The sequence below is a fragment of the Chiroxiphia lanceolata genome, chromosome 17 (genome assembly GCF_009829145.1).
Source record: "Chiroxiphia lanceolata isolate bChiLan1 chromosome 17, bChiLan1.pri, whole genome shotgun sequence".
Taxonomy (NCBI): domain Eukaryota; kingdom Metazoa; phylum Chordata; class Aves; order Passeriformes; family Pipridae; genus Chiroxiphia; species Chiroxiphia lanceolata.
This window is the reverse complement of record NC_045653.1, coordinates 4,922,021-5,143,380: the sequence shown is the minus strand read 5'-3', so window position 1 is coordinate 5,143,380 and position 221,360 is coordinate 4,922,021. Positions and strand designations below refer to the sequence as shown.

General features: G+C 43.9%; 2 protein-coding genes and 1 long non-coding RNA gene across 9 annotated transcripts; 2 read left to right on the top strand and 1 right to left on the bottom strand.

Moving 5' to 3' along the window:
- Positions 1 to 772: 772 nt before the first annotated feature.
- RIPOR3 (RIPOR family member 3) lies at positions 773 to 53,044 on the top strand. 5 transcript variants are annotated; one of them, XM_032704735.1, is made up of 24 exons: positions 775 to 876; positions 5,643 to 5,720; positions 6,470 to 6,552; positions 27,399 to 27,527; positions 30,985 to 31,131; positions 34,227 to 34,305; positions 34,684 to 34,707; positions 34,846 to 34,899; positions 35,626 to 35,775; positions 36,226 to 36,289; positions 36,695 to 36,738; positions 37,289 to 37,414; positions 39,408 to 39,553; positions 44,904 to 45,033; positions 45,449 to 46,027; positions 46,508 to 46,647; positions 46,919 to 47,051; positions 47,524 to 47,632; positions 48,732 to 48,893; positions 49,057 to 49,215; positions 50,248 to 50,450; positions 50,698 to 50,781; positions 51,381 to 51,471; positions 52,071 to 53,043. In XM_032704735.1, exons 4-24 carry the CDS (start codon positions 27,427 to 27,429, stop codon positions 52,169 to 52,171), a joined length of 2,826 nt encoding a protein of 941 aa, XP_032560626.1. In that variant the 5' UTR covers positions 775 to 876; positions 5,643 to 5,720; positions 6,470 to 6,552; positions 27,399 to 27,426; the 3' UTR covers positions 52,172 to 53,043. The 5 variants fall into 5 exon arrangements, with proteins under 5 accessions (XP_032560630.1, XP_032560626.1, XP_032560627.1 ...); XM_032704739.1 differs by lacking the exon at positions 30,985 to 31,131 and having other exon boundaries at positions 773 to 876; positions 52,071 to 53,044; XM_032704736.1 differs by lacking the exons at positions 775 to 876; positions 5,643 to 5,720; positions 6,470 to 6,552 and adding an exon at positions 6,589 to 6,858.
- A 353-nt stretch (positions 53,045 to 53,397) lies between these two features.
- PTPN1 (protein tyrosine phosphatase non-receptor type 1) lies at positions 53,398 to 87,841 on the bottom strand. The gene is given in 10 exon segments (XM_032704960.1): positions 53,398 to 56,678; positions 57,712 to 57,895; positions 57,898 to 57,946; positions 58,579 to 58,740; positions 59,410 to 59,619; positions 60,093 to 60,230; positions 61,953 to 62,051; positions 63,410 to 63,510; positions 64,859 to 64,949; positions 87,677 to 87,841. Coding segments are annotated over 10 exon segments (1,302 nt in total). The 5' UTR covers positions 87,740 to 87,841; the 3' UTR covers positions 53,398 to 56,473.
- Positions 87,842 to 90,282: 2,441 nt separating this feature from the next.
- On the top strand, positions 90,283 to 214,493 carry LOC116795359. Of its 3 annotated transcripts, none has more exons than XR_004360027.1 (4): positions 90,283 to 90,365; positions 90,996 to 91,172; positions 93,714 to 93,771; positions 213,772 to 214,493. It is a non-coding gene; the product is annotated as an uncharacterized LOC116795359 (long non-coding RNA). The 3 variants fall into 3 exon arrangements; XR_004360029.1 differs by lacking the exon at positions 213,772 to 214,493 and adding an exon at positions 110,683 to 110,766; XR_004360028.1 differs by lacking the exon at positions 213,772 to 214,493 and adding an exon at positions 110,683 to 110,766 and having other exon boundaries at positions 93,711 to 93,771.
- Positions 214,494 to 221,360: the final 6,867 nt, after the last annotated feature.

Here is a 221,360-nt window from a genome sequence, read left to right as displayed (position 1 = left end):
AAATTCACTTCAAGTCACTGGAACCAGCCTAATAAAGTGTATTAATCACTGCCTGGCTTTCATCACAAGGAGCTGACGTATGAGGAAGGAATGTGATAAACAGTTTGATTTCAGATAAAGGTAGGCAGGCTCTTCGTGCCAGCTCTAACACAAGTTTATAAAGCTATTTTAGTCACAACTTCTGTACAACCTGTGATTCAGACCTGATCGAGCTATTCATGGCACGTTCAGTTTCTGTGAGGTTGAAAGACAGGTTGGGTTTCCTAATCTCTGAGCAGTTGGGGAAGTTGATTGGGAGGCCACTTTTTTTCTTTTGTTTGTTTTGGTGTAGAAATTCCATCACTTAAGTCCACCATGAACTATAATGAGATTCTGTCATGATGCTTCTTTCCCATCTCGACACTTCTGACAGTTTAAGTGGGATGATATTCCAGACAACCCTCCTGGGGGTTCATAGAATACTTGCAAGAAGAAAGCATAGAAAATTTCTGTCAGCATATGTTGACTGTACTGATGACCCACCTAAACTTTTATTGTATAGTTCAGGGCTTATGCTGATTTTATGTTTAACACAAACTATTCTTTGTTTATACTGTCAGTGCCAGCTCAGAGGAGTGGTTGTTAGATTCACTAGATTGTAATCAGAGCTTTGATTTGCACTATTTCACACAAAATATTCCCATAAATTAAACATAGTGTGGAGAGGGATGATTACCAGCAATATACCCAAGTAATTGGGGACACCAAGGTGAGAGAAACCACTGAATTATTTCTGATTTTCTTACCTCTGCAGACATTTTTGCCTTTTATCCTGGATGGGAATGGTGACTTTCATCTGGCTCCAACGTCAGACCTTCAAAGGAGGATGTGCTGCAGGTACTTTACAAAGTGGGCTGTTTGTCCCAGCTCTGGGGGGGGGGGGCCTCTGGAACATTCCTGTGATTGTTCTTGGTTTGGGGCTTTAGTTGTGATAACCTTGTGAACGTTTTTGAAAATACTTTCCTAGCAAGTCAAAAGCTGATACATTAATTTGTACTCTCTGAGGTTTCTAACTAAAATAATTAAAAGCTTTTAAAGCTTTTTCTTCCCCTTCATCTAGTAATCCATTTCTGTTCAGTGACTGTGAATTACTTTGAAATTCCTCCTTATTTAAACAGGGCAGTACTGAGCACAGCTGACACCTCACACTTGTGTGTAGAGTTTAATGATTTAACTCTTCTGGCTGAAGTGTTTGGAAGAAGCTACACTGGTGCTGAGCTGTACAGGTCAATAGGTAACACTTCAGTGTTTCTTTCCACAAAGCAATTTGTGAACATTTCTTGTTTGGTTTTCCACTACTCACTGAGTATCCCTGGTCTAGAATTTGGAAAAAAATATGGCAAACCAAAGGAATAATTGTTCCAAAATTTCTTTTAAACGTCTCTTGGTGCAGATTGGAATTTAAATTTTGTCTTATTATCAGAGAATTAGACAAAAAGCTCTGCCTTATAAACCTTTTGGAGTAAAGACTTTGCTTTTGCACTTGCCTGGAAACCATGTTATGGGTGTTTGTGAGGAAAACTATGCCCTCTGCTAGTGGCTTAACCTGAAATAAGTAAGATATTAGGTGCCATCTGCTGAATAATGAGTACTTGTGCCTTTTGCTACAAAGGAATGTTTTTACACAGAATAGTGGTTGATAGATCTTAACATTATTTGTGACTGCGTACAGTATGCTTGGGAAGCAAATTACTAGGCTTTGTTGTTCAAGGTAATTTCCTCTCAAACAAGGAGAGGAAAGTGAGCTTTAAAGTGAACAAACCACTATGGACTCCAACAGTTTAACCTTTTATAAACACGCAGCTCCAGTTGCACAGTCCCTTGCTGCCCAGCGGGATTGGACAGTCTTGTCTGGAGTGCTCTTGTTCCCCAGGTGTGATGTTTGAACACTTAGTGTTATTTTGACATCACTTAACAAGTTTGTAGCTCACTCATAGGCAAGTTCCTCCTGCCCCCTACTTTGGCAGGTACTGTTTCAGAAATCCAGCATTTGACTTCCTTTTCCTGAGCTTCTCTACGTGTGCCTTCTGTCAGAGTGCTACAAACAGGTTTGTGCTGAGTCAAACTGCTCTGACAGAAACACGTGAAGGAAGGTCATGGCAGGGCCTGTTCCCTGGTCTGACTGTGAGACAGTGAATTAATTTTGCAAATGATTTCAGCATCTAGTTGCAAAAATAACGATACCTTTTTATAGAATAACGAATTATTGCTTACTGAGATTGAAGAAGGCCAATGACATCCTGGCCTGGCTCAGGAACAGTGTGGCCAGCAGGACCAGGGAAGTGATTCTTCCCCTGTACTCAGCACTGGTGAGGCCACCCCTGGAGTGCTGTGTCCAGTTCTGGGCCCCTCAATTCAGGAAGGACATTGAGGTCCTGGAGCAGGTTCAGAGGAGGGCAACTGGGCTGGTGAAGGGACTGGAGCACAAGTCCTATGAGGAGAGGCTGAAGGAGCTGGGGCTGTTCAGCCTGGAGAAGAGGAGGCTCAGGGGAGACCTCATCACTCTCTACAGCTACCTGACAGGAGGTTGTAGCCAGGTGGGGATTGGTGTCTTTTCCCAGGCAGCTATCAGCAAGAGAAGAGGGCATGGTCTCAAGTTGTGCCAGGGGAGGTTTAGGTTGGATATTAGAAAGAATTTCTTTACAGGGAGGGTGGTCAGCCATTAGAATGGGCTGCCCAGGGAAGTGGTGGATTCTCTGTCCCTGGAGATTTTTAAAAAGAGACTGGGTGTGGCACTTAGTGCCATGGTCTAGTAACCACAGCGGGGTTGGATCAAGGGTTGGACTTGATGATCTCGGAGGTCTCTTCCAACCCAGCTGATTCTATGATTCTATGAATTATCACTTAATGATCCCCGAGTCACCCGGGGGTGCTCACACGGGCTCAAAGGCCAGTGCTGGAAGCACCGCGGTGCCTGTGGGGCAGTGCAGACCGGCCTGCTTTAGATCTCTGCCGGAGGGGAATCCGGCACCAGGGAAGGGAATCCCGTGGGATTGTCCGTTTCCATCGCACGGGGGAGGCTGTGTCGCGACTGTCGCGACTGTCCGTCCTTGGTGCTGCGGGAGTCGCTGCCGGCAGAGGGTGCTGTGCCCGCGCTGTCCGGACCGGTGTGACCGCGGCGACGGCCATTAATGAGGGCCGTTAATTAAGGCAGCGGCCTTGGCTGGACCGCAGTGCGTCCGGCACAATAACACCGTTCATAACCTCACCTGGATTTGTAATGGACACATGAAATTAATCTTACTGGGGTTTAGTGTATCACTCACGGAATCAGAGTGGTCTGGGTTGGAAGGGATCCTAAAGATCTCCCGGTTCCACCCCCTGCCATGGGCAGGGACACCTTCCACTAGACCAGGTTGCTCCCAGCCCTGTCCATCCTGGCCTTGAACAATTCCAGGGATGGGACACACTCATTTGATTTGTTTGATTTGTCACTGACTTCTTGCTGAAATGGCTACAGAGTATGAACAGGCAGGCATATATATATTAATGTAATGAAGTGCCACTGTTTATTAACCAGATAGTGCTGGTGCAGTGGTAATAAGTAAAACTAGAAAAGTACAAGCCAAGGGAACTAGAAAAGCAATTTGATTTTTCTATTTATGTCACATTTGGAAATATTGAATCCAGTGATTTCAGCCACTGTCCCAGTGTGTTCAGCTTTTAGAAGATATTCTTTGCTTCTGTTGGCTCTTCTCTTAGTATGTCTCCTGAACTACCGTGAACTATAAACTCCAGCACAGATAGATGCACAAAGAAGGAAAAATAATCATGTGCTTGTAACTCTGGATTTGTGTATTTACAGTTTAGGCTCACTATAACACACCCTCACAAACTGGAAGCAAATGCTCTGTGCAGGGATGGGTTTGTAACGTGCTCTGAAGTTCATCGTGTTACAGTAATGAAAATGCCTGGTCAGTATATTGGTAGACTGAGAGATAATCCACTTCTATGCAGATTACTTCACATTATTAACATTTAATCAGCGTTCTAAAATTAAAAAATACAAAATAGAAAAGGGTGGGGTGGAGACACAGGCAAATGTTTGCATACATATTGCTCGCATTAGGAGCTGCAAGAAGAATTATTGTCTCTCCAAGCCAGCCTGGTGCAAAGGATCACAGTAATAGGCCCAACTACTGAGTTATTAGCTATTGGTTTTATAAACAGAGTTATGGTTTATAGCAGCCTTTCTGAAAGTCAGTTTAGTCTGGATGTTCCTGAGAAGGCTGGTCTGGTCTGCTCACAGGGTTTGCTGCCTGTAAATCGGTCCATTTAGAAAACAAACCAAAACTACTTAATTCAGTACTTAAACAATAAAATAATGATTAATCTGATTATGCCAGGACACTGGTGATGGTGAAACACTGAATGTGTAATGCTGTTGCAACCATCCTGAATGCTTTGTTGTGGAATGATCTTTGTATATCGTTGGCATATATTGATGGATGTTGAGTGGCTGAATTTGTGAAAGGCTTTTGTGAAGTGCTTTGAGATTCTGGAGGAAATGTACTGGCATTTTTTTTTGTGTCCCTTGAGTTCTGAGAGTCATCAGAGTGTGTTTTATTTTTTCATTGTAAATATTATAATGGTGCCAGCAATACAGTATTTACTGCTTTTCATATGCGTGAGAATACTAAACATATGCATTTCTAAAGGAAATTCCAGAAAAATGTGAAACTAGCTTGTAACAATAATTTGTAGGTTTGTGTCCATTGTTTTCAAGAATATGTAAATTGTTACATTATAGAACTCACTTTGAACCCTTCTACATAATTATCTGCACTAAACATCAGTATTCAATTTGGAAAATCTGTAGCCAAGTGTTTTATTAGAATTTCATGGAAAAGGAGAATGTGAACAAAACCATAGAGCAAATGATCTGAAATGCAGTTAAAAATAATGAAAACCAAGCACCAGCCACATAAACACACCAGATGAAGACACAGCAAATGAAGATCATAAAAAAATAAACTGGAATAAAAACACTTAAAGCCGATATTCAGCTGAAGTAAATGGGGACATCTGCACTGGGAGTGAGGAAGCCGTGGTCATTTGTGTCAGCTGAGGGTCTGGTCTGTGAATTTGTTACAAGTCTCATGTTCAGGAGGAAATGAGAGTAACAGTAAAGGCTTTTTGGTCAACCGGTTGCATGGGGCTCCTGCAGAGATTTGGTGCTCTGACAAATGTCCTCCTGCAAATCCAGTTAAGTTGATTTAAACTAGTCCCAGAGTGCCCCACCCTGCTGTGGGGCTGGCACATGGAGACAGGGAACTGCTGCAGCTCCCAGCCCGTGTTCAGTGCAGTGCTGTGCTGCAGGAGCTGCTCTGACACTGTGCCCGGTTGGGGCTGAGCACACACCCATTGCTGACTGTCTTATGGGGCTGGAAAACACGAGCAGAGTGGCAGGACATGTAGCTGCTGCAGTTATAGTTGCCAGGGGATCTTCAAGCAGGGATTCTTCAAGCAGTCAGTGTGATTGATCATAAAAACCCCAAATACTGGGAAAATCAAGATAAGAGTTAGTAGAGTTACAATTGTTAGAGTATATCCTCTACTTACTTGTACAAGTCTGTGTGTTTGCATCCCATTTGTTTTCCTAGGTACCCCAGCTCTCGTGTCCATGGTGGATCACCACTGCCATTTCCAGTGCTCCAGGCCCCAGCCAGTTCCAAGATGAGGTATGAAACCCACTTTTACTGCATCTCAGCACACTTCTTTCTAAAATATATAAACCCCAAAGCGTCTGAGTCATTGACTCAGCCAACTCCATCAGCCCATCTGTTTTTGTCTCTTGTTGCTCTCCCTTTCATGTGTGTCAGTTCCCTCATGCCTCTCCTTAAAAACGCGTTCAGCTGTGCAAAAGATCTCCCCTTGCCTCTTTCAAGATTTTCCTTTAAGCATGTGCACAGGAAAATATAAATCCTGATCAACTTCATAAAGTACCGCAAAACAAAGTGGTAGCTCTGCCCTAACAGGTTCTTGGATGGGGTCTCTGGTCAACTGGTGCTTTGAGAACTTCAGTTTTGTGTTTTATCCTCCTGAAACAGGATGGGAGAGTCTGCTGTGTGTCCTGGGTGTTGCAGAGCATGGTTAAAGGGGGAGCAAACACAATTAGTAATAAGTTATCGTAAGGGCATGTCCGAATTCCACACAGTCAGCTCATTTTCCCCGTGGGGAGTGTCTGGCTTCCTGTGCTGTCAGTCAGTCAGCACGGGGAAGTGGTGCTAAAAGCCAGGGGAAGATGGAAATGGATGAGCCACAGTGTAACCCGGGGTGCTCTGCCCAGGGCAGGGACGTGTTTGTGTGAGGTGTTCCGACAAGGTACTGTACGGGAGAGAGGTGTGAGTGTGGGGGTGCCTGCGGGGAGATGAGGAACGGGGAGATTCCAGCCTGCTTTCTATATCACAACTTTACCTCTTTGTGCCAGGATTGCCTGGAAGGTGTCTAGAAAGCCAGCAGAAGGCAGCCCATTCCCGAGGAACAGTACCTGCCTGCAGAAGCGAGAAGGAGGTCAGTAGTGGGTGCAGCAGGAAGGACTCAGAGCAGGCTTTGGTCAACAGAAAATAAGAGAGCAAATTACATCTCTTCAGTCCTAGAAAACCTCTGGGAGGGTAGGATGATGAGAGGGAGGAGGCAGAAGGAAAAGGAAATATGATGATTAGGGTTGTATGACTGACGGCTGTAAGGGGAGGGAACCTTTAAAGGGATAGTGAAGAGAGAGCGTGGGGTAAGGGCAGAGGAGTGAGCAATGGATGGGGAAGATGGGAAAGGCGGGAATCTGGGCACGGGAGAAAAGGCCTGAGAAGAAGTGAAGGCGTAAGAGTTGGGGGGCAGGGGAACGGAGGAATAAACGGCGGGGGGACAGGGACGGGTGTCCCCGCGTGTGATGCCGGTTCGTTGTTGCCCTGCGGCGCTGTGGGGCCCGCAGTGGAACAGCTGGAGCGAGCGGGAGGGCGCCTGGGATGCTCCTGATTAATAGCAGAGGGTCCGGGCCGTGACCGCCGGCTCGGCATGTGCTGGAGCCGCTCGGCGCGTTCCCAGCCCCCCTGCCAGGATGAGGGGGGTCGGAGGGAGGGAGGGAGGGAGGGAGAGAGGGAGGGAAGGAGGAAGGCAGAGGCAGCGAGCGGGACGGGGCCATCAGCATCCAGCGGCAAACAAGCGCTCCGAAGCCGCGGCTTCCTGGAAGCGGAGCCCAGCTGGGCGACAGGCGGCGGCGATAAGCGGCGGTATCGGGGCCGTCCCGACGGGCCCGGCCACTCCGCGACAGCCGCGACAGCCGCGACAGCCGCGGCGGCAGCGGGGCCGAGCCGCGCTCCGCACCCGCCGGCAGCGCAGGTAGGACGCACCTGGCACGGGGGGCACCGGGAACGGGGCAGGGGCACGGCCGGAGCGCCGTCCGGGCACCCGGGACGCGGGTCCGGGACGTGCGGGGCAGCGCGGGGACACCGGCACGGTCTCGGTAGGTAAGAGCTGTGGGGCACCGAGAGGGGACAGGGCAGGCACCTATGGGGGGGCATGGCGGTCAGCTGTGGGGAGGATACGGTCGCCTCTGGAGAGGCTATTAGTAATAAGTTATCGTATGGGGGGGATGCGCAGTCGCCTGTAGGAGGACATGTCTGTCACCTGTGGGGGGATGCAGTCACCTCTGGGATGGATGCAGTCACCTGTGGGGCAGGTGGTCTCCTGAGGAGTCTGCAGGCATCTGTAAGTGGACAAGCTGCAAAAGGATGCCGATATTCCTACAGATATTCCTACAGAGACTGCACCGGCACAAAGAAGTTTGGTAGCTTTTTATCCAGGGTAAAGCTGTTCACACCAGGAAATAACCGGGGAGCACCTGGCTGGAACAGGTGGAACAGTGAAAGCAGCAGGACAATGCCATCCTGTAGGGTTTGTGTTTTGGAGGTGTCATTGCATGGGCTGGTTGTATTTTAGTTAACTCTTTTTGTCTGTGCGGAGATTACATTTTATTTGCTCATAAATACGAATTGAGGGTTTGGGTCACAGCCCAGTTACATTTTGATTCACACAGAGTTTAATTTCCCCTTTTAAAAAGTGTTTTAAATAAGTTGGGCCATATGGAAATAGAGTTGTTCATCGACCAAAGAAACTTGAAGGAATTTGAAAAATAAGGTTACATGTTTCTTGAGCCATTTCTTTAGTGTTGAACCAGCACCAGCACTCAGACTCCTGATTCAGTCATTTCCTTTGTTGGGATTAAGACCTAATCCGTCTATACCTGTGTTTTCACAGCTGTAAAATGGGAGCTACACCTATTGATGAGGTGCAGTGCATATACTCATGTTGAGTGGAGAGGTACATCTAAGAGAGATGCAGTGGCTAAAGGAATGTGCATATGCAAAACTCCTTCTCTGTTGTGTTCCTTTGTAGTGCAGTTGATCCCTTCCATGCTTCTTCTCTGAATTCTGCAGAGTGAGTGACATAAGCACCACATGTATTAGTGCAGGAAAAGCTGCACAAAATCTGCCAAAATGGGCTGGAGCTGCCATTGAGTGGCAGGTCCAGCCTCTTTGTGCCCCATGTCTAGAGGGAGACATGAGAGATCCAACACGTGTGATCTGGTAGTGAACAACTAGCTTGGTAAAATTTTCCTGCAGTTAGAGTCTGGATACTCTTCAGAGGAATGAAAGGGCTTCCTTGAGGTGACAGGTCCTGCATCCTGATCTGGTGCTCCACTCTGGAGTCAGTCAGGAGCTGCAGGGGAGCAGTGGTGTTTCTGTCAAGAGCACAGAGCCAGAACCATGGAGATATGGGCCAAACAGTGAGTTCTGTAATGGCATTCCCCAAAGGGTAGCATAAAGATGAGATGATTTCCTTCTGTCAAGACAAAGAGCAGCTGTACAATCGCTCTACAATGTTCTCTCTAGCTCTAGGTTTCTTAGGAGCAATCCAGGCAGGGCATTGGGACCCTGTAATATCACATCTACCAACAGCACTTTATTGCCTTCCACAGCTAATTCCTTCACAAATATTCCTTTGCAATATCCTCATAAAAGAGCCTCAAAAGTGGAATAGAGCCACTATGGCCAGAAAGGGAAACCAGACTCAGTCTGTGGGGAGGGGAAAGTTGTGATCTTACTGTGTGTCTTTCTCAGGGGTTTGAGGAGTGATAATGTGGAGTTACAGAGCACCAGGACAAAACAGAGGTTCTGGCTATAGCTATAGGAGGTTATACAAGACAAATCAAGGGAGGGAGAACTCAGAAGGCTTATTAATTTGTTTCATTTGGATGAAATAAATAGAAAGACTGGAAGTGAAGGAGATATTTTATGTATAATAGTAGGTTTAATATTAGTTAAATCTGCACTCTTGATCTTAGCCAAAAGGCTGAAAAAGAGGGAACAGACAGAGCTGAATTATCCAGACTGTTATTGCCCAGAACTGGATTTTTGGAAGGTGATTGGCTGGTGACAATCCAAAATTATACAGACAGCAAGTCGTGCAAGGGCCATCAGCCAGCCTTTAATGGCTACAGGTGCTCAGGCCCTGGCTTCGATTCCCATCCTCAGATGCTGCCTCCGGAAGCACCAAAGGGACATACATATTTATGAAATACCAGGTTTTATCCACTTTTTTCAACTTTTCCATTTCTGTTGCCAGTTTATTCTCCCTGAGGACAGACTGCTTTAAACCAGTATGTCTTCAAAGACAGAGTGGCTGAAAACCATAATTTTTATTCAGTTCAACTTTTTAGGGCAAAACTTGGTTTTCAGCCAATCAAGGCATTTAATCATTAGTAATTTAGAAGGTCAGAACACCAAGATGATGTTGTGTTCTTTGTCACTAATACAGAAATACTTTAAGTGCAGTTAGCAAACAGATTTATATGTAACTACTCCAGATTTGAATTTAGCTGTTTCAAATTAAATAATAAAAATTGTTTTATGGAGAACTTAAAGTGCAATTATTATTGGAAAAGTAACTGTGTCAGTGATACTTTGTTATTCATCAGATATGTTCTTTCCATGAATTCATCTGCTTGATGAAGTAGCAAAAATCCACTTCCATTATCTTTTTAACTCTTGTTGCTACAGGCTGAGTTCAGGGAATGCTGCAGCCCTTGGAAATTGCCCTGGCCCTTGGATCGTGAATTACGTCCATAACAGAGTTTATATTTTGAGATGTCAGTCTCAGTTGCATGGTAAAATAACCATAATAACTTGCATTGGATTATAGTCATGCAGTGTGATTTAAGAGTTGAGACTGACTTTTCAGAATTATTAGTGATTAAAAACCTGTTCATTTGTTGACTCAGCAAGCTGAATTGGGGCTGTAAGCTTTTATTCTTGTTTTTCTTTCCTGTCTCTACAACTAAGTTGTTCAGATGACACATCCTGAGATTGCTGATGTGCTCAAGCTGGGATGTCCAAGACTTACATCAAGCATCCATAGGTTCCTATAATTTCAAGTAAGGCCAGTAAAATCTATTGGTCCTCAAGAGCTTTCAGAGCCCAGGGCTGCATATTTTGGGAAGAATTTCTCCATGGAAATGGTGTCCAGGCATTGGAAGGGGCTGCCCATGGAGGTGGTGGAGCCCCCATCCCTGGAGGTGTCCAAGGATGTGGCACTCAGTGCTCTGGGCTGGGTGACAAGGTGGGGATCGGGCACCACTTGGACTCAATGCTCTGGGAAGGCTTTTCCAGCCTCAGTGATTCCATGATTCTGGGAGGGGTGACTCCCCACAGGGGCAGCTGAGTTTACCAGACCCTCCAGGTGTTCTGTGCTCCTGAAATACCGTCTGTGAAATGGGTGATAATCCAGCAATGTTTATGTAGTGCTGGGGGATGATAAGAAATCAGCATCAATCTTTCTCCGTTCCATAGGGAGAGTTATGTTTATGATTAGGGAATGAACCTTGGTCCTCTCAGCTGAATATTTCCCTCACTTATCTCATATGGTAGGAACAGCAGTAGCAGAGCACTCATCATTTTATTGAAAAAACCCTGGCTTATAGACAACGTGTTTGCCATGAGAGTTTTCTCTAACCCTTGTTGAAATGTTTTAAAACTTGTAATTTTAAGCTATGCATAAATGTCTGTAGCTGATGTTCTGTGAGCCTGTGAAGGCAATAAGGGTGACCTGATTACGTGTGTTCACAGATCTCTCTCTGCTTCACATTCTTGCAGACCAGAACAACAACATAACTTTCTTCTTTCAGGATAGTTAATGGTCTGGCCCAGAATTACAGCACCAGATGTGTTGCCACAGAAACAATTTAAAGGGAGAAGGAATTGTGAGCAAATTGTCTTTCTCGTGGAAAATGTTTAAGAGCCTCCCATTGGTTTCCATGTGTCTATGTGTGTGCACAGCAGAGAATAAGGGACAGTTTTGCTTCTTATTTCATACATCTGTTAGTGGTTTAAAATGCTGTATACAGGGCTGAAAATTGAAAAATATTCTATTATGGGCATGACTTACGTACCTCAGAGACATTTTTTATTAAATCCTGACTCATTTCTAGAAACTTTTTCCCTGAAAAATGTGCAGTGTGCTATCTGATTTACTTACCTCCACTTGCAACATGCTTTGGAAAATATTTCCAGTAATAGTTGTTTCTGTGAAAGTAAGGAAACATTTGACTTTATAAAGTTATCCCAGATTTTGATGCTGGGAATTAGTATCACATTTTACTTACTACAGTTGACATGCTGATGAAAAGAGGGAATGTTTACAGGAAATATTTTGATTTAATCTTGCCTAGGAAGCCTTAGAGTAGCCAAAGCCCTGGATTTTAGCTGGCATTTCTTTTTCTCAAAATAGTGGATACTCTATTAAACATATTCCTTTCTCAACTATCGTGAAAATATTTGTCTGAACAAAATGCAACGTGAATTACCTTAATATGTCTTTTTGACTCTTTTGACCACATCTTTATCCTACAGTTTTGCATTTTGTTTGGGGACAATAATGAGAAAAACACCCAGGAAGGCCCCAGCCCTGGGAAAATTTAAAAAAGACCAACATTCACACATAAGAGATTTGTTTCCACGGTTTCTTGCCATTCCTGCATTTGGGAGGTCTTTCTCCCTGCAGATTTTGAAATGCTGCTGGTTGTGGAGTTGAAGGAGACATAGTTGATTTATCTTTTCAAAAGCCAGGGTGAAGTTTGTGCCTCTCTGGAGTGATGGAAAGATTTTACCATAAGCATCTGTATCTACAAGATGCCCTGTGATTTGGGAGGGCAATGGACACACAATGTTATGCTGAGAAAGCTTCTCTTCCTATTTGTTTGTTCAGTATTTCCCACTGTGGGATTTATGGTTATTAAATCTTTTCCCATATAGCCATCCTTCTAAATGCCCATCATTTTGGAAATACACAATTTATTCCCTTTGTTACTCATTTTTATACAAATCTGGGATCTTCACTTTTCCATTGATGAAAGTTGTTTCTAATAGAAATATCAGAGTATATCCAGGTATCCTGGAGTTAGGAGCAGTTACTTATGGAAATAGTTCTACTTTATTTCAAGTGTCCTACAGAGTAGAGTGGTGGTTTGCAGACTCTCAGCTCTGGAGCTCGGCTGGGTGCCATGTCCCACATTTGAGTTCTGGCAGGTTCACAGGCATGTACATCACCAAACAAGATCTGCCAGGCCGATAAGGAGTTCATTTCTCTCTTACATTCCTTATTCAGGCAGAACTCCAACCCTGGGTGTGGAAGGAATGCAGAGCTGGGCCTACAGCTTGTGTCTGCACAGGTTAGAAATGAACTTCCAGTGTGAAATGGGGATCGGAATCTGCATCCATGTTTTGCTCCAAGACAGCAGATATTTGCATCCAGGTTTCTGCTTTGGGTGCTCTTTGGGGCGTCCTTATGTTTACAAGCTGATCCAAATGTCCCCTTAATTAGTTCACATCTCTTCTGTTTGATCCCATGAGAAGGTAGGCTGGCCTTTCCTTGGGCAGTAGAGCTTTCCCAGACAGACATTGTAAACTGGAAATATAGGTACTTGTAATTTTCTTAAAAACCTCCTTTGGGCTGAAATGTCTTGGGCTTGGTTTCAATCCAATATTGAATAAGACTGGAAAGTCTGAATAACGTCAGTTTAGCTGTATTGGAGTTATTCAAATGCATTTTGAAACTATGTACTTTCTACTTACGTTTTTCCATAATTCTCTGCGCTTATATAACCTGTGTTTTATTATTTAAATTTCCAAAGACTTGAAGAGGGAAATATAATTTTCCAATACTGGGCCTGAACAGATAAACAGAGAGGCAATTCAAAGGCCTCAGTGTGTTTTAAAATCTGAATGTTTACTGCTTTAGTGTTGGCATGAATATGTTTGTATTTCTACTAGTGCAGAAAAACCCCCGTGTCAATAACCTTCAGTTCACCCAGGCACTGAATTTCTGCAATTCTTCCATTACATAATTGAGATTTTATGAAAAGGGTTTACATTTCTCCAGAATATGAGCAAGGATTTTGTTTGATGAGATCTGTAAAGTTAAAATAGTAGGCCAGGGGTTTTCCAAGAGAACTGACACCCAGAGATATTCCAAAAGCACGTGCTTTTGAGCTGTTTGAGCAATCATTACACTGCAGCGTATGGATGTGGCTGAGACCTGATCTCTGCCCAAAGTTCCAAGGCTTTTCTGAAGTTTTGAAGGAAGCTGATTTGCAGGAAGTTGGTTACCTGGTTTTTACAGTGGAAGGCAAGAAAGAGCAGGTCAAATGGCTGGCTGATGTCTGAAAATGCCTGGTTTGGTTCCATGTGTAACACCAGAGCCTTGGGTACATTTGTTGCATCGATACATGTAACCACACCTTTGTGTGTGCCTTTACAGTGCTTTCAGTGCAGCAGCATATGCCCAGACTCTATGGAAATCTGTCACTAGGCCTTTGTTACTCATTGTCTGAACTGGAACCCACACAGTGATCCCAAAGGTAGTGCCACCTTTGAAGAGTCCTGGCATGTAGAAAGCTGACAGGAACTACTCCTTCAATTAACCACAACTGCCACAAGACAATAGAGCTGGCCTTTGTGTAACTCTGCTGAACTCACTGGAGCTTGTTCCCAATTCCACTGAGGCCCAGTTGTGCCTCTCCCTTTTTCTGAAGGGTTCACATGCCAATGTGTTGTGCAACCAGTGTAATTTGTTAACAAATAGAGAATTTAAATAACCTTAGAAAATCACAGGCATCCCTGCCGCCTGCAAACAAACAGCAGAAGTGCAAAACATTTAGGTAGCAGTGCAAAGTGTCTCAAAATTACCTGAGCTTGGGTTATTGAAGAACAAACCCACAAGTGTAAGGGGTTCATGCTCTGCAGGAGAAGGCTTAGGATGAGAACATATACTGCGTGTTCTGGTGAGACCTCCAGTCCAGACATAATTTCTGTGTCTGTTTTCTTCAGAGCTGTAGGAAACATGAAGAATCTTTCCTCATTTGTGTATGAGTTTGACTGCTTTTAGATTCATTTAAAGCAATAAGTGAGTATACTTTGACCTGTAATTGTCAAATTATCTTTACACTACAGTAAAACTGTGTCTCACTGTAAATATCTCTCGAGTGAGCCAAGTCATATGGAGCAAAACACCATTTTTCTATTAGAACACTGAATGCAGTGAGTGCCATTGCTGCTGTAACTGTGTCAGAATCTGGATTTAATTCTGGACCTGAATTAGTGTATTGTTGGAATCACTTGTCAACATGTTTTTGTATCTGAATGGCCATTTCTGAATTTTGAAGATCACCCAAGAGTGACTTTCTGCCAGAAGTTCTCTGGCCTGTGTATTCTGAATGGCAGTTCTGTGGAGGATCACAAATGTGAGTTCATGAGATCAATGGTCCATGTGCTGATGGTTGGAGGGTCAGATTGCAAGTGTAGGAAAGCTGCCAGGGGACAGAGAACATCCCAGGGACATCCTGTTCTATCTCCTGCCTCTCCAGCCAGCCATGGTTCCTGGTTAATGGGCAGGCTGGTCACTGCCCACAGCAGCTTTCAGCATCTCAGACACTGCTGCCATCGGTTCAGGCCCATCTGGCAGGATGCTGAGGATTATCTCTTTTACAAATCAGGCCTCTCTGATGCCAAAAAGGCAGATCAGTAACATGTAATGCCTTTGATATCACTGGAGTCATCACAATACTGAGATTTAACTGGTTTGCCTGTGGGTTGTCCTGAATTTAATGTTCTTCACTGGTGTTCTCATCCACTACCAGGACTCCTTAAATTATCAGTCAAGGAGGAGTTGGACTTGATGATCCCTGAGGGTCCCTTCCAACTCAGGATATTCTCTGACTCTATGATTAAGCAGTGTGAGTGTGGACAAGCCATTTGACCATCCATTTCTGTGTTCCATCTCTGCAGCTCCAAGAACAATGCAAAGCTGTCACTTCCCTCCACACCACATTCTGAAGGTGGCTGTTGTTTGTCCTCATTCTGTTGGGGCAGTAGGAGCTGATGCACTAAGGATCAGTATGTTCAGTGAACTGGTTGATACTGTGAGTCTTGGGTGAGAGTCTTCACACTCTTGAGTCAGCGTGTGCATTAGGATCACAATTCACTCCTGCCATGTTGGAAGGAAACTAGGAGAACTTTCTTATGGGTTTTGTCCAGAGGCACAACCTTACTCTGCAGGAGTGGCCTCTGATAATTGGCTCATGGGTAAGTAATAGGATTCAGGTAATATAGACTAAGTCAATCTGCATCACAAAAATAAGTCCTGTTCTATGAGGCAGGGAGGACTTACACACAGATTTTTTTTAAGAACTGGGAACTGTAGTTCTACACTTGCCACGCAGCCACACTAACCTTTGTTCTGCACTGCTTAAATGTAGTACTGCTGTAGGTTTGTCTCAGTTGAGGGTTTTTAATGATGTGGACAGATGGCATGAAAAGCTTCTGCAGCTACATTGGCATGGCAGTGTTGCAGGCTCATACAATGTACCCTTTCCCCTGATGCTTCACAGCAGCACATCTGCACCAGCCAAGTCCTTGTAGTGTCTGAGCCACCAGTAACAGGCCCCTCTCTCCAGCTGTATCCATGACAGATTCCTGCCCTCAGCTGATTTGGGTAAGGACTGTGAAAAATGGATTCTTTTACTATTGAGCCTGCATTAGCAAAAGGTGCATGTGTAGAAATACATAGAGTCACCTATAGTTATAGTGCACAGCAAACTTCTGCATGTGTTAGTCCTCCTTGGTTTAGGTCTGAGGGACGGTTCTAACTGTGCTGATAGAAAGCACAGTCTTGCCAGGTTGCTACATTCATTCTAGGGGAAGTTTTGTAGTCAACACCAGCAATATTTGAATAGCAGTGAGGTGCTGGTAGTACAGATAGACAGTGTTCACAGTGAAGGATTTTTCATGATCTGTAGGCTGTTAATACCTTTCAGACTGTAGTAGTTGTTTTAAACCAACAAAGCTTTCTTGTGTAATTGTGTAGATCTGTGTTTCAAAGTTTCTGGCATGGCTGTGAGCACTAAGAGGAATGTGAAATAATGAAACCCATACAGATACAGCTATGCTGGCTAAACACCCCTATAAGAATACTCCTATTGCCAGGATTGCCTGTGTCTTTAGGGGAGGGAGGTAGAAACAAACTGGCAGGAGACCTCAGTTCTTTCTTCTGTTGGAGTTTTTTTTTGGTACTTACACATAGATGCTGAGTAAACCAGTCCAAGGTCTAAGAAAAAATCCTTGTGATGCTGAAAAGTAGGAAACACTAAGCAGATGTGTTAGTTGCAGTAAAAGCTTTGAGTCCTCAGGGAACAAACAGTTGGGTTCACAGTCTTTGAAGGAGTCTGAGACAGAGCTGATTGATTTTTTTTTTGTGCACAGAGCTGAAATGCATTTTCATGAGTGACTCTTGCCGTGTTTGTCGATGATATTCACAGCATTTCAAGGGACCTTAAAACTACATTAACTTTTGGCCTAAATGTTGAAGTGGTTTGATCTTGACTGATCCTGCTGAGCAGCTCCTACTTAGCACTTCCAGTTGTCTGCATTTTTTTTCCAGCGAGTAGCTCTGGTGTGCTTGGGCTGGGTGTTGCAGGGGGGCCTGGCATTTCTAGGAGTCTGTTATCTCTGGCAGAAGTCTTGTTACTGTCAGTTATTGATAAGTGGGAAGGTAAACATGTGGCTGATTAGACAGTGCCCCTTCAATGGCTGAGCACCAGTCTGATTTCACTGCACACAGTGATCCTCCAGAGAAAAATTCTTCTACCACTAATTAATATATTAAATTATTTTTACTGTATGATTTTGATTATAACTTACCTACTTCTTGCTCCTTTCTAATGTAGAGGGTTTTTTTTTCTTGTTTATAAACTTCAGTATATTAGAGATATCATTTCCTGGTCTTGCTAGAAATTCTGCTGAAATAAGTATGGCAACTATTTAACCTTTAAAGAATATGAAGAGGGAGTTTTCACATGACCAAAGAGATTCCTTCTATTTGCTGACTGTGAAATATTTGAATTAAATAGCAATAACAAAAACACAGGGCTGAAGAAAGGCAGTTTACAAAGGCCAAGGCAGATCTGCAGTCAGTTATTCTGATGGAAGGCACCACCACTCTCCTTTGGAGATGTGTTGTCAGACACATCTACCCAACTTGCCAGAAAATAACTGCTTTAGAAAAACCACTTGAAACAGTTGTGTCTGCTAAAATGCCTTCTTTAGGCTGGAATAGATTTAAGGGGCACTCCATGAAGTTATGAGCATTGTAGATTATGTAGTGTTTCCTGGGCAAATGATGTCCAGAAGTCAGTACACAACTTTGGCTCTTCTGATTTTATAATTTTCAGAGACTATTGCTGTAATTCTTTTTAGGCTTGAAACAAAGCTGTCTCCTAGGCAGGACCAGACTGACAAAACTTGACTATCTGGTTTAAAAGTAAATGTGGTCCAGTTTAGGCTGCATTTTGCTTAACTGCTTACTTCACCATTTGTATCCCAGTACACATTAGTGTTTCAGCTGTTTCCAAAGCCATCTCCTTTTGCATGTTTAATATCTAAGAACCAATTAGTTCCATTTTGTTTTCTTTGGATAGTTTGCAATTAAACATTCTTTCAAGTTGGCTTTATTTAGCTAATTCTGTCACAAAAATAAGCTCTGAGGGAATGAAGAGAAGTTCAAGCTAGCCAATGTTTATTTTTATTATTAATAATTTATATTATGGTGGTCCTCAGGGGAACTAGGGCCCCACTAAACCCAGTTTCCTCTGCATGTAATGACTGTGTCTCACAAGCCTCTTTTTTGCTGCTGTGGCTCAGTGCAAGGAACCCCCTCTAAGCCACAAGGAACCTAATGATGAAGAACACAGAAAGACAAATCAAGAATCATTTTTTTTTTAAAGAAGCTTAAGATAGGAACCAGAGGGAGACTTTGATGCATCTTTTCTCTAGAAAGCCACACTAATGCATTTTTCCAGTTGGAGTGCCAAATGATGACCTCAAAGGTCTTGTTCATCATGTCATGGCAATGCTCCCAGTGACTTTGCTGGGAGCAAGATTGGGCAGAGAAACGATGGTCCTAAAAACCTTTCTGAACTAACAGCAGGAGACACTTTGTATTTTAAAAACACACTGGAGGGCAAAGTTAGTTTAAAAATGTTCATGTTCAGTCAGATTTCTGTTAAAAGTTATGGTTTTCACAGCATCTGATCCTCAATAATTAGTCTACTTTATGTTTTGCAGAAGTCTTGAAAGAAGCAGAGTCCTTTCACACCTGCCAGATGCAAAGGTGACACAGAGCCAAACCCTGGGCTTCTGTACATAGACTGGTTTGAACAGAGTTGCACAGTTCACGTCCCCTGAGGCTCTGCCTGCTCTCTGTGGGACTCTTGTGTGAGTTAAAGGGTAGAACTGACACTGGGATGAACAGGCCTTTGGGGTGGAAGTGCCTTCAAGCCAGTGCAGAAGTGCAAACTTTCCTCATCAATGGAATCTCCATCCTCCTCCCCTTCCTTTAAGTGGAAGCATGGAGTCTTTGCAGTACTCTTTCCATAATTCCAAAGTCAAAACCTAGACAGAAGTTTTCCTGACCAGATTCCTGTCCTCATTAGTTCAGTTGAAAGGGGGTCAGACATCTGGTTCCAAGTACAGCTCCGTGCTGAGTATGTAGGGCTTTTTCTTTCCAGAGAAAAAATCCCTAAATCTGGCCATTTAAGACACAAATTTTATAGGAGCTGAAGTTGGGCTGTGCAAAGTTCACCTCATTAAAAACAAGCCCAAACCAAATAAAAGCAGAGAATAACAGCATAAAAAATGTGGGCCCTGAATGTCAGAGCATGTGTGTTAGGAACTGGTAAGAAGTGAAGGGGAAAGTACAGATATATCCACATATATTCAAAGTCCTTGTTTTTTTCCACAAGTAAGTTTACATGCTTGTGGAGTGTCTAGAGAAAGGGAACATCAGTGCAGAACACAGTGTTAGGATTGCTATGACAGCTACCCTAATTTGTTAGAAAATATAATGACTTCAAGCCTGTGTTAGAAGATACTGAATAAATTCAGCCTAGATAAAATGTTCCAACACACCAAGTCATTTTTTGACTCTGCAGTTGTTAGCTGGCCAATGAGAGACATTCTAAATTGTCTTGAGTTTGATATCTCCTTCTAAAAAATACACCTTTTTTCATTATCTTAAGATAAGTACCAAGATTCACTAGCCAGGTCTGGAAATACTGACTTTGAAAGGAACTAACTGTATGTCTACTCAGCACTTAAGAAATTATTTGGCTTTAAAGCATAATCCTTTTGTCTCATCTATTTCCCTCTTTTATGACATTTGGTATATTCTTCCTCTTTTTCCAGTGTTCTTTGGGATACTGATCCTAACTTAACAACTTTATTATTTCTGTGGCACAAGATTGTCTTGGTAACATTTATGGAAATAAACTAAGGTTGCCATAGGGAGTGGACTTAATGGTTTAATTCCTAATAAAGGGACAATTTTCCTGATCAGACAGGTAAATGACAGAGTTTGTCCCACTTCACAAGCACTGGGATATTGTGATTCAGTTTTTGAAGATAGCAAGTTACATCCCACATACTGCTGAAGATCAGATTTCACTATTACTGGAGGTTTGTTGTCTGATTTGGTTAATATATTCTTCTCAGTGTAGTAATCAAAACATTTATCTCTCCATCGTGGTGCTTTCTGTTGAGGCTTAGCCTTGGGACTCTCCACAGCCCTAAGGCTGAGATAAAGGACCTTCCTTATTTCATAATTAACCTGGCAATGGGCTCCTGCATTAGAAGGATGGATGGATGGAGACATGATCACACCTAATAAGTCTGTTTGTAACACTCATTCAGGCACAGATTGGGGAAAACAAGGAGAATGAGGTGTGTATTAGAGAAGAGTGATCCTTGGGGCTCATAATTAAGAAGAAGGAACCTCCCAAGGCCAGCACTGGTGGGACTCAGTGCATAGACAAGTTTTCTTTTGTCAGAAATGGAAGAGCCTGTTCATCACTTGTAAACTGCTCTCTCTCAGCACCATCTGCTTCTTCCCATCAGGAATTTGGATTTCAGGATTCATCACAGTGCAGCCAACTGCAGACTCAGATTCTGCCAACGCTGGGAAAGCTGCAAGTCAGGCCAGCCTGTGGAGCCTGCCACATTCCTGAGTCCCGGATTCAGGCTTGCAAGTTTGTCATCAAGTTGGAAATTGAAACCAGAGGAGTTAGCAGCAGGGCCTGTGCTCCTAAATCAGCTGGTAATGGGTGGATTGTCCTATGCCTTCCCCAGGAGGAAAGCCAAACTCCCTGCAGGAGCCTCCCAGCACCTGGAAGAGCTGTGACACAGGCATGGAAATGCAGCGTGGCCCTGGGGATATGCCTCGGGCTGGCAAAGGGGGGAAAACAGGATTTGCTTAGATACAATCACTGCTTCTTTTCTTATCACAGCACTGCCAAATGCCACGGTGGGATTTACAGCCAACTGTGGTTCCAAGTGACAGATTTCCATGAGGGAAAGGGCCAAGTCCGTGGGGAGGCTCCGTGCTGAGGTCCCCTCTGTGCTTTGGGTGCTGCTGCTGGTGGGAGGCACAAAGTGAACCCCGACATCAGGCCTTGAAAAATAGATTCCAGGTCATTAACTGAGTCAGGCCAGTTTCTACTGCTGGATTCTACTGGGAATCTGGAATAGATGGCTGATGAATTTCCTCTGGATGTGCACACTGTCACTGAGAATAGAACTTGGAGCTGTGTGCTAAGGTGGAAAGGGATCAGAAATACTGTAACATTTTGAATCACAGACTTGAATAGCAGCTCATCCTGGGCTTGGAAGTTGAGTCCTGTGTTCAGAGCACCACCCTAGAAATGGGTCCATCAGAGACACAACCTCCAGCACAGGAGAACCTGTCTGAGAGCAGCTGATGATATTTAAATGTATTGCTGCCTAGGAAACCTGGGCTCCAGGACTTCATTTCCAGAAGCTGGCCTAGACCCATGGAAGGGCCTAATGACTAAAGCAATAACTTGGATCAAAGCCGTTTATCTGATTTTCTTTTAATGGCTTGAGTTTGGCCAGGAGAAAAGTATGGCAGATATGCAGTATTTAAATATATATTCAAGAGTTGAATCTGCCTGGATAAAATCTACAGAAGTGCTAAAGTGAGTTACACACTGAAGACTCATCTTTCTAAAGAATGTGTGCTCTGAATGTAATTCTTATTAAGAATCAATTAACCAGCTCCTAAGAGCCTAAAGTACCTTCGAGAATGGGATTATATTCCTGAATCATTTGAGATTTTCAAAATACAACCTGACAGATGTAAGTTTGGTGCAAAATAAAGGGCCCATCTAATAATCTGAGTTAAACAGTTTTGGGTCAAGAAGTTCTGTGGAAGAAGGGCAATAAAATTTACTTCTTAGTATCTCAGAGATGAATGATAAAAGTACCGAGGGAGAAATTTCCAAAAGCTCATCACGGGCAGCTGTTTGTCTCCCTTACCTCCATTTTCACAAATCTGTTTTACCAGAGAAAAGCTAAATATCAAACATCCATTTTCCATATCTGTATCTGCAGTGGCTCTTCCCCTGCCTGTGTGGTGGACTAGTTACAGCTTATATGTGTTGGTGTGAGACAGCAGTTGTACAGAAATGATCCCTGCAGTCAGAATTCCTGTGTTCAAGTGAAGCACATAAAACCTTTCAGGTTGTGCTCTGAATCTTTGTGCTGTGACTTCTTTCCACAGACAGGATTTGTTTGAAGAAAGGATCCCTATTTGCATGTAATGTTGTGTTAAAATGGCTATTTTGAGATGTATTTTGAGAGCAAGGGCACTGTCTCCCTAATTCAAATGATTTTTCTTCTCTAGAAAAATAACCAGTTCCGCCAATAAGTGTATAAATAGAATGTTTGTCCAACAGTTGTACAAAAATGCTTAACATTTAAGGGGTTTTAATGATAAATTTGGAATGTTTATCCAGCACAGTAGACATTGCTACTGAGGTCAGCGGGTTTTTGGAGGAATGCTCGAGAGCAAAGATTAAATACAGTGTGTATGTTCCCAGTGGATTCAACACTGCTGTGCCCAGAGGTCACTCCTTGTTCAGTCAGCTCACTACACCTACCTTTGGAGTGATGGGGGCTGAGTCAGGATGTTATCACACCTCAGCAGTTTCATTCATTTAATGCTCTGGATTCTTTAGATGTCCAGCTGCTGCAGAGGAAGTGCCAAGGTCTAGGCACTTCCAGCTTGTTCAACAGCACGTTCAAAGCACAAAAAGCTTCAGTGGTTCAAGCCCAGAGCAGCCCTGAGACTTTGCTCCAGATGTTTGGCAGTACTGAAGACACTGTGGCAATCTGATTTTTCTTTATCAGTGGCAGGAAAGACAAATGCCATTGTCTGCTGCCTGTGTTTGGGTACCACCCATCAGCAGCATTTGGAAAGGGTAGTTAATTCCATCGTTCTCAAATAAACAACAAGAAGAAAAATAATTTTGATTACATCAATGTAGTGGGAGACAAATGTAGCTGGGTTTGCAAAATCAGTCTTAAATTTGACTTACGGTAGAAATTTTCTGGTGTAATTATTGTTAGTGTTGCCTTTCCACCCATTAAATCTTTGCAACACATATATTTCTATCAGCTAAAACCCCCGATGCCAGTGCAATTGTAGCAGCAAAACAGTTATTCTGGTAGAATTTATCAGAACTTCAGGGAAGTGGAGTGAAAAACTCCAGCACCTTTGACTGAAGTTTTTTTTGAAACAACAGATAATTATTTGGAAACACAGCTCATTTCTAAGGCCCAGAGAATGTCTCTAAAGGCCCTAAATTTTCATCTGCTTAATCACTGCTGATTTTGGTCACGTACAGAGAAAACTGAGTTTCAGTGGAGATGGTATAGACCCAGTACACATTATTGGTGAGTTTGTTTGGCTGTCCTAAAGTGAATTTTATAAAACCATGCTATGAAAGATGTAGATTCTGTGTGGCAACTCTGCAATCAACCCATGTCCTCTGCTGTGCAGAAACCCACTAAGGGGAGTTATTAACAACTGGTAGCTTCTCTGTGGTTGTGTTTATTTTCTATAGTGACTAATAGTTTACTGGAGCAGTGAGCAGCAGGTACTGCCCCACTGGGGAGATCTGGCTGTCCAGGCTGTCAGCTCCATGTGTGCCCACAATGAGCTGAGGGAAGCAGAAATCTGGGATGGTTTCTGCAAACACACAACCAGGAGAAAGAGTGTGTCTCCAACCCAAGTGCTCATTCACAGTTGGAGCACTGCAAACTTGAAGGAAACACAAATTCTTTAGTGTAGCAGCAGTTCACCAAGTTCAAGTGAACCTCTCGGACATACTGACACAAAAACATGGCTACTCATTTACAGCACAAAACACAAGAAGAAATATTTTGCAAGAAGTCAGTGAGTCATATTTTCCTCATAAAATTGTTGAAACCATTGTGCCCAGAAACAATTAAAGTTGTGACTAGGGCTGGAAAAGTTTAGCCATAAACACAAACAGACCCCAGTTTTTTGTTTGTAAAGGATGAAGGTCATTTGGCTTGAGGAATATCCTAAAACTAACAGAGACAGAGCAGAACACGCAGCTTGTGTGTCCTCACTGCTCCACAGGAGCCCCAGTGTTTGGCCCTACATGCCTGAATACTTGGTGACACCAAAAGTTAAATGCCAGTAGTCTGTTATGGCAAATCATCGAAACAGGGGCAAACAAACCTACTCCTTTAATTTGAAAAAAAACCCCTTTTTTGATTTATATTAAAAATGCCCCTCTGAGACCTGAAGGCTCAGTCATACAAAACTGATACTAAAACATTTGAGTGGATGAGCCCCTGGCAGTTGAGATGTGTGGTTGAGACTCACCAGCTTTATAGGAATTTTTCAAGACTCCATGATTTTTCCAGTAGTTTGGTGTTTCATTGCCCCTGGCAATAGACCCCTTCATTTTAGCCTGATATATTTGTGCTCTGCATATGCCAGCCCCTGCCCAGCTACTGTCCTTGCATTCTATGCTTTTGGGAGGAGTAAAAGGGAGGAAGTTCCTCTGCCCCCTAGGGCATAACCCCTGTGTTTATGAGATTTGGAGACACTGGCCTGCACAGCAGAGCTTACAGGTTAGGAGGCAGATTTGAACTGAGCTTTGTTGGGGGTCCTTATCTGATTTATTTCTGCCCTAAAGGCGGGTAGAATTCGAGATGTGTCCAGATGCTTTTTCTCAGGGGCACTTGTAACATAGCTCAGCACTTCATTCAGTCACTCCAGCTAGAAAAACCCTCTGTTTAAACAACTGCATTTATAAGTCTTTCTTATAAATAAATTGTCTTGACATCCAACTTATGGTTTTCTGCTCAGAAGCGTGAAGGGAGCTGTCAGATTTCTAGGTCACTACAAAAAATATATGTATAGGTGTGTACCAAGAGGTATTTGACTTTGTGGACATTATTTCAGAGTAAGAAAGATAACCCCTCTAATGGTGCTTTCCTAACATGATTAAAATTCCCTTCGCTCTTGGGGAACTGGGAAAATGTGCCTGTGAGTTGCTTTGGGGAGTAGCTGTGTTAGAGCAGAAGGTGACACGGTCAGTGGCCTCGGGGACTGAGCTCTGTGCAGTCACGAAAACAAATGACCCTGAGGAGCTGAAATGCTTTTGGCCGTGTCCAAGTGAGGCCCAAGTCATCTCTCACTCCTCCTGATTTGCCACAGTACATCTTTTCAAGTCCAGAATTACGTTTGATTTATAAACACACATGTGGCAGCAGAATCAAGTCTGGGCAATTTGAACAATTTATTTCTTTCCCCAACTGAGTTTTGGGGGTGTGTACATTTCCAACATAATCCTTCACATCTAAACTTCAGTGCCACAGAATTTTCTTCAGGAGTCTTCTCATCATTTTCTGCTTTCTTTTCCCTGCCAAGGGCCTGCCTGGTTTTGTTTGTTCCATATCTAGGTGCTCCAAAGGCTGTCAGTCCATGCAGGCATTAGGGGTCCTATAAAATTTGACAAGCTGCTCCTGCATTTTCTTCCTCCCTTTTAGCCATGAACTAAGTTTCCCAGGTTAAGAGCTAACAAATAGATCCTGGGAATCTGGCTTAGCCTTGCTGAGGGATGTGGTCAATAACCATGAGGCTATTCCTTTTATTTCTTCCTTTAACAGCTTGTTATGCAATTACATTTTTCAGTAAGTTGCATGCTTTTTCAGGCTAATGATCCTTTTGATGGGGTGACAGTTCACAGACTTACAAACATCTGAAAACTAGAGGAAAGAATGGAAAATATTTTGAAACTTCAGCTGTGATATGATGCAAGTACAAAGTCTGATTAAGGGTGTTAAGGAGGATCTTTTCAAAGGAGGAGTATGTAAGTGCTTGATTAAAAGGTTTGATTAAAAGGTGATTAAGACCCACCTACATTTTCCATGTAACAGATTTCCATGGATACTACTGAGGCTGTGGAGTCACATGGACTCTGATCCTCTGAGATGTAAAATACCTTGCCATGCTCAGCACCTCTGACAAACCAGTGAGCTTGCAAAGCAGGCAGCTGTTTGGCTCAAGTTTATCATTTTCACATCTTGTTCTAAAATGTTTTGCCTGTTTTTCCCAGATGTTTTCAGGAGCTTGGCACAGCCCATAGAACAGACAGAGAGTCTTAGACCTCAGCCCAGGGAATTGACTGAGTGGCTTCTCCTGGACCAGTCAGTCTCACTGCAGGATCTCTGCTTCTGGAAATCCAGGACAACTGTTCCTGCTTTGGGAGATGATGATATCTAACCTTGGTCACTGGCAGTAATTCCTGCACTTGTAGAATAGCAAATTAGCAAAACACCCTCCAACCCTGTTCCTCTCGGGAAGTACATCAAACCACTCAGTTCTCATGGGCACTCTGGAGGAGCAGTGAGGAGGTTGCTTTCCAGATTAGTGGCAGAGCCAGGGAAAAAGCCTTATCTTGCCATTTCTGGCCTTCTGTGTGACTAATGGTAGCCATGCTAGAGGGAGCATCCACTGGTGGATTCAGAGCTCGCTGTTCTTCAGGGCACACTGTAACATGGGACAAACATCTGCATGGCCATGGAGAGCACTTTGTTGGAGTTTGTACTTCTCCCTACAAATACATACTCCAGCTTTTTGTTTGACTCAGTTTTATTCAGTTGTGGTGTTTACATTACACCAGCTTGAGGGGGGAAGGAAGGGAATTTTTCTGTATATGAACTGTCCGGGTGATTTTCTACAGCTGCTTTGAAGGATATGTCTGTTACTTATATTGTGACTTGGATCCTATAGACACATGGCAGAAAACACAGTTCTCCAGAAAGCCAAAGAGTTTGACTGATGGAAAACAAGAGAGCAATCCAAGAGAAACCCTGCCAGAGGAGGAGCATGAACCTGAAATATACTGTTGAAACCAGACTTCTGCCTTGGGTTTAAGCACCACACTCAGCCAGTCCTACCACTGACTGCAGTGTGGCTCTGCACACATGCAAGGAACTGCTTTTTGGACCTCACTAAGTCTGGAGCTTAAGTATTGTTCTGGCATCCATACTGATTTGGAAATACACTGGTTGGCCTGGACTCCTGAAGCAGTGGGACAATTACAGGGTTTTTAAAAAAATCACAAATGTAGAGAGCCTGTGAATTGAGGCTATTCTGGCTTTTGCATAGTGAGTTTGTAAAATCAATCAGAAATCGAAGAGGGCATGAGAGATTTCATTTTAGACTGTTCAATCCCTCATTAATTGTATAGTGGATGGCAACAGAGGAAACAGGATTTGCAGATGAGTCCTTTTTTTCAGGTTATTCTTCTGTCTGTTGTTTTGACTTTCCGCTTCCATGCAGCTCAACACTTGCAGCAGCACAAGCCTGAACTGCCAAGAAGGTTTTGACTCATCTGGTTTTGTATTTTATTTCAGAAGCCAACAGACTCCCTGACTGGGAACCATGTCGGTCAAACTCACCTTTGTGTCCCCTGGTGATGGGGGTGGGATCAGCAGGAGCTGCTCCTTCACTGGGTTCAGCACTGTGCAAAGCAGAAAACTGGCGTAAGTAACATCCACAGCAAAGCACCTGATCCTTTGGGCAGCAGGCTGGGAATGGAGTTCTTAACCTAAGGCAGCTATGAGGAGATGTCATTCCTTAATTTCCATCTTAAAACTACTGAGTGTTGTCATGGTTCACTGATGAACAGCTGTACTTCACCCCAGACTGTCTTGCTGCTCTGCACACTGCACTGCAGGGATTGTTGGGTTACAGAGGTGATGGATCAAACTGTTAATAGTGTCCATTTCTTCTGGAAAAATGAAGGGCTGCAACCCTTCCTGCTAGCAGCCAAATAGTGACTGATGTAGTCTGACTAAAGCCTTCTCAGTAGTTATGGTAATCAAAAGTCTCCTAGACCTTTAAAAAGATGGGGATGCTAATGGTGAGTCCTGGCAATGTCTGTCACTGGAGCTGGCTCAGATCCTGCTGAGTTACTGAAGCAGAGCAGCATTTCATGAGAGGAAGGGCTGTGTTCTGGCAGTGCCACAGGGGAGAGGAAGGGAGGAATCAAACAGGCCAGGAGGCCACTGCAAACCCACTGCTCTCAGTAACAGTCCATAATCCAGCCAAGGCTGAGCCCAGCCTTCAGCTGGGCTCTGTAATTGCTAAACCATCCTGCACTGATCTTCCCATTTTGCTTTTCACAAGCTGTTGGGCAGCACTGCTCTGTGTAGGTAACTACAGCTTTTCCACTAGAAGTGCTTTTTCTGAATTTAGCAATCCTGTAAAGCCTGTTGAGCGCTTTTAGCAGATATGATACATAAATGTAAAATTAATATGACTGCCAGTGCATGCTAAAATAATACCAAAGGGAATCATTTAGCAGTATCATACAGAAGTGTTGGGAAATATACCCCTAGGAATATTGTGCTCAGAAAAATCCTGTTATGTATCAGGAAAATACCTGACTCATGTAATGAAATATCTTACCAAAGAACCAAATGACTGAATCAAACTTTTAGTTAAACACAGCATGGTAAAGTAGGAGCAAAAAATGAAATCCCAGCGTGATTGTGATGCCATCAAGAATTCTTCAATTTGAATTAACTGATTTGTTGTGGAAACTGAAAATTAATATTACCCCAAGCAAAGATCAGACATCTAAAATCACACCAATCACTAATATCTGGAGAAAAACTCTCTCAAATGATATAAACAGACTTGAGCTTAGGTGCAGAGTGGGAGTTCTAGCAGGGAAAGGTTCTACCAGGAGCAGTGCTGAACAGCTGTGTCTGCAGCAGGGGTATGAGTGCTCCAGACAGAGGAGTTCATCTGTCCCTTCAGGTTATCCTGTTACTTCTTGCTGCAAAGGTTTTCTAACCAAATGCCTTTCTTTATGCATTTTTAAGATGTTGCTTTTCATTATGTAAGTGTTTAGACAGACAGTTTTGCTCAGGAATCACTGCAATAAGGAAGATTTGTGTACTAGACACTCAGTCACAGCCCAGTGAACATGAGAGCTTTCCCCAGCATTTTTTAATCACCCTTTCCTAACTTATCTCTCCCTCAGGCACTGTTGCAAAACACAGAAGGAGCTTGCAGGGGCCCTGTGCAAAGTCTGTCCAATGGATGACACACAAATCAGGTCCACATGGACATTCTTAAGCAGATGCTAAATATACTTTTGCTTTCCTTTAGCAACTTCCTTTTGAGCCTCTCAGTCAGACACACGACTTCGTATTTCTCCACAATGGGTTCCACAGGAAGTAAATATTATTACTGTTATCCATAAAGTGGGAAATCTGATACTGAAATTATGAAGTTCACAAGGGAAAGCAGCATCCAACACAGCATCCAGCTTTTAGCTACTGGGCCCTGCAGGCCCACATCAGCCACTGAACTTCTGTATGAATTGTGTGAAAATGAGATTCTTACCTGAGTGCTCCTATGGGCTACAGCAGTCAGTGGGAGATGCTGAGGAAAAGGGGGAGTTTGAAATCCCAGCCTCTCTGGATGCAGTACTTAGATGCTGTACTTCCAACTGAAGGGAAATGATTTCCTGAATTTAGGATCCGCAGTCCAAGAATCTGAAGGTAAATTTCAAAGTCCTTTACTTTCCAAAATGAAACAAAACCCAGGAGTAATTTGGTCTGTTTAATTTCAAAATACAGAAGTTATCTGTTCTATATGGTATCTTGCTAATGAGAGTACTCTAACTCATGGAATGCTATTTCTTATTAGCATGAAAAGATTTTAAGTGATGAGCCTTCTAGGAGACTCTTTCAACTGCTGTTCTTGGCTAGACTGTCCCTTCCAGTGTTATTCCTGCTGGAACCCTCTCACTTTACATGGAATACTCAAAGATTCATTATCTTAATAAAGAAAAGTAATATTAATGTAAGTTTCTAATTTAAGAGTTGTGTTCCTTGTTATAGGTAACCTGAGCTCCAAATGGTTTGGTTAATTAACACTTTACATTAAGCCATCATAAAAAATTAAGATAGTCATTGTAGTGAAGAAATCAAATATCCAGTAAAGTTTGGCAACACCTAATTTATCAGATTTTTTGCAGAACATATGTTAAAAAATGGAGTCAAGTGGAAATTTAGGATGAGGATAATTAAAGTGGTTACTCAAGTGTTTCTATGATAGGAGCAGGGACAGCTCTCAGGTGTGTTGGGTTTGGGCTTTAATCACCAAGCTCAATAATCTCCTTAGGCCTCCAGTCACATGCCTGGAACTTAAACCAGCCAGTGGTTAAGTGTTAAGCCTTTTAAAGTTGGTAATTTCTCCAGGTGAGTTGAATTTAGGATAGAGATTGGAGAGAAGGTAGAAAGCTTCTCTGAGAGTCACCAATTGGTTTGGTTTGCTTTGGTAGATTGGGAAAGTTTGACTTACAGGGATTATCAACAAAACTATATAAAAATAGCCAAGACTTAGAGGAATGTATAGATAGAGGTAAACCAGGCAGGAATCATCTGCAGAGAGCTCCTTTTCTGGTTTAAATGATGTAAATATATATATATAAGTAATGGCTCAGAGTGTTCTCACTCTGTAGCTTGGCACAAAAAATCCTGTGTGGGACTTCTCTTAGAAACAATATTTCATTTTGGTTTTGTAGCTCCTTTTAGAAGTAATTAAGTGAGGTCTTAGATGCTGAAAGTACACCTTGATGATTCTATCTTGTATGCAATCTGGGCTGGGTAGTTTGCTTTTCAAAACCGTGGTGGGGCTCTGAGCCATGGTTTAAAAGGATGGAGTGCAGGCAGAGGAATGGCTGTTGCTAAGGGTTTTTAGGTGAGCTTCATCAGTCAGACCTTGAGCAGTTGCCAGCAGTGTGAAGTTTCTGATGTCACCTGTGAAAGTATTCCTTGTGTGTCCAAGGGCTTTGTTCTTTGAGTAAATGTCTATGGAGCTGGACATACAACTTGCAGCCTGGAAGCTTTGTGGGTTAGGCATCTCCCTTCTCCCAGGTGATGGGGTTTGCATCTTCCCTGTATTTCTTTTCTCTTTCTACAGCAAGTCTCTCAGCAGAAGCTCGGTGAGATCAAGGATGTCTCTGAAACCCCCCAAGGCTTATAATTCCCTGCAGAAGGGGGCACTGATCTGGGATCCAAAGCCACTGCAGGTGAAGAAAATTTTTGAAGCTTTGAAGAAAGGACTTAAGTAAGGACTTTTTAAATATTGCAATTTGCCTCACCTCGTCATGCTGCTTAAGTCTGTCTGTCACTGTGCTCTGTCTCCATCTGGCATCTCTAAACATGTGTGGTGACTTCCCCAGACACTGACTGGGGACCTTGTAAAACAAGTTTTATTCACTCTCAGTCTGCTTGCAAGCAAAGTGCTCTGATGTTTTTGTTTTCCCCAGGGACAGGTGGAACTCAGTGGGGAGATTGTCCATCTCCTGGGGAGCAGCTGAGCTCCTGTGAGGAAGGGAGGCTTTCAGAGCATGCAGGGTGGCAGGGCAGGGATGGGACAGCCAGGCCTGGGCAGTGCTTGGCAGAAAGTTTCTGGAGAGGGAAGTGTGTGCAGTTTGCTTTGACTCAAAAAGCTGAATTAAAATCCAGTGCAAGTGAGAGTATGCCCTGCAAAGACACAGTGGGGAGGCTGGTTCCTCAACCATTTCTATTGTCCCTGTACTAATAAGGGAGCACTTGCACAATTAGCTATTCTAGGAGGGGTGGAGGTGTCAGGGTGGCTTTTTGTTTCTTTTTTTTCACCCTCTTTTAATGGAATTATAGTCTGAAGTTCAAAAGTCATCTCTGGGTGTCTTGTAAGGGCAGTCTAAGCAGGTACACCTGAAAATTTCAGCTGTGTCAAGGTGATGAAGCAGAGCTGTAGTACAGCTCCATCTCCTTATGGAAATGTAAATAACATTACTTTGCTGTAAATGTGGCATTATTTCAGAGCCTTTATCAGGGTGGACTGTGCAGCCACTGCTGCATCAGGGCAGACTGGAGTGTAAAGGCAAGAGACCAGTTGTGCTTATTGGCTCTGTCTGGCTGGTGTGGGGTGTTTGCAGCAGACAGTGGGGACCAAAGGGTGGGCTGGGAGCCTGAATTCAGGGTCCTGTGGCTTTGGGGAAGGTGGCAGTTACCTCAGAGAACACTGATATTGTTCAGTGCTGAACGGGCAAACAGGCCATGGGTGAGCAGAGACAGCCCACAAGGGTTGTGCCTCCCTGGGTGACCGACACTGCTCTGCCTTCAACGGAGTCCCCAGGTCTTGTAACACAGAAATGCACATCTTAAAGCATTACAGTTGATGTTGATGGGTCCATCTGTTATCACAGAGCTTCAATTACACCCTGCAGCTCCTATCAGAAGATAAAATACCTTTTCTTGGATGTGTAAACCCTGTAGCTCTTTCTGCTGGCATCCTACTAACAGTTCCTTCACGTGTGTTGCTGCTGTCCCCAAAATTTTGCTACTGTATTAATTTTGGTCAGAGTTTGTTTTCTTAAGCAAAGAACATAAAATGCACTGTAATAATGCATTGTAAAGTCAGATGTGTCACATTTTTAGTCCAATAAAAGGCTATGAAGTCTTAGCCCTAAAAATATCCACCAACGTCTTATTAGAGGATTTAGATTTAAAAGAAACTATGAAACCAAATGTTTTTGCAGAGTTTAGAATTTATCAGAGCTTAGGGAGGAGAAACCATAAAGTGAATCAGAATTTGTTCCCAGTTTTGCAGTGAATACCATAGGATCAGCCTCCTGCCAAAACTGAGTAGCAACTAATTGACTGAAGTAACCTACAGAAAACAACTGTATCAAATAGCAATGCAAAGTCCAAATTTTAAGTAGATGCAGACAAAGTCCACTTGGTGCTGGAGTGACTTGGATTTTTAGTGCAGAACATGTTTTTACATGCCTGTTTCTTTATAGCTATAGAAAATAACTCTTTATTCTGTTAACCATCTGGGTGCCATTTCATCAGGCTGGTAATTCCAACATACTTAAATCTAAAAGTGATGAAGCTTTTCTGAAAGGTAAGTGAACACTTTTCTGTCACCAGCCTTGGCTACTTCTGCACTGAGCTGTCAATGGGCAAATGTTAAGGGCAGGCAGCTGAATGCTGGAGACATGGGGTGTCTTGGGGGAACTGGTTTTGAAACAGTAAGAAAATGAAATGCATCAAAGCAAATGTGAGTAAGTGCAGCTGTCTAAAATGAGGTTATTTTGACTGCTCAGAGCCTGTGTCTAATAATGTAGCCTTTACTGGGTGACTCTTGCTCCCTCTTAAACGTAAGAGGAAAAAGTTACCTAAGTCTGCTCTGTATTAAAAGCAAAGTTGGAAGACGATGGTCTCAGCAGAAAAAGTTTAAGGCCCTGTGGAAAGTCCTAAGGCACAGCCCACGTGTGCAAGTAACTCTGTAGAAGCCAACTGGCACCAAGTGCTTCACACCTTGCAAAATAGGTCTTGTTCTGGAAAAAGTAATGGTTGCATCAAGGAATTGTCTCGATGTGGTATTGAGCTCTGTTTGCTAAAACACTGATGGCATCTGCCTTTCCTTACCTGGGCAGCACTTCTGTGAGCTTGGGTTTGTAGGGCAAGTGTTCCATATTGCAATTCTTTGTAAGATGGGGTTGGTTCTTTCTCCTCAGTAACTGCAGAAGAGACTTTCTCAACAAATGAACTGACAGGAAAGGTTCAGGTAGGAACAGTCAGAGAAATCTGAAAAGATCTGTGAGCTGGTTTATGTGTTGGAACTTGCTATTCTCCTAATCCCTCCTTTCTTCTTGCCTTTAGTAGTGCTACCAGCTCTACTGTCTGTTTTGTTTTGCCTCAAGTTCTAGGATAAAGCCCATCTTTCATTTGAATGATTTATTTTAAATGAAGGGAAACAAGAACCTGTGAAGGTTTGAGTGCAGTGTGTATGTGTATATGCTGTGTACACTCATGCAGCAACACTGGCCTTGTATTGCACTGCAGCACTCCACACCTTGTCAGAGGAAAAGGAGTCAGGAGGATTCCTAATGTAAAGCATCTTTAAATTTTGGGTGACAGTAACCATCTTCTGGTACTTGTGGGGTACAGATGTTCCTCTAGGGTCAGAACAAGTATTTGTCTATGGAAAGCAGCCTTTGTCATCTCTTGGCCCATGTCCCTGTAGCCATTCACATCTCGAGAGAGTAAAACAAGGGAAGTCTTCTGGAGAAGGAAGTTGCTTCATAACATTCTGCTGAAAACACCTCCCCAAAGAATTTCTAATGAATGTGCCAGAGGAATCTAACAGTGGGTTTTCTTTCTCTCCAGTGAATACCTGGAAGCACATCAGACTGAATTAGATTATCTCTCTGGTCGACACAAAGATACAAAAAGGAACTCCAGATTGGTAAGATTTTTTTAATGTCAAATACTTAAATAAAGTCACAAAAGTAGATGCTCTCTCCCACCTGGGACTCTCAGGAGTTTTCCAGTTAAAATGCTGAGGTGGGATCCAGTGAGGCATCACAATCAGCAATTTCCCAAGGAAGGTAGCCCTAGATGTGAGAATTTAACTGGAAATTTCTCATCTTCAACATCCAGCAGTGTTTTTCAGATCCTGTTTCTTTACTGGGATGGTATCTCCTTGTGTCTGCTCAGTGGTCAATGTTTGTAATCTCAATTTAGTGCAATTTAAGGTAGTGAGTCTTGCAGTACATATGAAAGTATCATTAATAGGTACAAATACACGTGCTCTCCTCTTCAGCCTCTGCCATTTCTCTTTCAGGCTTTCTACTACGACCTGGATAAGGTGAGCCTATGGGGGATGAGAGGAAATGCTGCAAATAGAGAAAAATGGATGATGTGTCTGCTGTGTAACTTACAGACATGTTTAGGAAATAATTTCTCAAGTCCCCTTCTCTCTCTCTCTGTCTCCCCTCTTCAAAAGCAAATCCGCTCTGTGGAGAGATACATCAGGAAATTAGAGTTTCACATAAGCAAGGTAAGGGGGTTCATACCTTGTACCTGTCAGGCTCACACTGCTTTGTAAGTGACTTAGCTAAATGGAAACCACTTTGATTATAATTCATCTGAAGGGGAATGATGCTGGGGACTCTCTGAAAGCTGCAGCCACTCTTTGTACCGAAGGAGGGGGTTTTTATTTATTTATTTTCCTGAATGGTTCTATTCAGGCTGAATGTTGGGCGCGACCCAACCTGAGTTTTCCTGTGAAACCAGTTTGCACACTCTGCCAGTTTATTCAGAAAATGTTGCTCTGGGAACACTGACATGTTCTTCCCTCCCCTTCTCACGAGGGGCCAAAGGGGCAGTTCTGTGGAGTTTGTGTCTGCTGTCTGCCAGCTGCTTCCAAAGGACTGGAACCTCTCCTCTGGCATAGCTAATGGTGGAGGGGGCTTAGTCTGTATTGAAGGAATTGGTTTCCTGCTCTGCAAGCAAATTTTTCATGAGAAAAGTGTTACTCCACTCCTTGTCTTCTACTTTGGTAATAGCAGAGCTAATTGTATTCCTGAAAAAAGCATGGGATATTGAAAAGCAAACTGTAGCACTCTGTAAAATGCAGGAGTTGCAGCACCCTGCAATGCTCTGACAGAGGGATTTGGTTGGGGTTTTTTTGCCAGGAAAGATGCTGATATTCCTTTCCAAAACTTCTTAAAATTATGCCAAGGTAATTTTGGTTCCTTCTTTCCCCATCTTCCAAATCCTGAAGGTAGAAGAACTCTATGAAGCTTATTGTATCCAGTGCAGGCTGCGAGATGGGGCCACTAACATGAAACATGCCTTTTCCCTGTCCCCTTCCACCAAAGCCTCCAGAGAGAGTCTAGTGGAGCTTTACAAGAACTTCCAAGAGTGCACAGAGGTAGGAAATATCACACACTTGTAATGAAGACCTGAATTCTTAGCAAAAAATGTACTAGGACTTGCTAGTGGCTTTTTTTTTTAATGGTGTGGGTTAAAAACTGTGTATAAAATACATAACATAAAAAATCTTTAATACTGGGGTCCATTATGACTTCCATTGGAGGCATGGGATGAGAATTGTAGGAGGAATAAGCTTTTCTATTTTCACAAAACAAGGAATGGAACATAACTGAGAGTGGTCAGCTGAAGCAGTTCCACTCTTCTGTGGAAGATTGTCTGTCTTAAAAGTAGTATGAATGGACTCTGTATCTGCCTCCACTAGTGAAAATGTTTGTGTGTCCTTTAAAATAATAAAAGGGCCAAAGTCCTCTAAAGAAAATGGCCCATGTGGGAAGGTGCTACTCTGCACTGCTTTGCAGCTGTGATGACTGTGCAGCCTTTCTTGTAGGACATGTGCTTCATAGAGGGGGCATTGGAGGTCCACTTGGGAGAGTTCCACGTGAAGATGAAAGGTAAGTTCCTTTCCTCTTTCCTTCAAGACTCATCAGTTGATTTTGTGGTCTAGGTAGCAATCTGATCCACTGAGAGTCCAGCTATTCAATGCCAGTTGCTTCCACTGGTTTGCTGGATGATACCCTGAACAGAGTTCTGGCAAACTCCTGTTTGCTTCAGAGCTGTAAAACAATTCTGCAGTGGTACTGTCTATCTGAATACAAAAGCTGACAAACTTTCTTTCCTCAGCTCTATTAAATTTTGTCCTTTCAAGAGTGTCTTGGGCTCGTGGTATAGCTTCTGCACAGAGCTGAGGAAAGGAGGGGTGTTGGCCAGAGAACCACTTGATTTATTGCAATCTGAGGCTTTGGGGGGGGGGCTTTGTAGAACTCTACAAGTATTAGGAGTTTTCCTTCTCTTTTCAGGGCTGGTGGGCTTTGCACGTCTCTGCCCGGGGGACCAGTATGAGGTGCAGTATAAAGCAATTAATTGTCCTTTACTTTCCTGGTGTGAGTTTGCAATAGAGGAACAGGAGAGCAAGGGTGGAACATGTAGGATGAGAGCAGTGGGTGATAAAAACACCCACTGCTGTGATGGGAACAGTGCTTTGTCTTCAGGTTACCCTGGAATCATGTAGCAGTGGCTGCCTGTTTCTTGGAAGGCTGCCCTTGGCATCATTTGAATGCACCTTAGTGTCTTACTGGGTGCTCTCCTACCTGTGACAGCTCCCAATGAATTCCAGTGTGCCTTGTGTTCCAGTACCCCCACACTTGGAATGCAGTGTAGTTCTGCAGCTCTTCTGAATGGGTGGGACATGGCATTTGGCACTGCTTCAGGTGTTAAAACCTGCATCCTGAATTCCTGTCTCCAATCTTCCAGCTTTATCCACGTTCCCAAGTGCGTGGTGATCAAGGGGATGGCTTCACTCCTGCCAGACTGGAACAGTGAGAGGCCTAGGGACTGAAGGGAATGTTCTGGGATATGTTGACCCGACGTCCTTTGCTCTTTGTGGTTTCCAGGTGTTTGTGCGACTGGGGCGCCAGAAATGGAGGTTGAAAGGCAAGATCGAGACTGATGACAGCCAGACATGGGATGAGGAGGAGAAGATTTTTATACCCAATCTCCACGAGAAGTTTGAAATTAAGGTGTGGTGTATAATGGTTGGGTTGGAATGAGTGGGTTAACACGTCTTCTGCCACTTACCTCTTACCTCTTAAGCTACCAAGTGTTTCTGAAAGTTCTTAAATAGTTTTCTTTTTCTAGCTGTGTAAAAATGGCAGTTAATCCGTGTTCTGTCTAGTGAAGGGACATGTACTTCTGATTTTCCTTTGCTCCTGGCACTTGTAACTGTATTAGTGCATCTGCTTTCCCCTGTTCTGGAGTCTGGTAGACGTGGTTGTGTTTTGGGTTTTTTGTTTGGTTGGGTTTTTATAAAGAATATCCAAGATCAATATCTGGGATTTTCTAGGATGAAGTCTAGATGTGGAGACCCAGATGTATATGTAGTACCAATAGTTCTGTTCTCTACTGAAAGAGAGAAATTAATATATAGAAAACATACCATTGCACCTGTGTGTGTTTGGAGTGTGGGGTTCAAACCTCCCTTTATCTGGGTGCAGTGCAGCTGCTTTTGTTGTGTTTTACTGCAGAGATGCTCCATATCTGTGAACAACCAATGGCATTTATGTGCTGCTGCAAACTGTCTGTACTTTAAATCTTTGTTTAGAGTTTTGACACTCTTTTAGAAATCCCTTGGAAAAGGTCACATCTTTAGCAGTAAGGGACCAGTGCAGTGGCCTGTGAGCTGTAGGTGACACTGAGGGAAGTGTTCACAGCCCCACTGCAGCTGCCCCTGCATTGGTTCTGACACCTCCCTTGCAGGGGGAATTAATCCTTAAGCAGCATTTGCACTGTAACCTGGCATCTCTAGTGGGCTGGACCCTGCAGCGTGACTCCTGTCAGCCTGAAGGGGGCTGAGATTGAAGGCTGTGCTGGATTCTGTCCTACTGGGAAACTGTGCCAGTGCAGGGTTTGGGGTTTTGGCAGTTGTGTTAAAGCAGCTATTGCAGTGTTCTCCTCCTATCTGGCAGCAAGAACTGGGTTACACAGGAGACACTCTTTGGCATCTTACCAGCACTGCCTTTGGAAATGTGCTTATAACATGCTTTTTTACTGTCACTGCACAGTGAAGATCAGGTGAGAAGCTAATTCAGATCCCTGTTTTCCCATAATAGTTGTTAAAACCTGTATTACTTTGTGTGACAATGATAGTTTTACTCTTTTTGTCAGCTTATGAAAGTCTACTGATGAATGTCCTCTACAGCCTCCTGCTCTTTCCACTTTGTGCTTAGTGATCTTTGCCCAGTGCAAATATATAGCAGGTTTAAAAAAACAGAGAAGAAAATTGATGAGTGCCAAAGAGTGTTCCAAGAGGAGCCCAGCAGCACGACTTCAGCTCTTAAAAGAGATGTAGGCATGGAACTAGTTCCAAAGTGGACTTCAGGCACTTGTGCTAAAATTCTGTGCTGAGTCTGATGCTTCATGCACTTCTAGAACAATGTGATCTTCAGTTGGAAGTATGGTTTTATAGCAAATACTCAATTTAGGTTGTTTTTTTTTTTTTTTAAAGTAGCTGAAGAAGACAAGTGCCAGCCTGGGAAAAACACAGGCCTGTGACTGCATTAGTAACAAACCTGGAACCACCTGCAGAGCTGGAGGAAAGAATGACCCAAGTTCTGATTTTGATCCTGCTGAGCTCAGGACAGTTAGGGAGGTCACAGAGGATGCAGAGAGTTGTGTCTCTGGATCCTTTAGGCAACTGAGAGCTGAAATAGTCTGGTGCTGAAATAGTTCCAGTACTAGAGCAAGAATTACAGACTAATTTTTCTTAAAATCATAGTCCACAAGTTCCCTTGTCTGAAGTGCTGTGCAGCTCTGTGTCCCCTTTGCCAGCCCCCTGGGAACTGTTCCCTGTGGGGATATCAGCTCACAGCTCTTTAGGAGCCCAGAACTGAGTATCAGTGTTTTGTTTGTTACGGGCCTCAGAGCAGATCTGAGCCTGGGGTGTTCTCCTTTCCATGCAGGTGACTGAGGATTGTCTGGTAGGATGAAGCTGGATGTGTTTGTCTGTCTCTGCAGGTGACAGAGCTGCGAGGACTGGCCACTATTCTGGTTGGTGTCGTGACATGCGACACCATCAACTTCTTTACAACCAAGCCTCAGGCCATCATTGTGGACATCACTGAACTGGGCACCATCAAGCTGCAGCTGGAGGTCCTCTGGAAGTAAGTAGAGCTTCCAATGGGAAAAGCTAGAAAACATTGGAAATGATCAAAGGCTCTTAAGTATGTCAGTGAGCAGCATTCACCCCACAGTCCTCTCTCCATTCAAGGTGCAGGACAGATGACAGCCTTGTGCTTCCTCACAGCCATCCCAGCTGCTGGGCCTGATCTCTGTTGGACCAGTCCTCAGGAGGGCAGGGGAAAGGACACAAGCTCTTTCTATGACTTTTCAGATCTTCCTTTGCTCTCACCAAAGCCATGGATAGCCATGGGAGCTGACTTAGCCTTAGTGAGCCTTACTTAGCTCACCCCTCTTCACAGTGAGCATTCAGTCCAGCTCCAAGCAATTTATGTCCATCTATAAAATATGAAAAATAATCTTGAGGATGATGAAATGAAACTGGAAGTAGCAGCTTGTAGGCACAATGAAAAAAAAATACATAGCTGAAATTTTAGAGCAATCACTCTGACCAGATCACAATTTGTTATAAATGAAGCTTTCCCAAAACTTGGCACCTTCATATTTGCACTGAGTAGTTATGGATACGAGGCCTGTTTGTGCACTACAGGGAAGCTTGGTTACAGATGTGCTTTTAAAATAGCTGAGCATTGTCATGGTGCCTGTGATTTATTAAATTGTTTTATAATTTAAATGTGTAAATTGATTATTGTAGTGGATTACTGATGTTATTAAAAGCAAATTCTCACTGTTGTGGATGCTGCAGTGGAACTTATTCCTCACTCCAGACTCACCAAGGTTTTTGAGGTAGTACTGTTGTTTCTGCTTTATGGGACTGTTGTTCCACACTGAAAGGACCATCTACAACAAATCAAGCCTTTTTAACCTGTTTCCATTTACTATTGTCCAGGGATTAAATGCAGCCCCTTAGTGAAGTGCCCAGTTAAACAGTAGGCACTGTTTTCTTGTACCTCTGTGTGTGGCTCACTGCAGTCCTTGATTCTTCCCAGCCCTCCATGGCCAAGAGGCCTTTGAACACACCTCTGTTATAAGGACCCTCTTGAAAGGCCACTTTGACCTGGGATCCAGGCTCTCTCCAGGAAAAGCAGAAACAGCTTTCAGGTTCCATTTCTGGGGCTGGGGAAAGAAAAGCTTTATTGATCAACACACAGTTTTTTGAATGTCTCTTGTGCATGCTGTGGTTCTTGACATTTACTGCTGACTTGTACCTGCAACTGGGCTGAAAAATGTGTCTTGCCCACAGCACCAGAAAATGATTTTCCAACACACAGAGTCAGTTGCTCAAAGTCAATGAGAAATAAACTCACCCAGCAGAGTTTGGCTGCACCCGTTTATGGTGCTTCTTCCTCCTGAGATCTGACAGTGGGCATCAGGATGTGGTTTGTTTTGGTGAGGTGCTCAGAAGAAGTCACTTCTACTCCCTTGTTATTAACCCACACCAATGGCATCTGACAGTCCCTTCACTTACTGCTGCTGGATCTGCTCACTTCCTTTCCTCTCTGTCAGTAGCTTCCATAATTAATTATGCACATAAGCTGTTCTTACAAAAGGACTGTATGAGGAAATCCCCTCCCTATTCTGGGATATTGCATAGTTCCTCATAATAGCCTGAATCTCCACAGCAAATTACATTTGTGGCAGAACTTTCTGGAAAAGTCCAATCCTGATGCTGTTGACCCTCTGGCTGTGGTGTCTGATAGCTCTGAGTGCAGCTCTGGGCTGGCAAAAGCAGCAGGTCTGTGGTATTTGTGACAATCATCACAGCCTTTGGAGTTGGCAGCAGCTGAGCTGGGAGCAGGGTTTGTCATGACTCATTTTCTTTGGGAGTTAATCCCCACTTGGAATTTTTCAGCGGGTGAGAAAACCCCGGCTGTGTGTCTCTGCTGTGTTTAAGTTTTGTGAAATGCGTTGGTGTCCCACCAAGAGGATTCTCCAGAGCACTTCTGTGCAGAGCTGGCCTCTCCTCTGGCAGCCTGTTTGCTGGAGTTCTTTACAGAAAAGAGAAGTTTTGTGGTGATAACTCAGGGTGTTTCTGTTTGCAAAGATAGAGCACTCAAAACAACAGCTGCTTTTCTCTTTGATTTGAGAATAACTAAACAAATCCATCTGATTTGCCCAAACTTCTCTGAGGCACAAGCTTTCAGTCTAGACCTGCTTTGTGAGGAATCCAAATGCAGATCTCTCTCTTCCGCTTCTCAATGTATATTTTCTTTTAAATAGGTCTCCAGTCTTCTGGGCTCAAACAAAAGTGCCTTCAGCTCCTTTATAGATCATGCCATGAGGAGTGTGAATGAACTTGGGGCCGTTGCAGAACAGCTTTGTTGGCCAGTTTGGCAAAAGGCTTTGGGTTTTTTGCCAACCTAAACAGCAGTCTGAATTCTGTGTCTCACATGCAGGACAAAGAGAAAGCTGTATTCTCCTTTCAGAACTTCAGCAGCACCCTGTGCTGGGATCCAAGGGCACCATCCAGTCAGAACTGCTCTGGTGACTCTGCCTGCTTTGGGCTGTGCTGGCCTGGCTCACGGGGCTTCCTGCAGTGAGAGAAAACCTGAAGGGAGAATAAAAAAGGAAAGTCTGGTTTCTATTTTTGGATGCTGCCAGTCCTGATCTTATAGGTGAAAACTTAGGTGAATATGTAGTTACTCCTGCAGTATCTTCAGGCAGTATCCATCAGTGCATCCCTGTGCACTCATAGCCTGGGGCTGTGACAAGCTGTACTAACCTGCAAAATGTACTTGCTGTGCTTTAAGGGGTAGGTGAAACACCTACTAACAACCTTCTCACTGTTAAATTGCATGGGCATGTTCACCTGGGTTTGATGGTGGCAAGAGAAATCTCATGATTAATAGTGAGTCCAGTCAGTTGACTAGAATTGGCTTTTTTTTTTGTATTAATGTAAGTCTGGATTCATAGGCTGAACACTGGGATTCAGGCAGGTCTATCCACCAAGAGCTCTTCTGGTCTGGTGGTGTTTAATCCATGGACAGAAAGGGAGTGCTTGGGGCATAGTAGGAGAAAGGAAGGAAGATCTTCTGGGGCTGAAGGCTGAACTGAGTTTGCTCTTAAGCTCTCTCTCATCACTTCTGCTCCTCTGAAAGCATAAACCAGGCAGTGTCCTCCTTACTCACCCAACAGAAAGTGCAGCAGGAGGAGGTAAATTATAGAAATCTGAAGTATTCCATCCCTCTACAGGTTTGGTGGGTGTGACAAAGTAACATCTCCCTGGGAGTTCATGCTCAGGGCTGGCAGAGCTCAGGTGGGCCACTTTGATTTTTTTTCCTAATAGAGTTTTTCAGCCTTGAGAAGGTGCCAATGGATAATCCTGTGCAGGCACATCAATGTGGACAGGATGGGATTAGCCACAGACACCCCCCCACCCCCTGCAGCAAGTACTTGCTCCACAATTTAAAGTTAAATAATGACATTTCTGCACACTTTTTTACCTACACAGAGGTTTTGTGTCAGTGATTTCAGGAAAGCCACTAGACAAACTAAGGAAAAGCCAGTGACAATTAAAGGCAATAGTCTGTTTGCAAAGTCTGGTGCATGACAGATCTCAGCCATGGATTGCCTCAAACCTGGGCATGTGTCTGGGGAAAGCCCACTCCATTTGACTCATTTCCTGTGTTTTCCCCTGGAATATCCCCTACTGGATTCTGTCAATGTCAAAATGCTGGGAGAGATGGATTCATAGACCTGATGGATTCCCAGTCTGGTGGTTTGTTTGCTGTAGAAATGTGGAAGGAGATGATGGATCGTGCCCAAAGAGCTTAGAGCCAAGAGATAATAGAAGCTTTAGAGCAGACTCCATTCTTTCTTTCCCCTCTGCTCTCAGCTGTTCCTTGCAGGGACTGGAAGTGTGTCCTTGTCTGGAGGCAGCTGAAGAACTGCATTTTGCTGGAGGGTTCCAGGAATTGTCAAAGGGGCAAAACAGATTCAGTTTGTTGTTGTTGTTCCTTTCCCAGAAGTGTCATTTTGCATTACTGCAGTGCTATATTAAAAGCTAAAAGTGAAAAATGTGAGGAATGGATCCCTGTGACTTTTTCTAAGAAATGCCACGGGTAGGAGTAATTTGCTTTCATCAGCAAACACAGCAGGCTTTGGGGAAAAGGCTCTGGCTGTCAGAAACCCGATTTATTTCTGTCCAGTGAGTCAATGCAGGTGGTGGTGGTTGGGACTCCGTGGAACTGGGCTGTGTGATGGACCCCAGCTGGGTGACACTGGTTAATTCAGCCAATTAACCTGTGCTAGGGGAGCTCAGAGCGTCACCTCTGTGCTGAGGAGCTGCACTGCAGGGTGCTGGGGAGAACTGTCCCTGTGCAACACCAGCAGCTGGAGAGACTTGGAGCTCTGCTTTTCAACTTTTGCCAGAGAGCAGAAGTTCTTTTCCCTGCAATTGATTAGTCCTCATTCCCTTCTGGATCTCCTGCAAGGTACAGCTGAATGCAGCTGACTTTATCCTGCTGTTTGGTCGTCATGTTCCTATCACTGAGGTTACAGATTTGTGGTGAACGGTTCACTTTTTTCCAAATGCCAGTCCTTAAGTGGAAAAACAAACTTTCTTTTGGTGCCACAAGGCGTATCAGTGGGGAACAAAAGTAACACGTAGGAAAAACAAACTCGCTTTGCTGAACTTGAAATATGTTTTCCCTCTCCTGGGAGACAGTTTGTCCAAGTTTCCTTAGACTGCCTTGCAAAGGAGTTGGGAAATTAATGGCTGTGATGCAGAAGGTAACTGGGAACTCTTTAGAGCAGGACTTGTCAAGCTCTTGCAGCCCACAGCCAGTACCTTCTGGGGCTGTAAGTGGCCTCATCCATGCCTATGTGACCCACAGAACTGCCCTGTAGCCCTGCACAGCTTCCTCTGCCACCCAGTCATTTATTAGTAAGTGGAGGATAATGAGGGGGTTTTATTGGCTTTTCCAGGTGCTGTGTGCTCTGCAGGAGGGAAATTGGCAGTTTTCCTTTATTACATGTGCTCTGTTTCCTTCCTACCTGGAGTGGTGCCTGTCCCACTGTGCCCAGTGCCTGTCACACACAGGCTGTGCTGGATGGGCAGCACCAGGGCCTGTGCAGGCTCTGCAGGAGGACAGGAAGCACTTCAGCCTCTTGGAACACTGGACTCTTCCAAAGACTCTGGCACAGGTCTCTGTCTAAAGGTTGTTGAGAATTCTGTGTAAAATACCTTCTTGCCTACCTCTTTCTCTGCTGGAGCAATCAAAGATACTGGTCAGAGGGGCAGTTTCTGTTTCCTTTTATTCACTGTGGCATTGACTGAATGTCACAGTTGAAATCCTCCTAGCTGTTCCTGCAGCTGAACACCTCTGTGCTCTCTGCTCTCACTGACACTTTGGCCTTTGTTTTCTGCTACAGCCCCTTTGACACAGAGAACCTGTTTTTGTCACCTGGAAGCACTGCCAAGTTTTCTGTGGGTAGCAGGAAGAGCTCGTTATACAACTGGACCCCCCCAAACACCCCCAGCTTCAGAGAGAAATACTACCTGGTGAGTACCTGAGGAAAGCAAGATGCAAAGCACAGACCTAGGGCTTGATTTTGGGTTAGATTAGACTGTTCAGGAGCACACTCAGAAGTGTGAAAGCATAGCACTCTGGGCCTTTGCAGTTTGGGGCTTTGTTATGTTTTCTTTTAAGCCCCATTCATTTAACCCAGAAACAGGTTTTCAGCTACCTTAGTAACTCTCACCAGAAAGATAAACCATGCAGTTACTGCTGCTCCTCTGTTCAAATTGGTTTCAGTAGTTTTTTGTCCAATCCATGCTGGCCTGGCCCCACGTGTAGAAGAGCCCTGTGCTTTGATGGATTTGGGTGCATGTTTCCAAAAACAGGAACCAGAGTTGTATCTCTTGGGTGGGATCTCAGGCTTCCCAGTTTGCTCATTTATGGATCTCTTTGCTGCAGTCTCTTTTGCAGCTGAGGCAGAACCAGGGGGATGTAAGTGATGAAGCCCAGCCCCCCAGCATTCTGAGCTACTTGGCTGCCTGTGATTTTGATGACCATGGGAGGAGCAAAGCTCACAATCCTGCAGAGACCAGCGAGGGAGACTCGTTCAGCTCTGAGGACCAGAAAGGGGCAGAATCCCGAAGTACAACTCCAGCTCTGGACCACAGGCCATTGGTGATTATTCAAGAGACTGGTGCAGAAGAGCACCAGCACCCTCTCCCAGATCACACAACTCTGGATATCCTGAAGAAGACTCCATGTGGGGATGGATTTCCAAGTAACCCGTCCAGTCTTCTGAATTGCCACAAGGGCAGGAGGGATTCTGTGAGCCAGCCCAGGACTCGGCGCCTGGCAGAGCAGGAGGACAGCAGCCAGAAAAGCTGGAATGCTGCAAGTGACCCGAGACTGGATGGACATACAAAGTCTATTGACAAGACTCTTCAAGAAGTGTTGAATTTGCTGAAATCACATGATGTGGGGCAAGCCCAGCTGGAGAAATTGGAATACCAGGTTTCGTCTCTGAGGGATAAATTAAAGGTATGGGAATGTTTTACCTTTGGGACATGGTGCAGCTTCCTCTGTTACCCCTAAATCTGAAGATGTTCTGTGACCCTGAGGCTGATTTCATTTAATGATGCAGCAATGGCACGTTCCCAAAAGGAGTTTGGCCACCAGAGGTCAGGCAGGACTCGGGAAAGGCAGCTCCCAGTGCTGGGCACAGAGCAACGACTGGGAAAGAAATAACCAGTGCAGTCCAACTGGAAACCAGTCTGGACTAAGCTGAGCCTGAACTATGTCAGAGCCTCAGCATTTAGGTTTGCTTCTAATCCTTTGATATTTTTAAAATTTGGTATAGCTCAAGGTGCCTGCATCAGTTCATCAAGCCGATATGCTAAGAATGAAATCAGAAAAGCAAATTAATTTATTATTAGGAATGATTTCAAAACCAGCAAAGAACTCCTGCAAAATGGCTTGATACTACAAATAACAACATTTTTCCTTCCACCCCATCAACAGCAAAAGACACTTCATCACAAACACTCATCTATGGAGAGTTTAATGGTGGAGACAGTCCTGGAAAGCTTTGACTTCCTAAACGCTGACTGCAGTGCTGACGAGCTCTCGCTGTTTGGGAGCATCAGGACAGCCAGTGTCAGGTATGTGCTGTGGGGACAGGGACAGGGCTGAGGGGGAGCACCTGACTGAGTAACAGCTGTGCAGAGCTGCTGCTGGTGTGAACACCCAGCACAGAAACATGTCCTCATGTTTTTAAGAAGGTTATAAATGCAATTAAAAAAAATGCCGCTTTGTTTGGTGCCACCTGGTTTGTACTTTTGTGACTTTCTTGAAGGCTCCTGTTGAGACTGCACATCTTCAATTTTATTTAGTGATGAGAGTTCTAACTCCTTTTTCCCCTCATCTCAACAGCACATACAATGACAACACACTGAAGACCCTGAGCTGTGACACGAGACCAGAAACTCAAGATGTCACTACTGGTGATGACAACTTAGACATGCTGTTGATAACTCACCTGAAGCTGTGCAAAGGTCTTCTGCAGGTACAGAACAGCCTGGGGGTTCCCAGGGCACTGGATGTCATTGTTGATTCTGATTATGGACAGAAGGGATTATGTAGCTGTTTTATAAAAGCAGAAAGACTCAGAATGGAAATGGAGTCCAAAAACTGCAGCATCTTCATGTATCTACACAGAACATGTCATATGAAACTCTGCTGCCTTTCTTCAGCCTCTGGGTTTTGCTGGAGCTCTAATTAGTACCTTGTGCCCTAAGCAGGCTGTAAATGCAATCAGACAGGTTTGACTCTAAATGTACAAGGGGTGATCAATTTTTGAATGAATGAAAAACTGATACTACCAGTAGCATGTACTGTGATGGCAGAGGGGCCTTCTCAGAGCAGCTGATGTTTTCTCACTGCTCTTAGAAGTTTGATTCCAAGAAACAAATCCTGGTTTATCTTGAGCTTTATACTGCCCTTGTTTCAGCTGCTGAGATACATATGTTGCATTTCAGAAACTGAGGTCACCAAACGTAGCCCAGGTTGTCCAGGAGAGCATTTTGGAAGAAGTATCTGAGCAGACCCGAGTGCTGGGGGATGTCCTGGATATGTCTGTTGAAGAAAGTGAGTAGCTGCATTATTTCCAAGGCATGCCAGAGATGGGAGAGGTGCACCCCTGATGTGCCTGCTCCAGCTTCCCCAGACACATCAGTGTTTCATTCTAAATTCCTTGCAAACAGTCACATAATTAAACCAGCTCTTATATCTGGATTCTTAGAGAAAACAGGGCTCATGGTTTGCTTTGGATTTTTTCTGCAAGGAAGGAAAAGATTTGGAGAAATTTGTCTCGAAGAGTAGCTGAACTGGTATGTTTTAAACAGGGATGTTGTAGATGATGGAGTTTGCAGTCAAAGAACAGCAGAGCAGCCTTAGTAAAATCCTCTTTTATCTGTCCTTTTACTTGGTAAGCAAACAGCCCAAATTCTGTGTCCATCTGCAAGAACAGTTGGGCAATTCTTCCCACCTCAGGCCTTCCCAATACTAAACTCCTCTATATACTGTTGATAAAATGCTAAAGCACAATGGGAGACTTGGAAGGCTTTTGTTCTCATCTTGGTAAATGCAGCATCAAGAATGCAAATTTTAGTTGGAAGCATTTGCTGACAGATTTTATCCTGGAGGATGTGAGAATAACCTGTTCCAAAGGGCCTTTGGTACAGTGTGACAGGGGAAGTGTGGGAGTGTTAAATGCAGGAGTTCAATCTCTGTAGGGAAGAGCAAGGCATGAAGGGTCCAAAGGGTAGTGAGAAACCACAGGGCATTGCTTCAAGTGAAGTGTTTGATAAGAGAGAGCCCTGAGGAAGGAACACGAGGCAGGATCTCTAAAACCTGGCAGTGGCACATCTTTGGCTGATAGAAGGGCAGCCAGTTAAACTCACAGAAAATTCTTCTGGAGCTGGACTCACACACCAGGACAAAATGAACAATAAGGGGCAGAAGAGCTGCTGATGACAGTTTGGGAGCTCAGCCTAAGCTTGGTGAGATCAGTGCTTGCAGGTTTTAGCATTTTGGCAGGAAATGCCCCATTTTGAACAAAAGCATCTCTGTCACAAATACAAGTTAACGCTGACCCATGTCTAGATAATCCATCTGGTGCCTAATTTCTCATGTAAAATCCAAAATCTGCTGGAGCTCATGGACTTCTTCAAATGTGGGGTTTCAGTTATTCAGAAGACTAAGAAGAAGAAGCACTATCTGAAGATGTGGAGTGACCTTGCAGAGCCTGGCAGCATCTTGTTGGCTTCGGCAGAAAGGTTCCGTCATGCCCTGAAATACACGATGATGCTCAAAGTGAAGGAAAAGTACCCCAGGCAGCTGGAAGCAGGTACCACTGGAGCACAAATCCACTCAGACTGCACTTGGCTGCAGTGCTAAAGATTGTCCCTGTGCATTTAAAGAACCCCTAAACCTCTTACTTGTTCTCAGCAGCTTCCCACAAACTAACCTGCTGTTTTCTCATTTGTCCTTGTCCATGTTCCTTCTTCCAGTGCTGCAGAGGCTGCTGGAGCAGATCCTCACCTGTGATGGGTTGCTCCCCACTCCAAACCTCCAAACAGAACCAGTTACTTTATTCCAGTTTTATAGCTACCTGGACAAGCACCACATTGCCAGCCTGGAGAAACACTTGGGAAAACTTGCCAAGGAAGGTAATGGCAGTGCTTGGCTCCTCCTTTAGGGCTACCCTCCAGGTTCCCACTCAAGATAGAATGCCAGAGCAGGAAACACCCCAACCAGTGCACTGACAACTTGCTTCCATTTTAATTGCCCTTATGACCATGTAATTTTAATCAGAACAGGAAAGATGTGCTTGACTCCCATATCTGGCCATGTACAAACAAACCAGGTATGAAGGATGGGTTTATCTTAAGTGCCCTGAAAAGTGGGTTCTGGGATATTCTGAAGTTAAAGCAGAAGCAAAGTCAAGAGGAATCTACAGCTGGATCCAAGGACTGAGTAAAGTCTGGGGCTTTGGGTGTCTATTGCAGCTGGAATCAGACACAGAAAATAGCAATAAAATTGCAGAGGTTACTAACGTGCATTTTCTAGCCTGAGGTAGCCAGAGCCTCACTGGAGTCTTTTCCAACATGTGAAAGTACTTGAAAACCTACTCTGTGTTAGAAAAGAATTATTTTAAAAATAGTCTTTATATTGGCTGCATCTTTAGGCTTATGTTGATGCAGATGACTCATCTGGAGGGGGGCTAAAACTTGAGCATTCCTAGTCAGTGAAAAAGACCTGGAATATTCTTCAAATTGAAAGGGTAAATCCAGTGCCTGATTTCTTAGTTTTTAAAAGAGAGAGGGGTTTTTTTTGTCCTGTACCGTGAGATCTTCCAGGGCCATTTACGGGTATTTTGCTTGATCCTGTTCCTTGTTGTGGGCTGGGCTCTTGTCCCGATGCCCACGGCTGTGGGACCTGCTCTGGGTGTTGTCCTGGATGCACCCGGGGCTGGCACAGATCTGCTGTCCCAGCCTGGGCACGGGAGGAAATGGAACAATGGCAGGGAGAGAAGACAGGATGGGCAAAGGGGCAGCTGTCCCGGTTTGCTTCCTGCCACGCTTGGCTTCCTCGCCGGCCCCGGGAATAACTGCTTGTGGCTAAAGGGGACCGGGCCAGGGAGGAGCTCCTTGCAAATGTCTTGGTTTGCGGGTGAGTGAAGCCGAGCACTTCCCTCGCAGTGATGCTGATCGAGGAGCTGCAGTGCCCCGGGAGGCTGAAGACGCTGAAGAAGCTGAAGGGGAAGCGGCTGAACAAGCTGCAGCCGCTCCCGCAGACGCTGCGGCTGCTCGGGGAGCTGCAGCTGGACGAGAACCACCGAGTGAGCAAAGCGGCCACGTCCTGCCTGTGCCGCGCCGCCGCCAGCAGGAGCCTCAGGGCCAAGGTAAGCGCTGCAGCTCCCCTGGCCTTGCCGGGCTGCTGAGATCCACGGGATGGTTTCAGCCCGGAATGGCACTGCCCCCTCTGCCCTTGGCTTAGCTGTCAACTGGCCCCTGAACCACAGCAGTGCTGGGGTGGTTTGTCTCTGTCCTGTTTTTGCCTTTCAGATGGGCAGAGCTGCTCCTGTCAGTCTGCTTTGGTTGTTTGATTACACTCAAGGTGTTCTTTTTTACTTTCCTTTTTCCGTTCAGGCTGTGTTGTTTTACACTGATGCTTTATCTGACTGTGATGCAAGACTCCAGCAAGCTGCATGTTTGGCTCTTAAGAACCTCAGGGTAAGTGTTCACAGCTCTGCTGGGCACATCTGGCCACAGTCATGGATGCAGAAGTGTGTCTGGCTGGGATTTTAAAGCTGGTAGGGTCACTTTAGCAGCTTTCTGCTGTTTGTAATTCCTGAATTCTTTGGCTGCAATAGTTCCAAACCATTAATGCCGTTGTTCCAAAGGCAGCAGGAGGGGGAGCTGTGGGCATCTTGTTTGATGTGCCAGGCACAGCACAAGGACACAGGGGATGTGTTTGAACTCCTGTGATATCCAGTCACACAAGAAGAAATCAGAGTCTTACTCTTAAATTCAATTTGCAAAGCAACAACTGGGATTAACCCTTTCAGTGACGTCCTGGTTGGGTGATGCTGATTTAACGGTCCCTGTACCCTGGGACTTTTACACTTTCTAAGGCCCTAAGACAGGAGAGAAGGAGGTGACAGAGGTGAGAACATGTCAGGAAATGTAACTGCAAGCTGATGTGCTGGGGGAGAAGAGAAAGGTCTTGGTAGAATTCAGGTGCAAGAGGAGATGGGAGTTTGTGTGTCTGTGTTTGCCTTGTGAAAAACATCCACCAAACTGCTGAGGCCAATGTTTCCTTTCTCCCACAGGCTGTGGAGAGCATTGAGCAGGTTGCCCACCTGTGCCAGTCTGAGACAGAGGAAGTCAGGAATGCAGCCAGGGAAACAACACTGTCCTTTGGTAAGGCTTTCAAACAGTCTGAAAAAGTGATGTGAAATAGTGCAGGACCAGGAGAGGCCTCAGGTGCAGCCTGAACACATCCAAGACAGTGGAAATCCCTCTTGAACAGCTGTTTCATACCATGGAGACAAACTTATATCACAGGTACCAACCAAGGGCCCTCCTGTTGAGGTTTACAGAACCAGTCCAAGGAAATTCTCCAGGATAAAGTGCTTTAGGAACCAGTGAACCTTTTGAAAAGGTGGCAGATAAGAACCAAAGATGCTGGAAGTGATGCTGGAGAACTGTTTCCCTATTCTATTCTTCCAAAACCCCCTTTGATCCATGTTTAGTCCTGGGGATCTCCAGACACGCTTCCCAGAAACACTCAGGCTCACGTGCATGGCAAGTTTTCCAGCTGTGATGCTCCAAACTGTTACTCACATGGAAGTATTGGCAGGAGGCCTGATTTTCCATGGTAGCTTCCAGCAGGTTTGGGAAAACTGTTCCCTTAGGGACAGTGTTTGCCACTATTGGGAGTCCTTGTTAGTTCCAAACAGGGTCACAATGGAAGTGTTTCCAGAGGATCCCATTTCTCAGGCTGTTTCCTTTCTCCACAGGGGAAAAGGGCCGCCAGGCTTTCGAGAAAATGGACAGGATCTGCTGTGAACTGAGGGAAACTGCCCAGCACGAGGCCGAGATTGAAATCACCGTGTTTTAGGAGTGCAGTGGGAGGAGCTGCATCCCACTGTCCTCACAGCCACACGGGCACCTGAGGGATGGCTTTGGTTGTCCCTGCTCTGTCCGTGCTGCATCCCGCCCCAGGACAGGCTCATTTCCAAAGGGCAGAGTTTGCAGTCTCCACAATTCAGGCTGGAACAGGTTTTCTCACCATCTCTCAGCACGTGATCAAATACCAAGTGCCTGGATGAATGAAAGCTGGGATCTCTTGGAATGTGGCACCAGGTTGTCACTGGAGTTAAAATCTCCATCTTGCTGGAATTAGCTGCCCCTGCTCAAATTGTAAAACCAGTATGATTTATTTTCCCATGAAGTGTTTTATTAATTTGGCATTTCCCGAGGGAGAAATGATCACTCTCCAACAGTCCCTCTGGAAGGCAGCAGACAACAGCCTTTTACACCAACAGATCCAGCAGCATTGCTCAGTGGGTTCTTTTGCCTGGACAATTTAGTTGCAGAAGGAAAACTTGTTACTTCCGAAGTCTTCAACCTGCTTGCAGCTTAGGCCACGTTCCAGCAAGGACAGACAGTGTGTGGGAGGAGTGTGTGTGCTCAGCAGGAGGGTCTGTGTTGGGTTTGCCAGGTGCAGGTCTGAGGGAGGGACAGGTTTGGGTTGGTTTTAAATTTTGAGTTTAGTCATAGATCAAGACTTCTCATAATCATCCACCTGTTGTCAGGCCCTTCCTCAGCCCCTGGCTAGCAGGGCAGGGTGGCCATGGAGAGAAGCCTGGTTCAGGTACAATACTTGAAAGGGTTGGGCTTGTGTGTACATATTTTTATATATATATATATATGTATAAAATGTTTCTATTCAGTATTTATTTGTTGGATTTCATACTGTTTTCTGAAGTTCTAATAAACCATTGAGCCAAGTTCCTGGGAGTGTTTTGTGGTGCTGTGCTGGCAGGCCTGGGGACAGGTACGGGGCACTGGGCTTGATCCCTGTCCTGCCTGGGACAGGTCAGGCTTGGGCCCTTGGAGTTCAAATTGACCTGATTCATGTGAAAGACTAGAGCAGGGAGCTGGAGGGGTCAGGGAGAGACACAGGGGACTCATCTCTTTTACTCTGCCTACAGGAAGTTCTTACATGAACATTTAAATCATTTTCCTCTACAACCCCCCAACGTTCCCCTCCTGCCCCCCTGTATATGTGGGTCAAGCAGGAGCCTGTGGCTCCAGCCCCAAAGCAATAAGAGACCCATCGAAGTTCTTTAAAAAAAGAATTTTATTGTTACAACTAAAATGAGAACTGAAAACTTGTATGGGAGATTGAAAAACTGTACAGTTGTACTCTAACCTGGGAGGCCCAGCAGCGGCTTACACAAAAGACAAGATACCTGAAACTGTATTATACCAAAACATTCAGCTTTTTTGTTGAGTTTTTAAAATTTTTTTTTTATAAAAGTTTATTCTATGGCAATCTGTAAAAAAAGAAAGACCTGATGAGTAAATATTTGCTTAAGGCAGATAGCAGAGCAGCTCACTAACGTCCTACCGAGTCTAACATGGATGTTTGTCCATTTCCAAGAACAGGTTACCCAACACCCCCACGGTATTTACACCCCCCAACTACCACAGACAGTACAGGACAGCAAAACAAAATGGGAACAGTTCAGTATTCCAAGCCTTATCCACACCTCAGGGGCCTGGGGAGCAGTCACTGTGTGTCCTGGGACAGGGGAAGAGCTGGACCTGGAACAGAGGGAAGGAACAGGTGGAAAGGGGGATGCTCAGAGCTTGTCTATGACCTGCAGGAACTCTCTCTTGGTAGAATCATTTGCAATTGAGTTAATCTGGAATCAAAGGAAGGAGGCTTTGTTTTCCTGCCATACCAAAAACTTAAAATATTCTCTCTTGGGAACATGTGCAGAGGGGAGGGGTTTGGTTCGTGTCTTTCCAAAGGTGCCCCTGCTGCCCCCAGGCCAGGGGAGGTGTGGATAGGGCTGACTAAACTCTGGAATGTCTGTACTACACTCACTCAGCTGAAAGGAACATGCTACCACCGGGCACACGGGATCCCACGGGAAGTCATGCCAAGGATTAGGCGAGTACATATTGTCTGATAAACACCCAACAGGCCATCGCTGAACGAGGAGACTTTCAGCAACACCCTCTGAACCACAGCCACTAAGGATCAGGTCATGCAAATATCATTTGGGCACATCAGGAAGCAGAAATATAAGTTCTTTCACCTTTCAAGCACGTGGTGTTTCATCGGGACACCGGAGACTTCACATGCAGTTTAATACAAAGGGGTACAAATGGTGCCTCAGGGCAGGACCTGCCCGTGCTGGAGAGAACAGTGGGGACAAAGCAATCACATAATGTATCTTAAATACACAGATGAGCCATTATATATTACCATTTTTCTATACTCATTTTTCCTGTTTCCAATAATATAACTAAATATTGACTGATTACAACATTCCTCCTTTCAAGTACTGGTCTGACCAACAGTCTCACAGGTAAAAGGATTGATTCCCAGTACTACCTGAGGATTTATTATTGTACTCTTGAGAAGCCCTTGATGCAAGCTTAACAAAACACAAAATAGAAATAACTCCAACCCCCCCCGACCCCCTTCACCTACTCACCCACTGAAGGAAGAGCTACACCTACAGCCAGCTTGGCAAAAATAAATACTGAGTGGAGAGAGCTCCCCTGGGCTCCTCCACAGCGAGGGCTGCACTGAGGGGGTGCTTAAGTGCTCTAAATCTACAGAGACTTGAGAAATGAAAGGAGCAGATCAGTAACAGTGCTGCAGATCAGCTGTCCTGGGTCAGCTCAGTCTCCACAGCTCTCAGCAGTGAGTTTGCTCCCGGCCTCTGCTCCACGACACAAGCAAAGAAATCTTTGCTCTTATTGTTTAAACTATTAATCATTTGGTACTACCGAGAGGAACAGCATTGGCTGCCTAGTGCAATGCTGCCTTCCAGTCCCAGTCCTACCCACACACCCAAATCCTTATTTACAAGCACTTTACACCCTGGAGCCCTGGGCCAGGCCCACAGCAGGGCCAGTGCTGGGCCCAGCCTGGCTGCAGGACCCCCTCCTAGAGCCAGGACTTTAATCTTGGCTTTACACAAAGCAGAACACACAAAACACTTGCATCATAAACCGACATGTTCACAGACCGACCCGGCTCCTGGTGAACTGTCTGTGTCTCAAGAAGCTGCCACAGCCTGGATTGCTCTGGATTTACCAAATGCTCTCCTGCCTGGAGCACATCTCCTGCTGCCCCTGCAGCACCCCCGGGGCCTCTCCCCTGGCTGGAAGCAACGGCTGGTCCTGACGGAGCACAGGGAGAGTGAAACTGCATTTTACATTCCAAATGATGAGGTTTAAGAACTGGTCCTTCCATGGCAGAGTGCTGGTGGACATGGTTTGGTTGAATTTCCCTTCCTGTTTCTCTCCCTCCCCTCAACCTCTCCTAACCCAGAATATAAAACTAAAAACAGCTTTAGAAAGGATGGTGCAATGTAAAGAGCCGTATGTGCAAGTAGAGTGCAACAAAAGTCAATGAGGAGATACACTTAGTAAAGGAAAAAAAAAGGAAAAAATCCAAGAGCTGGACGTGTTGGGATACCCTGAGCAAATGCAGAAGCCTGGTTCTATCAACACAAGTAAAACAATCAGCTCTTTAAGAACAGTTATGCCAAGATTAAATATATCAATACCACAGGCACTGCCCACAACTCAGTCTTTAATGATGAAGCAAGTTTAAAAAAAAAAAAAAAGAAACAAAAAAACCAACCACAAACACCCCTCCCCTTCCAAAGGTTTACATTCTTCAGGTATGTGGGTTTCTTTTTCTTTTTTGGGAACTCGTCAATGTAAGTCATGTATTTGGTTACAACACTTGGAGAGTACAAGCAAGTTTCACTTGTGCCTACTTTTTCTGAAACAAAAGAAAATGAACTGGCTTTTTAAAAAAGGCTAAAAACAACAATGTGTTGTAATTCTATTATTTAGTTTAAAAAAAAAAAAAACAAAACAAAAAAAAGAAACCAAAAAAGGAAACCAACTATTTGGCATTTTCTCTGCTTACTCCTGAATATTTTAAGGCCCTGAGATTAGAATATTATGTTCTTGGGACCACAGGGCTGGATAAAACCCTAGTGCATCAATTCTCTCTTTAAGCCCTACCCAAAGTTCTGGCCTTTCACCCTAAATCTACCTGCTCTGAGACAAGGCTCCCCTGCCTGGACTGCTCCCTCTCACAGGAGCTCCCACAAACCCCGACCGGGCGTGTTCCCCGCGGGTCCATCCTGCTGAACAGCCATCAGTGGAAACACACCCTGTAGCAGAGATAAGCTCCTGCTGTGAGGAAAGTGAACATGCAGATGTTCACCAGAAATGGCTTCCACGTTGTCACCATGTTCTCATCCTCCTCGTCCGAGTTCTCCGACTTGGACTCCTCTTTGTGGGGTGAGAGACGCGGATTTTCACCAACAGTTCTCCTCCGAATTTCAGTGTCTTGACTAGTGCTTAAGGACAAAGAAATCAATATTCAGTACTGGATGGACACAAATATTCCTCACTGGATTCGCCATGGAGCCCTCCTGAACCCTGGCACAGTGCAGGACTGGACTGGAGCAAGGGGAAAGGCAGATGTCCAGTCCAAGCACTCCAACCAATGAAGACAGGCAGTTCCAGAGGAGGATTCAGCTCCATCCTCAGATAACGGACTATAATAGATAAAATCAATCTGATCTCTGAGCTCTCTGGAGCTGGACATGTCTGATGTTCATCTACACTAAACTGCGTAAATAATAATTTCTAAGAAATTATTTGTTCACTGAGAAATTCAGATTTATCCCACTAATGAGAAGACACAAGACACCAGTTTTAAATCCATACCTTCAGTGGGTATGGAAATCATCCCCAGGCATCTCACACTGCAGGCAAATGTTCTGCTAACAGAACTATACTGTCACCAAAGAAAGAAAGAGGGAGATGCTACCAGTGCAACACTTCCTTCTTTCACTGCTAAGCCTCCACTTGTGTTCCTGTTTCCAAGACTTCCTTTCTTTTTAGCAAATATTGTTCGGAATTTGAGTATTTTCCTTTCAGAATCTCCCCAATGAATTAAGAAGAATCCATATCAAAACATTGTTTCTTTTGGGCAGGGAAACACTTCCATTTTATCTCCTTGCCTGCAGCAGAACTTGGAGGGAGACACCACGTTCAGCTCCTGGTTGCAGCCTCCCAGCTCTGTGAATTTAAGACTATGGGAACCTCTCACTGACCTCCAGTTCCCAGAGCCACACACCCATCACCTGTCACTTCTTTAGCAGGGTGCCAGAAGAGGCCCCAGCCCACGGGACAGTTAAATGAACATCAGTGTGAGACCTCGACTGAGAGAATTTTGGCTTGGAACTACTACTCCTGCTCTTACACTGCCTCGATCTGCTCAGGCCCTTCTGTATGAAATGCTGTTGATGTGCAAATGTCCTCCACACAAACACCCCGTGGACAGAGATCCCGGGACACCTCACAGCGGGAAAAGCCCTGAATTACCTGTCTGTGCTCAGCGGTGCAGGTGAACGAGCTCTGCCGTCTGGGACCGTCTCTTCCACGGTGCTCACTGAGCATGTGATCTCCTCCTCTGCTCCCGGGGCTTTGGGAAAGAATTCCGTGTGTTCGTGCATCCTCCCGTTGTGCATCTCCGAGGTTCGCTTCGGTGGCCGGGGAGGGGGGGGGTGTGCTCAGGTGGGGGGTCCAGGTCCTCGTTGGAGAGCTCTTTCCACTGCTCCTTCAGGGAAGGACAAGCCCTGGTAAGCTCTTCTCTTCTCTTCTCTCTGTAAGCTACTCTAAACTTTACCATGGCAGAATCTTTATACTCTCCCTTTTAATTAATTCTTAAAGTGGCTCTTCGTTTGCATCGAGGAAAAAAAGAGAAACCAGACACAAGAACTCCAAACCCAAGCTACATCCACTACACACAGAACACATCAGATACAAATGCAAGAGATTCCAGTCTACTTCTGGAAAACTTAAATAGTACAAAACAGAATCTGTTTTGCTGGAGGAGTTTTGCTTACCACAAAAAACCTGATGAATTTAATCATAATATTTAGACTTCTGCTATATTAGAAAACTTTTATTATCTAAAATGCCAGCAGCTACACCCTGGTCACTGTGCTGGAAAGCACACGAGGCACCTGTTAACTCACAGGTACTCTCTGGAAGGTTCTTAAATACAACACTTCAGGTTGTCACAGATTGTAAAGCGCTGTGTTGAAGAACCCCATAATATAAACATGTATTGAAGCTGAAACAAGCACCAAGCTTGAAGCTTCTTTTTCTCCTGCTCATCCCACACACTTGCTGCAGTTCCCATGGAGCTGCAGCTCCTCCTTTGGCTGAGCTGCCCACAGCACTCACTTGCACTGAAGCATCTCCCATGATGAATTTTGCCCCTTCAATGACAGCCAAGTAGGAGAAGCGGAGCTGGTCTGCGGTCTGGATGAGTCCCATCCTGTACTTCCTCATTTCCAGGAGAACCTGCTTGACGTCCACAGAGGAAGGATCTTTCCGTTTGTCCATCTGAAAAATATGACACGTGCTTTATGTTCTGGTGACATTCACTACAAGGACTCATCTTGTGGCAGGGCCTTCACACTGCCCTTCCCACTACACAGTTAATGAGCTCACATCAAACTGGTATGAGCAGCTTTTTACTGGGTCTCCAAAAAGACTGAGGGGAAACCAACAGGACTCCAAAATGTTGTCCCTTTCCCCCTTTTTTCTTTTTAGTGACATTTTAGCCTAGGCCTGACTTGGCTTTCTATAGGTCTCATGCAGTGAGAGAATAAAGCCAAGAGAATTCCAGATTTATGTTGAAGTCAGGACAATTTCCTCCTGCCCACGAGTGCAGGTGACTCTGTAAAAGCAAACTCATCCAGATGGGCTTTGCATTGATTCAGGACAGTTCACACTATGACTTGGCAGATATCTAGCGTGGTTTTCTCTTAACCATGAAGGCAAAGCCTGTCTTTGTGAATCACTCTGAAAACTAGAGAGTTCTCTTCCCCAGATCCCAAATGGCCACTCAGGAATGAGACCTGCCTTGGAAAACACCCCCAAAACAGTACGAGTGAGAAATAATGGAAATCACGGCAACGACACTTCCCAGGCCTTGCCACAGCTCTTGTAAGGCTGAAACCATTGCCCAGAACACCTCTGCAGAACCAGCCCACGAGAAGGAAGCCTCACCAGGAGCAGACAGGTGTCCACCAGGCAGAAGGTGCCGGACCTGCCGATGCCGGCGCTGCAGTGAACCACGACGGGGCCGTGCTCGGGGCTCAGCGAGCCCGACTCCCGCACCTTGAACAGGAAATTGAGGAACGAGGCCGGGGACTCGGGGACACCAAAGTCAGGCCACGTGGTATAGTGAAAGTGCAGAATCTCCCGAGTTTCCTGGCTCTGGAAAAACAGCATTTGGGAAGCCTTTTAGAGCAGATACACGAGTCAGGAGTGCTGGGAACTGCTGACTGAAAGTCCCACCAGTCTGAGGGAGCTTTTGAAACTGCACAGCCAAGAAACTAAAAATAATTACCTCTTGTTGTGAAGGTCTCTATTTGGGGCACAGGAAATTGGATAAGTAAATGCACTTCTTTACAAGATGGTTTAGTTTTTTCAGTACAGTTCAAAAGCTTCTATTGCTCAGTGTACAGCTGAGACATGGAAAGGCCTTGAGTTTCCCCATGTATGTTAAATAAATATCTAAGAGTTTCCTTTCCACAGCACACAAACTGAGACTGAGGAATAATCTCATGCAGAATCACCAAATTCAGTGCAATTCCTGACCATCTTTTCCAAGCCCCTGCTGCTCTCAGGAGGTGAATCTCCCCCTGGGAGAGGGCCAGGGATGGGACTGGATGAGATCCTGTACTTACGGTCGGGTTTTCCATCTCCAGCTGTCGTACTGTGTAATAGGATTTTATATCTTCAGATATCAATGTGAGTTTCAAGTTTGTGTCTTCAAAAAACATTTCTTTCTCCTCCTTCCGTGGCCAGTACTGTGCACACTTTATCTAAAAACAAACAGGAGCCATACAAACGTAACTTATGTCTGAGTAAAAGGTAAGGAAGAAACATCCTTAAATACAACCTTTTCTTACAAGACAATTTCTTCATCTGCTTCTATTATAAGGACCAGAAATTACAGTGTGAAGAATATCAGTCTTCCTTTATGTTGCAGAACTACATCTCCAACTTTTGTATGAGTCAAATTATTTTGACCTTGACTAAATTAATGAAAACACCTAAGGACTGAGGGTAGGTACCTGAAAGCTGAAAGAGTGTGAAGCTGTGAAATCTAATCAAAATCTTCAAAGTCATTATTTATTTTATATTGTGTCAAACAAACAAAAATCTAATAACTAAGTACAAAAGCTCTCATAACAGTCTGCCAAAATCTGAATTTTAAGCCTACTCTGCATTTTATTACTGTCACGTCAAAGATTTAAGTCTCAAAAGAAGAGACAGATATTAACAAGAGCAGAATACACTGTGAAAAGTATTATGAATTCTATGAATAAGCTACATTTAGGAAATGATCACATTGTTAATTTCAAGGGTAACATCAGATGAAATTTTGGGTTACTCAATCTACTCACCACAAAAATACAAACAGCAGTGAGATCATTTTGATTTTACATGGCACAGTTTAAAGGTGAAGTGCCAAACAAAAAACCCCCGTGTTCAGCAAACGTTCCCATTACCTACTTCTGACTGAATTTCAGTTTTCTTATCAAAAGTCTTCCAGAGAGATTAGTTCTGCAAAGACTGCTGCATGCCAGGGCCTTAAGTGAGCCAACCAAAGAGAAGGGCAGCACTGTGTTTATTGGGGTGTAGAATGCACTTATAATTCTCTGCACTTTTGTTTGGTTTTGTAATAAAGATACAGCAATTGCCTTTGGGTCTGATTTCTCCACAAATGTGTCTGCAAACAGTATTTTGTTGTCCACTGTGAGGCTCCCAGCGCTGTTTGCTGAGCAGTGCAAGCAGCCTAAGGGATCACAGGCACTCGTTTTGTTCAAAGCTGAGAATGTGCTGAGAAAGAACAGGAGTGCTTGGAAAGGAAGAAAATATTGAAAAATATGGTTACTGCATCTCTTCTGAAGATTAAATTTCACTTGCACTACAAAAAACAGCAAAACACTTAAAAATTAAGACAGCAGTTTATAGAAACACAACTCCTTGCCCGGGAATTTTCCTGATTATTGGGAATTTTTTCCTGATGATGCAAAAGCATGTACCACTTGTGGATACCCAACATTCTCACTACCCCTCCTCCAAATGTCTTTACACTGACTACACTGCAGCATTCAACTTTTAACTGGGCATTTCTATCACTCTTTAAAAGCTGCTTTTGTCCCAGACTTGCAGAGCTGACAGGCCTCTTCAGGGATGACAGCTGTGGAACCAGCACTGAGGCAGAGCTCTGAGCCAGGGAGGGAATCCAAGCCCGATGGTTCCATCTTCTCCACCATCACAAAGGCCAAGGCATTTCCTCTCGAGGCAGCAGCTTCTCCACGTGCCAGAGGAACCCAAACTTTCTACTTATCTGATGGTAAATTACTTAAAATAACCCCAATTCGCCCAAGTATTCAATTCTAGGCATAATTTCTTAGATAAAATTACTGAACAGTCACCTGGCCCTGTTCTCTGGGTTGGTTTCAGTTGGGTTTTTCATTAAACAAAAAACCTTAACGATGTGATGAGCACAGAGCTAGACCTGGGTAAGTACTTACGGATCCCTTTTCCATCACTCTGTTCAACATGACAACACCGCGGCTTTTCTGTTCCCAAACCATCTCCCAAAAGTGACCACAAGTATTTGGCAAAGGTCCCTGCAGAGACAGAATCCCCAGAAATAAGCATTATTTTCTGTGACTGTCAGTGCACTGTTCCCCAGTAGCAGTTACTGTGCTGGGCAATAGATTTAGACAAGTAACAAGCAACTTCTCATTTAAAACTGTAAAAAAAAATGCAGTGAGACAGCTCTTAGTTCCATGTTATGAATTTTCCCATGAAAGCATGGTTCAGCTTTTCCCCCCACACACATAAGAGGAAGAGAGATTGAGTCTCATTTGCGAGAACAGAACTGGGAGTGAAAAATACAGCATTTTCTTAGGAAAGGTATACAAGGGTCATGGGGAAATAAAACCCCACTGTCTAACTAAGAGCAGAATTAACTACTCTGCAATACATCAATCTTATTCAGGGTACTTGAAAATTACCTGACTAAATGGATAAACACTCAAAACGCTGAAATGATGCCAGATCACCAACAAATTACATGGTTTTCCAGAATCTTCATGGATCTGCTCTGGGACTGAATGAAGTGATAACTCCTTTTAAAGACTACTATCTATTTCACAAAGCAGATTTCCCTCTAACTTCCAGTTTGTGTTGTGTTTCTCCGCTATTTTCCACTCCAAAGCTATTGTTCTGAATTTTGGGCAACACAAACCAGCATTATTGAGCCCCATATTTGCTGTCCATCCCTTTGCTCAAACAGAACAGCAGGTCAGGGTCCTCAGAAGGAATGACTGGATTAAAATAAAGCCACTCAAAGCCAACAAATTCTGGATCAGAGCAGAGAACTTGTACCAGCCAGCTGCACATTCAACTATCCCACATCCCAGTTCAACCCTGTGATCAACCTCCCCTGTCCTGAATCAGGGCAATAAGAGCTGTGTGCAAAGAAACATTTCCACACTGAAACTGTACTGTCCCTTTCTTCTTTAGGAGATTTATCTTTACTCTCTACAAACAGGAAGGAAGAGCTGTCACTTGAAAATATTAATCCCAGTCTACCTTAATCTAAAGTGTGGGAGGAAGGGATAAAAAAAAAAAGTCAAGATCAGAGATCAGAACAGTCTCCATGGAATATTTAGGACAAACAAGAATCCTGGCACAGTTGCTGGCTCTCAGAAGAAAACAACAGGGTATCCGGGTATTTTTAAATTTGTTGTATAGATAGGGGTGGAATTCACAGATTCAGGGAAAAGCAGCCACTGTCCCCCACATTCCCATCACTAAAGTCTGTATTTCATGGCTTTCCTCTCTCCCATTCTATGCATGTGTTTACCCACACACAGATGTGTATATGCACTTAACTGGCTTTACAATAAAGAAAATAAACAAAACCCATGAAAAAACTCCAGCCACCACATGATTTTTATTAACCACTGCCAGCAATTACCTGGGTGAGAATGTAGCTCCTTTGGGCCTCTTCCATTTTTATCAAACTAGCATTGATATAGTCATTGTCACCTTGGTTTAGCTTAATTCGACTGTGATCAACTGCAGCATAATTAGAAAACACTGGTTAAATATGTATATGCAACACAGCAGAATTCATGCACAACCTCATAAGGTGTTAGGGTCAAAAAAGCTGAGTTGTCCTGAAGAATGAAAAGGGTTTAATAATCCCAGGTAGTTCAGGTGTTCCCTGGGCTTGTAACTCTGGAAATACAATGTAGGTACTGCAAGAACAGCACCACAGCAGAGGAGTGAACACAGGCTGCTCTTCACCTTTCAAGAACACACTGCAAGAATGAAGCATTTGCATCTGAAATAATCCCCACAGTAATCTGCAAACCAGACCACACTGACCTATTTGTACAGTTACCGAGTTACTGGTTTTAAATAAACAGAATTACACAACTGCTTATCTCTTGCAGCTTAAACATTCAAACCCAGCTTGCTCAAGGATTCCCACATTTTGCAAGAAAGCCAGACTGGAAGCAGTTTTATGTAAAGGCAAAAAGGGAACCATTTCTTACTCACAACCCCAGATATTAGAACTGCTTAGTAAAACAAACAATGTGAACATTACTGTTCTGGTCGACTGCCCCAAAGGCTTCAGGAACTTTTAAGCACCAAGTACAGAAGTTCTCTGCCACACAGGAATACTGTGGCCAAGGACAGAGGATGGAGATTTGGCCCACACAGGGCCAGTCTAACATTGCTGCTGTAGCAGCCCAAGCTTACAGGATGCCAGGTCTGGGCAAGGCTGGGTGGTACTGTCTCTGTTCCTGGGGCCATGGAAGGAAAAACAGGCTGCAACCCCCAACTGAGTCGTGCCTTGTCCAGGCCACACTTGCTCAAAGATGCACTTCCCACTGGAGTATGAGACCATAATCATTTCAAAAATACAGGTCTCATCCTTGTAGCATCTCCTTTGCAAATGTCCCCTCCTCTGTTCCAATGAGCTCAGATTTCTCTCTAGCAGTCATGTTTTATGTAAGGCTGCTGCCCACCTCCCACAAGGGGCAGTGCTGCCATCTGTGCTGACCAGCAGGATGCCCTGGGGAGTGAACACTCTGCAGCACAAATCACCCCTACAATTGCAGCAGTGCTGCTTCAGCCACCCTTCCTCTCTAGCAGAAGAATTCAGAGGTAAAGCAAGTTTCTTTCTTCAGCTTTCTGCCCACAAATACAGACTCTACTGTATGTTGCTCTAGTATAATCCTATGGATATAATGGCATCCTGTGACATCTATCTCACAAATAAATACATTAACACAGAGAATTGTCTTGGATGCTTATCCACCCAACAGAATCTTGCCCTTAAAAAGAACATTTAAGTGTTAGAAGTCATTAGAGGTCAACAGTCTGTTACAAACAATGGAAATGAAAGTGTACTTACAGGGGCTGACATCTCTGTACCTATTTCTATTTTTGTTTCTGGGATGCTTGGCCACTTTACATGGAAAATCACTGGCTTCATGCCTGATGTCCTGAAACAAAAAAATAAAGTGTTAGATCTGAATCCATCAAATTTCATACCACCAGTTATTTTAAGACAAATACCCGTGTGACTTCACATCTTCACGTGTAGGAGTTCTGGTCAGAAAACACTTTGGGCTTCAAATTAAGAATCGAGTTTAAATGTAACAGAATACAACAGTAAAATTATTTCTGTAATAAAATACTATTAGTTTGCATAATAACGAAGCAGAACATTTAACAGACATTATGCCTTCACGCTCCTGAGGGAGCAGGGTCTGTGCCCCAAAGCACTTTCACATAAACTGCTTTAAGCACTTGTTTGCAGCTTCAGTCAAAATATCAACTGTGCTTCTGACTCAGCAGCAACGAAAACATTCACTGTGATTAAAAAAAAAAATCTTGTCTGCCCCCCTTGGCATCAAACACAGAGTGGTGATTTGTCTAAGATCACTTGCATCTTTACCTGGAGTTTTTAGTAAGATGTCACAAAGCTGCAGATGGCCAAAGTTATTTGTATCCAACTCACATGCTCAGCTAAAACACACGTATCATCTCAACCATAGAACTGGGATTCTTTTAGCTGGTTTTTTTCAGATGCATATGACAGCTCAGCTATCTGAGACAATTTTGGAAGTTAAAATAAAAAGAATTCTGCCATCCTTGGACGTTAATCCCGATTTGTTGAAACAGAACTTCACATTGTAAATAAATACTTTGTACATGCAGTTCTGCATAAAGAATCATGTACAATGCCAAAGATTATTTTAAAATGGGTTATCTGCTGGAGTACATTACCTGCTTATCTATTCTGCTGCATTATCCAGGTTATGTATCAATTTACACTGAATGCTCCATGTTGAGAGGAGTTCTAATTTACATAAACCTACCCAAAATTAGTACAGTATTCCAAAACAGCTCCTCACTGAAATAAGCCCTGACATCAGCTGCCAGCTTTTTATAACTTAACACATGGCTGCCAGTATTTCTGCTTGTGAGGAATGCAGTCTGGAGAATATGATCTGCACTGCCACAGTCTAATATCTCAAACATGAGGCAGCTAAAATAGGTGTTTTCATAAATGCGTCTCCGACACCAAGTTGGTGACTTTGTATTTTACAGGGGTTTATTCTTCTGTAATGACTGTACAGGATTAACAAGAGACAAGACCAGGGAAATAGGAAAAATGGTTTTCTAGATCTCTGACCACATTTCCCACAGAGCCTACATGTATTATTTTTTTAAGTGTTAAAAAAAAAAAAAAAACCCAACACCAAACCAACACAACTACCCCACCACTTAGGATTCATATTATAAAATCAGCAAAATGCAAACCAAACCAAAATCCCTTAGGCATTTTTCTGTAAATACTGGGGTAAATTAGCAGCAGCCCTAATGTACACTGTTTCCTTTCACAGCATTAACAAATTTAAAAAGAACTGTCCCCTCTTTTAAAGAACAGAAAAGGAACAAATGTTTCCTTACCGAAATGGAATTATAAAAAGACATTCTAATATAAAAACATTATACTTAGGCATACACATGTATGTGCACAGAGAATCTCCTGCCAGTCTCTTGAGAGTTCCACAGATTCAAACATCTACATCAAAGTATTTAAGGAATTGATGCTGTAATTTATTGTCCAGGGAATAGAGAGCTGGCTGTTACCTCACCAGTAAATATTAGATCTTTTTCAAGATGCAACAATGCCTAAAGGTCTTGAAAGAATAAGGGAGTTCTAGTAGATGCATAACTCCCACAGGCACAGAGAAAATGAAAAGAAAGAAGTTACTCATGTGCTTTCAAGAGACAATTTAAAAAGGGCAATATATTTCTGGAGCATGCTTCAACAAACAGGAAAAAACACGAGGTGGGGGTGGGATGGGAATAAAATGAGAGACCCAGATATGGCAACAGGCAAGCTGCTGCCTTCTGTGAAAATCCAACCAGCACAGAGCACTTCATTTCTGAGTGTAATGAACACAATAAAACAGAATATCCTGGAGGGCATGTATTCCTGGAGCTCAGTGCTCAAATCCCTGCTGAAAGCATGGGCCATACTCTGCTCAGCAACATGGGATAAAAGTGGTTGGGGGTTTTGGTTGTTGGGGTTTTTTTCCCTTTTTTTTTTTTTTTGGCTACAGCAGTTGGTAGAACATCTGAAGTGATCAAAAGAATTTATCATCCCAGATCGCTTCCAGGATACGGAGTTGACTTTAGTGCAAATCAGATGGCCTTCAACAGAGAAAATTACTGGGGAGAAACAACCTCGTGCCAAGTTACTACAATGTCCTGTGGCCATGTTGTTAAAGGCTTTCTTGTCAAAAACTTCTGGTCCTGGGTACTGCTGGAGTCATATAACTACTGCTACTCACTGGGGTGGTTTAGGCAGGCTCAGAATATGTTCCTAACAGCACCACAGGATTTCTGTGCTGGAGGAAGCAGAATCATACAGAGCATGGAATTATTATGGTATGAGGAATTACTATGCTATGAGGAACTATTTTGCTATGAGAAATTATTATACTATGAGGAATTATTATACTCTGAGGAACTTGGAGCCAGCGATGCCATAAGAACTGAAGGCAGTGGATGAACGCAGGAATTGATAAAGTTACAAATCTTGAATCACACCAAGTCACACTGCAGAGATCCTGTCTGTTAAAAAGGAAGCTCGACATTTCATTTAAAAGGTCATGAAACATAAAACTTTAAAGAGGAAGGGCTAGAACTGAAGTCAGTTTTCCCAAGTCAAATGCTTCGGGTTTGGAGTGTGAGTCACTCCACAGCACTCATCTCCTGGCTTTAGGTCCTGTACCCCGTGCGAGTGCCCCAAACACTTCAGGGGTGAAAGAGGAAGTCTGCTGCAGCCTGGTTCTTCAAATGGGAAGTTCCTGTAGCTGTTAATTTGCAATAGTGACTGGAATAAGAAGTTCTTCAGTGATATCCAGAAGGTTGCTCTCAGTTGCACCAATGGGTTCCACTTGGCCCTGCACATCACAATTCCTGTAGCACAGAAAGGACCTGGAATGCAAGGGCAGTCACTGGCACACACTGCAAGGTTGTGTGGATTTGCATATCAGTATTTCCCAAGAGGAACTAGAGGTGCAGTCTCAAGGCTTTCAGCTTCATCAGTCAGACTCCCTGGGAGCCTTGCAGCAGGGCTCAATTTGATCACACTATTTAATTGCACCATAAACTCTGGAGCAGCTCAGACTAAGAGATAACAATATATTGTCATTTTAACAGTTCTGTTCCTTTGGGAAGTAGCAATTGCCAAGATCTTATCAGGGGCCACAGAAGTGCACCCAATCCATCTACTTGAGGCAGTCACACTAAGGAAAGCAATTCACAAGTATAAAAAGACTTAAATAAAAAAGTAATTTTAGCTTAAAAGCTTAAAAAAAAAAAAGGTTTCCTCTTAAAGCTGGCACTGAAAAAAATGATGAGGCTTCTGTAAAAGGTGGAGGAGTAAAAACAAGTTACAATAAAATCAAGTGAAAGGTGCTCTTTGCTGAGGTGTCACTACTGACTGATTTCAGAATGGAAATACCTCAACGATTCAATGAGGTGGCAAAGACCTGCTGAGAAGACCACAAGAAAAACAAGTAGTACCAAGGGATCCACCATAAACACCTGCAGATGGGAACAGGTCTTCAGATTCAGCATTTAAGGGAGCAAACTGAGTCCCTGAAAAGCAGCAAACTGAGTCCCCAACGAGGGAGCCTTGCTAAGATATAAAGCACACAAAGATCAACTGCTCATGTAACCTGCTTTGACAAGGAAGATTTGATTTCTTATCCTACATTAAGCTTTACATCAGGATATTTGGGCAAGAACAAGAAATGAGGATGTAACTTGTAGGTAAGAAGAAGATAATCTGAAGATCAGATAAATGAACAGACAGCTGCATCACACAACATTAATCTTAAGCAGCTGCAGAATTTTAGCCACATAAGTGAAATAAATGTGGATTTTAATACTCCTTAAAAGCATTTTATCTAGTCTCCTAGTTTTGCTCTCAAGTAAAATACATTTTCTTTATTTGTTTATTAATCTCCCTGAAAAATAAGAAACCAGTTGCCTGGTATGCCAAGCTTCTTCCTGAAGTCAAACAGCACAGAGAGAGGAAGGGCAGGCTTGTTTAAAGTTCAACAGCGCTATTACGCCAGGTTCGAGTAAATAAATAAATAAATAAACAAGCCACACTTGCACCATCGTTTTCCTAGAAAGCCCCTTGCTAATTCAGCACTCCAGGGGCAACCTGAACAGGCTGCAGCAATGTGGCCATGCAGGGTTTGTGACACCAGTCAGCTGGTTGGAGGCACGGAAATAACCCCCCAGGAGAATGTAAACTGGGCATGACTGCGATATTAAATCATATCCACACGTGGCAAAGTGGATTCATTTCTCCTGGGCCCACGTTTATCCCAGCTAGCAGACTGTCTCTCACCACTGACTAGTTTCAACATGCCCAACTGGAGAGACTTATGAAAGTAAACCCTGCAGTACTTTATTGTACCCACTTTATCGTGGGAGATAACTGAACACTGCAAATGCTCAATTAAGCACCTGCACCTGAACACTACTTACACCCTGGGCATGTACTTCCAGGAGGGGGAGAGACACAGACTTGTGTCATTTCCAAATTTTAACAGCACATTTATTTTGCATGTTACCAGAAGGAAGACACTGCTGAATAAAGCTCTGCAATCCTGCACAGCTCAGCTGCTCAGATTCTTGTACTGCTCCAATGTCACCTGCAACGAGTGAAAACTGATTTCTCAATTCCGATTTTTCTGAGGGTTGCAGCAGAGCCAGGGAAACTCTAGTATCAGGTTAAAGAATTACATGAGACTTCTCAAATATCAGTAAGTTCAAAATACAGTTTGTCCTTGAAATTTATGACCCATAACAGAAGAAGTTCAGAGCTGCTGGCAGGAACACTCAACTTCTGTTGTTTTGTAGCCATGTTCTTACTGCCAAAACAGGAAACAACTGAATGGAGCATCAGCGTAAGAAAACAACCCAAGTTCCCTTCTTCTTCACATCCATCCCTATTCTTCCTCCCAGATACTCAGTCTGCTCCAGGAGTGCATCTTGGACATTACTGGAAGGACAGACTTTTGAGAAGACAAAATGGCTTTTTTCTTGACAGCTGTTGTGCAAAAGAAAAGCTTTGCTATCTGTATCATCAAAGAAAGTCAGTGCCAGGAAATAAACCACACTCTCATTAAAGTGTCAAGAGGTTCTAACTCAGTTACTCGTCTTCTCTAAGAAGAAAAATAACCATGGAGATGAGATCCAGATCTTGATTTGCCCAAACATTACAGGTTTCTACATAAAGAGTTTTGGTTTAACCTCATCTCAAACAGACTAGTGCATCTGACAGCCCAGATATCCACATAACTCCTAAAGGAATTCAGTCTGCTTAGCAAATTCAGACCTTAATTTGTTTGCAGCATAGGTTTTGTGTGAGTTTAAAAATGTGTCATTCCTGGCCTGTAGGGTATTCCAGGCTCCACAGACTGACAACTGTGGTTATAAACAGAGTCCTGCTTTCCTAGCTACCTAATATTTTCATTCTGACATCTCACAAGCCATCTAAAAGGATTATAGCTTTTACAGAGCTACCACCACCAAAAAAACCCCAGCAAACCACAAGGCTTTGCAGGCTTCAGGAAGGACAAAAAGACACAAAAACTCTAAATACCAGAAGGTAAGGGAGGAATGAGAAAAGCTTCTTCTCACACCTTTCCATAGCAAAATCAGATCACTGTGCTGCATAACCAAGGTATTTTCTAGCGTTTAGACAAGCTGCAAATGACATGTTTCAAACTGGAAAGGACAAGAGATGCACTTGAAAACACTGAAGATGAAATGGAACCATGGAATAACTTTATTTATACTCAGAGTCCTCTACTCTCTTTCAGAGATACAGTGTAAATAACCTCAGTTAATGCTAAAAAAGCAAGACTCTACTAATGCCATAAATTCTCGCATAATCCATTACCACAGTTTAATCTTAAGATAAATGAAATATTTTGACTAATAAATAAGATAATCAAACGTAAGACTTGTTTCCTCACCAGACAACAGACTCGGGGTCTTACCAGTTAAAAGATGGATGGACCTTTACAGATTCTTTTTCCTTTTCTCCCATTTTTGACCCCAATGCATGTGTCTGCTCTAAGGCTTTTGGTTCTGAACACATCCTGCTCTTCCACTTGCCTGGGCATGCAACTAAAAGAATACAAATTTTCAGAATATCTGGTGTTATTATTCCTACAGTTAACAAGAAATCTGAAAGGCTACTAGAGAACTAGGTATTGTACTGACAGAGAAGGACATTATCATCTTCTGCCTACAGAGATTCCAGGCAGCTGTTTGGTGTTGGATCTACTGTCACAGTTTAAGGCCCTTTAAATCAGTTGGGAAGACTATTAACAGGCTCATGTAATGAACTGCACAGAACTACTACAATTGCCAAGAGCATTCAAGCACAGGGCAAGTTCTGTGGGCTCCAGGAGTAACATCACAAATGAATTTGAAAGCAACCAGCCCTGTGCATTTGAGGAGCTGAAGTCTGGCTCTTCCTATTAAGCCCCCAGGAAGTTTTTTAAAAAGACACTTCACTTCAGATTAAGACACATATTTCACATGCACTGAGCTGCAACCGAAACTTGTCTGTGGTGTTTGTGTCCTTTCACCTTTTCCTGGAAAGTATGTTGACTAAAAACCAGACAAACAGCACAGCACTTCAGCAGCTTAGCAGACAAACACCGCAGTCATTTAGCTCAGGACAAACATTTTAGAGAAACAAAATAAAGTTACAAATGTTGGATTTATTTTTTAAAAAAAGAAAGGCCAACATTTCAGCAGCTGTCTTATCAGCAGTTTAAACTCAAACAATTGCAGAGCTACCACAGCATTATTTTTAATCCTTTGGCAGATGATATGAGTTAAACACATCTAGATTACTAACTGTATTTTAGCAATCTTGGTCACATTAACAAGTCCAGTATTCCCCATGTACAGTGACACCTGCTCATCAATAACAGGCAGGACTTGTTAAAACACCAGAATTGTCAAAGAGAGACGGGCAAGCTGCAATTCCCCAGTGATCTTCATTTTGTCAAGGTCATTTTCAAATTAAGGTACCATATGTGAGATAGAGATCAAATTGCCTAGCACATACCAAACCCAGCAGGTACCAGAGAAAACCAAATTCAGCAGGAGAACACCATTCCAGCAAGGCCCTGCTCTAAGGGGACACATGCAGCTCCACCACGACACGGCCCATCCAAGCTCCCACAGCCACTTTCCTGTTGTGTTATGAAATTATCCATGAAAGCAGATCACAAACCAGAGCTTCCAAACAAAGGGTGATTCCCCAGACACTCCAACTGGTGTGATACACAGATCATGTTCCTTCCCCTGGGAAAGCCACAGTGCAGGGGTTGCCAGCACGGAGCACGAGCCCACTGCTAAACCAGAGGCTTGTCCTGGGAAAGGAGCTGAAGGTGGTTTAAAGCACTCCCAAAACATCAACCACAAATGCGCTGAGAACACAACCTCACCAACTAATTAGCTTTCCCTTCTGTCCCTAATTGAAGCTAATTAGGGAGCATCCATGGAGCATCAGGGATTTTAGTTAGGAGTAAGGCCAGGATGCAGCCCTGGGGACAGGTACAGTACCTACTAAATACACAAGACCTGAGCAATACCTGTGATGTGGGGGAAACTGTCAGCTACTACAAAGTCATCATCTCTCCTAAATCCATCATTTTGCTTATCCAGTAAGATAAAATAAATTATTTGTCAAGCTCTGAGGCACTTTCTAGCTCTAATCCTCGAGGCAATCCTAACAGGTCAGAGAAAGAAAAGATTTCTTAAACAGTCTCCTAGTGGTGAGGTTGGATTTTTTTTTTCAGAGTTTGATTTTACATCCATACATTTAGCACCAGGACAATTCCCTGAGTAAGATCACAAGGATTTTTAACCCTGGCTTTAGCAAACAGGACAATGCTTCTTACACTTTCCAGCCTGTTCTGCAGCACTACTTTCTGTCACAGAGAGATGAGGTTCCAACAGAAGAAAACAGACACCTCTCCTGAATGGTGCCATTGTGCACATTAAAGTGGTTACCAGTAATGAAGACCAAGGAAGTTTACATTCCTACTTGAAAACAGGAAATTGTACGACCTCAGAAATTTTGGTGGGTGCTGAAAATGAATGTTAAAAAGTAGGTGGAATGACAGGTGGCTACATAGAGACAATCTGACCAAAGTAAAAACTTCACCCATGTCAAAGAGGCCTTACAGCACTAAATGTGCCTAAAACCACAAAATCTGTCGTGAGAGCTCCAGACTTCTTCTTGTATTTACTTATCAAGCTCTTTACAAATTCAATAGACTTAGCTTGGCACCTCTTAACACCTCCTAAAACCACAGTCAATGCAATGAGTAATAGGGAAAGCAGGAGACACTGAGATTTATCATCAATTCATTTTTGTTATGCTATTAACACGTCAGCATTTGCATGCAAAGGGAAAAGATGGGCTGAATGTGAGAATGTGCACACACATAACCCCTGGCTCATTAGAGACTCAGAGCTGCAAAAATATACTTCTAGGGCTTACAAAGGAAAATACTGCACATTTTTCACATCACTGTTATTATCCTCTGAATACCCGAACGTCAAGTTGGTTGTTGTTGTTGGCATTATATTCCAAAATAAACATTCACGTCTACTTGAACTGCTAAAACATTAAAGGGTTTCAATGAGGAGGAGACAGAGCAGTGACTTGGACCTGCTCTCTTTCTGAACAGCCACTCGTGTCCTCCCTCAGGAGTGGTGCAAACTGCCCCAGCTCAGGAAGTCCCCCCCTGAAGACAGGCAGAAGACACCTCTTGGTTGCTGCAATGATGCTACTTGTGCTCTCCAAGCAGATTAGTTTTCGTCTGGGATGCTCGAACTCATTAGGTTTCTAACTTAGGAGCCAATGTTCCTCACTCCCATTTCAGGAATCCAACCCCCTCGCTGCAACCCTGGCAGCTGTGTTGGAACAACTATGGATTTCTCCTTGTGGAAGGGAGGTCATTTCTCTGAGCCATTTTTTTAGGCTCTGGTAGGAATGCTTTTGTCTCCTCTGGTCCCTTGAGGCGAGGGAAGAAAGCTTTAGACAGCTCCCCTACCCCATCATTAGCACTACAGAAAAAAGAACTGTCATTGGAAGGGGACAGGGAGCCAGGCCTGGGAATCCTGCATTCCCCTGGAGGTTTTGGTGAGAAACTCTTCCTAAATACAAAGGCACATCTACATAATTGTCAATGGCCTATTTTCCATGATGACATAAAACCAGAAACAAAAGGATTCTTACTTAGGAATCAGAACTTCTGGAGTTTGCCTCATTTTTATTTTCTTGATTTGAGTTGGTCTGAAAGTCTCTCACCATTGTGAAAACAGGATTTTATGGACACAGAGCAAGTTTGCAAGCCTCACTTTCTACCTCCACCACTGACTAAAACTAAACTCAAATCTTATCTAATGTTAGATGATAGAATAAACAAGCTATTGGTGTCCACAGAAGAAAACAGGAATTAAAATAGTTTTTCTAAGACTTAATTCTTATCTGGAGTTTAAGAAGTTATATATGCCTTTAGAAAGTAGTCAGTTCAAGCAGTTTTAGATACCAGCTTGCCATATGCTATGGTAAAATTAAACTGATTTTTTTTTTTAAAAGCACCAAATTTATGCATGAAGTAGGTCTATTCAGTACACACAGATTTTAAGGAATGGTTTTGTTCATCCAGTCATCTTTATTACTAATTAGTATTTAATCTCCAATAATCTAAAAGCTAAATCAAATTTGTCTCTGTATTTGACAATGTTAAGGGAATAAGGTCACATCATGACTACAATGGGGCACATGTTCAGATCACATCAGTATTATTTTTGTATTTAGAATACTATGGGGCAGGCAACAGCCATATTCCCAACTTTTTACTAATTCCATCAAAATTCTGCAAGTTATGAGCTTGTGTGGAAAGGAAGTACTAAAACACACGAGAAAGGAAGTGGCAGGAATTGTTTAATAGGAAGCTGTGAACTCCACATTACCTATTAAAAAAAAAAAGGTATCTACATCTTATTCAGTGGTGAACTTCATTTCCTTGAAGACATTTGTACTGTACTTTGCTTTACTGGCTTTCTTGAGATGCAGTTTTCAAGTCAGGAGTGTGAGGGGGAAAACTGTATTTATTTAGTATCAAGAACCCCCTGTTCATTCAAAATGATGAACTGCATGTTACAACAGGTACCAGCTCCCTCCCAGGTAAATGAGGCTCCCTCCTGCACTCTGTTTGTTCCCTACAAATTAGGGTATAATACGAAATTCCAGCAAGTTCTAATCTGTGGCAAAAGGATATTTCCCCATGTTGGCCACTAGTAAGTACACAGGCAATGGAACTACAGCTTCATTCTGCCAAAGCATGCCCATCACACTGTTACCAAAAGCTTTTTATCATTTCCAACCAAAGAGATGCCAGGAGTTTAAAGAGAATGTACAATTAACAGGATTGCACAATCCATGTTCGTGCCTCTACATGCAGGGAAAGGTCAAACTCAAGCTCTGCTCCTACAGCAGAACCAGTGAACAGTCATGCTTTTGGTAGCTTTGTTTCTCAGCGACTGCCCAAATCCCTATTTGGGAACTTTAAGTAGCTCTAACTGCTTAACTACCATTCCCAGAAAGAAGTTATAAGTATCTTTTCTTAAGAGAGACGTTTGGACTGAAATTTGAAGAAACTCTCTGGATTACAGATTTGCATAAGCAGCTTGTTTCGGTCGGGATCTGTTTAACGTGGCAGTTGCTGTTATAATCACAGATGCCCAATTCACTGTACTTAGAATATTCAAATTTGGAAAGGAAAATTGTAGTGATGATTAAAAGCACATTGAATTCATTGAATGGTGCAACCTACAGGTTGCCAAGCTACTGCAGTGCACACAAAAACCTGCTTAGAACAAACAGTACTGCTGAAAACAGATGTTAGATAAAGCAGAATTGGGATACTCCTGGTTTTTCACATGACTGTCTAATATGTGTTTAGGAAAGCAAGCTAGGTTAATATTAAACCTCACAGTGTTCTGAACCTGAGATGTTCAGCTCACAATCTGTGGCCCAAATCCAGTTTTGGGGGAGAGTCAAACACTGATGCCATTTCCTCACCCCACAGACACAAGCCTACACATGTGTTACCTGACTTCTGTGACTGTCATGTCATGTAAGGGCTGCACAGGCCATGCTGGTTGATGAGAGGGGCAGAACAGACTGTTCAGCCCCCACATGCTCCAGGACAGAATGGCTGGACACCTCTGTTCTACACCAAGCTTTAAAAGAAGAAGTTGGCTCTTAAAAGCAGAATGTTTACGCAACTACTTCCAGAGTAGTAAACTGTTCTAAGGATAAGAGAGAAAAGTCAATACTTTTTCAGAAAGAGAAACTTAACCCTTAAATATTTACAGCAGAGATGTACTGTTTACTGACATCCAGACTAATTAAGGTACTCAGTTCTGAGGTCAGTTCCTGAGCACTTCACTTTATTGACAGCCCTCCACACAGTAAAATAAAAATGCACATTAAGTCTTCAGTTGCAGTGGATACCGATACTGCATTTTACTTATCATAAGCACAGTTCCTCACACAGGAAAGGTGAACAGAAGTATGTCTTCAGAAAAGACAACGTGTGAGAAAATCTACCTCATGCCAACAAGCCTGAGAGCTTCCAGTGGAAAGACACAATCCCTCCCTTAACCCAAACCAGCCAGACCTTCCGTGCTAAAATGTATTCACTATTTTACTGGTTCTCCAAGTTGCAAAGTACTACTGTAAGACACTGCCAGAACCAACCCTGTGTTACTAGAGGTTGTTTAAACTGTCATTGCAGTGAGAGAGAGCTTTCACCTCCAGCTGTGCAGGACATCTTCTCATCTGAAAGCAACTGAGAGTTTAAAGAACAACTGTCAGTGTTAACAGGCACATCACATAATCAAGATAAGCGTTCACAGACATCCTGATGCAGGACAGATTAGCTCTGTGCACCCCAGCACATGAAAAAGACTGCAAAACTCGACGAGCCAGGCCTTCAAAGGGCTGGTTAATCCTCCCCATGCTAATGAACCAGACTGCTGAGTGAAAGTCAGTTCCATGGATCAGATGAGATAAACAGTTTTGCCACTTAATGCATCTACTCATCCTGCTAGTTTAAAATAATTAAATCTGAGAACACCAACTGATTTAGCAAAGCCAAGCAACCATAATAACTTCTACCTCTGACAGTGACAGCAGCCTCTGTGGAAAGGCACAGCTCCCATTGCTTCCTCCATTCCCCCCTTCCCAGCCCAGACAGAGCTGCACGAACCCACCACACCCCACGGCTCCACCAGGCTCTTGCTCATCATGTTCCACTTCCTGCCAGCCGGAGCCACTTATCAGTCTCGACTAAACATGCTTTGTAACTTGGTGTCTACCTCAAACCCTCATTTGCAGTCTTAGCACAGATCTGGAACACTTACAGAAAAAAAAAAAAAAACAACAGTATAAACTGCAATAAAATTCCAAACATCTTCGAGAAAACCCTACATACTTACCACATCTCTTTCCATTCCCCACCCCTCAAAGACAGTTAACACTAAAGGCTTACGAGCACTGGTCCACAAATAATGTTATCAACTGTCAGAATCACACACAAGTGCCTCCTTTTACATCAACAGTGCTGAGGGCAAAGCATTTTTACCAGAAGATTGGATTATTTTTCTCTAAGTATTCCAAGACAGGATTTTGTGTGTAGAGAGATTTAGATGCAGAACACATTGTTAGCAAAGATTTTTGTACAAGAAAACCCTAAAAATGTAGATATTATTACACGAAAACAATAAATGAGTACCTGCTCCTAACTGGATAGCAATATTACCTTATTTATCTGCTCTCAAAAGATAATAAGCACAGAATAGTTTTACCACCTCAAATCCTTATTTCATGTGGTAGAGAACTCAGCAGAACAATGGCAAACAAGGAATTTCCTGCTGCCAGTCAGTCACAGAGAAGTCTCCTGTACACTGGACTACGGGGCACCAAGCAAAGCCTTGCCTGACGGGCTTGGCTCCAACAGAGGCTCCTGATGGTCAGCTTCACACAAATTATAAACATTAAATCAATGACAAATAAGACATAAGTCAGTCGTTTTCATGAAGCCTTTCTGCTCTGTCTGCTTCCTGACAACCTTTAAAAAGACTGGTAAGATTAGACCTCTCCACTAATGCTCTCATGTCGGCTAATAAATCCAGGAACTTAGCAGCTGTAAAGATTTCACATATTTTCAACCTCCTGTTCCAATCTTTCACTTCTAGTGAAAACAAGATGAGTCTGGTGGACACAGAAGAAAGCAGCTCCAGAACCTGGGGGTGCCCATTCCTGAACCCTTCTCCAGAGGACGACAGAGCACCACAGGGTTTGTCCCTTGGGCTGCTCACACCTTCCCTTTCCCCAAGCCAACACTACCCAAGCTCACCACCTGTCTGTGCCTCTGCTGTCTGCTCCCAACCCTGGCCACACTGCCACACGCTCTCTCCTGGTTTATCTCTGTGTGTTTAGGTGTGTCAGTAATCAGGGAGATACAGAAAGAACTCCTATCAGAAGGGAAATCATTAATGAGCCAGCAAGGTAACAGTGCTCATTGCCAACTGCTGCCAAACACCACTGCCAACCCCAAAACTGCATGTTTGGGGCACTACCAACCCAAGCCCAGCTCGTGCTGTGATGTGCCAGGATCAAAGGAACGGGTCTGCTGGTTCACAACACACACTGTCCTTCACACGTTTCCTACACGAGCTTTGAAACAGCACAAGGGCAGATCTGCTCCTGTCCTGAAACACTTCAGGCCAGTTCTGAGAAGGTTTCAATACTGGGAATGAAAACATATACAGGCTGAAACATGATTCTTGTTCATGACAACCTACAGTTCTAGGAGAAACTACAATTTACTGTGAAAATTCTTCACTGTCTGAAGTTTAAGAAACAAGTGACAACGTTGCTTTCCAATTTAATTAAACTCTTAAGGAAATAAATAATAACATTTTCTAGAGCTGGGTGGCTGTCCACTCCTCCTCTCTTCACTGGGTAAAACTCCCCATTATTCTTCCATTTCTGGAATACTCAGAAATCTTGTCAAATGTGTCAATACGTATGTTAGCTGTTTAATAAGCTACGTAGTTTTTTTCCTGTTCTTGCTCCAATGACCCACCCTTTCCTTCTTTCCAAAAGAAGTTCCTCTTACTAAACCCTCTTGCTCATGTCAGTTGTGTTTTTCCTGTAGCCCCCAGCTTTAGTCATTGATGTCTGTGCAAATGCCAAGCAAGGACAGACAATTCCACACAAGGATGGCAGAGGTTTAGTCCTACTTCAAGCAGCTGCAATGACTGTACAGACAGTGGAAAAAATAGGCCCCACAGAGTATAGTGGAGTCGAGATCTTCTGAACTAGTATGGGTTATTTTTCCTGTCAGAAAAAGGAAGTATACTCTTCCTTAGTCAAAGATGCATTTTTAAAATAGATTTCACATTTTACTTCCTGCCATCACATTAAAAGGTCACACTGTTTATGCTACTGTAACCTGTTACTGTGGGATCAGAAATGATATAAACAAGCAATTCTCATTCAAATGTGCACAAGGAAAGAAGGTTATGAGAACATTCCTCTCTATGTGTAGAATACTTGTTCTAAATAAAAATAAAGAATCTGAGAAACAGAGTGTCTTTTGTAGGACAGCTCATAGCATCAAGTACTCCATGAATCAAGTACTTCACAGAAGCAGCATAAAATTCTGGGAACTTCAGATACAAGAAAAAGCACCTGAAAGACCATAAATAGAACAGTTACTTTAAGTTCAAAATAGTACTATGTAGTAGCATTTTTAACAAGTGATTGTTTTAGTACATTAAGTACAGTGAGCTTTCAGCCAGAGGGGAGAATCTCCTCTGTCTGCAGTGAGATCTGCCCAGCCCCACACTTGCCCCGGTACAGCACCAAAGTTTTCTTATTTTCTGTGTCTACTGATGTGGAAACTGCTTCAACCTTCTTCTAAGGAGAAGAAAAAGATGGTACCAAACGATGCAAATCTGCTTCAACACCTCTTCACAGTCAGTGAAACAGGTAAATGATCTTCATCGCTGACCTCTTTACCCTCAGTGCTCAAGGTGACTTTTGATCCCTTAAACCACATGTTCCCAAAGCATCCACAACAACCGAGAGCTGAGACAACTACAGAACTCCTAATAGAAGGAAACAAGACATCCCACACACAAAGCAGGAATCAAATTTCAGTTCCTAACAATGGAAACAGGCCTTTAACATAGGTATCAGTGTGTCATTTAAGTGAATTCAACGTGAGATTAATGCTGGATGCAGCAGAAAGGAGTTTTTATTTCTTCCATGAAAGATACACTCAACTAGGAGGTGGGACTGTCCAAGTATTTTTTCATTCCAGAGACTAACAAATCAGCAACTAAATAAGGTACATGTTCAGTATCAGTGACACCGAAAGAATTCTGCTTAAAAGGACAGTGTAATTTATCATGCCAACAAGGACTGGTAGGAGACAGGAGGAGAGTATATGCTAGAAACAAAAGTCACTGGAGAAAAATATACAACAATTTGGAAGCAATCACATCTGACTTGGTGTTGATGATAAATACTTTGAGTTTAAAAACATACAGACTCTAGCTACAAGTTAAACCACAGACCTCTCAAGTAAGCTGGCTGGCTTTATGTTGCTTCCACAAGTAGCTGCCCTTCACTAACTCATTACTCCACTATTTACTAATGCAAAACTTATGGAAACATAAGTTACTGGGTTATCAGCCCATATTCTAGGATAAAGTATTGTCCAACATGAAAGCACATGGAAAGAGAACCTACAGAATTAAAAATGAGAAAAAGAATTAATTAAAAACATTTCCAAAGGTTCCATATTATGCTAGCTGATTTTCCTTCCCAACAAGGACATCAGATTTTTCACTGCTGTTCTGTGAACCTTTTTTCTTAAAAGCAGAAAGCACAAACTCGATCTGAAAGCAGATCAGCTATCACTACTAGCAGAATCACATGAATTTCCAAGAATCACTTTTATCACTTTTCCTCAGCACAATATGACAGGCAAGCTGTTGAATCTTCGCCGTACTCAGCGTGGGTGAGAGAAAAAGCACAGCTAAATGCACAGGGTTTGGGGGAAAAGGAGTTGGCTTTTGTACGACATCATCTACAAAGGGAACACACAAAGGCACTTGGATGCTCTATCAAAGTGCCTCTCCCAGTCAAACCAGTAAGGGCATGTCTGCTGGCACTAGAGTGAAAAAATACTTCTTGTGCAAATCAACATGAAACAAGTTGACCAATGACTAAAACAAACCCCCCCAAACCCTCAGTGGTAAGTGGTGTAGGCAGCCAAGCTTAGAGAGCAGATCAAGTCTGTATTAATTATGAACGTTGCAGAGAAGTGGTTTCTGTGTTTTCATAAACTCACTTCTTTTAGAAAAACTCTCACTGGAGCTGCTTTCCTCTGACACTGATGCTGTGCACACTTTCAGAGGTGCAGACACAAACGTTCCAGTCTAATAGTTTTAGTCTAGTCTAATATTTTAAAAATAATGAAGTTTTAAATGTATGCAATTCTGTAAAATGTCTGAATGCTGATAGAGTTTCACCTCAGCACTGCAGGTGAAGCCCTAAGCAAGGCTCTGATGTTTTGTGTCTCGGTTTGTGCTGTCCTTTTTCCAAATCAGCATTACAGAAATAAGCAGAATTAAGTAAATTTTAATATGAAATCACGGGAACATTCTAACCACTCCAGCTAAGGGGCTGGGGTTTGTTTTGCTTTGTTTATTTTGCTAATTTGGTAGGTTTATGGTACAATATTAAATTTTCAAACATTTATCCATTTGTTGTTAATAAGCCTCCTACTCAAGTCACATTTTGAGAAACTTTCCCTCTATGTAGGGAACTTATCCCTTCCATGCTGGACAACATGCCTTTGGTTTAACAGGGAATAACAGAATTGCAAGGAAAAAAACCTCCTATGATGCTGAATTGTCTGAAGCATTACAGGAGCTGACCTTTCTGTCACGCTCATTTGCAGGTACCTAAAAAAACCCCAAACACACAAACCCCAAACCTAGTAGAACACTCCTTGGTATACTACTAGGGACAGAATACTGATACTAAATGCAAGTATTCTGTTCCTTCACCTCTGTGTTACAAAAAGGTATGAAAGTTAAAAAAAAAAAAAAAAAGCTATCACTCCAGTGAATATAAATATCATTTTGCACATGTGAAGACTGAAGGAAAAACTAGTTTATTTAACTATGGGAAAACAAATTCACTGGCATTATCTGGTGGCTGAAACAACCCCTCCCCAATCTCACATTCACTGGAGCACAAGCAATGACATGACTTCAAGCTTGTACCTTTTCTTACAGGTTTTGTATTTTGTAAACTCCTACCTCCTTAATTTTCTTTTATATCAAAGATGTCCACTTTGAAGCACACATGAATTCTCCATTTTAAGGAATCACTTAGTATCCTCAGGTATATAATGAGGCTAAATTCACAATCCAAACAGATAAGTGGTGAGGCTGATCTAAAACCTGATAATTCTCATGTTTACAAGAAAGTAGCAGTGATATTTCAGCATAAACCACAGCTTACAAAGTCTCAGCTAAAGAGAACCCTTGGAGAAAGTCCATCTGCAAAGTATTACAAGAAAAGATTTCATTTTAATGTTTAGTTAACCATAGGATGAACTGTTATTTCAAACCTACCCAGAATATTTAGAGAGTTATTTTAGTTTCAAAAATACTTGGGTCTACCACTACCACATTTTATTCTCGACTTACAAGGGCTATTTCTATTTAAATTTAACAACACTTGGCATGTGGCCAACACTGCTTTCTCCTAAAGTTTTCTTCTGTACATCTATCCTTTGAGCACCCAGAGAAGAAGGAATAAGTACCATGTGGAAGAACCTACTAACACCACAAAACCCTTCTGAATGTGCTCAGAAGCAGGTGGAGCACTGTGTGCACATTGTACCATTTCTAGGTTTTTAGCAAATGATAACCATAACAGGCTTCATTTTTCTATGTTCTACTTTCAGCATGCTATCACAGAAGATTTGGGTTCAAATACTTAGATTTTAGACTCTGAAAACCAAGCAAAACTAAGCATCTCAGTATCCCCACATATCAGGACTTGCCCAAACTCACATTTGCCAGCAGTAGACACAATTGGTCTTGACCTGAAAAAGTCAGTAGGAAAAACGTAGCAGTGCTCTGATCCAGTTTTAACAGCACAAAATGTACCATCACCAGCAATTCAACAGAAACTCTGGTTTTCAGGGGAGGGGACTGGCTCTGGGAACCACAGAGACTCTGCCACTCCATCCCTGTTTGCCCCTCCACACACATATCAAGATTCAGTGGCTGCACAGCCTGGAAAACACGGAATATGTCTGGCTTATTGAAGGAAAAGAGATTCCCTGCAACTCTCAGTTCTAAACCAGCTTTCCATAACCAGAGCCAATTACACTAAGCCTCGGATGAATCAACAGAGCACGAATTAAGCAGTGGCAAGGCATTGCATGCAGAGACCTGCACTCTGCAGCAGCAAGAACTGGTAGAATAAAGCCCAAAGATGCATTTCTAATAAGTCATGCTCATGCCTCAATTTATCTGCTGCTCAGCACCAGAGCAAAGCAGTAACCCAAATGCAGCAGGACAACATCTGAACCATCCTGCAGCTCACAAACCAAAAACACTTGTAGGACTTCCTGCTCACTGACTTTAAATACACAACACAACCACACTACTACAAGCCTACAGGGTCAACCATTTCACAGTTTACTTTCAGCAGCAAAACCTATCTACATATTCTACAAATATTTCCCAGAGACAGTGAATACGTAAAAAACTTCCCATGCCTTTTCTCTCCTCACAGAGAGATATCCAAACATCCACAAAAAACCTTTCTATCTTCCTCCCATCGTCTGAGTAAAGCTTATTAATTTACATAATGTGGAGTATTTTAGTTTAGCTTGGAGAGGGGGTTGGAAAAACTGACATTCACATTCATATTTGTTTAGAATACCCTCAAAAATTAATAAAGAAACTTAGAACAACTATGTGTCTCTTACAGGCCTCAAACCCAACTCTTAACTGCACTTCAGCTTTCCAGAGTTCACAGCAGCGCAGTTAGTTCAGGATACCCACTTCCAAACATATTTGAAAATGCAGACTATGCCCAGTTCTTTCTTACTTTATATTCTACTAACTAGAAAAATTAGAAAAGAGTGCACATTTTAGTTTCATTTTGTTACCTTCACATGGCAAACTCCACATGAGCTGTCCCCAAATGTCAGCTCTGCCTCTCTCCACAGTGCATGGAACCCCAGCTGAATGGCAAATAATTCAGAGGTATTTTTACTGTTCCCGATAAGCACATCAACATTAATGTCATTGGCCAATATACTAAAGTCAACATACTCAGTTTATATAAACACAAGAAGCAACCCTACCTGTATTTGAGGGTTGTGTTTTTAAGATAATATCTCATTCTATCACACTGTGTGAGAAGTTAGAAGCTAAAATACCTCCTAAAATTCCAAAAGACTTCTGCATATAAAATTACTGTGAAAATGCAGGTTGCACTCACTGTGAGTAAATGAAAATCAAATGTTGCTTTGATATTCTGAACAAATATCTACCTTTTTCTCACCTGCTCTAACAGCAAGCCTAAACTGTGTTTTTCTTAGCTTTGGGCTATGGGTTTTTTGTTGTGACATCTGCAGAGTGAATGCTTTTCATTCCAATAGATAGTTCTAATGATATTTATGCAGGGTGCGTACCATTCACTTACCCTTAAGCATTTGTTTTCTGTTGCACACCTTTAGCACATGGCAAAGCTCACGTTTAATCATGTTCCTTTAACTTCCTGTTTTATGGAAGAGGATTTGAATTTGAATGGGCCTTTCTTATGCTTAGATCAGGTCTTATTTTATTAATTATCTTCTGTTTCTCTAAAATACAAGCAACAGCCAGAGCCTGAGCAGTTCTTTTTATCACTTAGGTCCCTGAAGAACCTTCACAGGATCTCATGGTTCATAGTTCTTGTAGCAAGTAAATCTCGAAGAAAATAAAGGGACAAGAATGGGTATTAAAAAACAAAAAAAAACCCACCCCAAAACTAAAATCAAAACCAACAAAAAAAAATAATCACCAAACCAACAAAACACGAAGAACTTCATCACTGTTCACCCAGTTCTGACCAGCTGTCGTGGAGAATGTTCCACTACACATGTGGTGCCCAAGTCATGTCGTCACAAAATCACCTACACGAGGTGTTAATTTTGAAATGTTTGTGTCCCCATCCTGTGATTATTTCTGCTGAAAAAAAAAAAAAAAGTAATCTAAATTCTATTCTGTCACAAGTGTACTATCATAGCTGAACACGGCTTCCGCTCCTCCTCCAAAAACAAAAAAAAAAAAAAAAAAAGTAAAAGAAGCTTGGACAATTTTAACCCTTCTAAGTCACGTGGCACCCAGACAAGCCTCCTTGTAGCTGTACCTTCAATTAGCTTCACCTCCCTGTAGTATTCCTGACTCCTCCTCCAGATGCTGTGCAGCTCTGTATCTCTAGATAACAGATTTAGCCAAGAGCAAGAAGAAGAGCCTGCTGGCAAATTGCATTATGTTCACTTGGATTACTGGTGAACATTTCTGGATTTTAGCAGTTACAGTCGTTAACACCAGCTACCAGAAGCCTGTGGTAAAATGAACTTGGGGGAAGGCTTTTTTTCTGCACCAGTAACATAGATTATTCTACTTACTGCATATTTCAGGCAAAGCCTGGTATTTGTAGGAAAACTGCTTTGTTAATGTCACAGCCCAGACATCAAAAGCACGGATTATAGAGAAGCACATTGTTCTTCCAGATGTACATGACCTGCCAAGATGTCATTTTCAACAGCTGATTTAAAAGCAGGATACAGTTGAGAAACTGAATTTCATGACACAGATGCACATATTTACCAATCAATCTTAGGGGAAAAAAAACAAGTAAAAACCCCACCCACTGTGCATATCAATAGTTGGATGCAAATCAAAGAATCGCTTTAGTCCTTTTATTTTTTTTAATTGAATTTCAATCCTGAATCAAAGCTCATGCTGTGCCACACTTGAGGCAAGCTACTGAGTCACATCATTCAAAGAGAGTAGGACAAAAATATCACTGAATGCTGATCCTTCATTGAAAATGGGCCATTCCCTCATTCTCCTTAGCTACTTCATTTCTGTAATTAAATTGTACCTGTAGAATTAGACCTCTTCCATTACAAAGCTCTATTACTCAAAATCATTTCCTGAGTACTAAGCCTGCAACACACCAAATCGTCCAGAACAGTTCAGCAAAAACATAACGTCATATATCCACATGACTTTCAACTGATACAGTCAGCAAAGCACAGACACTCTGCAGGGAAGGAAATATAAAAAAGGGACCTTCTGAAAAGCATGCTCAACATTTCATGCTTATTCTCTAAATGTCAAACAACTGAAGACGTTCATCCTGCAAGCTGTTACTTTTAAAACTTGCCTGCTGTGATTCTGAAACTCGAGTCCATTTATTTCACTTTTATACAACTTCACTCCTTCTTTTAGAGGTCTATCGCCAGAGAAATTCATACTGAAAGGAAGCAAAGCTCAACTTCTTTGTTGCAAATATGAAATTCAGCTCATTAATTTATGCAATATACCAGCCTAAACATTCAAATGGATGTTTAAGTAATGCTGCCTGATCTGACTGAACACATCCACCCAGCCATTCATGTACTTCATCTTCTCTTAAACTTCACTTTAGATACACGTGTGAAGAACTTTTAAAGAAAAAAGGACTAATTTCTGTGGCTAATATGTGAAACTGGATCCAGCAGCCAAATACCCCTGCAAGCATTCACGTTTGCTACACAGGTGTTTTAAAATGTCACAAAAAATCTACATGCACTAAACGACATAAGAGAAAACCAGAAACAGCCAATTGCACAAGTATTACTAACATGCTGTTTTAGGCTCTGTTCTACGATTAAGGTGACTGCAAAGCTCGGTGCGTGAGATGCTGCCCATCACTGCTTTTCTGTTCCAAAACAAAAGGCAAATCCGACAGATTCCCTCCCCCGCGGCTCGGAAAGCGCAGTTCTAACAGGCTGCTGAGGACTGATGTCCGCGCTGGGCTCCAAGCGGCGCCTGGACGAGCCCGGAGCGCGGCTGAGGATCCGGCCGGGGCAGCTCCTCCCGCTCCGGGCCCGCGGTGCCCGCCCGGCCGGGGGTCCCGGGGAGCGGGGCTGTGCCCGCGGGGCAGGGGCGTTCCCCGAGGGGCACGGCGGGGCCTCCCGTGCCCCCCGGCGGGGCTCAGCGGGGCAGGCACAGAGGGCGCGGGGAGCGGCGGGCAGGGCCCCGGGCCGGGCCGGGCCGGGCCGGGCAGGGTAGGGCAGGGCAGGGCAGGGCAGGGCAGGGCAGGGCAGGGCAGGGCCAGCCCCCGGGGCCGGGGCAGCACCGGCGGCGGCACCAGGGAGAGCGTGCGGGAGCGCTCCCGCTCGGCGCGGGGCAGAGCCGGCCGGGCGCTGCCCCTCACCTGGTAGATGGCGGCCCAGCTGGCGGCCTGGTCGAGCCGCTGGAACTCCTTCTCGATCTCCATGGCGGGGGCCTGGCCCCCCGCGCTGCTCCGGCAGCTCCGGCTGCAGCTGCTGCCGAGGCCGCGGCGGCTCTGCCCGGCCCCCGCCCTCCCTCCGCCGCCGGAACTGCGCACCCGCCCCAACGACGCGACGTCCGGGGCGGTGGGGCCGGGGCAGCGCCCGCCCCGCGGGCCGGGGGGCTCCGGGGGCAGCGCCTTCCCCTCGGGCCCCGAGCGCCGCCCCCGCGCCCCCGCCCAAGCCCCGGGCAGAGCAGCCCCGGCCCGGCCGAGGGGCCGCAGGTTGGAGGCGGCAGCGAGGACGCAGCGGGTCGGAGCCATTCGGGCCCCAGGCCGGGCCCCCTCTGGTGTCTGAGCCGTGGGGAAAGGCTCGAGTCGTGTGTTCAAGCGGCTGCGGGAGGGTCGGAGTTCTTTTCAGGTTCTCCTGCGGCCGTTTGGTTGCAGAGGAAGGGCCGTCAGGAAGCGGGCGGAGTGGTGGCAGTGCCTGATCTGGCAGTGCGGAGCGCTTGAATGGGAGTCCATGTGCTCACTTAGGGATGGGAAGACATTCTCTCTTGCTACAGTCAGATGGAGAGATTTTTCGCTCTTACACAATCTGCAAAATGAAATGTATTTCTGTCAGTTGGCCCATACCCTGTAATTTAAAGGAATGCCACAAGCTCTGTTGGCGTTTGATCGCCTGTCCTCAGCTCTTGGATTCTTACTCTTGAAATGGCCATTACTATCCAGGTGCTATAGTTCTATCACAGGAGGGAAATCTACCCCATCTTTTTCCTAGGACCATTTATTTCCAAATGAATGTAGCCTACACATCTCAGAGAGCCAAGGTCCTTAATCCTGAATTTCAAGTCCAGATGTTCCAAGCATATGGACATAGTTATCCCAAGTACAATGGTAGAGCATAATTTGTTTCCCAAGCAAGGAATTTTACTCCTTATGTGAGACAGCTTCTGTTTGTTCCATGGCTGTTTGGAACTGCCTTTTGGAGCACACAGTTACTGAGGGCTGGTGCCACACTTGGTACCTCTGCAGCAGAAATGCTGACCCAAAATAAGGTGGTGAAAGCGGATTTGTAGGATCGACACTTTTCATGAGAGAATTCAATTATAAATGCCCTAAGCACAGCATGGTGGAGTTTCCAACACGTCAGGTGTGTCAGTGTTGCTGACACGGATTTAAACCACTTTGCTGCTTTTTCCTTTCCCTGTCGTTTCAGGGTCATAAATTATGAACGTATGTGGGGAGTCTTGCTGTGTTCCAATGATTCCATACTGAGAGATGGCTCTTTCTCATGTCACCAAAGAGGAGTTCCTGTGGATGGCCATTTTCTGTGCAAGCATAAACCTGGTCTTACATAGAAGAGGTCAGAGTTGTGATGCTACAGTTAAATGGAACTGAATTACTGCGTCATATAAAGGAAACGAGCGCACGATCTTTTTATGCTTTTGTCACCTGACTGGACTTGATACATAAAATCAGCACAAGTTTTTCAGTCAATCATCAGCAGTATCTTCTGCTCAGTGTGTACTGTTGTCACAGAAATAATGACAAAAACTGATATTGCCCTGAATAAATTGATATTCAGCTGAATATCACAGATTTCACAGAGTAACCCAGAAAATCAGTGTACCTTAGATTTCTTCGTAAATTTCTGTCCATTGCAGGGGTAACACTTGAAATGTATCAGTCTGGTTCAATGAATGATTTTCTTGAACAACTGGAAATTTTGGAGGGGATAGACTACATTACAAATATTTGCTTTTACCTATATATGCTTGTATAAAAGAAGTAAGAAAGCATTTGCAGCAGTGACACACATTGCAACTCCCATGTCAGAAAAACACAGCTAATTGGTGCATATGCTATGGAATTCTGGCTTTGCTTTTATATGCAATGACATCCAGGGCTAAAAAACTGAGACCCTCACAATATGCAGTTAGATACCAATATATGTCAAATCCCAGAGTCACTGAGGTTGGAAAAGACCTCCGAGATCACCGAGTCCAACCTGTGCCCGATCCCCATCTTGTCACCCAGCCCAGAGCACTGAGTGCCATATCCAGTCATTCCTTGGACACCTCCAGGAATGGTCACTCCACCACCTCCCTGGACAGCCCTTTCCAATGCCTGACCACCTTTTCTGTGAAGAAATTCCTCCTGATGTCCAACCTGAACGTCCCCTGGCACAGCTTAAGGCTGTTTCCTCTCATCCTATCCCTTGTTCCCTTGGAGCAGAGCCCGACCCCCACCTGGCTCCCCACTCCTGTCAGGGATTTGGGGAGGATGAGAAGGTCCCCCCTGAGCCTCCTTTTCTCCAGACTGAGCCCCCCCAGCCCACTCAGCTGCTTCTCATAGGGCTTACCATCTACAGCCTTCCCCAGCCTCGTGGACACACTCCAGTGTAATTGTGTGCCCACAATCTTCAGAGATCCAGTCCTAGAGAGGGAATTGGGGTATTCACGGATGGCTGAGGAAGGGGCCAGCATGGGGGTTTGCTGGACCTTTCATTGCCTGATCAGCAGGGGAGCAGCAGCATCCTTGAGGGGCTGGTTTCACTTCAGCAGCCCTTGTGGGGAGCACGACTGGGACATTCTGGTAATGGGATTCAGCAGGATCAGGCCTGGGGTGGGAGGTGAGGGTAGATAACAGCAATGAAAAGGAGATGCAACTCCTTGGAGATCGGACCGGGCTGAACACCAGGCTGGGATTCAGTGGATTGGACGGGGACATCATGCATGTGGTACCTTCAGGGCGTGAGGGCTGAGGGGGTCCCTCACTGTGAGGGCTGAGGGGCTCTGTCAGGGTGTGTGAGGGCAAAGGGGGTCCCTCAATATGAGGGCTGGGGGGGTTCCCGGAGTGTGAGGGCTGAGGGGGTCCCTCAGTTTGAGGGCTGAAGGGGTCCATCAGGGTGTGTGAGGGCTGAGAGGGTCCCTCAGTGTGAGGGCTGAGGGGGTCCCTCAGTTTGAGGGCTGAAGGGGTCCATCAGGGTGTGTGAGGGCTGAGAGGGTCCCTCAGTGTGAGGGCTGAGGGGGTCCCTCAGTGTGAGGGCTGAGGGGGTCCATCAGGGTGTGTGAGGGCTGAGGGGGTCCCTCGCAGTGTGTGAGGGCTGAGGGGGTCCCTCAGTGTGAGGGCTGAGGGGGTCCCTCAGTGTGAGGGCTGAGGGGGTCCATCAGGGTGTGTGAGGGCTGGAGGGGTCCCTGGTGGTTTGTGAGGGCTGAGCGGGTCCCTCTCCCCACACCGGAGCCGTTTTACCTGCCCATAGAGGAGCTCTGGCGAAGATGCCCCTGACAGAACATCACCTGTAGCAACACGGAATGTCCGCACCATCGAGAGGAGCCGCTTGGTGTCACTCCTCCATCGTTAGAGCTGTGTGGAGCGGAGGAAACACCGGCACCGTGTTCGCGGTCGGTGTCTCCTGTGGCTGCATTGCTGGAGGCAGGTGGGTGAGGGCAGAGCTGCTCATGCAATCAAACAAATGTCTTCCTCTTCGACACGACCTGTTTTCTGTAGTGATAATTATGTCCATATCCTGCATTATCCCTTGCAGTGCCTCTGATTCTCCAGGGACGAGGCTGAAATTTAGGATCTGAGTGGCTGTGGCATCTAACCTGTGGGCAGGAGGCTGCAAGGTCACTCCTGCAGGTCATTCCAAGGGCTCATTCCTCAGCTCCCAAACAGGTCTGATGTCTCCTGTGTGAAAGCGCTGGACACCATTTTTCATTTTATGGAAAATATTTAGCACAAAATTATCGTTGCAGCAATGCTGTAGGATTATGCATGGATGTTGTCAGGCACAGGCTGTTCCTGTCCAAATTAGGCTCTGCGTGAAAACAGGATGAAAAGACCATCCTTGATCCATTTAATCCAGTAATAATTAAAGTTCTATTTTATTTTCCTTCAGTATAGGGTCTTGAAACTGCTATAACTGTCAGTGGAGAATTATGAAGAGTTGAGCCATTTAAGTTTTTACACCATTTCTTTCCAACCCTCATTGTGAAGATGTATTTTCCCACTGGCAAAATATTTCAGTTTAAAATGCTTCTGGAGGGAAAATTGACCCTGGCACAGTATGACTTGTTTTGAAAGGGACTTCTGAACTATTTCCTTCTTGTTATAAACCAGTACAAATGAAAAAAAAAATAAAATCTTAGAATACAATCTAGTGATGATTGGGATAGAATAGCATAGGTAATAGGAATGTCTGGGTTGGAATTGTTATGAGAAGGTCTGTTTTCATGATATTTCCAGTCCTGGCTTGCAATGAAGAGAAGGTAGATTAATCTCTGGATTTAGAATTCCAGCTGAAGCCAAAGGGGGCAGTACCCGTTTACCCTAATGCTGAGCGGGACTTGACAGACTCTACACTTTTGGATGCCTGTCCCAGTAGAATTGAAGGTCTGAAATATATTCCACTCAAGAATATGGGCTGAAAAGGGCCAGTTGGATCAGACACCTGTGCCCTACAAACGTGTTCAACCCTTTAAGAGATATTTAGTCCTCAAATGTTGCCTCCACACACATGCAGAGCAGCAAAATATTTCCTAACAGGCTCTGTGAAATTTATGATCTACCTGTCAAAATGCTAAAAGTTGCAAAATCTGCAAAGTATTGCATGAAAAAAAAACAACACAGAAGAGATTAAACGTATGACTGGTGACTTAGATCCTTACAATAATGGAGGATTAGGTAAATGAAAACATTCTGTGGTCTCAGGACACAACCCTTCTTGCACTTTACTAAGGAAGGCAGTCCCTCCCCAAAATGATTCCAACCTGGGTAACTTGAGGCACATTGCTTTTTCATCCCAGTGTAATGTGATTCAGAGTTTTTTGTTGTCATATTATCCATTACAACCTGGCACTGGAAAAGAAAATGAGAATCCAAAGAAAAGGATCAGATCTTGTTACTTATTTCCACTTCATAAAAAAGGCAGGTGTTTGTCACACCTCAATCATACATTTCGTATCCTCTCTTCATCCTCTGAAGTTCAAAGCAACTCGATGAAAAAAATTGCAAATAGACAAAGCACATTCTGTGGAGTGGCAGGATGTGTGACTCCTCAGGACACACTGCTCTGTCAGCTGTCAGGCTTGTCCTGTAGCTATTAGGAAGCAGAAGTCCTGGGATGGGATGGGATGGGATGGGATGGGATGGGATGGGATAACCTGAATGTTGTTAGCATGACCAGGATACCCAAACCCTGCTGCCTCTGTTAACAGAGAGGAAGAATAACTTTTGGGTGGGGTTTTTTTTTTTTTGCAAAGGATATCAGTTGACACTAAACTAACATTAAGAAATCACCTATTTGGAATTGTGTGTGCAAAGGAAGGAAGGGATATACCTGTTACCTGTGCATGGACATTTCAGCCATGGGTGATGGTGTGCCTCGGGGGAAGTGTGCAATGCATGTGTGTGCCTCTGCACCTTCTGCTGGTGGACCTTTTTCAGCCTTCATGGCTTTGCAGGAGGTGTTTAATGTCATGCTGTGGCAGGAGCAGGTATAGGGAGAAATCTTTAAGTCAAAGCTGCTAAAGACTGTCTCACCATTGGATGGCACTCCAGTCCTTCCTGCTCGTGGCAATCACAGCCTGAATTTTACTCTTCAAATAATTTTAGGTCAAGCAGCAACTAATAGAAAGACTTTCTTTTTTTTTTATGGCTAATGTGATAATAAAGTAAAATTACACTCGCAGAGCTGGCTTTTGTTTTGCAGCATTAGCTTTTAGGAAGTCTGTGTTGAAATCTTGCCAGATTGCTTAGTTTTCTAAATAAAGATTTCCAAATGCAGTTGATTCTGTCACATGGGACTCAGGTGTTGTGTACTCTCTGCTGTCAGAAATTATGTGAGTATGTTTGTGATTATAGGGTATTTTACCCCAAGGCTTTCACTCACTGGTTTATGCTTTATGCAGTGTTTTAGATTAATGAGAGAGTGTTTTCAGCAACCCTTTCCTTAAATGATCCTTTTTCCTCTCAGCAGCTACTGCACACCTGAGTTTGGAATCGCCTTCAGCTCTGCTTCCCGTGGCTGCAGGATGGTGAGTTCTTAAGTCTGCAGACCTGTAGTCTGGCAAGCATAAATGTTTTTGCCCTCAAGTTGAAGACACAAGTGTTCAAGGGAATGTCTGCAGTTCATTCAAAGTTGTGACTGATATTTTTACACATGCAAGGAAGCACTAGCTTAAATTAGAGCTATTGAAACACTGTTAGTTCAGTATTGAGACAGTTCTGTCCTTGGTGTCCCTGTGACCATGGCATGGCAGGTATTGCAAGCAGGGCAGTTGCAAATTTACCTGGGTTTCCCCGGGGGTTTTGCAGTGTGTCCTGAATTCCTTGCTGCCAGTACACTTAGCTTGGAGCAAAGTGAATTATATACATGAACTGCTGACCAGACTCGAGGCTGTGTATCCCAAGGCAAAGTGTGTGGCAGCAATATTGACCTCCCTTGCCACCTGCTGCTGGTTTCTGTGGTATCCCACCCCTGCAGTTGTGCCAGCCTGACTATTTATGCAGCTGCACTTGGAAACGGAGTTGTTGTTTATGACAACAAAAAAACACTCCCCACAAGAAACTGGGTTTTCTTCTGGATTAGTTTTAAGCAAGATCAGGTCTCCAGTATAGTGAACCACATGGCACAGAAACAATTTTTCTAGAAAAATAGAACACGTTAATGCTGGGGCAGGAAGAGAACAGAAGACAAATATCAGTACCATAAGCCAGTATTGCCCCTAAAGACTTCATCCTGAGACACCACAGCTAAATCTACAGTTTCAGTGATCAACAGTAAACTGTGTTCTATATTATTATTATTATTATTATTGTTATTATTATTATTATTATTATTATTATTATTATTATTACTACTACTACTACTACTGATGCTGTGCTTGGAGCTGCTTCCATATGCCATCTCCTGGTGACACACAGGCTTGGTAATGGCCCTGACAAGCACAGATCAACTGTACTGAGCACAACTCAATGTGGAGCTTAATGTTTGTGGCAAAATCCGTGCCAGTCATAAGTAAGATCACTGTAGTGACATGCAAATGCCTGCTGTGGAAAGAATGGCCTGAATTTCTTTTTATCTAGGAGTAGAACAAAAGCCTTCTAGTTTCAGGTAAGCCTCTAAGTGGAAAGTATAGTGATAGGAAAATAAGAGTTCATCCATTTTTACCGGTATTTCCTTGAAACAAGTATGACTATTATCATATTGTCCTCTAAAGAACTTAGTATTTTTACAGTGTGAGAGTTTTATCACTCTTTATTTATTTCCCATAAAGGAAGAGGAGCTCAGCTCAAGTCCTTTTCCCTTAGTCAAAGAAGGGCTCAATAAAACTGCTTGAGAAACTACCACCACATTTGGGATGACAGCAGGGAGATTTACACGTTGTATTTACCCAGCACTGTATATAAACAACTATGGTTCAGCTGAAACATTTTTTCCAAGTCAGATACAGTAAAAATTCAAATCTGGCCCAGTCTGAGAAGGAGATGAGTCAGAAAAATCCTGCTGCAGGGGAAAGAAACCTTGGTGCATGGCTGGCCTTGGTGACAACCTGCCAGGAGAAGAGGGACCTATGAAACTTTCTTCTAGCGTTTTATCTGAATCTTATCTGCTCAAACACTTCAGGGTTCAGGAAGAGCAGCCAAAGTCAATTTTTGCTGAGAGTGTTTAAAACCAAAAATAAACAGAAGGGAGAATTTGTACGTGTGCAGGAGGAGGCTTTGGGGTGGAGAATGGACGGGGTGGTGGGATTGGGGAGGGAATGATTTGACCTACATTGACTCTTCTGAAATCCTCTTGGAAGTATCCAGTGTTTTCTCAAATGACAATGAAATTGCACAATCCAGAACTGTGGTGGTGGAGAGCTGCTGGCGTGTGTCCAGGGGCCAGTGTTCTCTCTGCCCTGCCAGGTAGGTGAAACAATAGTCAGTATGAATTACAGAACAGCTGTGTCATTACTCCATGCCAGTTATCTGATTCTACAAAGCCTGAAAAAATACCTTCTGACATGTATAAAACAGAAACTGAATTTTCAGGTCTTTGTCTGTTAGTATTTTAAAATACTAAAAAAAAAAACCTAAAAAACAAAACCAAACCAAAACCCTCACAGTGTGCACTGTTATGCTGGTCCAGACACAACAAAATCCTTGGGGTTTCAGGAGCATTTTGTGAACTTTCCCCCTGTCTTGTCATCCGAGAAAAGGTACATTGATGTTGTTGTCATCCAGTTTTGTCTGATGGTTGAGAGATTAGTTATCTGCTCTGTGCCTCCAATTTATTCTGGTTCCTATGAAAAATATTGTCTGTGAAAACACGAAACACTTACAAAATGTCAACATTTCACTCCTATCTGCCTGTAGATCAATATGAATGGGTCACAGTGACCTCTCAGGGAGCAGGTCTGTGTGACAACCTGAACTAATATGTATCCAAGGTCCTTTAAAAAAAAACACAAACCATCTTTATCCATGGGGGATCTGTTCCCAGCAGGATAATTTCTATCAGATAGGTCTGAATGATCCTGTATAAGATGGCTTCTTTTAAATGTGCACTGTAGCAGAAGTAAAACTTGCATCAGTACAGACACATTTAATCTAGAAGCACACATTCTGCATTGCTGGTTGTTTCACTTTCCATCTTCATCAAGTGAAAGTATCTCGTGACACTTTAAACCATTTTTAACAGGCACAGAGGTAGGAGAAGCTCTCAAATTGCACATACAATTACAGCACAGTGTGGAGGAAGCTGGGCACATCTCTACCATGGGATAACATTTTCAAAAGCTGTTAACTAAGAGGTTTAAAAGACGTGTGTCCCAGGTGCTGATGTGGCCAGACTGGCACAGGGACGTGGTGCAGCACGTTTGTGCAGATAACAATCAGGCAGCTCTAATTAATACCCCTCAGATGCAGCAGAACTCCAGTGGGCCCTTCCTTCCTGCCCAGCTTCCCATTGCTCCACACCTCTGCCAGGACTCAGCATCATTCCTGCTTGGGTGCCAGGGCTCTGTCACAAGTGCACAGTCTCACAGATGGGTGAACCCTCCGTGTGATGTGGACACACAAGAAATTTGTTTGGAATGTAAAGATTCAGGGTCCTAAGTGTTAATGCTTTTAAAAATCACAGTGTAACTACGGGGAATGCCTTTGCAGACCTTGGGCTGTGTACTGAAGTTCTGAGTACAGCTGTGAACTAAGGGGTAAAACATTTCAACAGACTTTAAAATATTGTCTATTCCTGGTCTCTTGGAAAGAATTGTTGTTACCTCGACGCATAGTCCAGTAATATTGGTCAGATTCCATGTACCCTGTGATTTGTGTTTAGCACCCTTGTAGTTTAATCAGGAGCCAGGTAAAGCTTGATGTACTGAAGATGGCTTTAATCTTAAAACCTGAAACTAAATAGCAAAACCAGAAGAAATATGAATACTTGGGATTTAAATTTAGCTCCTGCTCTTTGGCGTGTTAATTGAAAATCGCACAAAATAAATACGAAGAAGCCAAATAGGAACATATGTACATTGCAAAGGCTTGGGTCTTCTGGTTTCAAGTTGTTTCCTTCTGAAAGCTTTGTATAAGCACGAGGTACGTCACAGGTCAGGTGGAGCCACCTCACCCCGAGCAGTCAGGAGTCCCCATGTCCCATAAGTTGTGTCTGTGCTGGGCTGCAGTCACCGCCCAGGGAGGCATTTTCAGGCTGTGCCAGTTCTGTAGTGAAAACATGTGAGATGAAATCCCTGCACAGTTTAAGGGTAGAGCATAGCATTACATTTTGGAGGTCTACTGTCTAGCTCTTTTTAGTTAGCAGGATTCTATTTTCCCAAAGGAAGAGATTGAAAGAGTGAGGAAGGAAACAATGCTTCATTAGGTCCACTGAGTGTGTACTTTGGGCTCATGTCCATTGAATTAAGCAAACAAGCTGCCCACAGGAGGAACCAAATGCCACAGCTGGATGCTTGGTGACCAAAACCAAAACTGAAAATGTCCTTTGTCACTTGTAGATCACGAGGGTTTGATTGACATAGCACCTACGTGCAAAGAATTAGTTTATTGCCAAGTTGAAAATCAATGCAGAAATTGTTGTCTAAGAACTATGTTTGGATCAATTTACAGAACTTCAGTGAAGCAGGTTAAATTTGGTGAAGGTTTGGCTGTCAGTTTTGTTATATATGTGGGGGTGTGTACAAAAATCTTATAAATTCTCTTGGGAATGGTCCTGTGCAGGGCTAAAAGTTGGACTCAATCATCCTTGTAGGTCCCTTTGAAATCAGCATATTCTATGATTCTGTCATTCTGTGAAGTACATTTATTTCTTCCAGCATAAAAGAAAATTGATGAATATCAAGAACAACTCTTGAAGCAGAAGCTCGGGTAATTTCTCAATACAATGAGGAGTTGCTTCTAAGATAAAGGCATTTAGTATGAACTCTATGAAGGCCTTTGCTCATATCATTGTTTATAAATATATTATAAACACTCTTGGTTTTTTTTTTTTACTACGGAGGGGTTTTTTAGCACATAAGGCAAGTAGTTCCTTTTCATTTCTATCAGTCTGTGCTGTTACATGATGGAATTGAAGAGCATTCAGTTTTCCTAATTGCAGGCACATCTCACATTCCAAATACATGCTCAGCTTTAACTGCCTGTACATAAAATAGGAAAAGGTGAAGATTTAGAGCTGAGTGCCTTGAGCTGTATTCCAAGGATGCTGCCCCTTGTGCTGCCAGGGGATTAAGGAAGGACAGCTGCCTGCCCACTTAGCTCTCATGTTGGTTGTGCCCCTAGAATATGAATTTCCACCTCTCTTCTTGATAATAAATTCAGAGTTTCTGATTCTCTGCCCCCATAATGTCCTCCCATTTGTGGCAGTTGGCTGGTGATTTTGATGGAAATGAAACTGAGATTGGGAGACTGACAATTATTTTCTAACAGCAGTAATTAATTTGCTCCAGTAGGACTGTCAAGAACTCCAGAAGTGGGGCAAACAAACAAAGTTCCTTTTGAAATGTCTTTGTATGACTGTGCCTGGCTTTCAGAACATCAAAATCAGATCACATATTCACTTTTTAAAGAAAATTTTAGGGTAACTATTTTACAGTTGGTTTCAGGGTCATTTTAGCTTGTTTTTTTGGTTTTGGGTTTTTTTTTACAAGGAACTTTAAGATGGAACAAAGGATTTCATTTTTGCTACAGCAAAGCATTTTCAAATATTGGAACATCTTGTTTTATGAGGTGAAAAATCTCTGCTGCCAGAGCATAGTTTGAAGTGCTGCAAAAGGCAGTCTCTTCACAGAAAATCACACTGGTTCTCAGTGAAGCAGGGTGAGATCTGTGAGATACATTCCACCCTGCAACATTTCAGTGAATCACAAAAGTCTATGGTTCAAGGTTTAGTTTCCTCATCTGAAATAGAAATATATAGCTAAGCTTGGAAGAGCAGTTGTTGTGTACTGGTTGAGAATATTTTAGCAAAACATTCTTTGTCCAAAAATGCTGTTTTCTGTCTGAAAGTGCTGTTGTATTAGAAGGGAAAACACTTGTGGACATGTACTTTTTACAAAAAAACTTCTGAGCTCCAGATGGAATTTCTGGTCAAAGTAAGAAAATGTGAGGCACTCTCCTATTTTGGAAAATTGAGAAGTCTCAGAGAAGTGTCCTGAAGAAATGGCTGTTTGAAATTTGTCTGCCTGTACGAGGGTTATGTGCTCCTGTTCTCTGGGAAAAGATTTGGAAGGTCTGCACTTTGCTCCAGTCTGGAACACAGTAAATGTTGATACTTCAGGATTTTTCTCAGATATTTATTCCTATCTGGCCATAAGTAGTTTAAGCAGTAATTCAATACAATGATTTTTAGCCTCTTTGTAATCTTACTGTGCATTGGTCTCACTCTTCCTCTTTGGGATATGTGCATATCCTGCTTGTCTTACATGTGTTACCCAGATGAACAATGCCATGGGGTGCGTGATCCACCTAATGGCTTGGAATTCTGGCACTGTATCCCTGCTTAGAATAGGTGGGGCTGTGTACACCCAAAACCAGAAAATGTGTGTTTGGACAATAAGATGGTTGGGGCTTGTTTGTGTTTAGGTTTGCACATTCTGCACATAAGCCATTTGATCCCGAGTAAATAATGAACAAGAAAAAATCCATTAAATAAGTTATTCAAAATATCATGGAACTTGTCAAATTAATGATTTCACAAGCAACACCCAACCAATTGTTTTTGCAATGGAGCAGTTTTTTAGGGATTAGAAAAAATCCAAACTGTTGGCAGGCAAAATCCAGCTGAGGTGAGATCAAAATTTTGCATTAGAGCTTAAAAGTCCAGAGAATTGTGGGAAATGTTGAACTGACTAAGTTTAGTGAATTATTAATTCCTTTTTTTTCACTCTTGTGAAGCAGTTTATGTCAATGCAGAACCTGGCAGGGGAGAAGGATGGATATGTCAGTGTGAGGGCAGTTGCTGTTGACCCCACTGTGGTAAATGCTCAGTAATGAAGCTTTGGTCAAATAGAACTGGCTCAATGAGATGTGAAGCTAGCAGAGTATCTATTACAAATTAAGAGATAAATCTGTGGCTACTTTGAAAATATTCTTTATTGCTCAAACTAAGAGCAGTCAATAAGAACAACTTACAAAGGGGATGGAAAAATAATGTTTCAATTATGGTTCAAATATTATGAGATTAGGAAATCGTATTTCCCAACTACTTTCAATTTTGTCATTATAAAATAATGTAAAATTGATAGGAAGTGTTTTTTCCCACGTCAGGAGACGTGATCAGCTCTGTGATATCCAGGGAGAACACCAAAGGAGTGAGGCACTGAACAGCTGAGCACTGGAAGAGCTCACCTGCTGGGTGCTCCACGGGGTGTATTTTCTGTTGGCCTGTGCTCAGAGAAGGTGCAAATGTACAACACCAGAGTGCCTTTAGCGTGGTCTGACACTTACAGAAACTTAGGTGCAGCAAGAGTGCCCAGCTGGGCTTGTGGGGTTTGGACTCAAACTGACATTGCTGAAGCCATAATGCATTTCTCAGTGATAATGGGACTGGCCAAAAATTCACTTCACTGAATCCATGTATAGGTGTGGGTAGGTGTAGCTCACAGCTCACTACAGGCACTGTCCCAAGACAGGATGGTATTTTAGCAGTACTCAGTTGTATCAGTTGGCATAATTAAATATGCTTATATTGCTACTGCTAATTTTAGCAGGTTACAGGGATAATGAGAGAGCTAAGATATGAGAGATTGATTAGACACTGGCAGCCCAGTTGAAACTCTCCATGGAAGAGATATCTGGACTTTGGGCAGGGCATTTTTTCCATGCAGAGTGGGTATGCTATTGTCCAGATTTGTCTCATTTCAGCCTAAGTAGTTCCAGATTTCAATGAAACACAGTGTTTGTGAACTTTTTCCACTTCATATATCCCTAAGGACTGGGCATAGTGAGCTGAACAGGGATTTGGACACTCCTGTTACTAATGCTGTGAGTCTGATGGTCATGACCTAGGCCAAAAGAAATTGGTGAAATTGGTTTCTGGAATGAACATGCCATGTATGGTCCCTGATTCTATTCAGCTTCAAACCACGAGAGGAAGTGCATAGTTCATTTCCCAGGATGTCCTTCCTGTTTGAAGTGAACAGGAACAGTCCTTGAAGAGGCACTGAAATACAGTCTGGTGGTGTTTGCTGAGCAGCCTCAAATTCCAGTGTAATTGAAACTCAGTCTTTCCTGGGAAGAGCCCAAGAACTCCAATGAACAGGAAGGAGATGGACATATTCAGAAGATTTGCCTGAGGGTTAAATTTTAAATAACTGACATATATTTTTTTTTCCAAAATTAATTCCATGTTGGACTATCATAAGATTTATGGACAGTTCAGGAAATTTCTCCTATAAACCTCTACAAGTCAATGGCTGGAATGGTACAACTGTGGCTATCAGTGACTGAAACTCTCTAAAGAATCTTGCAGTTAAGGCTTTGGGGCTACTGAAGTTCTCCTGAAGGGCCCAGTTCCACTTTACCAGCTCAGCAGTCTTTGGGACTGCTCAGCTAATTATCCATCCTGTGCAATTGTGTGGAATATTCTGAGAGCTCTCACAGACCCTCAGGATCCAGGTGTGCCATGCTGGGGAACATTTACAGTTTGGTGGTTGTCACTCTGGCATTCTAAATTCATATCAGCAACATTTCAGTCGGTGCTATTCAAATATTTCCTAGTATTTTCTATACTTTTTTATTATTATTTATGTGCTTAGTAGTATTTTGGAAACTTGTTGGTCCTTGTTTTTCACCCAGCACCTTAATTGTGGTTTATAAAGAGACTAGCAAGATAGTTTTCCTGTCCTTAAACCACTTTCTGGGTTTTGTGTGTTAAAACTGCAAACATTTTCAGTCTCTGCTTAAAGACCTGTTTAATATTTAACTCAAATAAACAGAATGGGGATTTTTTTCATACAAAACTACCCATTACAGACAAATATATCTTTGGATTATCTTGCTTCAAATAATTTAAAGAAAAGAGCAAGAAAGAACAGACCTTTTGTAGTGCTTCAGCGAGTGCTGCAAAGAGCAGAATGGGAGGTGCTAAGTATTTAAGGACATCTTTTTGCTGTGTGCTGTAAGAGTTAGTAACATTGGTACTTTGGAGCAGTAACTCCAGAAGGTGCTGTGCAGAAAAGCAAAACCAAAATATTAGGCCTGACGTCGTTCGTTTAATTTTCTGATTTGCCCTCAGCCTCTTTCTCTTAACTCTTCCCAGCTCCTGTGATAAGTTTCTGCTTGTTGCTGGTTTTTTCCATAGTAAAACTTTTGTCCCAGTGCCAGCACATTATGTTCCTGGTTAGAGCCGTGACGTCAAATGGTATCTGGCTCTGGGCCAAGGAATGCTACTGGGAAGGAGTGAATGAATGAATGGATTTTTCAATTCACATTGTAGTTGCCTCTTTCAGAGCCAGGAATCTGCATGTAATATTCAGTCAGCTGGCTAAGGTACATTATCAGTATTTCTTAATGGAACGACAAGGAGCTTCAGAGAGGATTCACAATATGTACAACAACTCAGGAAAAATGTTATGGTAAACTTCGAGTTCAGAACTGGTTCTTCATGAAGGAAGAAAGATGTGATTCAATGCATAGTGGCTGCTAAATTTTAAATATAGTAAGTGGAAGAACCCTGAGCCTGGAATAATTACTATCTAGTGTTCAGGAACTGAAACAGACCACAAATTCCAAATTATAAATGTTCCAACGGGCTCCTAGAGTATGCATTTCTTTTAAAAATAATATCCTTTACTGTGGATGACAATCTACTTCTGTTACCTGTACATTTGCAAAACTGAGGGATCAAAATTACAATTCAAATCAGAATTCACCAGCATCTATTGTATGACGTTTTAGTTATTGCAGTCGGTTTCCATGTCCTTTCTAATGCCAAACTTGACATGGAAGGAATAACCTTCCTATGCTGATGCTGTACCTGCTTACCCTCAGTTCCATTACCCAGAATTCTCCAACAACTGCTTGTACAGAAAGAGTAAATGGGATGTTTAGAGCACCACAAAAATCAGCTGCTGCATAGGTTTGGCAGGAGAACAGAGCTTGCTCTTAAATATATAAGGAATGAGGGAATCCACATATGGAAGATACACGGATGAATGATGTGGCATAACATCCCAGCTGGGCCCTTCTGATGTGTGACACCAGGAACTGTTGAATTAAGGGCTGTCTAGAGGTGCTCAGGGTTCTTTTACAAGATACAGAGAAGAACAGTACAAAGCTAACAAATCTGTGCACTCAAATGTTTTAAACATTTTACTGTTTCACAGTTAAATTTTACTCTAATCCAGATTAAAATCCACTTCTAAATTAATTTTGCTAATTGCCACTGCTCTTGCATGAATATAAAGGCACATTTTTAAATCTTCCCCTTGTGGGAAGCGATTCCAGCAGTTATAACTATTTTGGCATCCAAAAGATGTACAGTACCCTGCTGCAGAAAGATACCTGGATTCTTGGACGTGTTTGCATTTTCTTTCAAAGGATTAATGCATCTTAGTGAAAGCGTGACTTCCTGAGTATTGTGCAAAGTGACAAATATGTTTTTCATGGCAGATAAATCCAAAGATACATAAAAATCATTGTTCCGCATAAGTGACTAAATTCACTAATTAAGGCCCAGTGCATATTTACATACATCTTGCCTGTCACTCGGGCCATGCTTTTGGAGTCAGGGGGATTATTAGTATTAGAGTTAAGGACATACATAAGCTTTTGCAGCAGGGAGCTGAAAAGGTCTGAGTTTAAATACAAGCCTCTAAAAATCACGGCTGTGCCCTACAGCATCCATCTGATTAGTCATGTTTGGACAGTGGAGGAAGAAGATATTCTGTCATCCTTTTTTTTCTAATTTGGATGATAAAAACATAATAATGAAGATAACAATAGCGACACCCAGTCCCTCAAGGACTTGGTGATATCATTTTCTTCTGCATCTTATTTTGGACATTCTTAAGTGGGACTGATATGAATGTTTTTACTTTCTTGCCCCAGCTTGATTATCAGATGTGAGTCTTGCACATCCCTTTGCCATCACAGTTCACCTCCAGCTCTCGTGGATGTAACTGTGTGTCCTCTGAGTGGTGCACCACAAACAGCTGAGGCCAAGAGCTCTTTCAGAGGGGAAGGATCTCATCAGATGCATATGATACAGACTCTGAGACAATTCTCTTCAATACAGTTGGAAGAGAAGTACTTTCTTGACCTTTCAAATAAGCAAAGTTTAGTGCAGAATTGGATTCAGAGCAAAGACTGGAGGAGCAAACAGCCCAGGCCAATGCATACCTCCTGCATGAAATAGGTACAACAGGAGCAGCCGCAGTGGCTTCCACCCTTTTCTGAAGAAACCAGCAGCAAACAAAGCAAAATGGCTCAGTAGATCCTCTCAGAGGACACTGGCAGTGAAAGCATGGCAGGCTGTGTGATCTGTGGCAGATGGGGCCGGGATATCTCACGCCCATAACAGCACTTGGGGTTCAGCCGGTGAGCAGCCAGTCTCTCGGGTCACATTGAGTGGAACCAGAACAACTTGTTGGGCTGGGGAAGTTGGGATCCACAGGAGGGCTTGCAGTCACTTCTGTCTGTTAGCAGAGCTGTAATTTTCGAAGTTTTGACGTTGTAGCTCTGAGGATTTTTTTTTCAGCTGAGTGTGAGTGGACAGGGATGCGATGAACTTGTATCATGATTGGGAAACAGCTGTCAGAGCTGGGTGCAGAGCTGGGGAGAGCACTCCACTGACTGTAGCTCACGTTCATACTTGGCTTCAGAGCAATGAGATGGCTCTTGCTTATGCCTCCAATAAGAGGCCTTTCCTGGGAAAGAAATACTGCTCAGCCATGGAGCCAAAGCTTTTGAGTGTAACTGTGCCAGCGCTGGGACCTCGTGCTGCAGCAGTGCAGTGAAATGGAGTATAACACAACTGTCCTTCCAGAGAAAAACAGCTCTCACCAGCCAAGTGCTGTTTTACTGCTTTGTTCCTACCTTACGGGTTTCTCCAAGCACTTCTCATGCACCTCTTCACACCTCTCACCTCCACAGAGGCCCTGGTGTAGACCCAGCCTAAGGCTTTAATGCTCCAGGGCTCCCCTCCTTAGAAATTGCAACAGCTCCTATTTTTCCCACAGAAGTAAAGGTCACAGTAGTGGGTGTGAGAATTTTGTGATGGGTGGACCTCAAAAGTTCATGTTTTATTTGGGTTAGTTCCCCCAAATTTCCGTGCTGCCAGCTCAACCAATTCAGACTGGTTTGATCAGCAGAATTAAACATAATATAATAGGACTGGCTTATATGGTGGCACTTCTGAATCCAGACAGTGTGACAGCAAATGAGTACAAAGAGATGAATAATGACAATTAACTGGTCTTCCTTGAACCTTCCCAGAAATACTCTGTTTTATTCTCAGCAAAGGTTCAGAACTGCTCATGTTTTAATTGAACCACTTCACTCATCTCTAAATGAAAACAGTTGCAAACAGTGTCCAATGTACATAGCCTTGGGCACTGCACAACAATCAAATGAAAAGACTTTTCTTTGTCTTATTTATTTACTTGAAGCTAAAGAAAAATGCCAAAATTCTACCCTTGAATAAATCACCACTTTTTACATGCTTTACCCCAGGCAAAAGTTCCAGTTTTTTCCTAACTTATGAGTTGTTTTTGTTTGTATTTGTGTTTGTATATTTTTTCTATCTTATTTGTTTACTTTTTCCGCTTCTTAAAATTGTCTCTCCTCTTTAGAAGTGGGGGAGAAGGAAAGAAATTGAGGTGAAACCACAACATGTTTTCATTTTCGTGTAACAAACAGATCTTTTTTCACAAGCTTCTTCAGGCCCTAAATACCAAATACGGCTCGAGACAATAAATTATAATCCCCTTCAGAGAATGCAGAGCTGGGAAAAGAAGAAATACAAGTGTTTGCAGCATGTTTCAAGAGAGATAGCTAATTGAGATTTCATTAACTCTACACTGTCTTATCATTTATGTTTGTAAAAGATAATCATGGCATTACTTATTGTTTTGCTGCTCACTTTCAGTTCGACAAAGTCTTTACAAGTGTGAGTACACACCATTATTTCTGTTTTTCCAATGCATGTCCTATAAAATTTGCAAAGTCCCCGTGGAAGTTAAGGCTGGCATGTTCAAAAGATGAAGTGTCTTATGTTAGTCTCGTTGATGGCTTCTTGGTGAGTTCTCTGTGGTGTGACTTGTAAGCAAGTTGAGTCTTAAGCAGAGCAAGGATAAGGTAATCAGCACTAGAGAAAACTCCTGGAGAGAGAGATGTAAAACTTCAGTTAGCACCCATTTCCAAGAGGGGTGAATTACCTACAACAACATCATCCAGGATTCCCTTTCATGTGTCAGCACAGCATGAAGAGGAGCAATTCATTTATACTACAGGGGAAGCTTCTACAGAAATGAAATGATGTAAGAGGGCCTAAGTGTAAAGAGACAGCTTTGGATTTATTCTGATTGATAAACTATTCTATACGTGCCTTTTGTCAGAAACTTATCTTTAGTCACCTTTAGTGATTAGCCATCATTTCATCACAGCAGTACAGTCAAGTGAGCTGGATCCCAGTGTCCCCCTGTCCTGCGAGGACCCAGGTAGAGCCCAAGCAGACACATCAGAAGCAATTTAGTTTCTCCACCCTGGGTTCTGTCACCGTGTCCTGGTTTCACCTCCTCTCACCCAAACTAGAATTCTTTCCTTCCTTGAGCATTCGGTGTAACATTCATTTCTTATCACCACATGAGCCTCACATAGTTATGTGCTCAAACAAACTGTACAAAAATTAACTGGGCAGGTCCTATAAACAGCCAAAGCACTTAATTATCTGTGTCCTGCTTTAACAGCCTCTACTGAAAAATGTAAATGTCATTGATAATGAGATGATAAATGAGATATGGAGCAATTCCTGTCTTTGAGCCTGTAGGTCTTATAACTCCTCCTGCTGCTTCAGGAGTCAAAGGTAAACTCTGCATAGTGAGGTTTGTCCTTAGAAAACTGAACATTGAAAAAGAAATGCTTTGTTTATTAGATGAATTGGCTTTATCAAGGACTGCACTGATTATTTTAATTATGAATGGAAAAAACCCAGTCTGCTGACTTTGCAGCTCTGTGTATATAGATTAAGTGTAAGGAATGTCAAGGAAGTCAGCTCAGTTAATAGATGAGCCCCTGTAAGCTTTGTGCTGTGAGCAGGTGTGTGTTTGTCACTTTTGGGATGTAATAAAACATTTATTGGTTTACAAAATTATGTTGAGAAAACATCCCTCTTGGATAAAGACTGAGCCCATTTGAAGAGACCCTGCGGATGGACACAGACAATGCAAAAAGTGACCTTATTGCAAAAATGTGTCCAACAAAATGTGTCTCTGGAAGAGCTGGGTTGGGTTGAAGGGACAAGTACCCGAAATCTGGAAAAGCCAAGCTTGACTGAAGGAATAGGTACCTAAACCCTACAATCTACACCAACAGAAATCTCTTACTTTCACGACATCATGACTCTACCTGTAGTGAAAAAACCTACGTATTTGCTTAATGTTTGTGGTTTCCCAATCTTCTTATTACTTAATTGCTGTAAAATCAGCAGAAGTGGCTTGGTTAGGAGTTTGGGATTTTTTTTTTTTTAATGAAAGAATCCCAGAATCACAGAGTATTTGTGCCTGGAAGGGACATCTGGAGGTCATCTAGTCCAGCTCCCCAGCTCAGAGCAGGACCAGAGCAGTTTGCTCAGGATTGTGTCCAGTTGACTGTTTTTATGGCTGGAGACTCCCCAGGTACCTCCCAGGGCAAGCTGCTCCCATGCCAGAGCACCCTCACCCTTGGTCAGTCATTATGGAGTCTTTATTTGTATAAGAATCCATTGTAAAAATGCAACAGATTTCGACCCCTTACAGTTACTGGAAAAGGTGCTGGAAATGGAAATGTACCCACTCCTGGATGCAGAAAGGGCCTCTAAATTCTCAGAGTCTTTATCTTAGTGCAGCAGGTCCCTCCCATCTCAGTACCATGCTTTGAATAACAGAGAATGTAAATGGGACACACAAATTTACATGGTAATCTGGCCCTTTGATCAAAGCTGAGGTTTATGTTACCAGATACTTCTTATTCCTTAGTGATTATACACAGGAGGGTTCCAATAATAACAATATCATCATGAATTTAAAAATCTTCAAAGACAGGAGTTTCAGAATTCAGATTAATATTTAGAATTTTATCTTCAGTGCTTGTTGTATTTGTGACACCAGCTTGTGATGTGAAAAATGTCCAGGTTATTCCTGACTGCCACTGAGTTCATGAGTGATTTTGGATAAACTATTTCTGCCTTGTGTTTCTCTTAACAGTCTTTGGCATATCCTTTCACCATTTATGTTCCTTATTTCTAGAGTCTGGATTGGATAAACAGGAAGATCAAAGAGAAAAATTTTGTAGACCTCATGTCTTTGCCACCCAATGAGATACTTCATCATTACCCACTGCCTTCTCTGTTTCTTAGGAGTTGTTCCATTATTTTATTTTATTTTTTGTACTACAGACTTATCTCCAGTGATACAAATTTCACATCAGTGTAGTAATATGTCCACAGACAGGAATTGTAATGGAAGAAGGGTTTTTTTTCCATGTAGGTTTTTCATACTGGTGTTGTCGAATACCATTTTCAAGCTCTTCTTACATCTCACTTTTGGAAGTTTCTGATCACTCTGGACTCAAAATTCCTTTGATGCGAAGGCCTGAGGAGATATAGAGGACATAAAAGAAGGGATTGCCATTCCAGCTCCTACCTTTTAATAGCAATTATATCATGGAAACACAAAATGTTTCCCCCTGAAGTGGTTAGAAACGTGAACTGATTTTATATATACAGGAGGCCTTTATAGATTAAACCACATGCCTGAAATGTGTCACAACCTCCCAACACCTTCTGATGGCAGGTGCTGCTTCAAGATGAAAAGCTTAACTCTGTGTTAAGCCAGAAAGGTATCCAAGCAGAGCATTCCTGTGCTCTTGATGGGATAACTGGAATACGTACTTCAAGAAGTTGAGGGGTGGGGTGTCAGGGTTGTTACCAGACCAGTCATTCCACTCAGGTGTTTATTAATGGAACGTGGAGTTGCTGAGGAAATGCACAAACTCATTTGTCCTTATCAGCAAAAGTGTCCAAAATAAATGCTGTCAACTGTCATCTCCGGGAGTGCTGCACATGCTGTACCCTGGGAGCGCAGTCACAGCGCAGTGAGGTTGTTTACTTTGCTTTTCTATCTTAGGAGTCCTCCAGGTGTGTTCCATGTGGGAAGATAACAAAGGGCGGGGGCTTGGAGGGAGGGAATGTTTAAGAAGTAGGATGATAATGAGCAAAGTGCTGTGTTGGGGAGATTTAACTGAGCCCTGAGTGTAGGTGATTTTAGAAACCACGGCAAAGGCTTTCAGTGCAGCGGTGTTCAGTGTCTGCAAGCAGAAGTAATGCTACAATAAAAATAAAAAGATGAAAAAATAGTGCTAGAAAGCTGCATTTATGCAAAATTAAAGTCTAGTTCTAGACTAAATTCAAGAAAACTGCCTTAGCTCTCTACCAACTGCATGGAATACATCAGGCATCCCAGCACGGTGGGGAGCAGGTCGTGAGGCAACCGAGCACACCCCAAGTGATGAAGCTTCCACTTCCACTCTATACTGTGGATATTTGCATTTATGAGATCATTTTGGCTGGCATGGATGAAACAGCAATGAAAATGCTATTGTACAATCCTGGGATGGAGGTTTCTGCCAGTTCATAAATGCATGCAATGGAAACAATGTTTCTGAATGAAATCAAAATGCTAAATGAACTGTTCAGTCATCTCAGTGTTTCCATTTGGAATGCTGAATAAAGAGTCCTATTTCTAGTCCAAGACGGTTTTTATTAGCTCTCAGTGCGTTTAACACAAGCACAGACCAGTTCTGGAATCAGCCAGGGTACAACTTGAATAATAGGGAAGTTATTTTCTGCATAAACACTAGATTTATTAAGGCCTGTTTTTCTCTCATGAAAGACTAGTTGCAACTAGCTTGAGGAAGCCATCAGAACAGTTTATACGTTCTCAGAATCTTTGAGAAAAGAAGGTGGGTTGGCATCACTGCACAAACACTGCTGCATTTAGACCTGTTACATCTTCCATGAAATGCCATGAGATGCTGGTGCAATGGTTTCCTGCTCCATAACTTCCTTCTTCAGAATTTATCTAAAATTGGGGTCATACATATGCAAAGTCCAGCTGGATGATTGGAACTAAAGATGGACAAGTGGCCACCTTTCAAAAATGAAGATTGCTTTTAATTTATTTTCTCTCTCATCACTCCATTGGCTCACATTACCATCTGTTCCAGTTATGCTGTTTATCTTCCAGCTATTACCTCGCTGCTACTCCAGGGTTCTCCATACCAACCACTCCTGAGAAATGGTCCCTCTCACTGACAGGGTTCTGTTACACCACATGACTCACCAGCACAGAGAGATGGAGACATGAATGATGTATCCAACTCCCAGTAATCTTCATGCTCTTCAATAAAAGCTCATTTTTCAGTTGATCTCTCTCTGAGGGCCTGTTTAATGTCTCACACAGTGCAGGAACACTGCAACATAAAGTCTTACTGCAGTGCCAGCATACACTGTGACCTTGTGCTTAGGATAGAGCTTCGAGAGGGTAAATTTTGCTTTCTCCTGGAGGTTCAGCAGCTTCCTGCAGTTGGCTTTCTTCATTGAGTTTATGTTTCTTAAAGGTACATTAAGTTCTACACAGTTTTCTGCTGTTCTGTGAGAAAAACTCATTTAAAAAAAAAAATTCATATATCAATAAGTTTTTCCTGACTTTTTATTAGCTGAACCAAAACTGTGAAATATTTGCATATATTTTTCCCAGCACTTGTGAATTAACTTGGTTTGGTCATTAAATGTCTTTCAGCTGGTTGGTTTATGCTTATTTAATGAGAGTTCCTGAGAAGACTTTCTATGGAGGTTTATTATTAGTCTGGGTGCATTTCAAAATTGAATTCGAAGTTTATTCTCTCAGGACTGAGAGAGTTTTTGTTTAACTTTATACGGGTAATCCCACTGACTGCCTCTTTTTATGGTGTATCAGATCTACTTAACTCTGGCCAGCTGCTGGATTTTGGAACAAGAATTCATTTTTATTGAGTTTCAAATACCTAATCAGTTTAGAAACCTTTGAATGTGTAGGCACATCTATGTGCCTCTGTATGTGGTCACCAGAGGGGCTTACATAAAGGCAAAGTGCAGGAGAAATTACTGTGCTGTAAATCTACCATTAGCTAAATTTGAGTCTTTTTGAACTGTTAAGCTGAACTGGTGCCAGAGCGAATTGTGTTGCTGGAACTAAGTAAGTGCATATTGCAAAGTAAATGAAAAGTGTAAGGAATGTTGCCTGTTTGTAACTGCATTAATTTAATACAACTGTAGGCAGTGCTCAATGTCATGATTGAATGCAAAGAAAAACAAAATCGTGCCTGATGAAAACATCTGGGTTCAAGTTTTGATGCCAGTAAATTCTTCCCCCACTGGTAAAAAAGATTGTAAAACCACATACTTTTTGGGTTATGTGAGTCATAGGAATGTTCTACAGAATGCTCCAGCTCTTCTTCTGAATCCATAGCTCAGGGTCATTGGCTGGCAATGGCCGTGTTCTGGGACTGCATCAGAGAGGGGTCAAGGGGTTGTAGCCTCAGTTGTGCTGAGTTTGCAACTGGCAGGTGGGGGAGAATTAACCTCCATTTCAATTCCCTGGAACTCAGAATCCAGAACAGTCCTGGATGTAACTCGGAGTAGCTGGAGATCTTTGCATAAGGATTGTATATTAATCAGTGTTTCTTTCCAGGAAGCTGGTTTATGCTTCATTTTACCTCTGCCGCCTTCTCTCTCTTCCGAGCCCTGGCAGTTGTGCCAGCAGGAGAGAGGGGAGCACAAAGATAGAAATAAGCAGCTGGGACTGGGTGAAGAATTCTTAAGGAGTGTTACTGCCAAAGGTCCAGCCACGGGCTGAGCTGGGGCAATTGGCAGAGAACATGGATGTACCTGATATTTTCTGACCCTAAACACGGTGAGGATGTAGTTTCATGAGACAAACCTTTGGTAGCAGCTTTGGGTATTGGTCAGTCCCAGTGTCCCTGCACGGTGCAGTCACTTTATCACTTGTACCATCACACATGCTGATTTTTCAATCAGATCAGAGAAAATGATCCAGCTGAAATAAAATACCACAAACCTCCTTTTTTGTAGCTGGATCTGTTGGTGGCTCCTGTTCACTGCACCGTCAAAAGGATGTACTTGCATTCCCAGACGTGGTGTGGGGGGGAATGAGTGGCCAAGGGCTGTTTGTGCACAGAGTGCAGCTTCAAATTTACTGTGCTCAGCACTGGAGAGTGAATGAAGATATGGCTAAAATGTGTACAAGTGTGAGGTTCCACTGAAGACTCATATCTGGGATCAGCTTACATTGTTACTGAAATGATGAATCCATTCCTTTTCTGTAGGCTCTGGTTTATACTGACATATATACCAAAGATAACTAAGAGAGACAAAACCATTGTAGCTCTGTCTGGGGTATTAGTACCCAAGTTTGGTAGAGGTTCAATCCCTGATTACTTCAGAGGGACAGTGGTACATAAGCTCATATGATGAGGAAGGGAGTTTCATTTGATAATAGAAGGGATATTCAGAGTATCCCACCGAGGGGATACAGAGTTACTGTCCTAAGTGTGCAGTGGTGGGACCAGGACTGGGAGGACTGGAATACTACAGGTGGGTTCAGCTTGCATGTGTGACTCAGATGTGGAAAGCCCAGAATTCAGAAGACACCTGCAGCAATGTGTGGTGAAATGAAACCTATGGCAGGGGGGAAAGCTGAACTCCATCTTAGCCGAGGTGCTCTTTATGGCATCGTAAATGACAAAGTTAATGAGCTGTACATGGCAGGACTAGTGAAGGTTCTTTCACTGAATTATGAGCAAAGAAGGAAGGATGGGATGGGGATGTACTTCTGAAATTTTATTCTGAAAATGAGAAAATGCAGGGTAGTCATCCTTGCCCAATATATTGCTTGCAGTTTTTTCCAGCAAAAACACCCAGTTTTTGAGCCCAGGGACAGTGGTTGTTAATCAAAATAAACTCCCACTGTAACCACTTATATTTAGCTGGCTTAGCCTTAGTCTCTGCTTAGGCCACAGTGCACAGTCTTCAGTAGTCCCTCAGTCCAGTTTGCTCTGTCACTGGATCCAGCTTTTACAAGCAGGTGGAGTTGTGTCAGGATAACTGCAGCAATTTGGGCCAGCACAGCACGATTTTAGGTCACATCTGTGTGAGGTGCTTGGACTTTACTCAGCATAATCAGGGCTGAGATCCTAATTCAAACAACCCTGAGGGTATGTCTACACTAACTCAGAGGCACGAATGTGACATGCACGGGCTTGGGTAAGCTACTTTTAAACAATAGCAATGATGGAACAGCAGCATAAACTTTGCAAAAGATTGTCTAAGCATAGTGGGAACTTGGTGCATGTGTGCAAGTGATGAGTTATATTGAATTTCAGGCCTCTGCTGTCCCATTGCTGTCACTATGATTGTAACGGTGCCTCTGCCTGCAGCACAGAAGTTCTATAAAGCTTTTTAGTTGCCCTGTTATAGAAAATAGGCCATTGACTGGAAAAAAACCCAAATAATGTAAAGGCAACATGTCTTTGCTCTCTTGCTGATAGTGTGATCTGAGGCTCAAAACCACAAGAAGCATTCACACAGTTTCCTGCTCACTAGAGAGTACATGTGTGACATCCTTTCAAGTCAGAAACTAGGTAGAGGCTCTCATAATGACCTCAGTGGAGGAGTTACATATCAGGTGGGATTTTTTTTTTTAGTGCTGCTCTGGTTTGAAATTAGATCAAAGGAAGGAAGCACTTTGCTCTTTCTAGTGAAATGTTTATCTGTCATAAGAAGCAAATGGCTTTAAAACTGTTTCTCTCGCCTGTCTCAGATGCAAAGAGTACGCCCTGGATTTAGTTCAATCAATTTCTTAATTAAAGGCAGTTTTATGGACATCTTGCAATCTTGTCTATTCCAATTTCAGTTGTTTCAGTTCATAAATAAGAATTTTCCGGGGAGAGTTTTAGGAAGGAAAAGAGTTTCAAAAAGTAAATGTCTGCTGGAGAACAACTGGTTCAATAGTCCTGATAATGGACTGGACAGCTTTTGTATGTATCTTATCAGTTCTAATCCAACAGGCAGTTATTGCCTAAATTATAATCCTAATTGAACATCTCTTTTGGAGCCTATAGGAATGAGACAGTTTGTCTCCTTTCTCTTTCTGGAGGCCAAAGATGTCTGTATTATAAAATCAGCTTTCCTATTATTCCTACTCTAGATTGAAAAAAATCTGAGAATTCAGAACGAGCTAAGAAAAGAACTAAAGTGTCCTAGAGGAGGAGTTCAAAGCAATGTATTTATTTCACATATCCCAAACCAGACCAGATCTGATTTTAGGGCCCCTTACTGTAAATATGAATCAATATTGGGATCTGAAGTCAGACATTCAGTGAACAATGAGAAACATATATAACAATGCAATTGAACAAATATAACATTGAAAAAAATTACCAGGCATTTTATTAGATTTTTTTACTTACAAAGTTCTAGCAATATTTCTCTAAAGTAGATATATTCAATTAACTCAAATAAATCCAATAACTTATTTTATGTAGTAGGACAGGTTATGCAGTATGTCCTTTTGACCTGCTGATATGCTTAGAAACATCCAGAAGAGGTTCCTCTAACTGCATCCAATTGTGATGTGATGTATTACATCTTGCCCTGTGCCAGGAGTGAGTAGAAGGTTCTGACACACCTTTCTCAAGCGCTGCAGCAAGATGGGAAAATAGAGGCAGTTACAGCTGACAAGGAAGTCAGACTGTGGGTTTGTGTTTGTGTGTGTTAATCTGTATCAACTGCACAATGAATCAAGCTTTAGTCACTGGTTAGTTGGCAGCTACGTTGGATTGATGGTTTATTTCTGCATCCTGCAATGTGTGGCCTTCCAGATTTGAGGGACACTCCACTTTTGCAGTCTGAGAGGGCAGCAATACCCCATCTACAGTGTATGGCACAGTCACAGTTATCACAGGAAACAAGGCTTCCAAGAATTAGTCTGTTTTCAAGGTTACTCTCCATCCTATTAGAGGTAAAAGTCAGAGACATCAGAAATGGCTTGGTGAATGTGGGCCTTGCTTTTAGAAAGTGATGAGCTCCAGGGAATGCTGTGTGCAGTCACCCTGTGAGCAAAGGGCAGCTCCTGCTCAGAGCCAGGATACCTGGGGTATGACTAGGAAGGGAGTTTCATTTGATAATAGAAATGTGAAGGGATATTCAGAGTATCCCACCGAGGAGATACACAGTTACTGTCCTAAGTGTGCAGTGGTGGGACCAGGACCTGGAGGACTGGAATGCTACAGGTGGGTTCAGCTTGCACGTGTGACTCTGGTGTGGAAAGCCCAGAAATACTAGGATACCAGGTCTAGGAAAATACAGGTGCTTCAGAGGTTGTAAATTAATAACATATAAATTAATTTGATAATGTTCAGAGAGGATTATCCTTGGGTTTGGAAACTCAATAACAAAAGCTCATTTGCAAGTGGCACTAGAAGCTCCCAGTGCCATTTAACTTAAATATATTTGACATATAAGACACATTTTTAAGGCCAACAGTCTAGAAACACTGTGGGGATGGAACCTAAAATGTGAAAGCAAGGTGAAACAAAGTAAAAGTGGTTCCACAAGGAAAAGCAAGAACTTAAATGGATTGCTATTCCTGTCAAATTAAACTTTTAACTGCCTTTTGACCTCTCTATGTGGTTTTTTTTTTGGTAGATTGTTGGTAGGTTGGCTAACTGACCTTTTGTAAACTGTTTATTTCATTATCCAAGAGGGACTGATGTATGAGATATGCAGATGATCTTAGCTGACTATTCAAGGCTGCTTACATGTGTTTACAAATATTTCTGTTTACTGAATTTGTGGCAGCTAATACTGACTTCCAGCTGTTTATCTGGCTGCATTTTCATATACTTGTGTTAAGGACTCATTATGAAAACCTGAAGAGAATAGAAGAAAGCAGTGAAATCATGTAAAACTAATAGAAAAACCTTTCCAATTTATACTGTTTTGATATAAAATTGTAAATCTTGAGGCCACATCTGTTCAGAAACCAAACGTTTTTGTGGGATATAATCTGAAATCATCAGTGTCAGCACAGGAACCTTGTACTAGAGAGGGGCAGTGTTGGCCTGTGCTACCAGGAGTGAGCTTCCACAAAGATAACCACAAAGACGTAGGTTCACCATGATCTGGCTGCGTGTGTGCACAACATGTGCTGATGTTACTCTCTGGAGGCCACCTCTTAGGTAAATAAAGGACATTTGCTGGCTTCTGTGTGCTGTGTGCTGACAGGAGTCCATAGTACCAAAGGATTCATTAGACCTGTTTTGCCTGGAACTTACAGCAGATTCAGATTTTAAAAAAAAAACAACAAAACAACTCAAATTGACTATAACTTTATGAAGCCATCTGACAAATGTCTTACCTTGGAAGACTGGAATGAAAGTAGAAAGTGTGGAGCGTGGTTTCAGTCTGTATCTTGCTGATAGAGAGCATTAATAAAGATAGAAGATTTAAATCTCACTGCCTGAGTGTAGTGAAACATCCCTGAAGCCTGTGAGTGTCTCAGTCCCAGGCTTAGATTCTGATTCCCCTTGACCTCAGCCTCAGGCCAATTGCAAAGGTCCTCGACGTTACTTTAATCACAATGATCAGAGTAAGAGCTCAGTGAAATTCATTTCAAAGCCGTGACACCTGTGATAAGGATTTGAAAATGAAACATTTGTTTTTATTTGGTTTGGGAAACGAGATTTAGTAATCAGTTGACTGCAACAAAATGAAGTGCACTCCCTTGGCCACTCCTTAAACTGGGCAAGGGCTACTCAGGTGAGCAGTGTGCCAAATGTCAAGACTTGCAGCTTGTTCCAGAAGACTGTGTGTCACACACCATTGCTGAGGTCTGACAACCAGACGTGACTTCTCTCCAGGGTCACTGTTGGTGGCAAAAGCCCAGAAGACTCAAGCAGATCTCTCATTCTCCAAATCATGCAACGATGTGACATGTGCATGGCACTTTTTAGCTCTTTTGATAAGATTTTCAGTGACATGCTCTTGTTTGTTTAATGTGAATCATTAACTCCTGGAAACCTGTGATACTGTATTCTTTGTGAAAAAGAGGAAATTTTTGGAGGTGGGAGGAGGTGGGGACCAAGCAAAGTAGAACATCTGCCAGAGAACACTGTGGTATAGTAATGGTAAATGATCAGGCTCGATGTCAAGCACCTGCAACAAGCTTGGCTCTGCAGCCTCTCTCAGTGTGATGGGAAATGGGAAAACAGTCCCACCTTAACACTTTGCTAGATGATTTTTTGAACTTTCTTCTAAGCCTGGCTACCCGTGATTTGGGGGCTGGAGCTTCCCGTCAGTGGTTGAGGTTGTCCACGCAGTTTGCATGGCAGCAGTGACTGGCTCTGCCTTTCCAAAACAACAACACTACAACGTTTTCTGAGTTCTTCCTCACTTGAGAGCAACTGGAATTCTCCAGTGCAACCAGGGGTTTACAAGGGGTTGTATAAACTCCTTTCTTCCGTGTAATCTCGTTCCTGGTATATTTTGTCTGCCTTGAAACTGATAATCAAAACCAGAACAAGTCTGTTCTCCTGAAGTACTTGCTGCCTTACTTCACCCCTATTGGATGAATACATCTTTGCACGTTCAGTGGAAGAGATGATTTGGAACAGAGGAAGGACCAAGATGGAAAGTACTGGATGCCTGAAAGTGTCTGTGTCAGAGGTACTTGGTTGTGAAATATTTGGCTGCAGGCAGGACTGCAATTCCTGAGCTGTTCTTTCACTTAACATAAGGAAATAATGCCATAGAATCGGAATGGTTTGTGTTGGAAGGGACCTTAAATGTCATCTAGTTCCACCCCCTGCTGTGAGGGAGGGTTTCCCTTTTCTTTTTCACCAAAACCTACTGAAACAGTCCTCTAGATGATGTGATACTGTCTGTGCCATGTAAATGTGCCATGTGACAGCACAGAGCGACTGTGACAGAATAAATCATGTCCCTGCCTTTGGATTATCATGTTGCTGCTACTTGCCATGGTTTGGGGTATGACTGGGAGACAGATCACCATGAGGCTGCTTCTCCTCCACGGGAACCCTGACACAGAGTGTTCTATGGCAGGCCCTGGACTCATGTCTCTGGCCTGCTCATGAGACCAGTACAGAGAAAAGATGAATGAAGCTTTTCCTGCTCTTTTGAAAGCCTCAGCAAGGTTTTCCTAGCAGAGGAAAGCACAGAATGCAATGTTACATCTTGCAGACACCAGCTTTGCTGAATCATCCCTTCTGGTCCTGGGGGCAGGAAAGTGTTGGACCATTTGCTGACCACACTTGGAGGATCAACATCCGTGACAGTTTTGGGAGGGGAATAACATTGTAGCCAGCATTCACAGGATTTGTGGTGATTAAAAGCAGGACTACCATGCAGTGGATAATTGTCCACTGCCCTGCTGACGAGTAGCTGTGGTGTTTGAACTCTTGTTTGTTCAGACTCTTCTTTTCTTTTGTTTTTGAGGGGTGGTGGTGGTGTTATGTAAGGTCATGAGCAGAAATACCCAATTCTATACACTTTTACTCATGTAATGATGGCCTTGGCTTGTCCTCACTGTTTATTTACAGTGTGGCCTTGTGGCTTAAAACAGAAACAGAACTTTCTGAAACAAACACTTGCTCTCGGTTTCTCTCAGGTCTCACGCACGCTTCTAAGAGCTGAGCTCTCTGGGGCAAGCTTTACACTCCAGGCCAGCAGGACAGGTGGGTGCTCAGCAGGACACCCCTGGGTGCTCAGCAGCTCTGCAGGGGTCTGTGCTCCTGCTGGAAGTGAGCAGGGACTTCGGGACAGGCTCCCAAGAAATCCACTCTCGCAGCAGCACTACCTGGCACCGAACGTGCTGTACTCTCTCCAGTTCTTCTCATTGGGGTTTTTCAACTTAATTTCCATTTCACAATAATGTGCTTCTGCCAACAACACCAAAGGCATGACAGCAGTAGCTCAAAATGTAATTTTCTTGTCATGTACTGTTGCCTAAGTATTTATATGTCTTATTAGAAATATGGATAATTTAACATAATCTGCTGTGGATCAAGGCAGAGACAACCATACTCTACATGTATTTCAAAGAGAAAAAACAGATGAAGAATATGAAAATCAGCAGTCAGCATTTGACATCTCTGATAGAGCTTTATTTCTTCTGCCAGGCAGGTCTCTTGTTTGTTTTCTTACTTTCACATGTCTAGAAAAAAGGATTGGGAGAAACAGTTAGATCCAGCCTTTGTATTTAGCATAGTAAATCATGTGGCTCAGCTGCTTTGCCATCGTTATTGCACTGAGCCAAATTTATCCCAGTGCACATCTACTGATTTAAACCAGAAATTAATTTAGCGCGTAACTTTATTTTTTAGAAAAAAGTACTCAAGTAGGGTGGAACTACAACTATAATTGGAATCAGAGTCTGAAACAAAAAACTTTAAAGGCCAAATTCTCCTTAGAGGACCTGATCTTAGACATCTCCAGTCCACATTAAAAAAAGAAAGGAAAAAAGTTGTGGTCTATTGTCTCTACCACTGGAATATATGATGTCATACTAAAACTCCAGAGTAACTCCCAGTGAATAAACATTATCACCAAAGAACTGTACCTGTACGGTTAAGAATCATTTAGTCACTGGAAATTACTGCAGTTTAGGAGCTATAGAAGACCTTACTAGTCAGGACTATGCAGCAGTTACAAAGTAAGTTTGAAATGTTTCAGTCTCTATGTTCTCTGAGGGCTCTGTTTTAAAGCAAATACTCCATTGGCATATCAAATGTCATCTGATTTATGGGGTCAAATAGCTGATCTCTGTGTGTCCTTCAGATATTCCTGCACACACCTTCAGCATTTCCCATTTTTCACTTGGTCACACCAGTGAGGAGTCTGTTCCCACTGCTTCCTGAACATGTTGAAGTAGGGCAGCATTTCATACCTGAGCTGTAACTGCACATGGTGATGGCATGTGGGTTATCCTCGTGCTCCCTGCTACGTGGGATATTGAGCACAAAGGCTCATGTCCCAAGGCTGGCTGGCTACCTCCTACCTCTGATGCTCTGTACTATATTCTTCCTCTAGTTTCCAAACGTGGTACAAAAGAAATTTGGGGGGGAAAAAAGAGTAAGTAGAATATTTAAGATGAAAAGTTAAGTAAAACAAGAATTGAGTAAAAGACGAAGGCAGACACCCAGATATCAGAGAGAAAGTTTTAGCAGTGACGGTTGAGACATTGGAACTGTCAGACACAGAGGAAGATTCTCCATGACTTATCTTCTGTCATGACTTGTCTTCTGTGGAATACTGGATACCCTTCTGAAAGGCATGTTGTAGCCAAACGATGTTACCAGTCCCATTAAAATGTCACTGGGTTAATACTGAAGGACTAATATTTATAAGGGTCAGACCAGAACAAGGATAGCCCTTTCTGTCTTTGAGTCATGTCAATGTAAACTAATAAAGCTTCAGGTTGGAATTTATAGCAAAACAATTTAAAGGTGCAAATAATGTGTGATGCAAAAGGTTTCATTAGGGAGATGATGAATTAGATCTGTAGAAATTACAGCTAAAAGAATTACAGTGAGAGAAAACCTAAGAAGGTGAAAGAGAAAACCCTATTTACTGAGCATCTGGCTTAAATGGCTAAATCAGCCATGCCTGGATAAAGATCTAGTAGTAATTCTCACAAACCACCTCTGAATTCCAGTAGACACAGTATTGGCATTTCTGGGCTGGAGTGACTCTCAGGTACGTTCTGCTGAGGATAAAGGGAGTCAGTTCCAACAGCGAGGAGGAAGAGGAACAGGGAAAATCCCAAGCACCTTCCCATAAGCCACCTGAAGAACTTGTCTCACGAGCCTCAACTGTTTGTTTCCATCAATACCACCCTTTGTACACAAAGAAACAACCCATGCCTGGACCTGCTGGTAACAGGGAGAGCAAAACAGCCGGGGGAGCTGAGACGTGTGTCAAGACTTGCTCTTGCCCCACGAGGGATACAGCCAAGGGCAGGGATGAAATATGGCCAGCCAGCCCCTTCTCATATTTTCATTGGGTTCAAAGCCTTAAGATATTTCAACGATGACAATTATGGGGTTTTGTTCTTTACCTTCTGTAACTGGAGCTTTAAGATTGCCTCAAAGTATTGCCCTTCACGAAGACTGGATTTTTTAGGGGCAACATGAGGGTTTCTGTTAGTTTCTACATTTATATGGTGGAAGAGTCCAATGTGCCACTCACTGGCCTATGGGTGACCAAGGAGTTTAATTGGTTTGTGAGAATGGCTGAAGATAGGCAAAACATGCATCATCTTGGCAGAAACAAATGTGCTCCTGCTGTGGACATCACATGTTGGACAGATCCTGCACAGGATTGAGTCTGAACTGTAAAAATATGTCCAAGAACCAGCTGGACACTTCTGGGGGATCACGTTTAGAAAAATACTAAAATATTGCCAAACTGAGAACAATCATGAGTTATCTGGCCAATAGCTGGGTGAACACTACTGGCAAGTATTCATTTGACTAGTTTGTTTCCATCAGCTTTGAGTCATCTGTGTGTTGTGTCTTCATTCCTCATCTGATTGCATTCCTTAGTCAACGCAATTATTTTTAACATTGCTTATTTAATTTTTATTCTTGTGAGCATTACTTATCTATGCTGATGGAAACAGTGATACTGACGTTTCTGAAGTTGCTCTGTATGTTCAGTATCTGGAATATAAATGGTAGTTTGTGATTCCAGCAGGGTAGTTTATGATCCACACAGTTCTTGCCCAGGGAATGACAGCACTGCTGTAAATGCTGATGATTTATTGCCTTGTTTTGTGAGTGGCAGGATTTGGCTGGACCGAGTCAAAACCTGCCCTGTTAGAAGTTTTTGCCCTCTGGAATAGATCAGACCTACCTGGGGGTAAACTCCCAGCTTAATAAGAAGGCAAGCATTCCTTCAGGAACATCCCATTAGGGAACTTTCTTACAAAAAGAGAAAACAAAATCTAGGGCAAGACCCCTTCCCTACTTCTGAGATTTTCCGGGATCACTTTTTATGTTCATCCTCGTTGCAGCACTTACTGTGGAGAGGAATAATGGAACCAAAGAAGAGAAAGCTGTGGGAAGAGGAGCATGTGATGGAATACAGCAGAACTGATACGCTGGGAAAATGTGGAGTTAGGATTGATTTGGAGGTTCCGAAGCAGCCAGAAGTGTGAATAAGCACCTGCAGAATAATATTGTCTCCCTCTGTATTTCCTAGGGGGCTGATAATATGAAACATGATGCAAAAACCTCCTGGGGGGGTGACAATATGAAATGTGATGCAAAACTTGGAAGGGTGAGGGGGTGGATTTGAAAAATCAAAAGGCAGATAGATCAAAACTACGAGCTGAACAAAACTGATTTCCTGATTTTGCATCATTCTTGTAACTGCCTGCAACCTGAGTATCGATTTATACCTGATAATTGCTACAATAATTCCTGTCACTCCTGAAAATTCACCTGTAATAGCAGAGAGAATATAAGCAGAAATACTGATGCAATGGGTGATTTTTTGTTTTACTGTCTTTGGGATGGTATGAAAAGCCATCACAAGCAACAGGAATTCAAAGCAATACTCTTTTCTCATTTCTCTGTATTTCAATATGATCCACTCGATGCACTGTTACAACTTGAAGCAGCGTTTAAGGCCATATAGAAGGATAAAAAGTAGCACAGGTTTCTGAAGTGTCATCAGGTGCGTGCTAAAATATATCTGGTATATGTATATGAACATATATGCAAATCTGTATTATGTATATCCACAGATGTCTATACACATGCAGTTCCCAACACTCTAAAGCCCTGATCTCTGGCTTTCTTATTAGACACGTGGGATCAGACAGTTTAGATTTATATAATTTAGCATCTCATTTACATACACACAAATTATACTTAATTTGTCTTTAATTACTGAAAGCATTTTTCCTTAGAATTGTATAGTTCTTTTCCTGCCTCCTTTAATAGAATTCCTCCTGCTTCACCTGGCTGAAAAGCCTTTTAGGTGAAATCCTGGTTTGTGGGAAATCTGATTGAAGCCACAGTAACACAGCAACCAGCAATTAAAATTAAGCTGATGCAAACAACAAGAACAGCAAATGTAATCAAAAGCCAGACCAGACACTCTGCATTCTATGGGTTTTTCCTCATTCTACTGGGAATGGTTGGATTTGCCTTGGCCTTTCCTTCAGGCTTTCTATGATTCTTATTAATTAATTTGTGCTTTCAAATTGCCATTGCAAAAAAGCCTCTTCAGCTTTGCCTCTTCAGTTTTGTTTTTCCTTCTTCTTGCAGCTCTCCCTAAATGCTTTCATTGTTTACCTACTATTGGTTCAAACGAGGATAAGTTGATGCTTGTGTCTGTGGTACAAGACATCTTATTTAAATTTAATTGTGATCATAGTTTGTTGATGTTAATGATTAGGGTTGTTGATCCCTTTCTCATTGGAGACAGCCAGGAGAGTGGGTTTGTGGTGCTGGGCAAAGGGCATGACATCCCTATGGACTGGTTCAGTGTCCTGGGATGGAGCTGGAAGGTCCTGCCTTCAAAGTAAGACAAAGAGTAAACCATGAACTAGGGAAAGAGACCTGTGGCCCCCAACTGCTGCCGTGGTGGCCACAACAAATGTGTTTTACTTGGAGCAGAGTGAGGATGTTCATACTTACATTCCTGTGGTGCAGCAGATGAAGGGTAGGTGACTTTATAATTAGGGAGTTGGCAGCCACAGGCCAATTCCAGCCTTCTGCAGCTCTTTCCCAATAGTGACATTAAATTTATATACCCATGTTTCAGCTTCTCTGACTCCCAAAGTTCAAAATTTTCAACTTCAGACTCCTGTAATGTTGTTTTTCTTAGTGTGTAATTGCAGCCAAATCCTGAGACAATTAGGTACAGATATTTCAACTTCATGTGTAAGATTTGGTCTCCGTGAATCTTCCTGTGGTCAGGGTTTGGCCTCCTGCTGTAATTGCACTGGTATTTTGGGGTCCTGTGTGTTCCATTCTTTCTGAAGCACAGGACCCTTGAAAGGCTTCATCCGAGAGCATCCATGGTGCTCTGGCATGTGTGCTGTCTAACTTTTTTAGTCTAGAAGGTGGAGATATTAATGTTTGTTGCCAGCAGGAATGCAACACGTGGAACATGATCTTATGTCATATTATGTGCCAGCGCCACAGCAGCACCCCCTGAAATCAAGCAGCATCAGGCACAATGACCAAGAATCCCGGAATTTCCCATGAAGAAGTGCTATCTGCAAAACAGGTACACCAAATCCAAGGTACACCAAATCCAAGGTCTTGCCAGTGAATACACAATCCAAAAGGAGGTGCCAGTGGTGTGATTCCTACGTTTGCAGCTATGCCCAGCAACCAGTGGGTTCGAGCTGAGTTCCAGCAGCACCTGCAATGCAATCCCAGTGCCACTCTACAAACACAGACCAGCCTCGAGGAATGGACTCACAGCACAGCAGGCCTGAGGTCAGCTGACAAATACTGAGTGTTGATAAGAAACCTGTGGAAATAAAAAGATGTTGTTATCACCTGAAGTTTATGGTTGTTGACGTGCACATCTATTGCCGTCGTGCAAACAATAAATTTGGTTGCACTGCAACAGTAGAAAATTCTCAGCGTGAAGTCAGAGAGAAGAATGATAAGGGACTTCTTTCCAGGATTTGAGGAGAAAGGAGTTTTTTTAAGGGGGAAAAACAGCTTGAGGGAAAGTCTAAATTTAGAAACAGATGTTTAATAAGATAAATATAAGGCTGAGTCAACAGTAAATATATCCAGGAGATTAACGATGAAACTAGAATAGACATGAAGGAATCCCTTTCTCACAACTCAGGAGCACCAGGACAAAAAGGCTGGTTTCCAGGACCCCAGTCTCTTTCCCAGCCTGCTGAAGCAGAAGTGTGCCCAGAGCGGACGTCACCAAACCTTTTTGTAACCATCACACAAACAACCAGCGCAAGAGGAGTAGTCAAAGTGTCAAGAGTGAAAACCACATCCTGCATCCACACCAGTAACAGAAATAGGGAAGAAGAGGCTGATTTGGAGAGCACCATATTTCTAAGATGTGACCCTGTTTTTCCGTGGGAATGAGTTATGACAGACTGCAGGGTTCTAATCTGTGCTTTTCTGACGAGCCAGTGCTTAAACAACTCTCTGAACAATGTGACTCTCGAAAGGAAAGATGTAGCAGCTCACATGAATCTGGAGGGCAGAGCACGTGTTGTAGGGATAGCTTGGAGGAGGCATGAGGAGCACAGCCTGTTGGCACATGGATAGAGCTGGCAAGGGACAAAGGCAGAACCTCTGGAAATGTTTCTCTCCATGTGAAGAACCAGCTAGGCTTGCAAGCAGGGAATCGTGTTACATGGCATATGGCACAGAAAATAGCAGCTTTCTTCAGAATTTCACCTGAGGGCAAGGAAGTCAGGTGAAAGCAAGTCTTAGATCCCCATTATATTGTTAGTCCTGGACTTTTTAGCTGTTGCATTTGGTGCTTTCTAAGAAAGCTTTGAACAGCCTTGGATGGGAGATTGATGAGTAACACCTTGAGGTAAACTCTGCAGCAAAAAGCTGAGCAGTTTTTCCCACCCCCATGTTTGGTGTGAATCTTATCAACATTTCCTTTGCCGTTTAACCCTTTTTAATCTCGTTTTGACTGGCAGGAGGTTTTCAGTTTCACACTCTTTTTATACTTGGTTCACCCTATTGCCCATTACCTCACTGCTGGGCTCTGCTTTGCATTTTATGCAGATTTTGTTAGCTTCAGCTGAGTGCCATTAGTCACAACTAAACCCCAAACTCAACAACTGCATATGAGAATTTATGCTCTAAGGAATTTCTCATCCATTATAGTCCCTGGAAAGCAATCCTTAAATGGATTCACAAAGGGAAAGGCTGGGTAGTAGCAGCAGTGTTTCTCTGGCACTTAGAGCCTCATCCTGTAAGAGTTTTGTCACTTCAATTTCAAATGGATCCTTAAAAAGACAATGATCTCAGTCCTCTCAGAGCTCGTATAGAAAAATAATCTTCTTATCCAGATTTTCCACCAGTCCAGTGGTTTAGCTCAATTGGCTTTACTGAAGCAGTATTTTCACACTTTGGCTGAGGATCAACTTGGGTGCTTTGACTTTTTGATGTAAAATATTTCCAGAATGAAAGGTATTGTCCTGGTCTCTTACAGGAGGGTAATAAGGAATACTTTCTAGGATAAATCCTGTTGGATCAGGCTCCAGCTGTTTATCTTTGGGACATGCTGACTGAGGCATTTCATGGAACCTGTTAGTTGACAGAGAGGGAGAGAGGTAAGAGGGGAGTGTTTGCCCTTGTGTGTTTGTCTTCCCCTGTGCTGTACAATCCGTTCATTCCACTTCTCATCCGGGATGTATAAAATACAAGTGCAGTACCAACTGCTTCACTTGGTATCGAGCAGGGTGCTTTAGCAGACCTGACTTTGAATGGAACTTGCACCATTTCCCTTCTCTAGGAAGAGGGAACTGCTCATCCTTTCCACTCCCTGATGCCATGACAATTATTCAGTCACATGGGATGCTCTTGTTCACTCTCCCTGTTCTTCTATTCCCCTCACACAGCCTCCTTCACCCATGGTTTGGCTGTGTATCTATCACTTAAAATTACAGAACTGAGATTTCATCTCTAAATGGACATTTTTGTCCAAATATTTAGAAAAAACAAACCCAAACTCTGAGATTAGGGATTTTCTTATGTAAAGGAAAACTGAATGATTTTTTTTTCAGGCACCTTAGCAACTATAGAACAGATGGTGACACCTTAGTTTTCATTGCCCTCACTGTACTCAGTGTTCCCTCAGATGCCACTGTGCTGCCACCAGAGCTATTTCTCAGCTCACTGGGGAGCAAAAGCTCAGGAGTTCTGGTTATGGATCTGTGTCCTTAGTGTTGTGGCAGAGCAGGGCTCTGTCCCATGACTTTTCCATCATCTGACATTTCTCTGTGGTCAGGACTCTTCCTAAGTAGGTGATATTTCTGAAGTGCCCAATTTGTTGTGCATGTGTTTACAGAGCTGCTGTACTATCCCTGTGCTTTTAGAGAACACATGGATTTACAGCTGAGCACTGGAAGCACCTGGAAACTCATGTGGCCTGGAAGAGGCTGCCACTGCCAGAGAAATTCCCAAAGATGAATTATCCATGTGGGCCATACAAAGACTATATGCTGGACTCTGTGTTTTATGTCATGAACTCTTTCGAGACAGAAACCTTTTTTTGTGTTTGTAAAGCACCTAATAAAATGTCTCATGATCCAAGACTGGCCTATAACCTTCATTTATGATAGTAACATGTTAAATGTATATAAAATTTATACTGTCTCCTTACAGAGATCTGTTTGTTTTCTGCTGTTTTGTTATTCTCCTAATTTAAATCATAGTGTAGTTTGTCTGAGAAGTTTGTCGTGGAGGAGCCTAGAGACCCTTGTCAGTTAAAGTGCAGGGGAATAGAATGCTGGATTAGAAGTGAAAGATGAACCAGGTTGACAATAGCTTGTAGTCAGGAGAGAGAAGTGCCACCTGAAATTAAAATTATTGTATCTGGGCTAGTAAAGTTCCCTGTAGTGTTTTTACAGTTCACAGTAAAATTTCGATCGATGGAAGGAGGAACCAAAAGAGTTAATGATCGTGTTAAAAGCGTTAGCCATCAGAACCCTGACAGCTTAATTGCTGTGCTGACAGCACGGGCTCTTTCACTGCTCTCATGGGATTTTCATCTCTCAGACTTGTAGTGAATTAATGGCTGGGACTCAGACACACCTTTCTGGCAGCAGGATGCGTGTGGGTGGCACAGCAGACAGGCAATAAGGAGTTACAGGTAAAAGCACCTGTCACACGGTCTCAAGACTCCCTTTTGTGGAAGGGGATCAAGCTCACATTTGAAGGTGTTTGAGAAAAGAATAAACAGAAGTTGTTCTAATTTTATCCAGTGTTTATTTTGCAGTTAATCAAGCTGGATTTGATTTTTGTTTCCATCTTGAATAAAAGAATAAGGGATCCAAGCAGTCTCTAATCAGAAAGCAAGGGGTGAAGTGTATTTCTGTGGAGAGATTGGTACCGACCCTTAACAGCCACTCTGTCTGTGCATTTGGACTTACAGTGGCCTTCTTATTTCTATGCAGAGACTGCCATAATTTTGGATGCTGTTACATTTAATAGTGCTGCTGCTGAATACAGAGTCAAATACTCTAAATATCAGCTCAGGTAATTTGTGGTATAAAAGCCTGGAACGTAATGAATTCCATCATAAGATGCTTGTGAAGATAGGGAAGGATGCAGCTGAATTCTCCTCAGGCCATTTCTTTGGAAATTCCACTCCGATGTTGCTTCTCATGTTATACAATTATTTGCAGATTTGAGGAGGCAGAATTTTTAATGCTGTCTTCATACTGATGGGCAAGACCAAGATGGGAGCTGTGGCCAGAACCCAGCCCTGGTTATTCTAGAAAACTGGGGGGAGTTTAGTAATGTACCTGCAAGAACTGAGCACCCAATTTTTATGGAGGATGCAGAAATGCTTTACAGCAAGTTTAGCTGCAAAAAAAGAAATACTCTCATGACCTTCCTAATCTCTCAGTCTCTATCAGTTTACCAAATACTTTAGGTTGGCAGATAGAAAGTAATAACACTAATTTAATTTGCACAGCAAGAGCTGGTCCTTATTCATGTCCCCTTTACAGGATCATGGTGTCCATCTGTTGAAGGATGCTGCCTCAATCTGAATCAGCAACAAATTTAGGATTTTGCAATCTTTTTTCCCGCTGAAACCCAGGATTTTCCAATGCAGTCTGTTCATACATCACTTGCAGCTCTCACCCCCCAAACACTGAGGGATCCACAGAACCTTTATTGCACTGGGGCAGTTTTGTGCCTTACGTCATTTTCTTCAAAACAACTGACCAATGGTTCAACACACTTGATTTAATAACTGTCATGGCACATGGCCAGATGGGGGGATGGCCAGGGGCTGGTCAGCTTTTTGGCTGATGTTCCCTGAGGGATCCATAACAGCTCAGTGTAGGGATTGCTTCCATTCAGCTCCTTAGAGCCCTCATGTACTTGCTTGGGTAAGCAGGAAGAGGCTGTTTTTTACAGATGTACAGCAGGACAAAATCCCCACCAGTTCCCAAAGCAAACATGACCTGGTCTTGTTGTGAGTGTATAATAGTGATAACTTGGGAATCTGCTCTGAATAAGGACTGGCTAAAGATCAAGGATATTATTAAGATACAAGGCTCAATCAGCTTCAGCCAGTGAGGATAGAACAAGACAGTGGAATTTAAAATGGAAAAGGAAATAGATAGAGATGTCTGTAGACTAAAGGAAAATACGGCAGTAAAAATTGCAGTCCCAATGTGATCTGTACGAGATGTCTCTGGCACTACACTACTTGATGGCTTGTGTGCTTAGTTCAGGTCCTGCTCTAAACTCATATTGGGCTGGGGACTTCAGAAGGGGAGGAGAACAGATTAAACATGAAGGAGGAAGTGGAGGCAGGGAAGAGTTTGATGGTTCCAGATGAAGGATGTGCAAGTAAACTATTCAGGTACTTACAATCCATGTAAGGAAACACTAAGTTCTCTTAAATTGAATTAAATAGAATTAAAGCAAAACCAGTTAATGCTGTGGAGAGAAAATGCTAATTTTATTTTGTATGACACTCACCATAAGTTTAAGTGTCTTAACCATGGCATTACTATCAGATGTGTATGAGTAAGGATGAAGTTCTTAATAAGGAGACTGGAAACTAAGGATTAGCTCCTGTAAGAAAGCTGTGGTAGATCTCTATATAATAATGTAGAACTAGTTATAGAAAAGTGTTCCAGGAATTGTATAAGGAATAACCCATAGGGACATCATGTGATCTAACACAGCAGTTGCCAAAAGAGAGCTGAATCATCTCACAGGATTTAGTTCCACCCCCCTGCACAGACACTGCTTCTCCTCAGTGCCTGGAGTCACTTGTTAACAGCAGCTGGAGATCTGGTCTTCAAATGCTTTATTATTTTGTTTGTCTGGAGCATAAAATTATGATGGGTCTTTCAACATGGTGCCCTCTGTCACTGAGGGAAAAAAGACAGCCAGAGCTGGATGCTCCAAGCCATTTCAGTAGAAGCCTCTTGGTCAGCTTCAAGAGCAAGGGAGAACAGAGCAGTGACAGAAGGCTTTGAAAAGCCCAGACCCTTGTCCCAAGTTCCACTCAGCTCTGTCAGAAATTTATTGCAGCTTTTTCATGTCATCTTAGTAATTGAAAACAGTGCAAATAATCAACAGTTTCAGAGAAAAGAACTTAAAACTGAAGACTCTTATCGTGTTACAAACTAATACTTCCTATAAGGAGCAGCATTCTGAGTTTGTACTCCTGCCAGCAAGAGGCAGGGGCCAGAGAGGCCAGGCTCTTCCATCTGCAGAACTTTGACATCACTGAAGGACCAACAAATCCTTCAAATTACTCTGGATATTGTGGTAACTTTTTTGAACTTGTTACTGAGTGGCCAAGAGTAGCCAGAACAAAACAAATCCAAAAAAGCCAAGTTCTGTTAAAATAGGAATTACAATGCTTAACGTTTTCAATGAAGAAAACTACAAATTAGCTGAGACAGAACAGAAATTAAATAACATATACAAGTTCCCCTGCCCACTGCATGGGCAGAGGCTCCTTTGCTCTCTTCCCATCACCTCTGAGCCTGGTCCTTGCACAATCATCCCTCTCAGGAGTGTCACTGTTGGAGCCACAGGCTCGTAGCTCCTTGCTGTGACTGTCTAGCTCCATTTGTCTGTCATGTTCTTTCTTCTGCTCTGGAAGCTTCTGTCCCTGACCAGTCTCAATTGCTCCTCGAGGGAAGAAGCAATTTCTCACTCCCTCCACAGGATTTCTTCAGACCCAGTCACTTATTTTTTAAAGGAAAACAACACACAAACTAGGGACAAATCAAACAGATACTGGCTGTCACAGAAGTCCATAGCAAACTGAATAAAGATCAGATTTAAATGATTCCTCTGAAGTCCCACTGAGTGTTTATGGCATAAGCAGGATTAAAGCCATCATCCTTTGTCTGGTTTGTGGGTATGCTTCCTCTCTTGCCTGGAGTGCTTGGGGATGAGAAGATTCTTTGTAAATTCTGTTTTCATAGGGAAGTCTGTAGGAATTATTCACAGGCTGTTGTTGTGTGACACTCTACAATGTCCACGTCGTGCCATGAAGGGACACAGAGCACTTCAGTCCTAATGATCTTGCCACTATTCTGTACAAAAGGAAAACACCCAGAATATGAACACTTTGCTTTGGAGAGAGTGGGAAACCTCATGAAGTCTGAGCTTGGTTTGTTAGGCAAGAGAAAGGGAAGGTTATGTGTGCTGTATTGCAAACTTCTGTTTGTTTGGGATAAACTCCCTCAGCTTGTTCAGTGCCTGTGGCTGTGGGGAGAGCAGCTGCTTCTGCTGGGCTTCAGCAATAAAGAGCAGCAAAACCTCTGTAGTCTAAAACTTACTGCTGTGTCCTCTGATTCCAGGGAGTCCCCAGCTGATCCAGACAGGACCTGTCCTCAGGAGATTCATCATTTTTCAAAACTGAGCAGAGACAGTCGTGTTACTTTAATACCAAAATACCAGGAGAGGAAGCAGGGCTGGAGAGGCAAGAGGCTTGTCCAGTTGTAGGAGCAGGCACAAACCTACCCCTCTGCCAGCTTCCACACTGGCATGTGGTCTGCTGGATCACATTGCTTCTTCTGAAACCAGCACTGGTTATAAAAAAATAGCAAATCCAAGAAGCTTGAAATTTTTAGAGCTGGAACACTGTAGTCAGTTCTAACCTGGTGTCTCCCTCTGGGGTTCAGATTTCGAAGTCCTGTTAAAAGTGCTCCAACTCTTAAGTAGACTGTTAAAATTATGGAACTACTGAGATGTTCCATTCCTGTTTTAGCAGACATCACTTCCTGCAACTGCCTGGACAAAGGCAATCTGGGCTGCTGCAGTTCCTGCAGGGTGTCCAGAGCCCTGAAGAGGTGTCACACAGTGCAGCACTGGCCTCAGTTACAGCAGTGTGCTGGTCAGAGAGACACTTCTAAAGAAAGTCCTGTTTTTCTAACAAACTGTCCTGAGAAGTCGGATTCTGAAATAGGTAAGCCACTCCATTAGATCATTGCTTAGCTAAGTAAATAATTAAATACAGAAGTTATCACTTTCCTCTCCTCTTCTAGTATCTATAATTAAAAAAAAAAAAAGAAAAAGAACACGATTCCTGTAGTCTCTATAATGTGCATAAACCCTTGCTATGAGGCTGTGAGCAGCAATTGAGCTGCCTGCATCTCAACACTTTCCTTTTACTATTCCTTTTACCAGCCAAGCAGGAACAGAAATGCAACTGTATCAGTGGGAACAGCTGTGTTTCCAGTTCCATTGCCATTTTTGATTCAGGACACTTTTACTTGGGCTCGGTGAAGTACCCAGTGCATTTAAATCTATATTTAGTTTCTTAAGAAGGAGAAGCCCAGTCACACAAATGCCATCTGTAGTAGATGCTTTGACATGCACATTCTACACCAGTGATTAGCAGGCTCTTTTGCAGTCCCCAGAAGCCAAGTTGGGTTATCCTCCCGTGATTCTCCTGGACAGCATGGGATCCCATGATGCCATGTGGCCAAAAATTACAGGAACTGTAACTCATGGGCAAGGTGAGGACAGCTTTCAGGGAGATACCACAACATCCTGTCACTTTGGAAATTCTAACTACATACTTGGGAAGCTACAACTTGCTTAACTTCTGATTTTAATTTTGTCTCCCAGATGTGTGGTTCCAGATGCAGGGGGCCAGCACGCAAATGTGCCGCAGTCCCAGAGGAACTCGGGAAGTGTTCATGTATGTAATACCAACCTGTGGCCTTGCACCTTAGAAACTCTGAACACTTCCAGTCAAGTAACTTTCTTTCTGAATATAAATGAGAACAAGAAGAATTTTACTTTAGTAGCACGTGCAACATAATGTTTCCTTTTACAATGCCACACATAGAAAACACAGAATGGGAAAAAGCGCCCAACACCACCAGTATGAGGGTGATCAGTTGTTTTATGTGACAGGTTATGGTTATCCCATGCACTAGTTTTGCAAACAAATCTAATCCGAATGGATTAAGGACAGCCAAGTGCTAAAATAAGACTCATAATACAAACCAGCCCAAATGAATCACGGCCCGTACGGGTAGAGTGGTGAATCATGTTCCGTGACAGAAGAGAGTCCCTGAAAGTTCTGTGACTAAGTATCTTAATGAAAAATAATTTCAAAGTGGAACTATCTTCACTGAAATAAATATTGGACATTAAAAAATGACAGTTGTGATACGAGGCTCTCTGGATACTTTATGTTTAATAAATGACCTCAGAATATAACGTTCATGCATAGGTAATGTCCTCCTGGGCCAGTCCAGTGGTGATTCTTTGATAACAGAGAAAAGAGATGCTTTTTAGGAGAAGTCTTGAGCCAGACCACTTCCTGAAGTGCACTTCCCTGATTTGCCATGGCATCCAGAATTGTTACATTCAGGGAGGGCAGAGAGTCCAGCTCTGAGGGTACATCCACCCTGGAGGCGTTGGTGAGCCTTCATGTAATGAAGAGCTTGGTGGTGCCCGGAGCAACAGAACCTTGTAACTGCCCCATTTATGTTTCCAGATGTGCTTTGCACTGATATTGACTGTAAATGGTGCCAGAAACTTTTGGAGATCCCTTGACTAGGAATGTTTGGATATTCTCTGCTTCTGGGTGATGGGATCATCAAAGTTCGTCAGCGACTCTCTGGTCAGTTATCCAGAGCTAAGTTATCATAGCAGCATGCAAAGAGTTAAGACACTTAAAACCAAAGCCCCTCCATCTTTCTAGTGCTCATATTCTGACTGAGGAAGCACCTGCTCCTCCTTTTCCCTACTGAGGTATAATTGGACTTTGTTTATGACAAATAAAGGGCTTCATTGTAAAGATTGATAGGCTCTAATTGGGAAAAATCTGGCAAAGATTATTTGTCAGTTTTATGAAATAAAGCTGCTTGTCATGCTTTTACCTCCAGGAACTGGAGAAAAGCCAAGGGAGATTGTTCTCCTCTAACTTTTCATGAAGAGCTTCTTTTCATAGCATGCAACAAAAAAAAAAAGAGTCTAAGAAGAAAGGAGAAAAAAAAACAACAAAGAAACTCCCCAAAACAACATAATTTCAACACCCGGAATCAGGAAACAGGAGTGGCTGGAGAGCCAGGCTGTCCCTTCAAGTTACACAGTTGTTCATGGCTTACAAAGCTGTTAGACCTCAGAAAAATGAAAACTATTCTATGTTAATAATGCTCTTAGTTAAACACAATGTCTTGTTCTGATGTCCACTTACTCAAGCCAGGATGCAAAAATCCCAAAGGGGTTTGAAAAGACAAAACAATCCAGTAGCTGGTAAACAAATTTTGGAAGCTAAATTCATCTCCAAGGAAGGATTGTAGAAACTACTTGCCCACCCTGAGTAATCTTTGCAATGGAAGCCATGGCATAGCTGGGGCAGTTCAGTTGTGCAGACAAAGACACAAGATTTCATGCTTGAAGGAAAAGGAAAAAAAACTTCTCTTTAAAATAAACAATCCAGAGCTTGCCAGCAGTGAAGGTAATTAAGTTGTTTATCAGGGACAGCAGTGGCTTCACCCAGGTTTGAACAATCACAATGGGATTAGATTCCTTTCAAGAACATGTGTGTTAGTTTAGCCTTAAGAAGAATTACAGCCTCTGTATTCAGGTCAAATTAAAGGACCATAATATTCCCTTCCAGGTCTTTCAGCCTTTGGATCTATAAATCTACTTCAGAGAAACTTCTGTTGGGCTGGAGGCCGAAGGGCTGGGGTGGCTGGGAGTGTCAGGGTGTCCTCTGAAGCTGAGCTCCTTCTGTAGCTGAAGGAGAACTTGGTTTTGTTACAGGGACCCTTCATGGGACAGGACTTGTGTACCTTCTGATCCTTAGTGGTGAACTAGTGACTTCATGGTCTGTCTCACTACAAGAATTAAGTAGGTGGAGAATCAATAGACTGATTCTATATTTAAAATGAGGGTTTTTTCCCCCAAATCTGTAGGTGTTTGCATCATTATGTAAATAGCTATATTGCCGTATGCAGAGGGCAAGGTCTGAGATGTGACAGATGTCACAAGATTCAAATGTTAGATAAGAGGGAAACAAGTCACAAAGCTTTATAGATAAAATCCCTGCTCTGTTCCCTTCACTTTGCTTGTTATGTGCTAAGAGCAGGTGACTTTTTTAGGATTGTGCCATAAGGCTCTGCTTTCTCTGAGCCCATTCACACAGTGGCCCCATTTCAAATCATGTTTTGTTCTTTAAAATGTCACAGAACATTACATTGCCTTTGACATGGACTTTCATATTTTTGTGATATGACCAAACCTGGATGACAAGGTTCCCCTAAAGAAAAAGTAAAAATTTCCATTCCTTGTTCTCTGACTTAAAATCCTATTTTGTGTGCACTGGACTGACCTTTCCCCTGCTACTCCCAGCTATTTTCTATCCAAGTAACACTGATGGGAACTGAACTGATGGTAGTGGTGGAGGCTGTGTCCAGGGGAGGTGGTGTCCAGCACGTCCATAGTGCTCTGATCCTTCCCATTCCCAGAACCATAGTTAGGAATTCAGCCACCTTCTCCTGTCTGCCTGTACAGTGAGTTTTGGTATTTGTGTGGTCAGGAACAATCTTTCAACATTCTTTCCTCTTTAGTAACTCCTGCTTATGAAATTGGGAATAACCAGAAATCTCTTCTTGTTTCATTGTCCTTTCAGGTGAAGCGGCTCCTCGCTGTGTGTGGTGCTCAGGGTATGTCCTGACCTCCACTTGGTCCCAGCATGAAATAACGTTTGCATGACTTTGTCCAGCCTCTCACAGGCAGAAGGGACGTGTCTTTACATACCTTCTGCACATCCATATCTTTTGTTTTATCATCGGTGTCATAGAGGTGGAATGTGGAATCTGCTGTTTCTCAGCTATTTTGGAGGAGGCCAGACTGAAATGCTACGTCTCTCCTTTTTATGCAGCCTGAAATGAGACTCTGGTCATATTACATCTGAAGAATATTTTCCTAATTATTCAATAGTCTGTCTCTGTGTAACAGCTCTTCAACAAAGTTTTGAGTCTGACACTTGTGTACTTTGATGGTTCCTCTTCCCTAGAGCAGCCCCTGGACAGGCACAGCACATGCACTCTGGTGCATGTGGTACAGTTTTGTATGATTCCCAGATTTTTTGTAGCTAAGGCACTGTGCAAGGAATCAGAATGAGCTGTCTGTGTACTTAGCTGTGCTTAGGATCACTGCCTATATTCTCTCAATCTCACTGCCCCCTGATTTGGTGGCATATTTAGCCTATGATTGTTCAGATTTTTGTGCTATCAGTATCTATCACAAATTTTATAACTTTTCAATTGCTCAGCAAAATTCAGTATTAGAGCACAGACCTAAATCTTCACGGACCAGTGGGAGAGGGGATGCTGCCCAAGACTTGTCTTCACTCTTGGAATGCTCTTCTTACTCCATAGAGTACACAGGCTTGCCCAGAGATCTTCCATGACCTAGTAAAGATCAGAAGTAGGTGTTGATATGAAATGCCAGAAAGACAACAACCTAATGCTGCCAGTTTTGTATCATTGAACTTACTTTAACAGCAGTGAGGAGGGAGAGCTGGAAAGCTGAGCAGGCTGTGCTCCAGCCCCAGGAGAGGGTGTTGTGCTGCGCCGGCAGTCGGAGCCCCTGGTGAGACCTCTGTGCTCTGTGCTGCATAACAAAGACAGGGAAGAGACAATTCTGTCTCGAGGGGTTTGAAACATAAAGAACGGGGCACAAAAAAATTCCTAGGCGTCCTTCTGTGTCACATGCATGAGATTGTAGGTCCAGAATTAAGGAAGAACCAGGAAAAGAAGGAATGAAAACAGGAGACAAGGAAAGGACAGGAGAGGGCAGTGGTGGCATTTTCCCTAAGAGATCCTGCAATCACGTTGGAGTCAAACTCTACAACCAAACTGGCAAGCTAAAAAAATAATCAGTGATTGCAGCTTTGGTAAGAAGCCACTCTGAAGAATTAACCACGATAAGAACTATGGGTAGAGATGTTTGCTCAGTATCTACCTCCTACTGTCCCAACCAATTCCATGTTTTGTACTTGCTAAGCAAACCAGCTGTACTTCTGAAATTACAGATGATTAATAATAGTAATTGCTAACAATATAGGCTATGCTGGGAATAGCAAAGCTGACACTGGAAGCCCTGTTGTCCTGCTCTTTGTGGTCAGCTTGGCTGTGTGCCAGAAGCTGATGTTTGTATTTTTGAATACACATTTGACGAGCCGTATCAATCAATCAATCAATCAATCCTGTGTAGATCATGTGCCCTATTGTTTGTAAGTAATGAAATGTGGAAAGAAAAAAGTGACTGTGTTATATTGGGCAATGTATCTTTGTGTCTCTGTGCAAGTGGGGATGGAGAGAGAAGGGCACTGTCAGCACTTGGTCCCGTGTCTCAGACATCTCCTGAGACACTCTGGAGTTGACCTTCGTGGTGGTCTTTTCTAACCAGGGTCTGGCTGCCAGGACTTGGGTCTATTTCCAGTGGTGAAGAATCACAGAAGCAAATCCTGTGTTGCCTGGAGTTGCCGTTGGTGTGATGGGAGCGGAGGGAGGCTCTGAGGAACATGGTTGTGCTGAACAAATACTGGATGACAAAAAGTCCCTGTCCCAAGAGGTTTCAGTTCAAAGGAGGAAGAGCAAACGATAGAAGAAACAAACGTCAGCCTTCCAAACAAGGTAACACAAGTCAGATCCTAAAAACTTGTCTATAAAATATCCTAAGGACGCACATCTGGCTATCCCCAGCAGAGGGAGGAGACTGAAGAGGGGAAACTGAGGGCATGAAGAGCACTCCAGCCAATTTGTTGATGACTAACATTAAAAACAACAGGCTGCTTTTTAAACTTAGAAGGTGACTTGCTGAGTGGTTATTGGCTGTTCACTCCCTGGGCTTGATAAGAGCTCCCACAGGACATGCAGTTCTTTCCAGCTGCTCCCGCATGGCTTTATCTGTGAACATCAGTACAAAGCAAAGGGGAAAGAGGCCGAGCAGGTTTGTTTCATCTCTGCTGTGACTAATCGTGGTGTGCTGGGCTGGCTGCTCTAACACCTTGGTGTCACTGACCTGACTGGCCTTTTGCAGCATCTTCCTGCTTTGGCAGGGGCTTGGACTAGATGGTCTTCAGAGGTCTCTCCCAACCCCAACCGTTCTGTGGTTCTGGGGTCTTTCAACAGGGTTCCACGTTGATAATTATCACAGGGCCACCAATGGCTTCAAGAGCAAGATTCAAATGAAATTAATTTCCACCAAGCTGGGGAACCCAGAGATTTGTGTGAACATCACAGTGACTATCCCAGAAGCTTTGTTTCGGGAATTGCTGATGTCATACAGGACTGTGCTTTCCTTGGCAGTCGAGGAATTGGAAAGGCCTATTCTGGCATGCCTACCTTGTCAGAGAGCCCTTCTATTCAGGGGGATCTGAGCTGGCCCTCTGTGAGTGACGTGGTTGGACTAGTGACCTCCTGAGGTCTTTTCCAACCTAAATTGTCCTATAATGCTACAATTCAGATTTTATACTGTCTTCATTAGCAGAGTTGTGTTTAACATTAGTTGTTTACTACTAGTTCCATATGTGTGCATCTTTAGGCCCTGTAGAAATAATTTAACCTGTATCAATGGTGTCACTTTTCTAGGATTCAAAGGCCCCAAATATCTTTTCAGAGCTCATAAAGGAGCTTCATCACATTGTTGGGGATCAACTCCTTGTGACTTATGCTTACTCCCAATACTTGTTTATCACATATACCTACTAATAAATACTTTGGGGGGTGGGCACTGTATTCCACAGAAGAAGCAGTGTTTGGCTCTGCAGCACTGCTACAGAAGAAGGATTAAAGATGCATCTATTTTTAACTCTGACCTGATACAAAATGAGTCAAAATGGGTGGAAACAATGATAAGGAACAGGCAAGAAGTCAGTGACTGAGAGACTGAGGAGGTGGAGATAGAAACCCAACTGGCTGAGCGTTTCATGGACTGTAACACAACCTCTCCTCTTCCTCTTTGGTCTCAGAAATTAAAACAGTACAGCAAGTGAAATGAAAGGGAAACACTTGCCTGCTATGCTAAAGCAGCTAAAAAGGAAACTTTCAGAAATACAGGCCCTACAAAGGACTGCTTGGGATGCTGACTAAGGGGCTTCTCAGAAGTATCAAGCTGTACAATTGGTTTTGTTGCCTTAACAGTTTTATTCCTAAGCTAGAGTTCTGTCTGTGCTGTTCCAACATTTGACAGCTTTAGAATCAGGTTGTTGAATTGATTGGGAGCCTTCTAGCTTTCATTCAGCTTTAGTTTATTAGCAGTCAGTTCATGCCTATTTGCTCTTACACCAGCAATAGCATTTAGCTTAATCTGTTCTTTTCCTTCCTTTCTTATTTTCCTTGATGCATTTATAGCCAAAAATCATATTTTCTTTCACTCTTCATTTTACTAAGTTTACTGACCTTCTTTCTTGTATCACTCTCTTGCTGAAGGAAAATTCACCTTTACTAATTCTGAAGAAGTCTTGAGGGACTGGAATTACACCTCCCCACTGCTTGAGTTTGTGGTAAATAATACATCTGTGTTGTAGTGCAGGAAGAAATAAAATGTTCTGCAGAATAAGCCCTGCAGACCCTGGTCTCAGCAAACAGGCCAGTGCCTGGTGATTTACAGTTAGGAATGGAAAGCTGTGAGTCTCCCTGACTCTACTGCAGCCATCCCGTGAGCTGGAGGCTTTGGAAGTTGAGGAGTGGTGCCAGAATGGGTGTCTTTGTGCTCAGCTGCCACAAAAGCTGTCTTGTGATACATCACTGGGGGCTGAAGCCCCTGTAGTGAATGGTCACTGACCACTGGCCCTGTGGCCTGACCACATGCCAAGGAAGAAGAGGTTGCAGGATCAGCATTTTTAGATTTCGTTATTTTATTATTTTCTTAAAGTTGAACTTTCCCTGCCATGTGACAATTATCAATTTTCATGTTAGTAGAGAAAAATTTGAATGAGTGAACCATAAATTTCAAAACTTGGTCAGGAAATTAAAAGAACCCAAGTTTTGGCCTGTTTAAAGTCTCAGATGGTAAAGGCAATGTGACCCATGCAGGTGGGGATGGGACAGTCCTTCATGGTGTCCCAGAGCCAGGGGAAGTGTGGAGCTCCTGGCTCAAGCAGGACTGTGATGCTCCTTGGCTGGGAATCACTGCCCACTTCTCTTGTCAGATCAATCAATCACAGCGTACAGGGGCTCTCTGGGACAGCAGCAGCAGTTTGTGCTGGGCTGGCTGGGAATGCAATTTAGCCCTTAATGGAGTTACACACATCTTTATGTTTTGCACAAGTATATACTCTCCCTGTTGAACAATGTAACCATTGCATTTTAACTTACTCTGATTTTGTATGTATTTGTCGTCTCACTGCCAACTTTCAAAGCCACTCACACTTTCTGCTCTCAACTCAGGTTTGTTCTGATTTCTCTGTGCTAAGTTTTTTGTTGTCTGTCTATTCTTGCAGTCAGTACCCAGAAAGACAAGTAGGGGACCTGCCCGTGCAGCTTAAATGCAATTTGGTTGATAGTGACTAACAAATCAGATATTTGATTATTTTGGTCTGGCCTGAGTTCGGGCTCTTGTCCCCTCCCAGCAGTGGGAGGGCTAGTTCAGCCAAAAAATCCATGCCTAGATTTTTACTTTCGGGAAGTTCAGGCATTTGAGATCCAAAATTAGGTTTTCAGTTTGTGCCAGGAAGGAATAAGGCACTAGATTAAGAATTTGGATGCTTTCCCTCACAAAAATTTCTGGGAGTTGTATGTCAGGTCCAGGATTTCAGATCTATTCGCAGGGTAAGTTTGGTGCTAAAGCCATGCCTCATCTGCTCATTCCAGAGAAGAAATAAAAAATTAGCTTGAAGGAAGGGGGGGGGGGGGGGGGGGAAGAATTTAAAAGAAAAAAAAAAGGAAGTAGGAAAGGAAAAATGAGATCATGGAAAAGTGAAAAAGATAGTAAGTCACATGGGTGATTGGGGAATGAAACCCAAGGGCACCGGGATGCACTTGAAGGATCAGATAAGAAATATTGCTTTGTATAAAAGGTTCTCTTTTCCGTTGTTCCCCCAGACAGCTGGGGTCAAGGGGTTATTTTTAAACTGGTCATTGATTCATACAAGATGCCTGGTTATGAAATATTGGAATCTTATGCCAGCGAGGGAAAAACTTCCCCACGAGTGAGTACCTGGAAACCCACACCAGGGAAGGGTTAATGGTTGTCAGTTTACAGCTGGGAATCGCTTGTATCCAGGAAACAACGCAGAATGCACAAACCATGAGACCAGCTGGAGCCTGCTGGAATCCCATTCATTTTGGCAGAGGGGTCTGTGGTCTCCAACTCTGACATCACTGCCTTTTGCGTCACACAGGAATGCCTCCAACCACTTCTCCCTTGCTATTTTTTCCCGTCTCCCTCTTATTTCTGGGACTGACTCAGATTTGCAAAGCAATGAGAAGAGGCAGATCACAACACCCCCAAATCTCCTGTCATCGGTGTAGCTTGGAAGTGACTCCACCCGAGGTGTCAGCTGACAGAAGTTTGGTGTGTGGGAGCAGCCATGCTCAGGGAGCGTGGACGGGATGGGAATTATTTCTGTTCCTGGTTTTCTGCAGCACATCGCTGCCATAGAGAGCGGGCTGAACGGCTGGACCCCACAAAGGAGACACTCCTGGGGGTCAGACACAGTGTCAGAAGAGCTGGAACCCACTCTGGCCCCAGGTTCCCCAAGTTCCCTGCTCAGGGAGAAGGCTCTTTCCTGCTCTCACAACAAAACCCATCTGAAGACACGAGTCCATGCTCTGGTTCTGCTCTGTAAGAAGTTCTTCTGAGACCCAGATCACTCTGAGCACAACTAAGAAATCTCGGGCCATTAAAGACAGACTCTCTTGCTCCTACCCACTTAATTCTCTGGGCTTCATTTTGCCTGGCTGTAATCTGTGGGCACTAATCCCTCAGCTCTCCTACTTTTGCCTCTGCTGGCATGTCCTTTTGCACCCTGAGCAAAGCTGCCTGGAATTCTTGCCTGCTGCCTGTGTGCATGAAATACTATTTTATGGTCCCCAGACTTTTGTTGCTCTGCAGATCCCTCTACCATAGAAATAATGTTAAAACCTGGTTTTTTTCCCTCCTTAATATCAGCATGAACACAAAATTCCACTGTTACTTTTAGAGTTCGGTTTAATTGGTTGAACATGATCAACTACTATGATTAGCTGAAAAATACCTGCAGCTGCCTGTTGGAGTGATGTGCACAGAAGGTGTGTTTTGAGTGACCTATTGAAGCTGGCTCCTCACAGCAAGAACCCACTGCCCAGTGGGAGCCTGTGCCCCATCCCCTTTTTCCTCTGGAAAGGCCTGACATGGGTGTCAAGTGTGTTCTGTATGGGAGATGTTTTGTTTTAGACAAGATTGTGACCTCAAAGGGCTATGTTAAGGGAAATATGCTGTGTTTAAGTATTTCAGGACTACTTCTGAAGCCTGTTTGTGCCTGGTATTTATCCTCAGCAGCTGATTTGCAGCTTCACTGCTCCGCAAGCAACTACTGACTATCCTGTTATTTTTGCTTTCATGATTAACATTCTGAGCCTCACTGTTCAGCCCTAATAGAAAGTGCAGAATAGAACCATCACCACAAAGGAATCGCTGTGGTAATCCTGAGAAAATGCATATGTGTGACTGGGTCACCAGGGAAATGGAAGAAAATCAAAAAATTGCTCTTGCAAAATTTGAAAGGAGATAGACTGTTAAAAGACTGATTTAGATCTCTGTTCTAAAAAATATTAACTAGGAAATTAATCCAGAATACGGATATGAAAGTTTTTCACTATTTAATCTCCCTTTCTCAGGGTGTTCCAATTAATTTAAAGATTGGCCTTCTTTTCCTCTACATATCTACACAAATATTTGTGTTGCTGTAAATAGATCTGCACTGACACCCTCAGCCAGGGACCCTGGAGGGGTTTCTGTATGGAAGGATTCCTGGTTGTGTGTACATGTAGTGATGAACCCATCAGTGTGAAAGGAGCTCAGGCCCACGTGGCCATGGGCTGTGCTCTGAGCAGGGTCTGCAGGATGGGATTTGGGACTTACTTTGGCTCTGACTGCAGGTGCCCATCCCAGGGCTCTGCCTCCTCCAGCCGTGCCACCCGCTGCTGTGCCACCCGGCGGGAGACATTGGAACAATCCGGGCTAATCTGCACTTTGCTTCCAGAGGGTTGGTGCCGATCCCGGTGAGAGATTGTAAGGGTGGAAGAGAGAACAGGACAGAACATGCAAGCACCAGCCTTGCCAGGCTGGAGGAGCACAGCCAGTGAGTCCATGGCACACAGGTTTCACAGACACCCTACAGAACTCTTACGAAACTGTCTCTGGAAGCCTTCAGCATGTGGGCTTTACTACATTCACTGGCACTCTTACATTTGAGGATGGCATCAAATGACTGTTTACAAGCTGAAATTCCTGAAACAGGATCCTTACACAGAAAGATTCAGATTTTCAGGAATTCTAAGCTTTGACAGTTGCCATTAACTTTCCCTGGATCTGCTGAGTGTTTATCACGGCCATATGACCTCTTCTTTAGGTACAGAGCATCTGAAAATTTCAACTTTCAAAGCAAGAAATGCATTTGTATGCATTTGTATGTTCTTTTTTAAGATGTGTTCAGTGGCCTTGGGGATTGGGCTCATAAGCTCAGAGTTAAACTTATTACATGGTTTCACCTTCGCAGAATGCTTTGATTGTCTGGACTGGGTGACAATTCAGATCTTGCACTGTGGTATTTAGGGCAAAGGACCTGCTCCCACTTCCACTGCTGGTGCATTTTTGTCACTGGTAGAAGTAAGGCCTTTTCTGACAGGCAGGACAAAAGCAACAGAGGTAAATAACCCTTCCACGGAAAGCGCCATGCTTTTGGTTTGTGTCTGTCACATGTGCTCCTGATCCCTAAATGGGGCTTCCAGGCAACACAAATAAACATGCCAGTTCACAACACCACACTGGGCTTGGATCCACACCCACAGATGTTGCTGTCTCCTACTGCAGAGGAGGCATGATCATAAGGATGAGTCTAATCCATTCAGCAGCTGGACTTGGATTACAAGCAGGTACCTGGTGCAGTTTGAAGAGCTGGGAAGTGCAGGCTGAGCTTGACTATGCTTCTAGTTAAGGCAACAAGAACAAACACTTGGCATCATTCAACTTGAGTAAAAAATATGCTTTTTTCACATTAGAACTTATGAGGAATGTGCCTCTGACCCTCCTGGGTGTGGTATGAGGAAAGCCACAGCCATTGGGGGAATGTCATTAACGTCAATCAGGCAATGATCAAACCCACCCCACCCACCCTGCCATGGTGGGAATGTGTCACACACACTGGGAGCAGCAGCCAGTGAGGGCATTTCTGCATCAGCCTTATTGGAGCCCTTGATGTTTGTGTTTTCCATCCATGATCTTTCCCTGTTTACCACCCTGTTTTATAATCACGTCACCCATCTTGGATTGTTCAAGCTGGGGTCATTCCAGCACTTGGAGTCACTGGGAGACTCTTTGTGCTCACCGGTCTCATCTTCCCAGTTCTGTTTTTACAGATCTTCTGTTCATGATAAGCGACATTTCAGTCTCAAAGCTTTATTTTGAAAGGTAGCTTGAATTTTAACCAACAGCCCAATCAGGCTCCCTTACAGATGCTGTCCAGCCTGTCTGGCTGTCCCTGTGCACAGCCCACTGAGTGGGAGATCTGGCAGTCAAGGAACTGTCTGTGCCTGTCCTCAAGTCCAATGATGGTAAATTATAGTTAAGTCTTTAGTACAGCATATGAAATTTTGTACCAATTCAGATGTAGTAATGCCATTTCTAGATGAACTCAGTACCCACCAAAGTCAATGACAAGAGTGTTGTTGTAGACCTCTGTTTATTTTTGAATACAATCTAAATTAAAGCTGAGGCTTGGTCTTGTATTTATGCCTTGTAGTGGCAGTGTATGAACTGACATAGCAAACCAACCCAAAAGCTAAACATTCAAAATAAGGTGTGAAAGAAACCATACACATAAAAGTAGTCTGATTTTGTGCAGATGTCATTGGGAAATTGAATTTTTGTATCACCTTCTTCATTCTCCACATACAGTATCCATATCGCATCTTCCCCTTTTCTTGTCATCACTGTTTATATTTAATTTATGAATAGAAGAGGAGCTAAAAGTCTGAAAAATCAGCACACTGAAGTAACCTGGCCATATGGCAGGTCAGAGGTTGATTTAAATCAAGTAAATAAATGTTATATTAGAGTGGCATCAAAATAATGGAAAAGGTTATCCTACCCTAAGCACGGCAAGAGTCCAGTCTGCACTGGGGAGCTGGTGTGCAGGAGCTGCTGGTGGTTATTGTGTGCCTGGAGTTTGCAAAGTTAGTCCTGAGGGAATATTTTGCAGTTAAATGATGGCTGAAGGCCCTGGCCCACCACAGTTTCCTGTCTCCCTCCCCAGGGGCAAGAGTCAATGTCCGTCACATCTGTAAAGTCACACTAGATTTGGATTATTCTCTACATTTTTCTTTAATTACGTCCCCCTTTTTGCTTCTTAAGAGACTCTTAAAAATTTCAAATATAATAAGAAATAATAATAACCAATTAAAAAGCTGTGGGTATTAAGTGGGAAATAACAGACTGAAACAAAAGTCAAGGATTATCCTGGGAAATGACGTTTATGGATCCTGGAGCACTCAGTTCTGTGAGGCAATCTGAGGTTTTGGCTGTGCTTAAAAATGCGGCAGCACAGCTTTGCAAGGAAAAGCTTTGACAGAAATCACCCATGTGATTTCTGCAAGGCTGGATGTGGAGGTGAAGGAGCTGTTGTATCTCCACTCCCCTCACCTGCACTCCCTGACTCCATCCCTCGTGCTCTGCCACACTGCACCTCGCTGGTGCCAAGGCCAGGGCATCCCCTGTGTGCACCAGGATGGGCCTGGCAGCAGCCAGGGTGTAGACATGGTTATACAAGCTGAAAAAAGAAAATTTTCCCCATATACTGCATTTCCCTTGTAAACCTAATACAAACCAGATGAGTCAAAACATTTTTTTATGTTGTAGCTCCACCAGGACAACCAAATATTATTTATGTGCCGTATAGTGTGAAGTGAAGGGGGAACAGTTTTTGTGTGAAAAGCTTTCTCAGGCACAAACCAAACATTCTGACTGGAGTCTGTGCTTAGTGCATCCAAGAGTGTTTGGTACACAATGAGTTCTCCAGATGTGTTTGGAAGGAAGGTATCATGACAGATAACTGCCCAGGCAAAGGGCTGCACTTGGACAGGATGTTTGTATACAGAGGATAGGAATTTGGGAATAGTATAGGAATTAATAAAATAATTTCAGATGACACTCTCTTTGAAAAAACCTATGGGGCCTGTGACCTATGGGGAGGAAGTTGCAAAGCCTAAATATTGCATTGTTTGGTCTTCCTCTTCTTTTATGGTTGAATAATGGTGTTTAAAGGCATCTTATTCAAACATAATAAATTTTATCTTCCAAAGTGGCTGAAAATGTTTATACCTTTTCTACTAAAAACCCTGCCCCAAAAAACAGCATGTGAAAGCATTAACTGCTAAAAGTAAGCCCTATTAATTTAACCTCCATTATAGCTTGAACACCTTAGGTTTCAGTAATGAAGACAATTTTAATTATAACTGGTCCTTCACCTTTAATGTGAACTGTGTGGCATCTACTGAAGTCTGCACTAAATGGTTCATGAATTACATTCTGATAACACCCTTAGAAAAATAAAGTCAAGAGGGAAGAAAACCAGTTTATCACCTCTGAAAACATGAACACTTCTGCAGAAGAGTGGGACCAAGGATTTATCCTTATAAATCACTGGGAACATCAAATGTGAAGTGAATTTCAAGATAGTGAGCAGCCATCAGACCAAACTGGTTTCATTGGTTCAGTTAGGAAAACTTACCTAGGGAAGGATCAGGTGCAACCTCAACAAGGATTTCTAGACTTGATATTTTCTGTGTAGCCTTTCTCATGTGAATCAGGCTTTTAGGATCAGGATCAAGGCCCTCATCCAAAGGCTGCTCGAGTCAATGGAAAAACTCTCATTGTCTTTAGTGGGCTTTGGATCAGGCCCCAAAAGTTGAGTCATACTTTGAATGGAACATTGTTTGAAGCAAAACAGGCTCAAGGCTTCATTCACGTAGAGGTTTTAACTGTTAAGTGAAATCTCCTGAACTTCCTGTGCCCTCCTGCCCTCTTCCTGCTGCCACTTCTCCCGAGGGCACACGAGCTCAGGGAGAAGATCATGAGCCTGGCGCCTTCAGCCTGTCCTCTGCCTTGACTCTGTTAAATGATGGGAGGTGTCTCTGCCACATGACCAAAGATGTCCCTGGTGTCTGACAGTGTCACAGCAGTGCTGGGTTAGGTTATGTGACAGGAATATGGCCCATATTGTGACAGAAGATCCAGACACTAATGTACAAGAAGTGGTTCCATTTCAGTCACCTGAAAACATGTCTGGCCACCCGGTCATGAAGGCCCAAAGCTGACTGTCCTCAAGAGCTTTCAGTAGGAACCACCATCCCCAGGAGACTGGGCACTGCTGGTCTAATCCATAACCATTCATGCTCCAAACTGAATAAACACCCAAGGACTTGGGGGAAAAGCATTTTTACTTATTTTAATTTCAGTCTTGATATTACCATTATTATCCACCAGTGAGTACTTGTTTGATCAAGTTTTATTTTCAATTCCCACATACATTTCTGTGACTCTGAGTAAACTTGAGGAGACTGTTGCTTCTGGATGGAGAGGAACTGAAGCATTTGGGCAGAACTCTTCTTTGGTTAGCAAAGGTGGCAGACAAACTCTTCTATGCAGTAGGGTTTCAGCCCAAAGAAATAGTGGTTTTACCTCATGCTTGTTGTTTTATTGCTTGTTTCACACCAGCAGGGCAAGGACATTGGATGGAATGATGTGTTTGTACTTATTTTTACATGTGACATTTAGGAGGCAAAATGAAGCATGAAGATTTTCTCCAGATGTGTTTTTAATAGAGATCTAGACATATGAGGGATGTTTTGTTGCCCTTATGCACAGGTACTTCATATTTATTACTTTCGGTTAATTAGGAAGTGCCAAAAGTGACTTTTTCTCTCACAAGCTGTCACTGCTCAGCACTGAAACTCATGCCAATTGCTTGTATGCCTTTAATTCTTACTTCGAAGTTCTGTGTGATAAAGTCATGAAAAATAAGGGTCCAATGGCAGAAGCCTAGTGCAGCTAATCCATCCAGACCAAAATCAGCTAAAGACAACTTCAGTTCATGTCAAGGTGCTGTACAGGTGAGACATATCCACTGAAACCACCTATGCACAAAGGAACATGGAGCATATCACCCACACTGGAGGGAGGAACACACATTCCATACAACATGGATCCCCAAATACCTGGCCTCATGTTCCACATCCTGGAGCCACGACATGCACGTGTGCAGAGTGTACACCCCAAACCTGGCAAACACAACCCCCAGTGCCTCTGGAGGATGGGAGCCTCACATGGAGGTTGAGCCTGTGCATTTCCAGTGGGAGAAGGATTTTTTTTGGTCTAGTTAAAGTTTTCAAGCTCTCAAAATATTTTCTTCCCTCCAAAATGTTCACCTTCCCAAATTGTCCTTGAAGAACATGCAAGTATCACCCCAACATAAGTAACAGCCCAGTGCCTCACACAATTAGTTGGGATGTGAGAGATTTCTGGAGTCAAACTCAGGAGTAGAACTTCTGCCCCGTGTCTCAAGTATTATTCACCAGAGCAGTAGTTGCTTTAGGGCTCTCCTGTTGTGCTTTTCTATTTTGATTAAATGTTCAGCAGATCACTGGACCTAAAGAAAGAGACCACTTGGAGCCCAGTGGTAAAAGTACTTCTGTGGGATGTGAGAGACCAAGTTCAATGCCTACTTAATATTTATGCAAAACAGGACAGTTCCAATGCCACGTTCCTGTTAAACATTTCAGATTCAACACAGTGTAATTTTCCTTTAAGAAAACCAACAGAGAAACTCTTCGCCAGAAAATTCCCAAGTAGCTTTTCCTCTTGAACTACCTATGGGCTTTGCCAAAGTAGCTGACGTACAATGAGATTTTTTCCCTCTGTAATTTAAATCCGTGGGTTTTTTTCTAAGGGTGATTCATTTTACAAAAACACACAACAAATAAACAAACACATCACTGGAGTTAAGACCCAGCATGTGTTATGGATTAGGGAAAAGAGCACCCCTCGAAAGCTCAGCTGTCCTGTTCAGTATAAAGATAGTGTCATTTCATTGTCTTCCTTTCTCTCTGCTCTTTTCTCACTGTGTCTCCCTTTATTTAGTCCTCACTCTCTGTGTCATTTGTTTGCTTCCTTTGCTTCTAGGCTTTGTCTAGACCAGGGTGTGGGATGTGTTAGCTAACACCAACTTACAGTAGAGCAAATAAGACAGAGAGCCTTTGACTTGTTTTAAATTGCCTTCATTAGATATACTAAGATATTAAATATGTTATTGTTTAGATGAGCTGTTTGTTCCTCTGAAATGAATGTTGGGTCCTTTCTAGAGTAGTGTGAATACCAGTCCCATCCCCATCCCTTCTGAACATCTTCCAGCCTTGCACAAAGCAACACAGATCAGCCCCGGCATGTCCAGTTCATTCTCTTGATCTGTTCCCAGAGGGAGAACTGGGTTTGCAGGCAAATGTTTTTCTTTCTGCAGCCTCATTTTTGTTGAAAATGACATTTCTGCACTGTGGTTGTGCTTGAGAAGGTGGGTCAAAGCATGTCTGATGCTTGGAGTAGGAGGTAATAATGAAATGCTGGAGAGTTTATTCCAGGGATGCAGGACCATCTCTGTTTCCATGACAAATGAACTTTAACTGAAGAGCACTCAGGGCTCCAGTGTTTGCAAATATGCATTGTAAATACTGTGAAGGCAGATGGGCAGAAGCAGTTTAGGACACAAATAGAAAGGGAAAAAAAATCATAATTTGATTTAATGTATTACTTCCCACCTAAATTGAGATTTCAATTTTCTCTCCTCCATCTCCCTCCCACCCATGTTCCTACAGCAAGTTTTGAGCCTCTCTAGTAAAATTACAGTGACTGTCAGCACAAGGAACTTGATCAAAATTAAACCCATTTTCCCAGTAGGTCCATACAGGTTTTTTCTTTGGTTTGTAGGAAATGCATATGTGTAACTAAATCCAAATTTGGCAAAGATAAGGCTTTTGAATCAATTCACAATGAGTCTCATTCATTCCACCGTAGCTGAAGCGCAGCATCTCACCCTAGAATGCAATTAGCTTCTCCCTACAACAATATCCCTGCTCTTTTTTTTTCTTTTAAGCATATAATTGGTGAGGCAGAATGTACCTGGAATGTATCTTGCTGCAGCACACACATCAGCTCTGCTCTCTGGACAGTGACTCTCAGGATTTCTTAGTACAGTCCGGTTGTCATAAGAAGAGATGATTAATTAGCCATGGGGCTGGGGCAGGACAGGGGGCTGAGGAGTTGGGAACTGGCAGGGAAATGGCTAAACAGATTCAAGGAGCAGTAAAGCAGGCCAAAAGCTGGAGGAGAACTGCTGGAGAGATCTGTGGTTTGAAAGCCAAAGATTTCCAGGCAGAAGCCAGAAGGGCTTTATAAACGTAAATGAGTGGGTGGACAGAATAGATCAGCCATGTATTCAGAGGTCCTGCGATTCACTGACCCTCTTTAGCACCAGATGCTGCCTTTAATGCACAGCTGGCTGGTGGAGGAGGATTTCAGTGTAAACAGACTGGGAGATGGATCTAATAATCCAGAGCCCTCTGCCCAGTACTGTACTTGTCCTGGCTGCGGTCTGGGATCTTTGTGATCATGTCCCACACGTTGTACTGTACTGGGATGAATCACTTCCTGCCTCTGCCCTTTCTGCTGGTGCTGCATCACAGCCCCGCTGCTCTGGGACTGGATCCTGAGCCCCGGGCTGAGCTGTTTGTGCTCCCGGGGCTCTGTCCTGGCGCCTCTCGCACGGAGGGAAGGCTGCTGTGCGTCTAAACTGCTGTGTCATACTTAGTTATTAATGACCGAGAACCACATGACACAAAGTTCTGGGAAGCTCGAGCAGATTCCAGGAAGGGGTCAAGGAGTTCAATAAACAGTTTTATTAGAACTTGAATTGCAACCAAAAGGCTACACATTGACTTTTTTAATAAAAACTTTGTGAGTGTTACTTGAATTTGGAAATCCTGTGAATGGCAGCAAAAGTACTCAGGGTTATCTTTTCTTCCTGCTGATTTTTATGTCACTGCTAGTTCACGGTTGTTCTCGATAAGGAAACCTGAGCACACCCTTCATTTACATTTTTCAGTAATTTCATTTACATTTTTCAATTGCCTCTCCAGTTTGTTGGTAAACTGTGGGGTTATCTGAAACTTCAGTCCTAGAAGTGCTTCGTGATTGAAAGGTCAGATTCTTGCCTCAGTTATACTGGTGGAAATTCAGGAATGAGTGGGGGAATCCTAGATTTACACCAGTATGTCTCACACGACTGTAATATCCAGAGTGGGCACGTCACCAACCCTGGGTAAAAGGAGGGAGAATTCCAGGCGAGTGTATTCCATTGATGGTGTGCAGGGATGTCACTCGGGATGACAGAGGCCATGCCAACATGCACTGTGAGGACAGGTTGGGAAGGGGATGTGATGGACACTGAGGGATCGTGTGGTGCTGAGAACATACGGGGCCAGTCTCAGCAGACACATGGGCACATCTCCGTGGCCCCAGTGGAAGTGGCACTAACTGGCTCTGTTTCCTGGCACCGAGCCCACCAGCTGAGTAAGTTGGTGCTCTGTGAAAAAACAATTTTTCAGTAAATTGCCTTTGCTAAAGTAATTGCTTTTACATTATCTCCGCCACACACTCGTTAAGACCAAGCTACAGTTCTGTCTCACTGAACGTGCTTTCAATTAGTGTTTCTGGCTTCTCTCCTGTGTTTCCTTTTGCTGCCATCAAGCACTGGGAGTTGTCTAGCACAGCATATGGTATAAATTGATCAGTTTGTTCATTCATCAGCTTATATGTGTCAGAAGAAACGGGAAATAGGAATTCATCTCTCTTTGAAAGTGACCCTACAGCATCCGTTATAGTAAATATTAATGATGCATTAATGAGCACTGCTATTCCACTGTTACTAATGAGTACTGAGGCACAGAAATTAAGACTTGAAGCCAACTTATTCTGAACTAAAATTAACATGCTTTTTGACCTTATTGAAAGTGAAGGAACATGACCAAGTTGTTAATTGAAATAAATAGAGGAGCTAAAACCAGAGGCCAGGTCTGCCTCATACTCTACTGATCTGTCACAGGACAAAATCTTCAGTGCTGGCTTTTGCTGCAAACCATGGCTCTGTGAGAGAATGTTTAGCAGTTCTGATTGTGTACAGACAGAACAGCATTTCCCCCCAAATGGTGTTGAATGCACCAAAGCCCTGCGCTGGCTCATTCCCTGGGAGCTGCAGCTACCTTTGGGGTAAAACACAGCAAGTGCTCAGCAAAACATACAAAACTGCTCAGCTGCCTTTAATGGGGGAAGTGAAAAATATTGCATCTGTTTGAAATAAATGGGGAATTTTAGGGAGGTAGAATGGAATTACCCAAGCTGGGATCTGACTTCAGTTAACTGGTGTTAACTCTTGCAAAAGCAGCCACAAATTTTTCGATGATCACACTGGTCAGAAGTTCAGTCTGACCTCCTGTCCTATGGTTGGCATTCCAAACATCCTGGTACCTTCTTCTCTGGGGGGTTGGCTGGCTCATTGCTTACTCAGAGAAAATAATTGTTACTAATCTCTAAAGCTGCTTCCACACCACTTGGAGTTTATCAAAGTTTATCTTTGCCTAAAATCTACCATCACTTGCCATGGCTATTCCAAGGTTCCTCCTTAGGGAAGCTTTCTGCACGTGGCATATCCAGCCTGTTGGTGCTGCTGGACAATAGTCTCTCTCTGCAGCAGTTCTGTGCCACCTCTGTTGGTCATTTCTGGTCTAATGCAGGACATTTGCCAAGGCTGCTGAAGTTCTGGGGTAGTACAGAACAGTTCATAAACTTTACTTCATGTAAAAGATGCAAATAGATGTTTTTTCATGCCAGACAATTTGCATCTTAGGGAATGCCTAAGGCTGTAATTGTGGCATATACAGGGACCTCTGAACACCTTTTTGGTGGCTCAGGTAACAGGAGAAGTGGAGGGGCAGGGGGGGAGATTCCAGCTTTCTAAGTCTGTAAGTCTGCTCTGGTTACCAGTGAGGACAATGCAGCTTCAGAGCTGCTTAAACAGATCACCTTAAACAAAAGCACTGCACAATTTCTTTGCCCCAAAATCTGAACCATGTCCAATCAAACTGTGGCACATTTACAAACAGTCAGCCTCACAGGTTCTGAGGATTTCCAGCCTCACAGGAAATAAAGTACAAGAGGCAGCAGAACTAAAGAGTCTTGGTTCTCTGTGCCTTTGTGCCCTGTGGTGTCTGCTCTGATGGGTGTGAACTCCAGTGGGACATTTTCCTGTAGCTGGGCATTTGCTGCTCTCTCTCGTCTGCTTTCTGTGCAAGTTCAAGATTGCTGCTCCTGGAGCTTTTCCCTGCAAAGATGCATTCATGGAACCTCTTTTCTATCTGACTACTACAGTGAAACATAAAATGTTAACATAATTCAGGCCTCTGTCTTTATATCAGATTTGGTGGAAAGCTGCCAGTTGTTTTGAAAGTATAAAGACTTGATGGGTAAAGAGGCACGTGTGTGCAACACAGCAAACATAGCACAGCCACATAAATCCCATTTCCTTGGGCAATCAGGTTAAAGATAAGAAGGTTGGCAAGGAAGAGTCACTGCAGAACACTCTGCCAAGGATGAAGTTGGCATGAAAATGGAGGAGATGGCAAAGGAAAATTTAACACTTCACTGGATAACTATTTCTACCAAATTTTCAATCAAAATGTTTTGGCAGAATTTATTTGTTGCAAAGGAAATTACATAAAATTGAACTTGATTTTCTATCACTAAAATTTCCGTGGAAAGTTTTAGATAAGGCACATTTAGAAAGCCCAAAAAACAACCAAACCAGACAGGCAAATCTGTTTTATCTGGAAAACATAAGGATCAACAGAAACATGACATGTAGGAAAAATATACATGGATTAAGGTGAAAGTTCTTAGGAAATGAGGACCATACAGTAACTTGCTTTGCATTTGGGTGACAGTGAAAAAAAATTATCCTCAGAAGTTGTCAAAGCAACAGTGTCCTGTTTATGTCTTGTGGTCTTATGAGTAACTGACTGGAAAAAAACAAGAATGAAAAGATAACAATTGCAATAAAATGAAATTAAATAAGCCAGTGACTCATTACAGAGCACGAAAAACAAAAACAAGATCATTTAGGTCTCAATAACAACAGAAGAATTAAAAGAAAACACAAAAATGGCTGCATCGCTTTCCTTATATATACAGTCAAGCACATGGTGGTAGGAGAGGAGTAGAACCAATCATAGTTATCCAGTGGAAGGCAGAGAATACAGAAAATGTGAATTATAATACTACAGTACTTTGGCAGTCATGTTAATTTTAGTGGGACAGGACTTCTTCTGGAGTGCCATAGAGGAGCATCCCTCCCTACACACCCTGGCAAGGCACATCTGGAACTCACTGCAGGGTTCACTTGACAGTCTTGCTCCATAAATGCCTTTTATTAAACAATATTGTCAGACTTTAGGAAAGTGTTATCAGTGAAGACCATCCTTCATAATTTTGATGTAGGCTCAGGGCTAATCCCAGAGTAAGTGCAATTCAAGAAACTCTTGAAGTATTTAAGCAAACGAGCTCAATTTCCTATGACTCTGCTGGGACACCTTGTGAAGCTCCTGTGCTCCCAAAGCACAGTGGGAGTAGCGCTGGGAGCTGTGCACCCTGAACTTGGTGCAGTTCACAGAAACCTCATACTGAGCCCTGCACAGCTGGAGTGCCTTGATTTAGAAAAAACTCTAAAAGATTTATTCTGAAAAAGAAAATGTATTATACAATGTATTATACTTGACTTTTCAATGCCATTCAACTGCCAGTGCCAATAAGAAGCTGAAAAACTCAGGGTAGAATATCAAACTTCCCAAAGTTTCGAGTCATTTGCATTGGCTCACCTCTGAACAAATTTGATCCTTCTGCCTCTTTCATCACATATTCCAGTGTTGTCATTGCCACCACCTCTAAAAGATCCCTTCTTCAGTATCCAAAGTGTGATGGAGAGAGGAGCACAGGAACTTTTGGAATGGTTTTGAGTTATCTGTGACAGAGTTCACAGACCTTTAACTTTGCTGCAGGAGGAAGGTTGACCTGCTACTTCTGAAGCTTTAGAAATTCTGTGTAAATACAGCTTATTTAGTTCTGCTTTAGCATTGCATCCAAAGCATAAAAGGCACTTTATAAACACAAACAAAGAGTGTTCATTCCAATAATAAGGTAAAGTAGCATCTTGGAGGTAAACAAGACACAAAGCAGTGAAGTGATTTCCCCATACTGGCTCTGGGAGCCACTAGGAGAGCAATAAATAGAATCTAAATCTCCTGACTGCTTGTCCTGTGCTTCAGCCACGAGACCACGCTCCATCTGACAGGCACTGACTCCTGGTGTGTGCATTGTTTTGCTGCACAGATGGTAAATCCTCGTGCAGAGTAAACAGCCTGAGAAGGGAACAGCTGCACATGCCTTTTTGACAAGCCCCTCGCCCGACGCTGGCCACGAGGAGGATTTGTGCCCGTCAGATATATTACACTGGCCCTGTCCTCAGTTCTGCTGTGTTGTTTACAGCCTGCTTCCCTGGAAGTCAGCACAGCTTCTCACAGCTAGTCCTTCAATTCTTGAAAAGACATGACTCAAGTATTTTTAACTGTTTCACACCGAGGCTGCTGTGACTGCACTGTTTGTTGCTGTTCTGTGCTTGGGTTACTCCCAAGCTTGGTGTGCTGTCACTGGGCAGGAATGTTCTCCTTGAGTGTTCCTGGCATGAGGAGCTGCAGCCATGAGGTTAACAGAACTGATTTCATGCTCACTTACCTCTGCCAGTCTATATATTTCAAAGCTCGTAGGGCTGAATTAACACGTTCTCCATGAACAGTTCAGTTCTTTCACCTCCGTGAAAGATGCTGCCTACCCGAGACCCCACATGGCAAGGTCACTGTCAGGTTTTGATTTGTACACATGGGCCTTTCCCTAGGGAAGAAGTTGTCTCTTAGTCCAGAAAGCCAGTAGGAAACACTGTCTTACTCTCAGCCTCCCCAGTCACGGGTTACCAAAAGAATGACACCGACCTCTCTTCTGTTGCATGTTTGTGTTCATGGTACAAATGTTTCCTGCTGACATCAAGTTCCAGTTTGCTGGATGCATGCTCTGGTTTGGATGAAAGTGTGCTGAATTTATACTTCTGCTCCAAAATAGTAACTTACCAACTGGGCTTAATACTTCAAAATGTCACTGCCAGTGGCGTAACAGATGCTCACAATAAGCTGACAACCCAGATTTTCCACTGAGGAGTCATCCATGGATGCTGCTGTTACAGCAGAATCTGTCATTTCTCCAACTCATAACTCAAAGGTAAATCACCACTGTGCTTTTCTTAAAATGCTGAAGACTGTGTCCCAGGTGATTATAAATACTTAGTTTTATTTAATCCTGGAAATGTACTCAGTTTGTTACCAGACAAATGTAGTAGAATCAGTCTCTGTTTGAAGAGATTACAAAATAAAAGGTGATAATAGAGAAAAATAAGTAAGGAGATTAGAGCTATGAACAATGCTGAAGTTTTCTGAGGGGTTATTGGAAATTCATTGGAAACCATCAAAGGATAAAACCAGAGGCTGAGTTCACATCATCTGCACTGACATATGGTCAGTTCAGCATAAACTAGGAGGAGTGGACTGAGTCAGCCTCTTTTCCACCTCTTCCGAAAATCTAGGGAAACATCCCGAAAAAGTATCAGCATGTGCCAGGCTGAACAGCTAGGAAGCAAAGAGTAGGTGTTCTGGTAAGAATCCTCACTTCTTCTCTGGGACTCTGGGAAAACCAAGCTATAGAACTCTGAGCAGTCCGTGCTCCCACATGTGGACAAGAGCTTCAGCAAGAGACGTGCAAAGGTTGACTCGATGGGACAGAATGGCTGAAGAAAGAGGCATAAAGGAAGACTGAGGATCTCCTCACACAGAGCAGCCAAAGGAGGACGATAACAGCAGCAGCTTAAAGTTATCACAGAGTATTTATTATTCACCAGTGCTACACACTGCAGAGCTTTTTGATGTCTGCACACCTCAGACCTGGAAGAGCTGCTAAGCTTCAAGTTGCAAGGTTAAGCCAGCTTGATTTCCAGCTTGGCCAAAGCCTTAACCCTGACATGTCTGAAACTTAAGCTATAAAGTGTAATAAACAGGGACCACTTTGTTTTAAATATCAGTACAGACAGTCATTTTATGACAAAATGGTCAAGCAGGATGTTCTAGTATCTCTGTCCGTATAATACTGGCTCTGCTAAATGAGCTGCTGAGAAAATGAGTTTGACTGCCAGAGAATAAGAAGATATGTTATACTTTGCAGATATCAAACCTGTTGTTTTCAGTGTCTCCCTGAAATTTGTAACGGGCTTTCACCACAGCGAAGTCATTCAGGCAGTGAGACTGGAAGGCAGTTGAGTTTCGCTAAGCAAATTTAGCTACACTTGAGAAGTGTTTTGTGACAGTGTATCCGTGTTTACTGGGCCAGTTATCAACACACAAATGTAATGGAAAAAAAACCTGTTCTGAACTGGCATTTGTATTCCAGCAAATATGTTAGCACAGAGCTGAACTGAGAGCAAGGGCAAGTGCTGCCGTGTGCTCTGCAGTGCCGGGTTCACACGGGTGCCCACTGAGCTGCCATTTGTTTCTCTGCAGCCCACGGGGAACTGGAGTCATTTGCAACAGAGCTAATTCTTGTTTTCTGCAAGGCAAACACATCAGGGGAGAGGGGAGGAAGCAGCAGGCATACATCAAGTGGTCTTTAAGCAGCTAGTCGCTGCCAAGGGAAGATAAGGAGAAATGAATTAGCTACTCTGGAACCAACTCCACTTCTTTTTTTGTTAAATAACTTCGGCTTTGTGCCTAGTGAAAGCACATCCTTGCTTTGAATGTCTTGTTTCCGTTCTATGTCAATTTTCTAGAGCTAAACTAATTTGCTGAGACAAATTTGCTAATGTCCCTGCCAGAGGAGCTTCCATCTCTCTTATCTTTATTTACTCAGAAACATCGTGACAGCGTATTTTAGCCCTCTTTTCAAATTATTTTCGGCATCATTCCCCATCTATTCCAAGAGCTGCTTCCTGCACAGGGATACATCTTAGCAAGGGGATAATGAAACCCAGCAGTAAAGTCCTGGACACACGTTGCACAATGTAGGTGACAGAGGAGTGACCAGCTGGTCCCCCTGCCCGAGTTCCTGGTGTCAGTCAGCAGGCTGCAAGGCCAGCAGCACCACAGAGCAGCACAGAGCCTGCAGATGCCCTGAGCCTGCCATGGAATGGTCACTCCTGCTGGGACCAGTGGGGATTGTCCCTGTCAGCTCTGAGCCTGCCACAGGACCTGCAGAGCAGATTGAGCTTGGGAGCTCACAGCAACGCTGTGCAGGAGTACTTAGCTTCGGTCTCTTCTGTGCCTCTTCCAAAATTTGGGCTGGGTGTTGGGTTTTTTTAGCAAGCAGCTGCAACAAGAAAGAGGAACATGCTTTAAGTAGTGGACCAATGTCATGAGACAGACCCATACACAGTCCATGGGCCCTTTTCTTGCAGGAGCTGAACCCAGTGGCTCCACATAGTTTATTTCAAACTTGTAAGTCAGCAGAATATTTAGGGGTTTTGTAAACCAAAATCTGTCCTTAGCTTTATCCATTCTGCCTGTGTCTGTGCCTTTCTTCTTGAGGGCTGGTCCATTCTTCCTGCTGGAGGACTGGGATATGGCCACACTGGGCTGGAGGAGGTTACTGGAGGGCAAGGGCTGATCACTGAGGGCTGAACCAGGAGCCTCCCTTGCATGATGCAGGATGATCTTGTTCCTCACAGCTAACCCTGATGTTTCCTGACAGGCAAAATGATCCCTCCCAGGAGCATAGTGCCTTTCATGGCACAGCACTGAAGATTCTCCCTCCCCACAGGCAGAATGCCTCCAGCAGGATAAAGACATGGAGCCCTTCCTCTCTCCTAGAAGCTGAAGATATGTGGAAAGCCTGTTCCATACCTTCAGGGACTCTGACATCTGCTGCTGCTTGTCTTCCTTTCCTTACCTGATTATTTAGGACACTCACTGAGACCACATTTAATGGCACACTGTTTAGAACATATCAAGGATAAAACCTGTCTAGTTTGGTTTGTCTTTGGAATAAAGTTCAGGGTTACAATGATTAGAGATTCTCTTCAGTTTCTTGTTAAATCTTTCCTAGTTCTACATCTTTTTTAATCCCGATCTCTTGGTTGATGTTAAAAGGAAATGCAGTAGGTTTTGGCTTTGGCATCACTTTCTAGCAGTTTCAGAACAACGAGGTACCAGTGCTCTTGTTAGTAAAATCTGACAGCAATGACTAATGGTCCAGGACCAGCCTTTCTCTGTTCCAGTGCTGTCACATAAAGTCTCTTCCTTGCTTAGCTTATAGGGCCATGTGGACATTGGGGTATGTTTGCAACATTGACAAATTCTGGAAGATTGTGCAGTGCTGCTGTGAGGGCAGGGAGCAGCACAGAGGTGACCATGAACAGCAGTACAAGTCAGCAGAGTCCTGAATCCCACCCTTTCTGCTCTGAGCACTTGTACAGAACCCAACAATCTAATCCCCTGCTCCTCTCAGGAGACACATGAGACAGTAGGAAAACAAAAGCTATTTTTTGTGCTCTTTTGAATTGGCAGGGAGCACATGTACTCCAAGAAACAACAGTATCAAATTTGAATTACTGTTTATTTCTACCACAGCCGTGCCCAAAATCTCAGACTAAGTCTGGGACCCTGTTGCTATGTACTGTTCAAAACATGTCAGGGAAAACTACAGCATGAATGAATGCATGAATGAAAGTGAGAAAAGAAACAAAAGTAGAAGGAGGGGAAATAATTTGAATGGTATGAGAGAGCTGATGATAAAGCTTGGTCAGGAAAAAGCCAAATATTGAACCCACATCTCCTCAGTAGTTAATCATACATTTACTTCACCACACTGCCCACTTCCTCTTTGTACTAAGAAAGGTGCCTGTATCCAGAAGTTATGGCAAAGTCATTACAAGTTCAAGGTAAGAATTTTTTTTTTTGGACAATGTCAGGGCTCATTCTATGAAATGATGAGGTGAGCTGCTGTACTCTGCTCCATCATGGACCTGCTAAACTCCTTACTTCTGCACTGCTGGGATGAACTGCCCTGTCCTATCTGCACCTGGGGAGATATTTAGGATATCTTTTCACACCTTCCCCTGCATGCACGTATCCCACCCAGGAAAATGAAGGTACTCTTGTGGTACCTGCACAAATATCTCTGCCAGCTCAATCCAATGAGCAGGAATAGTAACAGCCCCAGGTGTGCAGCTGAGAGGGCTTCAACATGCTGGGAACCAATTTGCAAACTCCAGAAACTCTGTGTCTGTCCACACTGTCACAGTTTTGCTGCCACTTTTACCAAGATGTGTTAGAGCAGCAAAGGTAAATCAGCACATGCTGCAGTCGCTCATTCCCCCTTTTTGATGCAAATGCACAACAGTTTAAAGAAAGCAGCTCCTCTTGCACTTTTATCTTTGCAGGATGGTCTATTCGGAGAACCTCAGCCGTGTGTTTGTTTAGTGTGGCAGGCTGAGGGTCTGTGTGACAGAACTAAGAATATTGAGCTTTGATGTTACTCTTTTGTCACTCAGTGCCTTGCTATGGACCAGCCTGGCACTCACCTCATCTCCTTGGAGAGAGTCAAGGGAGCAGAAGGGAGGGCTGGTGTTTCCCCATTCACCCACGGGTGGGTAACTTCGTGTCTTACACAAAGGCAGTGCAGGTGCCCAAGCTGCCTGGCTCAGAGGGAATGAATTCTAAGAACATGGTTTCTTAGGCAGTGGCAATAAAACTCCACTATTGTGCCCTGCAGTGAGTCCTGAGGAAGCCCCCTGGCAGGGCTGGCTGCGTGATCACTCCTCTGGCAGGGTCACAGGAGGAGCTGTTTGTGCAATCTCCATTGTGCAGCCCTAAGAGTAGGGAGTTTCTGCCCCAGTGCAGCCCAGTCACACTGTCTTCCTGAAACTCCTCTGCTGGGAATTGCCAGCCTTGATAACACTGACTGTCCCTCATCCAAAGTGCTTTTGAGCTCTCCTCTCTGAGCCTGGCAAGAACCTGTTTTTCAGTAGGCTTACTCCAAGAAACCTGCATTCTAGAAAGCATTTTTCTGTGCTCATTTTTTTTTTTGTAAAATCAACTGTTGAAGTGTTTTAATGACAACCACGACATAAGTGACCTTGTCTCTCTTCCCAGTGTCCTTCTGGTGTGTGGCCACGGGCAGTTAGTTGGAGTTAGTTTTGTGGCTCCTTTGCCTTCTCTCCCTTTATCTGTTCCCACTGTAAGATAGGGAGCTCCATATTTGCCCAGTGCTTAGTGCAGTGAGCCCCTTTTGCTGCCAGGAAGAACAGAATCCCAATTGCAGCATACTTTTGATATGAATACAGATGTTAATCCAAGAATCTATGATAAGAACTAGGAGCAGTTGCTTTAGTTTTACAAGTGGTTGGAATCCCACTGAAATTGTAACAATTTGTCCCAACTGCAGAGTTAAACATACACTCTCTGCTCTTTTAAGGTCAATATATTCTAGTATCTGTTTTTTATTATTAATTGGTAAGACCCTGATCCTGTAATTTTCACAGAAATTTCCTTGGCGTAAATGTAAGGATTTAGCTGAAGTGTCAGTGTTGGCCACATCAGGGCCCTAGGCTGTGCATGCTTGGGAGCAAGGTCCTGCCTCTGTTTTGCTCTTTCATTCATAACAGCAGCAGCCCAGCTCCCTGGCTAGGACTAGAGATGCTGCTGCAATACAAGCAGTATTAAAAAGGAAGCTGTTCCGAGCTCAGGGAAGCATTGTTTGCCTTTGGCCTGGAAGCCTGAGCCTCAATTCTCCTGCCAAGCCTTGGAGCTCACACCCCATGGACAGACACACATGGCTTTTCCCCATCAGTTTCATCAGAATAAAACTGTTTTGTGGTTTCTTGTTATAAACTCTTTACAGAAGCTAATTACTGTTGGCACGGAATTAACCACCGGTTGTATAAGTGAAATTTTGCTCAGCTTTGGATCCTGGCTGCACTCACAGTATGGTAAATGGAACGTGCTGGCCAGCTGTGTGTGCTACCCAGCTCTGCTAACGAAAGACCAATCCTTCTGCCCATCAGGTAGAAGGTAAAAGTCCTCCTTTACTTTTGAAATAAGCAGGGAGTAAATCCCAGTGTCCTTGTCAACATTTCCCCTCTGAACAAACTCCAGCCCAACGCCCCAGGCTGCAGCAGCCTGCAGATGCACTGGCACATTTACCTGAGTGTTTAATCCAGTTGTCTCTGTGGCACACATGTGGTATCAAGGCCATATGGGAAGTCTCTCAGGCTGATTTGCCTGCTCAGTGCTGAGCAGGTGTTTTTATACCATTTTGAATAGTTGCTTTGACTGTGAAAATGAAGGGGGAAAAGTCTATCCCATGGAGACCAATGGCATTTTATTTACGGGGAAATAATTCAGCAGGGTCAATGGGGCATCAGACCATGGATGACCCAGCTCCACTGATGAGTAATCTGCTAATTAATAGCTTTGGAAATGCTGCCAAGATCCTGCCAGAGTGGTTGCAGCACACGAACAGACCTCGCTCAACTCCTGAGCAGACATTCACAACAGCAACCAGAGCTGTTGGGATGAGCAAGATGACCTCTTACTACTCCTTCCTGTCTGTTTTCTAAACCAAAAGGTGTTAGATCTTGGATATGTCCTTAAGTGTAGATCTGTATTTTTGTATTCCTGGCATCATGAGTCTCAGTGGCTGAAAGTCAGACCTGACTTCTGTTTAAGCAAGGTCTCGATGTTTTCAAAGGCAGTAACAAAAATGCAAATAATCTCACAGCTTCCTCTTTGGCCAACAGGAATTTAAGAAATAAATCTGCACACTGAGTCTTTAAACCTAAGAAGTCTTTATACTGAAGCTGAGGTAAAAAAGCTACCTGTTTGAGTAGGGAATAATGAATTTATGCATTATGGTCTCTTGTTGCTATATCTAAAAGGCAATACTGATCCAAACTAAATCTGTCAGAGAGCCATAGACACTTGAAGGATTAGTTTGATGGGATTCCAAGTTATATTGCCAACTGCTGTCTCCCCAGAGCCTTGAATATTGGGAAAATCTGTTCTAAATCTAGAAGTTAATTTAAAAACCCAGAGGCCCTTGTGCAGTATCCTCATTAACAGCTGATCCTGCCTCCTTGTAGGCTGCAAACCCTGTGTGTTCAGAGCTGTGCAATCTGCTGAAGCACAGCTCTGTGGTGGATGTGTGAGAGGCTGGTGGGAGTCCAAGTCTGCACCAACCTCAACAGCTCTGTTGGTGTGAATGGAGGGAACCTGATACACAGGGTTTGGCCCACAATAGGCACAGTGTGTTCTGTCCTCCTTTCTTTTGGGGCTAGGAAGATGAAGGTGTCTCATATCCAAGAAAATACATGCCAAAGAAAAATATCAAACAGCTGCTCGGAGTTGAGTCAGGCTTGTAGGGCTACTTCATATTTACCCCTGTAAGTGAAACTCACTTTATTCTCCTGTGGCTTTGGCTGCCATACAATGCACTATTCCCAGGTTTGCTAATAGAAAACATTGTAAGACTCTGGATTCTGAAGCTTGGGAAGATGTTCTTGATGAATACGTGCAAAGAACCAAAAGCTGTGTGCTTTAAAATGCTTCCCTCTTCCTCCTAGAGCTGCTGGAAACCAAGGGGCTTTTCTGCATAACAGAGTTTGCTACTCCAGATGCCTTCAATGCTTCCCTTTCCATAGCCCTCCTGAGAGTAAAAATGTACTTTTCCCACTTCCTCAAAGCCCACTGTGGCTATTGGACTGAAGAAAGAACCCCAATCCAATGTTTCTGTCGCATCTTTTTTACGTTAAATGTGCTGTTTTCTTGCCAGACCTGTCTGCTGGGGGAAAGGAATTAAAAATGGAGAAGAGTTGATGTCTGGGGTAAATTGGCACAGATTATCTCTGGCCCAGGGCACAGATTATCTCTGGCCCAGGGTCAGCCTTTGCTGCTGGACCTCCTGGCAGTGAGTTCCCTTGCTGTGCATATGGATAGGAATGTGCTATTCAATTCCTCCTGTACTGTTGCTGTCACAGAGGAACCAACTTGTCCTCCAAACCATTCTAGTAGTTAGTGTGGCACCTTTTCCATGTGTTTCCAGATCAAGAAGAAATTTTCCTTCTATTCTTAATGCATGTGCAACTCATGCACTTAATGGTCCTCAGCCTTCCAATGCACTTCAGTAAACTGTTGCGCTGGAAAAGCTTGTGAAAAACAATTTTCTTCTAAATGTAAAGTGCAAACTCATATTGTCAGAATAGGGTTTTCTTCTTTTACTAAAGGACACAAAATTCACATTAAAGTCACCACAGGAGAGCAGTGACACGAAGCAGAACGTGGCATTCCTGGTGGGACAGCTGGGCCCTGGAAGCTGGGGAAGTGCAGGAAGTGGCACCAAAGCCACTGTGTGGGGTGAATCTCCTCCATCCTTTTCTCTAACGTGCTCAATGCTCGCTGCTTCTGAGGGCTCCATCTCTTGATATTAAAAAGGTAAGGAAGTAAAACAGGGGTCAGATGATAAACAGAAAATCTAAAAAGAGTGGCAGCAGAGAGTCCCAAGAGATTCCAGTCCCAGTTCCAGTGATTTTTTTTTGTTGTTGTTTTTCTTCCAGACCTTCACAGGAACCTGCTTTTACTGCTTTCTAGATGTTCAAAATTTTTGTCTTCATATTTCCCCACCCGCCTGGTGAAATTCATTTGACAAATCAGAAGTGTGACTTTGGTGGAATTAAGATTAGGATTTGGAATATAGGTCCACAAATTAATGCTTCATCTGGAAAACATGTTTGGCATTTTGAATGTCAAATAGACCAAGGGCAACGTCCACTTCTGCCTTGAATTTCCTTCTCACCCAGGAAAGTCCTGGAGCTTCCTAGTCTACAACCCCTGGACCAGGAAGATTTGTACCTGCACAGAGCACTTCTGTGGATTAATAACATCCTGCAAGCCAAAGCACTTTGGAAAAGTCTTAATCTCCATTCAGGAGCACAAAGAATGCCAGCTGTTTATTGGTCCTCTGTCATCAGTGATAAGAAACAGGCTACTGAGCCTGTTCTCAATGGAGTTTTTTCGGGATAAAATTGTGTATCTCATGGTTGTCTAATACTCTCCCTCTTGAGCTAACTGTCCCACAGTGGGACAGACCCAAAGTGGTTAGTCACTTATGGAAAAAAATGGCATTCTTTACTTGGGATGTTGGCTTGTTTGTGTGTAGTGATCTCAGGAAGGCAGAGAGGTAAGAGGAGAAGGAACCTTGGGAAAGGGTTGAGTCTGTGCAAGACTCAGCAAGTTCTGCTGAATCCAGTTCACATCCACTAGAACCTACTAGGCCACTTCTTTCTTCTTTAGTAGTGGATGTGGGTCAAGTGACACATTTCAGTTTTATCATTGAAGTGCTATCTTTTCCTTGCTTCTGTCACCTTCAGGAAACCTGTTACCCAACGTTGGGTGCTATTTGAGGAAGCAAAGATTAAGTAATAGGCAGCAATGGGGGATGTGTGACACTGCACTGAGAAAGTGCATCTCTGATGAACAGCAGGTTCCGTAAATGTTGCCCAGAGCAGAGGGATCACTGGATGCTTCCCTGTCTGAAGTTCCTTTCTGGACGCTTTCCCCACTCACTTGGTGTTTGTTCTTCTGCAACAGCAAGGAAATGCAGAAGAGGAAGGAAAAGAGGCAATGAGCACACATCTAATGAGGGAGGGGGCAGATTAAGGTACTAGAGGTATCCTCAACGCTTGTGCAACTGGCCTGTGCACAGCAATCAGTGTCCAAACAAGGCACAGAGGCAGTTTTCCTGTTAGTCAAAAGCCTTGAGAAGGAAAGGAGAAGTGAAGCCCTTTGGGTTACAGGAAATTGATGTGGACCAACCAACGCCCTGTCCAGCCAGCACAGGCCCTGCCTTTGCCCTCACCTCACGTATTGTATGTCTTTATCAGTCATAGGAGCAGTTTTGGGTGGTGTTCAGTACCAGCTAATGATGGGTATCTTTGTCCCAAGTGAAGCAATCTGAAGACCCATTCCTTCTGTGTGACTTGCCCAGAGCCCTGGGGGCAATTCCAGAGACCAGTTTTTCGGCCTATTCACACTGTTATTTTTGCTAAATGACAGTTTAATAAGGCAGTAACTTGGTTTCAAACAAAACCATGGCAAGGGGCAGAGCCCCTTGTACACATGGGCTTCAGGAAGAGGAGAAGGTGCTGCTTGGCCAGGGAGGCTGAAGGCAGCAGAACGAGTCTGCCTGCAGCTCCCACTGCCAGGGAGCCCCTTCCACCTGGCAGGAGGGAATCTCTCCTGTGCATGAGAAAACCTTTGGCTGATTCCTCTGCACCGCTGTTGTATCTGGACCCCGAGGATCTTCTGGCTCATGAATCGCCCCTTACTGTGGATCTCTGAGTGAGATGAAAAGCTGTCTCTTGTCTCAGGGTTCAAGCTGTAAATGGCTGCAATCATACTTTTGAAAGGCTAATCAGATGATACATTTTTTTGCCTGAAATTACATGATTTTTATGCACTGTTGTATTTTTGCCAAGTGTCTGTGCTTTACAAGTGCCATGACTATGAGGCCCAAAGTAAACAGTCTTTTTTATTCTGTTGCATATGTCACCACAAAGTTTAGAATGGACCTGGGAACACACCTGGAGAACCTCTGTCAAGACAAAAGATGTCAAACCTTCTATTCTTGGTGGCTTCTTAGATGTCTTTGTTATTTAATTGTGTTGACTATAGTAACGCTTTGAAATTCTTGCTGTATTTAATTGCCAGGGGCAGATGTTTCAGTTTCAGGACCTGAAGAACAACCTGGTTTTTACAAACTGTGGTGTGTTATGTTATGCTTGAGCTCCCTGCTTGGTGCAAGGGAGTTTGCTGAAGTTGAAGGGCCGTGGTTTGAACTGAACTTGTTTTCAGCTTAGAGTTTCTAATAAATCAGTTTTGCATGCTGCTGGAACCACCAGCTTTATCTCCTAGTGAAGCTTATTGGGCTGATCTTCACACTGAGAGTGGTCAGCACCTTGTTAACTGAAATCATTGTATGTTACCATATGCCGACACTGGAGAATACGTTTTGAGCAAAATTCAGATTATTTGTGTGTACGAGAGTGGTGCTGGAGAGTCCCACCTCTGAACTCAGCTGTGCTGGGTGCAGCACAAACACCGAGTGCCAAAGTTGGTCCCTGACCAACAGGTTCCGTAAGTGTGCGCCTTGTTTTTGCACTAGGGAGGTACAGGGGGGTTTTAAATGTGTCAGCCCCAGCACTGCCATTCAACTGAGTCAAAGGCACCAGCTGAGTGGGTGGATTTTTACAGAAGGCCTGGCTAATTTTTAGACCATTAGTAATGCGTAGTTGGGGAAGATAAGGTAATGAACAGTATGATCCAGTCTCATGCTGCAGAGTGCAAAGAGTTCAGCTGCAAGAGTTAAGAAAGAATTATTTTCCCTGTCTGTGCCATTGCACAACAGCAGAGGTGCTTGAGGGAGGGGATGGCCGAGCTGGGGGGGTTGCAGCTGGAGGCCGGATATCAGACGTGCTGCGGTTTATTGGTGACCAGCATGGAAAATACATTTCTTGTGTTTCAGAACTCTATAACTAGTTCTGGACAGGGAGCCTTGCCCTTCGATTCCTAAATAGCCAAGAAGGAGCATTAGGAGAGGAGCTGCAGCCTGGGAACTGTGTTGCAGGAGCAGGAGTCTGTTCCCATCTCGCTGTGCCGAGAACGGGCAGTACAGTCCGTGAGGACTGTGCCGAGGTGGTATGGAACAGCTTTAGTGCTTGGGAGCACTTCAGAGCAGGACAGAAGGCTAGAAAGTGATCATTTAATATTTGAATGCACAAGTACCAATTGCAGGGCTTAAAATAAAGGATTCTTTCTAGTGTGGTTTTAGAGGGATCAGTGTCATCTCTTGAAACAAGTGATCTGGGTTTCTGTGTGATCATGGAGCTGTTATGGACTCACAGAAAAGTACAGAAATGGCCTTTGATTTCTGTACAAACCTCAGTAGTTTTCTTCTTAATATGTGTGTCTGTGATTGCAGGCAAAAATTATGCAGATATCTAGAGATACTCCCAGCCAAGAAAAATGGTGTAAATTCACCTGTAATTCCATCATCAAAAGAAAAAAAAGTTAGAAATGTTGAATGACAGAGTGAACATAACTCTCTCTACATTACATATTTTATAAAAGGACCCATTGGGATACTAATTTATTTTAATTTTTGCAGTGCTCTGAAGACCCCAGACTTCTTCACTGTTTTTGGCTACACTGATGTGGCCACACATCAGCTCATACTCCTGTTTACACACAGCATAAACACAGGTGGTTATATGCCTGTATATACTGTTATAGGATGATTTTTCTTGAAGTTAGATTATAGCACGATGCAGGTAATTAAACAGTGATCTCTATACAAATTAAAAGGTTTGGTGCATGCTTTAATTTGGAAGTACAATTACAGTAATTTCAGTGCATGCTGACTGCACAACAGCACGCTGAACCCCAGGCCGTGTTGGGGATGTGTGAGTGCTGCTTGCAGATGCAAATGTGAGGCTTACTCACCTCCTGCCTTTGAAGTGCCACCGCTGAGAATCCCTATGGAAATGTGCTTGCACTCCAAGGCTCCTAGATTTTCAAATGGTTTGGGAAACACTGCTTAAAAATTGAGAGCCTTATTCCCATTTCCTGCTAAGCACCACATCTGAGCAATACACAGTACACAGCTGAATAGGTGCATTTCCTTTTTCTTCTTTCCAGGTTGTGCTGGAGCTGCTCTGGAATGCTCAGCGCTCTGAGCCACGGCAGCCACAGACTGTCACCAAAGCAGCTGCTTGTTCACTTCATTGCTGACTATTCATTATAACCTGAGCATTGTGCAGGCTCGAGGCGAGCTGGTTCCATGCACAGCCCATCCCACATCTTGTGCCCATCCCACATCGGTGACCCGGACCACGCAGCGTGTTGCTTTAGTCCAGTCAGGCTGCGTTTGAGCACATTTTGGATTTAATTGTTCCACATGACACTTCCTTTGTGCTAAGTCAAATGCTTCAAGCACACTCGCAGTGTTTTTCCCCCAGGCTCCAAGGCAGAGCTGATGTCCAGGCTCAGGGTGAGGAGCACAGCAGGCTCGCCCGACCCGTGGCATGTGCGGCAAACAGGGGCAGCACAAGTATGAACACACTGCCTTGTGTTTGAGAGTCTGATCTCAGAATCAGCTGGGAAGGCAATGTGATTCCAAGTGACTGCTTACAATGTAGGTCAGTTGAATGCAAAAGTGAAAGCAGATGTACCATGAGATTCCCACGTCTGCAGGGGGAGGGATGTCAGCCTGCAAGTGCAGAAAGCCCCAGAACTCATGTGTGACTCGTGTTTTCTGGTGAGTGACAAGCGATGCCATCCTGCCTGGATGGGAAGCGGCAGAATCCGGGTGCTGGCGTGGGTGCGAGCGCAACTGGAGGAGCTGCGGGCGCCTCCGGGAGAGGCGAAAAGTGCGTGTATGTGCACAGCCGTGCGCCCCTGCCGGGATGCGGGGACAGCTCCGAGCGTCCCAGGCTGCCGCGGGGCCGACAGAGGGGTCCCGGGCAGAGCCCCCGGGCACAGCCCGGCGCTCCATCCTCCGGGAGCCGCCCGGGCTGTGCCCCGGTTACCACACGGGGCTGCAGTGACAGTAACCCGCCCCCATGTGCTCCCGCTTCCCAGAAGCCGAACGGAGCGGGGAAATCCCCGGCCGGCGGGCGCGGAGCGGGGCGGGACGGACCCGGGGTGCGGGGGGGCACCCACCGAGCTGTGCAGTGACCCTGCGGACCGCTCGGGTAACGAGCGGTGGGTTTTCTCTCCCTGTGGCTCAAAAATGGTTTGTTCATACAGAGTCATTAATTTACATTAAGTCTACGTGTGAGAATTTTAAATGGATCGCTGCTCCCCGGTGGCGTGGATACTCTTCCAGGATGTAAGCGTTGTAATGCAAATTAATTTTACTTGCTTCCAAAGTGGATTCCAATTTAGCATCTGCACAGGGAATTAACTGGAAGTAGCTTTCGCCTCTATAAAAAAAAGTCTTGAAACTCGCAGTTCTCTGGATGTCCCAGAACACTGCTGTGAGATGGGACTGAGATATTTGAAATGTGTCACTTGCCTCACAGTCACTGCTTTCAAAAAGCCAGAACACTCAGAGCATAAAGGCTTTCTTCATATTAAACCAGAGAGATCAATCGTCTGATTTTAAACTTCTTCCAGACAGTATAATGTAGTATTAAACATTCCCAAGGGAGCATTAAAAATAATTATTTCTATGGGTATGGAGATGTGAATATGTTACTGTAGGGTAAGGTAAGGTGAGGTGTGTTCTTCCTGCACAGCATCTATGCTGTGGTTTGCCTCATGTCCTTACTTTTACCCTGTGGTAAATGAGCAGCTCCCCCAGCACGAAAAAGGAAGTATCTCTCTAACTTGAAGCATCTTGGTAAGCACCAGAGCAAAACAGGAATATTTTAATTTCTCCTTAATGACTCGAGCATATTTCTAATTCTCACACATCTAATGCATGAGTGCTGTCAAATTCTGACTGCACTAGTGTCCTATAGCAACATGCTCCTCCATTTGACCAAAAAGAGGTGTCAAAGCAGGTGATGGATGAAGAGTTCAAACTTCAGGCTGAGGGAGGTCAGCTTGTGAGTAATGGTCTGTCACTGGTCTCAGATCATGAGCTGTTTGCATAACTTTGGCTCAGGACAAACCCAGGCCGAAGATGACAGATGATGCCATACAAGCTTTCCCAGTTGGCTCATTCCAGTCTGATCCAGATCATCTGGACCCCAAGGTCATTAGCACTCAAGAGCCAGTTATTGGCAAGGGTGACAGAATCTGTGGCCTCCCTCCCATGTTCTGAAGGATGACAAAAGGGAAGATAAACAAATAAGAGGAGTTATCTGCTACTCCTGACCTACTCTGAAGCTTCAGGAGTAGGGAAGAGAAGGGATGAGACCCTGGTGAGTAACACAAGCCAGTGCTGTTCCTTCACAGAAGCCACTGCCCAGCTAATGGCCCTGGTGGGCATGTGACTGCTGTGTGCACAGATGAGAGCAGTGTCACACTCTCCACAGGATTTAGCCACTTCCTAAATTTGTGGTTTGGTGAGCAGAATAGTATCTTGTGTTTGATGGCCTCAGAAAGTGACTAAAATTAGAAATAGAGATGGATGTGTTTTCCAATTCTTTTGGACCAGGTCTCATGGCTGGCATTCCCCCTTCTCCTTCCTCCTTGCCCTGTGAAGTAGCTGCTTCTTGCTCATCCTGGGGCCTCAAAGGAAAGGCAGGGGTGTCCTTGTGCCTGGCCACTAATTGACCTCCCATCCAGGGGGAATGTGTATATAGGACTGGAGTGTCCCTGGAACACAGGGCTATCCCCAGCTGGCTCACTCTGCTGTGCCTCCCAGGGCTAGCAGGAGCCTCCTTGGTGATGTAGGAATACTTTCCAGTGCTGTGTTCCTTAAGCTCAGTTCCACTCTGCTGGGCACAGCACGAGCAGCTCTGGCAGACACTCCTTGCCTCTCCCCTCCCTGCTGTGTGTCTGGAGCACTGAGGTGAGCACACATTAATTGGGTTTAGAATCTCCTACAGGTAACTCTGTTTTCTTCATCTTTAGGGGAGTTCCGTCTGATCCAAGGAGAATCTTTTTCCTTGGAGAGTGGTATCAGGCTGCAGCACATCTTCCCTGTCCTTCCTGCTCCCTTCCCTTTGGTTTGAGATTCAAACAAAAACACACACTGAAGTTGCACAGGCCCTGACAACCCAATTTTCATCATGAATCCCCCCTCCTAATTGCCTGGCCTTCTTCTCTAGAAATCATCACGTGGGAAAATTGTGGTCATGGGGGAAGGGTCTTGAGTCTCACAGAGGGTTCTGGTAAAGTACCCACCCCTCTTCTCCGTGGCCAGGCTGGGGCTACTCCTTTTTTATATGTTTTCACAGAAAAAAAAAAAAGGAAACCGTTAAGTCAGCAGCTCAAAAAATCAGGGAAGGAAAAGGCTTCTCAGCCAAGGCAGGGGCCTCCACAGAAAGAAAAGGAGAAGGAAGAGCCCCTGCACCCAGGCTGTGACTTGGTGAATGCTGCCACAGGAGCGTCGGGGTGTCTTAGATGAGACTGCCTTACAGTGGATGGGGGAAGTTCAGTGAGAGGCCTCCCTGTTGTTTGTCCACACTCTGGTGTTGGTAAGGGTCTGCTGAATAATTTTTTCCTCCTGCTCAAATCCACTCCTTTGGGTGCAGCACTGACTGTAGGACAGCCACGGCCTTGCACCTTGCTTCTCTTTCCCATTCGTGCATCTAAATGTGGCAACACAGGTCTGAGTGCACCCTGCTCCTAATACTGGGGTCTAAGACCTATTACAGTTCACCTTTTTCTTTCAGGCTCCTCCATGGCATTATTATCATTCTGGAACTGAAGCACAACCTTCTCTGTGACATTTATGTGCGGAACCTCCTCCACCCTCCAAGGATGCTTGAAGTTCTGGGAACTGACAACCATCTCCTCTCAAATCTGCAGTGAGACACTCTCCAAACTGTCTAACCTGAACACCAAAAGATACTTGAGGGGACATTTTTCATTCTCCATCCCTAGTTGTCAGTAGGGTTTCATTGCCCATGTGGATTTAAATCCCTCCATTCTTCCTGTAGATCTCCACCATCCATTTGGTGTTGAAGGGCCCAGTAAATCCCAAACTGCAGTTCTGCTCCCTTCTGCTTCAATGGGAATTTCCATCAGATCCTCTGGACTCTAAGGTTAAGTCCTTTGGAGAAAGGAGAGAATTTCAGTCAGTCTTTCCAAATCTGTTAAATTTGTTCTCCTGTCAGGACCCAGAAGGGAAGAAAGTTTCACCTGGATGGGGCCTTTGCTGAAAAAATGTAACCTGTCTCTGACCTCAGTGACCTCATATTTGGAAGCAAACAGCAGCACTAAAAATAAATACGCTGTGCCCCCATCTCCATGCTATTAGTAGTTAGTATGAAAGGATGGCTGAGTGGGTGGACTGACCTTTCCATGTTCCTTTTTCTTTGCTTTTTTTTTGTTTAGATTAAACATATGTCATCGTCATTTTCGCGAGGCCACGAGGCCTTTTCACATCGTTGTTTGCTCTGAAGCAGGGCCACAGTTTCCTACTTTCAGGAAGCCTTCAGGCATTAAGATGCAGAGTGAGGGGTTGCTGGTTCAGTTTATCAGTGCAGCTTCTTTCCAGCCAGTTGTTCCACCTCTGGAACACCAGTACAAGTCTCCCCCACTCTCCTCCCCACTGCCTTATCGGAAACCCAGCCTAAGACCCGCATGGGCCACCTGCCAACACATAGTTCTGCTCTAACATGGGATGAAACTTTGATACTGCTTTTTTCAACTTGTTTTTCAGGTAGTTCCTACCCTTTGAACACTGTCATTTTTCAGACTGTCATTCCATCAGGTCTCAACCCCAGCCTCTGAACTGAACAAATTTATGTGCCTCGTTTTTGTGGGCTAGAGTAAAACAGAGCAGAGATTTCCAAAGTGCCTAATGTATTCTATCCTAGTGAATTCCTCTAGGAACTCGTACACATGTACAAAATTCTGCTTATAAATTTTGGGCACAAAGTTCCTCCACGAGTAGTTAAGCTTGGATCTCCCTGTCAAGACCTCTGTTGAGTTCCAAGGCATGTTGGCATGGCTGCATGGCCTGAGGTGGGCCAGGGTTATCAGAGTAAATGGTAACAAACGGATCTTCCAAAGGGTAGAAAAATCTTACATTTCCCAATTAGAATCATTTAGAATCAGTTAGGATGTTGGAAAAGCCCTTCATGTGGAAGATCGTGTCTGCCTATGACAAGGATCATGTCAGCCTTTCAAGTGCAACACTGTGCTCTGTGATCAGCCCTTCTGGAAAGAATGAAATTTGTAGCAAATTGCCAGGCTTGGTCTTGCCGTGCTCCATCTGCAGCCTCCTGTCCTGCAGGCCACATGCTTTTGGAATTATGCACCACAGAAAGGAAAGAAGGTCTCCTGTCAGAACCCAGAGTCTTTCAGTGAAGGAGAAAATAATCCCACAGCAGTGCACATGTATGTGAAGACTTCTGAACAACCAGCTAGAACAGAACAGCAAAACCTGATCAAAGAGAACAAACTCCATCAGTTAAGCTGGTTTTGTAATTTTAGTACTTTATCAACAAGTAGATATTTCTGGAAGGGCTGGTTGTGCAGATGTGTAACATCTGTGCACATTTGGCCTCTGGAAAGTGTCCTGGTGATAGTTCGTTCCAGAAATTTTATTGGTTTTCTAGCTTTTCTCTTGACCAGATAAAGGAAGATGCTTTTTCCAAGGTCATTTTTGGTGAAAGTGTTTTCTGGTTCAGACAGTGGACAGGTCTCTGGGTTAGTAAAACATGGAGGTTTGGATGGGAATCTCCTGTGAAGCCCAAAAGGGATGTGATTCATGACAGGCCTCTTACTCAGTTCCAAAATTTAGGGAAACCTGAACTTTACACAGCAGAGAGGAAATTTATCCCCCCACATATTCTTCCATGACCAACTCTGCTTTCTACCCCCCACAAGCAGTAAGCTGAATGATCTTTCATGAAGTACAGGCTTTATGGGTAACTTGGTTATTGATTGTTCAAGGGGATATTTTTTAAGAATGTTCAACATCCAGGCCAGCTAATGACTGATTTAATATCAGTGACTGTGGTTTCAATTTGCAGACTTAACTCGCACTTAATCCAAACAGCTGTGAGTGCTTTAGAAAAGGTGATATTCCCCCATTTTGGGGAAAGAGAAACCAAGGCACAGTTCAGCTCAGTTATTTGTCCAGTATCACTTGCTCATGGAATAGAAAACAGAGCTCAGTCTCATGTGAGAATCATTAGATAATAATTGTTGTAAAGGAAATTCATGGAATATTATTGAATTTTGAGATCTGAGGAACAGGTGAGTTTTCTGAGTTGGGTGAAGAAGTTCTTAGTTCCTTCACCCTCTGCAGTATGTAAAGTCTCGTTTAAACACAGTGAGAACATTAACTGGAACATAACTTTGTCTTCCTTTTCCTTCTTTTCCCTTCTCTTTCAAACTCCACAGATCTGGCCTTATTTGCCTGAACCAAGCCCTTACATTTGAGGCATTCAGAGCTGCTCTGACCTTTCTATTCCTCCCTGGTTTGTTCCCAGTGTGCTGATTTCTTTCCCTGTGCTCTGGTTTGCTCTCTGCAGCTGGGACACACGGGAGCCAGCGCTCCAGCCCGGGGCTGTCCCAACACCTCCTGCAGAGCCCCTGCCCTGGCTCTGCTGCCCAGGACTCTGGGGTTTCTTTGTTTGAGCCTGGCAAAATTCCACTGTGGGGAAATCAGCTCAGCCCCGTGAGCTGGCAGATGACATGGGTGGGCTCAGCCTGGCCTTAGCTTTTACCTTATTTATTTTGTTTGCTCATGGATGAGCACTTTGTCCCCTTTGCAAAGCTGACCGCTCCAAAATCCAGCCACTCTCCAGTACCTGATTGCACCACAAGTCCTGGAAAGCCACTGACATTAATATGCACCCTGAGAGAAAGGTTCAGGAGGTAATTTTGAGTGTTTTGGGGGTCATTTTCTGTAATTCGTGTATGTGCTCTCAGGCACACAGTGGGATTCTTGGAGCTGTCCAGTGCAGGGCATGGACTTTGATGATCCTAATGGGTGCCTTCCAACTCAGGACATTCCAAGATTCTATGTATGCACAGGTGAACATGATTCCAAAGACATCCTGAGTGGATCCATATTTGCACAGTACTTTGCACAGTGTTTTCAGATCTGTTTGTCACCCCTACTACACTATAAATGTTTAAGACCAGTGGTAATCCTAAAAGCACCATAAAAGAGGATGCAAATTAATTTGGCTCGGTCAGATTCATTTTGGGGGTTGGATATTTGGGGGGTTTTTCTGACTTAAAGTGGTGATCTTTCAATATTTAACACCTCTCCTGCTCCGCTGGCCTCCAGCCAAGGCCTCCTTCCATGGCAGGTGAAGGAGAGCAGAGCTGGGGTGCAGCCTGCTGGGAGGGTGTGCCCGTTGCCCCCTCTGCAACCAGGACTTTCATCTCCCTCAACACCAACATATGGCACAAGATCGTGTTTTAAATGTCACATGAGATTCTGGGAATACTCTCCCTGGTCCCAGGATACTTACGGAACTGTTTATCTAAGCTCTCTCATGATATGCCAAACCACCAGGTGTTCTGTGTGCCTGGGGCCCCACTTGTTCTGGAAGGCTTCCTGGTTGTTTGTTTGTACAGAGAGTTATCCTGGTCTGGAGAGTGGGTTCAGGGAGCCTCTCCCAGTGCTCTGTGCATGTTCCTATTGATTGAGAGAATCTTTTCCTTCTTTCCCACGATGCCCCATCTTAGGATTGCTATGACCACACTTCAGTGTCCACTTCCAAGGCCTGCAGTGGGTGTGGGACAGGACTGTGCAATGGCTCTTTCAGCTCTGCCTTGATCCTCTTAAGTACCATCCATGGGCATTTCTTGCTTCTGTTCAGCCAGTTCCCCTTCAGGCATATGGGGACTTGGCTGTGCATTTCTAAACATGTTTCTGTTTAGTTTTATGCAGCAGCCACCACGTTGCACTTATTACAGTGAAAACTGGGGGGGAAATCCATGGCCTTATGTTATGCAGATGTCCATCATGTCCAGAAAACTATAAATAGAAACTGTACAAAAATCGACAGAGGATGACCAGAGGAGAGGTGGTCATGTGAAACTGCCCAAATTTATGTGCCCAGTCTGGGAACTAAAGGTTAGGTTCCCCGTATGGAGAGGAATAAATTTCTTTTGAATTGCCCTCTGGAAGATAATTCCTTGACTCTTTCCCTTATTGCTTAAAGCAGCCTCATTTTTGTGCTTTAGAAAAACAATTAACTGCTTAATTGTTCTGTCATCACCAGAAATAGGCACGAGCTGCTCTGTGACACCTGGGCCTGGTGGTGGTTTCGGCGACAGGGCTCTGCCTGCTCCCCATATTTACACACATGACTGGCTTGTGCATTTGCAGGGATTACTCTCCCTTTCCAAACAGAAAGCAATGACTGGATCAAGCCCAGGCATTGTTTAAGACTGGCCTGTGACTGTGGTTTGTTTTCTTGTTTTGTTTGTAAAGGTCAAAGACATAATGATTTTTTTTTGGAGGTAAAAGTTAACTTGTACTCAGATCTTTCACCAGGCTGAGCTGGAGAGGAAGTGAGAAAGTAGGTCTTGCTCAAAAGCCTGGTATTTCTTTGGTAATTTCTCTCATCAAATACCTGCTTGAAATGGAAGTTGATCATGTCTCCCCGTGAGGCCACACTACCTTCCATAACACCTCAGCCTGCCTGTCTAAATGTAACCCCCTGAATTTGGGTTTCAGTCTAATAAATGTCTGGTTCTGACATGGTTTTCCAGGCTGTAAACCTCAGTGAGGCATGTTTCCAAGGGAGCACTTCCCAGCACTAGACCCTTTGCCTTATCTGGGCTGTAAGTGGGCCAGGCAGGAGGATTTGGGAAGTTACTGTGCCTTGCACTGTGGATTTTGACTGGAGCAGCCTCTCTTAGGAGCCTGGCAAAGTGACAGAAGGAAGAATCTGGTCATGACTAACAAATCCTTCCTGCTTTGCTGGAGTGAAAGAGACCTTCAGTGGATTATTCTTAGCTGTTTTTCAAGGTAAAAGCCAGTGTGAAATTTTTAGTAAAGGATTGGTTGCTATAGACAAGCAAGCCTAAGTGCCAGTGATATTTTATGCAGGGTCTGATCTGGGCTTTCAGGGTTATTTGCTTGGAAATGTCACAGACATTGTACATAAACACTGGTACAAGCAGGCTTAAGAACTAACCCTCCAGTTTTTACAACTTTCTGCATGCTCAGTAATAGCTAAATGAAACAGACAGACATTCAAAATATGAGTACAATTGTTGTTGAACAGGACATGTTATTCCCCTGAATATGTCAGATTTTTAAAATGAAAGTATTCAGAGATGCATAATTTGTGTCAGTCAATGATTTGTATTAGAAAAAAAAAAGCTAAAAAATGTTTTTGAAACATTTGAAAATGTTTTTGACCCATCCCAAGCTTTTTTTAACCCTCAAAAATCATTAAAAAATTTTCAAAGTATGTACCAGGGAAATTTTTGAAATCTCAAAAATATTCACAGGAAAGGAAAAGCATTTCCTGTTGATCCCAGCTTGGATGCTTGGGGGAGTATGACATTTTCTGTAAAACTGACAGAAACCAGGTTGGATTTTCACTGCCTGCCAGGCAGGTTTGAAAACCTGCTTGATTTCCTTCCAGCTCCCCCACCCAGCTCCCAGGGAGCTGACAGAGGGAGCTGGGAGCCAGAGACCTGACTCTGTGGCTCCTCAGAGCTCTGGGCTCTCACCTCTCCTCCTCTGGGGTCTGATGGGGCGACTGCTGTAGCTCTGTGCAGCCCCTCATGGGCTCTTTCAAACTGTGTCTTCCAGAGTGCTGGATCTCCCATATCCTGCTGGGATGTCCAGTGTCTGGCTCAGCCCTCCACCTTCCCAGCCTGGACCCAGTGCTCCTGGGGGCTCCAAGTGCTCAGGGTTGGTTCCCACCTCTCCTCTCCTGCAAGGGTCAGCAGCCATCCCCCTGCAGGGCAGGTATGCAGCCTCTCCAGCTGCCCCACGTCAGCTTCAGCTGCAATTCAAACTATCAATTTTTCTCAGGAATGTGAATTTGGCCACTAATTCACAGCAACTTCACTGAGCAACTTTTGAAATTGAAATGAAGCCAGTTGAGGAGTATCCTCTAGGGTGTAACTAGGAGTGTTCTGTGAGAAATATTAATTCTTTGGAAACTATAGACCAATTGAATCCTGGATCATTCTGGGAACCGATCCTTCCCATCTTTGAACACCTTCTGCCCTAAGCAACAGAGTTGAGCCAAAGCTGATGTGGGTCAGACTCATAATACTCAAACCACATTTGCTGGTTCATGGTGGAATACACCACCATCAATAAAAACTGTGAGGATAAAGAAACTTGGTCCTGGGGCAGCGGAAACCCTTGATTTCAGATGTGAAATTTTAAATTTGAGGAAGTTACCTGATAAAGACCCTGGGAGGTCAGGGGTTTTTCTGTCTGTGTCACACCTGCCTTGGCCAACAGAACTGCCATGAAGCTCATCAGCACTCAGCCTTCCCTTCTTGCCTGTCAGGAGAAGGTGGTGTGGTTCAGCCCCACAGAGCTGCTCTCTCACTCCCCCTCAGTGGGATGGGGGAAGGAATTGGGAGGGTAGAAGTGAGAAAACGTGTGGTTTGAGATAAACATGGTTTAGTGGGTGAAGCAAAGCTGTGTGTGAAAGCAAAGCAAAGCAAGGAATTCATTCCCATGTCCCACGGGCAGACAGGACCTGAGCCATCCCCAGGACAGCCGGGCTCCATCACATGTAACAGTGACTTGGGAAGGCAAATGCCATCACTCTGAATGTCCCCTCTGCCTCCTTCTCCCCCAGCTCCAGATGCTGAGCACAATGGTCTAGGATATCCCTGCAGTCAGCTGGTGTCAGCTGTCCTGGCTGTGTCCCCTCAGCTCCTTGTGCACCCCCAGCCCCCTCTCTGGTGAGGTTAGTGAGGAGCAGAAAAGGCCTTGGCTCTTTGCAAGCCCCCTCAGCAGTAAGGAAAACATCCCTGTGTTATCAGCACTGTTTCCAGCACAAATCCAAAACACAGCCCATACCAGGTACTGGGAAGGAAATGAACTCTATGTCAGCCAAGGCCAGACAGGAGGCTGGCTTGTGACACATATATGAGCATGGGAGCTCTGGCAGAGGTTGTGCCACACAACTCTTGTGTCTGGGACCAGGAGAGCTCATTTTGTCCTAGCATTTCATCAGCCCCTGCAATGGCCTGTGGTGAAGGGTGAAGCCTGGAGATAAAGTGTCCATATGGCTCCACCAATGAATCATGGGGACCCTGTGGAACATGGCTTGCATTCAAAAGGTTGACAACATTTAACCTCACAGAGCTCTCAGGCACTGGGACCTGAGTGCTTTAGCCTTTACTAAACAAATACTTTTAATGATTTGAGCCTTAACAGGAAAGTCCAGTGGGGGCTGTTGAACTCTGGAATTCGCTGCAGGGGGGCATTGGAGAGATTAGAGGCCATGGCTAATCAAAGAAAATCTGCTTTACATTGTACTGCTGCTTGCACAGCCCCCAATTCATATCTGTGGCTCCCTTTTGCCTTAGAGGGAGCTGCATGTGTAGACTGACCCTTTCTTTGCTGAGCTTTCCTACCAAGATCTCCCAGGACAACCTCTGTTTCTCAGGCAGGGGATTCACGTCAGCTTTTGCAGTGGCCACTCTCTCCCTGCAGCCAGTTGCCCCAGTTTTTTGCAGTGCTGCTGTGTTGGATCAGCACACCTTTTTCCACGGTTATGGGGTAAACTGAAGTGTCAGCTGAAAGGAATTTTTCAGCTGTTCTGGCCGGCTGCACGGCTGCACAACCAGCTGTGCCAGCACACGGTCTGTGTGAGGGCAGGGGCTGCCCCTGCACGTGAAACCACAGCTGCACCCTCCCAACCGACAGGGCTGAGGTGGCAACAAACCACCAACGGCCGAGCCGGCGGCCGCTTCTTCATTTCTCTTGCAGGTAGTGGAAGACAAAGATGGACCTTCAGATTCCGTAGAGTCAGTAAACTCTTCAACACAGTAGGTCAGGTATTTAAAATAAAAAGCCTCCCAGCTGAAGCGTGGGTGTCTGTTGGTGTGTTCCAAGGTTTATTCCAACCCAGCTGTCCCTGGGGTCTCACCTTAGCAGTGTGGGCCTTGGAGGCTTTGGATCTGTGTGTGATCACAGCAGATCAAAAACTGTGGAAATGTGAAACCTCAGTGCCCACAGGCTGTTTGCTCCCAATGGCTGCCACAGCCTGTGCATCTGGAACTCAGCTGGCAGGGTTCTGTGGCATTGCTGCACATCAGCTTTGGGCAAAGCCTTACTTTCAGTTGTTTGTGATAGTTGGAGGCAACCTGGATGACTTTGCACTGAAGCAGATGAGACAAATGCACACTGTTGTGCTAACTCATCCTCCCTTAAAGCACTGTGGAGCAATAACTTTCAGAAATACCATGGTAAGAGGTAGCCAGAGTGAAGTAATATCTCAAACAGCTTCCTCTGTTTCTGCAGTGCTTCTCTAACCATGTTTGTAAACAGGTTTGAAAATGCCTAACCCTGAGCTGTGCACCCACACTGATCCCTTTACTCCTCCTTGCTCCTGGGTAATAGTCACATTGGTGGGCCTCAGCACCAGAGCCCAGACTATCTTTTGGCAGCATCTACATCCCAGTTGGAACACGTCTTTGAAAAGGCAGCTTTTTGCAGTTTCATACTTCAACTACCAACTAAACTCCTTATCAGTGTGATTCTATCAACAGGAAACTGGTAAGAAAAAAAGAAGTACCCAGCCCATAGCCCACGATGTTATCTAATCTCTGTCCAATCTGCTCTCTGCTTGGGGACACATGCAACAGGCTGCAGCAACTGCATGTCAGAAGGTCAGAGAATCCAGACAGGGGACAGCAGTGCAAATAACCAGTTGGGACTCAAAGAATTCAAAGTTGAAGCAGATTTTTAAAGCTGCTTAGTAATCAAAATATCTCACTGTGCAAATCAGCCTCTTTCCTGTGGCCACAGCTCCTCTGTGCTCACTGGGGTGTTTGTCACCATCACAGGTGTGACAAGAGTCATGGGAAGAAACACGGGACGTGGGTTGTGGTGGGCTTGGCAGTGCAGGGTTATCGTTGGACTTGATGATTTCAGAGGTCTTTTCCAACCTAAACAATTCTATGATTCTCTGATTCTACGGAAATAGGGTTTGGTCTTAAACCACATACCTGTACTTTGCAGATTTGGAACAAAGTGATTTCAGTTACAGTAAAAGACTTTTTTGGAGTGCAAAAGTCAGTTCCTGAAGTATTCAGCTGTTGCAGTTTTGTGGGGATATCAGACTTAGCTAAAAGCTCTTATAAAAATATATATATATATATAATGATGTATAGATTTGCAGTTGCTACAAATGGTTAATTGTTAGTGTTTGTAATTAGAGTGGTCCACTCTCAGCACCTGGAAGATGCTATAGAACTATTTTATTCTATTATTCTATATATTAGAAAATATTCAGACTCCCTCTGGTGCTTCTTTTCAGTTGAGGTTCTGTCACTGAGACTGAATGTCAGCTACAATGGCTGATGCAGCCCTGGATAAAAGGAAAACTCGGACAGCAGGTCATGTCCCTCTCCTGCCCTCCAGAAAGGGGTGCAGTGAAAATAACAGAACACATGCCAGGGCACATCTGACCAGCTGGAACAGGTGGCACAGCAATCTTGTCATCCCTTCCCACTGACCCCAGGGTTGCCTAAAACCTTTGCAATCCAATTATTTGTTTTAATCTGTTGGTGTTATTGCACTAAGCACATTATTGAAGGACTATACAGGCATGGTGAGCTGGAATTTGTGTGAGGCTTGAGAATTAAACAGATTAATGGAAGTGGACATGGAGGCACATCCACAATCCACTTATGAGGAGACTGGGGAGCAATCAAAGTGAGAAGATTGAGAAAGAGAATTGAGAGTCAAACAGTTTCTTAGCACTTTCGTTCACTGATCATGGAATTAACTAATTTCCAGTTCTGGGACCCTTTTCTTGGAACTGCAAGGGTACATCTTGGTAACAAAAGAGCCTGAGGCCAAATGTACAGAATCCTGCTGCACTGGAGGTGTGAATACAGGAAGTGACAATAGGGTTTCAGTGTGTAAAGACCTGGAAAGTTTTTATTCAGAAAAATAATAGTTGGAAAAATTTCCTCAACTGGTCTAGGAGTTTAGCAGAGTTCGTCAGGAGAAGCTGTTATCACCAATACAGCAATCACACAGTCAGAAGGACTTTAACCCCCATGCTCTCCTCTCCCTGGAAAGACTGATTTATTTTTTCCTGGCTAAGGTACTTCTTGGTATTCTATTTCTAAGCAATTAACCATTTCAGCAAATTATGCCACTGAGATCTGCTTTAGAAGGAGAGATCTTGACCATTAAAAGTGGGTCTGGTGCAGACATCAGGAGATGCTCCACTCCACATCACTGAGGTGCTGCCACTTTCCTCTGCTGGTGTCATAGTCCCAGCATGAAACCCAGTGGGAATCACTTGTCATTGTCTTTGTCTGCTCCTCCTCATGGAGGACTGTGTACACAGGGAATTGGTGCTTTTCAGTTTTAGATGGAATCCATGAGCTGAACTCATCTGATGGTGGCCTTAAGGCAGTCTCCATATTCTTGGGATGGCAGACCAGCTGGGAATCTTGTGTATAGCAGGTAGAAGCCAAGGTACTGAAAACCTGGCTATGTTAGAACATGAGGGGAGTTTCATCATGTTGCTGAGTTGGGGAATAAAAATTAAATGTGTGTATCTTAGAAGGCACAGCAAACAGAGGTGATTTAGCCTGCAAATGCACTGCTGCTCCATATGCAGAGGCTGGAGCTGACACAGGGGATTTGGGTATTCCTGCCTCCTTGACCACTGGTGTCTGAATGAACCTGAACAAATCACGCTGACCCATTTTGGCCTCCTTGTTTCTGACTGCAGATGCAGGCAATGCACCTTTGAGAAGTTCTGTAAACTCTGCAGGAGCAAGAGGATAGGCATCCTAGGGGGTGTGAGGTAGATAATCCCAGGATGCATATTAGAGCAATGTTCATTGACTAAAAAGGCTAACTTTTACCTATAAATCTATAAGTCTCTAGAAATTTGCCACTTTTTTTTTTGTCTTACCCTTTTTTTTTTAATCTGCATAATTATTTTCCCATTTCTCTCCCTCTTGGTTTTGGTTTTGTGGTGTTTTTTTTTTAATCAAAATCTCCACATTTAATTTGCAGAAATGCCCTGAGTCTGTGCTGGACAGATTCTGGTTTTGCAATCACTGAAACCTGTGAAAATTGTCTTGTTGGGTATTGCTGCGTTCGACAGCCAACGCTCAACCTGAGTTACTGGTGTCACTTCCTGGGCCTGGCTGCTGGGTGCTCACTTCCCTTCAAGTGGTTCAGTCAGTGGTTGGTTTGTGCCTCTAATTTAGCTATGGGAAACAGTTCTTCCTAGCAATGTGGTACTAGAAAAATCCCTGGAACTATTTCATGTTTTTTTCTTCCCACTCAGTATTATGAAACACTCATGCTAAATTACTGAACGCTGGCAAATGCTGTGCTCTGACCATGTGTGCAACAGGGCTGATAATATGCTTTTTATTACATATATAGGTCTATAACAAGAGGCTCTGGGTGGCACCCTGCTCTGTTTTTTCTGCTTGTTCAGCCCATGGCTTCCACTACAGAAACACCTAGAAGACATGAAGAGGGAAGAAATGGATTAAAAAAGGGATCTTTTGTATCATCTTACAGCTAAAGTAAGGATAACTCTCATTACTCTCATGCCTTTATCAATGTAACTTAGCATGGCAAGTTAATTTAGGCCTGGTCTTTGCAAAATACCTGCTCTAATTCAGTGATGTTCACGGGTTTGGATAGAGGCCCTTATGTAGAGTGAGGTTTATGGGTGTGAAAATACAAAATGAAGTGATTGTATTAAAATAACTCTCACATCCTTCCTTATTCCTCCTTCTTGCTTCCTACAACTTGGATGGGGAGTCAGAGCAGCACCGTTCCTTTCACAGAAACTGCTGCTCTTGAGAATCAGCAGAGTCAGGGCTGGCCCTGGGAAGCTCCCATTTCCCAGAGCATCCACGGAGACTCAGGGGCAGCTGAGGGGTAAGAAAGTTGGAGAATATTAGATGCTAAACTGTCACATTCCAGCTTAAAGTAGTTCCTTCTGAAGTTAGCACTGACTGAGGGAGGCCCTTCTGCAGGAACTCTCCCAGTTTTACCCAGAGTCCTGTCACAGGTAGCCTGGAAACATGGACTGGCTCAGAAGAGCCTCCTGGACAGAGAGGTGCTGGGGTGGGTCGAACCTCAGCAAAAAGCAGTGATTATATAAACAAAGCATCCTGTCCCCTGCATTTGAGAGAGTGTTTGTGAAAGGAATGTGCCAGAACCCACAAGAGGTGAAGGGACATGTAGAGCCGCCTCCACCCGCCCTGTTCCTCACACACAGTCACTGCAAAAACAAACAAACAAGACAGGACTGGCTTGGCCAAGATGGTTTTAGAGACTGACTCAGGCTCAGCATCCCGGCTGTAAACAAAAGGGAATCTGCATTATTTGGGAAATGGAAGGGATTGATCCGAGGATCTGCGTGCAAACAAAGGCTGAGGAGGAGGGAGGAGCACGGCAGGGCAGGTCCGTGTTGGCACCGGCAGTGCCCGGTGGGGGGGGTGACGCTGTGCCCGGCTGGGCTCAAGCCCGTGTTTGTGTGTGTGTCTGACTGAGCGTGACTGCCCACACACCGGACCCACCCCGCGCAGAGCACCGGCACGGCCCGTGTCACCTCCGCCAGGGACACTCCTCCTCCTGGAATCTGCTCTGCCGCTGGCTCTGCCCTGCGCTCCCGGTGCTGCCTTGAGCAAGTCCTGGGTGTGTGCTCGTGTCCGTGTGAGCACATGTGTGTGAGCTCCGTGTGCTGCGTGTCTCAGCCTGCACGCCAGGGCTTTGTACAGAGGTGTGCACAGACACCCGTGTGCAGTGTGTGCGAATAAACACGTGTGTGCAGTGTGTGTGAATAAACACGTGTGTGCACAGACACCCGTGTGCAGTGTGTGCGAATAAACACGTGTGTGCAGTGTGTGTGAATAAACACGTGTGTGCACAGACACCTGTGTGCAGTGTGTGTGAATAAACACGTGTGCAGTGTATGTGAATAAACACGTGTGTGCAGGTGTGTTCACACTCTCTGAGCAAACACGAGGGTATCTGCACCTGTAGGTGTGACTTTGCAGTGTTGGGCGCCACGTGTGTTACACCTGCGAGCGTGCAGGAGGCTGGTTTGTGCACAGGGGCTGCCTGCACATATCCAAGGGCTTGCCCATCCGTGCACGGGGCTTTTCCATAACAGGGAATGCTGTTTCGTTTTCTGCAGATCAGTGGCAAGATAATAATGCCAAGCGAAAGGCTTATGCAAATCTGAGCTACTCACTGGAGCAGGATAACTGCAGTTCTCTAATGCAGCAGAGTTTTTCCCTCACCTGCTCTGTTGAAACCTTACCTGCATTGACATCAAACTCTGCAAGAGTGGAAGGTGTCAGTTTTGTTTCCACTCACATTGGGATTTGTTAATCTGCTCTAAGTGCAGCATGTCCTTTGGATACAGTTACACTTCAGATGTTAAGATAAGGCTGTATCATTTCTGCATCACTTATAATCAGTTTACTAAATTATACTGGTTTGAACACAGAGGCCCTGTAGCAGCCCAAGAGCTAAAACCACCTGGGAACTCCCCAGCATTGGGCAAGTGGACAGTTTTCCTGAATGCCTCTTCATCTCATCTGGGACAAACAGGATACCTGTATGGAAAGATCTCAGAGTACCTGGGCACGGCACTTACAGAGCCTGAGCTCTGAAGGGGGCTCAGAGGGATATTTGGAGTTATGATTTTAACCAGGGCTGTAATTCACCTGTCTCTGAGAGTGACAGAACTGATTGCCCAACTGAGATGCTTACCTTTATTTCCCCCTCTTCTTCTTGTCATTCTCCCTTTTAGGTATCTGGTTGTTTTAGTGTCTCTAAGAATTCTGTATTACAACACCTAATTTTCAAAGAAAAACACCTCTCTGTGCCTAGCAACTTTCTTCTTCCCATCAGACAGCCCTCTGTGTGTGTGTAGGTGTTTGTGCGCTTATGAAACATCCCTGACTGTTGTGTGCACTGACTGTGAGCTGCAGGACCCAGGTGTCACATCCTGGCCCCCTTAGCAGGGGCCGTGCTCAGCACTGTCAGCTCTCAGTGCTGGCTGCTCTGACCTGGTGGCACTGCCATGCTGTGACACCCCTGGTCTCTCCTGCTCACAGGGGCAGTGCCATTGTGGTGGTTTGTGTCCTGACAGTGTTTGTTTGAGCAATGGCATCATCAGGGGCCGATGCAGGTGATGGAGTTCACACAGTCTGCACTGGGCAGCCTGGTGGTTACACTCACAGCATCAGGCTGTGGAACGGGTGTTGGGAGTCCAAGTCTGCCAGGCAGAGATATCCCTGTCCAGTCTGGCAGTTTCTTATTGGAGTCGGGAATCATTCTATTTGAGAAAGCACTCACTGAGCTTCATTTGATCTGCTGAATCCATCTGTATTGTGCTTTATTTTCTGTAAGTGCACAGAGTCACTTCCTACCTCAGCGTAGATCTAAGTGGTTTGGGCCTTTTTGTGCACTAGCTGGGATTTCTCTGGCAGGAGGGTTTCTTCCTTGGTTTCCTCAGCTATGAAATTAAACGAACCCTCAATAACAAGCTAATTGCTAAGGACTGCGTAGTAACTATGATCAGTGTTTAATTGGCTTTAGATTCCAGACAATGTGTAACAAATTAGCTTCAGTCTAAGGAATCCATCTTTCTACAGGCAAATTAAAGAACTGTGCAAACAGATCCTAATGACCCAGCAGTGATGTGGTGTGTCTTTTGTGTCATTTAAGTGCACGGTATTGTGGTTCACTTGTGACTTTGTAATTAAAGCGAGTCAAAATACTGTTTAATAATTTAAATATTTTACCTGACTATTTGTTCAAACAGTGCCTGATTCTTGGGGGGATTAAAAAAAAAAAAAAAAAAAAAGGAAAGTTAAAAGCATGAGCATGTGTATTAAATACTTATTGCACAATTTTGCATGCACAATTACCCCGATGGCAAATGCAATTACACACTGCACATCTCCAACTGCATGCACACATTGGCAAGTGCTCAGCTCCGGGTTTTTATGTAGTCTGGTGAATTTATTTGGCATGAGAAGACTTCAGGAATGAAGTCTCAGTCTGTGGACACAAGCAGCTCACCTTCCTGTAGGATATGTCTCTTATCCTCACTTCTCTCAGAAGTGAGGACTGAGTTCCATCTCCATTGCCTGTTCAGACACTGACCTTTTCCCTGGAAAGCAGGGGTGAGTTTTGAACTCTCTGGGATGCTCCTGTGGATCACACAGCATCACTTTCTGAGTGACTCGACTGTCTCTGAAAGGAGCCCCTGCTCAGAAGTGCTCTGGATCTGTTCTGACCTTTGCTAAGTGCTCTGGGAGTGTCACTGGAGCTCTTTGCATGGTTTCTCCAGCTCATGGTGTTTTTCAGTGTCCTCGTGTTCCTTGTTGGTCTTTCACTCTGGCTTTGTGGGACATGGTTTTATTTTGACCAGAGGAGCCTCTGTGGCTCTTGCCCCGCTGACAGGAGCAGTTCTGTACTGACAGCCCACATTTCAAAGCAGGCCTGGTCCACATCTCCAGCACTGGATACTTGCACTTAGAGTCCAGCTTTTCAAAGCAGCCCCACTTTCATCCTCAGACTTTTGTTATTACAATTGAGTGCCAAAACAGCTGCTGTTTTGCAGCTCCCTCTGGGATGCTAATGGCTGGATTTTGCTATGGGTTTGGCAGCTTCTTGGAAAGCTGAATGAGATCTCAAAATATTTGAATTCATGCTATGTTGGTTCCAGAAGGTAAATATACTGTGTGGCAGTATGAGTGTCTGCAAAGCTATTGATTAAGCCTGTCTGGCACAAACTGGCAGGAAGCAGGCCGGGTTATAGATGAACCTGCAGCTTTTCTTCCTCCCACAGGTCGAACTGAAGACCTGTAGCAAATCAGTAACCTGGGAGGGAATTCCTGTAGAAATTGCTTCTATCCCTTCAGCATACTGAAAAAGATGAGGTGGGAAAGCATCATTATTATTATTATTATTAATTACTCATCTGTGCTAAGGTAGAACTCACCGACTCTTGGTGACTGATTTCAAAGGGAATCCTCTGTAAGTAGCAACCGAGTAAGGAAGCTTTTGGAGAGTTGAAAGCTCACTATGGGTTACACTGTGTGTGTTCATTTGCTGCCCGTGGCTGGAAGGAGCTGGAGAGGACTTTTTGCTCCATGAGAAAGCACTGAATTTATTTTGCTGGCTTACACAATGGATCGGATTCTCCTGTCACTTATGAAAACTTTGTAATCTTATCTGAGCTGCTTAATTTACTTCAATGCAAGAGAAGAGAGAATTCAGGCTGTTGCTGCTGTGAGAAGAGAGCAAGCAGGGGCAGTGTGTATTTGTCTCCATCTTAGCCTTGTTCCTTGTACTCAGCCCTTTTGTTAAGCTCCTGTTTCTTGAAGGTCTTCTATCAATAAATAACTGTTTTCAGTGTTGAAAAGAATGTGACTGAGAGGATTCTTTGCGCAAGGATACGGTGGAAAGAGAGTCCTCCCATTTGTGAAATGACCTTAAGCAGCCTGGCCTAATGATGGACTTCTTAAGGGAAAGAGGAAGGAAATTGCAGGGCTCCAGCCCCCCTCCCATGTTAGATGGTGAGTTCCCATGTGATGGAAGAGCATCTGGTTGATTACACAACCTTCCCCACCAAAGCCCAATTCCTTGTGCCCTGCTGAGACCTTTACTGTAGGATTATTGCTGCAGCCTCCCTGTGTGGCCCTCACTTGGTCATTCTTCTCCTCCTGGCACTCCCTGCCGTGCATCAGAAAAGCAGAAACAGCACAGTAAGGAAACAGCACAGTAAGACTTGCACGGAGTCCCTGGGTGGGGGCAGTGGGAACTGGGGACTCTGGGTGTGCATCCAGCACACACAGGTGTGTGGTGCAGGTGACACGGCCTCTGTCCTAAGGGAAAGGTTTGTCATTTGTCTTTCTGCACGGTGAGTCACGGAGCAGCTCTCCAGCTGACAGACCAAAACATGGGGAGAACATGTGAGAACACAAAAACTTGTTCAAAGGAGGCCAAGAGTAGACAATCCCTAATTTAGCTGCAATTCTCTGTGGCTGGCAATGTCAATGGGGTAAAAAAGACTATTTTTAATGCCCTCCCAGCTCAGCATTATAAATCAGCAACCGCTCTGATGTAGTTAGAGCACAAGTGGAAAGATGTTTTTCTCTTGTTGCTGTCCCAGGGAATTCACTCTGAGATCTAAATGTCAGGGTCTGTCTTTTGTTTCTTGCTTGAAATGTGCCCTTATCTCCAGATCTGAGTGGGAAGTGTTTTGCCATCCTGACAAGCTTCTCAGAAATTCTAGAATGTTCCTGTATTCATGCTGAGCTGAAACTCATCTTCCCATGCTGTCTGCACAAAACCCAGGGCAAAGACCCGTGCCAGCGAAAGCAGCAGCCTGGTGATTTTGGCAGCCACTTGGGACAGGGACATGCTAGGTGCTGCTCTTGGTCCTCCCCTAGCAAGTGCTATTCAGGGGCTGCTCTTCCTAATCCAGCTGGGAGCTGGGAAGCCTTTTTTAACGAGCACCTCCTTTAAAAATACCTACAAAAACGAAGCTTGATAGAGATCTCTTTCCTCTGCTCAAAATTCCACTGTTCAAAAATTCTTTCCATTGAAGATTCCCAAGCAGTTGTAGATGACAAAGCTGCAGACAAAGCAGGCACCAGGGAAGGCTTTCCTGGCCCACTCACAGCCGGGTTTTGGTTTCACAAGAAGAGCCAGCAGCTACAGGTCAGCAGTGCTGGTCATTGCCAGGTGGAATAGCCCATTTTTCTCATATCTGTTTTCTTTTCCACATAATCCCACTGCTGTCGTTCTTCTGGGCAGGAGTGTGAGGAGGTGTAACCCTGAGCAAGAGAGCCAGGCTGACAAGAGTCCCTCGTGTAAACACAGTCCTGGTGGGACAGAGTTCCCAGTTCATGCTGGGCCTGTGTTACTGGCATGTACTGGCTTAGCTGTGCTAGTGAGGTAACAGACCCAGTTACTTAGTGCCTGAATCATACACAGAGGATTTGTTTACAACATGAACAACAAAGTCTTTGCTTGTCCTTTTAGTCAAAGAAGAGGCACTATGTAAATTGCATAATTTACCACTATTTAACTATATATCAGTTTTCACCTTCAAAGGCCATCCAAGTGGTTTATTTACCATAAATTTAACCTTGGACTAAAGCTGAGATGCTTAGATACCCAACTGATAGGTACCTTAGAAATGCTAAGGCAGAGATAAAGAGAGCACCATCAGATTGAGGGAAATGAGAAGAACTGCCTGGCCCCTTCACAAATACTGAGGGTACACAATAGGGATCTTTGTGCTTGGGCTGTAGGTGTGTTGTCAAGGTAAATGAGACCTGGCAGAGCGCCCTATTGTCTCCTTTCCCACAACTCATTAAGATTTACTTGTTTTATCATCAATGAGTATAATAACCAGAGCTCTGATTATGCCACAAAGACATGCCAATGCCAATGATTCATGAGACAGAGATTGCATTAGTCATCAGAAGGGTCTTCTCAAAGGTGTCCTCCTGGTCTGGTAGGAGGCCGGAACAACATTTTGGAGTGGGCTGCTGAGCAGGGAACACGAGGCTGGTATTGCACACCTGTGTGAAGCTTTTTGTTCTTTATCCAGCCCTCACCCCCTTAAGTTTATCCACCAGTGACACCCTTCCCTAATGTGCAGCATCAACACCCCCACACAGAGGTGAGTTGCAATAGGGCTGGAGGCTACTTTACCTCGGAGTCTTTGCCAGCAAGGATTGCAGCACATAATGAATCAGCTGGATTATGCTTACCTTGAACAGGTCTGCCAAAAACTCTGACCTGATTTCCTCTCCCCCCACTCTCATTTCATTGTGAGGAGCCAAATGGGCTCTGGATGCAATACAGTGCCACTAGCTAAGTTGCCAACCCACAAAATTTTGCAATAATACACCTTTGTCTTTCAGTATCATCTCTTATCAAACAGTTCAGAGTTATTGTTACAGACCTCAGTGCCTCAGTGCAGCAGATAAGTGCTGTTCCCCAAGCTACAGAAGGACCAAATGAGATACTGAAAGATGAACAAGACCTTGGAGTAACTCAGTAGTAAAAATAAGACCACACTGGGCTGTTCTGCCACATGAGCTATTTATGAACATACATCCAGTAATTCCCAGGTGCAATATAGTACATGAGATCTCAACACTCTCATTCTCTATGCTACTCCACAATTCACTTGTTAAGGAGGCAGTGAAAGATCTGTGATCTACTTCATACAGTGGGGCTTGTTCCTCAGCAGATGGAAGTTCAATACAGCTGTCCCAGCACTTTCACCTTGAGCTCAGTTCCAGGGAACAGTTGCCACTGGCCATGTCAAGCCTTGACAGAACCCATCATAGATGTGAATTTAGAATACATGCTTGAACATATGACCTGTAATATTGGAATACTGCATTTAGACATTGCCCTGTCAGCAGAAGGGGAGTAGACCTGTGAAACCTTTACTCTGTTAGCCCGTGTTTGTGTTCCTGGCGGTTATTTTGCTGGAGACAGTGCTTGAAAAACAGAAAATGTACCATGCTTATTTCTCCTAGTTTCTAATTGAACTAATGGATACCTAATTATTGAAGAGTTAATTGCATAAGGGCAATTGTAGGGCTTTGTCCTCATTCCTTCTGACATGGAAAACTGTGCAGCAGTGTCCTGTTTCATGTCTGCTTGGTTTTAATACACACGCAATCCATAACAACATTCATGTCCGAGACAGCAACATCAAAGAGGAGGAGAATGGAACAGAGTGAGAATTGGGAGGATTCTTAGCTCCCGGGGAGTTTTTTCCACTCTCTTGGACTCAACCACAAACTCCAGCAGTTCAGGGTCTCTGCAGCCCTGCGGTCCCTGTCCCGGATAGGGGGAGCTGGGGCCAGCCCATGGCACTGTGTGTGACACTGTCTGGCACAGCACAGGGTGGTGTGGGACAGGGCTCAGCCCATCCCACAGACCTGGGATGGCTGCAATCACCCCCAGTTAATCCCTCCTCTTTAAACTCTGGGCAGTCCTTCATGCCTGACCCCGGGGCCATGGGCTTAGAGCTGGCATTGCCCTGAGGAGCACAGGGCCGACTGTGCAATCGTTAACCCCTGCTTGGGTACAGAGAGTCATTTTGTGACACCACTGTAGCATGGAGGAACGGGGGAAGTAACTCTTACAGATGGATTTTTATGAGATACAGGGAGGATATTTTTTAAAATGAAATGAGTATAGGATTTTCTTTGGTGTTTCTTTATTCAGGGGAGATGTTTAATATGATGTACTGTGCACCTCTAGCTCACACATTAAAATAATAGATGTTATGTTAGATAAAAAACTACTGTTTTTGAGGACTAACTGTCTCCCAAACATCTTTAAAATCATGTAAGTGTTCATAACTGAACTCTTTTCTCGAATAAGATAAATTGTTTATTTGCATGTATTTGGATTTTTATAAACAAGTTAATTTTTGAGGCCAGTGCTGCATAACTTTGCCAAAGAAAAAACTGACAAAGAGCTTTTTTATAAGTGATTTTTACATCAATTGTTTCAGCAGAAGTGAAGTAACTCTCTGAAACAGCCACTTGCAGAATTTTCCTTCCTGGAAGCCAAGCACTGGACAGTTTCTTTGCAAGCATGTACTGCGCTTGGGCCTTGTCAAAATGAATTCAGGAACTGAATGTGCATTTTTTCATCCATATGAATCTTAGCAAGACAGTGCTTTTCAGAATAAATGTCACTCGAGACTATTTGCAGTCAAATCATAACATGACATTTTTTCTCCACACACACTCTAAAGCTTTTGTATCAGTGAGACTCTATCAATGTTTTTTTCAGTCAGTTGAAAAACATATTTGTAATAATATGCAAACTATAAGTAGGTAACACCTTACACAACACAGTCTACAGTGCACCAACCACCTCCCAGGATGTCCAAAAAGGCTCTATAAAACAGAGCAAGCTTGAGGAGTGTTTGCAGGACAAATCAAGTGAAATTTTAGGTAAAGATTCTGCTCAACATAGAAAAATTTGTCCTGTTTTTTTGTGGGAAGAGGTGGCCTTTTGACCAAGAATTCTACCAAAAGTTTTAATTCTGGTGAAATATAACAATCAATCTTAAATATCAGAGTTTTGGCACCTGTGTAGGTTTTCCATTTCATCTCCCAGGTCAGTTATATCTGTGCATAATTCTCCCCCCTGGAGGGTTAGTAGAAGTGTGTTCCTGCCTGTAGATCACTTTCAGAATATTTACCCCTGCTTAATTAGTGGTGTAATTGGCACTGGCCATCAAATACATGGCTCTGAACAGATAACTCCTGCAGACCCTTTGGAATGGCTGCCAGAGTATTCCTGATGGAATACACCATGGCTGGAGTTGTACCAATATGGGAATTCCTGAGCGTCCCCTCATGAGCCTCAGGTGCTTTGCAAACTTCAGATTGTTCAAATCAAAAAAAAAAAAAAAGGAGAGGATATTTCAGAGGGGAATGGGACCTGTTTGGTGAGGGACCTTCCAATCTGTTGACTCCTCCAGGTTTTGCAATCCCCGGGATGCACCGCATGCTCTTTCCACTGTCGTCTTGTCCACCGACTGTGGATGTGAAAAACATGGAAGAGCTCTGCACTGAGTCACACTGCAATCTGCTTAGTCCATCAGGCTGGTATGCCAGGCTGGTTGAGTTCTTCTCTTGATAAGGGTAGCAACAGAAAAATAGATAGCCAGAGAAACGAGGGATGGGGAGAGCCACAGCCAGTGTCGGGCTTGCAAATGCTGCAAGACACCTGGCCCAGATAACCTGGAGCAGGCCTGAACTGGTGACAGTCTGGCCCAGGCCATCTCATCTATAGCCTGAATCACTGCGAACCCCAGCAAAGGTAACAGGGTTTCATTTGACCCACACAAGTTATCTTTGTAAGTGGAGTGAGATAAAGCACGTGGAAAATGCTGTGAGGCAGCAAAGCCAGGCAGAGGAAGGTAGGGCGGGATGATGCTGACCCAGGTCACATCTGGGACCCTCTGCCATGTGTCTGGCTGTTAGTGCTGCAGCCTGGCAAACACTGTTCCTTCAGTTAGGCCATGTGCCTCAGATTTGTGCTTTTTATTCTCACTTTTTATTCTCTTTGTGTTTTTTTCATTTGCGCTTTCCCGAAAACTACCGGGAAAATTCCAGCCACCTCTGGGAGCTGAGGAAGGTCCTAGTTGGCATAGTGAGACAGAAATCAATTGACTCTTTTAGAGTTGTGCTCGCTGATGCCAACAATGTAATTTGTTTTATTAGTCTGTATGGGCTTGATCTAACTCTTCCTAAAGTCAAGGAGTGAATGCAGAGCCTGTCCTGACAATCAGCCTTATCACCATCAGGAGAGATGGGGCTCACAGCATTTTCTGTCTGCTGCCAAGAATTAATTGTGTTCAAGTTAATGCCTGAGTTAAGATTAAGCTCTGCTTGATTGACAACTATTTCTATGGAAGGAAGCATAAACCATGAGCAGCTAACTCAGAAATTAGCCATTTTGTCTGGATCATCTTCTGCAGATAGAAAAAAATAAAAAAATCCTGCTTCACTGGTGTGTTGAAATGCAGCCCAACATATGCCAGGGCTGTGAGCAGGTGTCCCCTGCCCAGAGGAGCCATGGCTGGCACAGAGCAGCTGTTGGGACAGTCAGGAAAAAGGGTTCCTTTGGTGCCAGCCAAGGAATGGGCAGAACAGGTTGGCAGGGGCAGGGAACACTGCAGGGATCCAGCTGGTGTAGACAGTGAGCCCTCTGGGAGAATGGGACAGGCTGGGACTGACTGGTCATAAAGGGGTAGAGCAGTTGGGGAAAAATTCAGACTTGAGTCATCAACATACCTGTGTGCAGGAACAAAGTCCCCAAGGGATAGAATGGAGCCTGGCTGGGGACAGATTAGGAGCCTGGAGAATGGGAAGGTGTAGCAGCAGTGGTTTAAGGGGTAGACAACAGCTGATGTGAGTCTTTACACTGTGTCTCCAGTGAGATTTCCCCACTGCCTTGTAGGTTCTGTGATGAGAATTGCTTTGCAGTTCAATAATAATCAGAACTTTAACATTATAGCCCTTAACAATAAATTAGGTGGGTCCCTGTTTCCTAGTCTTAGTATATTCTTGGGTTTGTGCCAGGTCTAAGGTAGGTCAGATTAAGCATTCAAACGCTTCAGCAGCTCAATTCTTTGTGCCCAAATGGCCAGGGAACATTAGAACATTGGAACACAGAGCACTGGAGGGACTGGAAACAGCAGCACTTCCGAGAAATGTTTCCTTCATTGTAAATGTATTTTGTTGTGGTTTTTTTTGTTTTGGTTTGTGTTTTGAGTTATGAATACAGATGCAGGGACAGTTCCTGGCTCAGAGCCTTTGGCTGGTACAAACTGGGCAGGGATTGCTCTCCTCTGCTCAGACACACAAAGGACCCGAAGTGCTCCTTGTCTTTGCTTTGTCTTGGTGCAGTTGTTGCAGATGCACAGGGCGTGTTGGTGCTGGGCCTTGGGGGTGAGTCTGTCCAGGAGCTGGACCAGCCTGCCTGACACCCTTCTGCTACCTGGGCTGGCTCTGTTGGAATAAGCAGGGATTTATTTTTTTCATTACAGATTATTATTATTATTTACAAGTATTATTATTTCAATTCAAAGCGCAGCTTAGCAATAGGAACATTTCCACTTCTCCCTTGGCTCAGTATCTCATGGCATTTCTGATTAGACTGTCAGGAGGGAACAGAAGGGACCTCACAGGCAGGAAAAGGTATCAGTCTCGCTGAGAAGAGCGTTTACGACCACCAGATTGCCCAGTGCCTCGGAGCAGCCGGCTGTGCCACGGCACAGCACAGGCACCTCCAGGCTCCTGAGCTGAGCACTGCCGGCCCCAGGTCAGTCCAGCGGTGCCTTTGGAACACGCCCGGGGGTGGTTGTCTGGGAAGGGAGCAGGACGGAGCGGCTCCTGCTGCCTTTGTGCAGGTGGTACCGCTCCCTCCGGCTCGGGCGGAGGCAGCCGCGCTGATCAGCCCAGTGACAGCAATCCCTGGCAGCGCCGTGAGGACTCCCAGGAGCTGGGAGCTGCTCTCCCACCAGGGACAGCGGGTTCGACATTGCCTTCCGAGTGGTGGAGCTGCAGCTTCCAGCTTGGAGCTGCAGCTGGTTGGAGACGCGCAGCCCCAGTTAAATCCCAGTCCCTCCAGTCCCCTGCCTCATGAGTGTGACTGCCAGACACGAATCTTCTCCCCAGCTGGGGAGGGCCGTGATGTATCTGCTGCTGCCTGGGCAGCTCCTTGTTGCCACATCCCGTTTTTTTTTCACAGTGTTCAGCCACAGTGGAAAGGAATTGAGAGGGGAAATTGCTGTAAAAGGGCTGTGCCTTCCCTGCCTCTCCTGAGGGATCCAGTTCAGAATGTCCAGCCTGTTTGAAGCCTGAGCTCTTCAGGCAAAGAACGTGTATTATCTAGTTTGTATTTTATGGCAGTATATGAATGTTTTGTTATAATAACAACAACAACAATAATAATTAGGGCTGTGAGAGCCCTGGAGGGCTGGAAAGGAACCAAGCCCTGCAGGTTCTCTCGGATGTTCAAGTTTGACAAGGTTGAACCATCCAGGTTTAACCCCCATGGCTGGTGCCCTCTCTCACCCTACTGGCTACCATTACCACCAGGAAGTCTGCTCCCGTCCTCCACATGTCAACTGGGAACTGGGATACCCTGGGGCTTCTCAGGGAGGAACCCACAGTTACTGGGGAGGATGTGAGCGAAACTCACTGAAATTTCGTGAATGTGGGATGAGGGTCGTGAATCATCAGACCTTCAGCTGAGGCCAAGGCTGAGTGGGTCTGAGTGAGCCACACTGTGATCTGGGATTGCAACACTGTCCTTTGTCCAGGGAATGCTCGGAGATCTCTGGGTGAAAGTCCCCCTTCTGTGTCACTCTAAAAGCACTGTGAAGGCACTGAAGCTGACTGTGTTAGGTAGTGCTGTAGGTAATGGAAGATGTCTTGCAGGACCTCAGCTCGTGTCTATGTTTCCACCTGCTGTCTGGGTGACAACAGGAGCTGGAACTGATACTGAAACACGAAAAAGAAAATTTTTTCAGATCTCCACACAGAAAACCTTTGTGGGCATGGAAGGTCAGATGTCGCTGATGCACCAAAGGGCAAGCACTGCTTGTGTTTAAGGGACTGTGCTGAACTGAGGCACCACATGCATTTCCCAATGAGGCAGCCTGGCAATCCCCGTGTGGGACAGGGGTCCAGGCACTCCTGGGTTCTCCTGAGCACTAATCCCAATTCCCACAGTGTTGCTTCAGCTAATCGCTGCCTCAGTTTTCCTCACTTGTAAAATGTGGGGGTAATAACTGTGCATACCTCAGAGAGGGCTGTGAGGATTCATTAATTAAACGATGTTCGGGAAGTGCTTTGAAGATGAAAAGCCCTATATAAGTGCTGGGTGTTACTAATGCTTAGTGAGTACCTGCACAGCCACAAGCAGGGTGTGCCTGCAGGAAGCAGAGCCATAGGCTGAGGCTTATGGCTAAGTGCCTTAAAAATAAATATGATCAGTAAATGCACTGGGGAGGCCAGCTTCCCTCTCCTCCCCATTGGGCTGAGCTCCCACCTCAAAGGAACTAGGGGTTTTCTTTGCCTCCTCCCCTTCTGGAGAACCGAAAGAGGTTTGGGAGCGCTGAGGAGAGAGCTGTGCTTGGACTCACGGTGGTGATGCTGGGAGTTGAGACATCACAGGCAACCGGTTTGCTCAAAGCCCAACAAGCACAAAAATCTACATGTTCAATGAGAAGTATTGTCCTAACAGGTACCAGAAGTCCAGGGGAGCGTGGGGGTAGGAGAACAGCAACTCTCCCAAGTCCCCTTTGCCAGCAGAATGTGTTTCCATGAGCGTGAGTGCCAGGGCTGCACACACAAGCAGTGTCCCTGTGAAGACAAGCAGGTGGCCAGCCGTGCCTGGAGTCTGTGACTCCCTGTGCAGTCGTGCTAATGACATGCATACTTTGGGGAGACGAAGGCAAATCTGTACTTGCTGCTTCGTACGCGTGTTGGAGTGAAAACATAGATGCTGATTTCCTCTTCTTCTCTGTGCCCCTGGAAAACCTAGTATTTAATATCCACCTGACTAAGCAGAAATAAGAGAAAAGGGATTTTTTGATTAGGTTAATTGTTTTTAATGACAGCCTGCCACATTTGACAGATCCCGCTTGTGAAGCCTCAAGACAAGCAAACTTCTCCTTCAGATATACTCTGTGTGTTTCTGTATTTTGTAAGCTGTGCTGAAGTTTCATTTTCTGAATTGGGCAGGGAGGTCACTTCTTTCACAGTTCTCTCCAGGTGTCTCTGGGAATGACATACCTAAGCAATAATGTATGACCTGGTGGAGGTGTTCAGGTGGAACCAATGGCAGAAACTAGTAAGGTAAATGCTGCATTTACTAGCCTAAACTTAGTTATCGAAAATTGACAACTTAAGACCAAACTTTGAACCAGACTCAAAGGTTCCTGTGTAAAATTGAGGTAAAAGCTGGACACTCTTCTGAGAGGAATGTGTAAAGTGCTTCAAAAGCACATGGTAGTTATTGAATTATTTATAACAGTAAAATTCATCAGATCAAGTATCATTGGTTCTTTATATTCTACAATTACACAAAAAAACAAGATGAGTCATAACTGAGACTGAGGCCAGGGAGTATCTATCACACAAGGAATTCTTACTGCTGGGCTGCTGAAGGGATCAACAGAAATGAGTAGATGTTACAAGGGAAGGACAGATGTCCTGGGCTGGAGAACAGTCCCTGCTGTCGGGAGCAGCCAGTGATTAACAGGTTCTGTGCAGTCTGAACGGAGTTTTATTTCATCCTTCCTGGAATGCACTCCTGGTTTGGCCCTTATCATAAAGCCTATCAGGCAGCTTGGGAACACACTGGAACACGCTGAGCACCAGGCTGGGACACAGGCTCACCACCACAGGCAGGCTGAGACTTTAAATCTTCGTGCCTCAGTTTACCCATTGATTAAGATGATAACCTTCCCAGAGTGTTGTGGTGATTAATTATTAATGTTAGTAAAGGGTTTTGAAGATGAAGAATGCTACATGCTGGCTAAAGATCTTAATTACCTCAGCCTCATGATGAAATCTTTATATTTACATAATGAACCAGTCACGGAAGAGGTGCAGAGATGGTCTCTCCTGGTGAACAGATTCTTATAACTCAGTTATCTCAGCCATTGTCATTATCTACATCAAATCCTTTTTTCCATGGGGAATCTGCTTTTGGAGTGAGCAGAGCCCACATGCTCCATGTGAGTCTCCTGGGATGGCAAACAGCCACAGTACCTTGGCTAATTTCAGTCCCTGCCCATGAAACTCACCTCACCCAGAACTTGTTTCAACTTCTCCAGCTGTTCTTGGCATGTGTTGAGATTTCATAAAGTTGATGCCATCAACTCCCACACATATGGCAAGAGAGAGTGAGAGAGAAAACCCACACACAGTAACTAATATATAGGGAGAAGAGGTATTTGCATGGGAGAGCACAAACATGAGGCTTTTCCAGCCGGCTCCGAAGGCTCCTGACTGCTAATGCCGAGATGCAAAGGGATATGCAGATCAGGGGGGTGACTCAGAGAGTCCTTTCCAATGCACAACTCCGGGAAGATGCAGGATGCTTCCAGCAGGGCCACTCCATGAATTTTATGGTCAGCTGGGTAGTTTTTGCTGCTGTCCACACCGTGGTGTGCAGCAGTGTCAGCACTGGGCAGGGAGCACCTGCTGGGCTCACAACTGGAGCTGCTGTGGTAGCTGCTTTCTGAGGGACTACTGAGAGGTATTGAAGGTGACACATGCCCAGGCCCCTGCAGAAGGTGGGAAGACTTTTCTGATGGTCCACATTCAGAATTCAATCCCTGCTTTGAGTTACTTTTGTTAAGACATTATACCTGCGGTACAGAAGTTTTCTTTTTTAAGCAAGTGCATGATTTTTCAAACTTTCAATGATATTTGTTTTCAATCCGTAACTCATTATCAAGTTGACAGCTAATTATTATTAATTTATAATCTCACCCTAGTTTCAATAGGAAAAATCTGGAAACTGCTGGCAAGGGAGGGTTTGAACACAAACACAGAGTGCAGGCAATAACACCCATTTCCATACTCACTTTTAGATCTGGGCAGATTTCCAGGGTAATCCACATTTGTCTCCTGGAGACAGGACTTCAGGAGAAGCATAGCTTTTTTCAGCACTGAGCAGTCACGCCAAACTTTTTGTTGGAGTTTGGTTTGCCTGTTATGAGGCAACAAGTTGAGGTACTGGGATAAGGCAAGACTGGGAACAATACCAGGACTCAGTGCCACACACGGTTCCTTCCGAACAGGGATGAATCTCAAGTTCCTCTGCTCATCACCCTCCAAGTCACTGGGTGTGAGTGGACCCCGGACATGTGTGAGACTCAGCAGCTCTGTGGGGATGAGGCTCTTGGCAATGTCCTCCCTGGCCAGTCTCTCACCAGCTGAGACCAGAATCACTTCTTGGAGCTCCTCAGGCTCGTGCACCTGCCATGTGCAGCTCTGGGGGATCCAGCCCATCAGCTGCAGTAGCTTCATTAGTCACTAATGGGCTGCACACTTACAAAGCATTTACATTTCTTTTATAGTGATTGAAAGACTGCAAAGACATTTTGCTAATTATCCCATTGCATACCCCGTGAGCCCTGCAAAAACTTGGCCACACTGTGGGGTTTATTGGACACCAAGTATCAGGCCTTCCATTTCCTCTTCTATTTATATTCTCTGTTCTAATGGAAACCACAAATCTTTCCAGGTGACTTGTTTATTAAGTGAATTTAGAACAGTTAACATTTGCATTTATTAATTTTCTAGAAAAACTGGTATTACTAGTTACTAGGACTCTATCTCAGATTTCACTGGATACCAGCTGCAAATCTTGGTAATAAGACTTTGGTGATGATTAAGCCAGTGACGTGATTTTCAGTGGCGTGGAGCACCTGCAGCTGCCTCTGGCTTTGCAGTGACCTGTGAGGACTCAGCACCTCGGACAACACCTCCACAGCTCCTGGGCACAGCCAGAATAAATGCAAAAAATCTGTAGGACCAGATTCTCCCACCTGCATGCACAAGGAGTGACAGCTGGTGTAACCAGGGTGTGCTGTTGGTGTAACCTGCTCTGACTACCGAGACCGGCGAGGGAATGGCACGGCTGAGTTATTCCTAGGAATTGCATGTTTAAGCAGAATCCGAGAGCCAAGTCCTAAAGCTACTCATGTCCCAGTGAACTGATGAACGTGAACATGAACTGATTGTATTTTTAATATGAATGTTTGGGTTTCTGAGCTCAGGTGCTGAATTGTGATATGCCCTTATCTGAAGAAGTATCTGTAGTACCTTCTCCCCAGGGTAGGACTCACGGATCCCTCTGTGCCCTGGAGTTTTGTTCTATATTTCCTTGATTGCATGATCAGAAATGCTCTTTCAGTAATTTCATCGCATTTCTTTTCAGTAATGACAGATCTTTTCTCTCTACAAAACAGCCTTTAAATTCTTGATTTCTTTTACTGGGTCACTGTTAACTCTTCTATGCTCTACATAATAACACTGGAGATTTTTTGCAGATAGGCGTTCTGCCAGTCTCCTTCATAAAAATGAATTACATCTGGAGCAGGTATGAACTTGGAACAATTCCTACCTCCCAGGTAAAACTACTCATCTGATGCATGAGCATACTGTGAATCCTGCACAGACTGAAGAGGCTGGGAAGGAGAAAGGGAATTTTTCTAATCCATAGCTGAATTTCTTCTGGTGAAGGACATGTACAACCAACTGCAAGAAAACAAATGATTGTTCTGATTATTTTCCACTGTAGGAATAATTGGTAACATTGTTCTTCTTGGCAAAGATGAATAGTTGGAACCAGACTATTTCACAGAGACAAAATATCCACAGGGAGAGATTTTTGAGGCAGTCATAGGATGCACCCTACAGAGTGTGATTCTCATGACATTAAAGCGGTACTAATGGCATTGCCATTAACTTCTAATGAAGAAAGAAATGGACCTGATAAACACAGCGTAAGTGTTCTATGGAAGGGGAAATAAAAATATCACATTTTAGGCAAGGTCTGGCTCTCATTGAAGCCAAAAGAGTTGAACTTACTGAACTTATCCAAAACAGGAAAAAGAATTTATGACTGTGGAGGACGAAGAAACACTGCTGTGAATCTGAGCTGCTGAATAACTCCATACCACAGAAGAGATCCCCAGAGTTTTGCAATAGTAACTGTTGTGTTACTTTGTGGAATTTTCTGATCCTTTGATAATGTTTCCTCCTTTTAACAGCAAAATCCACACTGCTTCTTGAAGGCTTTTAGAATATTTTTCCTTATGCTTTTATCCTAGAGAAGGCAGGACCACATTTGGTATTTAGGACAGGGAGCTGGCAATCTGGATTCTTTTCAGCTTTGTCACTAACCCGTGGTATGACTTTGATCTCCTCATTGTGCAGCACCACGAGAAGAAGCCATGAGGAGTCTCTCTGTGCCTCAGAAAGGGTCCTGTCTGTGCCCACCAAAGGGACTGGCTGTGCAAGTTTGGCATTCCCACCTCCTGCACTGGTTCTTTGCAGCCTGGCAAAACCTACTCCCACTTGCAGAGCCTCATGGAGCTGTGCTGAGGTTCTCAGGGTTACATATATGTGGTGCTTTGACAGCCTGTGATCTCCCTGGAGCTGTAGCACCACAGCCTTTGTTTCACTCACCTCTCCCCCTGGCCAAGCAAAGCAAGTGTTCCTTCAGAAACAATTAAAATTGAACATTTAGATACCACACTGGGAGGAAGTAAACAACTAAAATGTAAAGTAAACAAAAGAAAAATTCAATTCTGGCTTAAATTTTGCAACCAGAGGCCAGTGTCTTAAACTCTTTTCCCTGGAATCTCAAGGAATGCCCACACGTTCAGGCACTGGGATCCATTAGTCCAGTCTTGGACATATACTGTGCTCCATCCTTCTTCGGACAACTCTTTGAAGTTCTCCAAACTTTTATTTCCCAGAAGTTAGGTTTTATAATATAAATGGGTCTCTAATTGGCTTTTACCAAAGCCAACAGCAATGGATATTTTACCAGTGGTTCCTCTGGGTTTCGACCTAATTGACCAGAAGGTGTGTGACCTCTATAAACACACCTCTGGCCATTCCTGGGAACCAGGTGCCTTATTATTTCTCCCTTCCTCCTAGCCAGCCTTCTGGCTACTGCTTCCCACCCACTCTGAGCTACTCCCTTTATTTCTTTGTACAGTTATTAGTCTTATGCAGGACACTGGTTACAGGCAGATTCTATTAACTCATGACTTGTGGTGGTACCAGTTTCCTACAGATACCTGTATATGCTGATCTATATGGATTATTGCTTGGTAACAAGTTGCTCTGAGAGGACTTGTCTATGACAGCAGTAACTCCTCAGCTTCAACCTCTGTCCCAGTCACTTAGACTAAAACCTTCAAACCCTTCAAAGACCCATCATTTTTAATGTCTGTCTTGAAATGAGTCACTGAGCACCTCGAGGTTCAATTGGCCCTATTTGGTTTGGGAGCTTGTCTTGATGTGTGGCAGCTGTCCCTGGGTACCTCGAGATTCCCCTGACTGCCTGGATTTGGGGTACTTGCTCTGGGGGATGTACACACTGGAAACAACAAGCTAAATAAAAACATGGGCTTTTTGTCAATGCCTTCAACTTTAAAATGGGACTTTCAGTTTCTAAAGGCTGGCAGGGAGTTCGTTTTGAGTCAGTCTTTGTGTGGTCATTTTCATTCTGGAATGAGACTGTTCTTGCACAGAATTACACTAAAATGTGTTGTCAAGAGACATTGTCTTTTGTTTCCATGAGTTTGCAAATATCCCCAAACAAGTTTGATGTAAGCCAGAACGTCCCAGCTTTTATCCCACCGAATAAAAGCATCTCCCTGAACACCACAAGCCCTCGTCTGACTGGGAGCTCCGGGAGCTGCCAGAACGGAGCACATTCCTGACCTGACAGTGCCAGGCTCCTTGCCATGGCCCACACAAGGTAGTTTACAGCTGCTTCAGGGGGTCTCCCTGTAATACTGCCACAACACCATGTTTTGATGAGACTTTAATGAACTTTCTAAGCTGCCTGAATTCCTCTGATGAAGGGCATTGTATGTGTGCAGTTTGTTTGTATTGTTGCCTAATTATGAACAGCAGTTAAGACTTCACACCTGCAATTTGTATTCACAGTTTGTAAAATTCCCTTGCCTGGAGTTCTCTGCTGCTGCTGCCAACAAGGTGTACAGCAAATTTGATTCTTTCCCTAAGTGCCCCAGAACAAAGCACTGCATCATTCTCACGTCTCCAGCTGACAGCACAAGGGCCCAGAGCTGGAGGAGATGACTCGAAGCCACTGTGTCTGACGTGTCCCTTCGCAGGGGTTGAACACACCTTAGCACAGAGAATGGAGATGATAGTGCCCAGCATCCAGCACGTCCCACCAAGCCTGATCTGCACATCCTCAGCCCACGAGTGAGCTCTCCCACAGGAGCAGGCCCGGCTGGGGACTCCCACTGGTTGCAACACTGCAGGGAGATGATTTGATACAGAAAATTGTTCATGTGGGGACACTCTTGTGTTTATTCAAGGTTGTAGTCCCCAGGTACCATCAATTCTCAGTGACCTTCCCAGGAACTGGCATTGTTTAGAGCTTCATCATGTCCCATGCCTCAGTCCTAATCTATCTAACTATGCCAGTGAGGTCCATATATTCCCTTTAAATGATTTGTGGAATGGGTAACACATCAATTACATTTATACACCTGTAATCTACAATTTACTTGTGCTTTAAAACCGTTGCTTTGAAAACAATTCTCCTGGTGAAGAATAAAGCCAGTGCTACTTTTTCTCAATTTTTTTCCTGGTACTGCTAGGTTGGGTCATGTTGGGCAACCCGTGTGCAAGGAGGGAGCAGCAGGAAGGAGCAGTCAGTCCAGCTGGGTGATGGCACTGTTTGGGAGAGCTCCCCAGCACTGGGTGACACAGCAGCCAGAACACGCAGTTACTCATGGAAGTAGTTACCTGGGAGCCAGAGGGACTGACCAGGGGCTCTGTATTATTAATTTTATTGCTGATTCTGTACATTATGAATCAGAGTCAGAGGCAAACCAGAACAAGGTGACATTGTTTGCACAAACAGAACAGCAACAGTCCTTCCTTCGTGAATGCATCTCTTGAAAAATGCTCATTTTCTGACTCTGCTGGGGAGTTTCACAACAGTATATAGGGAATATATTCAAATGGGAAAGTCTCCAAATGGTCACTGTAACATCAGTACAAAGCATTGTTAATAAATTAATTGACTTTGGTCAGCTAGAAAAATAAACCTAGGCTCATGTTGTTTGAGTGAAACTCAATTCAGGACAGGTAACATCAAGAACACAACTAGTATAAAAACTTCCACGCAATAAATCAAAGAAGAAGAAAAGTACAAGGCTATTAATGCTCTACTATAACATTCCTCACGGCCTCTCTGCAGTGTGGAGAACTGCAAGCCAACATTTTTCAACTGTCCTAAAGAATGTGAAATGTAAATGTTTAGAAGAATGTTTTTGTGCCAAGCTGAGAGTGATCATAAACATCGGCTCGTAATAGAAACATTTTAAAAAGATGCTCTCCTTGCTGCCAGTTTTTGAGAGCAACACCATGTAAATTAGATTGGAGTCTCCTTGGATTCTTGACACTCCATTGCTGCCTCTTATTTGCCAAAAAATTGTTGGATTGATGTTATGCTTGAACTTAAAGTATGAACTGCAACTGTATTAAATATGCTGCTTAAATGTCGTGTGGATAAACAATAAATCACCTGCCTGGATTCACTTTGGGGACAGGCCCAAAGGAAACCTTGAAGGAAAAGAACCACTGCTTTAATTATGACACTATATTTCTGTGGCAGCACAAACGTGCCTGGTATTTTCCTACCAAGTGGAGTTTCTGGGTTCGTTGAGATGTAACTTTGCCACAGCTCATAACACACTAAAAGCAAAGTGTGACTGACTCCTGAGTGTACCCACCCCACCCTCCTGCTGTGAGCTCTGTGCAGAGCAGGGGTGCAATAGTGCACACCTATACACCTGAAACCCTGCTTCTAACACCACGCTGCTTGCCACAGTGACATCCTCTGTTATTTATCATCAGAATCTTGGCCAGAATGTTCAGATCTAGGAAAATCGAAATGCTTTGGGAACTATGACCAGTTTCAGCTGTTGGGCTTAGTTAAAACACCCTGAAATTCCAAACAAATCTAGCATTTTCTAAGTGAAACATTTTAGCTTTGGGATTCAGTTTCCATTTTAGTTTAGTGCTTAATTATATTTTAGAAACACTTACAGCAAATTAAATATGTGAATCAAAGCATTTCCTTATGAACCAAGACATCTCTTTTGTCACTGCTGCTGGTGAATCCAATTGTTAGGAGACAGAGCCATTTCTGATCACAACCCAAACCATCTCCTTGTTTAATCAGTGCTCATACTCTTCAACCTCCCTCATTTTGGCCCATGACAGCAGATGGTTATTGATGACATGATGGTTAGAGACGACATGGTTATTAGGGGATCATGGTTATGTATCTTTGCAGGTTTTATTTTGATAAAGGCTTTGAAATAACTTTGGAAAACTGTTCTTAGATAAACTCTCCAGGTTTTATGTATAGCCTGCCACTTGTTGGGAAGAAGATTTTGAAAGGTAGAGAGAGCAGCTGTAGGTACCAACCCCAGGGATGTAGGTATGCAAAGAAGGACCACAGAGTCAGTGATGTTTTGGAAATCACACTGCTGAAATAGCAGTGCAGCCAAGTGCAATCATGGGATTTCATTTTCCAGAACAGTAAGACATTTTTGGTTCATTCTACTACTTCTGCAAGTATGGCAGCCAGGACAGTCCAGGTGCCCTGTTCTCCTCCCTAACCCCGTCTGAACCTGACTGGAAAGCTTTTGGGCAAAAGCCAGGAGAAAACACACTGTCACCATAAGCAGGAGATGTTCTGAATGGATGAAGGAGACAGTGTTTGAATTCATTTCCCCCTTAGCTACAGGAACAAATGTGATCTTGAGATGGAGTTAACAACTGTTACCTGTGTCAAAGAAACAGACAGCAAGAAGGAGCATGAGTGTTCTTGTGACTTGGCAAGTCAAGCCTCACGGCATGGAAAGGTGGGAAAGGACACAACAGCAGAGAGTAAGAGGATGTGAGCTGTGCTCATGATGAAATCACTGGGAATTTTGCCATGAAAGCAGAACTGAGTAGTTCTTTCAGGTATGGAAAGTAGTGCGAATGACAAACCCAGAACTCCCATTAAGAGGTTAAGACAGGAAGCTGTTTTCTTCCAGGGATGAGCCAAGAAGCTGCAAAAGCTGGGTCCCTAAACTTGTGTACTCTAGCCAAGCCTTGACAGGAGTCTTGCTTCCAGCATCCCTTGAGGGTGTCTTTTAAGTCCCATTAATATCTATCATAGTTTTCCCACAGCTTCCTTGAGTTCTAGTGGCCTTCCCTCTCTTTTCCATCTATTCAAGGACTGCACACTGTGTAGTGATCTGAACTACACAGGAGTCAGAGGATGTCTTTGCATTGTCTTTAGTAGCCTTTGAGTCAGAGCAGGGAGGTCACAGTTCTTGGGTTTATGGTTTGTTTTGCAGATAAATCAGGACATTTTGCTATTGTTTTGGTTTGAGCCCTGGAAATAACAGAAGCGGCAAATACATAAAACAAGGTTCATGCCAATAGGACAACCAAAAGAGTTTTTAGGTATCATCCCAATACAAACAGGATCTTGGTGGCAGAACTAGGAATGAAGGCTGAATCCTGACTTCTCTCCTTGTGCTTTCACCATTCAATCATGCAAACTCCCCCAAATTATCATAAAATTGTGCAAAGCGTAACATCCAGCAGAGACCAGCTCTGCCTGGCTCCTATGAGCTTGCCAAGGCTGTTGGGATAGCGAGGGAAGAGACACACAATTCATTTTAAGAAGGTTTTTTTTCCCCCTGCTTTGTGGTGGTTTGTGAAATGCCGGGAAGGAACAGTACAATGAACAGAAAATGTTCCAAGGAAACCAGCCTTCTCCATGGCATTGCCCAACAAGCACCCAGTGTACCAACCACGGAGCTTTGCATGGGAGTGTGGGACACACATGGGACTGTGATTGCTGCTGGCATGAGGCCTCTCCTCCCTTCTGAATTCCCAGAGCAGAGAAAGGGCAGAGTATCAGAGCCTCTCCGTGCCTGGCTGAGGCTCTCCCTCACCTCAGTACAGATGCAGGTGCAAAGTTATCGAGTCCATAATTTTTTTGCATAATTTAGAGCCATAAAATGGAAGCTGCCTTTGAGCATTTGGCTCTTCCTCCCTTGCAAGTTAGGGCCAGATGCAAAAGAGGACTTAAGCACCTACAACTCCATAGGTTCCTCCCTGCTCAGGATAACATTTCTTCCAGTACCAGCAGCTTTATGTCTGGACATGCCCAGAACTGCTGTGATCTGAGCAGCTTAGTGCACAGTTCTCACCTAAAACCCACTGGGATCCCAAGAGAAGTAAAGGAGCATCGATTTTCTCAGTCCAGCCAATTCAGTTGGAATATTACCAGCCTAATACAGACCAGCAGGGCAAATCCCCTCACGTGATACAGTCGTAGCCACTTTCTTTTACCCTTGACCAGGCAGGAGAGGTGCAGTCTGGCCAGAGGGTTTGGTTTGCACTGAAGAGCTGAGCAGAGTGAGAGTCGTCCTCGGCTGTTCTGCGTAAGGTCCAGGCTGGTGGGGTTGTCCAGGGGAATGAGCATTCCCTCCAGGATCGAGATCGGGAATCTGAAAGTTTCCAACACAAAGAAGAAACAAAAACTCAAACCCCTTTCAAGGAAAACATAAGTGTAGTGGATTAAAACAAAAACAGAAAAACCCCAACCAACCAAAAAAACATGCCACCAAAAAACTGAAGAAACCACAGTTATTTTGCTGGCTAATATCATAAAGACATGATGGTACTTGCAGCTTCCTGCTTGGACCTGGCTTGCTCCAAAGTTATTTTGTGTGTTAATCCTGTGGTTTAGATGATGAAGATTAGGTCTGAGTGAGCTGCTTCAGATAAAAGGGGAAATGGCAGCAACCAAACCTTCACCCAAGCTCCAACCTAAACTTTTCTAAGCTTTGAATAAAATAAAAAAGTATTAACTTTTCTTTATTATTCCTTTGTTTTGCAATTAAGATTTTACTTGAAGGTACTATTATTCATCAACTACAGTTATTCATTCAAAGCTTTGGAAGTCCCAGTGTTGTGAGAAGGAGAACTGCTGTCCCTGCAAATACAAAAGTACACATTGCAGGTTCACAAAAGTACATTTCTGTCCCTTCTCCTGAACTTGGCTTTTTAATGAAACTGGGTGTTTTTTTAATCTGCGTTACTTCTTCCAGTGTAATTGCCACCATACCATACAAGTTTCTGCCCAGTTTTGGTTTCTGTGCATCTTGACCTGGAATGTTCAGTTACAGATTCTCTGATAAAGATTCCAGTCAACAGCCAGTGATTTGGCCAATGTTCCTCAAAAAACAGGAATATAAAATCTTGTTCCAAAACCTAAACGGAAATGTGTGAGTGGTTGATTCTCACAAAAAAAAACCCAAACCCAAAACCAAACAAACAGGAGCTGCCTGCTGCTTGGCAATTTTGAAAATTGAAATTAAAACGATGTTCTTTAGCACTTCACTACGTAATACTTTTAGGTGCCTATTTTTAAATGGTTGCCTCAGCCAGTGGCATTCTTTTCTGCTTGATTAGCACATATTTGGCATGCAGAGCTCCAGGGAAAAGCACACTTACTCCATTTATTCCCAAGCTGGACAACTCTTTGCAGATGTCAAATCCATGCATAACAAAGCCAGTGTTTGCTCACACAGACTTAGGCATATTAGTACAGTTCTTGTAGCTACTGGCCTCGTCCTGCACTGCCCTTCAGTCACAGGCTGAGAGCTGGAGGTTCCAGATGTGCTTGGCAACACTTTACAGATAACCCTGTGGACTTGCTGTGAGCCCATGGGTCTGACTGCACAGTGGGGAACTGGGCTGTAGGAATATTGTACATGGACACTTTTGTTCAGAGAAATGTTTCCTCTCTTACAGTCCATTATAGCACACCCAGGGGCAGGAAAACCACCTGGATATATCCCATAACAGAGCAGCTGTGGAGGCCAGGTCACTGTAACATCAGGCATTTCACAAGGCAGCTGGACCCTGAGCCTTCCAATGTGCAGGCACATCAACGAGATGCTCAAATTAGGAGTCTGGCTTCTTCATTGCAGTCACTGGCCAGACTCAGGTGCCTTCACAAAGAGGTTGAGCTCCCCAAATGTTAAGGAAACACAGATTCTAACAGCTCAGTAGATTAATCCAAGCCTTTCAGCCTTAGAGCCGAGGATGGATATGCCAAAGAAAAGTGTCACAGGAGGACACAAGACTGTGGGAAGTGCTGTGTGGACTCTGCTGCTCACACCTGCAATTACTGACTTCGGGTGGGCACGAAGGAGCTGCTTCTCATGCCAGCTGCTGTTTGTGCAGTGGTTTAAGCCCAGCTTTAACCAGGACATATTAAAAATGGAATGAGCCAGCTCTGGAAAGGGACTTCCACCAGTATAAACTAGAGAGGCTTGGATTAACATTTGAACTTTCTGAATGCTTATTCTAATTCAACCACAGAATCTTCTGAGAGTTCAGCCATCGCTAATTAAGACATGCAACGATTTATCTGTGGTTCATCTGTGCATTTGGCAGCTTTTGCTTTAGTAGGACTGAGTGCTGCAAAGTATCTGTGCTGGGAAATGCCCCTCAGAGAAACACAGGGACTAACCAACTCCACACTTTTAGGTTGACTCTCATGCCCTTTCTATAGCTGGGAATACTACCGTGGCTTGGATTTAGGGTGAAAACAAATAACCCACTTCAAAAATAAACTGCCCTAGGAAGTGTCATGAAAATTTTTTAATGTCAAATTACAAAAACATAACGTGTGAATGTAAATCATTTCCCCTGCAATAAATGCAGTACAAACATCCCCGTGTTTTCCTAATACCTGAGAGCTGGAATATAAAAGTGGCTATAAACAACAGTGAATCAGAGAGGTCTGTTTTGTTCCCCTTCCTCCTCCGTCTCCCCCAGTGTAATTTAATAAATATTAATGAAAAAGAGCACCAATAACACTTATATATTAATTTTTCTCCTTTTATTTTCTGATCATGCTTAATTTAAAAGTGTTTTGGGGTTACGTTTAGTCATATATATGGTTGTTTGAGCCTTTTATTAGCCATGATTCATTCTACATATCAGCATAAAGTGGTGCTCATGCCTCCAGTCTGTGTCTGCTCCATGATGCTCAGTTATCTGCCTGCCCCAAGCTATTGGTAGGGCTGGATTTGCATGTACACTGTTCTCCTATGGCAATAGTATGCCAGGAATGGCCGGGCTGGTATTACCTGGCCAGGTGAGGTTCCATTCAAATAATGCACATGCCACCAAAACAATTCAGATCAAAGGTCTGCCTTTCAACAGAATTAAAATGTAAGGACTTCTAAAGCAATTTTAGCAGTTGGCTTTACAAATGAACTTATGTCAGCTGCTCTGTATGATGACTGCCTAAATTACTTCCATATCTAATCTTATCTCACTATCTGTCTGTCTGTTTTTCAGCATTTCAGTGCCCATCACCATATTATCCAGGCGCCACCGTAAGATTAAGGAGCTCTGCAGTGACATTCTCAACGTGGTCTGTTCAAAGGTCATTAGCAGAACCTTTCACACTGGAAAAGACTGGAGGAGAGCACGGAAGTGACCGCCAAGGAGAGGAAAAGGAGCAGGAGGCAGCAGGCTGGTGGAGCCATTTTGGTTGTGCTCACACCGTGTGCTTTGCTCGGCTGAGCCAGAGCCCCGGGGACCTCGGGGCAGCTCCTTTGTGCTGCTGCAGGGCTTGTTGGACACTCCTGTCACCTCAGAGCGTTGGCCCACATGGCCTCAAGATTGCTGCCCCTGTGCCATTGCCATGCTGGGGCTTTATGACTTCTGTATCTTCCAGCCTCAGAGCAGGATATTCGTCTCACAAATCCCAAGGAGAGAGCAAGCCCAGCAACTCGGGAACCACCTTCTCCAAGTGAATATATTAGTTAAAGTTTCATTTTCCTCATTGTGTGCAAATCCTCCCAACTGTTTGTGTTTGAAGAAGGCAAAAAAGGGTGTTTTGCTATGTACACAAAGCTACACAGGACCCACAGAATCAGGAGAGGTGATTTTACCCCAGGGGGCCCTGTCCTGCTCCCCCTGAAACTGGTTGCTGCCATGTCTCCAAGGACAGCCTGGGAACTCGTGTTCCAGAGAGGTGGCACTGCCTGGACCCTGCTGCTCCCGTTTCAAGCAGCGCACTGGTGAGTGAAAGATTTGCCAAAGCTGTTTTTTCAGGGCTGCAATTAGGGAGCCTGGCTCAGTCCTGAGGAGGCCAACGACACTGAGCTGACGTGTCGCTCAAACAAACCCTGAGGTCTTTTGTGCCCCTTTTGGTACAAGAACAGCAGGGGATTTACGCTGGGGGATAAATAGGTGGTTCCAAAGTGAGAAGGAAAGAGCCAAAGTTGGAAGCTAACCACAAAACGTGGGTGTAAACGATTACCAAAGGCTTCCAGTAACTCTGCTATCATCAGAGACTGGCTTTATGGGTATGGCCTCAAGAAGTTTCCCTCCACTTAATTAAAGAGGTAGATAAGTATCTAGGTGGAGTGTGCAGATAGGTTCTAAATGAGTTATCCACTAAGGCTGGTTCACTGCACCTATTGTTAAAGCCAGAATATAATATCAGATTAATGCATTATATTTGCCTATTATAGCACTATGTCATCATTATATGACATGTTATAATTAAAGCCCTGCATTAGAAACAAAACTATTTGGCTTGGGATAAGTTGCCTTTATGACTTCTGTGGTTATGATTTCCTCCTTTTCTTAACCCCTTAAAACTGCATAATATAGCTATTTGTAACTGTATAAAGAAAGTTTCTAGTTTCAGATTCTAATCTCAGGTAATTCGATGTAAATAAAGTCAAAATCTGGCACATGGTCTTTTCCTAAGTCAGAATATTTCCTAATAGGGGAAAATCCACATTGTTTGGGTTGACGGAGCCTCAAGGATGGGCAGTAGATTAAAGGAGATCATGCCTGACTTGGCATCCCTCTCAGCTGTCCCTCAGCTGTCCCCACCAGCTCCTGGTTTTGTACAGTTCCCCAGTACTCCTCAGGAGAGGAACCCCCTCAACAAACTCTCACTCCTGGAACTACATGAGCAAAAATTGGTTACGAGAACAGCTTTTGGACGCAGCTCTCGGGAAACCACGCTCCCAAATGCAAACCTGCCCATGGGTGTGGGATCTCCTGCCTCACTCAGAGATACGACTGAGATTACAGTTTGGGTAACTGACTATGCTAATGCGGTTAATTAGTGATTTGCATATGCACGCTTTTAAATTTCAGGAGTTGGTGATTCATGCAGTGAAGTGCCAACCTCAGCCTTGCTGTCAGATTCAGGCAGAGCGTGCCAGCAGTACCCCCCCTCCTCTTGCACAGAGCAGGTGTTGTCACCAGGCAAGGTGTAATTTCCCCAAAATAACCGGGCTGTGCCCGTTGCAGGGACAAACCTTGTAGGGCAATGAATCTTCCTGCTCTTGTTTAGGGGCAGCATTTATTATCCAATATTTTGCAATGCTCTTATATAAATCTAATTGAAGTCTTTTATGTTCCTGACTGAAGTGTGCACTTGTTTGGTTTGGAGGTGACCACCTTAATGAGGGTAATGACGAGGGGACCGCTGCCAGTAGCCAGGGGTGACATCCCACTGTCACAGTCGGTCCCTTGGGGAGAGTTTATTCTGTTGCTGCAATGCTGGTAACTCAGTAATTTTCTTCCTGATTCGCAATGACCTTTCCCCTGGACTTAGAGAGAGTTGGATTTGGCCTTGGAAATTGGCTTGTGCACCAGGAACTATTTGGTCATTTCTGTTTCACTTGGATGTTGGAAATGCGCATTCTCTTCCCGGGGCAATTTCTGCCGTGCGGGAAGGCCCCAAGTGTGAGTGCCAGATGTCTCAGATCATCAGACTGGGGCACATACAGGCTTCTGATGGAGCTGCTGGAGACACGTTTTTAGCATTTCATCTGAAAAAATAAAACTCCTAAAGCGAGAAGTAGAGAAGTGAAAATAATAACACGCAAAAATGTGATTTTGAGTTTTGCCTGGAAAGGTCATTTCTCCAGCATTTGCCACTGGTACCCCAGCACTGCTCAAGGGAAATTCCCCTTCCTGGCTGTTACTCACACGAGTAAGTCACTAAACCTGATCCCACCGTGCTGCTCCTGCTCCCACGGAATCAGTGGGATGACTCAGAGGAATGTGATGGGCCACCCATGGACATCCAGTGGTGTGTTCTCTCCGGTGCCAATTCATCTTCTGCTCTGCAAAATCCTAAACAGTCCAAAACACTGCTAATTTCTCTTTCCTTTGAACATTTCCATCATCCTCTTAAAGGTGATTTTATGAACTCCCCTCAGCCCTTTTCCATGCTGACTGACGAGTCCAGCCTGATCACATGGAGGTTTATTATCATGGCGTGGTGTCCCTGAACAACATCTAATTACACACTGAATAAATCTGTGACAATACCCACCAACACCAGGAATTACAAACTGTCAAAGGGAAGGGACTCTGACAGGTAGTGCTGAGGACTCAGTGTAATTCAGTGAAGGCAGAGCTCAGTTTCAGGGGAGAAGGAGGAAGATGCTATTCAATTCTGTGGGTGATTTTAAATACCTCTGGGTTATGAGACAGGATAAAAATATGGCCCCCGCGGAGAATTTCCTTGTGAGGGACAGGCTTCTCTACTCACCGGGGAAAAAAATTACTTTCTAATAGCATCTGTCTGTTTTACATATATAATGAGCCAAACTCTGTGCGGTCAAATTACTGTCTGGGAAGTGCTTGGAATGAGGGACAGTTGTGCTTACAGTCATTTTCACCAGAAGACTTTCCCTGATGAATTAATTAATACTTTTAACTTTCAATATAAACTTTAAATAATTACTCTATGGCATTGTCAAGGTCTCATACCTCACATTTCACATTTCTTTAAACAAATAATACCTGAGACACAGCCAGGAAGTGTCTGTGTGCAGATAAAAGAACTGAAGCAAAGAAAGGTGAAGTGACCAGCCCAAGATCCCCAAGGAAGTTTGCAGCAATGGTAGATTCAGGGCTTTGCTCTGCAGCAGGGACTGCGAGGAATCATCTGGGCTCAGCCTTCAGCACAGACCCAGCCAGTGCACTCCTGCACTGCCAGGTCCCACCAGCTCTACTCAGCTCAGCAGTGGGGCCAAAGCCCTGGTGAGGTCCCCAGCTAATGTTTAATCCTTGGGGGGAGGCTGGAGGAGAGCACAAATGAGCTGAAAGAGGTGTTTATTCAGAGGTCACCTTTCCTTCCCTTCTCTCCTCAAGACACAGCAACAGGTGGAGGAGTGAAGGACCCGGTGCTGTGTTTGTAAAGGAGCTTTTCTGCCCCAGAAAAGTGTCTGAGGGTGAGTTAAGTGCAGACAACTGTGGATCCTGACAAGCTGTAGATGCAGAAAGCTGAGTTGATTGTAGTTGCCAAGACATCAGGAAGTAAAAGGCAGAACTTTATGAAATGTTTTTTACATGGATAATTAATTTTTCCATTTGTTCTCTTCAATTCCTAAAAATACCTTCCACATACTCAAGTGCCAGTGACAAACCCCTCTCAGAATAAAGCCTGTTTTGAAACAAGTGAGAGTTGCAAAGGTCTGAAATGCAGATATCAGAAATGCTTTGTTTGGAGCAGCAGGGATTAAATGTTTGAGTGGTGGGAATGGTTCACAAGAAAGGAATAGGGGAGCCTTGGGAGGCGGTCGTCTCCCTCTTCTTCTTCAAATGCAGGTGAGGATGAAGTCAGCTTGTGCTTTTGCATGGCAGAGCAGCACAGCTGTACTTTCACAGGCAGAAACACATGCTGCACAGGTAATTTTTCTTTGAGGAAAAAACCCAACCCCATCATTTCTGGCCATTATAGTAACCAAGATAATCCTGAGAGAGGGAGCAGTGTGGAAAAACAGAACAGCGTTTTTCTCAGTCCACAGAAACCAACAAGTGGCAGACCTAAGAGGTCCATTTTGCTTCTTCATTGTAGGAACCTCTGGATCTGAAGATTAGGAAAGCACTACCTGAGAGCACAGGTACTGCCTTGATTAGCAGTTTCATAGTTTTGTAAAAGCATCTCACTTTGCTCTCCCAAGCACTTAGTTGGAAGGTGGAGACTAGGAAAGGGTTACCATTGTTTCTGTTTCCCCACATCTGATGGTACCTTTAGTGCTGAAGTGGAGTCATTGCAGAGGAGAGGGTGCTATGGGGGGCTGCAGACTCATCCTCCAGCCCTGCTCCAGGGGCTCCCTGGCACACAGGCACCTCTGGGAAGAGTACACGAACATGTGAGGAGGGATATGTTCCTGGGCTGCTCTGTGTTGCAGAATGTTGCCCAGCTCCTGCCTGTCTCGTCAAAGTCAGGCACCCCACAGAGTCTCCACTGTCCCCTTCTGCCCCTGCTCTGGGACTGCAGTGCACTGAAGCAGGATTTTGCTTCTTTTTTAAAAAAGAGAACATTCATTTTCCCTATCACAGCAGCCTGGCTCTCATGCCAGTAAAGCATGCCTAATTGGCAGGGCTTAGAGACTGATCATTTCAATTTATGCCCAGAACAGGTAGGGCAGCAATGAAAGCCTCTCCCACCCAACCCCACCCCTTCTCCCAGTGTGCCTCAACCCTGCCCTGAAGGGACCACCTGGAGGGCTGAGCAGGGAGTTCCCTCGCTCTGTGCAATAAAGAGGCACAGTCCTGCAGTAAATACCACGTTAAGCTTATGGCTGTTTAATAGTCAGTGTCCCTCTGGTCATAAAGCTCTTGCAGGGCTCGTGCAGAGGAGCACCTGTCAGTGAATTCATGCAGAAGCAGGAGCCATTTGCTAAGATTTTGCCTTTAAGGATTTGGCAGAAAACACTGGAGTGAAATTCTCACTTCACGTTGCCATGAGGTCAGTGGGAAAACAGTCCATTGCGTGGCTGTTGGAAATGGTTCCCACCACTGCCACAGCTTGCAATAGCATTCCCAGAACTGTGTGCTCTTGGGTATCACTTCCTTCTTTTCAGGCCCCTTCACACATGGAGGTTTGCCTCCTTGTCCCTTTTGCCACTCCCTTTCCAATCTGTCAGCCTTGCTGGAGAACTGTATTCCCTACAACCAGCACAGGCCTGTATGACAAGAGGATTCAGGGCAACATTCCCATCTTTTCTGAGTTCCCCATCCTTCATGAGCCAAACTCCACAGGAAAAATTCCCTAATTCTGGGGAAAGGCACAGTCAACCCATATTTGTTATTGACAGAGGAAGAACTACCAAGGAGTAGTGCATTTCCTCATAAAGTGGGAGCATCTATTCATCTAAATAAAATACTTTGCAAAAACAAAACCTAAACCCAAGCACTGTACAGAGAGCCTTTAGCAAATCAGGCTTCTGCAATTGCAGAGCTAAAACAAAAATAACATTTTCCAGTAGCCACTGGTCGCACTCAGGTTGCCCAATGCAGGCATCTCTGCTTTTCTCAGCATCTACTTTATCAGTTGTCTTCCAGCCCAGAGAAGTCCATGGTTCTTGGCAGCAGCTCTTGCTGATGTGCAGTGGGTTATTGCTCAAGAGCCCTTTGATCAGCAGCCAGGGCCTATCACACCATGCTCTGAGACAGTGGCTGCCAGACCTGGCCAGCACAAGCTGGATGGGCTCCCGAAGCGCAGTAGGAGGAAATCAGGATTCCTTTGGGCCTGTTGGAGTGCATCTCATTCAACACCTTTCTGGACATCCAGATTTTCCATCAGGTTTTCTTTCCCAGTATTTATGCTCATGCCTCACAGTGTAATCCCAGGGCCAGGCAGCTGCAGGCTCTCAAAGGATGTGTTTCAGCAGAGCACTTGGCACATTCGAAACTTTAACGCTTGTGTTCAGCATTGTGTTGCTTCTGCCTAGGTAGCACTACACTGGAGTACTTTGTTGAATTGGGACCCAACAGCAGCTGTTAGAACACAGCTGTATCCCACTTCTCGGGTGTTGTGGTGGTTGTGGTTTTCTTCCTGGGAAATGCAAAAATGCCAAAGCCACTGTCATCCCCTTTAGCACGGCAAGTGACAGCCAAGTCAGCCCATGTGCCTGGGTAGCTCTCTCAAATTTGAAAACACGTGAAATGAAAGTGCTTAGAATTTTCCAGGGCATGTGCTGTAAAACTGAGCAAGGCACAAAAATGTTCCCAGGGACGCTGCAATCTCAGATCCATGTATATACAGATCCATGTAAATACATCCATGTAAATACAGATCTATGCATTTATCATTACTCATTCCAGTAATAATAGTTCCACTGAAATCACTACAGCTACATGTACAAAATGAAGCACGTGTGTAAGATCAGGATCTAAATATGTAACAGGCAGAGCCACCTGCAGCTATGGCAACTGCACCTGGAACTGGAGCTGCACATACATGCATTACATTGAGGGGCTGACAGACAATATAAAGATATATGATAAACTGGTGGAAGAGGTAGGGCCAGAAACTGCCTCTTTTGTTCCAAAGCTCAGTATTTATCCCTTGCATCCTAATTTCTGTCAGTGTTCTGCACTCATTAACTCTGCAGCTCTGTAATTTGCTTTGAAAGGAGTTAAGGGCACTGCACCCAGTAGCTGCACTCAGACATCAAGGCTTTCTGCCATCTCTTCTATTCCTTCAGATTTGGGGACTCAACCCAACAATCAGCACTATTCTTAAGTTTAAGCACAAAGATGTTTTCTGCCACCCCGAGTGGTCATCAATTACTCAGCAAGAGGAGACCAGCCCTGCGTGGAAGTCATGTCTCTTCACAGAGCTGGCACCAAGTGTTCATGGCTGGGGCCCAGCTTGCATTCCTTCAAGCAACCAAACTCCTTGATAATTACTCCTTTTTTTTTTTTTTTATAATTCTACTGATGTCATTGTGCCAAGTTATCCCACAGATATTATTCTGCTCCTTGTACACTGGAGTGTTAGACACGCTCAAGTGTCTCAACAGGTTACACTCTTGGTTCGTTTTCTGGTCTTTGGTGGTGCAAAAACAATCGAGACAGAATCTGTGTTTTACTGTTTCAGGACACCTAGGCTC

Excerpts from the sequence above, each read along its gene's own strand:
- RIPOR3 (XM_032704735.1), top strand. The coding sequence starts at position 27,427 with ATGTCGGTCAAACTCACCTTTGTGTCCCCTGGTGATGGGGGTGGGATC. Across the intron at positions 36,290-36,694 it reads GTTCCACGTGAAGATGAAAG|GGCTGGTGGGCTTTGCACGT; the intron begins GTAAGTTCCTTT and ends TTCTCTTTTCAG. Across the intron at positions 46,648-46,918 it reads ATCAGGACAGCCAGTGTCAG|CACATACAATGACAACACAC; the intron begins GTATGTGCTGTG and ends TCATCTCAACAG.